The 288358-nt window shown below is 44.2% G+C and overlaps 1 protein-coding gene across 1 annotated transcript; it reads right to left on the reverse strand.

Moving 5' to 3' along the window:
* Nucleotides 1-86591: 86591 nt before the first annotated feature.
* NDUFS8 (NADH:ubiquinone oxidoreductase core subunit S8) lies at nt 86592-223984 on the reverse strand. Its single transcript, XM_044297959.1, has 7 exons — nt 223875-223984; nt 185401-185454; nt 182720-182782; nt 141901-141990; nt 141646-141818; nt 91767-91895; nt 86592-86859 (listed from the first exon to the last, which is right to left on the reverse strand). Exons 2-7 carry the CDS (start codon nt 185447-185449, stop codon nt 86728-86730), a joined length of 636 nt encoding a protein of 211 aa, XP_044153894.1. The 5' UTR covers nt 185450-185454; nt 223875-223984; the 3' UTR covers nt 86592-86727.
* Between the last annotated feature and the right edge of the window lie 64374 nt (nt 223985-288358).

Genomic DNA, 288358 nt, shown 5'->3' on the forward strand with positions numbered 1-288358 from the left:
GAATATATGTATGTAATGCAGTAAATCTAATGTGTTATGTGCCACTTGTGCAGGGGGTGGTAGACTAGGGGCCCACCTTGCTCAGGGGCCCACCGGGGGATTCCCCTGTACCCCTGTGGGCCAGTCCAAGAATGGCTATATAACTATTGAGAGAGATGTTGTTTTTTTAAATACATTTACACATTTGGGTATATTGGGATGGCTCACCCTCCAAATTACAAGGAGTGGGTGCTCCCCCTAAAAAGATGACCCCAATCCTTTAACCCCTTAAGGACGCAGGGCGTACCGGTACACCCTATTTCCCGAGTCCTTAAGGACTCAGGGCGTACCGGTAGGTCCTAACTTTAAATCGGGATTCCGGCGCCCCAGGGGTTAATCTGAACAGGATGCCTCCTAAAATTATTCAGCCGGCATCCTGTCACAACGACAGGGGGGGGGGGTCATGTGACCCCCCCGTGTCGGCGATCGCGGCAAACCGCAGGTCAATTCAGATCTGCAGTTTGCAGCGCCTTTTGCAGTTTCTGATCCCTGCGGTCCCTGACAGCGGGGATAAGAAACTTTTGAGTGTCTAAAATAAAGATTCCCCCCCCCCTGCACTCCTGCACGATTTTATGCCAGCTGGTGGTGCGGGGGGGGGTCGCAGGCGGTGGGGGCGTTGCGGGTATGGAAAAGGTTAACTGTCATCGGTCAGGGAGCTCCCAACCTCTCCATCGGGGGGCTGCTGTGCCTTTGCAGCCCCCCAATGGAGAGAGAGAGCCCCACGACAGCTCCCCTCAGCCCTGTGCTTACCCTTCCCCGTCTGCGAAGTTGTGGCAGACGGGGAAATTTCCCATGGCAACAGGACACCTTCTCAGGCGTCCTGCTGTCCATGGTGCTGAACAGATCTATGCTAAAGGCATAGATCTGTTTAGACAAAGTGTAAGTAAAATACAGTACAGTACAATATATATTGTACTGTACTGTATTATACAGACATCAGACCCACTGGATCTTCAAGAACCAAGTGGGTCCGAGTAAAAAAAAATGTAAAAAAATGTGAAAAAAGTTAAGATAAAAAAAACATTTATCACTGAATAAAAATGTAAAAAATAAAATACACTACACATATTAGGTATCGCCGCCTCCGTAACGACCTGATCTATAAAACGGTGATGTTACTTTTCCCGCACGGAGAACGCCATAAAAATAAAAAAATAAAAACTATGAGAAAATTGAAATTTTGCCCACCTTACTTCCCAAAAAAGGTAATAAAAGTGATTAAAAAAGTTGCACGTACGCCAAAATAGAACCAATCAAACCGTCATCTCATCCCGCAAAAAATTAGACCCTACTCAAGATAATCGCCCAAAAACTGAAAAAACTATGGCTCTTAGACTATGGAGGCACTAAAACATTTTTGGGGTTTTAAAAATGAAGTTATTGTATAAAACTTGCATAAATAAAAAAAATTGTATACATATTAGGTATCGCCACGTCCGTGACAACCTGCTCTATAAAATTACCACATGATCTAACCTGTCAGATGAATTTTGTAAATAACAAAAAAAAAAAAGAGCCAAAAACACTATTTCTTGTTACCTTGCAGCACAAAGTTTTGTTTGGCTGTTAACCCTTGCTTTGTAACTGAAAAAAAAAAATATTAAAATGGAAAATTTTGAAATTGTATCTCTATTTTCCATTAAATCTTGTGCAACACCTAAAGGGTTAACAAAGTTTGTAAAATCAGTTTTGAATACCTTGAGGGGTGTAGTTTCTTAGATGGGGTCACTTTCATGGAGTTTCTACTCTAGGGGTGCATCAGGGGGCTTCAAATGGGACATGGTGTCAAAAAAACAGTCCAGCTAAATCTGGCTTCCAAAAACCATACGGCGCACCTTTCACTTTACGCCCCGCTGTGTGGCCGTACAGTAGTTTACGGCCACATATGGGGTGTTTATGTAAACGGCAGAGTCAGGGCAATAAAGATACAGTCTTGTTTGGCTGTTAACCCTTGATTTGTTAGTGGAGAAAATGGGTTAAAATGGAAAATTAGGCAAAAAAATGAAATTCTCAAATTTCATCCCCATTTGCCAATAACTCTTGTGCAACACCTAAAGGGTTAACAAAGTTTGTAAAATCCGTTTTGAATACCTTGAGGGGTGTAGTTTATAGAATGGGGTCATTTTTGGGCGGTTTCTATTATGTAAGCCTTCCAAAGTGACTTCAGACCTGTAGTGGTCCCTAAAAATTGGGTTTTTGTAAATTTCTGAAAAATTTCAAGATTTGCTTCTAAACTTCTAAGCCTTGTGACATCCCCAAAAAATAAGATATCATTCCCAAAATAATTCAAACATGAAGTAGACATATGGGGAATGTTAAGTCATTAAAATGTTTGGGGGTATTACTATGTATTACAGAAATAGAGAAACTGAAACTTTGAAATTTGCTAATTTTTCAAATTTTTTGGTAAATTAGGTATTTTATTATGCAAAAATTTAAGATTACACTTACCGGTAATCACTTTTCCATAAGCCCATGACAGCACCCTCGAGAGACCGCCTCCATCCAGGACAAGAAACAGGAACTTTCGTGTAGAGCTAATAAGGAGGAGCATGGCCCCAAGACCACCAGTTAATCGCAAGAACTTATCCTAGACCACACTCTTCTTTTTTTTTTTTTTTTTTTTTATTTAGCATTAATTCTATATAGGGTGGGAATAAACCCGGGTGCTGTCATGGGCTTATGGAAAAGTGATTACCGGTAAGTGTAATCTTAAATTTCCCTTACGCCCATGACAGCACCCTTGAGAGACGACTAGAATAGAAATCCCTTTATTTTTTAGGGTGGGACTACTGCCTGGAGGACTTTCCTACCGAAGGCTAGTTGTTCTCTAGTGCCTAGGTCTAATCTGTAGTGACGAAAGAAGGTGCCGGGCGACTGCCATGTGGCTGCTCTACAAATCTGTTCTAAGGTAGCGTCGGCCCTTTCTGCCCAAGTGGTGGAAACTGATCTTGTGGAATGAGCACCAAAACCCCCCGGGGGAGCCTTTCCAGCTGAAGAATAGGCCAAATTAATGGCTCTCACGATCCATCTGGAAAGGGTTTTAGTAGAGGCTGGGAGACCCTTGAGAGACCGCCTCCATCCAGGACAGGAAACAGGAACTTTCGTGGAGAGCTCATAAGGAGGAGCATGGCCCCAAGACCACCAGTTAATCGCAAGAACTTGTCCTAGACCACACTCTTCTTCTTTTTTTTTTTTTTTTTTTTTTTTTGTATATATGATTTATTTATTTTTTTACCCCTTTTTTTTATTTTTTATTTAGCATTAATTCTATATAGGGTGGGAATAAACCCGGGTGCTGTCATGGGCTTATGGAAAAGTGATTACCGGTAAGTGTAATCTTAAATTTCCCTTACACCCATGACAGCACCCTTGAGAGACGACTAGAATAGAAATCTCTTTATTTCTTAGGGTGGGACTACTGCCTGGAGGACTTTCCTACCGAAGGCTAGTTGTTCTCTAGTGCCTAGGTCTAATCTGTAGTGACGAAAGAAGGTGCCGGGCGACTGCCATGTGGCTGCTCTACAAATCTGTTCTAAGGTAGCGTCGGCCCTTTCTGCCCAAGTGGTGGAAACTGATCTTGTGGAATGAGCACCAAAACCCCCCGTAGGAGCCTTTCCAGCTGAAGAATAGGCCAAATTAATGGCTCTCACGATCCATCTGGAAAGGGTTTTAGTAGAGGCTGGGAGACCCTTATTTTTCCCACTAGATTGAATGAAAAGTTTTGAGGTTTTCCTCCACTGACTAGTAACCTCTAGATAATGGGATAGGCATCTTTTTACATCTAAACAGTGCAGTTTTTCCTCTTTTTCATTTCTCGGATTTTGACACAGGGAAGGAAGGATAATGTCCTGTGTTCTATGAAACATAGAAACCACTTTCGGTAAGAAGGAAGGGTCTGGTTTAATGAGTACCCTATCATCTAGGATGTGAGGTAATTGCCACAAGAAACGCTGTTTTGAAGGACAAGATTTTTATGGGTAACTGTTTAAGTGGCTCAAAGGGAGGCTCTGTGAGGCTAGTGAGGACCAAGTTGAGGTCCCAGGGGGGAACTGAAGGTCCAGATATAGGCCTAAGCCTGCTGATGGCTTTAAAGAATCTTCGGACCCACGGGTGGTTAGCGATGGGAGAATCAAAGAATGCACTCAAAGAGGATACCTGTACTTTAAGAGTACTTGGCCTCAAATTTTTTTCATGACCGGCTTGCAGAAAATCTAAGACCTCACACATAGGTGGGGGATTTAAAGGATTCACCGGATCTTTGGCAAACTTCTGGAAGGTGTTCCAAATTCTGAGATAAATAGAAGAGGTGACATCCTTTCTGCAGGATAGCAAAGTGAAAACTACTTTCTTGGAGAGTCCTCTACTTTCTAGGATTTCCCCCTCAAGAGCCATGCTGTTAAGTGTAACTGCCTCACACTCGGATGATTGACTGGTCCTTGGGACAGAAGGTCTTGCCTCTCCGGGAGAATCCAAGGGTCTGTCAAGGATAGCTTCCTCAACCAGGTGAACCAGGTTCTTCTGGGCCAGAATGGAGCAATTAAGATCACTGTCGTTCTTTCTTGTCTCAACTTCTGTAAGAATCTTGGAAGAAGTCTTAACGGAGGAAAGGTGTAGAGTAGCTGGTTCAGCCAGTGAAGGGAGAAGGCATCTATCCCTGTTGGTGAATCTCTCGCGCTGAGGGAAAAGAAAAGATGACACTTTCTGTTTTCTCTGGTAGCAAATAAGTCCAGATGAGGGCGACCCCAAAGTTGAATTATTTGATCGAAAACCATTTGATTCAGACACCATTCCCCCTGGTCTAGTGTATTTCTGCTTAAGAAATCTGCCACCTTGTTTTCTGTACCTTTTAGATGTACTGCCATAAGGGACGGAACAGAAGGAATTATAAGGGAAAAGATATCCGTTGTTAACTGCATAAGATTTTCTGATCTGGTTCCTCCTTGCTTGTTCAAATAGGAGACAACTGTGGCGTTGTCCGAAAAAACTTTTATAGACTTTCCCTGCAGTAAAGGAAGAAACTCTTTTAAGGCGAGAAAAACCGCTCTCAGTTCCCTCATGTTTTGGGAGTCTAGACTCTGCTCTCTTTCCCAAACACCTTGTCTTAAGTACCCTTGGCAACAGGCCCCCCAACCGGATGGACTTGCGTCGGTGGTAAGGGTAACAAAATTTTGTTGGATCCAAGGGAGCCCCTGGGACAGGTTTACAGGATTCAGCCACCAGTGAAGAGACTGGATCACTTGGGGGGTGAGTGTGAGGGGTGTATCTAATGGGCGGAGGGTACCCTGCCATTCCTTCAGAATTTGCCACTGTAGGGGTCTGGAGTGAAGATGGCTCCAACTGACCGCTGGTATAGTGGAAGTCATTCTGCCGAAGACCGCCATTGCTTGTCTGATAGTAGTTTTTTTTGTAGATATCAGGGACTGAACCTGTTGTATTAATCTCTGAATCTTGTCTTGGGGTAGGATACAGAGTGGTTTCTTTGAGTCCAGCATCATTCCCAGAAAGACACAAACTTGGGAAGGTATTAGATGTGATTTTTCCCCGTTTATTTGCCAGCCGAGGTCTTCTAGGATCTGCACTACTTTTTTTAGGTGTACTTCGAGAAGGGATTCTGACTCTGCTACCACCAGGAGATCGTCTAGGTAAGGAATCACTAGAATGTCTCTTTCCCTTATATGAGCCATGACTTCTGCCATGACTTTCGTGAAAGGTCTGGGAGCTTGAGAAATCCCAAAGTGAAGGGCTGTATATTGTAGGTGCTGAATGTGACCTCCTATTGAAACAGCGACTCTGAGGAATTTTTGACAGTCTAGCCGAATAGGGATGTGATAGTACGCATCTCTTATATCTATTGTAGCCATGAAACAGCCCCTGAAAAGATGTTTTACAACTGATTGGATCGACTCCATTCTGAATTTTTTGTAAGAGAGGGACTGATTTAAATCTTTTAGATTTATGATAGTTCTGAATGTTCCATCCGGTTTGGGAACCAGAAAAAGGGAAGAGTATAAACCCCTGCCTTTCTCCGCCTCCGGCACCGGAATTAGAACATTTTTTCGAAGTAGGGATGCAATCTCCTGTTGTAAAGCTAGATTTTTTCCCGAGTTTCCTAGAAAATTTGTAATTTTGAATCTGTCCGGTGGGTGGGAGACAAACTCTAGACAAAACCCTTCCTTTATAACGCTTAAAATCCAGGGACTTGAGGAGATTTTTTCCCAAGCGTAAAGGAAGAGAGAAAGTCTGCCACCCATGGGAGAGAAACCGTCATTGCTGTGATGGTTTAGAGGTTGAGGAGGATTGGGAACTGAAGAGGAAACCCTTGCTTTTCCTATTCCTGTTGTCTGCTCTGAAGTCTTTCCTCTGGCCCCTAAAAAAATCCTTCTTGTTTTTGCGAAAAAAACTTTGTTTTTTCGGGGGTCTGGAGACAGGGAATCCTTTTTTATTGTCTGAAGCTTTATCCAAAAGGTCGTCCAAGACGGACCCAAAAAGATAATCGCCCTGACAAGGAATTGCGCAAAGCTTATTTTTAGATCCAGTGTCTCCCGACCATCCTTTTAGCCAAATAGCTCGTCTGGCTGAATTAGAAAGAGCAGCTGACCTAGCATTTAATTTTAAAGCATCTGCCAAGGCGTCAGAAATAAAGTCTACTGCTTTAAGTAGAGTGGGAAAAACGGCTAACAATTGATCTCTCGGGGTTTTATTCTGAATGTGAGATTCTAATTCTTCTAGCCATAATTTCAGAGACCTAGCAGTGGATGTGGCGGCAATATTTGGTTTGAACGCTTGAGCTGAGGTCTCCCAAACTTTTTTTAGGTAAACCTCTGCTCGCTTATCCATAGGGTCTTTAAGAGTACCCAAGTCCTCAAACGGTAGGGCCGATTTTTTTGAGATTTTTGCAACAGGTGCTTCCAATTTAGGAGGCCTGTCCCAATTACTGAGTCTGCCTCATCAAAGGGATACTTCCTTTTCACATTTTTTGGGACCAAATTTTTTTGATCGGGTCTTTTCCATTCCTTCTGTATCAAAAATTTTATATTCTCGTTTACGGGAAACACTCTAGATTTTTTCTGCCCGAGGTCACCAAACATGATATCCTGAACGGATTTTGGGTCTTTGGATTCGTCTAGCTTCATGGTCGCACGAACTGCTTTTAGTAAAGCTTCCGTATCATCCGGGGAAAAAAGTGGCCTGCCCATGGATTCTTCATCCTGGGACGAGTCTGGGCTATCTAGGATTTCTCCTGTATCACTATCTTCTAAAGGATCCGAGTCAGATTTATTAGCCGTGCCTGATCTGGTTCCAAGGGAGCTTGAGGCTACAGAGGGAAAGCTCTTTTTGAAATCTTTCAAGGAATCCGAGACCTCTGTCTTCACCATCTCCCTAATACTCTGCAGAAAGGATGGGGACTCCTCCTCCACTAGTCTCTCAATGCAATGTTGACATAGTTTTTTCCACCAAGAGGGGGCCAGTTTCTTTTTACAGACGGCACATTCCTTCCCTCTGGTTTTTGAAATTGCCTTTCTAGGGCCCTCTTTTATAGTCTAAAAGGCAAGAAGGAAAAGAGGGAAAGGAGATTTAGCCTGACTAAAGAGGAACAAGTGATGGGGAATGATCCCCCTTACCCCACCAGGAGTACCGGTCTGCTCTCATGACCCTCCTGTTGATCGGCGCGTTGGGCACTCTCCTCCTCCATGCTGCTGTGGGATAGAGTGACTCCCAGGATCCAAAAAATCCGGCTTCCTATAAGGCTGGCTGGGCTGCTGCTGACCGTGCGCCTCCTGTGGGTCCAATTCCCTCGGTCGGGTCCTGCTGAAAACCATCTGCGGCCATAAGTAGGAGAAGGCACTTCCTACTTCCGGAACGCACGCTACATGCGTTCCAAATACCGGAAGTCTCGACCGAGAACCGGATCTCGCTTGGATCGCAAGATTTTGTCCCCCCCCCTCCCGAGAAGCGTGGTGAGGAGGAGGCCCCCCGGCCCGCCTGAACACTGTCAGGAAGGACCGGCGTGCCGGACGCACCTCTCAGTGCGCCAGGGACTGCAGAGTAGCGGCAGCGCGGCGTAAGCCAGACCCTAGCAGCAAGCACCAGACTCTGGCCGGCGGCTCCTAGAGGAGACTTACGCCGGAACAGGTAACCCCACTTCGATATAATTCTCAGGGGCCCTGCAGCCTAACTTTCTTCTTTTCTCCACGAACCGTCTCTGTCTAGGACAGGAAACAGGAACTGGTGGTCTTGGGGCCATGCTCCTCCTTATGAGCTCTCCACAAAAGTTCCTGTTTCCTGTCCTGGATGGAGGCGGTCTCTCAAGGGTGCTGTCATGGGCGTAAGGGAAAAATTATTATTTTTTACTTCATTTTACCAGTGTCATGAAGTACAATATGTGACAAAAAAAAAAATCTCAGAATGGCCTGGATAAGTCAAAGTGTTTTAAAGTTATCAGCACTTAAAGTGACACTGGTCAGATTTGCAAAAAATGGCCAAGTCCTTAAGGTGAAATAGGGCTAAGTCCTTAAGGGGTTAAAGAGAAACAAATTAATAATATAAATGAGAGGGGCACACCATTTTTACATTTAACCCTCCATTTTAATTATATGATTTACCCCAGTGTTAAATTCATCCCCCCCGGATGCATATATTTTTTTTCTTACAGTGGGGTAGATAATTACACATTCACACACAGGGTTTTAAAGAATAAACTTCCTGACTCAGACCAAGAGCCAACTCAGCGAGTCAGCAAGTGAATCAAAGCATCCGTGCATGCGCATTGCGCAACCTAAGCTTTGGTTCACTTGCTTCTTGTCAGCTCAGCAAATGAACCGAAGATTTGATTCATGAATCGGTTCATTTGAATGAACTGATTAATGTGAAAGATCCGAACTTCCCATCTCTATAGGACATGACTATGTATCCAATAGATGGCGCTGTCCATGAGGAAAATGATAATAGTCTGCAGACTGTAGGACATAAGACTATGTATCCAATAGATGGCGCTGTCCATGAGGAAAATGATAATAGTCTGCAGACTGTAGGACATAAGACTATGTATCCAATAGATGGCACTGTCCATGAGGAAATTGATAATAGGCTGCAGACTGTAGGACATAAGACTATGTATCCAATAGATGGCGCTGTTCATGATGGAAAGTAGGCTAATATACATATTTATGCAAATTAGTTTACATAACAAAACAGCATAGATGGGTTATTAAATATATATTAGAACAATTAGAAAGCCGTAAATTTTTATACAGCCTTCCTAAGCAGTTAGAGAAGAATTAGCTAGCAATAAAAAAAAAAATTATAATTTTGTCACCCTAATGATAAAGATTTAGGCGCATGGTCCCCCAAGCTATCCAAGGGCTCTCAGGCAACTTTGAGATTTACTGACTTTCAGTTAGATGAGAGATGGTTTTAAATGTCTCAGGCTGCCATTGTAAGGTATCACAGTTACCTGTTTTATGAATAGGGGCTGGCTTCCATTATACCTAGCTTTTGGCATATAGCCTTGTGTGTTTATTTGTGTTGTGTTATAAATAGGTATTTAAATAAAAATAACTTTAATAAAATAATTATAAATGGTAGGGTAGAAAAAACTAAAAAATGTGATTAATTGTTTATAAAATAAATTAATGATAGATTTCAAAATAGTTGAAGTGTTAGTGTGGTCATTGTAAAATGTCTGTAGGTATGTTAAAATCTTAAAATGTAATAGTTCTATGTACCATCTGCTGCTTAGAGGTAAATTGCATTCAGATTTTTTATTTTTTATTTTTACTTGCTTTTATCATTCTTCGCTTTTGCGATTGTGATAGGAGCGGTAGCGTTGCTACAGCTGTACTTGAAAGACTAGCTAGATGTTTAAAATGGAATAGTCATAAATGTAGTAGCTCGAATTCAACGGGAATGGCAAAGGGAATCAGAAAGAAGGAGTCATTGAATGTAGAGGACAGAATGAAAGCTGAAGAAACAGTTATAAGACTCATTCAACAGATATTCTACAGTGAAGAGTAGAGTTGAGCGGACACCTGGATGTTTGGGTTCAACGGATTTGGCCGAACTTGAGAAAAATGTTCGAGTTCGGGACCCGAACTTGACCCCGAACACCATTGAAGTCAATGGGGACCCGAAATTTTGAGCACTAAAATGGCTGTAAAAATATAATGGAAAGGGCTAGAGGGCTGGAAATGACATCAAAATGTGGTTAAGAGCATGGCAAGTACTTTGCAAACAAATGTGGAAAGGGAAATGACTTTAAATAACATAAAATAGGTAAAAATAAAAAAATTATAACCTTGATCTAGGAGGAAGAGGTCCATATGGAGTAGGAGGTTGAGGTGGCGGTGGATGTGGCAGTTTAAGTGGAAACGGCGGTGGAGGTAGCCTATACTGCTTTTTGGTTTTACTTTTTATTTTTTAAATTAGGGTATACCCCAAAACATTGGGAAATATAACCTGTGATAACCCCCTCTAGTCATGCTAAACACACATTCAGACAATTCACTGGCTGCAGGGCAGGTAGGACCTCCAAGGGGTAAAGGGCAAGCTCAGGCCATGTGCCCAATTTGGTGACCAAGAAGTTTCAGGGGCTGACCCCTGTCAGTCAGTTCGTGTAGGTGTGTGCACACTTAGGCCCCACCATGTCGCACGTCCCCGTGATGTTCACGATCCAATTTGATATCTGCTCTATCAACTTTCGATGTTCTTTTATGCGCCTACCATGGTGATCACGAGTGGTGGGGAATCAGGGTTCCAGGCCAGAGAGGGAGCGTAAGAAACAGAGACCACATCCAAGGTAGGATTAATTTTTTCCCAATTTTAAATTATAGAGTTGAAATATGGGAGAAATTATTAAAGCGTAAAAGCTGGACAACTTTTCAAAGTTTAAGCATTGAATAAAAGGATGTGGCGCGCATTAATTATTGAATAATATATTAAATTTAATTCCCTGTCACCTATGCATAGCAGGTGCTTATTCACGTCCAAAATTGTATAATGTCAACCCAAGAATATAACAGAAAAATTATTGAAATTTAGTAAGCTGTCAACTAGGTAGAGGAGGGGTATATTACACCCAGAAATTGGTGAATTACACCATAAAATGTAACTGACAAATTATATGTATTTTTTCAGTCTACTAGATATAGGAGTGGTACATCACACCCAAAAATTTGTAAATTTCACCAGATTATATAACTGACATATTTTTTTGTTTTGTTTAACCTGTCCACTAGGTATATCAGTGGTACTATACACCCAAAAATTTGTTAATTTCACCCGAAAATGTAAATAACAATTTTTTTTTGTTTAACCTGTCTACTAGGTATAGCAGTGGTACTAAACCCCCGAAAAATTGTGAATTTCACCAGAAAATTTAACTAACAATTTTTTTTTACCGGTCTACTAAGTATAGCAGTGGTACTATACACCCAAAAATATGTTTATTTCACCAGAAAATGTAAGTGACAATTTTTATATATTTTTTTTTACCGGTCTACTAGGTATAGCAGTGGTCTTATACACCCAAAAATTGGTGGATTTCACCAGAAAATGTAAATGACAATTTTTATTTTTTTTAACCGGCCTAGTAGGTATAGCAGTGGTACTATACACCCAAAAATTGGTGAATTTCACCCGAAAATGTTACAAAGTAGTGAAATTATATAAAATAAAATACGTACAAATAAAAAAAAAATAGATTTATGAGGTGGAGTTCCATATGGAGTAGGAGTTTGAGGAGGCGGTGGACGTAGCGGTGTAGGTGGAAGCAGTGGTGGAGGAGGACGAGGTAGCCAACACAGGTTTTTGGTTTTAATTTAAATTTTTTAAATTAGGGTACACTCTAAAAGAGTATGAAATATCCAAAATACAAAAATTAGCAATTGCGCTGCAGTATAACGATGGCTGCTTAGTGCCGGTATACATGTCTATTCTGCACAAGGTACGGACAAGTCCTGAGGGATCCATGCCTGGTTCATTTTAATGAACGTGAGCTTGTCCACATTGGCTGTGGACAGGCGGCTGCGCTTCTCTGTGATGACGCCCCCTGCCGTGCTAGGCCTAAAGGGCAAGCTTAGGCATTGTACCCAATTTGGAGACCCCGAAGTTGAAGGGGGCAGACCCGTCATTCAGTACGTGTAGGCGTGTGCACACATACTGCTCCACCATGTTGGTGAAACGCTGCCTCCTGCTAAGATGTTCCATATCAGCTGGTAGTGCTGGTTGTTGTGGTGTGCTGACAAAGCTTTTCCACATTTCGGCCATGCTAACCCTGCCTTCTGAGGTGCTGGCGGTGCCATAGCTGCGTTGGCCACCTGTTCCTCGTCCTCTGCCTTCGCTTTGTGCTTCCACTGTGCCCCGCTGTCAGGTGGGAATGCCACCAGCAGCATATCTACCAGCGTGCGCTTGTACTCGCGCATCTTACGATCACGCTCCAGTGAGGGAATTAAAGACGGTACGTTGTCCTTGTAACGGGGATCCAGCAGCGTGGCCACCCAGTATTCAGCACAATACTCGACTCGGCGGTTGTTGCGCAGACACTGAAATATGTAATCACTCATGTGTGCTAGGCTGCCCAGAGGCAACGAATAGCTGTCCTCTGTGGGAGGTGTATCGTCTGTGTCCTCTGTATGCACCCATCCACGCACCAGTGATGGCCATGAGCTGGTCTGGGTGCCACCCTGCTGTGAACATGGTCCCTCCTCCTCCATCTCATCCTCCTCCACCTCGTCATCCTCCAGAAATCTGCCCTGGCTGGAAAATTGTGAACCTTGGGTTTGTGGGTGCAGGAACCCACCCTCGGAGCCACTTGGGAATGACTGGCCGGAAACACTATTAAATGATCCCTCTTCCTCCTCCTCCTCCTATGCTGTGCCACATCCTCTTCCATCATCGCCAAGAGCATTTTTTCAAGGAGGCATAGAAGGGGGATAGTAACGCTGAGAATGGCGTTATTAGCACTGGCCATGTTGGTGGAGTACTCGAAACAGCGCAACAAGGAACACAGGTCTCATATGGAGGCCCAGTCATTGGTGGTGAAGTGGTGCTGTTCCGCCAAGCGACTCACCCATGCGTGCTGCAGCTGAAACTCCACTATCGCCTGCTGCTGCTCGCACAGTCTGGCCAGCATGTGCAAAGTGGAGTTCTTCCTTGTGGGCACGTCGCATATGAGGCGGTGAGGGGGAAGGCCGAAGTTACGCTGCAGCACTAACAGGCAAGCAGCAGCAGGGTGAGAACGCCGAAAGCGCGCACAGATGGCCCGCACTTTATGCAGCAGCTCTGACATATCGGGGTAAGTTTTAAGGAATCTCTGCACCACCAAATTCAGCACATGCCCCAGGCAAGGGATGTGCGTCAAACCGGCTAGTCCCAGAGCTGCTACGAGATTTTACCCATTATCGCACACCACCAGGCCGGGCTTGAGCCTGACTGGCACAAACCACTCATCGGTCTGTTGTTCAAGGCCCATCTACAGCTCCTGCGCAGTGTGGGGTTTGTCCCCCAAACAGATAAGTTTTAAAACTGCCTGCTGTCGTTTACCCCTGGCTGTGCTGAAGTTGGTGGTGAAGATGTTACGCTGACTGGATGAGGAGCTGGTAGAGGATGAGGAAGCAGAGTAGGAGGAGGAAGCAACAGAACGCAAACTAAAGCACCCTGCAATCCTCGGTGGTGGAAGGACATGCGCCAACCTGCTATCCACCTCAGGCCCAGCCGCCATTGCACTTACTAGTGTGCTGTTATGGAGATATAACGGCCCTGACTGTTCTTACTGGTCCAAATACGTAGTCAGGTGCACCTTGCCACAGATGGCATTGCGCAGTGCACACCTGATTTTGTCCCCTACTTGGTTGTGCAGGGAAGGGGTGGCTCGCCTTGAAAAGTAGTGGCGGCTGGGCACGACGTACTGTGGGACAGCCACCACCATAAGGCCTTTAAAACTATCCGTCTCTGCCAGATGGAATGACAGCATTTCAAAGGCCAGTAATTTAGAAATGCTGGCATTCAGGGCTAGGGATAACGGGTGGGTAGGGGGGGTACTTCCTCTTCCTCTACAGTGTTTGGGTGATGGAGAGCTGAACGCTTCCTTGGGATATTGTGGAGATAATTGGTGACCCAGGTGTTGGTGTTGCTGGCAGATCCTCTGTTTGTGGGGTGGCAGGTGGCACTGTCACTCGAGAGGTGAATGAAGAGGCAGAGACTGCAGAAGAGGAAGCAGGAGGAGCCAGAGACCTTTCTTGAATTTTGAGGTGTCTACTTCACTGCAGCTCGTGCTTTGCACTTAAATGCCTGGTCATGCAGGTTGTGCTCAGGTTGAGAACGTTTATGCCTCGCTTCAGGCTCTGATTGCACAGCATGCAAACCACTTGTGTCTTGTCGTCAGCACATTGTCTGAAGAACTGCCACGCCAGGGAACTCCTTGGAGCTGGTTTTGGTGTGCTCAGTCCCTTCTGCGGTGGGTAGTAGCAGGCATACTGTCTAGAGGATGGCAGCTCCGCTTTTGCACCCGGCTCCCTCTTCTGCTGTGCTGGTGGCTCTGTGCGACCACCGCCTCTTCCTCCGAACTACATAGGTCGCTTGCATCACCTTGATTCCATGTGGGGTCGAGGACCTCATCGTCCTCCACATCATCTTCCATCCAGTCTTCACCCCTGCCTTCCTTGGAAACCCTGCTAACAGAGTCATCAAAAAGCAGAAGAGACTGCTGCATGACTTGGGGCTCAGACTGCTTGGCTGATTTGCAAGGGGGTGAGGTGAAAGACTGATGGACATCGGCTGCAGGTGCCAACTATGGTCTTTCAGCAGGAGACTGGGTGGGAGACAATGTGAAGGAACTGGATCCACTGTCAGCAACCCAATCTACTATTGCCTGTGCTTGTTCAGGCCTCACCATTCGTAGAGCAGCATTAGGTCCGACCAAATACCACTGCAGGTTTGGTCGCCTACTCGCACCCGAGGAAGGGGTTTCACTTGTGCGTGTAGCTGGCACAGATCGACCACGTCCTCTCCCTGCAACAGGAGCACCACCAGCAGCACCACGACCTGGGCCACGTCCCTTATTTGACGCTCTCCTCATATTTTTCGAATTTAGGATCTTGCCCTAAATGGGTGTTTAATTAATAGTAGAATAGAACGACAGTATGTAAAGGGTGTATCTCACACTGCCTGAATCAGACTAGGCCTAAATTAAAGATTTTTTTTTGCCAAAAGTGGCTGCATTTCAAATGCCCTGGCCAATCACAGCCATGCCATTAGTAGGCATGACTGTGATGGCTTCTAAGGTCAGACAGTTAACCGCTTGTTGATTGGCTGCTCTGCAGCCTTTCAAAAAGCTCAAGAAAGTGCCGAACACCGAACCTGAACCCAAACTTTTACTGAAATAATTTGGTTCGAGTCCGGGGTTCAAAAATACTAAAGTTCGGTACAAACCCGAACTTTACAGTTCGGGTTCGCTCAACCATATTGAAGAGACTTAGTAAGGAACCTAAAAGGCTTCCAAACAACCACCCATTGTACAAGCTAAATCTTGTTCTGCAGGATGGTATACTGAAGGTGAGAGGGAGAGTGGAAAATGCATCGTTACCTAGCAGAGTGAAGCATCCAGCAATTCTACCCAAATATTCTACCTTCACAAGATTGATTATTGATCACTACCACATTGGATTGTTTTGGCCTATTCATGACCAAACAGAACCGCACGGAGTACAAGAGATATGGACTAATATTTACATGTCTAAGCTCCAGAGCAATTCACCTGGAAATGTTAGAAGATATGTCAACTGACGCATTCATCAATGCCTTAAGATGTTTCATAGCCATTATAGGTACTGTCAGAGAACTTAGATCTGACCAAAGATCTAATTTTGAAGAAAACTCTGAAGAATGAATTGAAGAAAGCTCTAAAAGAGATTGACAAAGTAACTCAGCATTTGTTAGAGAAGCAGTGTGATTTTTATATGAATGCTCCACATGCAAGCCATACAGGAGGAGTTTGGGAAAGACAAATGTGTTAGGTTCAGTGTTGAAAAAGAACGCCGGGAGAATAGATGATGCTTCACTTAGGACTCTATTCTATGAAGTAATGTCTTTTGTTAACAGTTGTAAACTTACAGTTCATAACATCAACGATCCAACAAGTTTGGACCCTTTTACTCCCAACCATCTACTTCACCTTAAGTCTGATTACATACAGCCACCGCCTGGCAAGTTCACCAAAGAGGATTTATATGCTAAAAGGAGATGGCGAAGAGTTCAATATCTATCAGATCAGTTTTGGAATAGATTGAGGAAAGAGTACTTAGCCAATCTTATGCTAAGAAGTAAATGGCAAACACCCAGAAGAAATGTCCAAGTTGGTGACATAGTGTTAGTAAAAGAAGAAGATTTACCTAGAAGTCAATGGAAATTGGCCAAAGTTCTAGAAGTTCAAAAGGATGAAGACAAACTAGTAAGAGTGTTGTTACAAATTGGAGACTCAAAACTTGCCAAAAAAGGAAAACGTCTCACTACTCCACTCAAGTTGGAACGTCATATATAGAAGTTAGTAGTTCTACTTCAGAGTGATAAAAGACACTTGGAATTTGAGAACCTGAAGTACAGTCGTGGCCAAAAGTTTTGAGATTTACATAAATATTGAAAATTGGAAAAGTTGCTGCTTAAGTTTTTATAAGAGCAATTTGCATATACTCCAGAATGTTATGAAGAGGGATCAGATGAATTGCATAGTCCTTATTTGCCATGAAAATTAACTTAATCCCCAAAAAAAACTTTCCACTGCATTTCATTGCTGTCATTAAAAGGACCTACTGAGATCAGTTCAGTAATCGTCTTGTTAACTCAGGTGAGAATGTTGACGAGCACAAGGCTGGAGATCATTATGTCAGGCTGTTTGGGTTAAAATGGCAGACTTGACCTGTTAAAAGGAGGGTGATGCTTGAAATTATTGTTCTTCCATTGTTAACCATGGTGACCTGCAAGAAACGCGTGCAGCCATCATTGCGTTGCATAAAATTGGCTTCACAGGCAAGGATATTGTGGCTACTAAGATTGCACTTCAATCAACAATTTATAGGATCATCAAGAACGTCAAGGAAAGAGGTTCAATTCTTGTTAAGAAGACTTCAGGGTGTCCAAGAAAGTTCAGCAAGCGCCAGGATCGTCTCCTAAAGAGGATTCAGCTGCGGGATCGGAGTGCCACCAGTGCAGAGCTTGCTCAGAAATGGCAGCAGGCAGGTGTGAGCGCATCTGCACGCACAGTGAGGCGAAGACTTTTGGAAGATGGCCTGGTGTCAAGAAGGGCAGCAAAGAAGCCACTTCTCTCCAAAAAAAACCCATCAGAGACAGATTGATCTTCTGCAGAAAATATGGTGAATGGACTACTGAGGACTGGGGCAAAGTCATATTCTCTGATGAAGCCTCTTTCCGATTGTTTGGGGCATCAGGAAAAAGGCTTGTCCGGAGAAGAAAACATGAGCGCTACCATCAGTCCTGTGTCATGCCAACAGTAAAGCATCCTGAGACCATTCATGTGTGGGGTTGCTTCTCATCCAAGGGAGTGGGCTAACTCTCACAATTTTGCCCAAAAACACAGCCATGAATAAAGAATGGTACCAAAACACCCTCCAACAGCAACTTCCTCCAACAATCCAACAACAGTTTGGTGATGAACAATGCATTTTCCAGCACGATGGAGCACAGTGCCATAAGGCAAAAGTGATAACTAAGTGGCTCGGGGACCAAAACGTTGACATTTTGGGTTCATGGACTGGAAACTCCCCAGATCTTAATCCCATTGAGAACTTGTGGTCAATCCTCAAGAGGCGGGTGGACAAACAAAAACCCACTAATTCTGACAAACTCCAAGAAATGATTATGAAAGAATGGGTTGCTATCAGTCAGGAATTGGCCCAGAAGTTGATTGAGAGCATGCCCAGTCGAATTGCAGAGGTCCTGAAAAAGAAGGGTCAACACTGCAAATACTGACTCTTTGCATAAATGTCATGTAATTGTCGATAAAAGCCTTTGAAACGTATGAAGTGCGTGTAATTATATTTCACTACATCACAGAAACAACTACAACAACGATCTAAAAGCAGTTTAGCAGCAAACTTTGTGAAAACTAATTTTTGTGTCATTCTCAAAACTTTTGGCCATGACTGTATATGTTTATACAGCTAAACCTGCCGATAACCTTAATACAGTTCCTATGTTTGTGTGTTAAAGACAAAAGCAGAGTTATTTACAGTGACTTCATGTTTGGATGTCATAAAACTCATATATTGTGTTCACAGAAGCAGAAAAGATAATATTCCTTTAAGATTCATTATATAATGTAAAGTAAGCTCAATGACACAGCAGACACAACAAAAAGCAGATAGATAAACTGTTGTTGCTAAGCAGGAGTCTTGACCAATCCCAGCTAGCCTCACACAGCCCAGGAGTTTTGACCAATTACAGCCAGCCTCACACACAGCTTGTGTGGGAAATTCCCGTAGCAAGAGCTGCTAGAGTCATTTCACCAGAGGAGAGAAGCTGAACAGACATTCACTCCACTGAGAGCTGTGTTTTATGGAAGCAAGAGTCCAAAATAGGTATTTAAAACAGTTATATAATGTTCCTACTGTTAATGTAGTGATTAGAACTGTATACTGAACTAGTTATATATGTGCTTACTTACAGCTCCACACATTTCAAACCACAAATTAAATTGCAATTGCAAATTCAATCCAAATTCAAATTCCATATTGTAATCCAAATTACATACAACCATACCAGATCATACTCAACCAATCTGCAAATAGTTACTGCTAACTGCATACTGCAAATTGCGACCTAATTCAGCAAGTAGAACAATTAGTTAGACCTCAGATATACCTCTCAAAGAGATCATAAAGTGCTTAAATAACTTAAAGTGAGAGTACAGATACTGAAGAGAGAAATATATCCACCATTTTATGTTGAATGACAAGATTGAACAGTTGAACCACCATCTTATGCATGCTGCCATTTTATGAATCTTTATGCAACACGTGTTTTGTACATGGACTATCTGCTGCAGAGGCAGCAGTGTTATATGAAGAAAAGTTGAAGTTAATAAAGAAGTTATTTCAAGCATTTGGTGTGCTCTTTAAACCTACTGTTTCCATAGAATGGCACTAGAAGAATTACAGAGTAACAAACAGCCTGGTTGGACTAAAAAGTTAGAGATATCAAAATTCTTCTAATGCCAGAGTGCAAAAGACATTTCATAGTGCTGCGCCTGCCACACCACATTCCCATTCTTGCGTGCAGAAAGGCTGAAGGGAAAACCCCATCTATAAGGGATCATATGTTTATGGAGAAGATCTAGTAGGGGTTTTAGAGCTCTCCTCTTCTGGAGGGTTATCCAGGACAGGTCTTGAAATAAAATCACTTTAGCATTCAAGTGTTGTACAGAATGCGCTTTAGCCATAATCTCCTCTTTTAGACTGTAGTCATTCACATAGGATATGGTGTCCCTCCCTCCAAGGACTTGCCGCAGAGCTCTAGGAGCATGGTCCATCAGAATAGGGTGGGTCAGAGGAGGGTTCAAAATAGTGTTAAAGATTGTAAAAAGGATACAGCGGACGTCTTCTTCTCCTTGAGTTTGTGGAACTCTGCGTACCCTTATGTTATGTCGACTGCTCTGTTGTCTAGATCTTCAACATGGCTTTGTAGGTCACGTAGTTGGTGGGTATTAGAAGATGTTTGTGATTAAAGAGAATGAATCACTGATCAAAAAGCATTATGATCTTCTTCCAGTTGATAAAGACGGAGACCCACTGTCACGTGCCGGAGGCCCAAGGCAGACCCCCGGGAAGTCTTGCAAACAGGACACAGGCAAGATTCAGACCAGGGACCAACAGAGTACTTTATTACACATGTAATAAAAGAACATGACAGTACAGCAGGTTAAGCAAAAGTGGTAGAAACCAAGTGCACCGGCAGAATAGAGGCCACACCCAGAGGCCGGAGAGCCAGTGAGCCCTGTTCTTCACAGAGCCCCTGGTGGTGGGGAAGAACTGGGCTGAGGGCTCACTGGTCGCATCTCCAGGAAGGTCCCGTTACACTTGGCCCTACCTGCAAAGAACCACAGACACAGGACTGGAACCCAACCAAACACAGGACATGGATCAGACAACAAACAGGAATCAGCACAGAAGCAGATCCCTGGACCCCAAGAGGAATGGAAGCATGGCGGTCACAGGCAAAGCTGCACACAGACTAGAGATCCTCCCTCCAGAGAACCCAAGGATCCTCTCGCAAAGGCAGGACAAGCACAGGAACAGAAGCAAAAAGACAGTGCAGGTTAGACGAGGAACAGACCAGATTAGAAGCAGTTTAGCACTACCAGGCTATCAGACGCAGTTAGAGCACTGCTAGGCTCACGGCCGGCGCCACCAGTAAGGCGACTTAGGCAGTCGCCTAGGGCGCCATTTAGCAGGGGGCGCCCGTTGAGGTAAAAAAATAAATAAATTGGTTATGTAGGTTCGGGCGGCCGGCCGGCGGCGCCCCTCATGCTGCACCTCCTGAGCGGCCGGCTCAGTGCTGCGCAGCCTGCCTGCGCCTGCTGACTGCTGTGTTGTTAATGTAGTGTGGCCGAGCTCTGTTCGGTCCGGGGTACAGGAGCATTTGTTTCCTGTACCCGGCCGGACTGAAAGGAAGTGCACACTAAGTGAGCACTTCCTGTCAGTCCAGCCGGGTACAGGAAACAAAAGCTCCTGTACCGCGGACCGAACAGAGCTCGGCCAAGCTACATTAGAGGTGACAAGCGGGAGGAAATGAGAGTGACTGACGGGGGGGGGGAAATAGAATGAGAGTGACAGGACGGGGGAGTAGAATGAGAGTGACAAGGGGGGGAGTAGAATGAGAGTGACAAGGGGGGAGTAGAATGAGAGTGACAAGGGAGGGGGGTAGAATGAGAGTGACAGGGGGCTGGAGTAGAATGAGAGTAACAAGGGGGGAGTAGAATGAGAGTGACAAGGGAGGGGGGGAGAAGAGAGTGACAAGGGAGGGGGGAGAAGACAGTGACAAGGGAGGGGGGAGAAGACAGTGACAAGGGAGGGGGGGAGAAGAGAGTGACAAGGGAGGGGGGTAAAAGAGAGTGACAAGGGAGGGGGGAGAAGAGAGTGAGAAGGGAGGAGGGGAGAAGAGAGTGACAAGGGAGGGGGAGAAGAGAGTGACAAGGGAGGGGGGAGAGGAGAGTGACAAGGGAGGGGGGAGAGGAGAGTGACAAGGGAGGGGGGAGAAGAGAGTGACAAGGGAGTCCCCAGAGCCAGACCAAGAGCCAGACTGCGGCCAGAGACCAGATCATCTTATTGTCCTGGTGGTAAGTAGACAATGCAATGTGTTTATTATTTAATTGTTTAATTATTAATACTACATTGGAAACTAATTTACCTCACATTTAGGGTACATTCACACATCCGTGTGTGTTTTGCAGATCCCCAAAACACGGACAGTGGCAATGTGCGTTCCGCATTTTGCGACCCCGCACATTGCCGGCACTAAGAGAATATGCCTATTCTTGTCCGCTATTGGGGACAAGAATAGGACATGTACTATTTTTTTCAGGATCGGAATTACGGATCCGGGTCCGCAATTCCGGATCTGATAAGGGGGAAGGGGGGGGCGTCAATTTTTATCTTGCCTAGGGCGGCAAAAATCCTTGCACCTGCCCTGGCTAGGCTAGACATGGAACAGGCAGGATTGGAAGCAGTTTAACACTGCCAGGCTGGACATGAGACAGGATCAGAAGCAGCAGGCACTACCAGACTATCAGACGCAGTTAAAGCACTGCTAGGCTAAAAACACATTACCAGGCGACACCACAAACAAAGGCAGATGGCAAAACCCCCTGGGTCAGCAGCAAGGGCATATACCCAGTAAAACACAGGACAGACTGACCCCCTGGATAAGCAGCAAGGTACTACACCCCGCAAGGTCCAAGACAGACTGACCCAAAGCCCCACAGCTTTCAGATAGATATTGCTGCCTAACCAGGGCACCTGATAAGACACACCCAGGCACAGATCACAGGAAGTTTACCCCATCAGAACAGCATAACCAGAATCACAGAACACACAGGCTGCAGTACAAGATGCTGCCTCTGGCAACCAGCATACACGGAGTCGAGCGCAGCCAGTACGCCAGACCACAAATAACCCATGTCACATTGACAAAAAGAAAAGCATCCATACTCAGACCCTTTTCACACACAAAGCCGCAGCCAGCACGCATCGCAGAACCGGCATAAATGGGAACACTCACAGCCAGTACACAAAGCGCATGCAGCCAGCCTACATGGCACCATAAACAGGAGCCACAGAGATGCAGACATGGAAGCCACAAACACAGGCCACAGTTCACACACAACACCGCAGCCAGCACGCAGTCCAAAGCAACCAGCATACACAGGTGTCATCCTGCAGCCAGTATGTGAGGGAACCTGCAGCCAGCCTACACAGCAACAGTGGCAAAAACTGCACAGAGATGCAGACAAGGGGAGTACACACATTCAAGGACATAGTTCACACAAGACACCACAGCCAGCACGCAGCCCCAAGCAACCAGCATACACAGGTTTTGGCCTGCAGCCAGTACGCAAGAGAACCGTGGCACCCACATTTTGTACATTTTGTCTAACTGGGGCTAATTGTTCCTTAAAGGCATCTTTTACTTTTGAGATGATGGCCCTAAAGTCTTGTTTTGTAGGTAGTTGCTGAATATGAGACCACCAGTTAGGTGGGGGTGCATTGGGAGAGCTGGGACCATTAGAGTCCGAAGAGGATGTTGACAAGCACTCTGATGGGGAACGGGAGCGCAAAATTAGTTAAACATCAAGACCACCATTGCTGAATATGAGACCACCAGTTAGGTGGGGGTGCATTGGGAGAGCTGGGACCATTAGAGTCCGAAGAGGATGTTGACAAGCACTCTGATGGGGAACGGGAGAGCAAAATTAGTTAGACATCAAGACCTGCTGAAGCAGGGAGTACAGATTCTGATAAGGGGTGACCCTCTAGAGATTTGCTAGGCCTCACAGACCTCTGAGGCAAAGGAAGCAATTTTCTAAGGATAAAGACAGTAGGGGAGCTAACATGGCACCCAAAGGGGAAGGCATGAGGGCATCCTCAAGGTGCTGGTGTAGTCCATTCACTGGGTTATTGTAGTGTACTCCAGCTGAAGTGTACAGGTGGGAGTTTTTGCTAGAAAGTGGCTGCTGGGACTTATTAATCTGAAGACCCCCAGATGTGGGTCTAGTGGGGGTCTGGGCGGGCTCCTGAACCAGCAGGCGTGGTGGCTGATCATCCTCTAGGCCTTCTGGCCTCTGTATACCTGCATCCAGCGCATCCTCCTCAACCCCAGAAGCAGGGGAAATGGCCTAGGCTTTTTCGAGGAGAGGCAGAAGAGTGAGGTGCCTCTAATCCCCTGGGTTCGGAGAGCTGCTCTTGGTTAAAGCTGATGGAGTACCTTCAAGCGGGAGTCAGGAGTAGGAGATATTTCACTGCATGCCTCATGGGCAGATCAGAGCGGCACCATCTTGAATGCCTGATAGTCCGTGCTGCGGTGCAGGTAGTAGTCCAAAGTTTGAGTGTACTGGGCTTCTAGAGCATCAGAACCGGCTCTGGGGCCCTTCCCAACTCTTTTCTTCCCCATTGTGTGTTGGGTTGTATGCTATTATAGCGCCATGGAGCCTGAAAGGAGCAGAGCTCAGGTCTAATACATCTGACCAAATGGGCATCCGGCCACGCCCCCAAGGCTGACAATTTTTTATAGCCAGCCAGTCAGCTTTTACATTTTGCACTGCAATGGATCATTGCAGTAGGGTGCTACAACAATGCCCCGCAGTCAGATCGCTTCTGCTGGTCTCGAGCAGACTTACTGTGACCACAGCTGTCTAATGGCAGAGCGGTCACAGCAATCTGCAGTGCAGCAGGGCTCCAGTAGATCGCAATGTAACCTGAGTCATGCAATGCTAAGCAAGTGGTTATGCCACCTGCACACATTGTGGACTACATGCAGTTTTTCCGCGTGGATTCCCGTGCAGAAAAATACACTGTGGCATGGATCCCAAGGGATCTGAAAGAGGTTTACAGCAAGAATGATGTCCCCCTTTTAGGTCGGGTTAGAGAGGACCTCAATAGATGGTCTAAGGGACTATACACATGATTTGGCTGCTGTGCCATATTTAAGATGAATGTTCTTTCTCGTCTGCTGTACCTCTTTCAAACCCTTCCCATAAAATTAGCCCCAAGTTTCTTTGTTACTGCACACAGAGATCTTTTTAAGTTTATCTGGGCGGGTAAGAGACCGAGGCTCGCTCGTTCCTTACTTCATACCCCTGAGGAGCAGGGGGGGCCTGGGGATATACGATCTCTGTAAATACTATGTAGTGACCATGCTCCAGCGGGTCATGGACTGGTGCAGTCACGCTCTTTTTAAACAATGGGTTACCATTGAACATCTGTGTTCCCAGTCCCCCCTTGCTCTTTTACCGTGGCCGATGTCCCAGATTCCTATTGCACTTTCTACCCACCCTACCATAGGCCCTACCCTACTTCAATTTCACAAAAACGCTAGCCTGGCTACAATCCTGCCAGCACCATCCCCACTAATCCCAGTCCTAGGACAACCGGATTTCCCAGCTAGCTGTTTTCCTGGCCCTTTTATGACCTGGCGCCTAGGGGGTAAGTGTCGAGCCCCTTACTTTAGAACATCAGGACAATGGTTTACATATCCAGAACTATTGAATCTCTCAGACCCATATGCGTTGAGGCCTTGGAGAGTTAGGCAGCTGTCCCATTTCCTTTCCACTGTCCCCACGGGCCCGGGATTTGACAGACCTCTCACTCCTTTTGAAAAACTGTGTATTGGCTCAGGTGTATACCGGCATTCTCTGTCTGAATTTTATAAGGCTTTGGTGCTGCCCCGGTCGGATTTCCGCCCTCCCTACATTGACCGATGGGCCTCTGATCTAGAGATGTACATCCTCTCCGACCAGTGGCCAAGACTATACCGTTTCATGCACAAATCCTCGATAGCTAGCAAATTTCAGGAAGCAGGTTACAAAGTATTGTCTAGATGGTATTATGTACTGATCTCGTCTACATAAAATGCTCCCTTCAGCCTCCTGGTGTTGGCGATGTGAGTCAGCGCTAGGCTCTCTGATTCATATCTTCTGGCATTGTAGCAAGCTCAGACAGTTCTGGTAGTCAGTCCACAGGACCATTGCAATTTTTCCGTTTAACATACCAAAGACCCCTGCTTTCTTTTTGCTATTCCTCTCGGATTTCCCTACTAGTCTCCTCAGTAAGTAAATCTTGCGACATTTGGTAAGTGCTGCTCGGGCCTGCATTCCAGCCAGGTGGAAGTCCCCCTCCCCACCTTCTGTAGATCTTTGGGTTCACAAGGTGGAAGACATCCGGAGCTCTTTTGAGACACACCCACGAGGCCTTCATTACCTTTTGGACCCCGTGGTTTGTGTTCCATGGCTCTCCGGAATATCAATGCCGGGGGAAGGGGGGGTGTTTTTTGTTTTCTTTCCTCTACTAGTATTATTTCTCCAAAGTTTTTTTTAGCCAATTGTATTAGGTAGAGGCTCATTTTTTGCGGGGCTATATGACTTTTTGATCGCTTGCTATTACACTTTTTGCTATGTAAGGTGACAAAAAATTCTTTTTTTGCACCGTTTTTTTGTTTGTTTTGTTTTTGTTTTACCGTGTTAATCTGGGGGGTTAGGGGTATATTTACAGAGAAGATTATTACTGACGCTGCACTATGTATAAGGTCTACTTTATTTATTTTTTGTTCTACAAAAACATTTTTGGGGGTGTCTCAAGTCTGAGAACCATAGTTTTTTTGAATAGTCAGTGGGTAAGTTGGTGAAGGGGATTATAAATTTAGAACTCCATGGAAGTATGGTACTCCCTGAAGCAACCAATAACGCAGAGGCTCAGATGATCAGGGCACGTGTGTCACATTAAGTAGTGGTGTCCTTCCGTATCCCCCTCCTGCAACACACACTGCATTTTTTGGGGGTTCGTCCCTTCTTTCCAGTATGGGGGAACCACACCTGGAAAGTGTTGGCCAGAGACGATCTGGGTGCCTCCAATTCCCGAGGTACTCCCACCTGCTCTTTCCCAGTCAGAAAAGATCAGGGTCTTGAGGACTGCCTCATAGAACTGGAAGAATGTCCCTATGTTGCCAGCGCTCTGGAACAGTGCAAAAGAGTTGTACATGGCAACCTGCACCAAGTAGACCGCAACTTTTTTTTACCATGCCTTGGTTTTGCGCATGGCGTTATATGGCTTGAGGACTTGATCAGAGAGATCAACTCCTCCCATATACCGATTGTAGTCGACGATACAATCTGGCTTGAGGACCGTTGCCGCGGTACCTCGCACAGGGACAGGGGTGATGCCGTTACCGTGCATTGTGGACAGTACAAGGACATCCCTCTTGTCCTTATATCTGACCGGTAGCAGGTTTCCACTGGTAAGGGGACGGGTCTCACCCCTGGGGATAGGTACCTGGAGGATGTAGGCAGGGAGGCAGCTCAGATTTTTCCACACGGTCCCACAAGCGAACGTGGATCTGGAGGAGAGGGACTGGAACAAGGGGATATTATTATAAAAGTTATCCACGTATAGGTGGGATCCCTTATCTAGCAGTGGGTGCATAAGGTCCCACACAAGTTTCCCGTTAACACCCAGAGTGGGGGGACATTCTGGGGGTTGAATACGGGAATCTCGCTCCTCATACACACAAAACTTGTAAGTGTACCCTGAGGTACTCTCACAAAGTTTGTACAGCTTCACGCCCTACCTTGCCCGCTTTGAGGGAACATACTGGCAGAAAATGAGTCTCCCGAGAACGTCCGGCGGGCCATAGGGCAGTGTGTGACTGCGTGTGTATGTGCGTGTCTGTAAATCTTTATTAGGTATGTGTGTGTGTGGGCATGGGTGTTCACGCACTTACCCTATAGCTATATAAAAAAATATTTAAAAATAAAGATCCCTAACAAAAAAAGTTAACAAAAAATGTAAAAAAGAAAAAAAAATATATACAAATGCGCTGTGGGGCGGGGTTGGCGATGCGCTAACAGTGGCCGGCCACAAAGAATAAAAATAAAATAAAATAAATAAATGCACCCCAAAAAGTGTGTGTGTGTGGGGGGGGTCTAGGGTCACACAGCTAACTGCTGTGGACCCCAGACACCCAATTAGCGGGCTCACAGACCAAAAAAGATTTTATTTTATTTTTTTACCTAATCTAACCCTAAACTTGCCCTAACTACCCCTGCCTACACCTCTCACTACCTGCCTGTCCCTGCCTCCTAAGGTGCCTGATGGCACCAAAAACTCACAAGTTGGTGGGCAGCGCGATCTCCTTCTGCTCTCCTTGCTCCATGGACCGGAATGAGGGAGGAGAGCAGAGGCGGAGATTCAAACGGAGATTCAATCATAGGAGGGTGATTGGTGGTGTATAGTCACACCACCGATCACCGTCCTTTCCAGGTTATCGGGTCATCAAAGACCCGAATAACACGGAAGCGCAGAAAACCGCAGGTCTGAATTGACCTGCGGTTTTGTGCGATCGACGACATCGGGGGGTCACAAGACCCCCTGGGCATTGGTTCAGAGTGCCTGCTGAATGATTTCGGCAGGCATTTGGTTCCGATCACCACAGGCGGCGCTGCAGTGATCAGAAATTCTCAGGACGTACCGGTATGCCTTGTGTCCTTAAGTACCAGGACATCAGGGCATACCGGTACGCCCTGTGTCCTGAAGAGGTTAAAGGAGCTGCAGGAATATCTGGCAAGTACTGGCTGTGTGGTACATGTGACAACAATCTCCTGTATTCTTTATAAATCTGGGCTATGGGGTAGAGTGGCAAGACGAAAGCCTTTTGTTATGAAGAAAAACATCCAAGCCAGGATACATTTTGCAAAAACACATCTGAAGTCTCCCAAAAGCATGTGGGAAAAGGTGTTATGGTCTGATGAAACCAAGGTTGAACTTTTTGGCCATAATTCCAAAAGATATGTTTGGCGCAAAAACAACACTGCACATCACCAACAGAACACCATACCCACAGTGAAGCATGGTAGTGGAAGCATCATACTTAGGGGCTGTTTTTATTCAGCTGAAACTGGGGCCTTAGTTAAGCTAGAGGGAATTATGAACAGTTCCAAATACCAGTCAATATTGGCACAAAACCTTCAGGCTTCTGCTAGAAAGCTTCTGCATCTTTCAGCATGACAACGACCCAAAGCATACATCCAAATCAACAAAGGAATGGCTTCACCAGAAGAAGATTAAAGTTTTGGAATGGCCCAGCCAGAGCCTAGACCCGAATCCAATTGAAAATCTATAGGGTGATCTGAATTGGGCTGTGCACAGGAGTGTTTTTGCAAAGAAGAGTGTGCAAATTTTGCCAAGTCAAAATGTGCCATGCAAGGCCTCTCAGCATTTCTATCGATTACCCGCCATCTTTATTGAGAGGTCAAATTATTGTATTTGCTTTTTCAATTTTTCTTAAATAAAAACAAAAACAAACAAACACTGTGGCAGTAGAGCAGCCAGGGGGCCATTAAAATTGTGTATCTCACCCAGAGGAGGCTGGGCGATAACAAGAAAGGCTGGGAAAATAGTGTTTTTCCTCTGTGTGTATCAGCCAGGCTGTTAATGAGAGGTAATTAGCTGAGGAACTCGGGTAAAGCTGAGCTGGGCACCTCAATTAGGGCTCCCCGTCTGGGGAAAGAGCAGGCTGCTCCAAGGCCTGTGGAAGCCGGGACCCTCTAACCCTGTTTGGGGTAAGATCTGAGTCGTGTTTTGGGGAGCTGGGTGGTAGACCCAGATCCCGATAGAGAAGTAAAATACTGTGTAGTTAGTGGCCAGGCCGCCGAGGATTTATGTTTATGGGTTATGTTGTGATACCTGTAAAAGTTACAATATAGCTGGTTGTGGCCAGTTTGCGCCCAAATCTGCAGTCTTGAAGTGGCTTCTTGAGGTGTGCCAACCGTCTAAGCTGAGAAGATGGCGATCCTGGAGAGCTAAGTGATCCCGAGTTGTCACACCACAGCGTATTACATTATCAACAAAGTGTACTAGATTACACAAATCTTTTACACTGCAGATTTTTCTGTGCGGAAATTGACTAGCATTGCAGATTTCAAAATATGAGGCATGTCAATTATGTTTGCAGTTTTAGCTGCAGATCAGCCTACAGCAGGGCATGGTGGGAGTTGTAGTTTTACAACAGCTGGTGAGCCGCAGGTTGACCACCCCTGGTCTATACTAATTATTTAGTTTTTAGCAGAACTCTGTTATTCTGCTTCAGAACTGATTTAATTGTATAAACAGCATGCTCCAACTAATGGCACCTGCTGCAAGCTATCATTTTATTACTTAAAGGAAGCCTGTCACATTGTGCATGCAGTCCTATCTGAATGCCGCATGTCATTCATATCTTTGTTCTTTCTATGTATATCAGTCTGGTGGCCAGTCCTAATCAGTGGTTGATTCCTTTCCCTGTATAACCGTGCATGCAAAGATAGCTGATAATTACTAAGGCTGCTTTTACAAGGCCATGTGTGTTCTGTAAAATGCAGTCTGCATTATGTTGTATTCTCCAGACCACCCACAGCTCATCTGATCCAAACTCACTGCACTATACTCACAGCATCTGAGTATGGGACATTAGACCCACGGTTGCCTGGAACTCACAGCATCATAGATCACTATGATGCAGTGAGTTTAGCTCATATGAGCCACAGTCAGTCCGGGAAATGCAAACGTCACACAGATCACATTTCATGGACCACATACGCTAAGGCTACTTTCACACTCGCGTTTGGTGCGGATCCGTCATGGATCTGCACAGACGGATCCGTTCAGATAATATAACCATCTGCATCCATTCAGAACGGATCCGTTTGTATTATCTTTAACATAGCCAAAACGGATCCGCCTTGAACACCATTGAAATTCAATAGCGGACGGAACCGTTTCTATTATGCCAGATTGTGTCATAGAAAACAGATCTGTCCCCATTGACTTACATTGTGTGCCAGGATCTGTTTGGCTCAGTTTCATCAGATGGACACCAAAACACTGCAAGCGTTTTGGTGTCCGCCTCCAAAGCGGAATGGAGACGGAACGGAGGCAAACTGATTCATTCGTAGTGGATCCTTTTCCATTCAGAATGCATGAGGACAAAACTGACGTTTTGGACCGCTTGTGAGTAGAGTTGAGCGAACACCTGGATGTTCGGGTTCGAGAAGTTCGGCCGAACTTCCCGAAAATGTTCGGGTTCGGGATCCGAACCCGATCCAAACTTCGTCCCGAACCCGAACCCCATTGAAGTCAATGGGGACCCGAACTTTTCGGCACTAAAAAGGCTGTAAAACAGCCCAGGAAAGGGCTAGAGGGCTGCAAAAGGCAGCAACATGTAGGTAAATCCCCTGCAAACAAATGTGGATAGGGAAATGAATTAAAATAAAAATTAAATAAATAAAAATTAACCAAAATCAATTGGAGAGAGGTCCCATAGCAGAGAATCTGGCTTCCCGTCACCCACCACTGGAACAGTCCATTCTCAGATATTTAGGCCCCGGAACCCAGGCAGAGGAGAGAGGTCCCGTAACAGAGAATCTGGCTTCATGTCAGCAGAGAATTAGTCTGCATGTCATAGCAGAGAATGAGGCTTCACGTCACCCACCACTGTAAGAGTCCATTTTCATAAGTTTAGGCCCAGCACCCAGGCAGAGGAGAGAGGTCCCGTAACAGAGGATCTGGCTTCATGTCAGCAGAGAATCAGTCTTCATGTCATAGCAGAGAATCAGGCTTCACGTCAGCCACCACTGTAAGAGTCCATTTTCATAAGTTTAGGCCCAGCACCCAGGCAGAGGAGAGAGGTCCCGTAACAGACAATCTGGCTTCATGTCAGCAGAGAATTAGTCTGCATGTCATAGCAGAGAATGAGGCTTCACGTCACCCACCACTGCAACAGTCCATTGGCATATATTTAGGCCCAGCACCCAGGCAGAGGAGAGAGGTCCCGTAACAGACAATCTGGCTTCATGTCAGCAGAGAATCAGTCTGCATGTCATAGCAGAGAATGAGGCTTCACGTCAGCCACCACTGCAACAGTCCATTGGCATATATTTAGGCCCAGCACACAGGCAGAGGAGAGAGGTCCCGTAACAGACAATCTGGCTTCATGTCAGCAGAGAATTAGTCTGCATGTCATAGCAGAGAATGAGGCTTCACGTCAGCCACCACTGCAACAGTCCATTGGCATATATTTAGGCCCAGCACACAGGCAGAGGAGATAGGTCCCGTAACAGACAATCTGGCTTCATGTCAGTAGAGAATCAGTCTGCATGTCATAGCAGAGAATCAGGCTTCACGTCACCCACCACTGCAACAGTCCATTGTCATAAATTTAGGCCCAGCACCCAGGCAGAGGAGAGAGGTCCCGTAACAGACAATCTGGCTTCATGTCAGCAGAGAATCAGTCTGCATGTCATAGCAGAGAATCAGGCTTCACGTTACCCACCACTGCAACAGTCCATTGTCATAAATTTAGGCCCAGCACCCAGGCAGAGGAGAGAGGTCCCGTAACAGACAATCTGGCTTCATGTCAGCAGAGAATTAGTCTGCATGTCATAGCAGAGAATGAGGCTTCACGTCACCCACCACTGTAAGAGTCCATTTTCATAAGTTTAGGCCCAGCACCCAGGCAGAGGAGAGAGGTCCTGTAACAGACAATCTGGCTTCATGTCAGCAGAGAATTAGTCTGCATGTCATAGCAGAGAATGAGGCTTCACGTCACCCACCACTGCAACAGTCCTTTGGCATATATTTAGTCCCAGCACCCAGGCAGAGGAGAGAGGTCCCGTAACAGAGAATCTGGCTTCATGTCAGCAGAGAATCAGTCTGCATGTCATAGCAGAGAATGAGGCTTCACGTCAGCCACCACTGCAACAGTCCATTGGCATATATTTAGGCCCAGCACCCAGGCAGAGGAGAGAGGTCCCGTAACAGACAATCTGGCTTCATGTCAGCAGAGAATCAGTCTGCATGTCATAGCAGAGAATGAGGCTTCACGTCAGCCACCACTGCAACAGTCCATTGGCATATATTTAGGCCCAGCACCCAGGCAGAGGAGAGAGGTCCCGTAACAGACAATCTGGCTTCATGTCAGCAGAGAATCAGTCTTCATGTCATAGCAGAGAATCAGGCTTCACGTCAGCCACCACTGCAACAGTCCATTGGCATATATTTAGGCCCAGCACCCAGGCAGAGGAGAGAGGTCCCGTAACAGACAATCTGGCTTCATGTCAGCAGAGAATTAGTCTGCATGTCATAGCAGAGAATCAGGCTTCACGTCAGCCACCACTGTAAGAGTCCATTTTCATAAGTTTAGGCCCAGCACCCAGGCAGAGGAGAGAGGTCCCGTAACAGAGGATCTGGCTTCATGTCAGCAGAGAATCATTCTGCATGTCATAGCAGAGAATCAGGCTTCACGTCACCCAACATTGGAACAGTCCATTGGCATATATTTAGGCCCCGGCACCCAGACAGAGGAGAGGTTCATTCAACTTTGGGTAGCCTCGCAATATAATGGTAAAATGAAAATAAAAATAGGATTGAATGAGGAAGTGCCCTGGAGTCCAATAATATATGGTTAAGGGGAGGTAGTTAATGTCTAATCTGGACAAGGGACGGACAGATCCTGTGGGATCCATGCCTGGTTCATTTTTATGAACGTCAGCTTGTCCACATTGGCTGTAGACAGGCGGCTGCGTTTGTCTGTAATGACGCCCCCTGCCGTGCTGAATACACGTTCAGACAAAACGCTGGCCGCCGGGCAGGCCAGCACCTCCAAGGCATAAAAGGCTAGCTCTGGCCACGTGGACAATTTAGAGACCCAGAAGTTGAATGGGGCCGAACCATCAGTCAGTACGTGGAGGGGTGTGCACATGTACTGTTCCACCATGTTAGTGAAATGTTGCCTCCTGCTAACACGTTGCGTTTTAGGTGGTGGTGCAGTTAGCTGTGGCGTGTTGACAAAAGTTTTCCACATCTCTGCCATGCTAACCCTGCCCTCAGAGGAGCTGGCATTGACACAGCTGCCTTGGCAACCTCTTGCTCCTCCTCTGCCTTGGCCTTGGGCTTCCACTTGTTCCCCTGTGACATTTGGGAATGCTCTCAGTAGCGCGTCTACCAACGTGCGCTTGTACTCGCGCATCTTCCTATCACGCTCCAGTGCAGGAAGTAAGGTGGGCACATTGTCTTTGTACCGTGGATCCAGCAGGGTGGCAACCCAGTAGTCCGCACAGGTTAAAATGTGGGCAACTCTGCTGTCGTTGCGCAGGCACTGCAGCATGTAGTCGCTCATGTGTGCCAGGCTGCCCAGGGGTAAGGACAAGCTGTCCTCTGTGGGAGGCGTATCGTCATCGTCCTGCCTTTCCCCCCAGCCACGCACCAGTGATGGACCCGAGCTGCGTTGGGTGCCACCCCGCTGTGACCATGCTTCATCCTCATCCTCCTCCACCTCATCCTCGTCCTCCTCGTCCTCCAGTAGTGGGCCCTGGCTGGCCACATTTGTACCTGGCCTCTGCTGTTGCCAAAAACCTCCCTCTGAGTCACTTCGAAGAGACTGGCCTGAAAGTGCTAAAAATGACCCCTCTTCCTCCTCCTCCTCCTCCTGGGCCACCTCCTCTTCCATCATCGCCCTAAGTGTTTTCTCAAGGAGACATAGAAGTGGTATTGTAACGCTGATAACGGCGTCATCACCACTGGCCATGTTGGTGGAGTACTCGAAACAGCGCAACAGGGCACACAGGTCTCGCATGGAGGCCCAGTCATTGGTGGTGAAGTGGTGCTGTTCTGTAGTGCGACTGACCCGTGCGTGCTGCAGCTGAAACTCCACTATGGCCTGCTGCTGCTCGCACAGTCTGTCCAGCATGTGCAAGGTGGAGTTCCACCTGGTGGGCACGTCGCATATGAGGCGGTGAGCGGGAAGGCCGAAGTTACGCTGTAGTGCAGACAGGCGAGCAGCAGCAGGATGTGAACGCCGGAAGCGCGAACAGACGGCCCGCACTTTATGCAGCAGCTCTGACATGTCGGGGTAGTTGTGTATGAACTTCTGCACCACCAAATTCAGCACATGCGCCAAGCAAGGGATGTGCGTCAAATTGGCTAGTCCCAGAGCTGCAACGAGATTTCGCCCATTATCACACACCACCAGGCCGGGCTTGAGGCTCACCGGCAGCAACCACTCGTCGGTCTGTTGTTCTATACCCCGCCACAACTCCTGTGCGGTGTGGGGCCTGTCCCCCAAACATATGAGTTTCAGAATGGCCTGCTGACGTTTACCCCGGGCTGTGCTGAAGTTGGTGGTGAAGGTGTGTGGCTGACTGGATGAGCAGGTGGAAGAAGAGGAGGAGGAAGCCGAGAAGGAGGAGGTGGCAACAGGAGGCAAAGAATGTTGCCCTGCGATCCTTGGCGGCGGAAGGACGTGCGCCAAACAGCTCTCCGCCTGGGGCCCAGCTGCCACTACATTTACCCAGTGTGCAGTTAGGGAGATATAGCGTCCCTGGCCGTGCTTACTGGTCCACGTATCTGTGGTTAGGTGGACCTTGCTACAGATGGCGTTGCGCAGTGCACACTTGATTTTATCGGATACTTGGTTGTGCAGGGAAGGCACGGCTCTCTTGGAGAAGTAGTGCCGGCTGGGAACAACATACTGTGGGACAGCAAGCGACATGAGCTGTTTGAAGCTGTCTGTGTCCACCAGCCTAAATGACAGCATTTCATAGGCCAGTAGTTTAGAAATGCTGGCATTCAGGGCCAGGGATCGAGGGTGGCTAGGTGGGAATTTACGCTTTCTCTCAAATGTTTGTGAGATGGAGAGCTGAACGCTGGCGTGTGACATGGTTGAGACGCTTGGTGACGGAGGTGGTGGTGGTGGTGTTGGTGGTACATCCCCTGTTTCCTGGGCGGCAGGTGCCAACGTTCCTCCAGAGGCGGAGGAAGAGGCCGAGGCGGCAGCAGCAGAAGAGGCCGAGGCGGCAGCAGCAGAAGAGGTAGCAGGGGGAGCCTGAGTGACTTCCTTGGTTTTAAGGTGTTTACTCCACTGCAGTTCATGCTTTGCATGCAGGTGCCTGGTCATGCAGGTTGTGCTCAGGTTCAGAACGTTAATGCCTCGCTTCAGGCTCTGATGGCACAGCGTGCAAACCACTCGGGTCTTGTCGTCAGCACATTGTTTGAAGAAGTGCCATGCCAGGGAACTCCTTGAAGCTGCCTTTGGGGTGCTCGGTCCCAGATGGCGGCGGTCAGTAGCAGGCGGAGTCTCTTGGCGGCGGGTGTTCTGCTTTTGCCCACTGCTCCCTCTTTTGCTACGCTGTTGGCTCGGTCTCACCACTGCCTCTTCCTCCGAACTGTGAAAGTCAGTGGCACGACCTTCATTCCATGTGGGGTCTAGGACCTCATCGTCCCCTGCATCGTCTTCCACCCAGTCTTGATCCCTGACCTCCTGTTCAGTCTGCACACTGCAGAAAGACGCAGCAGTTGGCACCTGTGTTTCGTCATCATCAGAGACATGCTGAGGTGGTATTCCCATGTCCTCATCATCAGGAAACATAAGTGGTTGTGCGTCAGTGCATTCTATGTCTTTCACCGCTGGGGAAGGGCTAGGTGGATGCCCTTGGGAAACCCTGCCAGCGGAGTCTTCAAACAGCATAAGAGACTGCTGCATAACTTGAAGCTGAGACAGTTTCCCTGGTATGCATGGGGGTGATGTGACAGACTGATGGGGTTGGTTTTCAGGCGCCATCTGTGCGCTTTCTGCAGAAGACTGGGTGGGAGATAATGTGAACGTGCTGGATCCACTGTCGGCCACCCAATTGACTAATGCCTGTACCTGCTCAGGCCTTACCATCCTTAGAACGGCATTGGGCCCCACCATATATCGCTGTAAATTCTGGCGGCTACTGGTACCTGAGGTAGTTGGTACACTAGGACGTGTGGATGTGGCAGAACGGCCACGTCCTCTCCCAGCACCAGAGGGTCCACTAACACCACCACGACCATGTCCACGTCCGCGTCCCTTACTAGATGTTTTCCTCATTGTTATGGTTCACCACAACAACAAAAATATTATTTGGCCCAATGTATTGTATTCAAATTCAGCGGGATATAAATTTGAGGCCTACTATTTAGGCGCTGGGTGACCGGTATGGATTTAGTGACAGAATTAGACTTGGAAATGCACAGTAGCATGTGTGTGAAGTTATTCTGAATGACCCTATGTGCACCTTGAATATTATATACCCTTTTAGGGATAGATTTCAAATAGCTCTGATATAGCAGAAACCACTAAATTATGAAATTGCTAAATTGGGAATTGTATTTCAACCCAGAACCAAAAATGTGCTTTGACGGACACTAAATAACTTTCCCAGCCACAACAGGACAGCGGTAACGAGAGATTTAGCGGGATATAAATTTGAGGCCTAGTATTTAGGCGCTGGGTGACCGGTATGGATTTAGTGACAGAATTAGACTGGGAAATGCACAGTAGCGTGTGTGTGAAGTTATTCTGAATGACCCTATGTGCACCTTGAATATTATATACCCTTTTAGGGATAGATTTCAAATAGCTCTGATATAGCAGAAACCACTAAATTATGAAATTGCTAAATTGGGAATTGTATTTCAACCCAGAACAAAAAATGTGCTTTGACAGACACTAAATAACTTTCCCAGCCACAATAGGACAGCGGTAACGAGAGATTTAGCGGGATATAAATTTGAGGCCTAGTATTTAGGCGCTGGGTGACCGGTATGGATTTACTAACAGAATTGGACTTGGAAATGCACAGTAGCGTGTGTGTGAAGTTATTCTGAATGACCCTATGTGCACCTTGAATATTATATACCCTTTTAGGGATAGATTTCAAATAGCTCTGATATAGCAGAAACCGCTAAATTATGAAATTGCTAAATTGGGAATTGTATTTCAACCCAGAACAAAAAATGTGCTTTGACAGACACTAAATAACTTTCCCAGCCACAACAGGACAGCGGTAACGAGAGATTTAGCGGGATATAAATTTGAGGCCTAGTATTTAGGCGCTGGGTTACCGGTATGGATTTACTAACAGAATTGGACTTGGAAATGCACAGTAGCGTGTGTGTGAAGTTATTCTGAATGACCCTATGTGCACCTTGAATATTATATACCCTTTTAGGGATAGATTTCAAATAGCTCTGATATAGCAGAAACCGCTAAATTATAAAATTGCTAAATTGGGAATTGTATTTCAACCCAGAACAAAAAATGTGCTTTGACGGACACTAAATAACTTTCCCAGCCACAACAGGACAGCGGTAACAAGAGATTTAGCGGGATATAAATTTGAGGCCTAGTATTTAGGCGCTGGGTGACCGGTATGGATTTATTGACAGAATTAGACTTGGAAATGCACAGTAGCGTGTGTGTGAAGTTATTCTGAATGACCCTATGTGCACCTTGAATATTATATACCCTTTTAGGGATAGATTTCAAATAGCTCTGATATAGCAGAAACCACTAAATTATGAAATTGCTAAATTGGGAATTGTATTTCAACCCAGAACAAAAAATGTGCTTTGACGGACACTAAATAACTTTCCCAGCCACAACAGGACAGCGGTAACGAGAGATTTAGCGGGATATAAATTTGAGGCCTAGTATTTAGGCGCTGGGTGACCGGTATGGATTTAGTGACAGAATTAGACTGGGATATGGCCAAAAAATAACCACACTATTGAGGGTTAAATGCACTTGGTGTGACAGCTTGACCAACCACACTACTGAGGGTTAAATGCACTTGGTGACGGGCGCAGCTTGCCCCTGATGTAGTATATGGCCAAAAAATTAACAGACTATTGCTGGTTAAATGCACTTGGTGTGACAGCTTGACCAACCACACTACTGAGGGTTAAATGCACTTGGTGACGGGCGCAGCTTGCCCCTGATGTAGTATATGGCCAAAAAATGAACAGACTATTGCTGGTTAAATGCACTTGGTGACGGGCGCAGCTTGCCCCTGATTTAGTATATGGCCAAAAAATGAACAGACTATTGCTGGTTAAATGCACTTGGTGTGATAGCTTGACCAACCACACTACTGAGGGTTAAATGCACTTGGTGACGGGCGCAGCTTGCCCCTGATGTAGTATATGGCCAAAAAATGAACAGACTATTGCTGGTTAAATGCACTTGGTGTCACAGCTTGACCAACCACACTACTGAGGGTTAAATGCACTTGGTGACGGGCGCAGCTTGCCCCTGATGTAGTATATGGCCAAAAAATGAACAGACTTTTGCTGGTTAAATGCACTTGGTGACGGGCGCAGCTTGCCCCTGATTTAGTATATGGCCAAAAAATGAACAGACTATTGCTGGTTAAATGCACTTGGTGTGATAGCTTGACCAACCACACTACTGAGGGTTAAATGCACTTGGTGACGGGCGCAGCTTGCCCCTGATGTAGTATATGGCCAAAAAATGAACAGACTATTGCTGGTTAAATGCACTTGGTGTGATAGCTTGACCAACCACACTACTGAGGGTTAAATGCACTTGGTGACGGGCGCAGCTTGCCCCTGATGTAGTATATGGCCAAAAAATGAACAGACTATTGCTGGTTAAATGCACTTGGTGACGGGCGCAGCTTGCCCCTGATTTAGTATATGGCCAAAAAATGAACAGACTATTGCTGGTTAAATGCACTTGGTGTGATAGCTTGACCAACCACACTACTGAGGGTTAAATGCACTTGGTGACGGGCGCAGCTTGCCCCTGATGTAGTATATGGCCAAAAAATGAACAGACTATTGCTGGTTAAATGCACTTGGTGACGGGTGCAGCTTGCCCCTGATTTAGTATATGGCCAAAAAATGAACAGACTATTGCTGGTTAAATGCACTTGGTGTGATAGATTGACCAACCACACTACTGAGGGTTAAATGCACTTGGTGACGGGCGCAGCTTGCCCCTGATGTAGTATATGGCCAAAAAATGAACAGACTATTGCTGGTTAAATGCACTTGGTGACGGGCGCAGCTTGCCCCTGATTTAGTATATGGCCAAAAAATGAACAGACTATTGCTGGTTAAATTGCACTTGGTGTGATAGCTTGACCAACCACACTACTGAGGGTTAAATGCACTTGGTGACGGGCGCAGCTTGCCCCTGATGTAGTATATGGCCAAAAAATAAACAGACTATTGCTGGTTAAATGCACTTGGTGTGACAGCTTCACCCTGATGTAGGCTTTAGCCAAAAAACAACCACACCATTGAGGGTTAAATGCACTTGGTCGCAGCTTGTGCTGGCGCACCACAAGACACAAAATGGCCGCCGATCACCCCAGAAAAATGTGACTGACAAACGGTCTGGGCAGCCTAAAAACAGTGAGCAATTGAGGATCAGCAGCTCAATGATCCACAGCTGCAGATCGATCAGTTAATCAAGTCCTTTGGAGGAGTTAATCTGCCTAATCTCGCCCTACTGTCGCAGCCGCAACCTCTCCCTACGCTAATCAGAGCAGAGTGACGGGCGGCGCTATGTGACTCCAGCTTAAATAGAGGCTGGGTCACATGGTGCTCTGGCCAATCACAGCCATGCCAATAGTAGGCATGGCTGTGATGGCCTCTTGGGGCAAGTAGACTGACGCTTGTTGATTGGCTGCTTTGCAGCCTTTCAAAAAGCGCCAAGAAAGCGTCACAAAAGCGCGAAGAAAGCGACGAACACCGAACCCGAACCCGGACTTTTACGAAAATGTCCGGGTTCGGGTCCGTGTCACGGACACCCCAAAATTCGGTACGAACCCGAACTATACAGTTCGAGTTCGCTCATCCTTACTTGTGAGAGCTCTGAACGGATCTCACAAACGGAAAGCCAAAACACCAGTGTGAAAGTAGCCTAAGTAGGGTAATCCACTGGACTCCTACGCATTGAAAGAGTAGAGATTTACTTTTGTCATAAAACCATTTTCAAACAAATCTGCATTAAAATGTTTTAACTGTTTGTCCAGCTGTTTGTTTGTACAGCTCTTGTCTCTACATTCCTTAAGCTCGTAAACACTCATTTAAGCTAAATTCATTTAGACAGTTGTTTGTTTGTACATTGACAAGTTCAGAGCTCCATAGACTTTCTCTGATAAGCATTACCTATTTCCTCCTCCCTTTTAATTATGCAATTCTGGACTGCATAGGTTCCTTAAAACAGGATCGTTATTATATAAAATAGACAGATGGCTCACTGTGGATAACCACAACTGGTGCTCAGGTTCAAAGAAACACCCCTGGTTCTTGAGTCTATAAATGATTAAAAGGTAGAACCGTCACTCAGGACACTTCAAGAATATGTAGAAACATATACATTTATTAAGTTAAAAACATAATATACCTAGATAACAATACATCTAAAAAAATGATAAAAATAATAAAATAAAAAAAAGAATATGTAAAATAGTGAAATAAGAGGATGTTGGGGATGGCAAAATCGCAATTTTATAACATGCTCAGAATCCACTACATTCAATGGTTGTGTCAGATGGCACCAATAGGTCTCAGTGGATGTAATGGGACAGGGTATCCAGCTGGATAGACTTATACCCCAATGTATGGTGTGGCTGGTGATTCAATAGTGAATCATCAAATCCCATGCAATGCGTTGTTTCTTATATTGATTCAGTCCATACATGGGTCACATCATTGATTAAGCTCACTGTATGAGTAAAATGCTACTTTGGTTTGCGATCTTTGACTCTCTTATGTGAATAGAGTTATGCTTGCATAAGCAGAAGTCCCGATGTCAGGTACCGCGTAGTCAGTCCATACACTCACCTAAAGAATTATTAGGAACACCTGTTCTATTTCTCATTAATGCGATTATCTAGTCATCCAATCACATGGCAGTTGCTTCAATGCATGTAGGGTTGTGGTCCTGGTCAAGACAATCTCCTGAACTCCAAACTGAATGTCAGAATGGGAAAGAAAGGTGATTTAAGCAATTTTGAGCATGGCATGGTTGTTGGTGCCAGACGGGCCGGTCTGAATATTTCACAATCTGCTCAGTTACTGGGATTTTCACGCACAACCATTTCTAGGGTTTACAAAGAATGGTGTAAATAGGGAAAAACATCCAGTATGCGGCAGTCCTGTGGGCAAAAATGCCTTGTTGATGCTAGAGGTCAGAGGAGAATGGGCCGACTGATTCAAGCTGATAGAAGAGCAACGTTGACTGAAATAACCACTTGTTACAACCGAGGTATGCAGCAAAGCATTTGTGAAGCCACAACACGCACAACCTTGAGGCGGGTGGGCTACAACAGCAGAAGACCCCACCGGGTACCACTCATCTCCACTACAAATAGGGAAAAGAGGCTACAAAAATTGGACTGTTGAAGACTGGAAAAATGTTGCATGGTCTGATGAGTCTCGATTTCTGTTGAGACATTCAAATGGTAAAGTCCGAATTTGGCGTAAACAGAATGAGAACATGTATCCATCATACCTTGTTACCACTGTGCAGGCTGGTGGTGGTTGTGTAATGGTGTGGGGGATGTTTTCTGGGAACACTTTAGGCCCCTTAGGGCCAATTGGCCATCGTTTAAATGCCACGGGCTACCTGAGCATTGTTTCTGACCATTTCCATCCCTTCATGACCACCATGTACCCATCCTCTGATGGCTACTTCCAGCAGGATAATGCACCATGTCACAAAGCTTGAATCATTTCAAATTGGTTTCTTGAACATGACAATGAGTTTACTGTACTAAAATGGCCCCCACAGTCACCAGATCTCAACCCAACAGAGCATCTTTGGGATGTGGTGGAACGGGAGCTTCGTGCCCTGGATGTGCATCCCTCAAATCTCCATCAACTGCAAGATTCTATCCTATCAATATGGGCCAACATTTCTAAAGAATGCTATCAGCACCTTGTTGAATCAATGCCACGTAGAATTAAGGCAGTTCTGAAGGCAAAGGGGGTCCAACACTGTATTAGTATGGTGTTCCTAATAATTATTTTAGGTGAGTGTATATGTAGGACTTGTGTGTCGAGGTCACTAGTTCTTTCAGTTTCAAAGTCAGTCAAATTCACCCGTAGGTGGGGAATACATTGTTCACATTTGGTGTATAGTACTCACGATAAGTCGCGCTGGTCAAAATCTTTTCGCGTGTAGAGATTCTTTCAGTGGCGTCCCATAGCTCCACCACGCTCCAGCAATGTCGGTTTCCATTTGCAGCGTCTCTCGGGATCTCGTCCCAATTGTCGTGAGACTGTTGAATTTGTAAGTGAAGCGATACTGAATTCCTTGACGGTATGATTTAATACATGGGCATGTATATTTCGCAGTTAATTGAAGCACAGGTATTCCGCCCAGATGCGTTTCGAGATAACTTATCTCTTCCTCAGTGGGTAACTTGTGGTCTGAATCATCTCAGCTTTTATACTCTCTTCATTAGGGGTTAACTGGTCACATCAGGTTTTGTGTTAGTGGTTACATTAGGTGATTGAAAATTTGCAGGATATACCATTACATCATCCTCATGGTTTCTAGTATTGTGCAAAATGTGTTTCATACAGAGAGAAGAATATGTAACACATAATTCCCTTCTACATATACATCATAGCAGACCCCAGTAGCCTCATAGCAGACCCCGGTAGCTTAATAGCAGCCCACAGTAGATTCATAGCAACCCCCAGTGCCTCTCGCCAGCCCCCAGTGCCTTTCAATCGGCCCCCAGTGCCTCTCACCAGCCCCAGTGCCTCTTACCAGCCCCCGGTGCCTCTCCATCAGCCCCCAGTGCCTCTCACCAGCAGCCCCTAAGTGCCTCTCCATCAGCCCCCAGTCAGTGCATCTCCATCCGCCCCCAATGCCTCTCCATCACCCAGTGCGCCCTCTACGGTATTAAAATCATTGGTGGGCAGTGCGCCCTCCCCCCCCTCCCCAGTATTAAAATCATTAATTGGCAGTGTGCCCTCCCCCAATATTAAAATCATTGGTGGGCAGTGTGCCCTCCCTCCCCAGTATTAAAATTATTAATTGGCAGTGTGCCCTCCGCCCCCAGTATTAAAATCATTGGTGGGCAGTGTGCCCTCCCTCCCCCTGTATTCATTGGTGGGCAGTGCGCCCTCCCCCCCATCATTGGTTGCAGTGACAGCTCCGATCGGAGTCCCGGCAGTGTAATGCTGGGCTCCGATCGGTTACCATGGCAGCCAGGACGCTACTGAAGTCCTGGCTGCCATGGCGAGTTACTCTGCAGCATACTTACATGCGCTGTAGCCGCCTGGCGCTCCTTCTTCTTGTAGTTCACAGGTCTGTGCGGCGCATTGCTTATGCGCCGCACAGACCTGTGATGAGTTACAAGGAAGAGGAGCGTCTGACGGCCACAGCGCATGTAAGTATGCTGCAGAGTAACTGACCATGGCAGCCAGGACTTCAGTAGCGTCCTGGCTGCCATGGTAACCGATCGGAGCCCCAGCTTTACACTGCTGGGACTCCGATCGAAACTGCCGCTGCCACCAATGAAGCTTTACTGTGGCTCCTCCTGCCTTCCTCCCCCTGACTTAGGAACCCGGTCGCAATTGCGACCGCTGCGACCCCTATAGCTACGCCAGTGTGTACACCTGTTTTTAATAAAAACCAGTTAAAAAAATGATTTGTAGCCAAAATGAGTAACATGCAGTCATACAAATATTTTGTACAATTAAGTACATATCCTTTAAAGCATAATAATAATAGTTAAAGGGCTTCTGTCAGCCCACTAAACCCTTTTTTTTTCCCCGTTAATATTAATCCCTACACTGCAAGCTCCCTGTACATATGCTAAATATTCATTTTCGTTCAGTAGATATTGTTAAAAATCAAGTTTTATAATATGTAAATTACCTTGCTACCAGCAAGTAGGGCGGCTACTTGCTGGTAGCAGCCGCATCCTCCTCTCATCATGACGCCCCCTCCGCCGTTTGATTGACAGGGCCAAGGAACGGGTTCGTTCTCTGCTGGCCCTGTGTTAATTCAAAATATCGCGCCTGCGCCGTACCTTTCTTTAATCGGCGCAGGCGCACTGAGAGGCGGCCGCTCCATCCTCAATGCGCCTGCGCCGGGTGTGGATGTGACGTCATCGGCGCAGGCGCACTGAGAGGCGGCCCCTCTGTCGGCCGCTCCATCCTCAATGCGCCTGCGCCGATGACGTCACATCTACACCCGGCGCAGGCGCATTGAGGATGGAGCGGCCGAGAGAGCCGCCTCTCAGTGCGCCTGCGCTGATTAAAGACAGGTACGGCGCAGGCGCGATATTTTGAATTCGAACAGGGCCAGCAGAGAACGAACCCGTTCCCTGGCCCTGTCAATCAAACGGCGGAGGGGGCGTCATGATGAGAGGAGGATGCGGCTGCTACCAGCAAGTAGCCACCCTACTTGCTGGTAGCAAGGTAATTTACATATTATAAAACTAGATTTTTAACAATATCTACTGAACAAAAATGAATATTTAGCATATGTACAGGGAGCTTGCAGTGTAGGGATTAATATTAACGGGAAAAAAAAAGGGTTTAGTGGGCTGACAGAAGCCCTTTAAACATATTTTAAAAATTACCAGAGCCAATAGGAGTACCCCACCAATTAATCAGGTAAATCACCATTAGCAGGTTGTGAAGGTCGTCCAGCAGATATCTCAGTGTTTGTAGAGTATCTTATACTATATATCAAAATGCATACAACTTAATTTGGATACAAAGGGGGATAGGATTATTACTAGTACCTATGTTAACCCCTTATGAACCCACACCGTACATGTACGGCGCAGATGGATGTGATTTAAGGACCTGCGCCGTACATGTACTGCACAATGTCCGCTAGGTTCTGGGGAAGGATCACGGGGGAATTGCACCATCGCTACTCTTACCGGCAGGCATCTATGCCGGGTAAGGGCAGCATGGTGCTCTAAGCGCTGCGATTGGCCAGTCAATGAAGACCAGCACATATCAGCGGAAGCTGTGGGGGGGGGGGGTTCATGGGGAGGCGATTAGTTCAGCACCAGTCTCCTCCGAGGTCAGGCAGGGAACTCCAGTGTTTGGCGTCCCCTGCTAGAGCTGCGATGGCAGAGCTATAGCAGCACAGGAAAGGGCTGAACCTGTCTGCAGGCAGCCATTCTAGCTGGTGACAGTGTGCAGAGAGGTTCTGTGCTTTTCTGTGCTGCTTGTTGACTTGCTGGGACTTATGGTGCACCACCACTGCTTACTGGTACTTGTGAAAAGAAGAACATCTAGAACATCTGCTGCAGTGATTCTATATATTTTTTTTTTGCAGCAACAGAAGTTCCAGATCCCTAATCCACCCTTCCTTCCCAAGCCCTAATCCCTGTCCTTATTCCCCCTCCCCCCATCCGATTTTGCCTATGGTGAACAAATTGTGAAAAAAAAAAAATTCACTTTTATCTGGCTTTTTTTTTCCTGCTCTGCTGCTCTGCACCACTTTTTCTGTGTGCGAGCTGGGAACGCCAAGCGCTGATCAGCCCGTAATCCACTATTATATTTTATATTTTTTTAAGTAATAGTTAGAATTATATAATATATAATTATATAATAGTTCCTTCATGACTTTGGACATAAACGGGGTCCCTTGGTCAGTCAGAATCTCCTTAGGCAGACCTACTCGAGAAAACATCTCTATTAACTCCTTAGCTATCAGTTTGGCTAATGTATGATGCAGTGGCACCGCCTCTGGGTACCGAGTGGTGTAGTCGAGGATGACCAAGATGTGTTGGTGCCCTCTAGCAGACTTCAGTACTGGGCCTACGAGATCCATAGCAATCCGCTCGAATGGAACCTCAATAATCAGGAGAGGGACCAGAGGAATACGGAAATGTGGCTGCGGGGCTGGTTATCTGGCAGGTTGGGCAAGACTTGCAATACTCTTCCACCTCTCTGAACACACTGGGCCAGTAGAACCGCTGTAGAATCCGGTCCTGCGTTTTTTGCTGGCCCAGGTGTCCCCCAAGAACATGTTGGTGGGCTAACTCCAACACAAGCTTGCGATACGCCTTGGGCACCACCAGCTGTTCAATATGCTTACCCCGTAGTTTATTTACCCGGTACAGCATCTCCTGTTGAACCACAAAACGAGGAGACATAGACTCGGCCCGCGGTTGTTGCTACTCACCCTCAACTACTACCACATTCCCCCAGACTCGGGATAGAGTTGGGTCCTGGTGCTGTGCTATACCAAAATTATCCCCAGAGGCATTGAGGTCTGCCAGCTCAGGACCCGGCGGCAAGTCCTCCACATCTCCCACCATCACACTTAGCAGGGTTGTCTCCCCCTCTTCCACCAAAGTAGCGGTCACACCTACTGCTGGTCCTTCTGACTCAGGTTCCCAAGGTTCTAGCCTCCCCCGTGAACCAGGCCACACTGCTAGGGTTACATCTGTCTCCCGGGTATCGGTAACTTTCGTGTCCAGCCAGAGTGCCGGGAAACCAGGGAAGTCTCTGCCATTTATCAACTCATATGGTAACTTTGTGGTGATGGCCACCTCATGCATCCACCTGCCGGCCACCACTGACTCCTTTAAGTCCCCATGAATGCAGACAATGCAGACTTTTCGGCCAGTATAATCGGCGGGCAGTACCAGGGCAGCTCTTACAAGGGACACTAGACTCCCTGAATCCGGCAGTACCACCGCTAGAGTGTCCCCCACTTCCACCTGACACAGGTGACTATTGTCTACAGTCTCGGAGGTACCTGTGGAACATAGTTTTCTGGCATACAATGAGTGGATGTAGCCATAGTTGGTATCCATTGTTGGTTCACCCCGATGGGGACAGTCGGCTCTTATATGTCCAGGTTCGTGACACCGCCAGCAGACCACCGGGACTGGGTCTGCAGGGGGTACATCCCGGGCGGGTTTAGCTGGCACCAGCCGCCAGGTTTGGAGTGGAAATTTCCAGGGTTTAGCTGGCCCCTTCCCAAAAGAACCACCCTGCAGATTTCTGGTGGCCTCATAGCGCTCCACCAGGTCGACCATCTCCAAGGCATTATTCGGAGACACCTGGCTGATCCAATGCTGGAGAGAGTACGGCAAAGCCCTCCAAAACACATCCGCCAACAGCCGATCCAACATAGCAGTGGGAGTAAATATGTCAGGCTGCAGCTATTTTTGCAGTCGGTGCAGCAGATCGTAATATTGTGGTCTGGCGAGTTCAGCCGGGTTAAATTCACACTGATGCACCCTCTGGGCCCGGACCAATACATTCACCCCGAGTCTCACCAGGATCTCACCTTTTAATGTCGGGGAGTCGGCCGCTTGATCATCGGGGAGATCAAACAATACTTGCTGGGGACCAGATGCCAGGAACGGAGCAACGATCTCAGCCCACTGATCTCGGGGTAACTTTTCCCTCACGGTCACTTTTCCGAAGACTGCCAGATAGGTCTCAACGTCATCCGAGGGGGTCATCTTCGGAATCGCCGCACGGACAGCATTCCGGGCATCATGGACGTTCTGGGATGCTACTGCCGCCTACAACACCATTACATGTTGCAATAGCAGCTGGTTAGTGTCTTGTTGCTGCTTGTTAGCCTCCCGCTGCTGCAAGTTAGCCTCCACGAGGGCCTTCACGACCGCCTCCATTTAGTTAGGGGAACACGGGTAGTAACCTTGCCGGCTTAATGTAGGACATGCACTTTTGCCGGGGATTTTTTGGCCTTCAGGTCTGCCTCACCAATTTTGGGGATTTGCTCTGGTAGACAGGCTTGCGGACGCAGTACAGAGGCAATGACAACGTCTTTAACCTAAACAGTGCAGTGTTTTATTCACACATACGTAAAGTGACAACAAAAAAGGGAGTTTCAGGGAAAAACAGTCACCTTGAGTCTAGTGTTTGTTCACACCAGGCTGCAGCACATAAGTCCTTGGGTGAAGCAGAAGTCCACGTGCTTTTTCTCAAACAATATAGCAGGCCTTAGTCCCGGCCCAAACTCTCAGGCTCCAAAACCCAGACTGACAAAGCTTCACTATCAGATGGATGATAATCCACCCAGCTGAGACTGCTGGCTGGGTTTTTATCCCAAACCAAAACCCGGCCTGGAACGTGGGGAACAGCCACCCACCCTGCACTTTGGCTGCTCCCAGTAAGAGCCGGCCCGGATCGGCTTTACAGGCAGACTAAATAATCAATAGTGTCAGTCAGCACTAGCTGCCGCTGACACTTTAAATTACTGGCTCTTACCTTACCAAGGCCAGGAACCTTGGTGTCACATATCTTCCGTCAATGACGGCCCCTTGCGCTTTCCTACAATATACATATATATATATATATATATATATATATATATAATAGTAAAAACCCGCAGCACATCCAAGCTTGAGAACGGTCCCAGCAAGTGGACTTAAACATTGCATGGGTGAATAAAGGACCAAACATTTTTCACCACTTGGATGTGCTGTAGTTTTTTCCTATTTTACGTTTATCACTGCTGTCAAGTTTGTACTGCTGGCACTCCTTTCTTGAACTGAGAAATAAGGTGTGCTGCCCTGATTCTTGCTCTTTTTGTGTGTATATATATATATATATATATATATATATATATTTATATATTATTTTTTTATTTATATATATATATATATATATATATATATATATTTATTTATTTATTTTTAGATAGTGTTCTTCTTTTTGTTTCTGCAGCAAATATTTATACTGCAGTGTTTGCACGTTCTGCAGCCCTAAGCACCAATAAGTACCATTTTTTTTACTGGTCGCTTTTCTGCTCAGTTTTATTTTATTTTTTTGTGTAAAAAATACATTTTTTGTTAAATAGAAATCAATTTTAGTTAGTGTTGGTGTTTGATTTTTGCGTCCTGCACCTGCTTTTTTTCCCCAGTTTCGTTAGTTATACCTATATATATACAGTACAGACCAAAAGTTTGGACACACCTTCTCATTCAAAGAGTTTTCTTTATTTTCATGACTATGAAAATTGTAGATTCACACTGAAGGCATCAAAACTATGAATTAACACATGTGGAATTATATACATAACAAAAAAGTGTGAAACAACTGAAAATATGTCATATTCTAGGTTCTTCAAAGTAGCCACCTTTTGCTTTGATTACTGCTTTGCAGACTCTTGGCATTCTCTTTATGAGCTTCAAGAGGTAGTCACCTGAAATGGTTTTCACTTCACAGGTGTGCCCTGTCAAGTTTAATAAGTGGGATTTCTTGCCTTATAAATGGGGTACGGACCATCAGTTGCGTTGTGGAGAAGTCAGGTGGATACACAGCTGATAGTCCTACTGAATAGACTGTTAGAATTTGTATTATGGCAAGAAAAAAGCAGCTAAGTAAAGAAAAACGATTGGCCATCATTACTTTAAGAAATGAAGGTCAGTCAGTCCGAAAAATTGGGAAAACTTTGAATGTGTCCCCAAGTGCAGTCACAAAAACCATCAAGCGCTACATAGAAACTGGCTCACATGCGTATCGCGCCAGGAAAGGAAGACCAAGAGTCACCTCTGCTGCAGAGGATAAGTTCATCCGAGTCACCAGCCTTAGAAATGGCAGGTTAACAGCAGCTGAGATTAGAGACCAGGTCAATGCCACACAGAGTTCTAGCACACAGTTGTTCTAGCAGCAGACACATCTCTAGAACAACTGTGTGAGACTGTGTGAATCAGGCCTTCATGGTAGAATATCTGCTAGGAAACCACTGCTAAGGACAGGCAACAAGCAGAAGAGACTTGTTTGGGCTATATATATAATTCAGAAGCCATGAGATTGTAAGGCTACTTTCACACTAGCGGCAGGACAGATCCGACAGGCTGTTCACCCTGTCGGATCCGTCCTGCCGTTATTTCACCGGACCGCTGCTCCGTCCCCATTGACTATAATGGGGACGGGGGCGGAGCTCCGGCGCAGCACTGCAATGCATGTCGAAAGGCGGCCGGACTAAAAGTACTGCATGTCCAACTTTTTAGTCCGGCGGCCTCTCACCGCGAACTGCCATACTGCGCCGGAGCTCCACCCCCGTCCCCATTATAGTTAAAGGGGACGGAGCGGCAGCAGGACGGATCCGACAGGGTGACAATCTCTCTTCAGGTTTATTAGAAAATCGTGCACAAATTGCACACTAGTTATTTTCCTGAGTGATGTCTGTGTGGACTGTGGGGACTATTCTATTATCAGCCAGTGTTACCGTTATCACCTACAGTGTTCCCTGTGCATTCACTTAGTTGTCCTGCTGTCAGACTGCTGTCACTGTGGGTAACAATGCCCACCACACGGCTCCTGAGTCCTCCTGTCCGCTTCCCTTCATTCCTGACTCACTCAGTCAGAGCTCAGACAATGTACCTAGAGCCGACTCAGCGAGTCAGCAAGTGAATCGAAGCATCAGCGCATGCGCACCACCTAAGCTCTTCAGTCAGTAGACTCAGCGAATGAACCGAAGATCCGATTCATGAATCGGTTCATTTGAATGAGCTGATTCAAATGAACCGATTGATCTGAAAGATCCGAACTTCCTATCTCTATGGAGGCGGAACGGAGCCAAACGGATGCATTCTGAACGGATCCTTATCCATTCTGAATGCATTGGGGCAAAACTGGTCTGTTTGGGGCCGCTTGTGAGATCCCTGAAACAGATCCCACAGGCGGACCCAGAAACGGCAGTGTGACAGTCGCCTGTGCTGCATACTGAGCTGAGCGTTTTCAAAGGCTCCAAATTATTTATTTTCATATTGATCCTTATGTTGTCTCCTTGGCTCGGCAGCTCTATGTTGTGGGGTCTTTGCTCGGGGGTAAAATGCAAAGCTGTTTTCTGGATTATCCCACAGGGCCAGGATCCTCCATCACTTATTGTTATTAACCCCTCCCTTGCCAGCCCACCCAGCCCTATTTAGCTTTGTGTTCTGCTTTGAAAAAAATGTTTAGGCCATGAAGGGGTTAATTAAGTGTTGGAGGGGGTGGGGGGTGTTATTGTGCATATTGTGTTTGGGATCCATTTAACAAGTTTGACCAGTTGGGTTTGAGAGTGGTTGAGTGTCATCCACAGATCCCCCATAAAAGTGTCATCCACAGATCCCCCATAACAGTGTTCGTCATCCACAGATCCCCCATAACAGTGTTCGTCATCCACAGATCCCCCATAAAAGTGTCATCCACAGATCCCCCATAAAAGTGTCATCCACAGATCCCCCATAACAGTGTGTCATCCACAGATCCCCCATAACAGTGTGTCATCCACAGATCCCCCATAACAGTGTGTCATCCACAGATCCCCCATAACAGTGTGTCATCCACAGATCCCCCATAACAGTGTGTCATCCACAGATCCCCCATAACAGTGTGTCATCCACAGATCCCCCATAACAGTTTGTCATCCACAGATCCCCCATAACAGTGTGTCATCCACAGATCCCCATAACAGTGTTCGTCATCCACAGATCCCCCATAACAGTGTGTCACCCACAGATCCCCATAACAGTGTTCGTCATCCACAGATCCCCCATAACAGTGTGTCATCCACAGATTCCCCCCATAACAGTGTGTCATCCACAGATTCCCCCCATAACAGTAAGTCATCCACAGATTCCCCCCATAACAGTAAGTCCTCCACAGATCCCCCCATAACACTAACAGTAAACCTTGTGCTTTTAAGGTGTTTTTTCTTAAGTGTGCCAGGGGAAGATTGCTAGGGCAGATCACAGGTAGTGTAGTTAGTGTTAGTGTAGGATCCTGCTTAAAAGACTCTACCTTGTCGTGGTAGCAGGCTTCATATTATTTGGTCAAAAAATAATTCCTTACTGAAATCGCTGATTATCATTTTTTACTGTCTTTGTAGTTGTAAAAAAATAATGAAATTGGGGGTAGGTCCTTGGGCGTGGAGGGGAGGTGGAGTCAGGACGGATTCTAAAGGGTCCTAGGAGTAGGAGGGGGGGCCCAGGCCTTGAGCTGTGTAAGGGGCCCCAAAATTTCTGATGGCAGTCCTGAACTCAGCTCTGCTTCATCTGACTCTGCTGCAGCACGTCTTCCATCCAGCGACAGCTCGCTCCACCTGTCTGTATCCCCTTTGCTTGCACCGGGGCGTTCTGGCCTGCTTGGCCAGCTGCCACTTAACCAGGACCACTCTTGCGGTAGTGACCAGGTGTCTCCCCTGCAGCTAAGATCAGCTTCCGCATCTTGAAACGGGATAAAGGGACCAGGGGAACACTTAGATTCCACTCCCAAGTTTGGCCCAAAGCACAGCGGGTCCACACCGGTTGGAGCGTTACACTTACATTACAAAAAAAAGTCATATGCGGACCAAAATAGTACCAGTCAAACCGTCACCGCATACCGAAAAAAATTAGCCCCTAAATAAGACAGTCGCCCAAAAAATAAAAAAAATATGGCTTTCAGATTATAAAGACATGCTTTATTATGTAAAACTGAACAAACAAAAAAAGGAGTCATATTTTGTATTGTAGCGTCCGTAACAAACTGTCCTATAAAAATACCACATGATCTAACCTGTCAGATAAACATTGTAAATAACAAATAATAAAAACGGTGTTACCTTGCCTCACAAAAAGTGTACTATAGAGCAACCAAAAATCATATGTACCATAAAATAGTACCAACAAAACGGCCACCTTATCCCGTAGTTTCCAAAATGGGGTATTTTTTTGGAATTTCTAGTCTAGAGGTGCATCAGGGGGTCTTCAAATGTGACATGGCAACTTAAAATGAAATCTGCCTTCCAAAAACCATATGGCGTAACTTTCCTTCTGCACCCTGCCGTGTGCCCGTACACCAGTTTACGACCACATATAGGGTGTTTCTGTAAACCACAGAATCAGGGTAATAAATATTGAGTTTTGTTTGGATGTTAACCCTTGCTTTATTAGCGCAAAGAAATTGATTAAAATGGAAAATCTGCTGAAAAAGGGAAATTCTGAAATTTCATCTACATTTTCCGTTAATTCTTGTGGAACATCTAAAGGGTTAACAAAGTTTGTAAAATCAGTAATGAATACCTTGAGGGGTGTAGTGTCCAAAATGGGATCACTTTTTGGAGTTTCTACCCTAGGGGTGCATCAGGGGGTCTTCAAATATGACATGGCAATTTAAAATCATCCCAGTGAAATCTGCTTTCTAAAAACCATATGGTGTTCCTTTCCTTCTGCGCCCTGCCAGTGTGCCCGTACAGCAGTTTATGACCACATATGGGGTGCTTCTGTAAAGGACAGAATTAGGGTAATAAATATTGAGTTTTGTTTAGCTGTTAACCCTTGCTTTGTTAGTGAAAATAGTGTATTAAAATTGAAAATCTGACAAAAAAGTTAAATTCAGAAATTTCTTCTATATTTTCCTTTAATTCTTGTGGAACACCTAAAGGGTTAAAAAACGTTTTTAAAATCTGTTTTGAATACCTTAAAGGGGTTTTGTTTCTAAAATGGGGCCATTTATGGGTAGTTTGAGATCCGTCATAGGGTCTCAATATCGGAAAAAAAAACACTTCTGTTTTGTCCCCTTTCATTGTCAATGGGGGAAAAAACGTAACCGAAGAGAACGGAATGTTCCAAAATACATTCCGTTTCGTTCTCATACCAGATAGCTTTGGTTTGAGTTCTGTCCTGGGATACGGAGAAAAACGTCATGACCACAATTTAAGTCAATGGGGACGGATCGTTTTCTCTGACACAATAGAAGACGGATCCGTCCCCCATTGACTTTCAATGGAGTTCATGATAGATCCGCCTTGGCTTAGTTAAAGATAATACAACCAGATATGTTCATAATGAATGCAGATGGTTGTATTATCAGTAAAGGAAGAGTTTTTGCTGAACCCTGCCAGATCTAGCAAAAACACTAGTGTGAAAGTAGCCTTAGCTGGCTCTTTTTGTCTGACTCTGCAGTCTCGCTGTGGTGTCTGATTTTTCTGTCTGACTCTAGTGTTAGCTTTATTTGGATTCAGACTAAGGGGCCATTCAGATGTGGAGCCGCAAAACACAGATACTGGTGTGCTGTCCGCATCTTTTGCGGCGCCATTGAAATGAATGGGTCTGCACCCATACCACAAAATTGTGAAACAAACGCGCAGCCAGAAATACGGATGTGTGAATGGACCCTAAACATATGCAGACTTGTAAGCCCCACAAAGTGACTTCAGGTCTGAACTGGTCCTTAAAAATTGGGTTTTGGAAATTTTCTTAAAAAGAAAATGTAATTTACTAAATGATCCAAACATGAAGTAGGCATTAGGGAAATGTAAAGTAATAACTATTTTAAAAGGTATCACTATCTGTTTTAAAAGCAGAGAATTAAAATTTTGAAATCTGCTAATTATATTCACTCAAATTTACCACTGTCATGAAGTACAATATGTGATGAGAAAACAATCTCAGAATGGCCTGGATAAGTATAAGTGTTTTAAAGTTATCACCACATAAAGTCACACGTGTCAGATTTGCAAAAAAATGGCCTTGTCCTTAAGGTGAAAATGGCAGGGTCCTTAAGGGGTTAAAGAAGAGCATGTTTTGGAGGGAAATGGTCAGACAGACTGAGAGGAGGATGAGACAGCTCTTTATCTCAGTGTTCTGAAGTAACTTGTCCTCCTTTGTGATTAGTACAGGTTCTGTGTGTACTGATAGGACGGAGGCCATTTTATTTCTCCTAATGATTGCTCCCTAGACAAAATGAGCAATTATAACTAATGAAAGGTATTTGGGAATATATTTATAGTAAAGTAATATTTAAGTATTTTCACTTTCTTAATTTCTGGAGAACCCCTTTAATGTGATTTTGTTTATTTTTGTCTGTTCAGTTTCATATATCCGATATGTGGGGTTGATGCTAGCGCAGTACAGATTTATGGCACTGCTTTCCGCATGACAGGTTTGTGAAAAATCCATATTTCTATGTTTTGCCATTTTATGCTTAGCTATGTGGCCCCACCTTTCATTTGATGTATGTAGTGTCCCACTCCGTAATAGTAGTGGGGCCCTGAATACATAAGGGTATTTGCAGAATGTCATTTTATAAGATGTATACATATTGCTGTAATTCCTTCGAACAGGCTGTATGCATCTTACATGTCGACATACCCAGTCACCCCTAGTTGGTGCTGGTACCACATATACATTATATAGGAGGGGCAAGGCAGGAAGTGTAGCACAGATGACATTATGCAGTGAAGTGCAGCAGTTGTGATCAATGCAGTCAGGTCTGCATATGTTTAGGGTCCATTCACACATCCGTATTTCTGGCTGCGCCTTTGTTTCACAATTTTGTGGTATAGGTGCAGACCCATTCATTTCAATGGTGCTGCAAAAGATGCGGACAGCACATCAGAATCCGTGTTTTGCGGCTCCACATCTGAATGGACCCTCAGTCTGAATCCAAATAAAGCTAACTCCAGAGTCAGACAGAAAAATCAGACACCACAGCTAGACTTCAGTCAGACAAAAAGAGCCAGCTAAGGCTACTTTCACACTAGTGTTTTTGCTAGATCTGGCAGGGTTCAGCAAAAATGCTTCCATTACTGATAATACAACCATCTGCATTCATTATGAACAGATCTGGTTGTATTATCTTTAACTAAGCCAAGGCGGATCTATCATGAACTCCACTGAAAGTCAATGGGGGACGGATCCGTCTTCTATTGTGTCAGAGAAAACGATCCCCATTGACTTAAATTGTGGGTCATGACGTTTTTCTCCGCATCCCAGGACAGAAAGCAAACCGCTATCTGGTATGAGAACGAAACGGAATGCATTTTGGAACATTACGTTCTCTTCAGTTATGTTTTGTCCCCATTGACAATGAATGGGGACAAAACGGAAGCGTTTTTTTTCCGGTATTGAGACCCTATGACGGATCTCAATACCGGACAATATTAACGCTAGTGTGAAAGTAGCCTAACCGAAGCAAGGGCTCGATCTGCTGAACTCTGAAGACAAGTAGCTACCCCTCTGAGATGTCAGGTCAAGGGTAGGCCTCAAGAGAAGAATACAAGCGACCCAGTGTGTTGAGAGATTATAATGAGAGACTAGTGGAGATGAAAATGTTATCTCAGTCTATAGACTCCATTAGCACCCAATCTGAGACAGGAGTTAGCCTAGGGTGCCTGCTCACAGTCTACAGTGAAGTACACGTTGTATCTGGAGCCACAATCCTCTATGGACAGTGTGGACATATTATTGGAAATTGTGAAGGACGGCAAGATACTGTATATTTACCGGCCATGTGAAACAGAGAAGTTTATTGATGTATACTCCACACCTGGAAGATAGACTGTCAGCCAGAAGTTACAATAGCCTGAATCTGACTAGAGTCAATACCTTACCAAGAGCCTGTTATTAGGATTACAGACATAACTAACTTGTGATGTCCTTTGAATGGATCACAACTACTGCTTTACACTGCAATAATCTATACTCTATCTACCTCAAGGCAAGTGGTTCTCAGTAAATGTTTATTTTACCATCTCATTTGCACTCAAGTGGTGTCTCAACATCAGGGACCCTGCCTTCCCTGCACCTTAAACCCTATACCGCCAAGGGCACCTCAACCAACATCCAGCAGGAGATCCCTCAACACCAGAGTGTGCTCCGAAGCAATCCAGTGTGGTCCGTCTCATTACTGTATGTTGCCCCAGTGAGCTGCAGAAATGGGAGTACCAAATACAACACCCATCCGGCCACCACACTCACACATTGCTCCTGCGGTCTCATTCTCTGTACCTACTGCAAGATGCAGTTTAATTTCATTGGTCAAAGTGTGTTTTTAAAGTCTACTATAGTGTTGCACATCATGCCATGATTAAGGACATTGGTCCGAAACTTGTCAGCAGTGCTGCTGCATCATGCTGTTTGAATGATTTTTAAAAAAAATTAAAGATTGGATTTTAGTTTCAAGTACAGAATCTTTTTCTTAGTTTAGTTTGTACCTCCTGTGGTATTAAACATCTAACATACATAGTAACATAGTTAATAAGACTGAAAAAATACATCTGTCCATCTAGTTCAACCTGTTATCCTTACAAAGATGATCCAGGGGAAGGCAAAATACCCTCATGGGATCAAAGCCAATTTCCCTCATTTTAGGGGACAAAATTCCTTCCGGACTCCGATCAGGCAATCAGAATAACTCCCTGGATCAATGACCCTTTTCCAGAATTCCAATAACAGTTGCTCCAGCAACCTAAGGAGGAGATTTAATGGGGTTTTATCATCTCAGACACTGGCAGCATATGCCACCAATGTCAGATAGGTGCAGGTCCCAGCACCTATCTCCAAAATTGCCCCGAACGTGGAAAGAGCAGCACGTACGCGCAGCATACCTACATTCATCTCTATGGGAATTCTGATAATATTTGAGTGAGTGCGCTCGGATATTTTTGGGCGTATGTAAAATATCTGTAGGTATTTTAAGAGATGAGCTGCAAAAGTATATAGCGGTGAATAAATGAATAAGTGACAACTAGCATGGATTCATGCAGAACACATTGAGGGACATCTATTAAGCTTAATTGCGCCACTATTGTGGCATAAAAAAAGTTGCACATTATGGGGTATGCCATATGTGCAGCATAATTTGTAACCTTTTAGGCTTCTCGCCACTTTTGAAGTGGTGATAAAAAGGGTTGTGGCCTAGTGAAAATGGGCAGGGCTTCAAGCCACCCACCCCATTTACTATAACTTTCGCAAGAAAGTGGCAGAAGTTATAACTGAAGTCTATGCCAGTCTGTAGATGGAGTAGACCTCAGATTCTGGCGCAAGGCAGGGCAGAGATGTGCATGGTTAGGCGCCTCTCACTCCAGTACAGGGAGATCAAGACTGGCGAATGGATCCGCCAGTCTTAATATATCTATTTTATTATGCGCAACCAACATGCTGGGTTTCTATAAGTAGCTAAGAGTAAATCTGGATGTTGGTCATGCAGCAGATGTGATATGTCTGAATTTTGCAAACGCATTTGATATAATACCATACAAGAGCCTTGTACTGAAGCCACAAATCCAGGAACTAGGGAACAATAAATGCACATTTGTAAAGAACTGGTTAGAGCACAGAAAACAACAGTAGCAACCAGATTTCACTTTTCATAGCTCTTGGGAAAGGGGGAATCTGATTGTTTTCTAGGGGCAACTAAGTCACTTTACTGTACCTTTAAACCAGTTTTGATAAATCCTCCACAAAGCCGTACGTACATACTCGAAGAGACGGCAGCGGGGTATCACAAGGATCTGTGTTAGACCATATTCTCTTTAATCTATTTATCAATGATTGTTGATGAGATTAAGACAGTAAACAGTTTTTTTTCTGATAAACACAAACCTGTTGTGTAGGGTATTTAAATGGAATCTGTCACCTACGTCATCACTATTTAAAGAGGCTCTCTCACCAGGATCAACCTTAATAAACCAGGCATATAGCCTGGTAGGGTTGATCCAACTGAGCAAAGATATTTATCTTTTTTTTAGATGTAGAAGTTTTAGAGAAATGTACCCTTTTATGTTTATGCAAATGAGGCATTACTCAATACAGACGCCTCCAGTGTTAAAAACATCCCCCCTCCCATTAGATTGACAGGGCTAGCCGTGAGTCTAGGGCTGATTTCTTGCACTTGCGCACTGGTTCGCTAGCAGAGAGCGTGCACACCACCTCTTCTGCTTGCAAACCAGCGAACGTGATTGGTGCACATGTGGCGTTGACGTCATTACACCTGGAAGTGGAGTTGACTGCAGATGAAGCCGACCGCGCATCCACTTTCAGATTCACTGACTTCAATGGCGTGTGTGCACTAATCTTCTTTACTGCTAGAATTGCATAGTAGCACATGTCAGATGGTTCACAATGTATCTATCTTTCTTTCAGCCACTGGTGTTTCCTATCTTCAGAAAAAAGAACCTTGAAATGCAAATGACCCTTCAAAGTGCCTGTCTGGGACCTTAATCTCAGCGGAAGGAGTCTAAACTTGCGTCTTGTCAGTGCCCAAGCCTGCCTCCTCTCAACTTTGACATGATGCCCCCTCCACTGCAACGTCAAATCCCAGCCCCAACTCTGCCCACCTATTTTCTGCCACATCGCATCCACTGAGTGTCCTACTAAGGACATTAGATTCAATTCCTCAACTGGGCATGCGCCAAGCCCAGTGATGCATGCAGCCTGTACCGCATTGCGGCAGCATAAAAACAAGTGGAATTAGGGCTGGAATGTTTCTTGGTGGAGGGGGCGTCATATGAAAGTCGAGAGGAGGTGGGCTTGGGCACCGGCAAGAGACATGCCTGGGCTCATTCTGCTGATATTAAAGGGAACCTGTCACCGGGATTTTGTGCATAGAGCTGAGGGCATGGGCTGCTAGATGGCCGCTAGCACATCTGCAATATCCAGTCCCCATAGCTCTGTGTGCTTTTATTGTGTAAATAAACCGATTTGATACATATGCAAATTAACCTGAGATGAGTCCTGTCCCTGACTCATCTCACATACAGGACTCATCTCAGAATAATTTGCATATGTATCAAATCGGTTTATTTACACAATAAAAGCACACAGAGCTATGGGGACTGGGTATTGCGGATGTGCTACCGGCCATCTAGCAACCCATGTCCTCAGCTCTATGCACAAAATCCCGGTGACTGGTTCCCTTTAACTCCCTGCTGGGCACTTTGCAGGCTCCTTTGCATTTCAAAGTTCTTTTTATGAAGATCGGAACCACCAATGGCTGAAAGAAAGTCACATTTGTGAATAAGGTGACATGTGCTACTATGCAATTCACTTACTTATATAGTGATAAAGTAGGTGACAGGTTCCCTTTAACGCATAGCAGACCCATGAAATACTAGTACGTCATGGCTGCCAGTGCCTTGGCGAACTTTGATGTACCGTACGTAAAGATGATCGTGCGGGCACTGGAGTGGTGCGCATGCGAACAGTGCAGGGGCCCAGCATTCACATACAGCTGTAAACAGTGATTGCGCAGGATTTAAATATTCTATGCCGCGGTCAAAGCTGACTGCAGCATATTAGGGGGTTTTCAGCTCTATTTCCATTGAGTCACCATGCTGTGGTGACGGGGACCAGATGGAAGAGAAAGCAGCCCCATGCATTGCCTTCTACAGAACATAACCTACATAGAAAATGCCAGACCGCTAATACTAATTAATTCTTTATTACACAAAAATCACAATTAAATAAATCACAATTAATTACATGCATGATTAAAAGAATTGGTACAGGAGATAAAAAACGGCATCAGTGGAGGAAACATACAGTGGACGCAGATCCCAATTAATCCGTCATAATTGTTGCTAAAGTGCATATATAGGATACAATGAAGGCAGGACAATGGACACAGGTCCTAATTAATCCATCACGATTGTTCTAAAGTGCATAGATAGAATTCAATTGAACAAGACATAGGACATTACCCATACTGTGTCTCCTCCAGGATGGCGCCAACCCCAACGCGCATTTTTGGGTTGTGTATGACTTGAAAAAAATGTGAATCAGCATTTAAATTTTTTATTCTGTTAAGCCATTGACCATATGGGCTAACTTTTTAAAAATATTTTAATAGTATGGGTGTTTTCGCATGGTGATGACCATAATGCTATTTTTTTATTTATTTTGAGAAATGGGGGTAATTTTTTATATTTTTTTATATTTTCAAAACTTTTTTAATTTGTTTTACTTTTTGTTAAGTCCCCCAAGTGGACCACAACTTACAATCATCAGATTTAAATTGCTCCATTATTCTGTATAGAAATCACTATATCACAGTTCAATGCTGCAATCTAGTGGCCTGAACTGGGATATACTAACAATGAGCCTAGAAACCTAGTACAGGCTGCTTTCCCTGATCTCTGCTGGGGAAAAGCGCGCCTAAAGAGGAAACCAACACTTCCGGTTTTTAACACTCTCAGATGCTGTGAGTAAGGGGAACTTACTGCTGTGAGGGAGGGGGCAGGTGGTATATTCTGGGGCCATGAGGGTGAACGAGCTTTACTGTCACGAGGGTATCGAGAACCACTCCTGACTCCGTTATACCCGGGGTCAGAAAGTCGCAGCGGTTGGCTGCACGCTCTATTTAAGATAGGGCTGTTTTCCTTATGGTAGCTTTCTGAGTTTGCTTTGCAAACCCTTTTGGCTCACTCAGGGATCCGTAGCTCCTTCTCCTCAGCTGTTCCTTATCCAGCACTCCCAAACCTCCTTATATTCCCCTCTCACACTTCTCTGGTTGCCAGAGATAGAGCTTCCTGCCTGGACATCTATCCTGACCCACTGGAGCTGTGTTGCTGCGTTCTCTGACTGTTGATTCAGAACGCTACCCTCCGGATCCCTGTTGGACCTTTGTGGACTGCTGTGGTCGTCCACCTGGGTGTTTGTGTTTGTCTGTATTTGTCTGTCCTCTCCCTGGTGTTTCCCTCTTAGTGCAGTGGTGCGGACTAGCGATCCCACCGGCCCGTTCACTATCTAGGGCTCATTTCAGGGAAAGCCAGGGTTTAGGCACGTGATCGCCGCACGGGTGAGGAACCCGTCTAGGGACGTCAGGGCAGTCAGGTGCCAGCCGCAAGGTGAGTTAGGGGTCACCACCTTTCCCCCTCCCTTAGGCAGGGCTTTCCCTGTTTTCCTCCCTGTGCGTGACACCGGTCATTACAAGCATCTCTTAAAAAACCTTCAGTTTACCCACGACATGTTAAACTTACCGGGCTTGAACCCTTTTTGACTATTGGCACCACATTTTTTAAGCACAAATTCTGTGGAACACTCCCTGTCAATATATAGTCCTTAAATATCAGAAATTAGGGTCTGGCTATGACGTAATACCAAGCGCTCAAAAAGTTGTATGTATCCCAAAATAAAAAAAAGTCAAACTGTCACCTCATCCTGCAAAAAAATTAGCCCCTACAAAAGACAGACAATCACCTGAAAAAATAATAATAATATGGCTTTTATAAAATGGAGACACAAAAACGTGACTCTTCTTTCAGAAAAGCTTTTATTGTGTAAAATTGAAATAAATTTAAAGGGAATCTGTCACATTGTTTGAGCATATTAAAGTGTTACTACTGCCATGTACAATAAAATACCTTATTTCTTGCTGTAGTCTTCATTTTTTGTTTCATGTTCTCATTAGCAATAGAATCCACTTTTTATGTTATGCAAATGAGTGTCCAAGGTGCCCAGAGGGGCGTTATTATCCTTCTCTGGAGCGCAGTAACTCCCCCCTACAGTGCCCAGCCCGCCTTCCTTTAGAGTCCAAGCACGCCTCTTCCAGCATAAGTAACTGCCCACACCCGAACTCTTTGCCGCCGCCCCCCTCCACTATGTGAAATCTCATGCAGGCGCAGTACCGTGGACTGCCTGCGCGAAGTAGAAGCTCCTGAGGGCAACAGCTTCAAATGTGTCACTGGGCATGCGCCGATCCCAGTGACAAATGTAAAGCTATTGCCCTCAGGAGCTTCTACATCGCGCAGGCAGTCCGCAGTACTGCGCCTGCGTGAGATTTCATCGAGCGGACGCAAGGAATCTGTGAGCGTAGTTACATCCAAATAATCACATAGCAGAGGGGGCGGCAGCGGCAAAGAGTTCGGGTGTGGGCAGTTACTTATGCTGGAAGAGATGTGCTTGGGCTCTAAAGGAAGGCGGGCTGGGCACTGTACTGGGCTCCAGAGAAGGATAATAACGCCCCTCTGGGCACCTTGGACACATTTGAATAACATAAAAAGTGAATTTTATCGCTAATAAAACCATGAAACAAAAAATGAAGACTACAGGAAGAAATAAGGTATTTTATTGTACATGGCAGTAGTAATTTTTTTAATATGCTCAAACCAGGTGACAGATTCCCTTTAAAAAAGGTACAGACATGTATAAGGTATTGCCACATCCTTAACGTCCATCTCTATAAAAATATCACATGACCTTCCCCTCAGCTGAACGCCATAAAAAATAAAATAAATACTGTACCAAAAAAGCAATTTTTGTTACCTTACATAACACAAAGTGTAATAACAAGTGATATGTACGCCAAAATAAAACCAAACCGTCACCTCATCCCGCAAAAAATGAGCCCCTACATAAGACAATCAACCGAAAAAGTTAAAAAAAATATGGCTTTCAAAAAAGGAAGCCACAAAACATAATTTTTTCTTTCAAAAATTATTTTATTGTGTAAAACTGAAATAAATAAAACAAGTAGACATATTAGATATCGCCGCATCCATCTCTATAAAAATATCACAATGATCTGCACCCTAATTTGAATGCCGTAAAAATTTTTTTATAAAAACTGTGCCAAAACAACCAGTTTTTTGGTTGTCCTGTATTAAAAGAGGTATGGACTCACGGGACAGGGATGTAATATTGCCACTATATAAAGCGTTAGTGCGGCCTCAACTGGAATACACGGTTCAGTTCTGGGCACCAGTCCATAAAAAGGATGCCCTGGAGTTAGAAAAAGTACAGAGGAGAGCAACTAAACTCATAAGGAGCATGGAAGAGCTTAGTTATGAGCAAAGATTAAATGAACTGAATTTGTTTAGCCTTGAAAAAAGACGTCTGAGGGGGGACATGATTAACCTATACAAATATATAAATGAACCATACAAAAAAATATCAAGGGAAGCTATTCTGTGTTAAACCCCTTAAAAAACAAGGGGCCACTCCCTATGCCTGGAGAAAAAAAGATTCAATCATAAGAAGCGACAAGCATTCTTTACAGTAAACAGGAGCTGGTCACAGCAAATACAGTAGATGGCTTTAAAAAAGGTTTAGATGACTTTTTAATTCAAAATAACACTGAGGCTTATAGAAATCTAGGTTTTACACACCCTTTCCCTTTGGCCCAACCCCTTTTTAAAAGGAAGATGGATATTGATCCAGGGATTTGTTCCATATATCGATATAGCAGGATTACAGGTTGGACTTGATGGATTTTGACTTTTTCCAACCTTAACAACTATGTAACTATATGTTCACCTTGTCCCATAAAGTATAATATTGAGTGATCAAACAAATAAATAAAAAAAAGACATATTTGATATTTTCGCATCCGTCACAACTTGCTCTATAAAAATAGCACATGATCTAACCTGTCAGGTGAACATTGTAAAAAACAAACAAATAAAAACTGTGCCAGAACAGCCATTTTGGTTACCTTGCCTAACAAAAATTGTAATATTGAGCGATGAGAAATCATATGTACCAATAAAATGGTCACCTTATCCTGTAGTTTCCAAAATGGGCTCACTTTTTGGGAGTTAATACTGTAGGGGTGCATCAGATGTGACATGGTGCCTAAAAACCAGTCCAGCAAAATCTGCCCTCCAAAAACCTTATGGTGCTCCTTTCATTTTGAGCCCTACAGTTTACAACTACATGTGGTGCGTTTCTATAAACTGCAGAATTGAGTTTTGTTTGGCTGTTAACCCTTCATGGGTTACAGGAAAACATGGGTTAAAATGGAAAATCTGCCAAAAGTGTCACATTTTGAAATTTCATCTCCATTTTACTTTTAATTTTTGTGGAACACCTAAAGGGTTAAAAAAAGTTTGTTAAATGAGTTTTGAATAACTTGATGGGTGTAGTTTATAAAATGGGTTTATTTATGGGTGGTTTCTATTATCTAAGGCTACTTTCACACTGGTGTTTTGGTTTCCGTTTAGGAGATCCATTCAGGGCTCTCACAAGCGGTCCAAAATGGATCAGTTTTGCCCTTAATGCATTCTGAATGGATAAGGATCCGCTCGGAATTAATCAGCTTGGCTTCGTTCCACCTCCATTCCGCTTTTGAGACGGACACCAAAACCCTGCCTGCAGGAGTGGTGTGGAGTGGGCCCGGCATGCATGTTGGCACCTGCTTTCCCAGGATATAATGGAGGCCATTTTGGCACCAAAAAATGACAGAAATTCATTGGGCCCAACATGCATGTGGAACCTACACTTGCTGAATTATATGATAGCCGTTATGGCACATAACAGATAGAATTTTGTGTTCGGAACCCGTCTAACTAGAGATCGCCTTGACGTGCGGCAGACAGGCTCAAATAATTTTGTACAAAATGATTTGCCAAGCATCTGTAACTTATTAGTATAGCATTTGCAACTCTGATGCAATTTTACAATGTAATTCAATGGGGACGGATCAGTTTTCACTGACACAATATGGCACAATCGAAAACAGATCCGTCCCCCATTGACTTTCAATGGTGTTCAAGACTGAGCCGTTTTGGCTGTGTTACAGATAATACAAACGGATATGTTCTGAACGGATGCGTTTGTGCAGATCCATGACGGATCCGCACCAAACGTGTTAAAGTAGCCTTAGTCCCACAAACTGACTTCATAACTGAACTGGTCCTTAAAAAGTGGGTTTTGGAAATTTTCTTAAATTTTTTAATTGCTTGTAGAATTTACAAAATGATGCAAACATAAAGTAAACATATGGGAAATATAAAGTAAGAACTATTTTATGAGGTATCACCATTAGTGTTGAGCTCGAATATTCGAATATTAATCGCGAATCTTGCAACTTTGTAAATTCGCGAATATTACGAATATAGTGCTATATATTTGCTATATCGAATATTCGTCATTTTTGTTACATCTGAAAATATGATTCCTCCTTATTGTGGGTCAATGAGTCATTGGCACACAAGCAACTAAGGGAGCATTCACACGTGTTTTTCTTCCGCGTCCGTTCCACAAGTTTTGCGGACAATGAACGGACCTATTTATTTCTATGGGTCCACAAAAATGGCGGAATGCCTTTCATTGTCATCCGTGTGCTGTCCATTCAGTTTGTCCGTTCCTTTTATTTTAGAACATGTCCTATACGTGGCCTCAAATTGCGGTCCGTGGCCCCATAGAAAGTCAATGGGTCCATAAAAAACAGATAGCACACAAATGCATCCGTATGTCATCCGTTTTTTGCTGACCCCCTGGACTGAAAACATTCTAGGAAACCCCATTTCAGGCCCATTTCAGTTTTTTGCAGAACATGAAAAACGGATTATACACGGAAGCTCCATGTCCGTATTATACGGACTTACGGAACGGAAAGATAACTGAAGACATATGGAACACACGGATCCGTGATTTGCGGACCGCAAAACCAACACGGTCGTGTGAATGCTCCCTTAAGCAGGAAGGAATCATGTTTTCATATGGAAAAAAAAATTAACAATATTCTAAAAAACGCATATATAGCAATATAGTGAATATATTCGTTATTTTGAATTTTCACATTATTTTTTCCTGTGGGTTAGAAAATACCATCAGATCTGAAAACTCAGATCCGATGGTATATTCTAACCCACAGGCGTTCCCATGGTGACGGGGACGCTTGTCGGGGAGCAGTATGCCAAAGTGGAATAACAGTACACATTGAAAAAAAATAAGACGAATATTCTAAATAAGGCTGAGTTCACACCAGCGTTCAGCCTTTCCGTTCTCCTGCTCCGTTATAGGAGCAGGAGAACGGAAAGGATGGATTGGGCACATAACAGAGGCGAGCGGAGCCTATGGACCCCATAGACTATAATGGGGTCTGTTAGGTTTACGCTCAGATGATGATTTTGGAGCGGAGACAAAAGTCCTGCATGCAGTACTTTTGTCTCCGCTCCAAAATCATCTTCTGAGCGTAAACCTAACAGACCCCATTATAGTCTATGGGGTCCGTAGGCTCCGCTCGCCTCTGTTATGTGCCCAATCCGTCCTTTCCGTTCTCCTGCTCCTATAACGGAGCAGGAGAACGGAAAGGCTGAACTCTGGTGTGAACGAGGCCTAACGAATATATTCGCTATATTGCTATAACTTTGTCTTTTAGAATATTACGAATATTAAAAAAAACAAAGTTATAGCAATATAGCGAATATTCGTAAAATACACATATAGAAAGCAATTTAGCTAATAGTGCTATAGTATATATTTTTTTATAGTGTAAATTTTTTTCCAAAACTGAAGTTCAGAAGAGGCAAAAAAATTTGACAAAAAAATAATAAAAAATTATTGCACTATATTAGCTAAATTACAATGAATATGTGTATTTTATGAATATTCTCTATATTGCTATAACCATAGTTTTTTTTAGAATATTACGAATATTCTAAAAAATGAAGTTATAGCAATATAGCGAATATTCGTAAAATACACATATTAGCCTAGCCATAGGAAAGTTGCCTTATACAGTTAAAAGAAAATTCATAATAGGCGAATAATTAAATTGCATATTATTCGCGATAAATAGAATAATGACGAATATTCGATTTTGACGAATATAAGATGAATATTCAATATAATATTCGCGAAATCGAATATGGCACCTCCTGCTCATCATTAATCACCATCTGCCTTAAAAGCAAAGAAATTAACATTATGAAAGCAATCCTCGTTCCTCTGGACAGGATCAGGTTTTTAGACACGATCAGCTTCACTTATGTGCAGCTCTGGTCACAGAGTTCCTTAGTCTCAGCTTCCTTTAAGATGGCTGCTCCCTTTCTTTTACAAGGTTTTGTAACTCCACCTCTCATGAATATGGAAAATATGCAGTCTGTTAGCTGTGTTTAGGAAACAGCGACATCTTGTGGCCAAACAGCAGAATGTCAATCCAGATCATTTAACTTGATTTACACAAACAGCGTTTAGACAATGAAGGTTGTTTCTCCATTTCACATGTATAAAAAGAGAGAGGATCCCAATATAATCTTTATAAATCCCTTGTAAGGCCACATCGTGAATATAGGAGCTAGAAAGGGTTCAGAGTAACAATAAATCTGGCACCTTATCCCCTAGTTTCCAAAATGGGGTTACTTTTTTTGAGTTTCTACTGTAAGGGTGCATCGGGGGGCTTCAAATGGGACATGGCATCTAAAAACCAGTCCAGGAAAATCTGCCTTCCAAAAACCATATGGCACTCCTTTTCTTCTGCGGACTGCCGTATGCCCTTACATCAGTTTACGACAACATGTGGGGTGTTTCTGTAAACTGCAGAATCAGGGTAATAAATATTGAGTTTTGTTTGGCTGTTAACCCTCAATTTGTTAAAGAAAAAAAATTATTAAAATGGAAAATCTGCCAAAAAAGTGAAATTTTGAAATGTAATCTCCATTTTCCTTTAAATCTTGTGGAACACCTAAAAGGTCAACAAAGTTTGTTAAATTAGTTTTGAGTAACTTGAGGGGTGTAGTTTCTACAATGGGGTCATTTATGGGGAAGTCTCCACTATGTAAGCCCCACAAAGTGACTTCAGACCTGAACTGGTTCTTAAAAAGTGGGTTTTAGAAATTTTCGTAAACATTTTAAGAATGGCTTTTAAAATTTTAAGCCTTCTAATTTCCTAAAAAAAAAAAATAGAATGACATTTACAAAATGATGCCAACATAAAGTAAAGTAGACATATGGGGATTGTTAAGTAATATAGAAAGTGATACCTCAAAATATGTTTTAAAAGCAGAGAAATTGAAATTTTGAAAATTGCTAAATTTTTAGTAAATTTGGTATTTTTCATAAATAAAGGTGAAATATATTGACTCAAATTTATGACTATCATGAAGTACAATGTGTCACAAGAAGACAATCTCAGAATGGCTTGGATAAGTAAAAGTGTTCCAAAATTATTACCAAATAAAGTGACATGTCAGATTTGCAAAAAATCGCCTGGGCAGGAGGGCAAAAACTGGCCCAGGGTAGAAGGGGTAAATAAAGATTCCATGTTTATATTTATTCTTTCATTCATTAAATTATATTTCATTCTCTCAGACCGGAGCGGATCTCTCTCCACCTGTGTTTTCACAGCCTCCAAATGCTTTCGCCTTGACAGGCATTTCTTTGTTCTAGTGGGATTTACTTTACATTCCTTCTCTCCTCCTGGATTAATATCCTCTTTTTTCTTCCTCTTCCCCAGGAATGGAATCTTCATTAAAGCCTCATGTATATAACCATAGTTTTGGTCTGTATCTTATCCACATTTTTTGCGGATCAGATGTGGACCCATTCATTTGAATGAGGCAGCAAAAAATATAGACAGCACATGTGTGCTGTCTGCATCTGTATGTCCGTTCCAAGGCCCTGCAATAAAAATAGAACATTCCCTATTCTTGTCCGTTTTGCAGAAGCTTTCTAGCAGAAGGTACTGTCTTATCATAGTTGTTCTGCTGACTCAAAGCCGAAAGGTGTATGTGTATTTATAGCCAGGTCTGTTTCTTGGCAATTAATTGACACCTGTTGTGAGGAAGAGGGGTGATTCTTGGCAATGAAGGGGACCCTTGCCTTGGGGGTTTACACATTTGGTTCCATTTATCTCATTAACTTACATAAGATTTTGTGTCTAGAGCCTTTATTGGAGTTCCTTCGGTCTTCTACGGAGGCAACTCACAACTCTTAAATATCTAGTGTATTCTGGATCCCAAGGAAAGGCCTAACAGCTTTTATCCTGCTCCCCACTCTCTATAATCTTTAGACTGACTTCCTTCTGATTAACCCCTTCCCGACTGCAATCCGTTTATATACGTGATATTTGCACATGCTCTGTGCAGCTACCACGTGTATAACCATCAAGCCAGCTGCGCTTGGAATAAAGCTTCTGCCCCTGTCCTGCTGCTGTCATGGACAGCATACAGTTCAGTAATGCCGGCAAGGAACCAATCAGAGTGGCCCCTTGAGGGCAATCGATCCGATTGGTTAGTCTATGCAGACTAACCAATCAGATTGCGGCAGTGAAAAAATGCCGGTTTCAGGCACTGATCTGAGCTCTGCAGATCAGAGCCTGAAATCAGGTAGTGTCCTCGTGCCCCCTGATCTGTGCGCCTCCAAGCCCCCCCTTGTGTCCGCCTGCCCCTGAAGCAATTTCCCCCGCTCATCTCCATATTCATGCAGCCTTGCCCTGATGCGGTCCGCCCCCTCCCCGCCCCATACATTCCTCCTGCCCCCATTTGTGCTGCCTCAGCCTCCCCCCCCCCTTTCCCCTGCATCCGATGCGGTCCCCCTGCTGTGTGTGATGGCGGCGGCTCCATTCCTGAGTCGCCGCCATTAGCGCAGAGTGTCAGCTCTATGCTGACACTCTGCTGTAACCCCACAGATGCTGCGGGATCCATGGGATTACCATGGCAACTGGGCGCTTTGCAAAAGCGTCCAGTGTTGCCACCTACAAGGCATCTGATAGTATTAGACTTTGCAATGCAAGAGCATTGCAAAGTATAGTACAGCCATCAGCCCCACTGGATCTTCAAGAGCCAAGAGGGACTTGATAAAAGTAAAAATAAATAAATAAATAAAAATGTTAAATAAAAAAAATTGCCTTTTCCTATAAAAAAAACCTTAAAAAAACCTACACATATTAGGTATCACCGCGTCCGTAACGACCGTCTCTATAAAAATATCACATGACAGATCCCGTCCGATAAACACCATAAAAAGTGTAAAAAAAAGCCATTTTTGTCACCTTACATCACAAAAAGTGCAACACCAAGCGATCAAAAAGGTGTATATCAAACAAAATGGTACCAATAAGGCTACTTTCACACTAGCGTTCGGCTGTCCGCTCGTGAGCTCCGTTTGAAGGGGCTCACGAGCGGACCCGAACGCTTCCGTCCAGCCCTGATGCAGTCTGAATGGATGCGGATCCGCTCAGAATGCATCAGTCTGGCGGCGTTCAGCCTCCGCTCCGCTCGCCTCCGCACGGACAGCTGAACGCTGCTTGCAGCGTTCGGGTGTCCGCCTGGCCGTGCGGATCCGTCCAGACTTACAATGTAAGTCAATGGGGACGGATCCGTTTGAAGATGCCACAATATGGCTCAATCTTCAAGCGGATCCGTCCCCCATTGACTTTACATTGAAAGTCTGGACGGATCCGTCCGAGGTTATTTTCACACTTAGCTTTTATATGCCAATATAATGCAGACGGATCCGTTCTGAACGGAGCCTCCGTCTGCATTATTATGATCGGATCCGTTCAGAACGGATCCGATCGAACGCTAGTGTGAAAGTAGCCTAAAACAGTCACCTCATCCCGCAAAAAATGAGACCCTACATAAGAAAATCGCTCAAAAAAATAAAATATATATATATAGTTCTTAGAACATTGAGACACTAAAACATTTTTTTATTTCAAATATGCTATTATTGTGGTAAAGTGAAATAAATAAATAGTACTAATCAAACCGTCCCCTCATTCCGCAAAAAATGATACCCTATTTAATACAATCGCCCAAAAAATAAAAACATAATTTTTTTGGTTTCAGAAATGCTATTATTGTGCAAAACTTAAATAAATAAGAAAAAGTATACATATTAGGTATTGCCACGTCCGTAATGATCTGCTCTAAAAACCGTCACATGACCTAGCCCCTCAGATAAACACTGTAAAAATAAATAAAAACTGTTCCAAAACAGCCAATTTTCTGGTCACCTTGCCCCATAAAGTGTAATAATGAATGATCAAAAAGTACCCAAAAATGCTACCAATAAAAACCTCAACTCTTTCTGCAAAAAATGAGCCCCTGCACAAGACGATCGGCAGAAAAATAAAAAACATATGGCGTTCAGAAAATGGACACACAAAAACATAATTTATTTTTCAAAAATGCTTTATTATGTAAAACTGAAACAAAGTAGACATATTTGATATCATTGCATCCGTAACAACCTGCTCTATAAAAATAGCACATGATCTACCCTGTCAGAGGAATCTTGCAAAAAAAAAAAAACGGTGCCAAAACAGCCATTTTTCAGTTACCTTGCCTCACAAAAAAACTTAATATAGAGCAATTAAAAATCATATGTACTCCAAAATAGTACCAATAAAACTGGCACCTTATCCCCTAGTTTCCAAAATAGAGTCACTTTTTGGGAGTTTCTACTGTATGGGTGCATCAGGGGGGCTTTAAAAATGGGACATGGCATCTAAAACCAGTCCAGCAAAATCTGCCTTCCAAAAACCATACGGCGTTCCTTTCCTTCTGCGCCCTGCCGTGCACCCTTACATCAGTTTACGACCACATGTGGGGTGTTTCTGTAAACCGCAGAATCAGGGTAAGGCTACTTTCACACTAGCGTTCGGGTGTCCGCTTGTGAGCTCCGTTTGAAGGGGCTCACAAGCGGCCCTGAATGCATCCGTCCAGCGCTAATGCATTCTGAGTGGACGCGGATCCGCTCAGAATGCATCAGTCTGGCAGCGTTCCGCCTCCGCTCCGCTCAGCAGGCGGACACCTGAACGCTGCTTGCATCGTTCGGGTGTCCGCCTGGCCGTGCGGAGGCAAGCGGATCCGTCCAGACTTACAATGTAAGGCCTCTTTCACACGACCGTATGGCTTTTTCAGTGTTTTGCGGTCCGTTTTAAATGGATCCGTTGTTCCGTTTTTTGTTTCCGTTTCCGTTCCATTTTTCCGTATGGCATATACAGTATACAGTAATTTCATATAAAAAATTGGGCTGGGCATAACATTTTCAATAGATGGCTCCGCAAAAAACGGAACGGATACGGAAGACATAAGGATGCATTTCCGTATGTGTTCCGTTTTTTTGCGGATCCATTGACTTGAATGGAGCCACGGAACGTGATTTGCGGGCAATAATATGACATGTTCTATCTTTAAACGGAACGGAAAAACGGAAATACGGAAACGGAATGCACACGGAGTACATTCCGTTTTTTTTTGCGGAACCATTGAAATGAATGGTTCCGTATACGGAACGCAAAAAACGGCCCGCAAAACGGAAAAAAAAAACGGTTGTGTGAAAGAGGCCTAAGTCAATGGGGACGGATCCGTTTGAAGATGACACAGTATGGCTCAATCTTCAAACGGATCTGTCCCCCATTGACTTTCAATGTAAACTTAGAATTTTTTTAACAATATAATGCAGACGGATCCGTTCTGAACGGAGCCACCGTCTGCATTATATGAGCGGATCCATCTCAGACGGATCCGCTCTGAACGCAAGTGTGAAAGTAGCCTAATAAATATTGAGTTTTGTTTGGCTGTTAACCCTCAATGTGTTAAAGAAAAAAAATTAATAAAATGGAAAATCTGCCAAAAAAGTGAAATTTAGAAATGTAATCTCCATTTTCATTTAATTATTGTGGAACACCTAAAGGGTTAACAAAGTTTGTAAAATCAGTTTTGAGTAACTTGAGGGGTGTAGTTTCTACAATGGGATTATTTATGGGGGGTTTCCACTTTGTAAGCCCCACGAAAAGACTTTAGACCTGAACTGGTCCTTAAAAAGTGGTTTTTGGAAATTTTCGTCAAAATTTTAAGAATTGCTTCTAAACTTCTAAGCCTTCTAACGTCCTAAAAAAATAAAATGACATTTCCAAAATGATACCAACACAAAGTAGACATATGGGAAATGTTAAGTAATAAATATTTTATTATTAGGTATGACTTTCTATTTTAGAAACAGAGAAATTGAAATTTAGAAAATTGTGTATTTTTCAAAATTTTGGGTAAATTTGGGATTTTTTCATAAATAAAGGTGAAATATATTGACTCAAATTTATGACTATCATGAAGTACAATATGTCACGAGAAAACAATCTCAGAATGGCTTGGATAAATAAAAGTGTTCCAAAGCAATTACCACAAAGTGACGCATGTCAGATTTGCAAATTTTGACCTGGACACTGGGGCATCAATGACCCTTTGTCATGAAAGGGTTAAGTATCATGAGTTGGGTATAATGCAGGACTCTCAAATTGAGACTTCCCACAACTTGGGTCACTACCCGATCGTCCTCATTCTCTTTTTAGACTCGGCCCTCCCCTCAGAGGTATATGACATCTCAATGAATCTCTACTGCAAGAACCAGTAATCTCCAGTTATATTTTCTTCGTCCCTTAACTTGTGGAGGAAAGAATAGCTTGTCAGTACTTACCCTCCGCAACACAGGTATTTCCAGGATCCTCTTCAAGGTAATAAGGCTGCTCCTGTATCGTTTTCAGGGCTTCCGGTCTAAGCCCATCTTCTTGTCTTCCTCTCTAAAGCTGAATGCTCATCACTGACATCACCAGCTCATGCTGTGTAAAGCTTGTACATTACTGACTCATGCACATCATCAGGCTTGGACATACCGCCTGTGCAGCCGGTTAACAGGGGCCCAGTAAGGGTGGGGGGCCCTTTCTGACCGGCGGGAGGGCAGCAGGAATGGAGATGAGCACTTCCATTGTGAATCATTCATCTCTATATTCATCTGTATCGCTGTCCTCAGGACTTCACAGAAATTACAATGCCTTGAAAAAATATTCATAACCCTTAAACTTTCCCACATTTTTTCATGTTACATGCACAAAGTTAGGTTACTTTCACATTAGTGGCAGCCTTCTTCAGCAGGCTGATTCAGCAGGTGAACAGCCTGCTGGATCCGTGCTGCCAGAAGTCCGCTCCAGGCCATTTACTATAATGGGGGGGGGGGGGGGGATGACCGGAGGTCCATCTGCAGAACAAGCCGAGAGGCGGCTGGAAAAAAACAACGACATTTCGTAGTTTTTAAGGACAAGTATGCATACAATCTGAAGGGTTTACGAGTGCGGGGGATTGGTAGAGTTATTTTGGGATCCAGAGGGGACCTTAGGAAATTATTTTTACAAAAAGAAACTAAATAGATTACCATTTTGAAAACATCTGCACTACTAGAGCTTAATGAAGCTACTAGTTTCAAGTCCTTTCTGTAAATTGCGCAATTTTAATATCTTTCTTTATTATGGGGCAATTTTCATTGTTTTTGTGTTTCTCGTTATTATGGGTACCTCTTTTTATTGATTTCCATCAAGTGGGGGGCTGGCATTGGTGAAAGACTCCGGATGAAAATATAAAGTACAACATCTTTATGGCTCTACATGACTGCCTCCATCAAGTCATGTTTTGCACCTTGTTTATTAGTCTTTTTTGTTTATTTCTAATTTATTATTGTAACATCTTTTCCTAATTTTACAGCACTTTGTTTAATCATGATTCATTGTTGAGCATTGTATTTAATTTTATTATGCTACACATCAAGTCACTTAAGTCTAATATGCACTTTAATTACATATAGCTAATTATATGTTCAATGGTTTGTGTATTTATGCACATTGACACTTTATTACACGTGTCAATTATTGGTGGTGGTCTTGTTACCCAATTATTTATCTAAGTGTGTATCTCTCCATAAGTTTTCCTATATACTGTCCCTCCTTTTTTATTTGGACATGTATTCTACACCTGGAATGCAACCTGTGTATGCGCTGTGGGGTCCCATCACATTGTGCTCAGACTGACCTTCCCCTTGGCAACGGCTGGCTGCTCATCCTTACGTGAGATCATGTGAGCCTTGCCACCCGCCGGCTTGTAACGTCATCTCTGCGCGTGGTCACATCACCTTCCTTGTCGGGTGACACACGCTTGTCAGTGGGAGGGTTTTTGAGCGCTGCAGCGTTGTGTGTAACCATATCATCATAGGTATGCGCTCTAATTACCTCTAGGTGCACTTTATTAGAGGCCTATATAACACCCAGTTATTTTCGTTTCTATTGCCTCCCGATTAAGCTATCTTGGCTAAACGCGCGTCGAGGGCGTTTGCCATACAGGGTGCATTGGACCACTGCCAATATAGATAGATTTATTAATTTATTCTATAGCATTACATTGTTCATTTGTCTAACTGCTATATCATTGCATGGCTTGTGGCCATTATCCTTGTTTGTCCGGTCTTATATTTGGCTGCTACTTTCACACTAGCGGCAGGACGGATCCGACAGGCTGCTCCGTCTCCATTGACTATAATGGGGGGGGGGGGCGGAGCTCAGCCGCAACACGGAGAGAGGCCGCCGGACTAAAAGTACTGCATGTCTGACTTTTTAGTCCGGTGGCCTCTCGCCGTGCTGCGCCGGAGCTCCACCCCCATCCCCATTATAGTCAATGGGGACGGAGCGGCAGTCCGGCAAAATAGCGGCAGGACGGCTCCGACAGGGTGAACATCCTGTCGGATCAGTCCTGCTACTAGTGTGAAAGTACCCTTATAATGATATATTCAGCAGGATGAATCCAGCCTGGTTTTGTTGGAGGGGCGTGGGGGGCTTCTTAATCTCAGCCGCCCAGCTCTCCTGGTGCACGTCCTCTCTCGCCTTTTCGTTTTGGTAGGAGGAGTTGCACCAGTTCCTTACTTCCGGCCAAGCTGCCCGCACGTGCAGCGTTTCTGTGTGCCAGAACCCGCCGCCGTCCAGGTAAGTTGCCCCCCTCCAGCTTCCTTTTCACCCCCCTCCCGCGTCCATACCACCCACCCCGCGCCACCACTTCATCCCCCCGCCGGTCAGCTCCTTCGCCCGCCGCTTTCACCTCGCCTCCATGCGCTCCAGTGTGGAGCGCATCACATGGCCGCCGGACAGCAGGGCGGAAGTCGGCGGGGGCCGCCGGTACGATCCTCCTGCCCCCACACTCAGATCAGCGGTCCCTCAGACCCCCCCTCCTACCGTGCCACCTCTCCCCGCAGGACCATGCACCGCTCCGCCAGCTCCTCCACCGGGTCCTTCGCTTGCGGCCTACTTCCGGTTCTCCCACGACTTTCGCCCGCCGTGCGTCCCAGTGTGGAACGCATGACACAACCAGTCAGGGGTCAGGGGTCGGCATCCACCCCGGCATTCTGTCCGACCGATGCCGCCCGTCGCGGACAACCAATCACATCACCATAAAGTGAACAGCAGGGACGGTTTCAATTGCGTTGGACCATCCCGGCGCAGCACCGCAACACACACGTTTCACATAACATCAGATCATATCCCCTGGTACTTAGTACAATGGCCTCCCCTGGTACCATAGCACGATGGCCCCCGCGGCCTCCCCACCATAGCATAATGGTCTCCGTGGCCTCCCCTGGCATAGCACGATGGCCTCCCCTGGTATCACAGTAGGATGGCCTCCCCCAGCAGTATGATGGCCTCCCCTGGTATTTTAGCATGATGGCCCCCACGGCCTCCCCTGGTATCAGTATGATGGCCTCTGCGGCCTCCCCCTGACATAGTACGCTGGCCCCGCCACCTCCCATAGTACGCTGGCCCCGCCACCACCACTCTTCTGTCCACAGGAATGCCCTGCTCTCTTCTCATCTCTTTCCTCTCGCTGTCACTTGTCGCCTTCCACAGGCAAGGCCTGTTTCCCTCCATCCATCTGTCTGTGTCCTATCTCTCTCTTTGTTCTCCGCTCGGGTCACGCAACCCATGTGTCTTCAAGGTGGTGCGCCCACCTCACATTCCAACACCTACCCAGGGCCTACCCCGGCCAGGCCCCACTTTGCTCCAACAGTCTTCACAGGTACGCCCTGAACCGCTCCTCAATCTCGTCCACCCAGGATCGCCCTGGCACACATTTCTCTCAGCGACCCCTTGTCGCAAACTCCATCAGTTCTGCCGGAACGCCATCCCACCCATGGCGCGCCTTTCCACTCCCTTGCTTGCCACCGCCGCTGTCACACGTGTCATCCCCGGCATCGGCCCGGTCATACCCCGGAAAACCTCTGGTCACCCACCAGCTACGGTTTCCCAAATCAACACATCCGGTCTTGTTCTTTCAGGTGGTTAAGCTACTCCGTGAGTGCTCCCTTAGAATCTATTCATTTTTTTCCAGGTAAGTAGCGGACACGACTCGCTATTCTGGCCGCCCGGCATAGCCAATCGTAGCATCATATGCCATTCTTTTTAGGTGAAGTAGTGACAACCTCGGCTTTGCCAGTTTTTTCTGTCCCCCTTTGTTCGCAGCACGAACGGTTCCTGTGACTTAAGGTAAGTTGAGAGATCACGCCCAGCAAGGGGACCACGCGTCCTCCGGCCTCGCCCAGACGCAAGGCACCACCTTCCCGCTACGCGCTTTTCAGTCACATCGCCCGTGCCCATCTCGGTTCCTCCTCAAGCTTCGTCTCCCTCTTCGTTTTTTCAGCTCTACCATGTCCCACGTTTCCAATCTCGAGGATGCTCTATCGACCGTAGAGTCCGCGGTATCGGAACGAGCAAGTCGCTCCTCTTGCCGGACATGGACCATCCCCAAGATGATCGCCGAGCTGAACAGGCGAGGGATCCGCCATTCGGTCACAGCCCAGAAAGCCGAATTATACCGCCTCCTGTTTCCTGAGCCATCCACAGGGTCCACGGAACAGGTCTCCATGTCAACCATACAGTTGTCACTGACGCAACTACACGCCACTATCAATACCCTGTCCAGTTCCATCTGCGACATCAACACCAGGCTCCAGGCAGTCGAAAGCAGGGACGCGTCGCCTGCCGCTCCCTCCAGTCCTGCCCCAGGTCCTTCCACTTCCCAGCCATCTTCCCCAGGTAGGTTGTCCGGGGCTCCCGAAATAGCACCTTCCTTTTTTGTCCCCGAAAACCTGCGCAGGGACATACTCGCAGGCAAGGACGTGAACCTGGCAGCGGTCCTCATCTCCATGCACGATGGAAAACCGGACCATCGCTTGCGGGGACGTGTCCGTAGTCCTGAAGGCCAAAGACTCCAGGCTGAACAAAAAACTCTCCATCTCAGAGTTCGTGCTTGCGTTCAGCCTCTACCGCGACATCATCTGCTCGGCACATCCAGCGAGAAGAGAGGAGCTGGACGCATACTTATACAGGGTTACGGAGCTCGGGCACAAATACGGAGGATTCGCTTTCTACGACTATCACCGGTCGTTTTCGGCGAAAGCAGCCGCAGCCATCGCCCAGTTCCAGCATATCACCAACTGGGCCTCTCTAGACATGGAGCTATTCTGCAGACACTTTGCAGGTCTCAGGTCACCTTTTTGCTCCAACTGCCAGTCAGTTCTGCACGCATCCGACTGGTGCCCACACTCTCATTTCACCTCCCAGCCCAAACAGCAGCCCAGCACTTCTGCCCCCCCAGAAGCCGGGCCCGCTCCTGGACAAGTTAGGCCGCCCATCGTGTACCTGGGGAAAAAACAGTTATGTAATAATTTCAATTCCAGCTTCTGCAACTACAGTAAATGCAAGGCGCTCCACATTTGTTCCACTTGCTTCTGGGCCCACCCCCAGTCCTCTTGCTCCCAGCGCTCGGCCAAAAGCTGACTAGCCGACATTAATGTTCCCCTTCTCGTCTCCCTCCTCACTACCCACCACGATCCCGCCTTCTTCGAATTCCTGCATTCCGGTTTTTCAACAGGCTTCCACACCGGTCTCGTCACCCTGCCCCGGGATTCCTGGGAGACCCCCCAATCTCATGTCGGCCATGGAGGACCCGGCCTCGGTGGATTCCCTTCTGCAGGTCGAGCTGCAGAAGGGTTTCATCATAGGGCCTTTTTCCACCCCTCCCTTCCAGGTCTACAGGGTGAGCCCCATCGGGTTGGTCTGCAAGAAAAATACCAATAAAAAACGCTTAATATACGACTTGTCAGCGCCTCATGCATCCAGCGTCCCGAGCCTGAACTCCTTGATACCGTCGGAAGAGTACTCCATGTACTACTCTTCCCTGGATGAGGCCATCCAACTCATCCTATAGGTAGGGGCAGGCGCTTGGCTCTCAAAAGCGGACATTTCGGACGCTTTTAAGCTTCTGCCAATCCAACCCCACCTCTGGAGGTTTCACTGGATCAAATGGAGGGACCAGTACTACTTTGCCACCCGCCTCACGTTTGGGTCAAAGAGCAGCCCCTGGCTCTTTGATCAATTCGCCCAGGCCCTCCATTGGATCCTGGTAAACCACGGCAACTGTCCCAGAGTCATACACTACCTGGACGATTTCTTACTGGTCGAGAACCCCAACCACGTGCCCGACAGATTGGAAAGCCTCCTTAGCCTTTTCTCCGCCTTACAGGTCCCAGTGGCGCCATCAAAGGTTGATGGCCCTAACACGGTCCTCACCTTCTTGGGTATCACGTTAGATACCTGCAGAATGGAAGCCAGACTCCCAGAGCACAAACTAGTCAGACTCCAATCATCCATTTCTGCTCACATCGGATCCAGAACCATGTCCACTTCTGGGCTCTCTCAATTTCGCAACCCGCATCATGCCACAGGGACGATCTATCACTGCAAGACTCCTCCAATTGTTACCTACAGCCACAACCTAGGACTCGCTGATTCAACTGGACCGCGAAGCCCTGGCCGACCTTGACATGTGGAGGGTCTTTCTGTCAGCATGGAATGGCATCTCCATGTTCGTCCCTCACTGGAGTCCCACCTGCCCGACCGTGTACTCTGATGCGGCAGCATCCGTCGGGTTCGGCGCCTTATTCGGCCAGCAGTGGTTCGCTGATTCCTGGCCCTCCCAGATCCACTCGGACCCTCAAGCCATTCAGTCCTCTCCTCTCCTTGAATTGTACCCCATCGTGGCAGCTGGGGCGAAGAATGGAGCAACATGCCCGTGCGCATCATCACCGACAACCACACGGTCGTCGACATCATCACCAAAGGCAGACCCAGCTCACCCAAAGTCATGCGCTTCCTACGCAAGCTCACCTGGCTTGCCCTCAAGTTCAATTTTCATGTTTCTTGCACCCACATCCAGGGCATCAGGAACGTCGCAGCAGATGCCTTGTCTCGCTTAAACCTAACTCTTCTTCCAGGTCATGCCACAAGCCGAGAGAATCTGGATTTCCCCCCCGGACTTCGGCTCCCTGATCCTGGACTAGACAGGCCCTTATCCATGGCTCAAACTCTCATCCGCAAGTCCCTGTCCGAAAACTCCACCCCAGGGGCAACGTAAGCGAAACTACTTTCATCATGGCTTTCCTGGCATACTGCCACAAGGACCTACACCTCTCTTTCAGCACCATCAGATTGTATCTGTCAGGGGTCCAGCATCACCTCATGATCAGTCATCCAGACAGCAACCTAATCTTTTCTTCCCACGCCATCAAAGCCACGCTGTGGGGCATTCAAAAAAGCTCACACAAATCCGGACCCTCCAGGCAACCCGTCTCAGGGGACCTGTTCAGGAAACTCTCATCCTCCCTAGACGGCAGTCCTTTTGGCCCTTTCAGAAGTTGCATTCTCAAAGCCGCCCTCTACTTAAGCTTTTACGGCTTTCTCCAGCCCGGGGAATTCGCCGGCACCTCTCCTCACAACTTAGGCCCTGCTCTAAACCAACTCACCCGTAGTCACGAGCATTTCACTTTCACCTTGCCAGTCTCCAAAACCTCACAAACCGGGCCCCCAGTGCGCATAGAATACTTCCCTACTACCAACTCCTGATGTCCCGTGGCCGTCCTCAACAGGTTACTAACCATCCTGGGCAATCGGGCTCCCGCCAGCCCTCTCCTTCCTTTCCCGTCACGACCACTCACGTCCTCGCAGTTCGTCAAACACATTCGCAGCCTCGCGTCAGGGTTAGGGTTCAACCCCCAGGCCATCACAGGCCATTCATTCAGGATCAGAGCCGCCTCCAAACATGGGGTCCCGGCCCATATCATCCGCAAGATCGGTTGCTGGAAGTCCTCCTGTTTCTCACAATACATCCCGCATCCAAAAGCCGAAATCGCCGCGGCTTTCTCTGACTTATTTCTGTAGTACCATCATTTACAATAAAGAGTTGCTTCCTAAACCTTTCCTACTCGTATTTTGCCCCCTTTATTTGGCCTACCCTTGTCGCGTGGCAACAGGCACACCACCAGCCACTTTAGCTAGATTAGGTTCAGTCACACTCTCCAGGCTTCGCGCCGTAGCCAGGACCACAAATTCAGCAGGCTGAATCCAGCCTGCTTTTGTGGGAGGGGCGAAGGGGGCTTCTTAATCTCAGCCGCCCAGCTCTCCTGGTGCATGTCCTTTCTCGCCCCTCCCTCCCGGCCCTTCTCCTTACATCTCCCATAGGGTATGCCCCCTTTATTTGGCCTACCCTCGTCACGTGGCAACAGGCACACCACCAGCCACTTTAGCTAGATTAGGTTCAGTCACACTCTCCAGGCTTCGCGCCGTAGCCAGGACCACAAATATACTTATTTTAAACAAGAACAGTGTAGTGCTTTGTATACATGTCGACACTCACAGAGTCATTATATGGGATAATGGGATGCTTCAGATATTTATTAACTATATGTATTGAATCATGAATATATTGGTTTATTATAGTACTGAACTTTTGAATATATTGGTTTAGTCCAATTACCCAATATTGCCTCTGTAGCATACTTTTGGGGGCTCTGTTCTCTTTTGGCCCCTTATTTCTATATTATGTGCTGTTCTTTGCTAAATGTAATAAACTAAACTTTTTACTATATTGTCTATTTTTTGGGAGAGGTTATTGGCATTGCTAAATGGGTTGTTGGCTTTGTTGGGCTAGACCCCCTTATGCTTATATATTAATTATCATTAAGGTATGATTGGTAATCTAATTGTGTAGGCAATAATTATAAAAAACCTACTCCCATGGGGGCAATGTGAGAATAGCACCAGCATTGAGCAGGCTTGCCATAAACAGATTCTAACAAGGCCAAAATTACTCTGCCCAACTAAGTTTTTACACCTAATGAAGGGTGTAATATAGTTACCAGGAGCACACTAGAACAAGGAAGGTTTGTCTGCTATTTGGTTCAATTGCCAAATGGTACAATTACTTTGTCTGATTAAGGAGGCAACGTAATTGTCTGGGGCACATTATAACTGCAGACCAGAAGAGTGCCACTTGAAAATCCACTTTGAGAAGTGGAGATGTCCCTTGGAGGAAGGTGGTCCTGCATGGTGGAAGACAGCTTGACACTCGGCCCTGATTCAGAAGTGCGGAAGGGGTTTCCGCTAGTGGATGCCTTGTCCTAGGAAGGACTTAGGACGCCGAGGATGAGCAGGACCTATGAGGGGACAGCCTTGGCTACTAATGAGACCTGCTCCTGGATATGAAGCGGGGCATAAAGACAACAGATTCCCTAGGAGAAGCCAATGCTGCTACAATGTTGGCAGGCAAGTGCTTCAGAGACTCAACTATAGCAGAGAAGGGGTGCCTGTGGCCAGGGGGAAAGAAGAGACCCATCTGGGGGGTTCTGACTCATGTACAGCAGAGACCGTGGAATCTTGAGGGGGCCTGGAAGCAAGGCAGAGTACAGACAGGTTCTGGCCGTCCTCACAGCAACCCCACACTATAGTGGGAGCACTCGGTATCCCCAGGGGTGTGACCAATTGTGGGTGTTTGAAGAAGTATTGTCCCATGTTCCCACTGCAACACAAAGTCACTGCACGGACAAAAATATATTTAATTTCTATGTAGGGAGTGGGAATAAAGCACCAACTCTCATACCACAACACCAGCCCATGATAAGGCTAGGGGAGCAACGCCGTATTAGGGAAAGAAATGGCCTAAATGGAGCCCATGGGAGTGATGGAAAATGAAGAAACTAGCAGAAGCTAGTCCTGGCAGAAGCAGCAAACTAAAGTGGAAAGGAGGATGAGGGGTAGACTGGGACTGAAGAGAGTAGGACAGAGGGGGAAAGAGGGAGAGGAAGGCTAAGGAGACCCTAACCAAGAGAGGAAGATGGTGGAAACATACTCGCCATCTGGAGTCTTCGGGTACTGCAGAGTAACCGCCTTTGGTAAACTCAAACAGGAGTGGGATTACTGGCGATGCAGATGCAGTATGGAGAAACCGAGTAACTGGCAAGGTACACGCCTGCAGGAGGTGTTACTAAATTGTCAGCCTATGACCACCTCCAACAGGATAAAACTTGCAGAGTGTGAAAAAAAAAAAAGGGACAATGAAAAATAGCAGCAAGCCCTTCACAAAAAAGGCAGGTTGTGTCTCCCTCTTACAGATAGTAGACTAAGGGCTCAAGCACACGACCGTAACGGTTTTGCAGTCTGCAAATTGTGAATCTGCAAAAAACACAGACCTGGCTGTTTGCATACCACCATTTCTATTTCAAACTGCTCTAGAAATGTCCTATCCTTGTCCGCAAAATACACAAGAGTAGGACATATTCATATTTTGTTGTGGGTGCCTGTGGAGAGGGTATAGCCCACCTGGGTGAAGCCAGCTTCTATTTCTAGTCTCAGCCTTCTAGCGGCAGCTGGGCGTATACTCACGGACTTGTGTGGCCCAATTATATTAACGAGAAATCAGATTTTATTTAATACATTAATTAAGCTGTGTGTGATTAATTAATGACCAGATTACTACACATAAGAAGACTTGTTAGGATATTGCCTTAACCCCATTTTTTGCAAATCTGACGTGTCACTTTATATGGTGATAACTTTAAAACGCTTTTACTTATCCAGGCCATTTTGAGATTGTTTTCTTGTCACATATATTACTTCATGACAGTGGTAAAATGGAGTAAAAAAAAATTCTTTTTTATTTCAAATTTACCCAAAATTTTTAAACATTTGCAAATTTACAAAATTCATTTTCTCTACTTTTATAATAGATAGTAATATCTTAAATAGTTAAAAATAGTTATTACTTTACCTTCCCCATATGTCCACTTCATGTTTGGCTCATTTTGTAAATGCCATATTATTTTTTGGGGACGTTAGAAGGCTTAGAAGTTTAGAAGCAAATCTTGAAATTTTTCAGAAGATTTCCAAAACTTCCACTTTTTAAGCACCAGTTCAGGTCTGAAGTCCCTTTGTGAGGCTTCCATAATAGAAACCACCCAAAAATGACCCCATTTTAGAAACTACACCCCCCTCAAGGTATTCAAAACTGATTTTACAAACTTTGTTAACACTTTAGGTGTTCCACAACAATTAATGGAAAATGAAGATGAAATTTCAGAATTTCACCTTTTTGGCAGATTTCAATTTTATTCAATTTTTTTCCAGCAACAAAGCAAGGGTTAACAGCCAAAAAAAACCTGACTATTTATTGCCCGATTCTGTAGTTTACAGAAACACCCCATATGTGGTTGGAAAATGCTGTACGGGTACACGGCAGGGCGCAGAAGGAAAGGAACGCCATTTTTGGAAGGCAGATTTTGCTGGACTGTTTTTTTTTTACACCATGTCCCATTTGAAGCCCCCCTGATGCAACCCTAGGGTAGAAACGCCCAAAAAGTTACCTCATTTTGGAAACTACGGAATAAGGTGGCAGTTTTGTTGGTACTATTTTAGGGTACATATGATTTTTGGTTGGTCTATACTAAACGTTTTGTGAGGCAAGGTAACACCTGTTTTGGTACCGTTTTTATTTTTTGTTATTTACAACTTTCATCTGACAGGTTCGATCATGTGCTATTTTTATAGAGCAGGTTGTTACGGACACATTTGTATTGTATTTGTTTCAGTTTTACATAATAAAGCATTTTTGAAAATAAATTTTTTTTTGTTTTAGGCGATTGTCTTAGGTAGGGTATCATTTTTGCAGGATGAGATGATGGTTAGATTGGCACTGTTTAGGGGTGCATATGACTTTTTGATCGCATGCTATTTTTACACTTTTTGTGATGTAAGGTGACAAAAAATGGCTTTTGACACAGTTTTTTTTTTTTTTTACGGTGTTCACCTGAGGGGTAGATCATGTGGTATTTTCATAGAGCAGGTTTTTACAGACGCAGCGATACCAAATATGTATACCGTTTTTTTAAATTTACTTACGTTTTACACAATAAACAGCATTTTTTTTTAACCAAAAAAAAAAGTTTTAGTGTCTCCATATTCTGAGAGCCATATTTACTTATATTTTTTTGTTTGTTGATTGTCTTAGGTAGGGGCTCATTTTTTGTGGGATGAGGTCATGGTTAGATTGCTACTATTTGGGGGGGGGCAAACGCATTTTTAATCGCTTGGTGTTGCACTTTTAGTGATGTAAGGTGACAAAAAAAAATTCTTTTTTAGCACAATTTTTATATGTGTTCATCTGAGGGGTTAGGTCATGTGATATTTTTATAGAGCCGGTAGGTACGGATGCGGCGATACCTAATATGTCTACTTTTCTTTTTTCTATTTTTTTTAACTTTATTGTGGGAAAAGGCCGCTTTTTATTTTTTTCTTGAAACGAATTTTTTTTTGTAAAACTTTTTTTTTACTTTATCATCACTTTATTTTTTGTCCCACTCTGGAACTTTAACTTTTAGGGGTCTGATACAATTTACAATACTTCTGTATTGTAAAGCATTGGCTGTAAGTGTATTCATGAATGTAATACACTTCAGCCTGTTTTCCGGTGAGATCCAGGGGGGCTGGATCTCACAGGCTGTCACGGAAGGCAGCCACGATGCCTAAGGTACATCTGTACCCGCTCGATCGGCGCTGGTCCTCAAGTCATGGACATTTTAAGTCACGGGCCCTTAAGGAGTTATCATTCATTAATCATGTAGAGAAAGTGAATATAAGGCACTTTGTGATTGTCCATATTGCATCCATTGCTGGCATTATTCATTTTTCCATCACATTATACACGGCTTGTTTCAAGTGTATAATATGTGTGTGGTGGTTGCGACATCTCTAAGCCCATATCAAGGTGTCATGCCATGTAATTTTTATTACCAGGGTTATTTGCAATGCATGTACTATAATACATAGTACTAATATATAGTATCAATGCTCCATAGCACACACTCAGGAAACCATAACCACATATAGGTTTACCTCTTGTTTTAATAAACTGGCATTACAGAAAATAAATTCAACAAAATTAGGAAGTAGCAGTGAGTAACGCATTGGATGGTAGGACGGCTTCATCAGCTGCTTCTCTAAATATCGGATTGGGGGACACTTAGCGATAGAGGAAATCAGCCTTGATATTTGCACCAATCTCTGCCTCCCATTTGTCACCATTGTTTAAGAGCTTCTCTTTGTTGTACAGGAGTTCTTCATGTGTTTCTGTGCTGAACTCAAAATTTGGACCCTGCAATGAAGAGATGAGATGAAATGCAGAAAATAAAAAGTCATCCCCACATTAATGTCACCAGATGTTATGACTATTACTTTTAAACTGTAAATAGTTTATAATGTAAAATGTACAGTGAAATATAAAAAAACTGAATTTCATTTTGATGCTCTGTTCATATCTGCTCTGAAACCTGTTGCAGATGCAGTCCAAAAAGCCAGACAAAACAGTACAGCATGCTGTACTATTTTGTCCAGTAAAATGCCAGTCTCCCTGACAAAAACCCCATGGAATTTATTATTGTCAATTGTGTCAGGCACCAGTTGTGTGCCATAAAACAGATTTAGTGGCAGGTTTTTTTTCACATTTTTTCATCCTGTGACTGAGCATAACAGAAATACTTAGCACAGTTGTGAACAAAACCTAACTATTCATTATAAATTCCCGCAGAATGATATTTGCAAGCTGATTTGCTAGGCGATGAGGTGACCACTTGTAGGCAATGACCTTGCTTGGTCTACAGAAGAAAGTGAAGATAATGTGGTGACACTACTGACATGCTAATACACATATTATTACAAATTATAATATCAAATCTAAAACATACATTTCCTTTAAGGATGCAGTGTACAACCATGCATTTTTCATGCTAAATAAAACCATATAAATAAGGCATTATATTCTGCTCATCTGTTTTTGTTTTCCGATTTGTTCTAGGCTGTGTTCACGTTTCTGTCCCACGTGTAATGTATACATATAGACACATGATTTATATGTTAAAAGGATGCCTCTGACGTTTACAATACAGTGGCAGCTGTCATCATAGGGTTCCATTGTAAAACATATAAATATATATATTTTATTGCAGAATCTACAGAATGGAAAATAATAATCTTTATGTGTAGGACATAAATGTGATGTTAAGAGCTTTACAGCAGAACATGGACACAGAGGACTGGTGCCTGGAGCAGAGTCAACTTCTTGGAGACTTTGATTGCATGCTCTGTTCACGGATGGGGAGGAATGGACATCACCTTTTATCAATGGTGTTATGAATATACTTCCATTGTTATTCTGCCTGTTATGGTAATCAGTAGACTGCTAATATTGATATGATAGATCATCAACATCAGATCTGTGATTGGTGGAGGCGACAATCAGCTGTTTGAAGGGACATGCCGTTTACACTATAGTGGCGGTGCAGGGTAATTAAAGCTGTTTGTCTCATTGACTTCAGTAAGAAAGGAATCTGTAATTGTCCTGCATCACCACTACACTGTAGATAAACACGTAAGAGGATGCAGCGGATGCACAAGCACCACAACTTCAAGCTGAGGCTACTTTCACACTCGTGTTTGGTGCGGATCCGTCATGGATCTGCACAGACAGATCCATTCAGAACGGATCCGTTTGTATCATCTTTAACATACCCAAGATGGATCCGTCTTGAACACCATTGAAAGTCAATGGAGGACAGATCCGTTTTCTATTGTGCCAGATTGTGTCATAGAAAACGAATTACATTGTGTGTCAGAACAGATCCGTTTGGCTCAGTTTCGTCAGACGGACACGAAAACACTGCAAGCAAAGCAAAATGGTGACGGAACGGAGGAAAACTGAGACAAACTGATGCATTCTGAGCGGATCCTTTTCCATTAAGAATGCATTAGGGCAAAACTGATCCGTTTTGGACCGCTTGTGAGAGCCCTGAACGGATCTCACAAACGGAAAGACAAAACGCCAGTGTGAAAGTAGCCTGACTGGCAAGGTTGACAGGAGTCCGACCCCCCTGACCAATCTCATATTGATTGATGACCTATTCTGAGGATAGGTCATCAATATCATGAAACTGAAATACCCATTTAATGATACTGTAGTCACATGGAGAGTTAGACACACTGGGGAGATTTATCAAAACTATTGGAAAGAAAAACTGGCGTAGCTGCCCATACCAAACAATCAGATCAATCCTTTCATTTTCAGGAGCTCTGAATAGGGTTCATATACAAAACAAAGATAACTGGATAATATGCAACTGAAACACTAGGAGTCAGGGCCCTGCTCGCAAGAGCTTACAATCTATGAGAAATTGGGGGTGACACATAAGGTAGTTGATTGTGATAAGTAGGATTTGAGCCATTATTGAACTGACAGGAGTGGTGCTCGCAGATCTGCTTCGGGTTTGGGACTACTAGAGGATCGAGTTTAGGCCAGAGGAGTTGGTGGGGGGAGGTTTAGTCGGGGAATAGTCAGTTTAGGTAGCTGGATAAGCCTGCCTGAAAATATGTGTTTTTAAGGCACGTTTGAAGGTGGAGAAGTTATGGATTGACCTTGTATTCCGGGGCAGAGTATTCCAGAGAGTAGGTGCAGCTCGAGAAAAGTCTTGAAGACGGGAGTGAGAGGTACGAATTATGGAGGTTATTAATCTTAGGTCGCTAAGAGAACGGAGAGCACGAATAGGGTGGTAGATGGAGATGAGGGAGGAGATGTATAGAGGTGCAGCACTGTGGAGAGCTTTGTGGGTGAGGGTGAGAAGTTTCAACTGTATTCTGTGGTGGATGGGCAACCAGTGAAATGACTGGCACAGGCTAGTAGCATCAGTGTAGTGGTTGGATGGATAGATGGCTGCAGCATTTAGGACAGACTGAAGGGGGGAAGAGTTTCGTGAGAGGGAGACCGATTAGTAATGCGTTGCAGTAGTCAAGATGAGAATGAATCAAGGCAACAAGAGTTTTTGCCATTTCCACTGTAAGGCCTATTGCACACGACCGTATGGCTTTTTCAGTGTTTTGCGGTCCGTTTTTCATGGATCCGCTGTTCCGTTTTTTGTTTCCGTTGTGTTTCCGTTTCTGTTCCGTTTTTCCGTTCCGTTTTTCCGTGTGGCATATACAGTATACAGTAATTACATAGATAAAATTGGGTTGGCCATAACATTTTCAATAGATGGTTCAGGAAAAAACGGAACGGAAACGGAAGACATACGGATGCATTTCCGTATGTGTTCCGTTTTTTTTGCGGATCCATTGACTTGAATGGAGCCACGGACTGTGATTTGCGGGCAATAATAGGACATGTTCTATGTTAAAACGGAACGGAAAAACGGAAATACGGAAACGGAATGCATACGGAGTACATTCCGTTTTTTTTGCGGAACCATTGAAATGAATGGTTCCGTATACGGACCGTATACGGAACGCAAAAAACGGCCAGTAAACGGGAAAAAAAAACGGCCGTGTGCAATAGGCCTAAGAAAAGGGCGGATTCTGGCGATATTCTTGAGGTGCAGACGACAAAAGTATGTAAGTGATTAAATATGGGGAACAAAGGAGAGATTGGAGTCAAATGTGGCCCCAAGACAGCGTGCATGTTGCACAGGAGTTATGATAGTGCTGCAGATCGAAATTGAAATATCAAGTTTAGGTGAGTTAGTAGATGGGGGAAGGACAAGAAGTTCAGTTTTTGAGAGGTTCAGTTTTATATACAGAGAGGACATTATGTTAGAGACGGCTGTCAGACAGTTACTGGTATTTTGGAGTAAACTAGGGGTGATGTCAGGGGACGAAGTGTATAGTTGGGTGTCGTCAGCATAGAGATGGTATCGAAAGCCAAATCTACTAATAGTCTGTCCGATGGGGGCTGTATCGAGGGAGAAGAGTAGAGGACCTAGTACTGAGCCCTGAGGAACTCTAACATCAAGAGAAGAGGAGAAGAAGAAGAGCCAGCGAATGATACACTAAAGGAGCGGCCAGAGAGCTAGGAAGAGAGCCAGGAGAGAGCAGTGTCCTTAAGGCCAATTGAGTGGAGCATGGGGAGGAGGAGTTTATGGTCTACAGTACAGAACGCTGCAGAGAGATCCAACAGAATCAGTAGAGAATAGTCACCATTTCTTTTTTGCGGATCCACGGATCGGATCTGCGAAACACATACGGACGTCTGAATGGAGCCTTACAGGGGGGTGATCAATGACAGGGGGGTGATCAGGGAGTCTATATGGGATGATCAGCGGTTAATAAGGGGTTAGAACTGAGCTATAATGAGTGTTTATAACGTCAAAGAGCAAAGATAAGGAGCCTGTCAGCTCCCCAACTGACCGAAAAGAAAGAAAATCCACAGGCTGCTACTAGAGCATCTCAGCTATGTACAGAAAAAAGGAATCCATATTTTTAACAAAGACCAATTGAAAAAATGATTTTAGCTCAAAAGGAGTACAAAAATTTTTCCCCCTAAGGTGAACATAGTCTTTAATGGTATAAGCAAGAGCAACCTGTGGTTAAGACTGTATAGTTCTTTGAGGAAAATGTCAAATAAACTATTTTACAATTGCAAGCCTTATTCTGTGCTTACAAAAGAAAATCTTTCAAGGTTTACGAAATAATGTCCAATGCAATGTGCATAATGATGCAGTGTGAGACCTAAAGCCACATACAACTTTATACATGTTTCATATGGCCATACTACAGCCACAACACTTAAAGGTCAGGGCCATCAAGGAATAAAAATAAGCAAAGGAGAGTAAGTTGCATAAAACTATAAAAGAAACCTTCTAAGCTGTTAAATTCCCTGACAGTCTTTGCCTACTGTGCTGCAGCAACACGTGACTGCAGCCATTCATGGACTCAGCAGTGGGAATGATATTTTATTGCCTTATTCAATTTCCCTCCTTATGCCTGTTTCTCTTGATCCTGGACAACCCCTTTAACTAAACTTAGAACACCACAGAACTCAATTTACTGTATGAGGTGACGTTCCCATAGATCGGTATACACCTTTAAATAGTTAATGGCATGAGAAATAAGGCATCAGTCAACAAAGTTCAACTAAGCACCATAATAATTTACTGGAAAGAAAAACAAATGTATCACAGGCGTCACAAAATGAAACCATTCCCCACTATCCCCCACTGAATGAATTTATGAAGCACTCACCTCCACTATAGCGTCCACAGGACATGCCTCTTGACAGAAGCCACAATAAATACACTTTGTCATGTCAATGTCATATCTTGTAGTCCTACGGCTTCCATCTGCACGGGGTTCAGCCTCAATGGTGATGGCCTTAAAGAAGAAACAAAACTTACTTTATAGGTTTATTAAAAGGTAATTGATCAAAAAGGAATCTGTCACCAATGACCTCCCTATCCAACTAAGGGCACAGACACATAGCTTTAGTTCACCTGATTAAACAGTTTTTCTTTTGTTGATCCAAGGCTCTGTTCCAGATTTATGATATTTTTGTTTATATGTAACTTAGACAAATGGTGAAACAAGGGCATCACTTTTGCTCTTGTTGGACCTAAGCTCCATTCCTTTCTGTGGCCACCCCCTCTCTAGCTGCTTTGATTTACAGGATCAAGCAGTGGTGACATAATCTCTCTCATTGCTCTGTGTTCTCGAGCAGGTGATGTTAATTCATATATTGGCACATACGCAGTACAGCCTTGATTCTTGGCAGGGCCAAAAATAGGTGTACTGTTCATGTGCCAATGAGAAGTAAGCCTCCACCCGGAAGAGATGGATATTGGCATTATTGATACAAGTGCAGTACTTTTGTTTTCAGCCCTGACGAGAATCAGAGCTTTTATTGCGCCGATATGCAAACAAACGAGATCACGGGACCAAGTAAGATTACATTACCACTGCCTGACCCTGTCAATCTAAGCAGTTAGGGAGGGGTTAGCCACAGAAAGAAGAACAGCTTCAGTGCCTTGAGAGTAAGGGCTCAAGCACACAACCGTGTGCTGCCGACCGCAAATTGCCAGACGCATGCAGAATTGGGTCCGTGATCTGCATCACAAAAAAGTTGTACTTTTTTTGCTGTGCGGAGGCACGGCCAGAAACACCACGGAAGCACTCGGAATGGGATGCCCGTGTATTGCGGAATCCCTGTATGCAGCCCACAATACGGCCACGGGGGAGATTTATCAATCAATCTGCGCTAAAAACTAAAAATGTGCCAAAATTACAAGTAAACTAGCTGGAACCAAAATAATCACATGCCTAAGTTAGTATTCACTCCAAAATTGATCCAGGCCAGAAGTGAAATCTGCCAAGAAAACTGGGCATGGTTAAACGTGGCATTAGGGCCATCACATTTATGAATGTTATCAGAGAAAAGGTGCAAATATCGGCAATGTTGTAAGTATATCCTAGACAACTGTGAACTCATGAAAATTCAGACTAAGTGAAATTGAGACTTTTTGTTAACATTCAAAAGCTGTTGTAGAGCTGGCCATACTCAGTACTACCAGGTCTTCTCCCACAAACTGGTGTAAAAATGTCACAATGGCTGGAAAATGTTGGAAATCTGCACTACGTTTCATTTATTATGCTCCGTATGTCTTTTCATAAATTTGGTCTCAGCTTTCATCTCCAGATCTGAAAGTTACCCACTGTGCAAATTGCTCCAAAATCTATAAATCTCCTCCATAGTTTGCATATTAACAGACTACCTTTCTGACATGTACATACACCAGCATGGCCAAAATGGTATTCACGTGAATCTTGTGAATAATATTTATGTATGCCTAACAGTTATATAGAGTATACTTTTATTTGCTGTTAAGGTGTTATAAGTGTGCCGTACAGAGTGTTTTAAGGAGTTCTAATAAGTCTTAGTAAGGGCCATTTACATGAATCGATAACAGGGCAATGATCTGGAATGAACCAGTCATTCCCGATCACTTAAATTAAATGTGTATGCAGAAATTATCCACTCTGAATGGGGATTAACAAGAGTAACTATGATCGTTCATCCTCATCTGTTTACACAGGGTGATGTGCTACTGATGAATGATGGTTTTTTCTGCTGCACAAACATAGTTACATAGTTAATAAGGTTGAAACAAGAAATAAGTCCATCAAGTTCAAAAAGGGATAGGTGGGGATGCGAATCCCAGAAGGAATTGAGACTCAGATTTCTACACATTTTCATAAGCATTAATGTCATTTACTTTTAAGAATTCATCTAAACCTTTTTAAAAAACTGTCCACTGTTCCTGCTGTGACCACATCCTGAGGAAGTCTATTCCACAGCTTTTACAGTTCTTACAGTAAAGAAGCTTTGACGCTTCTGGAGACTGAACATTTTCTTCTCCAGTTGGAGGCAGTGCCCCCTTGTCTTTTGAGGGCATTTTACAAGGACCAGTTTTTCACCGTATTTTTTGTATGGCCCATTTATATATTTGTATAGGTTAATCATGTTCCCCCTTAGACATCTCTTCGCAAGACTAAATAAATTTAATTATTTTAATCTTTCTTCAAAACTACGACCCTCCATGTTTAGTCGCTCTCCTCAGTCTTTTTTCCTGCTGCAGAGCGTCCTTTCTATGGACATGCACAGAACTGAACTGCATATTCCAGATGAGGCTGCACCAGCGCTTTGTAAAGTGGTAATATTACATCCCTGCCCCGCGAGTCCATGCCTCGTTTATTGCATGACAATATCCTGGTGGCCTTAGAAGAGGCCGATTGTCATTATATACTATAATTTAATCTACCATCCACAGTGGCCAATTATTGGAACAAGTGTTAGTAGGCACATTCAGTCCTGCCAACTATACTGATAATGCCCCCATGTAAATGGACCCAAATTTGCCTACGAATAAAACCAATGCTCGTAGATACCATGGACAGGGTTAACTCCTTCAAGACCAGGAAAATTTTCACCTTCCTGACCTGGCCTATTATTGCAAATCTGACATGTCACATGCTTTTACTTATCCAAGCCATTCTAAGAATGTTTTCTCATGACAAATTGTACTTTATGTAGGTGGTAAATTAGCTATTTTCTAAATTTGAATTTCTCTGCTTTTAAGACAGAAAGTGATGCCACAGAAAATAAATCAACATTCCCGATATGTCTACTTTATGTTGACATGAATTTGTAAATGTCATCTTTTTTAAAAGGCTTAGAATTTTTGAATAATTATTTAAAATTTTCAAAACTACCGATTCAGTTTTGAAGGCACTTTGAGTGGCTTATCTAACATAATTAACCCATAAATTACCCCATTTTAGAAAATACATCCATCAAATGATTAAAAACTGATTTTTACAAACTTTTTTAACCCTTTAGGTGCTCCAAAGGAATTAACACAAAAAAAGAGGGCAATCTGTCACAAAGACCGTGACCGCCGAACAGTGTGTTGTCTTCCTGGCGCTAGAGTTCGACACATCGGGTGCAGGTTGACAAATTACTGGGAGGGGCTGTAGAATATCCAGCGGTAATGATCCATATCGGAACCAATGACAAAGTTAGAGGAAGGTGGAGAGTCCTTAAAAATCATTTTAAGGATTTAGGTCAAAAGCTTAGGGCAAGGATCTAAAAGGTAGTGTTTTATGAAATATTGCCTGTACCACGACCCACACAAGAAAGGCAGAGGGAGATTAGGGAGGTTAAAAAGTGGCTCAATAACTAGTGAAGGAAGGAGGGGTTTGGGTTCCTGGGCCAACTTCTCTGTCAGCTACAGGCTCTATCGTAGGGATGAGCTGCACCTTAATGGGGGAAGGGGCAGCTGTGTTGCGGGGAGAGATGGCTAGAAGGTTGGAGGAGTGTTTCAACTAGGGACTGGGGGGGGGGAGGGAAATTATGTTATAGGATGGGAAGATAATGCAGATAGAGACGGGGGCAAGGTAGTGGGACTGGGGGAGGAATGGAAGGAGGGACTAGAGCAGTTCAGAAGGAAAGGTGTAGGGTAAAAAATATACATAAACCTCTTAATTATATGTATACTAATGCCAGAAGCCTGACTAATAAAACTGGGGAACTGGAATTAGTGACGTGTAGGGCTATGACATAGTGGGAATAACTGAGACATGGCTGGATGATAGCTATGACTGGGAAGTTAATGTACAAGGTTACAGTCTGTTTAGGAAGGATCATCAAAACCGGAGAGGGGTCTGCCTTTATGTAAAGTCCTGTCTAAAGCCCACAGTCTGATAAGAAATAAGTGAGGGACATGAACATGTGGAGTCACTGTATGGAGAAATACATAGAGGCAAAAATAAGAATAAATTACTAATAGGAGTTTATTATAAACCACCTAATATACCAGAGTCCACAGAAAATCTACTACTAAATGAGATAGACGAGGCGGCAAATCATAATGAGGTGGTTATTTTGGGGGACTTCAACTACCCAGATATAGAATGGGAAACTGAAAGCTGTACATCTCTTAAAGGACAGTTCTTGGGAGATAACTAAAAGACAATTACCTCTCCCAACTGGTTCAGAACCCGACTAGAGGGACGGCCATACTGGACTTAGTATTAACCAATAGACCTGACAGAACAACAGGTTGGGGGACACCTGGGAAATAGTGACCATAAAGTAATATCCTTCCAATTATCCTTCAAAAAAGTGTTTCTACAGGGAGGTACAAAAATACCAAACTTCAAAAAAGCAAAATTTAGCCAACTAAGAGAGGCCATAGGCGTAACTAACTGGGACAAAGTCCTCAAAAACAAAAAATACCACCACAAAATGGGATATTTTTAAAAGCATCCTAAAATCTAATTGTGAGCACTACATACCTTATAGGATTCAAGGGATTAAAGGAACAAGAAGAAACCACTGTGGATAAATAGAACTGTAAAGAAAACAATAAATGATAAAAAGAAAGCATTTAAAATCACTAAAATAGGAGGGCAGCCTGGAAGCACTGAAAAACTATAAGGAAAAAAATAGAATATGTAAAAAATAAATAAAAGCCGCCAAACTAGGGACCGAGAGATTAATTGCCAAAGAGAGCAAAACTAACCCTAAAAATGTTCTTCAGTTATATAAATGGTAAAAAGTATAAATCTGAAGGTGTCGGCCCTCTACAGAGCAATAAGAGGGGAGTTGCAGAGAGCGACGAGGAGAAAGCATTTTTTTTTTTCTCCACTGTATTCACTGAGGAAAATAAACTGTCAGATGAAATGCAGAATGTAAAAGTAAATTCCCCATTAAAAGTGCCCTATCTGACACAGGAAGAAGTACAACAGTGACTTAAAAAGATTAAAATGGACAAAATCGCCAGGCCCAGATGGCATACACCCCCGTATCTTAAGAGAATTAAGTGATGTCATAGCCAGACGCTAATTTCTGATATTTACAGACTCTATACTGACAGGGAGGGTTCCACAGGATTGGCGTATAGCAAATGTAGTGTCATGATTCAAAAAGGATGCAAAAACAGAGCCCGGAAACTATAGGCCGTTAAGTTTAAAGATTATTGAGATCCAAGATAGCATCTCTTAGAGAACCTTCAAATAGTTTACCCACAACTTTTTAAGTGGCATAGTGTCAAATGCTTTGGAGAAGTCAAGATATAGGACATCCAACAACTCACCCTGATCCAGTCTACAACTTTCCTCTTGTAAGAAGGCACAAGGGACAGTCGTTGACGGAAGGTATGCGTCACGAGGTTCCTGGTCTCGGTGGAGTAAGAGCAAGTTTTCATGTGTCAGCAGCAGTTGCTGTTTGACACCTTGTCATTTAGTAGAGCTGTAATAGCTAATCCGGGACAGCTCTTAATGGGAGTAGTCAAAGTGCTGGGTGGGTGACTACTCCCCAGTTCCGGGCCGGGTTTTGAGAGGCCTATAAAAAACAGCCAGCAGTGTCAGTGGTAGTGATGATCTCTCTCTGACATTGGAGCTCTGGCAATCTCTGGGATCTGAGCCTTGTGTCAGGCTGGAGGCCTGAATCCGGAAGGACTACTCTGTCCTGTGCTATGCCGACCGGGTGTGGATTAACACCTAGGATAAAAGGTGACTGTTTTTGCTGCATGAACTGTCTAGGTGTGAACGAACACCAAAACTGCGAATGGACTGTCGTACTGTTTTGTTGCCATAAGTGTGAATAAAGCACTGAAGTTTTTGAGTTACAAACTGGTCTTTGCCTCTATACTGTGTCCGCTTGTCCTGTCTACCAAAGCAAATCCCCACAATTGGTGGAGGATGCAGGCACGAGCAGTGAGGCTGGCGTCAACGCCTATATTTTTGGTTTCTGCATTTTTTCAGGCACGGTTGTAGGTTGTACATTAAACCAGCTGTATTACAACCCGTGCCCCACGACAAAAATTGAGGCTGTTGTTTAGGCCATCATGAAGGCTAATCTGCAGCAGCGGGAGATAAACCTGCACCAACGCGAGGCTAATAAGCAGCAAGAGAACAACCAGTTGATGCTACAACATGTGATTGCTTTGCAGACAGCAGGAGTGTCCACGATGCCCGATAGGAATCGCTGCACGGACTGCCAAAGATGAAACCCGCAGACTACAATGAAACCTACCTGGCGATGTATGAGAAAGTGGCCACAAGGGAGAAGCTACCCCGAGACCAGTGGGCTGAGGTCGTCGCTCCATTCCTGGTAGCCGATTCCCAGCGGGTATATTTCGACTCGCTGGACGATCAAGCGGCCTACTACCAGAAAGTAAAAGGTGAGATTTTGGCCAGACTGGGGGTGAATGTGTTGGTCCGGGCCCAGCGGGTACATCAGTTGGTGTTTAAGCAGGCTGACCCCGCGAGACCCAAATATTATTACTCCACCTTTTGCAAAAGTGGCTACAGCCTGATGTGCCGAGTCCCACGGCTATGCTGGATAGACTATTGGCCGATACCTTCTGGAGGGCACTGCCACCCCCTTCCAGCATTGGATCGGCCAGGTGTCTCCTGGCAATGCCCTGGATCTTAACGAGGGTTTTTTCGAGAGGGAAGCAGTCAAACCCCATAAATCTCCACCCCTGACCCGGGGACTTGTGCCAATCAAACCCGTCCGGGATGTACCCCCTACGGACCCAGCTCCCATGGTCTGTTGGTGGTGACCAATGGACACAAACTATGACATATGATAGAAACTATGACATATGCTAGAAACTTTTAAATACAGTACAGACCAAAAGTTTGGACACACCTTCTCATTCAAAGAGTTTTCTTTATTTTCATGACTATGAAAATTGTAGATTCACACTGAAGGCATCAAAACTATGAATTAACACATGTGGAATTATATACATAACAAAAAAGTGTGAAACAACTGAAAATATGTCATATTCTAGGTTCTTCAAAATAGCTACCTTTTGCTTGGATTACTGCTTTGCACACTCTTGGCATTCTCTTGATGAGCTTCAAGAGGTAGTCACCTGAAATTGTTTTCACTTCACAGGTGTGCCCTGTCAGGTTTAATAAGTGGGATTTCTTGCCTTATAAATGGGGTTGGGACCATCAGTTGTGTTGTTGAGAAGTCAGGTGGATATACAGCTGATAGTTCTACTGAATAGACTGTTAGAATTTGTATTATGGCAAGAAAAAGCAGCTAAGTAAAGAAAAACAAGTGGCCATCATTACTTTAAGAAATGAAGGTCAGTCAGTCTGAAAAATTGGGAAAACTTTGAAAGTGTCCCCAAGTGCAGTCACAAAAACCATCAAGCACTACAAAGAAACTAGCTCACATGCGGACCGCCCAAGGAAATTAAGATCAAGAGTCACCTATGCTGCGGAGGATAAGTTCATCCGAGTCACCAGCCTCAGAAATCGTAGGTTAACAGCAGCTCAGATTAGAGACCAGGTCAATGCCACACAGAGTTCTAGCAGCAGACATCTCTAGAACAACTGTTAAGAGGAGACTGTGTGAATCAGGCCTTCATGGTAGAATATCTGCTAGGAAACAACTGCTAAGGACAGGCAATAAGCAGAAGAGACTTGTTTGGGCTAAAGAACACAAGGAATGGACATTAGACCAGTGGAAATCTGTGCTTGGTCTAATGAGTCCAAATTTGAGATCTTTGGTTCCAACCACCGTGTCTTTGTGCAACGCAGAAAAGGTGAACTGATAGACTCTACATGCCTGGTTCCCACCGTGAAGCATGGAGGAGGAGGAGGAGGTGTGATGGTGTGGGGGTGCTTTGCTGGTGACACTGTAGGGGATTTATTCAAAATTGAAGGCATACTGTACCAGCATGGCTACCACAGCATCTTGCAGCGGCATGCTATTCCATCCGGTTTGCGTTTAGTTGGACCATTATTTATTTTTCAACAGGACAATGACCCCAAACACACCTCCAGGCTGTGAAAGGGCTATTTGACCATGAACGAGAGTGATGGGGTGCTACGCCAGATGACCTGGCCTCCACAATCCGGACCTGAACCCAATCGAGATGGTTTGGGGTGAGCTGGATCGCAGAGTGAAGGCAAAAGGGCCAACAAGTGCTAAGCATCTCTGGGAACTCCTTCAAGACTGTTGGAAGACCATTTCAGGTGACTACCTCTTGAAGCGCATCAAGAGAATGCCAAGAGTGTGCAAAGCAGTAATCAAAGCAAAAGGTGGCTACTTTGAAGAACCTAGAATATGACATATTTTCAGTTGTTTCACACTTTTTTATGTATATAATTCCACATTTGTTAATTCATAGTTTTGATGCCTTCAGTGTGAATCTACAATTTTCATAGTCATGAAAATAAAGAAAACTCTTTGAATGAGAAGGTGTGTCCAAACTTTTGGTCTGTACTGTACATAAAGGGAATCAACAAGGTAAGGCTTGGGTCCGGATCTTTAACCCGAGGGATCGGGTTTTGGTTCTGGTGCCGACCGTGGACAGTAAGTTCCTGGCCAGATGGCAGGGGCCCTACTAGGTACTTGAAAAAATTAGAGGGGTAAATTACAAAGTACACCAGCCAGGGAGGCGAAAGCCAGAGCTAAGTCTCAGTCTCTGTCACTAAGCCTCAGGCGAAAGTCCGGCTAAAACTATACCGGGTACCCGAGGCTCGGCGACAAGCCATCTCTTTGGTAACGACTTCCGAAAACAAGATCTCTAAGTTTGATGCATATCACATGCCTCGGGTGGATGAGCTTATTGAGAGGTTAGGCCAAGCCCGGTATTTTTCTGTTTTGGACCTCACCAAAGGGTACTGGAAGGTACCCTTGACGGAGGCTGCGAAATAGAAAATTGCCTTCTTCACACCAGAGGGGCTGTACCGATATAAGGTGTTACCCTTTGGTCTGTATGGCTCCCCTGCCACTTTTCAACGGCTTATAGACATTGTGCTGCGTCCACATAGTCAGTACGCTTCGGCTTAGGCTACTTTCACACTCGCGTTTGGTGCGGATCCGTCTTGTATCTGCACAGACGGATCCGAAGCAATAATGCAAACACTTGTATCCGTTAATAACGGATCCATTTGCATTATTTATTAAAAAAAATATGTCTTGACTTACATTGAAAGTCAATGGGGGACGGATCAGTTTTAAATTGCACCATATTGTGTCAGTGAAAAACGGATCCGTCCCCATTGACTTACATTGTAAGTCAGGACGGATCCGTTTGGCTCTGCATAGTCGTACGGTCACCAAAACGCTGCAAGCTACATTTTAGTGACCGCCTAAAAAACGCATTGGAGACCAAACTCGGCCAAACTGACGCATTCTGAGCAGATCCTAATCTCACATGCGGACCCAGAAATGCCAGTGTGAAAGTAGCCTTACCTGGACGATATTGTCATCCACAGTACAGACTGGGAAAGTAATCTACCCATAGCGCAGGCTGTAGTGGACTCCCTTAGGAAGGCTGGACTGACCGCTAACCCAAAGAAATGCGCAATAGGGTTAGAGGAGACCAAGTACCTGGGGTACGTCATTAGATGTGGAGTTATCAAACACCAAGTGAATAAAATAGAGGCGAATTGGCCCCGACCTGTCACCACGAGGCAAGTAAAGCCGTTTCTGGGAATGGTGGGCTATTATATGAGGTTCGTTCCCCATTTTGCCACTGGAAAGACCAGGCGAAAGGCTATTTCCGCGTTGACGTCAGTCCCATGCGAGTCACAGGTTTTGGTGACACCCGACTTCAAGGAGTTTGTGGTACAGACCGATGCCTCTGAAGTAGGTCTCAGAGCTGTACTCTCTCAGGAAATAAATGGGGAGGAACATCACGTTGTTTTCCTGAGCTACAAACTCACCCCAGCCGAGACCAGGTAAAGTATAGTGGAGAGAGAGTGCCTGGCCATCAAGTGGGCACTCGAGTCTCTCCGCTATTATCTGTTGGTGAGAAAGTTCCGTCTGGTGGCCAACCACACCCCTCTCAAGTGAATGAGCCAGGCCAAAGAGGAATGCTCGGGTCACCAGATGGTTCCTGTCATTACAGAACTTTAAGTTCTCAGTGGAACACAGTGCAGGCCGCTTGCAGGGAAACGCGGATGCCCTGTCCCGAGTACACTGTCTTGCAAGTGTTCACCTACACATGGTTGAACAAAGGGGGGAGGTATGTAGGAAGGCGCAAGGGACAGTTGTTGACTTAAGGTATGTGTCACAGAGGTTCCTGGCCTCAGTGGAGTAAGAGCCAGTTTTCATGTGTCAGCAGCAGTTGCTGTTTGACACCTTGCTATTTAGTATAGCTGTAATAGCTAATCCGGGACGGCTCTTACTGGGAGTAGTCAAAGTGCTGGGTGGGTGACAACTCCCCACGTTCCAAGCCAGGTTTTGAGAGACCTATAAAAAAAACAGCCAGCAGTGTCAGGTGGTGGTGATGATCTCTCTCTAACATTGGAGCTCTGGCAATCTCTGGGATCTGAGCCTTGTGCCAGACTGGAGGCCTGAATCCGGGAGGACTGCTCTGTTCTGTGCTATGCTGACCGGGTGTAGATTAACACCTAGGATAAAAGGCGACTGTTTTTGCTGTATGAACTGTCTAGGTGTGAACGAACACCAAAACTGCAAATGGACTGTCCCCACACTCCTAATATAAACTGACTAGATTAGTTTGTCAGGACCGATCCCTCATAAACCCATGCTGATATGGCATTATACCCTTATTTTCCAGGATAGCATCTCTTAGAAAACCTTCAAACAGTTTACCCACGACACGTTAGACTTACCGGCCAATAGTTTCTGGGCTTTTGATCTCTGAATATGGGAACCACATTTGCAAGCACCAATCCTGTCATTATAGAATCCTAAAAGGCTATGTACAACTTCGGAGACAATTTTTGTTTACGAATACATTTTACTCATTTTTGGCTAAAAATCTTTTTTTTCAATTGGCCTTTATTAAAAATGTTGAGCTGTTCTGTCACAAAGGGTTGTCACAGTTTTTCTACATGTGCACTTTCACTTTGTGCAGGTCATCTAAAAGGCCACATTTTTATCAGTAAGATAAAAACCGAGCTATAATGAGTGTATATAATGTCAGAGATAAGAGCAGAGATAAGGAGTCAGTCTGCTCCTGGCCTCTACAGAAAAAAAGATACCATATTTTTAATAAAGACCAATTTAAAAAAATATATTTTTGTTCAAATGAGTACAATGCAATAATAATTTAAAAAAATGCCCCAAAAGGTGTACATAGCCTTTAAAATATCAAAAAGATGTGTCTGTCTATTACATTACTTAATTTTCTAAGGATACACTCTTAGGCCTCATGCACACGACCGCTGTGTGCATCCGTGGCCGTTGTGCCGTTTTCCTTTTTTTTTTCGCGGACCCATTGACTTTCAATGGGTCCATGGAAAAATCGGAAAATGCACCGTTTTGCAGCCGCATCCGTGATCCGTGTATCCTGTCAGTCAAAAAAATATGACCTGTCCTATTTTTTTTGACGGACAACGGTTCACAGACCCATTCAAGTCAATAGGTCGGGTGGTAGTCATTTACACAGTTTGTAGTATATTCTAACTAGAATACAGTCTATTCACTGTATTATTTTCCTTTATAACATGGTTAATACAGAATGCTTAGTAGGTGGTCAATTGAGGGTTAAAAAAATAAATAAAAATTAACTCACCTTCTCCTCTTGATCGCGTAGTTCCCGGTCTCTTCTTTACTTCTTTAAGCGGATCCGCTCATATAATGCAGACGATGGGATCCGTGTAAAAGTAGCTCAAACGGATCCGTCCAGACTTTACATTGAAAGTCAATGGGGGACGGATCCGTTTGAAAATTGAGCCATATTGTGTCAACTTCAAACGGATCCGTCCCCATTGACTTACATTGTAAGTCTGGACCGATCCGTTTGCCTCCGCACGGCCAGGCGGACACCCGAACGCTGCAAGCAGCGTTCAGGTGTCCGCCTGCTGAGCGAGCGGAGGCAAAACGGTGCCAGACTGATGCATTCTGAGCGGATCCGCATCCACTCAGAATGCATTAGGGCTGGACGGATGCGTTCAGGGCCGCTTGTGAGAGCCTTCAAATGGAACTCACAAGCGGAGCCCCGAACGCTAATGTGAAAGTAGCCTTACCGGCATCCTCATTGGCCACAGAGGATGCCGGCAAGAAGCCTGGATATTTTTGGATTTTTCACCCTTTAGATGCTATTAGACTTGATCCCAGCATCTAAAGGCTTTAATGACCGCAATCGGCGCTATGTTTGTACGGCGCTGGTAGCGAAGGGATTAACCTCCCTAATCTCATAGTAATATAGTTTATAAATCTGAAAAAAAGAAATGTCCATCCAGTTCAACGTGTTATCCTGCAAGTTTATTCAGAGGAAGGCAAACAAAAACCCCATGAGGTGGAAGCAAAATATTCCTTCCCAACTCCAATCAGTATAACTCCCTGGATCAAAGACCCTTCTCCAGAAATCATTAACCCTTTCAATACCAGGTAATTTTCAGTTTTTTCGTCTTTTACTCCCAGCCCTCCCAAAGCCATAACTTTCATTCACACAGCTGTATGAAGGCTTGTTTTTAAAAGGACAAGATGCACTTTCTAATTGCACTATTTAACCCCTTAAGGACTCAGCCCTATTTCACCTTAAGGACTTGGCCATTTTTTGCAAATCTGACCAGTGTCACTTTAAGTGCTGATAATTTTAAAACACTGACTTAGGCTGTATTCACACGTCCGCAATGTGTTTTGCGGATACACGGAGACACGGATCCGCAAAACACGGAAAGCTGCAATGTGCTTTCCGCATTTTGCGGACCGCACATTGCCGACATAATAGAATATGCCTGTTCTTGTCCGCAATTGCGGACAAGAATAGGACATGTTCTATTTTTTTGCGGAAACGGAAGCACGGATGAGGAAGTGCGGATCCGCAAATGCGGATGCGGACAGCACATTCCGTCCCCATAGAGAATGAATGGGTCCGCACCCTTTCCGCAAAATTGCGGAAAGGATGCGGACCCATTTTGCGGACGTGTGAATGGAGCCTAATCCAGGCCATTCTGAGATTGTTTTTTCGTCACATATTGTACTTCATGACACGGGCAAAATGAAGTAAATTTTTTTTATTTTTTTTTGCATAAAAAAATACCAAAATTTACCAACAATTTGGAAAAATAGCAAATTTCAAAGTTTCAGTTTCTCTACTTCTGTAATACATAGAAGTGATGACTTCACATTCCCCATATGTCTACTTCATCTTTGAATTATTTTGGGAATGATACTTTATTTTTTGGGGATGTTACAAGGCTTAGAAGTTTAGAAGCAAATTTTGAAATTTTTCTGAAATTTACTAAAACCTAATTTTTAGGGACCACTACAGGTCTGAAGTCACTTTGCGAGGCTTAAATAATAGAAACCGCCCAAAAATGACCCCATTCTATAAACTACACCCCTCAAGGTATTCAAATATGATTTTACAAACTTCGTTAACCCTTTAGGTGTTGCACAAGAGTTATTGGCAAATGGGGATAACATTTGAGGATTTCATTTTTTTGCCTAATTTTCCATTTTAACCCATTTTTTCCCACTAACAAAGCAAGGGTTAACAGCCAAACAAGACTGTATCTTTATTGCCCTGACTCTGCCGTTTACAGAAACACCCCATAAGTGGGCGTAAACTACTGTACGGGCACACAGTAGGGCGTAGAGGGAAAGGTGCGCCGTATGGTTTTTGGAAGACAGATTTTGCTGGACTGGTTTTTTGACACCATGTCCCATTTGAAGCCCCCCTGATGCACCCTAGAGTAGAAACTTCAAAAAAGTGACCCCATCTAAGAAACTACACCCCTCAAGGTATTCAAAACAGATTTTACAAACTTTGTTAACCCTTTAGGTGTTGCACAAGATTTAATGGAAAATAGAGATACAATTTCAAAATTTCACTTTTTGGGCAGATTTTCCATTTTAATTATTTTTTTTCCAGTTACAAAGCAAGCGTTAACAGCCAAACAAAACTCATTATTTATGGCCCTGATTCTGTAGTTTACAGAAACACCCCATATGTGGTCGTAAACTGCTGTACGGGCACACGGCACAAGGAAAGGAATGCCATACGGTTTTTGGAAGGCAGATTTTGCTGGACTGTGTTTTTTTACACCATGTCCCATTTGAAGCCCCCCTGATGCACCCCTAGAGTAGAAACTCCAAAAAAGTGACCCCATTTTAGAAACTACAGGATAGGGTGGAAGTTTTGTTGGTACTAGTTAAGGGTACATATGATTTTTGGTTGCTCTATATTACACTTTTTGTGCGGCAAGGTAACAAGAAATTGCTTTTTTGGCACTTTGTTATTATTGTTTGTTATTTACAACATTCATCTGACAGGTTAGATCATGTGGTCATTTTATAGAGCAGGTTGTCACGGATGCAGTGATACCTAATATGTATAATTTTTTTTATTTATGTAAGTTTTATACAATGACTTCATTTTTAAAACCAAAAAAATGTTTTAGTGTCTCCATAGTCTAAGAGCCATAGTTTTTTCAGTTTTTGGGCGATTATCTTAAGTAGGGTCTCATTTTTTGCGGGATGAGATGACGGTTTGATTGACACCATTTTGGGGTGCATATGAATTTTTGATCGCTTGCTATTACACTTTTTGTGATGTAAGATGACAAAAAATGGCTTTTTTTTTACACCGTTTTTTTTTTTTTTTTTTTTTACAGTGTTCACAAGGGGGGTTAGGTCATGTGATATTTTTATAGAGCTGGTCGATATGGACGCGGCGATACCCAATATGTATACTTTATTTTTATTTATGTAAGTGTTACACAATGATTTCATTTTTTCAAAAAATAAAAATAAAAATCATGTTTTAGTGTTTCCATAGTCTAAGAGCCATAGTTTTTTCAGTTTTTGGGCGATTATCTTGGGTAGGGTATGATTTTTGCGGGATGAGACGACGGTTTGATTGGTACTTTTTTGATCACTTTTATTACCTTTTTTGGCAAGTAAGGTGGGCGGTCCGTACGGAAAGCGGTATGGAAAGGGTTAAACGGCTGACATCTGCACAGATGTCAGCCGTTTATACCAGAGTGTCAGCAATGTGCTGACATTCTGGTATAACCACTGGCCACCAAAGAATTTTCAAGAGGAGGTGGGCGGGGGATCGCGATCCCGCCTGCCGCATCGCCCGCCTCCCGCACCGCCCACAAACCCCCCCCGCACCACCCGCCAGCATAAAATCATGCAGGATTGCAGGGGGGGGGGGGGGGGGGGGTGAAAATCTATAGTTTCCACACATTAAAGTTTCTGAATCAGAAACTGCAGAAAGTGCAGCAAACCGCAGGTCTGAATTGACCTGCGGTTTGCGGCGATCGCCGATATGGGGGGGCGCTGTGACAGGATGCCTGTTTGGATTAACCCCCGGGGCGCCGAAAACGCAATTTAAACTTAGGACGTACCGGTACGCCCTGAGTCCTTAAGGATTTAGGAAATAGGGCGTACCGGTACGCCCTAAGTCCTTAAGGGGTTAAAGGGGTATTCCCATCTTAGACAATGGGGGCATATCGCTAGGATATACCCATATTGTCTGATGGTGCGGGTCCCACCGCTGGGACCCGCACCTATATCGAGAACAGAGCGGGGAGTGCTGTAGCTGGAGGACCCCAGATTTCCTGGGGTGCATCCACCACCAAACGCTAATCCCCGCCTCTCCCACAGAAGTGAATGGAAGCGTGCCGCGCATGCGCGGCACATGCTCCCATTCATTTCTGTGGGGCAGACGGCAATAGACGAGCCAGTTCTCGCTACTTTCGACGGCCCCATAGAAATGAATAGAGGGTGGCTGAGCATACGCATTGCGCTCTCCTTCACTTTCAAGGCTCTGTTCTCGATAAAGGTGCAGGATAAGACAATGTGGGCATATCCTAGAGATATGCCACCATTGTCTGAGATAAGAAAACCCCTTTAAGGTTGCATACAATGTAGTGGGAAGCAGGGAAAAAAATTCCAAATGGGGTGCAACAGTTTTGTGGGTTTTGTCAGAGGAAGCGTCTTGCTGCAGCAGTGCTATCCCTAAATGGACATCCCCCTCATCTGCCAATTTTGCAAACTTGTTGGGGTGTGTTAGATCAGGACTAGCCTCTCTGGCACTCTTCCTTCTGTGCCGCATTCTGTCTGATACCCAGCTAGCTACCTTCCTTTCCTGCTACTCCTTACTACCATTCTGCCCAACATCTACCATTTTGAGTGTCTGCAAACTCCCTTCCATATTGTCAAACTCATGTCACAGTGTCACTGTATTGCCAATGTTTTTATTTTATTTTCATTTTATTGTGATTTCAAAATCACAACACAATTTTTTTACCCATTTTCTCTCAATATGTCAAAACCCCATATGTTGAAAATTGCTGTTTGGGCACACTGCAGGGTTCAGAAGCAAAGGCACGCCATATGGTTTTTGGAGGGCAGATTTTGCAGGAATGGTTTTGGGGTGCCATGTTACATTTCAAGAGAACATGAAGTACCCCTACAGTAGAACTCCCCAAAAAGTGACCCCATTTTAGCAAAACACCCCTTAAAGAGTTTTTCTCCTGAATATGGCAGCATCCCATATGTAGTCATATATATATACACACAGTGATAAAAGTTTGGGCAACCCTTAACTGTTACTGTGAACAGTTAAGCAAGTTGAAGATGATATGATCTCCAAAAGGAATAACGTTAAAGATGAAACACTTTTCAACATTTTAAGGGGTTGTTCAAGTTATTTTTCAATTCACTTACTTCATCTGAAGTGGCCCTGTTCTCAGAACGCCATTGTGAAGGCTCTGCTGGTTGGAGCTCAGATACTGATAGATTATGAATATGGGATTATGAGAGTTTACCTCATAATAAAAGACTCCTCCAAATACCGGTAATATGTTATGAAATTTTGCTAAGGAGATCTCAGGATGTGTTAAAGTCAAGATCACATATTCCGCACGCATAGAGTCCAATTTTATGAATGTAAGCTACCACTTGTTTACCATGCACTGTTTCCTCCTGATTAATCCGCTGTGCCCGGGGCTCCATCACCATCGCAAAAATGGGGGAAAGAGGGTACATCTGACGCATACTATTACTAATAGTTAAGTCAGTGGACATATAGCCAGGGATAAAGATCGACACCAAAGGGGAACAGTATAAAGCAAAATATTGCTATTCTTATAAAATCTGTGAGGCCAAATTTATCTAAAACACCAGACAAGTAGCTCCAATGCACCCTATCATACCATCAGATACTTGACGACCTGCTAGACTTCTTCAGGGTGTATTATAGTGGCAATATATTAATCAACCAAGAAGCTATAACTTTACAATAAAACTTAATATTGGTGTTGAATAAGGAGGTCAGGCGAAAGTTTTCTGGTGATGTAGGATCCTTCCCCTCCTTAGGCACAGTAATAATGGTAGCTTTCAACATCTCTGCTGGGAAAAAACAGTGCTACAAGTTTAAACACATCCACCAGGAAAGTAAGTGTGCACATTTTTTTTAAAACCCATCTGGACCCGGGGATTTGTGGAGCTTCAAATCATCAATTGCTTGCAAATAGTTCAGCAGTTGTAAATCCCTCCAACAATTTGGCTAAATGCATAGGGAAACGTTAGGAAGTGTGAGGGGATCCAGAAACTGTGCTATACATCACTCAGTAAGGTACCGTTCAGCTCCTTTTACATTTAAAGATATTAGTTGAAGAGCCATGGGGAACACGTCAGAGGTCGACAGTACAGGAGATGCCTCCAGCTACAGCAGATAAAGCTTATACAATAGAGTGGTCTCATATAGAAAGGCAAAGTAAAAATCTATTAAAGTATGAATAAAGCAAACTGCACAGTAAGGGAACAATGTAACATAGCTACAATAAAAAAAAAATTACATAAGTATACAGAAACGAGAAGGGTAAAAAGGGTAGTAGTCACAAGCATAAGATCAATTCCAAGTCAATTCCATCCTGCAGGAGATGCAGGCCACGATTTAACCTTATGAGTTGGAAGCGTGGGAGACTTGCAGATGTGTAGTAGTTGTCCCTTCCAGCGGTAGCATATTGTGTCTCACCAACCACTTCCCAACTTCAGGAGAGAACATGGGTCGAATTATCATAAAAAGATAATTAGTTTTGTATGGAACCACCACTTTTACCACACTTTATGGTCATGGAGAGTTTTGGCAACATCTGAAAATTGTCTGCGCAGCTGTAATGTGGCTGCTGAAAGCTGTACGGAATATACAGTAAAACTGAAGCATATGGAGCAGGCAAAGGATGTTGTTGTCTGGCAGCGCTCATAATTATTATTATTATTTTTTTAATATGATAATAGTGTATTGTAGCCAGAATGGTCCTTGGTACAGATTCAGGGACTGACCAGCTTAGGCAGCCTATGAGCACAATCTATAGTAGTTGCCGACATAATGTTTGAAGACAGGCAGCAAGATCAGCAGAGGTCGCCAATTCAGGTATCCCCTGAAAGTTTATATTGTTGTGCCTGAATCTATTCACCAGATCTGTAACTAGCACGTAACAAATTAACCTCAAAATTCAGGGCAACATGGGAGTCAACCAAGTCATTGTGGGCCCCAGCAAACTCCACCCATTGTTTATTCAATGTGGGTATTGTGGTTATCCTGCTCCTCCATAGCAGATTGCACCTGCATCACAGCCGACTTGATGTCTCCCTTGATAGATTTATGTAAAGAGCAACATGTCTTGTAAGGAAGCATTAGTGACCAAGTTCTCTGTGCAGATCTTTGACCCATACATGTTGATTGTCTTTCCTGGAGTGGATGGGATCTTCCAGCAATACAATGTGACATGTCACACGGTTATAAAATGTCTGCCATTGGCTGGAAGAACATGACCAAGACTTCCAAGTACTACCCTTGCCCTTAATTCCGCAGACATGAATCCAATTGATCATCTGGGGGACCACCTGGATCCTCGCGTTTGCTCTATGGATCCTCACCAATGCACCCTTCAGAAGCTGAGGGATGAACTGTAGTCAGTATGGCTCCAGATACCTGTGACAACCTACCAAGACCTTGAGTCACTCCCGTCTAGATGCTGTCTGTGCTGAACACTACTTTAATCAGAAATTAGCTGGTGGTCATAATATGTGACTCAACTGTATCTACAACTCTTTCTAGACTGAAATAAGCCTGCATCTTTAAATTTTCAAAAGGGATACTTTGTCTTTCGGAAATCAACAGGAAAAGATTTTTTAGAATCTGCAGCTATTTCTAAAATCTTCTCCAAGTCCTGACCAAACAAAAGACCTCCATAAAAAGGCTGCATAGCCTGAGTTTAGAAAGAACATCCTTTGACCAGGATTTCAAACATGACGCCCGTCTAGCAGCCACAAAAAGCACTAAGGCCATTGCCACAATCTTAACTGACCCCGCTGTTGTGTCAGATAGAGAATTGCTTTCAGCAATAGCAGAAAGGAGTCTTTTAAAGAGTCATAGGGGGTATTTTCCTTTAATAAGGATTCAAGCTGAACCAACCAGCTTTTAAAGGGATCTGGACACTAAGGCACAGGCCAGGTTAGGTCTAAATAATGCTGATGCTGCCTCACAAGATCTTTTAAAGGGGACCTGTCATCAACTTTATGCTGACCTCACTCAGGGAATCATAAAATACTGACAGAAATGCTGATTTCAGCTGTGTGTCACTCATGAACTAAAGGTAATTGGTTGCCAAGAATCATCATCATCATTATAATTATTAAGGGGTAACCTGAGTTTGATTGTGCTGGAAATGAAATAGTTCCTAACAGGAACCTTCCATTCCCTTTTTTTATTATAGATTGAAGGTTTTTGTGGACTGAAACACCTTCTTTTTTTGCTCTAGGCCACTGAACATTTCATCCTGCACGGTTCTCTGGACCGTCTCACCTGTTAAATTCATGGCGGCTCTAAGAGTGGGTTCTTATCACATTTTTGCCATCAAACGTATACATAAAAAAATAAAAAAAAAATAAAAAAAAAACTTAGTACACCACGCTATCCATTAAAATATATGTTTTTTGTATACTTTAAACAGATGGCAAAAATGCAATGGAACCTACCCTAATTGCCTTAACCAATTCCTTAGTATCGGCAGAGGAAAATATTCCTGTCAATCAACCTCTCTAGAAAATACATCAGTCTGAATCAGAGCTAGCAGAGGATGAATCTGAACTACTTGTTTTACTCTCCCTCCGCCTAGATATTGACGGAAAAGGTTCAGAAACAGATACTTCAGACAACACAATGCATTTCTATCCTAATAGCGTCTCTTAAGCCCTTAACGGCTATGTACACCTTTGGTGGTAACTTTTTTTTTTATTATTCCTATTCATTTTGAGCTAAAATTGTTGATTTTTTCAATTAGTTTTTATTAAAAATGATGAGCTGGTTTCTCTGCACAGCTTTGAGTTTATCTACTAGCAGCATCTGTATTTTCTCTCTGCTCCGTCAGGCAGGGAGCTGACGGGGCTCCCTATCTTTGACCTTATAAACCCTCATTAAAGTTCACTTGACCATTTAGTAATTTAGAGATAAGGGTTATTAGATGACCGGCACAAAGTGAAAGTACCCTTCATACAGCTTGAAAAACAGTTATCCCTTTGTCACAGAATGGCTCAAGACCAATTTGAAAAAGTTTTTAGTCCAAAATGAGTAAAATGAAAGAAAAAAATAAAATAAATCATCCTTGAAAGTGTACATAGCCATACCAGGGCCCTTTTTAGTTTTTGATTTTAGTTTTTTCCTAGACATACGAGTGCTTATTTTTTGCAGGATAATTAGCATTTTTTAACCTCTTTAGGACACAGGGCGGACATGTACGCCCTGATGTCCTGGTACTTAAGGACACAGGGCGTACATGTACGCCCTGTGTATTTCTGATCTCCGCCACGTGGTGGGCGGTAATCGGAACAAGGTGCCTGCTCAAATCATTGAGCAGGCACCTTGGCTAAATGCACGCGGGGTGGGGTGGGGGGGGGGGGGCAATGGCCGCAAACCGCAGGTCAATTCAGACCTGCGGTTTGCGGCTTTTTATGTTGCGGGCAGCGGCACCGGGTCCCCATGGGGCTGTAGGGGGGACCCGATGGCATGGAAAGACGCTGCCTTTCGTGACGAGCCTGTGAGATCCAGCCCCCTGGATCTCACAGGCCGGAAGCTGTATAAGTAATACACACAGTATTACTCATACAGCCAATGCATTCCAATAGAGAAGTATTGGGATGCATTGTAAAGGATTAGACCCCCCAAAAGTGGAAGTCCCAAAGTGGGACAAAAAAAAAGTGAAAAAAAAGTTTCCGCCACAAAATTTAAAAGTTTCAAGTAAAAATAAACAAAAACGTAAATTTTACCCAAATAAAGTAAAAAAAAAATTGGTAAAAAAAAAATAGACATATTAGGTACCGCCGCGTGCGTATCGACCGGCTCTATAAACATATTACATGACCTAACCCCTCAGATGAACACCGTAAAGAATACAAAATAAAAAAAAATGTGCTAAATAAACACATTTTTTTGTCACCTTACACCTCAAAAAAAGTGTAATAGCAAGCGATCAAAAAGTCATATGCACCCCAAAATAGTGCCAATCAAACAGTCATCTCATCCCGCAAAAATCATACCCTACCTAAGATAATCACCCAAAAACTGAAAAAATTATGGCTCTCAGACTAAGGAGACACTAAAACATGATTTTTTTTTTTGTGTAAAACGTACATAAATAAAACAAAATTGTATACATATTAGGTATCATCGCATCCGTGACAACCTGCTCTATAAAAATACCACATGATCTAACCTGTCAGATGAATGTTGTAAATAAAAAAAAATATAAAAAACAGTGCCAAAACAGCTATTTTATTGTTACCTTGCCTCACAAAAAGTGTAATATAGAGCAACCAAAAATCATATGTACCCTAAACTAGTACTAACAAAACTTCCACCCTATTCCGTAGTCTCTAAAATGGGGTCACTTTTTTGGGAGTTTCTACTCTAGGGGTGCATCAGGGGGGCTTCAAATGGGACATTGTGTAAAAAACAAAACAAAACAAAAAAAAAAAAAAAAACAGTCCAGCAAAATCTGCCTTCCATAAACCGTATGGCATTCCTTTCCTTCTGCGCCCTGCCATGTGCCCGTACAGTAGTTTACGACCACGTATGTGGTGTTTCTGTAAACTACAGAATCAGGGCCATAAATATTGAGGCTTGTTTGGCTGTTAACCCTTGCTTTGTAACTGGAAAAAGAATATTAAAATGGAAAATCTGCCAAAAAAGTGAAATTTTTTAATTGTATCTCTATTTTCCATTAATTCTTGTGGAACAAGGTCCTAAAGGGTTAACATCATTTGTAAAATCAGTTTTGAATACCTTGAGGGGTGTAGTTTCTAGAATGGAGTCATTTTTGGGTGGTTTCTATTATGTAAGCCTCACAAAGTGACTTCAACTGGTCCTTAAAAAGTTGGTTTTTGAAAATTTGAGAAATTTCAAGATTTACTTCTAAACTTCTAAGCCTTGTAACGTCCCCCAAAAATAAAATCTAATTCCCAAAATGATCCTAACATGAAGTAGACATATGGGGAATGTAAAAGTAATAACTATTTTTGTAGTTATTATAGAAGAAGAGAAATTGAAACTCGGAAATTTGCTAATTTTTATAAATAAATATTTTATTTTTTTTTACTCCATTTTACCCGTGTCATGAAGTACAATATGTGACGAAAAAACAATCTCAGAATGGCCTGGATAAGTAAAAGCTTTTTAAAGTTATCACCACTTAAAGTGACACTGGTCAGATTAGCAAAAAATGGCCCGGTACTTAAGGTGAAATAAGGCTGTGTCCATAAGGAGTTATGGGTACCATCTAATTTACCATGTCTGTTATTGGAAAACGGGGGAAAAAATTATTCGTGGGATTAAATTGAGGGGGGGGGGGGCGGCGACTATTCTGACAAGGTTTTCAGGATTTTGACATTACGGCGTTCACAGTGTGCTAAAAAATGACAGGACGTTCTTATTCTGTGGCTCAATACGAATATGGCTTACCAAACTTTCATAGGCTTTTTTGATTTACTACCTTTAAAAAAGACCTTTGGGAAAAAAATAAAACACCACAAAGGAATTCTTTAAAAATATTTTGATAGTTCAGTCATTTTCGGACGGGGAGATACCAGATATTTTTTTTTTTATTGTTAATATAATTTATAAAATAGGGAAAGGTGATTTAATATTTTTTTTATTTATTTTTTATATTGAAAGTTTAACTTTTTATTTAATAACTATTAGCCCCTCTTAAGGGTGCTAGAACCTGGGATCTTTTGATCCCTTGTCTATAAAAAGGTGAATAAGATTTTCACCTGCTCCCTGCTGCGCTGTGCTTTGTGCACACAGCAGCAGGGAGCTTACCATGACAGACTTGGAAAGCTTCACAAGCATCCAGGTTACCATGGTAACTGATCGGAGTCCTGCAACTTCACAGTGGGGGATCCGATTGGAAGGCAGAGGGGGCCGCACCCCTCTTTCTTACCTCACAGGTGCTACGATCAGTGTTAATTGTGGTACCTGAGGGGTTAAAGGACGGGGTTCAGCGGGATCGCTGTTCCCCGTCATTGTGGCCAGGTGCCTGCTGTATGATACAGCATCCATCTACCGCGTATAGAGTGGGCTCACTGCAGCAGCCTGGTCCATACATTATGGATGGTTGAAGGGGTTTTGACATAATTTAGTGCTACATGACTCTAGACTTAGAGTGTAAAACACAGCTGTCATAAGACTAAACCAACTCCTATCACCACATTCAAGCAGAGGAAAAATAAAACAGTATGAACTTAGGTTAGACTAGGTACATACACCGATGCAGAAAATACCCTTCATCCACCTCTAGTCACAACTGTGGAGCACCGAGAGGATTCCATTCAATCTCCCAGTTCAGACATAATTACTGGCAGGTAACAGGACCCAAAATAGCCCCTCTTTATACAGTCTCCTACCTTTAGACCTCAGATCATAGGGTGACATCCACCTTGAACCACATACCCATGCTGCATCATCACCCATGCCGAGCGCCGCACCATGCGGGCGGATGACCGCTTGCAGTATCGCAGCCACCTCGGCGAGGCCCCCTTCTGACCTCACCCACCAGCACAGTAAGTAGCAGATAGCTGTGGCTTTACAAGCCGGATTAACTCCTTCAGTGTTCGGTTCCTCCCTGCAGAGCAAGAGCCGAGGGGTTCTCCAGAGGGCCATAGTCAAGGCCAAGAATATCACCCGCCGCACAACCACAAGGTAACCGTTGCCACTACGCGTTTCTTAGGCATCTTTAGAATAAAAATGCCCCCTGTCTGCCCACACGGGAACATCTTCACAGCAAATGCTGTGAGAAAGATTTCTCCCCACCAGGAGGGACAGGAAGACACTGAGGATGTGTCAAAGGAGAGTCAAATTTATGCTTCCTGTCCCAGCCTTGCTGGAGGATGGTCTCTCTCATGCTAATGATGTCGTGAAGGACAAAAAGGAAAAATGAGTCCTTCATCCTGGGACTTATGGTTCCACAGCTCCAAATAGTGGTCCTCAATGTATAAGTCAGCCACGGCAATCATCATTCAAAAGGATCATATACTTTAATGGCTTTTTAGCACGACAAAATCTCGGCTGGGTTACAGTACTTTCAGAAAGGTGACGGCCGTTTCGTATTAATGTTGACAATGGAGCAGAGGAGGAGTCTGAGTGGGAGAAGCAGTAAACGATGATGACAAAGACACTGTACTGCAAGTGCATGTGGCTTGGATGCGGATGCTGCTTCATGTGGGTGATGCTGCTTCATGTGGTTCAACAGAGCTGTGTTTGACTGCCAGCGGCTTATTTCACTCTTGTTGATATTATACGGGACAATGCCGTTGTCATCCGGAAGCATGGAGAAAAACGGCCAGATGGGAGGTCCCACAGAGTTATCAGCATTCCAGTTTGCTTAGCTCTGGCATGTTTGGGCCTGATGCACCCACAGTATCAAAGGCATCACCAGAGGTTCTAGCCGTCTGTCGCCTCTGCTCTTTATTGCTGCCGCTGCCTCCTCAGAAGTTACCATCATCTCCTCAGCACTCAACTATCTGCCATAGTGTATGATCAGATTTTGTAACCTCTTCTTGGGGGAAAAAAAAAAGAAGTGTCTGACTAGGAGTGGGTGAAGACAGAGGATACAATTAAATACTTCTCTGGGGCTGCAAGGAGGAGGAGCAAGAGGAATGCTGTGACCGCTGGCTACAAGACACAGTATGTAGTATCCAACTCAGAAGTGACTTTCTTTTCATTCTGTTCTGTGTCTACTACTACTACCTGCATGGCTGCTGCAACTACCCGCATTCTGGGTCTGGGAGGACAAGGCCTGGATATTTTGTTTTGAGCTCTTTTTTTCAGATGTTTTATTATGAAGCCCAATGCAAACTCACGATTTTCCTAAATAAAAAGGTCACGGGTTTGGTACCCAGTGACAGAAATTATGGAACGGATATAGAAAAATTGCAAGTCTGTTTCAGAGGTGCAATTAAATGTCTTTCCTCTTCTATTGGCAATTTACTTTGGTAATATTGCAGTATTGGCGCCAGTAAAATTTCTACCAACTGTTATATGCATTTTAAAATGCAAGTTCAAAAAAGACCGTTCTTTACTTGTAAGACACACGCTGCAAACATGTAATGCAATTATTCACTCCCAAAAACACCAATATAATGATGCAAGAAAGGCCATTAACTGATTTCTGTCTACTGTGTGCTGCAAACTTGTAATGCAATTATTTCCCCTCCTCCACACATATCACAATGCAGGAAAGGAGATAATATTTCTGTCTACGATGTAATTAGCAATTAAATTTCTCTGGTATAAAAAAATTGGGTTATTGCTTTTGTTATAATGCAACACATTTAAAAATAAAACACGTTGGAAACAAAATCTGCAATTCCTCAGCAGAAGAATGCTTTTGGGTTGCTGTGCTGGCAATAAGCCCATGTAGAACAGGCTTTAACAGGTTGCCGACCTAGGACGAAAATACTTGTCCTAACTGGCCGGTACTTAACGCCTTAGGACGAGCATTCTCGTCCTAGGGTTAACCGGCTTCCCCACACGCGCTGCCGCGATCAGCAGCAGGGGCCCGGCTGATGCTGACAACGGTGAAAAACACTGATGCCTGTAGATTAACCCCTGTATGCAGCGGTCACACTGACCGCAGCATATAGGGGGTTTGCGGCAGCTTTTTTGCAGTGACGGGGACCCAATCGTTGCTATGGCAGCCCCGATGACTTTAACAGGCATCGGGACTGCCAGCTACGGAAGCCCAAGAGATCCAGCCACAGGGCTGGGTCTCCTAGGCAACTGTCAGTGTATTACAGTGTAAGTCACTGACAGTTCAATACAGCAAAATACAGATATATTGTGCTATATTGAAACAGGGATCAGACCCTGAAAATTTTAAGTCCCATAGTGGGACAAAAATAAAAAATAATAAAAGTGAAATAAAAGTGTTTTAACAATAAAAAAAATAAAGTTTCAATAAAAAAAAAAAAGCCCCTTCCCCATAAAAAGAGACATATAAAATAAAAAAGACATATTAGGTAATCGCCGCGTCCGTAAGAACCAGCTCTATAAACATATCCCATGATCCACCCGTCTGGTCAACATTGTATAAAGAAAAATAATAATATAAAAACTGTGCTAAAAAAAGCCATTTCTTGTCACCTTTTATCACAAAAAGTCTAATATCAAGCGATCAAAAAGTCATATGTACACAAAAATAATACCAATCAATTTGTCATCTCATCTCGCAAAAAAAATGAGTCCCTACATAAGACAATCGGCCCAAAAAAATAATAATATGGCTTTCAGAAAATGGAGACATAAAAACTATTTTTTTTGTTTCAAGAATGCTTTTATGGTTTAAAACCAAAATATATATATATAAAAAAAACAAAACATTAGGTATCGCAGCATCCGTAACAACCTGCTCTATAAAAATATCACATAAGCTAACCCGTGAACACCATAAAAAAAGTGCCAAAAAATAAATCACCATCACAAAAAGTGTAATACCAAAAAACAAATCACCATCACAAAAAGTGTAATACCAAACAATCAAGAAGTAGTATGTACCCCAAAATAGTACCAGTCATCTCATGCCGTAAAAAATGAGACGTTAACTAAGACAATCGCCCAAAAATTAAAAAGATTTGGCTTTCTGAAAATAGAGCCATAAAAACATGATGGTTTTTCTTTCAGAAAATTGTGCGCTCTGCCGTGTTCCAGTATAGCAGTTTACGACCACATATGGGGTGTTTCTGTAAACTGCAGAATCGGGGTAATAAATATTGAGTTTTATTTGGCTGTTAACCCTTGATGTGTTACAGGAAAAAAATTATTAAAATTGAGAATCTGCCCAAAAAGTGAAATTTCAAAATGTCATCTCCTTTTCCTTGAATTCTTGTGAAACACCGAAAAAGGTTAAAAACGTTTTTAAAATCAGTTTTGAATAACTTGAGGGTTGTAGTTTCTACAATGGGGTCATTTATGGGTGTTTTCCACTATGTAAGCCCCACAAAGTGAATTTTAGAATTGGAGTGGTCCTTAAAGGGAACCTGTCACCGGGATTTTGTGTATAGAGCTGAGGACATGGGTTGCTAGATGGCCACTAGCACATCCGCAATATCCAGTCCTCATAGATCTGTGTGCTTTCATTATGTATAAAAACAGATTTGATATAAAAATTGGCTTCTAAAATTCTAAGCCTTATAAGATCCTAAAAAATAAAATTACATTTACAAAATGATGCAAACATGAAAGTGGACATATATGGGGAATGTAAGGCAATAACTCTCTTATGATGTATCACTATCTGCCTTAAAAGCAGAGAATTTGCTAATTTTCCCAAATTGTCGGTAAATTTAGGATTTTTTAATAAAAAAAAAGGTGAATTATATAGACAAAATTTTTTCACTATCATGAAGTACAATGTGTCACAGGAAAACATTGTCAGAATGGCTTGGATAAGTAAAAGCATTTCGTAGTTATCACCACAAAGTGACATGTGAAGTTTCCCAAAAACTGCCTGGTCCTTAAGGTGAAAAATGGCAAGGTCCTTAAGGTGTTGAGCAAAAAAAAAAAAACACACTGTCTCTCCATTCAAATAAAAAAAAAAAAAAACAGTTTTGCAGGTGGTTGGTTTTGTAACACCAGAACTGCTAGTATAAGGTCCTGCAGCAGCAGCATCTGTAGTAAGCAGTGTGCCCAGCCTATCACTCCCTGATCAAATTCCCCGACGTCACTAGGGGACGGAAATAAGAGGTCGGGAGGAAAACACATCCTGGCTGCAAGCAAGCAGCATCCCCATCCCACCCTAGACGGCCACAGTCAGACAGTTACTTAAGTGAGTGGGTCAGAGTGTCTGTCCATCTCAGTAGCCGTGCAGGTGCAGCTAGTGGGAATGCACAACAGCCGTCCGACAGTGCCCAGAAGATGCAGTTCTGACTGAGTTCTGTTATCTGCTGAAGTGCTATAGTCGCGCTGCATGTGTGGCCCTTCTTTTTGCAATCTTGTGGCCTGTAAGCCAGGTGGCCCTACTTAGTACCGGCCCACCCCTGATAGAGAGGTAAAACTCCTTAAAAAAAAAAAAAAAAAAAAAAAAAAATTCGACAAAAACTGGGCATGAAAAATAAACCTTCTGAGCCACAAACTGATCAGCACTTGATGGCCACACACACAAAATTCGACGAAAAAAAAGTAAAAATCAGTCATGGTTTGTTCGCTGATGGCTGAAAGTGGATCCATACAATTGATCTGGAACTGCTGCTGTTCATTTAAGCACCAATTACATCTGTCTGCATCCTCCTGCAGCTCTCACTGGATTTTACAGTAAGGAGCTGCAATTGGCTGGTCTGCATTGACCAGCCAATCACAGTGATCAGGGCTGCCGGGGGCTCCCAGGGCTTTTAACCAAGATGGCTTCCTGTTGGGAAGAGCAGCCATCTTAGCCCGGTCACCGAGCCATTTTTGGTTTGCCATACAAGTATGCCGTTGGGAGAGGAGGGGTTAAAGACTATGTACACCTTTGGGGGAAATTGTATTTTACATATTTTTTTCAACTAGTCTTTTAAAAATATTCAGCTGTTGTGTCACAAAGGGTTAACGGTTTGTCTAGCTGACTGAATCGTACTTAATTTGTGCCTGTCATCTAATGAACTTTATCTATAAATTAGTAAAAGGTCATCAACACTTACTTAAGGGCTGTATTACACCAACAGATTTTCTGACCAATCATTGGTCAGATGGCCTATTACACACACAGATCTTTTGTTATACACACCAACTACTGGTCTGATTGGACAGATATTGGTCAGATAATCTGTTTGTCTAATACAACCCCAAGACACTTCCAGCAAGATAAGAATTGGGCTACAATGAGTGTTTAGGAGGTCAAGAGCCTTCAACTGATCTGCCTGATGGGAAACAGTAAAACATACAAAGCCTGCTAGTAGAGAGTCTCAAGTCTGTACAGAAAAGAGGACCAATATTTTTAATACATTTTTAGCTCAAAATAAGTACAATGCAATAATAAAGAAAAAAAATGTCCACAAAAGGTATACATAGCCTTTAAAGGGGTTGTCTTACCTCATAAAGCCATACTTACAGGGTGTATATCCTATTTTCCAGATGCCTCCACAGCGACACAGTGCTACCAGGAGGGTTACCCCACCTCCCTAGGGACAGGAAACAACATGGAGATCTTTAAATAGCCCTCTCCCCTTACCTGCTCCAGTTGTTTCCTGTTTCTCTGGGATAGTTCTCCTGTAAGTACAAGGTGCCTATCTGGTATCATGTCACCCAGTCTGCTTCTCCCTGGATTGTTAAAAAGTATAAGAATAAGTCCTCCGGTGGAGGCATCCCAAGGCAGCATCTGTGCAAAATTTCGAGAGAGGACTGTGGGTCACGTGATCGGAGGCAGACGAGATTCTCGGTGGGCTGAAAATCTCAGGGAGGCTGCTTCCGGATCAGTCACTTCCCCCTAGGCAACGAGCAGTTTAAAAGGGGGGAAAATACTCCTGGCAACATCTCCTCAGGCAGCAGAATGTCAGGACTGAGTGAGTCAGACACCATGCGCAAGTCTGTAGAACTGGTAAAAGCTCTCAGCCCGGAGAGTTCTCCTCCCCTGTATTTTCTATGACTTTGTACTGCTCACTTACTAGAGGTGGAAAGATTTTTAATACACCATGAGGTGGTGGGATTCCTCTTAGTATTGCTACTTGGCTGCTTCCTCCTGATTGTGTGTTTTGGTATGCCCTTAGGTCAGGGATGCTCTAAAACAGATGAAAGATCTTGCATTAGGAAATGTTCCATTTGCAAGAAAGGCCTGCCTCCTGGTCATAAAAAGCTTCTTTGCACTAAATGTATGAATAAACTAATATCTGAAGAGTATATTGTATACTATGGTACTGCGCGATGCACTCCCTACCCACCTTCACTGTTGTCAGTGCCTTGAAAACACAATATACAATGGCTTTAAACTCCCAGATCAGTATTTACCCGTTTCCGAGTTCTGCTTATTCAACTGTATGTTCGCGTTTTCTCTTCTTGCTCTCACATCGACATGAGGGGGATTTGGGAGGCTTTGCCCCATTAGTATTGCTGTTATTATTTTCACTGAGCTTGCCCCGGCCGGTGGCACAGCTCTCGTTCAAAGCTTTTCTGCTCACGCTCACACGGAGAGCTGTGTGGCGTCACAGTTTGAGCTACAGAGAGTTAGGAAGACCAAAACTACACCAACGCGTTTCGAATAAAACTATTTTTCGTCAGGGATACAGATTCAGTCTCCTATTCCTGCTTATATAGGTTAATTTCTCCTCCTTCATTTATTTAACCCCCTCATATCTTCTGCTTACTTTCATTCATTCATTCGAATGCGAACTATTCGATTTATGAGTTCAGTCCTAGTGGTATTAATGTATTCAGATTGAAAATCCAGCAGGTCTCTTATCTTTTTTAACCATCTATTTTCCACTGACTTTAGTTCAATTACTATTTCCCCCATGTCTTTTTTTACAGTGTCTCGAAAGGGGATGACCTTCATATTTTCTACGGATGTTGTAAATATGTTCCCCCTATTTTCTTACTCAATGTTCTTTTTGTGCATCCTATGTATACTTTTTTACATGGGCATGTTATTGCACATATGACCCCCTGGCTTTTGCAGTATGCTATATGTAACCAGATTTCCTGTCTTTTCATTTTTTATTTGCATACTTGTATGTTGTAGCCCCGACAAATAAATGTGTCAGTAAAAAAAGCGATAGTCCGATTGAAAGTGGGAAAAAAAAGTGACACCCCAAGCAGGCTTTTTTCCATGTGGAACACACCCCGCATGTTCCACATGGAAAAAAGCCTGCTTGGGGTGTCACTTTTTTCTTCCCACTTTCAATCGGACTATCGCTTTTTTTACTGACACATTTATTTGTCGGGGCTACTAAGCTACTCACATTTCTTGCCTTCCTATATATGAATTTTGGATTATTTGGAATCTATTCACCCATTTTATCTTCTTTCAAAGTTTCCAAATGTTTTTTGATGATCTTCCTCAATATTCCTGTCTGACAGTTGTACTGCGTAATACAGGGAGTGCAGAATTATTAGGCAAATGAGTATTTTGACCACATCATCCTCTTTATGCATGTTGTCTTACTCCAAGCTGTATAGGCTCAAAAGCCTACTACCAATTGAGCATATTAGGTGATGTGCATCTCTGTAATAAGAAGGGGTGTGGTCTAATGACCAACACCCTATATCAGGTGTGCATAATTATTATCCTTTCCTTTGGCAAAATGGGTCAAAAGAAGGACTTGACAGGCTCAGAAAAGGCAAAAATAGTGAGATATCTTGCAGAGGGATTGCAAAGCTTCTGACGTGTGATCATCGAACAATCAAGCGTTTCATTCAAAATAGTCAACAGGGTCGCAAGAAGCGTGTGGAAAAACCAAGGCGCAAAATAACTGCCCATGAACTGAGAAAAGTCAAGCGTGCAGCTGCCAAGATGCCACTTGCCACCAGTTTGGCCATATTTCAGAGCTGCAACATCACTGGAGTGCCCAAAAGCACAAGGTGTGCAATACTCAGACATGGCCAAGGTAAGAAAGGCTGAAAGACGACCACCACTGAACAAGACACACAAGCTGAAACGTCAAGACTGGGCCAAGAAATATCTCAAGACTGATTTTTCTAAGGTTTTATGGACTGATGAAATGAGAGTGAGTCTTGATGGGCCAGATGGATGGGCCCGTGGCTGGATTGGTAAAGGGCAGAGAGCTCCAGTCCGACTCAGACGCCAGCAAGGTGGAGGTGGAGTACTGGTTTGGGCTGGTATCAAAGATGAGCTTGTGGGGCCTTTTAGGGTTGAGGATGGAGTCAAGCTCAACTCCCAGTCCTACTTCCAGTTTCTGGAAGACACCTTCTTCAAGCAGTGGTACAGGAAGAAGTCTGCATCCTTCAAGAAAAACATTATTTTCCAGGCAGGACAATGCTCCATCACACGCGTCCAAGTACTCCACAGCGTGGCTGGCAAGAAAGGGTATAAAAGAAGAAAATCTAATGACATGGCCTCCTTGTTCACCTGATCTGAACCCCATTGAGAACCTGTGGTCCCCATCATCAAATGTGAGATTTACAAGGAGGGAAAACAGTACACCTCTCTGAACAGTGTCTGGGAGGCTGAGGTTGCTGCTGCACGCAATGTTGATGGTGAACAGATCAAAACACTGACAGAATCCATGGATGGCAGGCTTTTGAGTGTCCTTGCAAAGAAAGGTGGCTATATTGGTCACTGATTTGTTTTTGGTTTGTTTTTGAATGTCAGAAATGTATATTTGTGAATGTTGAGATGTTATATTGGTTTCACTGGTAAAAATAAATAATTGAAATGGGTATATATTGGTTTTTTGTTAAGTTGCCTAATAATTATGCACAGTAATAGTCACCTGCACACACAGATATCCCCCTAAAATAGCTAAAACTAAAAACAAACTAAAAACTACTTCCAAAAATATTTAGCTTTGATATTGAGTTTTTTGGGTTCATTGAGAACATGGTTGTTGTTCAATAATAAAATTAATCCTCAAAAATACAACTTGCCTAATAATTCTGCACTCCCTGTAAATCGGCAGTATCTTGAAATGTTCTTCCTCCTTACTATCATTCTCCTGTTTTTTTATGTCTTTCTTCATTAAATCTTGTCTGTTTAGTTTCCCTACTAATTATTTTTGTTTTATAATTTTTTACTTCTTGTAACCTCTCTGTTCGAATCTTTATTGTAGTTTATCTGCCTCTATTTGATATTCCTCCTTTTTGGTACAATTCCTTCTAATCCTCATAAATTGGCTTTTTGGAATATTTTCCAGCCATTGAGGAACATGGCAGCTATCCCATGAAATGAAGCTATTTTCGTCTGTAGGCTTATTGTATGTTTTTGTCTGTAATTTTCCCTTTTCAATGTAAATTGTTAGGTCTTGTTATTAAATGTTGGTGTGAATTCTAAATAAAATGAAATTTTTATTTATTTCATTAAAAAATATTTTTAATTTATCTTTCCCTCCCCCCCAGAAAAATATCATATAATCTATGAATCTCTTCCACAGGACGAGATTTGCCCGGAGCTTGCCATTGGGGTGGATGACCTCATGTTCCCACTGGCCCACATATACACCTTCTCATTCAAAGAGTTTTCTTTATTTTCATGACTATGAAAATTGTATATTCACACTAAAGGCATCAAAACTATGAATTAAACGCATGTGGAATTATATACATAACAAAAAAGTGTGAAATACTGAAAATATGTCATATTCTAGGTTCTTCAAAGTAGCCACCTTTTGCTTTGATTACTGCTTTGCACACTCTTGGCATTCTCTTGATGAGCTTCAAGAGGTAGTCACCTGAAATGGTCTTCCAACAGTCTTGAAGGAGTTCCCAGAGATGCTTAGCACTTGTTGGTCCCTTTGCCTTCACTCTGCCGCCCAGCTCACCCCAAACCATCTCGATTGGGTTCAGGTCCGGTGACTGTGGAGGCCAGGTCATCTGGCGCAGCACCCCATCACTCCCCTTCATGGTTAAATAGCCCTTACACAGCCTGGAGGTGTGTTTGGGGTCATTGACCTGTTGAAAAATAAATGATTGTCCAACTAAACGCAAACCGGATGGAATAGCATGCCGCTGCAAGATGCTGTGGTAGCCATGCTGGTTCAGTATGCCTTCAATTTTGAATAAATCCCCTACAGTGTCACCAGCAAAGCACCCCCACACCATCTCCTCCATGCTTCACGGTGGGAACGAGGTATGTAGAGTCCATCCGTTCACCTTTTCTGTGTCGCACAAAGACACGGTTGGTTGGAACCAAAGATCTCAAATTTGGACTCGTCAGACCAAAGCACAGATTTCCACTGGTCTAATGTCCATTCCTTGTGTTCTTTAGCCCAAACAAGTCTCTTCTGCTTGTTGCCTGTCCTTAGCAGTGGTTTCCTAGCCGATATTTTACCATAAAGACCTGATTCACACAGTCTCCTCTTAACAGTTGTTCTAGAGATGTGTCTGCTGCTAGAACTCTGTGTGGCACTGACCTGGTCTCTAATCTGAGCTGCTGTTAACCTGCGATTTCTGAGGCTGGTGACTCAGATGAACTTATCCTCCACAGCAGAGGTGACTCTTGGTCTTCCTTTCCTGGGGCGGTCCGCATGTGAGCCAGTTTCTTTGTAGCGCTTGATATATTTTGTGACTGCACTTGGGGACACTTTCAAAGTTTTCCCAATTTTTCGGACTGACTGACCTTCATTTCTTAAAGTAATGATGGCCACTCGCTTTTCTTTACTTAGCTGCTTTTTTTTCTTGCCATAATACAAATTCTAACAGTCTATTTAGTAGGACTATCAGCTGTGTATCCACCGGACTTCTCCACAACGCAACTGATGGTCCCAACCCCATTTATAAGGAAAGAAATCCCACTTTTGAAGAACATTGAATATGAGATATTTTCAGTTGTTTCACACTTTTTTGTTATGTATATAATTCCACATGTGTTAATTCATAGTTTTGATGCCTTCAGTGTGAATCTACAATTTTCATAGTCATGAAAATAAAGAAAACTCTTTGAATGAGAAGGTATGTCCGAACTTTTGGTCTGTACTGTATATTAGCGAACCCGGATGCGAATCTTGTCCTCATTGCGGTAGCCCATTGCTGTATATAAAATTTGTCCTCAAATAAAAAGTAGTTTTTCTTTAAAATGAACATTATACAATCTCCAATAAAAATCAATTTGATTTTGTGTTAACTCTCCCTGATTCTGCAAACAACTTTACGGCTTTGCATCCTTTTTTGTTCTCTATTATTGTATACAACGATTTTACATCTAGTGTCCCCAATATGTAGTGCGGTTCCCATTTTTTTTTATTTAGAATGTTCAAAATGTGTTGGGTATTTTTTTTAGGTATGTTGGTAATGTTTTCACACAGGGTTGCAGAAACCAGTCTACGTATCTAGACAGATTACTAGTCAGGCATTCAACTCCCGACACTATCGGTCTTCCTGGTGGTTCTGTTGCATGCTTGTGTACTTTCGGATTATGATAAAATGCAGCAATTCTTGGTTGTTTTATTTCCACGAATTCCACCTCTTTTTTGCTTAGAATTGCTTGTTCTTTACCCCTCTTTACTAGTTCACGGAGTTCTTTCTTATATATTTCTGTAGGGTAAATTCTCAATATTGTGAGACAGCGACAGGTCTCACACAGGTTACAGGCAAGGAAGGGGTGGATAATGCGGTCCACACCCCCTACTCCACCACAGGTGAGACCAGCTGGAGGTACTCAGCCTGGCAGAAAGCACCCCCAGAGTGTGTTACCTGTGGACAGAGGCCTGGAGGCTCTGTCTGTGTGGTCTCAGCTGGGCAAGGCTAAGGGACCACAAGGCTGGGAGATAGCCTGGAGTTGGGTGACGAAGCGACGCCTGGGAGGGTCGCAGGGCTATAGTCAGGGGGACTATTAAGCCCCAATCCCCCACAATAAACACTGAACTGGAGACAGTGGGCGTACTGCACTCTGTACAGCCAGAAGGCCGTGGGACATTGGCTGACAAAGCCGAATGGGTTCACAGGGTGTGAACTGTGACTAAGGGGAGTCAGAAACTTCATGTTTAGTTAGAGCCCAGCCGGGCAGGTGTTTATTTTGTATTATTTATGTTTGGTTTGCTGAGGCACAATAAATGCACTGTTTGGACATGAAACCTGGTGTCCTGAAGACGATTCTTGTGAGAATGACCCCCGAATAAGAGACAATCCCTTACAATATTTTATAAGTTTTTTGATCTCCCAGTAGTTTGTATGCCTCCTTCACATACTTCTCTTTATCCATTACTACAATCCCCCCCCCCCACCTTTATCGGCTGGTCTTATGATAATCTTCAATTTTTTTGCATTTTGATTACCGCCTCTCTTTGTGTTTTTTGATATGTTGCCCAGATATTGTATTCTATTTTTTTTTTTAGGGCTCCGTATTTTTCGTATGACTTTTGTTACTGAATTCATAAAGCTATTAAAGGCCTAGGAGTATTCCTGAACTGGGTGATATCTCGATTTTATTTTTAGGTCAGTGTTTGTATTCACCATTTTAACACTCATTTTTAAATTTTTCTGTTTCTGAGTTCTCTTCGTTCTTTTTTAGCTTTAATATTACTATCCTTAGTTTCTTTTCTCTTATTCCTGGTCTTTTGTTCTTTAATAAAATACTTTTTTGGGGCCAATCTTCTCATAAATTTTCGAACCCCTATAAACGGTTCAAATTTATTAAACAATGTGCTCGGTGCGAATTTTAAGCCCTTTTCTAGAATTTGTTGTTCCCCTTTAGTCAATGTGTATTTACTCAAGTTAAAGATCTTCTGTCCTGTTCCTGTCTTGGCTTCCTTTTGTTTAAATTTTTTATTTTGGGCGAGTTTCCCTCCCCTACTTCCCCTCGTGCATTTCCTCTTTGGAAAAAATCCTGTTTCTCAGTTTTCTTTATCACTGTCTTTTTCTTGTTTCTCTGTTCATGCTTTCCTCCCTCCTGTTCTTGACATTTATCTCTCCCTACATTATCTCCTCTTTTCCTTTGGTTTAATGTTCTCGGTGTATCTTTATCAATATTGCTACTGTTATTACTATATGTGTCCTTTCCTCTGTCACATTGGTGACAGGTTTGAGAAGGTCTGAAAGAGTATCTGCACGTTAGTGATCCAACAGTCTCTTTTGGTTTCACTTTGTCTGTGTGTTGCTGGTATGTCCACACCTCCTGTTCAGGTGTGGATCATGTGACCTTTACCTCCCCCTATTTAGTCTGACTTTACCCATCACTCCTTGCTCTGGATAGCTTCATTTGGTTTTTGGAAGAGCTGGAGTGTGGTTCTAGTTCAAGTCCTGTTCATCCATCAGCCTCAGAAGTTAAGTGTTCCGCTTGTTGTGTTTTGTATTCCCCCCCCCCCACCTTTGTTGTTTACTAGGCCTCAGCGAGACACTGGTTCCTTCACCAGGGAAGGAGCGGGTTGTCTCTGCCCTGTCAGTACCATTATGGCATCCGAGAGCCACCAGGGTTTTCTAGGTTCCTGTGTATGGGCATCCCTACCATCGAGAGGTGCCGATACGGATAGGAGTTAGGGCCAGGAGCAGAGTTTTATAGGTGGTGACCCTTTTCCTTCCCTAGCGGTGAGGCCTAGTGTCCTTTTCCCTTCCTTCTTGTTGTCTTTTGGTGTTCTCCCCTACTACATCCGTGACACCCTCTCTCTCTCTCTCTCTCTATCTCTCTCCCCTTCTTCATCTTTTTGTGGGCGTATTCCTTGTTCCTCTTTGTTTTGTGTTCTTTTTTGTTGTTGTAGTTCAAGAGGTCTCTCTTCCTCATTTTCTATCTCATATTCTGCTAGTACCTCAAAACGATTATTTGTTTGTATATTATTTTTGTCTTTGTCTGATCTTCTTACTGTAACTTCTGGCGTCAAAGGTATTTGATGACCTATTTGTTTCCCCCCCTCCTCATGTAACGTAATGATGGATGTAAGTTCTTCCAGTTCCCCACGGTTAGACTTTTCTCTTATTTCTTATTACTTTTCTTTTCTCTTATTTCATCCTCTTTCTGATGTATCCTTCTTTTTATGTTTTCTACTAGTTGATGTATGCTGGCATGGTCTTTCGAAGGTCTCAATTCCTCAAACGTTGCCATAATGGATCTGTTTGTTCTCCTTAACCTCTCTCCTCTCTTGTTACTAATAAACTTAATCGCATCACGTGAAAATTCATGGAACATATGTTCCTATTCATTATTTATACTGCTCTCTCCCATATCTTTTAACCCCTTGGGTATGATATCCCATTTGAGATATTTCTCCAGAGAGGTAATCTCCCAGAGGTCTTTCATCTCTTGGATCAAAAGTTGTTCCAGTTCTCTTAATATGTCCTTGAGGTCTGAATTGTATACCATTATCTTTATTGAATACTTCTGATTGTCTTTTGTATGAGCCAAAAAAGGTGTGCACCTTTTTGATTCTCTCTTTTCTATCCCACCATAATTCTGACATCTTGATTTCCTTATTACCTGTTTTGTTTTTTCTATTATCTATTACTTATTATTTTATATATTATGTATTATGTATTTTTTTTATATATTTTATATTAACCAGTGTGTAGCTGCCTTTGTATACCGCGATATGATTGCTTCGTGAAACACTCCGTATTCTACTTTATTACACAGGCGCTTCCACCTCTCGATAACTGAAGCTGAGGTACCGCTGCTGCTACCCACAAAAATGACACGTATATTGTATACTATGGTACCGCGCGATGCACTCCCTACCCACCTTCACTGCTGTCAGTGCCTTGAAAACACAATATACAATGGCTTTAAACTCCCAGAACAGTACCTGTTTCTGAGTTCTGCTTATCCAACTGTATGTTCGCGTTTTCTCTTCTTGCTCTCACATCGACATGAGGGGGATTCAGGAGGCTATGCCCTATTAGTATTGCTGTTATTATTTTCACTGAGCTTGCTCCGGCCAGCGACAGCTCTCGTTCAAAGCTTTCCTGCTAGCGCTCACACGGAGCACTGTGTGACGTGACAGTTTGAGCTACGGATTGTCAGGAAGACCAAAACTACCCCAACCCGTTTCAAATAAAACGTAATTCTTCGTCAGGGATACAGATTCAGCAGAAGCCCTCAGCCCGGTGAGTTCTCCTCCCATGTATTTTCTGTGACTTTGTACTGTTCACTGACTGGAGGTGGAAAGATTTTTAATACACCATGAGGTGGTGGGATTGCTCTTAGGCCCCTTTCACACGGGCGTCATTTTTTTTGCCCGGATAAGAGCCGGGTGCGTTGCGGGAAAATGCGCGATTTTTTCTGCGCAAGTGCAAAACATTGTCATGCGTTGCACTCGCGTGAGAAAAATCGCGCATGTTTGGTACCCAAACCCGAACTTCTTCATAGAAGTTCGGGCTTGGGATTGATGTTCTGAAGATTGTATTATTTTCCCTTATAACATGGTTATAAGCGAAAATAATAGCATTCTGAATACAGAATGCATAGTAAACCAGCGCTAGAGGGGTTAAAAAAAATAAAAAAATAATTTAACTCACCTTAGTCCACTTGCTCGCGAAGCCCGGCATCTCCTTCTGTCTCCGCTGCTGATGAACAGGACCTGGGGTGAGCTGCTCCATTAAATACAGGTTAAGGACCTTCGATGACGTCACTCCGGTCATCACATGGTACGTCACATGATCTTTTACCATGGTGATTCACCATGGTAAAAGATCATGTGATGACCGGAGTGACGTCATCGAAGGTCCTTAAGCTCTATTTAATGGAGTAGCTCACCCCAGGTCCTGTTCATCAGCAGCGGAGACACAAGGAGATGCCGGCTTCGCGAGCAAGTGGACTAAGGTGAGTTAAATTTTTTTTAATTTTTTTTTAACCCCTCTAGCGCTGGTTTACTATGCATTCTGTATTCAGAATGCTATTATTTTCCCTTATAACCATGTTATAAGGGAAAATAATAATGATCGGGTCTCCATCCCGATGGTCTCCCAGCAACCATGCGTGCAAATCGCACGGCATCCGTACTTGCTTGCGGATGCCATCCGATTTTCACACACCCCATTCATTTCTATGGGGCCTGCGTCACGTTGAAATCGGACAATATAGAGCATGCTGCGATTTCAACGGAACGCACAAGTGATGCGTTAAAAACATCGCTCATGTGCACAGCCCCATAGAAATGAATGGGTCAGGATTTAGTGCGGGTGCCATACGTTCGCCGCACGGATCGCACCCGCACGGAAAACTCGCCCGTGTGAAAGGGGCCTTAGTATTGCTACTTGGCTGCTTCCTCCTGATTGTGTGTTTTGGTATGCCCTTAGGTCAGGGATGCTCTAAAACAGCTGAAAGATCTTGCATTAGGAAATGTTCCATTTGCAAGAAAGGCCTGCCTCCTGGTCATAAAAAGCCTAATTGCACTAATATCTGAAGAGTCTCCATCTTTATTGGACAATATCAGAACTATAATCAAGGGAAGTGAGCAGCACAGTGTATTGTCAGAAACCTTCCACCTCTACTACTGTGAAGTCCACTCCTTCTGAAATAGACCTTCAGGAGGAGGATTTTGATGAAGGGGAATTAGTCTCAGGTTCTGACTCAGATTCCTCAGAAGAGGAGACGGGTCGCCCCCGTTGCTCTATTGAGGAAATAGATGCTCTCCTTGACTCTTGAGGATTCCTAAATCAGTACAGGATTTAATGTTTAAAGGATTGGGGGGAAAAAAGAAAAAAAGTGTTCCCGCTCCATTCTAATAATACAAAACTTATAAAAAAAGAATGGGAGGACCCAGAGGGGGGAAAAAAAAAAAAAAACAGGGGTCTCCGGAATTTTCAAGAGGAACTATCTTTTTTCTGAAGCGGATACCACCCTTTGGGATAAATTCCCTAAGGTGGATGCACCCGTGGTAAAAATAACTAAAAAGTTTGCTCTCCCTTTTAAGGATGTAGGGCTTCTGAAGGATGCAAAAACAGTGAAGCCCTACTGAAAAGATCCTGGGAAGCTTCTACAGCCATATTTAGACCACGTGTAGCGGCCACTTATACTACGAGATCTATGTCCATCTGGATTAGTCATATGGAGGAATATCTAGTGCAGACTCAAAGAGGTAATTGGAAGATTACTTAGAAATCGTACGGAGGGATCTGGAAAAAAAAAGGATGGATAATAAATCTAGAAAAATCGGATTTAAGACCCAACAAAAGCAAACTGTTTATAGAAGAAGTACTACTAGACTCTCAGGTAATGAAATAGTTTATTTCAAAAGAGAAAACAAGTAAAAATCATCCAGGAAGTATCTCTACTTCGGAGAACGAAAAAAGCATCTATTTGAGTCCTAATGGGGGTTCTCATGTCCTCGGCAATCGCAGCAGAAAAATGGGCCCAAGCACGTTCCAGAGACCTACAAACCATCATGTTACAGAGCTGGGACAAGAGTATTCATTTTAGAGAAGAAGGTTATAATTCCTCATCAGGTGAGGGTTTCACTAATATAGTGGCTTTGTAAAAAGAACCTATGCAAGGGGGTTTCATGGTGTCAAGAAAAACCTATCATTCTGACAACAGACGCCAGCAAAACTGGTTGTGGGGCTTATTTTGATCTTTCAGTAGTATAAGGAAGATGGATTCAGGAATTAAGTCAGGCCTCCTGCAATCTAAGAGAACTGTGGGCAGTATGGGAAGCGCTGAATGCTCTACAGTCAGAAATAAAACTAAAAGAGGTAATGATCTTGTCAGACAACGTCACTACAGTCACTTACTTAAACAAACAAGGAGGTACAAGAAGCATATTACTGGTAAGTATGGTAATTGTAATCTTTTCAGTCACTTACTAATGTACTTCTATTTTCTATATTGCGTCTCTTCCCCATTTTATTTCATAATCTCTCCATTTAGACCCTGCTCACCTCTAGGGGTTACGGCCACCGCTGCAATTCACCTGCAGTTGCCGCTCTTACATACTAGGAGAGAAATATCCAGCCTTTCTGATCGCATAAGCGTGCATAGACGATAGCGCAAGCGCATTCGCTCCCGTCTCCGGCCACCTTCTATTAGTTTCCGTACCTGGCCACCTTATTCCCGCTATAGAACAGCTCCAGGGCTTTCACTGCAGCCCTGAAGCTATGCCACCAGGATAAAGTTTAACAGGGTCAGGGCTTGGACAAATGGCCCCGGACCTGTAAAATACAGATCACAAGTGCCTGTTGTCATCTTGTGAAAGACAACTGTTGGAAAGCTTTCTGTCTCCTGGTAACGACTGTTGGAAAATCTTATCTGTCTCCTGGTAACCTTGCCAGGAGACAGACATGGAGCTTGCAAATATACAGAGATATATAGCGCTGCGGAATATGTTGGCGCTATATAAATAAAAATTATTAGAATTATCATAAGATTATTATAACAATAAATATTATTATTAACCCTTTCAGGACCAAGCCATTTTTCACCTCAAGAATAAGGGCATTTTTAGCTAATCTGACATGTGTCACTTTATGTGATAATAACTTTAAAACGCTTTTACACATCCAGGCCATTCTGAGAATGTTTTCTCATCACATATTGTACTTCATGACAGTGCTAAAATTGAGTTTAAAAAAATAATTTTTATTTATAAAAAAAAAATACCAAAATTTCCAATTTCTCAACTTTTATAATAGTAATAACTCCAAAAATAGTTACTTTACATTCCCCATATGTCTACTTCATGTTTGGATCATTTTGTGAATGCCATTTTATTTTTTGGGGATGTTAGAAGGCTTAGAAGCAAATCTTGAAATTTTTACGAAAATTTCCAAAACCCACTTTTTAAGGACTAGTTCAGGTCTGAAGTTACTTTGTGAGGCTAACATATTAGAAACCACCCAAAAATGACCCCCATTTTAGAAACTACACCCCCCAAAAGGTATTCAAAACAGATTTTACAAACTTTGTTAACCCTTTAGGTGTTCCAAAGGAATTAATGAAAATGAAATTTTTGAATTTCACTTTTTGGCAGATTTTCCATTTTAATTTTTTTTTTCCGTTGACAAAGCAAGGGTTAACAGCCAAACAAAACTCAATATTTATTACCCTGATTCTGCAGTTTACAGAAACACCCCATATGTGATAGTAAACTGCTGTACGGGAACATGGCAGGGCGCAGAAGGAAACAAACGCCATATAGTTTTGGGAAGGCAGATTTCACTGGGATAATTTTAAGTTGCCATGTCACATTTGAAGACCCCCTGATGCACCCCTAGTGTAGAAACTCCCCAAAATGACCCCATGTTGGAAACTACAGGGATAAGGTGGCATTTTTGTTAGTACTATTTTAGGGTGCATATGAATTTTGGTTGCTCTAGATTACACTTTTTGTGAGGCAAGGTAACAAAAAATAGCTGTTTTGGCACCGTTTTTATTTTTTGTTATTTACAATGTTTATCTGACAGGTTAGATCACGTGGTATTTTTATACAGCAGGTTCTTACAGACACAACAATACCAAATAGGACTACTTTTTTTGGTAGTTTGTTTCAGTTTTACATACTAAAGCATTTATTTTTTATTTTTTGGGCGACTGTCAATTTTTTCGGTATGAGATGATGGTTTGATTGGTACTATTTTAGGGTGCATATGACTTTTTCATTGCTTGGTATTACACTTTTTGTGATGCAAGGTGACACATGAGGGGTTAGGTGTCACGATGGGGAGTGGGGGAAACCCCCACCGTATAATTAGAGCTGTTACTAAGCCCGAAAACAGGGATAGGGAGCAGGTTACCTCCTACAGCTGCCCTAATCCTGACCCTGATCTCCTGACCGTATGAGCGCCCCCTAAAAGGTGGGAGGGCTCATACACTCAAACCTAGATCCTACTGACCCTAACAGTCCCTTGCATAGAGGTCAGGGAGGAGACAACCGGTTCCTCAAGGAAACAGACAAACCGGAAAAGAAGGGAAAAGAAAGAATCAGCAGCAACTGAACGCCAGGTAAGCACCTGGAGAATCAACAGCACACCAGAATATCAAACACTTACCTGCCGCAGCAGAGATGGAAAAACACCACCAAACAACCTGGACCCCCATGCGGACACCGATACAAGGTGGCTCAAGGCAAGGCTGCTAATATATTTTAGGTTCGCCCCTCCGGGAAACCAATGGGACTCCCTTTCGGAGGTAATAACAGACAGGGGAAAATATCAATCATCCATGCAGATCACAACACCAAACTGACCAGACATGACAAACAACTAAACCCCAACATTAACCACACCAAACAAAATTACAGGTGAGGAGGGGAAAGGAGACAAACAATGTCCAACTAGGATGCCCTCACACAGGTAAGATGACACATCCAGAAAGGATGTAAGATGACACATTCATCCTGGCTGTAGCGCTGTCCAATCGCAGCGGAGAGCATCACAGACAGGGAGAAGGTACGTTTTTTTTCTCCCTGGCTGTGTCACTCTCTGCTGCGATTGGACAGCCCTACAGCCAGGGAGAAGGAGACGCCCACGAAGAAAGAATCAGTCTCTTCTTCATTGCTCTGATGCTAAAATTAGCATACCAGGCGGGAGAATACAACGGGGTCACAGCGAGCGAACGGAGCGGCGGCCAAAAAAAAAAAAAGAACAGCATTTTTTAAACAAAAAAAATAATAATAATCATGTCAGTGCTCCAGGCTAAAAAAAATGTCAAGGAGCCATTGGCTCCTAACCTGGAAAAATTTAGTCGCCAAATGAAATTTTTAGTCACCAAATTTAAAATACATAATATAGCTGGGATGCTTAGGAGGCTAGGAGCATGGGGTTTTCTAAGCTACAGCCCATGCAGTTTAATGAGTGTGTACACTCATTTCCATGACCTGTCAGACTAGCCAGATTTGCGTTGGTAATCCCTAGGTGCTGGGTCCCGGCTCATTCGCTTCCCGGCCTCCGCTGCTTGTCTTGGGTTTCTCCATGAAAACATTTGGCTGCAGTGGCATCAAGACAATCTCTGGCCACAGTGGAGATCTGCTCCTCTTGCATCACATGACCATTTAACATAATGCACAGGAAGGAGTGGTCAGTCATTGGCTGTAACGCCGTCAAATAGGAGGTTTTCATGAAGGGACTCAAGACAAGCAACAAAGGCTGGGGAGCAAACGAGCCCAGCCGCACTGGGCATCAGGCAAGTATGATCACCAACAAAGGTCCTGCCAGTATCAGAGGTCCAGAAATTAGTGCATCCAAACCCTTTAAGGAGTAATTTTTATATTTTTCTTTAAGGGGTTTCAAAACAATATTATTCTATATGTGACACAGAATGGGTTCAAATAAACTATCCCCACTGCACTCCTTAAAATCACTTCACGGGACCAGTATGACAGTGGGGGTGGGGGGAGGGCAGCTCTTTTTTTTTTATTTTTTTCCCCCATTAAGAAAAAATATAACAGATAAAAATATAATACTTCACGGGCTTTACTCTTTATTCTCAACCCCTCTGCGCCGGTCAGTGAATGAAAACCTCGTTTGCTGTTGTTTCTTGAGGAAAGATTGCCCATATTCTAGTTCTGCTCACTGTGCAACTGTGGCTGGACATGGACATTCAGTCTGTGAATGTCAACCTTAAAGGTTTCCATTCACTGCCAGCAAGCAGAGATGTAGGAAAGCTAGGGGACCTCCTCTGGCAGCTGAACTAGCCTGTGCTTAAACCCTTATAGGCTGCTTCAGTGCCAGTTTCCCTCTTTTTAACTCTACCACATGTCTTTGGCACAGAAAGGAGCAGTTGGGCTCTCTGCCCATCACCCATGTGTCAGTAAGGAGCCGTGCACGGACCTTTTCTAGAACGTGCGCAGTATAGGCGGCAATCTCTCCTTGTCAATTGGCGTGCCTTGGGACTGCTGAGCGAACCCCTAGGCCGGGGGAGTCCCACGTTTCATCATTCTGCCAGCAGTAACACGGACTGACGGGAAGGTTGACAGCTGATTGCTATTCCCTATGTGGAAGTGAATACTGGTCTTGTGAAATAAGGGGAATAGATTATATGATTTATGATCAGAAATGGTTACCAGTCTGTGCATTGATAGGATTACGCTGGTTTCAAACCAGTGTGCCTGCAGGAGCTCTGTACTGCTGGCGTAGCATAGCATTATATTGATTTATGATGCTATGTAACCCTTACAGTTCTGGAATGTATTGGATAACACTGACCGCATTAGGTCAGTGTTATCCAGTACATTCCAGACCTCTAAGGGTTACATAGCATCATAAATCAATATAATGCTATGCGACCCCGGCAGCGCTATGCAGACCAGGACAGCGAGTGTTAAAGCAGCACAGCCGGTGCTTATACTTGTTCTTACGGATCTCTGCCTTCTCCTTGTGACCCCATAAGGACCCAGTCCTATAAAACACACTAATAAATCTGAATACGGGTGACTTGCCTCGTGTTATCAGCCGTGGACTGTGCGGCCCTAGTTGAAATGTCTCCAGCAGCTCAGCGCCACAGCACAGACTCAACTCCAAAACTTGCCAGACTGCTGGAAGTGGGAGCACAAGATGCGGCAACCCAAGCCACGCCCACCCTCTATGCCGGGTAATCTAAGGGGCGGATCTTCACCCAGCAGACGTCTGCAGCGTATGTCTGTCTGCTGGATGAAAGCCTTTTTTTTCTTAGAGGCAGAGCAGCAAGCGGAGGGTCTAGGCGCAAATGGCGACAAGACTACAAAGTCTTGTCGCCATTTAGCAGTCCATTTTGGTCGCCATCTGGAGCCCTGCATGTTTTAGGGTCTCTATATTCTGAGAGCCATAGTTTTTGGGTGATTTTCTTAGCTAGGGTATAATTTTTTGCGGGATGAGATGACAGTTTGATTGGCACTATTTTGGGGTGCATATGACTTTTTGGTCGCTTGGTATTACACCGTTTGTGATGTAAGGTGACCAAAAAAATTGCTTTTTGTACAGTGTTTTTCTTTTATTTATTTTTTAAGGCGTTCACCTGAGGGGTTAGGTCATGTGGTATTTTTTATAGAGCAGGTTGTTACGGACGCGGCAATAACTAATATCTAAATTTTTATTTTATTTTTTACATTTAACACAATCGCTTGGTGTTGCACTTTTAGCGGTTTAAGGTGACAAAAAAAAAACAGTTTTTATTTATTTTTTGGACGGTTTTCACCTGAGGGGTTAGGTCATGTGATATATTTATAGAGCCGGACGCAGCTAAACCTAATATGTGTACCTTTTTTTTTTCTCCTAATTTTTGTTTACTTTATTTTGGGAAAGGGACCCTTTTTTCTTTTAACTTGAAACTTTAAATTTCTTTCCCCACAACTTCTGGGGGTCTGATCCCCTTTACAAGGGGGGGGCTCGATCTCACAGGCTCTCCCGGAAGGCACGCCGCACACATCTCATGGCAGTGCAAGGGTTAATGTGGCGGCATCGGTGATTTCACCGATGCCGGCGAATACAGCAGGGGGTACATGTACGGCGCTGGGCGTTAAGGGGTTAAAGTCAGAGGATAGGATAGCACATAAAACACATTTGTGCCATTTGGAGTGTATTGCATTATGAAGCCTTTAACCCCTTGGTGCCGTAATCCATTTTCTCCAGTTAGTTTTTTTCTTCCCTGCCTTACTTTTCATGGGACAAGCTATATTTTAATGCCACCATTAAATTTACCATATAATATATTGGATCATGGGGGAAAAAAACTTCTTTAAAGGGCTCCTGTGAACAAGGCAGACATAGCAGAGCTGGAGAGGGTTCAGAGAAGGGCAACTAAAAAAATACCTGGAATGGGTCTACTACAGTAACCTGAAAGATGATCGAAATTAGGGTTATTCACTTTAGAAAAATGACGACTGAGGGGAAATCTAATAACTAAGTATAAATATATCAGTGGTCAGTACAGAGATCTCTCCCGTTATCTATTTATGCCCAGGACTGTAACTGTGACGAGGGGACATCCTCTGCGTCTGGAGGAAAGAAGGGTCGTACACAAACATAGAAGAGGATTCTTTACGGTAAGAGCAGTGAGACTAGAGAACTCTCTGTCTGAAGAGATGGTGATGGTGAGTTCACTAAAAGAGTTCAAGAGGGGCTTGGATGTATTTCTGGAGCGTAATAATATTACAGGCTATGGCTAGTAGAGAGGGGTCGTTGTTCCAGGGAGTTATTCTGATTGCCTGATTGGAGTCATGAAGGAATTTTTTCCCCTTATGTGGGGAAAATTGGCTTCTACCTCACAGATTTTTTTTTTGCCTTCCTCTGGATCAACTTGCAGAATAACAGGCCGAACTGGACGGACAGATCTTTTTTTCGGCCCTATAAACTGTGTTACTATGTAACAGTGTGCAGTCTAGAGTTAAGGAGATGGCTGTATGTGTAAAACGGCCAACCATCGTTAAAAAGTGTTCGTAGGAATGCTTGTTAGCGATGACCTACCTGTGTAAAGGTGCCACCGATTACCCGATGAACAAACAAACGCTCGTTCACAGCGCAAATCAGAATCTTTCAGCAGGTTTAAAAAATCATTGCTTGCCGGCGGCAGATAGTGCTCAGAATTCCTTAATAGGACACCTGAAAACGGTTTCTCACAGCGCCCTTTAAAGGGATTGTGTGGAATTTTTATTTTATTTTTTAAATACCCCCCCCCCCCCCCCCAAGCCAGCAGTGGGATCTGTGAAGATAAATATACTTATTTGCTCCAAGCCAATCAGTTCCGGCTCCCTGGCTGTCTGCAGTGCTGTTCTGGTCAGTATTTGTCAACATCCCCACAGGCAGAGTAATGTGTCCTCAAATAACACGAAACCCAGCAGTGTAGATTGGGGACACTTCATCACTGAGGTCATCGGCTGCAACAACCCACGTTTCTCCATCCATAAGGATGCTGACGGAAAGGGACCAGGAGTGCAGTGCAGACAGCCTGGGAGCCATAAGTTAGCGGTAGGGAACTGATAAGTATGAGTCTTTTAACAAGTCCTGCTGGCTGGGCAGAACATTTAAATTAAAATCAAGGAGAACTAATTTTTAAGCTACAGAGACTGAGAAATAAAAGTAATGCATGTCATAAAACAGAGTAAGAAACATACATCATTAGTGGGGTGTTACTGAAAAACTCTCTTGTACAGGGTACACAGATGGATTTGTAGTTTAAATGGGTTGTGTCACTTCAGCAAGTGGGGTTAATTATGTAGAGAAAGTTAATACAAGCCACTTACTAATGTATTGTTATTATCCATATTGCTTCCTTTGCTGGCTGAATTAATTTTTCCATCACATTATAAACTGCTTGTTTTCATGGGTACGACCAACCTGTAATCCATCAGCGGTGGCTGTGCATGCACACTATAGGAAAAAATGCTGGCTTCTCTGGTGGCCAGGACCGCGGGAGCTCACGTAGGCTGATGCCTTTTCCTATAGTGTGCAAGCACGGCCACTACTGCTGGATTGCAGGGTGGTCGCAACCATGGAAATGAACAGTGTATAATGTGGTGGAAAAATGAATCCAGCCAGCAGGAAGCAATATGGGAATAAAGCTTGTAGTAACTTTTTCTACACAATAAATGCTATTTGCTTAAGTGACAACCCCTTAAAAACTATATCCTCTTTACCTGGGCAGGACAGATGGCTTCACACAGCTTACATGCAATACAACGCTCCTCTCCAGATGGGTATCTGCGTAATGCATGCTCACCACGGAACCGTGGGCTCAATGGGCCCTTCTCAAAAGGGTAATTGATAGTGGCTGGCTCCCGAAACAAGTAGCTTAAGGTCATTCCAAGGCCTGACAAGACAAGAAGGGTAAGAAGTGAAGAATGCAACTGCAAAAGAAAGCACTAGATTATTCCTTATTCACTATGTCCCACCTCTGATCAGCTCTGTCCAAAGCAAAGTTTGGGCTGCCCGGTCAGTCACAGACTTCAAGTTTGTTTCTTCTTCTCGAGCATTTACATACTCTAATGTAGGACAAAGAAGTATTAAAATTATTACTTAGATTATTACATGGCTCCAACATAATCAGAACTGCTGGATAAAAAAAATGTTTTAGGGCTCTTTCACACTTGCGTTGTTCTTTTCCGGCATAGAGTTCCGTCGTCGGGGCTCTATGCCGGAAAAATCCTGATCAGGATTATCCCAATGCATTCTGAATGGAGAGAAATCCATTCAGGATGCATCAGGATGTCTTCAGTTCCGGACCGGACCGTTTTTTGGCCGGAGAAAATACCGCAGCATGCTGCGCTTTTTGCTCCGGCCAAAAATCCTGAACACTTGCCGCAAGGACGGATCCGGAATTAATGCCCATTGAAAGGCATTAATCCGGATCCGGCCTTAAGCTAAACGTCGTTTCGGCGCATTGCCGGATCCGACGTTTAGTTTTTCTGAATGGTTACCATGGCAGCCATGGTAAAGTGTAGTGGGGAGCAGTATACTTACCGTCCGTGCAGCTCCTGGGGGGCTCCAGAGTGACGTCAGGGCGCCCCACGCGCATGGATGACGTGATCGCATGGACACGTCATCCATGCGCATGGGGCGGTCTGACGTCATTCTGGAGCGCCACGGGAGCCGCACGGACGGTAAGTATACTGCTCCCCACTACTACTATGGCAACCAGAACTTTAATAGCGTCCTGGCTGCCATAGTAACACTGAACGCATTTTGAAGACGGATCCGTCTTCAAATGCTTTCAGTTCACTTGCGTTTTTCCCGATCCGGCGTGTAATTCCGGCAAATGGAGTACACGACGGATCCGGACAACGCAAGTGTGAAAGAGCCCTAAAAGGTGTTGTGTCACCTCAGCAAGTGGCAATTATCATGTAGAGAAAGTGAATACAAGTCACTTACTAATGTATTGTTATTATCCATATTGCTTTCCTTGCTGGCTGTATTCATTTTTCCATCACTGCTCGTTTCCACTGTTACGACCACCCTGCAATTCAGCAGCGATGGCCATCTTTGCACACTATAGGAAAAAAAGCACCGGCCTCTGTTGGCTGAGACCATGGGAGCTCACATAAGCATAGCAGGGTGGTTGTAACCATGGAAACAAGAGGTGTTTAATGTGATGGAAAATTGAAACAAGCCAACAAAGGAGGCAATATGGCCAATCACAATACATTAGTAGTGCCTTGTATTAACTTTCTCAACATAATAAACGCAATGTGCTGTAGTGACAGAGCCCCCTTTAAATAAAATCAAAATCAATGCTCTCCCAACTGTGAGGTGCCTAACCTTGAGTCAACTGACCTAACCAGATGTTTTAAAATAGGTTTCTGGGGGGGGGGGAATGGAAGCAAAATAAATTCTGCTGGTTGGTATACAATACCAGCTATTAGTGGCACTAGCGGAGTAAAGAGAATGGTTTTTATCGCCCGGATTGAAGGCATTCTTCTAAGTCAAACTAGTCTGCCATATGTCTGGGTAACACTGTATTGTCTTATTTGAGCTCATGTACACGATTGTAAAAAAACTAACAAAAAAAAAAAAAAACAGATGACATCTCTGCAACATCCGTTTTTTGGCTGATCCCTTATAACAATGCTTGTTCTGGTCCGCAAAACAGACAAGAATAGGACATGTTCTATTTTTTTGTGGAACGGACTTACGGACATATGGAAATGGAATGCACACGGAGTAATATATATATTTTTTTTTGTGAATGGTTCCGCATACGGGCTGCAAAAAAAAATATAAAAAAAAAATATGGAACAGAAACATGTGCATGAACTGATATTTATATGCTGATAAATTATACCTCTAGTATGAGAGGGTTAACTGCAATAGTAGGGTGGTGATCATTAATACAAATAAGAAAATACATACCCCACTTATGCCCAAGTGGGGTATTCTGGTTACTAAAAGGAACTAGGACAGGATAGGTTATAACTGGGACGCCCACTGATCCAGAGAACGGGGGTCCCATATAATTGTCCTGATGGAGTGGCACATCAAGCATACACTTGGCTATTTCCAGCAGTCCCGGACATCCCCTTTGAATCAAATGAATTGAAACTATACACAAAACGTTATTTTACCTTAAGCCCTTAATGGCTATGTACACCTTCAGAGGTTAAAACAAAAAAAAAATTATAATTGCATTTGACTCATTTTGGGCTAAAAATCTTTTTTTCTATTGGTCTTTATTAAAAATATTAAGCCGTTCTGTCACAAAGGGTAAAATGTGTGCTGTTTCAATTGTCCTTTTTACTTTCACTTTGTGCCAGTCAACTGATAAAGCTTATCTTTAATTTACTAAGGGGTCATAAAAACTTATTTTAAAGGGATTGTCTCATCTTGCCATTACTTAGTCATAGGGAAACAGCATACCTTGCTTTGCTAGGCTATTTTGATAACTCTCATGCATGGCAATGAGAGCTATTAAAAACAACAGTGTGCCGGAGCGCTCCACTGTTTCCCGGCCGGATGGTGGTCGGGACTGTGTCTCATCTTGACTTATTAATATATTATTATTTTATATGACACTAGATGATTTTTAGGCAGATAATTTTTAACGAGCGTTCGCATAAACGAGCGTTAGCGATCATCCAGTAGTCTTATACTGCCACTAATTGCCCAATGATCATCAGGTAATCCAAATCTTTTGACACGTTCAAAAATGATCGTTTGCAGATTGTGGTGTCTAATAACGATCTGCCACTACAAACCACTATACAGCATGAGGACAAGAGATAGGGATGAGCGAATTCTATGCTATGATGCAAAGGAGATCGCTGCATGTAATAGCTATCCTTATACTTTCCTTCTGACAATCGTTTGCCACATGTGGCTGTGTAATACAGCTTTAAAAGGGGTTCTCTGGGAATTAAGAAAATGAAAATAATTAAATATTATTTTATTACAAATATATTTCCAAATACATTTCATTAATTATAATGGCTCGTTTGCATACGGAATCAATCATAAAATGGCTGCCGTCCTATGAGTATACACAAAACCTGTACTAAACAAACAGCAGGACAAGTTACTTCAGAACACTGAGCCAAAGAGCTGTCTCATCCTCTCCTACTTGTCATGTATTATGATCCTGAATACAGCTGATAAGATCTTCAACTGAATCTCTGTGGGAATGGAGTTCATGAGGGGACATGAAGTACAGGGAGGATGGACAGGACAGACTGTGGTAATGTGGTGCCTTGGTAATGGGAACTGCATACAGGTGCTGCTGCTCATTAGCCACATCCCCACCATTCTCTCTGTTCGTCATGTCTCCTCAAACTCCATTCCTACAAAGATTCAGCTATGGGTCTTATCTGTATTCAGGATCATAATCCCGACAAGTAGAGCAGAGAGGAGAATGATGCAGCTCAGTGCTGTGAAGTAACTTGTCCTGTTGTGTGATTAGGAAAGGTTTTGTGTGTACTAATAGGATGGCAACCATTTTATTTCTCCTAATGAGTGCTCCCTAGACAAAACAAGCCATTATAACTAATGAAAGGTATTTGGGAATATTTTTATAATAAAGTAATATTTAAGTCTTTTCATTTTCTTGATTCCAGGAGAACCCCTTTAAATGGGTTTTCCCCATCTTGCTATTTCATCCTCACCTGCAGCCAGCTTTGCTGTTCACTTCCCGGTTCCCTGCTTCTAATGCTGGGCGGGCTTAGGCAGTTTGAGTGAAGGCCTGCCACACCTCTGTATGACATCACACTGAGAACTCAGTCCTTGAGTGCTCATTCATGTTGATAGTATGAGTCATCAGTCTGGAAGCCTGCAGTGTCTTTGAAGCCAATCCCCCCTGCTGGGGAATCATCACTCAGAGAGCCATGGGAAGTGAGCGAAGACAGTTAAATGTGGCTGTCCTGCAGTCTAATACAGTTTTAGGCTCCATTCACACGTCCGCAAGTGTTGTCCGCACCCGTTCGGCAATTGTGCGGAATAGGTGCAGACCCATTCATTCTCTATGGGGACTGAATGGATGTGAAGAACACACTATGTGCTCTCCGCATCCGCATTTCCGGAGCGCGGACCCAATCTTCCGGTCAGCTTCGGAAAAAAATAGAGCCTGTCCTATTCTTGTCCGCAATTGCGGACAAGAATAGGCATTTCTATGGGGGTGCCAGCCAGGTGTATTGCGGATCCGCAATGCACTACGGACGTGTAAATGGACCCTTACACACAAAATCTCTGTCTTATCTTTTACAAACCCATTCTGTGCAGCAAAAACAATGATTCCATATTATACATTAGCCCAAAAGCATGTTAGCTAGTAGACTTATAATCTTTGCTTTTGACTCCCATAAAACATGACTAACCCCCACCGACCGGCACCAAGTTGTTTCCATTAGAGCTGAACCACAGTTGTGTATTGTGGCGAATCCAACCTCGCCACTGGGTTTTGGAGGGGACTGGCTACCAGCTTCTTGCCCCAGGATTATGGGCCCTCTCATCAGCCAGGCCTCCTTTGTTCACAAAGGACTTGTACTAACTTGAACCCCTGGTCTAATTTGTGCCATTTTGGGATGTTAAATGTCTATGTGTATTGTAAAGGGTGGGACATTGTATACGTTGAGTAGTGAGGTCTGTTCCATTGTCTCTCTGTGTGTATTGGCGATGTCCCTTTGTCCTGAGAGATAATTGAATTGTCTCGGTTGTCTCCAGGACAGAAGACATTGTGTATATTCCTGCCTGTGAGGATTGCATCAACCCAGTGTGAGGTAATTGTATCACAGGCAGAGGGGAGGATTTTGTGTGGGAGTGTCTGAGTGTATTGTACGTGGTTATTGACTGTCTTTACAAAACCCTGTGGTAACCTTGTTGGAAGATGTGTATAAATCAATGCTTGTGTGTTCAAATAAAGAGTCCCTGCTTTACCCCTTCATGAAGTTTTGGCTCATGTTTGGGGAATGGGATAACTACATTCATGGGGATTGCTATATCACAATACTCCCCTGAGTATAAGCTCCTGTAAGAGACCCCAACCAAGCTGCGGCGGTTCGTGGGGTCTGTGGTGGTTATGGTGTTAAGTTGAGTGCTTCAATATTCCAATAGTCTGCTGACTATAATTTCCTGTTTCTGGTCTTATAATTAAAATATAACCTTTATTTTCCTTGAGCTTAGGGACGTAGCAGGGAGTGACACCAGACGCAAGCGCAGAGCCCACCCTGAAAGTATGTGATTGGCCGTTAGAGGACATCAATCAACACGAGATTGCAATGCGATAGGTGGCTCCCAAATGAGACCCACCCCTTTGACATAAAAAAAAAAAAAAAAAAAAAAAAAAAAACGCAGATGGAAAGCACTCGTGTTGATAGTAGCTCCACCCCCCTGAAGACGCCGCGTTCGCTGTGAAACATGTTGGGGGAGCTGTGTCTTTAACATTTTAATAATAATGGTAGGGCTTAGAATGGATTAGGGAGAGGCGATCTGAAGACGCCGAACCTTTATGAGGGCCAGATCAGAAGAATATAAGTAATACAGCCACTGTGAAATTGTCAGTGAGGGAAAATATAACAAAGACATAGCCTAGCACGCAACATTTGTTACAAAGTGCGGCGTGATTGATTATGTGCCTGGTGTCAGCTGACACCTACAGGCACTGAAGTGTAATTACACAGACTAAATATAGAGAGGATGTCCTCCTGACTAATCAGAATAATACAGACACTGAGCCCACAGGTCCAAGCCCTCCATATACATTTTAACAAGAGTGTTTTTTTGTGTGGAATATAGTGTTTAATAAAAGGAAAATAAAGGTTATATTTTAATTATAAGACCAGAAACAGGAAATTATAGTCAGCAGACTATTGGAATATTGACACTGAAAAAGCCATACGATCGATTGCAAGAGGCCTAATGCTGTACGGAGACTGATCCCCATATAGTATTATTTATTTATTTCACGCACTTGTATAGCGCTACTATATTCCGCAGTACTTTAATTTTTCAATAAAGGAAAATAAAGGTTATATTTTAATTATAAGACCAGAAACAGGAAATTAGTCAGCAGACTATTGGAATATTAAATTTGACCTCCTGGGTTAGTGGGTCATCTGAAATGTTGTAAGTTGAGTGCTTGGAGCCCTCGGGGAGCACTAGGAGCATCCATCGACGGAGTGCCAGGAGATCCGTTACATGTATAAACCTTAGACCATGTATCTGTATAGATGTATATACAGCTCTGCTACATCTGTCTTCACCAGTCCCCTAACATCACTTTGGCCGAATGGCTTCCTGCTCAGCTCTGCTACATCTTTATTCCACTTCCCCACTAGCACTGTATTTGAAAAGATTTATATACAGCTCTACTTCATCTCTCTATTTCTCGCTCCCACCAGACCCGAGGCTGAACAGCTTTATATCCAGCTCTGCTACATCTGTCTATGCATCTCTCCCACCAGCACTGAGGCTAAACAGCTTTATATACAGGTCTCTGCTACATCGGTCTTCCCTGAACTTCTCTATATACAGCTCTGCTACATCGCTCTTCCCTGAACCACTCTATATACTGCTCTGCTACATCTGACCTCCACTGCACAATAACAACTGTGTTTGAATCACTTCATATACAGCTCTACTACATCTGTCTTCCACTACCCCACTAGCACAGTGTCTGAACCTTCTCATATACAGCTCTGCTACATCTGTCTATTTCTCTCTCCCACCAGCACTGAGCCTGAACAGATTTACATTCTACAATGGCGTCCCCTGTGTCCCTCCACTTCAGAATGTCATCCCCTCTGTGTCCCTCCATTCAATGTCATCCCCTCTGTGTCACTCCATTCAGTAATGTCATCCCCTCTGCGTCCCTACAGTAATGTCCTTCCCTGTGTCACTCCACTTCTAAATGTCATCCCCTCTGTGTTCCTCCATTCCACAATGGGGTCCCCTGTGTCCCTCCACTTCTGAATGTCATCCCCTCTGTGTCCCTCCATTCAATAATGTCATCCCCTCTGTGTCCCTCCAATAATGGCCTCCCCTGTGTCCCTCCACTTCTGATTGTCATTCCCTCTGAGTCCCTACATTTAACAATGGCATCCCTTGTGTCCCTTCACTCCATATTGTTGTCCCATGTGTGCCTCCATTCAATAATGGAGTTCCTCCTAAATTCCAGAGGAACCCCCTTTATTGTCATCGTTAGTAGATTTGGTGGTTCATTTATTTATCAAAATAATTATACTCCCCTATTTCGCTGTTGTCCCGGTCCTCCGATAACTCTCCAGCACATCCTCTCTTTCTCTCCACTCAGTCTCCGAAGTCTAGGCTGAAAACAGAGCATGCGCGGCTCTGCTTTAGGCACGGCACGTAATAAAGATCATCTGCGCATGCGCAGCCCCTGCATTCGGCAGGTGAGAGGTGGCCTTAACTATGGGATACAGAATGCCAACAATGAGGTAGGAGGGGAACAATTTTCTCAAGAACGGTGGGAATTGGGTAATACATTATAATTACAAAACGGATCACTGTCACGTCATTACAAGATTAAACAGTGATCATTGTGATGGGAATACCCTTTTAAGCCACATTCTTATCAGCAAGATAAGAACTGAGTATTAATGAGTGTTTATAATGTCAGAGCAGAGATAAGGAGCCCATCAAGTAAGCTGGGTGAAGGAGAGAATTCAGATCCTCCTGCTAGAGCATGATAGCCATATACAGAGAAAAGGGTTCCATATTTTTAATAAAGACCAAATTTATTATTTTTACCTCACAATGAGTACAATGCAATAAAAAAAATAAACATAAACTGATCCCAAAAGGGTGCACATGACCTTTAACCCTTTCAGACTCGGGACAGTTTTCATCTTCCTGTTAAGGTTATTTTTTGCAAATCTGACATGTGTCACTTTATGTGGTAATAACTTTAAAACGCTTTTACTTATCCAAGCTATTCCGAGATTGTTTTCTCGTCCCATATTGTACTTCAGGACAGTGGTAAAATTGAGTCAAAATATTTCATTTTTAATTTATAAAAAAAATACCAAATTTACTAAAAATGTTAAGAAATTTGCTAATTTCGAAATTTCAATTTCTCTACTTTTATAAGGACAGTAATAACTCCAAAAAGCCGGAATTAGACTTACCGGTAATTCAGTTTCCATGAAATCACCACGACGGCCCACGAGGAGATTGACCCCTGACCTCTGTAGGGGCAGGAACAGAGAGAGGGTTTAAATCTCCTCCCACCACCAATGCCAGTGTGTCCAAAATTACAGAGACATAAAAAGTGGTGGATAAACAACAACTCAAGAGGATATTAATTCTTAACCTCCCAAACATAAAGCAAAAATTAGGGTAGGGACTATAGTAGGGCCGTCGTTGTGAGATATACGACCCACAAGGAGATATACAAAATTATAAATTTAGGGGAGGGGGAGGGGAATGCCTGAAGGACCTTACGTCCAAAAGACAAGTCTGAGCTACTGGAAAAGTCTAGTCTAGTCTATAGTGTCTCATAAAGGTATGTATGCTAGACCACGTAGCAGCTTTGCAGATGTCCTCTAGAGAAACTCCGGCCCTTTCAGCCTGGGAAGGACATGGCTCTAGTCGAATGGGCACTTAGATTAGAGGGGCAGGGAAGGCCCTAGATCTCATAGCAAAGGGAGATGGTCTCCTTAATCTATCGAGCCAGAGAGGACCTGGAGGACTTCAGACCTTTACTCTTACCTGAGAAGAGGACTAAAAGGTTATCAGATCTCCAGAAATCTTTTGTAATCTCGAAGTACCTTTAAAGTGAACGCCTAACATCTAGAGAATGGAAGTTGGATTCTTTACTGTTAGAGGGAGTTACAGAAGGAAAGTAAGATTATTTCCTGGTTACGATGGAAATCAGACATGATTTTAGGGAGAAAACCTGGGTCTAATCGGAGTATGATTCGATCATCAGTAATACGGAGATATGGTTCCCGTATGGATAAGGCTTGTATCTCGCCCAGCCTCCTTGCGGATGTAATAGCTATAAGGAAAGCGGTCTTTAGAGATAGGTGTTTAATAGAACAATCGAGTAGAGGCTCGAAAGGGGCGAGTGTCAGGCCTGCGAGTACAACATTTAGGTCCCAAGTAGGGGTGCAGGACTTTAGAGAAGGACGGAGGCATGAGGCTGCTTACATGAATCTTCTAACCCATCGGTGGTTAGCTAGGTCTCGGTCGAAGTAGCAAGCAAGGGCTGAGATCTGTACTTTGAGGGTGGAAGGTCTAAGACCTAGTTCAAGACCTTGCTGGAGAAATTCTAGGATTCTTTAAATATTAGGAGGTTCAGAATTCAGGACTGGGTTCCCAATCCAGGAACAAAACCTTTTCCAAATTTTGAATTAGATAGAATAGGTGACCTTTCTACTCTCCTTCAGAGTAAATATTACTCGATCGGAGTGGCCCTGTGATTTTAGCATCTGGACCTCAGGATCCAGGCTGTCAATTTTAGAAAGTTCGGGTTGTGGTGTAGGATTGGCCCCTGATGAAGGAGATTCCTTCTAGATGGAAGAGGCCACAGGGTTTCTACCGAGAGGTTTTTTCTTTTCGGCCAGTAAGGGGCTATTAGGATAAGAGTTGTATCTTCCCGGCTAAACTTCTGGATTATTTTGGGAATTAGAGGCAGTGGAGGAAATGCGTAGCAGAGGTTCCAATTCCATTGTATCGTGAATGCGTCCAGTGCCCAAGGATTGTCCCGTGAACCTAGGGAGCAGAATGTTGGTACCTTCGCATTATTCGTTGAGGCGAACAGATCTATTTGAGGGGTGCCCCATCTGTCTATCAGCATTAAAAAAAAAGTGTCCTGATTCAGAGACTATTCGGGGTGGTCTATTAGTTCTCGACTGAGGTAGTCTGCCTCTATGTTCAGAGCACCCTTCAGGTGAATCGTGGAGATGGATTTTACGTGGAACTCTGCCCAATTGAAACATTTTTCTGATATGTACATCAGTTTTCCCGATCTTTTTCCATCTTGATGAGAAAGGTACGCTACTGTAGTCGTGTTTTCGGAAAGGACTTTTACGTGTAGGCCTTGGAGGAGATCTTGCGCTGCCTTTAACGATTTCAAAACCGCCTTCAGCTCTCTGAAGTTAGAGGATTGAGAACAAGTTGTGGCATCCAGGTACCTTGAAAGTAACGCTCCCCATCTTCTTTCACTTGTGTCTGTTAGGATCTGAATGTAAGGAGCTTTCTCCCAGGGAACTCCAAAAGGAGAGGTTGTTCAAGCTCGCCCACCAGTCTAGGGAGGTCTTCACTAATAGAGGGATGGACACCCTGTGATTCAAGGAGCTCTGCTGTCTGTTTCAGACTCTGAGAACCCCAGGCTTGGAGGGTTCGGAAGTGCGACTGGCACCAGGGTACAGAGGGTATGCAGGACGAGAGAAGTTCTAGAAGGCTCATGGTGCAGGACCTTCTGCTATGAAACCGTCGGATTTTTAAATGAAGGTTCCTGATTTTGTCCAATGGGAGGAATGTACGTTGAACCTGGGAATCCAGAATGACCCCCAGAAACTGAATCGTACTGCATGGGTGTAGATTTGATTTCTGCAAGTTTATTAACCAACCTAGATTCCGTATGAACGACAGGAAGGTGTCTAGATCTGCTTTGAGCTGGCTTTCGGAGTCTCCAATCATGAGGAAGTCGTCCAAGTACGGTACGATCACCAGGCCTCGGTGCCTCAGGGAAGCCACCATCTCGACCACGAGGTTTGTGAAGACTCTGGGAGCAGATGATATCCCAAAGGGAAGAGCCGTAAATTGAAAGTGAAGGATTGAGCCTTTGCGATCTCGAATTGCGAATCTCAGAAATTTCTGGGAATTTGGATGGATCGGGACGTGATAGTAAGCATCCCTTAGGTCTATTTACACATCAGAGCGTTTCTTCATTAGTGGTTTCAGAGATTTTAGGGACTCCATCCTGAATTTCCGATAGACTATGAATTTGTTTAGGGTCTTTAAGTTTATGATGGTGCGAAATGAGCCTCCTTTCTTTTGCACTAAGAAGAGGTTTGAATAGAACCCCTGCCCTTGCTGTGTCAATGGGACTACGCCCATCTCTAGAAGGCTCTGGACTCCTTGCAGGATTCTCTTGTGTACAGTGGATAAGCCGGGACTGGTGACAATGAAACGGTCTGGGGGAGATGAAGAAAATTCTATTTGGTAGCCGGACCTCATGATCTCCCGGGCCCAAGGGTTCAGGGTGATGGATTCCCACGAGGCTAGAAAATTCTTCAGTTCCCCCCCCCCCCCCCCCGACTCTGGCGTCACTGTCACTAGATTTACTCTGGGAGGAGGGGAGGGGAGTACCCCTTCCCTTGCCTCTTTTGGGGTAGCTCCAGCGACCCAACTTCCCTTTATCTCTGTAAGGCCTACCCTGACTAGCAAAGGCTCGAAAGGGAAATTTCATTTTATAGGATCGTTCTTCGGGGAAACCCTTTTTCTTGTCTGCCGCCTTTTCTAAAATGCGGTCTAACACAGGGCCAAAGACGTACTCCCCCGAGAAGGGGATGGAGCACAACTTTTTTGAGGTCTTATCCCCCGACCAGCACTTCATCCACAAGGCAAGGCAGGCCGCATTGGATAGGCCGGAATCCTTGGCGGCGAATCTTACGGATTCTGCCGATGCATCCGCCGTAAATGCGGTGGCAGACTTTAGCAGGGGAAGAAAATACTGGTTTAGTTTACCAGTAATTTTTTTTCCAGGAGGAGTCCGAAATGACAGCACCCATGGAGGTTGTCCTATTGGTCTGTGTAGGGACAGGAAGCGAGAGAGATTATGCTACTTTCACACTAGCGTTCGGGGCTCCGCTTGTGAGTTCCGTTTGAAGGCTCTCACAAGCGGCCCCGAACGGATCCGTCAAGCCCTAATGCATTCTGAGTGGATGCGGATCCGCTCAGAATGCATCAGTCTGGCACCGTTTGTCCTCCGCTCCGCTCAGCAGGCGGACACCTAAACGCTGTTTGCAGCGTTCTGGGTGTCCGCCTGGCCGTGCGGAGGCAAACGGATCCGTCCAGACTTACAATGTAAGTCAATGGGGATGGATCCGTTTGAAGTTGACACAATATGGCTCAATTTTCAAACGGATCCGTCCCCCATTATCATGAACCACCCCTCAAAACTGTTCTTTTTTTTTTTTCTCATGGTAATGCAAACGGATCCGTTCTGAACGGATCTAAGCGTTTGCATTATAGGTGCGGATCCGTCTGTGCAGATACCGGACGGATCCGCACCTAACGCAGGTGTGAAAGTAGCCTTAAAAGGCACCCTCCCCTCCCACACTCCACTGTTTTTCCAAATTACTACACCGGATAGGATCCAACACCTTTTATTAATAACAATGTTACATTCACACTGTCATGTCGTCGCGGACTCCTGGAAAAGGATTTACCGGTAAACTAAACCAGTATTTCCAGGACGTCCCTCCATGACAGCACCCATGGAGAACTAACAACTTAATCTCCTGGGGGGGGGGCTGGAGTACTGCCTGAAGGACTTTCCGCCTGAAAGCCAAGTCCTGGCAGGCCAGCACATCTAGTCTGTAATGTCTGGCAAAAGTCAGGAAGTTAGACCAGGTTGCAACCCTGCTAATCTGGTCAATTGTAGCATCTGCCTTCTCTGCCCAGGAAGTTGCCATGGCTCTAGTAGAATGCACCTTCAAGTTTAAAGGACAGGTCTTCTCCTGAAGTCTGTATGTTTCTTTAATGGGGTCTTTAATCCACTGTGCCAACGTCTGTTTTGAAGCTTTCAGGCCTCTATTCTTCCCACCAAATTGGATGAATAAATTACTTGATCTTCTCCAAGTACTTGTCCTGCAAAGATAGGCTAGAATTGTTCTTCTAACATCCAGACACTGGAATCTCTTCTCCTGTATATTTTTGGGAGAGGAACAAAATGAAGCGAGTGTTAGCTCTTGCTCTCATATTTTATTATATATAGCTCTCGTGACGAGTTTGCGGCGGCCTTGTAGAGTTGAGATTACCTTATCTGAAAGCCCCTTGATTCTTAAGGTCTGCCTTTCAGGATCAAGGCTGTAAGATTCAGTTTGTCCATATTTGGATGAAAAAGCGGTCCTTGTGACAGGAGATCCTGTCTTTTTGGAAGGGTCATCGGTTCTCTGTTGGACATGATCTTTAGAACTGAAAACCAGGCTCTCTTGGGCCAAGCTGGTGCCACCAAAATCAGAGTCGTTGAACTTACTCTCAGCTTCTTCAGGATTAAAGGTATGAGGGGAAGTGGAGGAAAGGCGTAAGCTAGACTCATGTCCCACTTCTGGGAAAGGGCATCTACTGCTAGTGGTCTCCTTCTTGGGTCTAGCGAGAAGAAATAGTCCAGCTGAGTATTTCTGCTGGACACAAATAAATCCACTTGAGGTTTCCCCCATTCCTGACAAATCATCTGGAATACTTCTTTGTTTAATTTCCACTCCCCTGGTTCGACACTGTGTCGACTGAGGAAGTCCGCTGTGGAGTTGAGAGACCCCTTCAGGTGTGTGGCTGCAATGGACAAGACCTTCTTTTCTGCCCACTTGAAGATGAGATTCGCTAACCACTGAAGTTGAGGTTTTTTTGTCCCTCCTTGTCTTTTTATGTAACAGACTGTCGTTATATTGTCCGATAATACTCTGACATGATGGCCTGTGAGGAGATGTTCCGAGGCTTTCAGGGACTCCCAAACCGCTTTTAGTTACTTGTAGTTTGAGGAACGTACAGAGGTAGCAGCAATGTTAGTATTGATAGTATTGGCTGAAACCTCCCATGCTCTTTTGAGTAATCTGTCAATCTTCCTATCCATTGGCTCTTTTAATTGGGCTGAATCTTCAAATGGTAGTGTGGTTCTCCTAACCACTTTTGTTACCTGGATATCCACCTTAGGGACCACATCCCACAGTTTTGTATCCTCAGGGTTGAACAGCAATCTGTTTTTAAATTCACAAGGCATATATAATTTCTCATCAGCATCAGCCCACTCGTCGATCACTAAATCATTTAAGTTTCCGTTCACCGGGAACAACTTATTTTTCTTTGCTTTTAACCCACCAAACATTTCATCCTGCACTGAGCGAGTCTGCTCTTCCTCCTAAATATACATTGTCTGCCTTACAGCCGACAGAAGGGGATCTAAATCTTCTTGTGAAAAAATATATCTCTTCTGATCATCAGCCATATAAGATGAACCCTGATCTTCATCCATCTCTTCTGAAAGATATAATCCCTCTTCTTCAGACTGACTCCCTTAGTACTCTGGGTCTTTTTGGGGGAAGGAAACCAGCGCACGGTTTCTGAACCATACTGGAACTGGCTGCCTGGATCTCCTCTTTCACAATCACTCTTAGGTCCGACAGGAGAGATGATTGCTCCTCTCTGAGAATCTTCGCCAGACAGTCACTACATAAGGCTTTTTTATATGACTCTGGCAATTTATTTGAACATAAAGCACATCTTCTGGCTTTCTTTTTGGTCCTCCCAGAGCTTTAACTGTAGAGTCTCTCTCTCCCTACATAGGAAGAGAGAGAGTCCATTAGCTGAATTGTACTGCATAAAAAAAGGATATGAGCCCCCTATAGGCACTTACATGACAAAGGACTGGGATGTCTGCGCTAGTATCCTGCATAGCTGACATCTGGACCTCCATGCCTCACCCAGACAAAAAAATTGACCTCAATTTATGTCCTACCTGCCCAGCGTTAGTACTGGGACCATGGGAGGGCAGGGGGACACCAAGGTAATCCGGTGGTGGTGTCAGAAATACATAAATTTTGATCTCCCTGGTTAGGGAGACCTCTCTCTGCCCCTGTCCTCTGTAGGGACAGGAAACACTGGTGTTGGTGGTGGGAGGTGGGGATTTAAACCCTCTCTCTGTTCCTGCCCCTACAGAGGTCAATCTCCTTGTGGGCTGTCGTGGTGATGAGTTGGAAATAGTTATTACTTTACATTCCCCATATGTCTCCTTCCTGTTTGGATCATTTTGAAATTTTATTTTTTGGGGCGTTAGAAGGCTTAGAAGTAGTTTAGAAGCAAATCTTGAAATTTTTCAGAAAATTTCCAAAACCCACTTTTTAAGGACTAGTTCAAGTCTGAAATCACTTTGTGAGGCTTGCATAATAGAAACCACCCAAAAATGACCCCATTTTAAAAACTACACGCCTCAAAACTGATTTTACAAACTTTGTTAACCCGATAGGTGTTCCACAACAATTAATGGAGATGAAATTTCTGAATTTCACTTTTTTGGCAGATTTTCTCTTTACATTAAGGGTTAACAGCCAAACAAAACTCAATATTTATTAGGGAATCGATCGATAATGATTTTTTAGAGCCGATACCGATAATCAGTGAACTTTCAGGCCGATAGCCGATAATTTATACCGATGTTCTGTGAAAATCAATTCCTACACAAATCTGCTGAAAATGAATGTTTATTGATAACGTGTATTTGTTTTTTGCAAATCTTTATTTTTTTTCATTTATACTTAATATTTTGGTGTGTTTTTTTTTTTGTTTTTTTTTCCTTTTACTAACTATTAGCCCCCTTAGGAACATGCAGGACTTTTGTCTCCGCATGCAGGACTTTTGTCTCCGCTTAAAAATCATCTTCTGAGCGGAAACATAACGGACCCCATTATAATCTATGGGGTCCTAAGGGCTCAGTTTGACTCCGTTTGGCGTCAGTTATGTGCCTTTTCCGTCCTTTCCGTTCTCCTGCTCCTAGACGGAGCAGGAGAACGGAAAGCCAGAACGGTGATGTGAACGAAGCCTTACACAGTTTATTGCTCAGTCATACAACTTACCACCCAAATTAATTTTACCTCCTTTTCTTCTCACTAATAGAGCTTTCATTTGGTGGTATTTCATTGCTGCTGACATTTTTACTTTTTTGTTATTAATCGAAATTTACAGATTTGCCCAAAAAATGTCATTTTTCACTTTCAGTTGTAAAATTTTTCTAATAAAACTACTATTCTATATAAATTTTTCTCAAAATTTATTGTTCTACATGTCTTTGATAAAAAAAGAAATGCAGTAAGTGTACATTTATTGGTTTGCGCAAAAGTTATAGCATTTACAAACTATGGTACAAAAATGTGAATTTCCGCATTTTGAAGCAGCTCTGACTTTGAGGACCTGTCATGTTTCCTGAGGTTCTACAATGCCCAGACAGTAGAAACACCCCACAAATGACCCCATTTTGGAAAGTAGACACCCTAAGGTATTCGCTGATGGGCATAGTGAGTTCAAAGAAGTGTCACACATGTGGTATCGCTGTACTCAGAAGAAGTGGGGCAATGTGTTTTGGGGTGTATTTTTACATATACCCATGCTGGATGAGAGAAATATCTCTCTAAAAGTCAACTTTTCCCATTTTTTTTATACAAAGTTGCCATTTTAGAGAGATATTTCTCTCACCCAGCATGGGTATATGTAAAAAGATACCCCAAAACACATTGCCCAACTTCTCCCGAGTAAGGCGATACCACATGTGTGACACTTTTTGCAGCCTAGGTGGGCAAAGGGGCCCAAATTCCTTTTAGGAGGGCATTTTTAGACATTTGGTTTCCAGACTTCTTCTCACGCTTTAGGGCCCCTAAAATGCCAGGGCAGTATAAATACCCCACATGTGACCCCATTTTGGAAAGAAGACACCCCAAGGTATTCAATGAAGGGCATAGCGAGTTCATAGAAGATTTTTTTTTTTTGGGCACAAGTTAGCGGAAATTGATTTTTTTTTTCCCTTTTCCGCTAACTTTGGACAAAAAGTTCAATCTTTCATGGACTCAATATGCCCCTCAGCGAATACCTTGGGGTGTCTTCTTTCCAAAATGGGGTCATTTGTGGGGTGTTTGTACTGCCCTGGCATTTGAGGATCTCTGCAATCATTACATGTATGGAGAGCATTAGGAGTTTCTGCTATTCTCCTTATATTGAGCATACAGGTAATGAGATTTTTTCTTTTTCCGTTCAGCCTCCGCTGAAAGAAAAAATGAACGGCACAGATTTCTTCATTCGCATCGATCAATGGGGATGAAAAAAAATGAGGGGAAAGGCGTCAGCCAGGACATAGGAGCTCCGCCCAATATCGAAACCCACTCAGCTCGTATGCCCTGGCAAACCCGATTTCTCCATTCACATCAATCGATATGTGGATAAATAAATCATTGCCGGGATTTTTGTTTTATATACAAAGTGTTTGCCAAAGCATATGAACACCGCCCCTCAGCTCATAAGCCTTGGCAAACATCTTTTTTACTGCAGAGGAGAAATCTCGTCTTGCAGCGCCGCATACACCGACTTTTGTGTAATCTGACAGCAGCGCAATGTTTCTGTCAGAATGCACATCAGTGCTGCAGCTGGTTCATCGGTTGGTCCACCTAGAAGGTAAAAAAAAAAAAAACAGGCCGCAATGCAATAAATTTATTAACATTAACTTTTGGAACAGAACATTAACTTTTTCTTGCTTACCGGTGATTTTTTTTTTTACCTTTATAGGACAAACCTCTCCTTCCCCATGGGACAATGTGCAGAGCGCAAATCGCCCAGAGACGTGGCGAAGTACATTATGCACTTTGTCCCAGGTGAAAGGAGAGGTTTGCAGCAGCTGTGAGTGAAAAGGTCCTAAGAGCCCTGTGTTCCTGTCTTGTGTGACGCAATCCCTATGCTAAGTGTACCTGTGTGTAATACTTACGGAAACACTCCCCTAAGCATAGGGCAGGGTGGTCAGGGCAGTCAGGACAGAAATAGCGGGTGTCACGCCTTATTCCACTCCTGCTACAGACACATTTTTTTTCAGGGTGGCGGTTGGTTTCAGGTACCAGCAACGACATTGGGGAAATGTCGCTCGTGTAGACGGCTCACTACACTGGTGGTTGGAGCCACGGAACCTCCTGGATACAGGAGGTTCTCGATGATCTCTTCCTGAAATTTGAGGAAGGATCTTGTTCTCCCAGCCTTACTGCAGAGAACAAAACTATTATACAGAGCCAATTGAAATAAATATACAGACACCTTCTTATACCAGCATCTGGTTCTGCGGGAAAGTAAATAGGGAGCCAACATCTGGTCATTGAAGTCCACCCCTCCCATGAGCAAATTATAGTCGTGGCCCAAAAGGAGCTTTTCAATGACTCCGGTTGCTCGTTCAATTTGGATTGTCGTGTCTGCGTGAATGGAGGAGAGCATGTAAAGGTCACGCTTGTCTCTCCATTTCACCGCGAGCAGTTCTTGGTTACACAAGGCAGCCCTCTCCCCCCTTGCAAGACGGGTGGTAACGAGCAGTTGGGGGGAAGCCCCGGCGATTAGGTCGCGCGGTGCAACAGCAGCCAATCTGTTCTAAAAACAAATGCCTGAAGAGGGGCACACTTGTGTAAAAATTGGCCACAAAAAGATGGTAAACCTTGCCAAATAAGGGTGACACCAAGTTCCAGACTGTCTTCCCATTGCTCCCAGGTAGTCAGGGCAACCAACCGGCTCCAGGGTCTTATCTTTACCCTCATAGACTCGAAATTTGTGCGTATAGCCTGTGGCCCTTTCACAGAGCTTATACAATTTGACCCCATACTGGGCGCGCTTGCTTGGGATGTATTGTATGAAGCCAAGGCGCCCGGTAAAATGTATAAGGGACTCGTCTATGCAAATGTTTTGCTCAGGGGTATACAAATCTGCAAATTTGGTGTTAAAGTGGTCTATGAGGGGCCGAATTTTGTGGAGCCGGTCAAAAGCTGGGTGGCCTTTGGGACGAGAGGTGCTGTTGTCACTAAAGTGCAGGAAACACAGGATGGTCTCAAATCGTGTCCTGGACATGGCAGCAGAGAACATGGGCATGTGATTAATTGGGTTCGTGGACCAATATGAATGCAATTCATGCTTTTTTGTTAGACCCATGTTGAGAAGAAGGCCCAGAAAAGTTTTAAATTCGGGAAACTTGGACGGGTTTCCACCGGAAAGAATGGGCATAAAAGCTTCCCGGGTTGGCGGCTTTAAATTGAGTGGCATAACGGTTTGTTTCTGCCACGACTAAGTCCAAGAGCTCCGCTGTCAAGAACAGCTAAAAAAAAAAACAGTGCCGATCCAATCTGAGCTGTCTCAACTCGAACTCCAGACTGGGCGGTGAAAGGGGGAACTACTGGTGCGGCTGAAGTTGGGGGCTGCCAATCAGGGTTTGCCAGCACCTCAGGGACTCTACGGGCCTGTCTGTGTGGTGGCTGCAACGGGGGAACTAATGCACGTGCCATCGTACCAGCTTCAACTGCCCTTCTGGTGCTCGCCACTTCGCCATGTTCTACGGCAGTGCTGGTAATAGGTCCAGGATGGGCTGCGCTGCTGGTGTATGCCTCACCACATAATCCGACAGCGCCAGCCCCACTCTGCTGCCTTTGAAGCGGATCCTGCGCAACCTGTGGTCTAGCAACACAGGGCCGGGTACTCCTGGTGGTATCAGGGACCTCAACCTCCTCGTCCGAACTTTGGGTCAGACTGCCACTGCTTTCTACAGGGTGAACATTCCTCATCCGACTGGGTCAGAAGCCTGTAGGCCTCTTCAGAAGAATACCCCTTACTTGCCATTTGGTCAACTAAATTTAGGGGGTATTCCCTGAGATTACCCAAGAAAAAAGCAAGCATGTCTTGCAAATGGGAGGCTAGCGAAGTACCGGAAGCCGCTGCGATTGATAAAAAAAAAAAAAATCATAACTGATTGTAATGATTGTAAAGTGATTGTGCAGTGATAAAAAAAAAACAATTGTGTCACTGCGGCGGGGCAGGCGTGGGTGAATGCACGTGTGGGCGACCGATCAGGCCTGATCGTGCAAACTCTGCGTTTTGGGTGGAGGGCGAACTAAGGTGACACTAATACTATTATAGATCTGACTGTGATCAGTTCTGATCACTTACAGATACTATAAAAGTACAAATGCTGATTAGCGATACGCTAGTCAATACTAGTGGGGAAAAAAAGTGACAGTTTACACTGATCACTTTTTCCCCTATCACTAGTGATTGACAGGGGTGATCAAGGGGTTAATTGCAGTGGGAGGAGGGTGATCGGGGACTAAATGTGTGGTGTTTGTGTACTCACTGTGATGTGTGCTCCTCTGCTGGGACCAGCCGACGAAAAGGAACAGCAGAGGAGCACAGAAGCCATTTAACACCTTAGATTTATAAATATAAGGTGTTATATGGCTTCTGATTCGATTTTTTAAAAGTCACCAACCTGCCAGCGATGATCATTGGCTGGCAGGCTGGTGACGAAATACTCCTGCAACGATTCCCGGCCCGCACTTGCGCAGTGCAAACACGAGACACGAGATTTCGTCTTGCAGCGCCGCATACACCGACTTTTGTGTAATCTGACAGCAGCGCAATGTTTCTGTCAGAATGCACATCAGTGCTGCAGCTGGTTCATCGGTTGGTCCACCTAGAAGGTAAAAAAAAAAAAAAAACAGGCCGCAATGCAATAAATTTATTAACATTAACTTTTGGAACAGAACATTAACTTTTTCTTGCTTACCGGTGATTTTTTTTTTTGTTTTGCTTTTTTTACCTTTATAGGACAAACCTCTCCTTCCCCATGGGACAATGTGCAGAGCGCAAATCGCCCAGAGATGTGGCGAAGTACATTATGCACTTTATCCCAGGTGAAAGGAGAGGTTTGCAGCAGCTGTGAGTGAAAAGGCCCTAAGAGCCCTGTGTTCCTGTCTTGTGTGACGCAATCCCTATGCTAAGTGTACCTGTGTGTAATACTTACGGAAACACTCCCCTAAGCATAGGGCAGGGTGGTCAGGGCAGTCAGGACAGAAATAGCGGGTGTCACGCCTTATTCCACTCCTGCTACAGACACATTTTTTTCAGGGTGGCGGTTGGTTTGAGGTACCAGCAACGACATTGGGGAAATGTCGCTCGTGTAGACGGCTCACTACACTGGTGGTTGGAGCCACGGAACCTCCTGGATACAGATGGTTCTCGATTATCTCTTCCTGAAATTTGAGGAAGGATCTTGTTCTCCCAGCCTTACTGCAGAGAACAAAACTACAAATCTCGTGTCTCGCGAGAGGACGCGCCGGCGCGTCCAGGAGGAATAACAGGGACGCCACCAGGATGAAATCCTGCGTGCGGCGGTTAATACTGGGGTGGGGGGCACACTGCGCCACCAATGTTTTAATACTAGGGCTGGGAGGGGGGCGGGGGAGAGAGACACAGGGGAGAAGGAAGCAGCACAGGGGGCAAAGGGAGACACTGCTTACTTCTCCCCTGTGCTGCTGAGGGAACACGGAGAGCGCTGTCAATCCTGAATATCGGCCGATAATAATCGGTAAAACCAATAATCGGTTGATCCCTAATATTTATTGCCATGATTCTTTAGTTTACAGAAACACCCCATATGTGGTCGTAAACTGCTGTACGGGCACACGGCAGGTCGCAGAAGGAAAGGAACGCCATATGGTTTTTGGAAAGCAGATTTCACTGGGATAATTTTAAACTGTGATGTCACATCATAAGACACCCTGATGCACCCCTAGAATAGAAACTCCCCAAAAAATTACACCATTTTGGAAACTACGGGATAACATGGCAGTTTTGTTGGTACCATTATAGGGTACATATGATTTTTGGTTGCTCTTTTTTTGAGGCAAGGTAACAAAAAAATTGCTGTTTTGGCACAGTTTTTATTTTTTTGTTATTTACAATGTTCATCTGACAGGTTAGATCATGTGGTATTTTTATAGAGCAGGTTGTTACAGACACGAGAATACCAAATATGATAACTTTTTTTAGTTGTTTGTTTAAATTTTACACAATAAAGCATTTTTTTTTTGTTTCTCCATATTCTGAAAGCCATAGTTTTTTTAATTTTTTTGAGCGACTGTCTTATGTAGGGGCTCATTTTTTTCAGTATCAGATGACAGTTTGACTGGTATTATTTTAGGGTACAAATGACTTTTTGATCGCTTGGTATTGCACTTTTTGTGATGTAAGGACAAAAAAATAAATAAAATAAAGACTTTTTTTACACCGTTTTTATTTTATCTCTTTTTAAGTCTTCACCTGAGGGGTTAGGTCATGTGGTATTTTTATAGACCAGATCGTTACAGACGTGTCAATACCTAATAGGTCTATTTTTTTTTAATTATGTAAGTTTACACCGTGATAAAAACATGTAAACAAAAAAAATAATCATGTTTTAGTGTCTCCATATTCTGAGAGCCATAGTTTTTGCAGTTTTTGGGCGATTGTCTTAGGTAATATATCATTTTTGCAGGATGAGATGACGCTTTGATTGGCACAATTTTGGGGTGCATATGACTTTTTGATTACTTGCTATTACACTTTTTGTGATGACAGGTGATAAAAAAAATTGCTTTTTTGACACCGTTTTTATTTTATCTTTTTTACAAGTTCACCTGAAGAGTTAGGTCATGTGGTATTTTTATAGAGCAGGTTGTTTCGGACGCAGCAATACCTAATATGTCAACTTTTTTTTTTTTTTTTACATTTAACACAATAAAAGCATTTTTGAAACAAAAAAACATGTTTTAGTGTCGCCATAGTCTGAAAGCCATAGTTTTTTTTTTTTTTTGGGTGACTGTCTTAGGGGCTCATTTTTTGCGGGATGAGGTGGCAGTTAGATTGGAACTATTTTGGAGGGCCTTTTTGATCGCTTGGTGTTGCACTTTTAGTTATGTATGGTGCCCAAATTTTTTTTATTTTTTTTTAGCAGTTTTTATTTTATTTTTTTGACAGTGTTCACCTGTGTACAAATGTACTTTATTTTGAGAAAATGACCTTTTTTTTCTACTTGAAAATGTTAATTTTTTTCGGAAATTTTTTTATTTATTTATATTTTACTTTTTTGTTCAACTCTTGGACTTCAACTTTTGGGGGTCTGATCCCCTTGTTTTTATGGGATGAACTTTCGATTTTATTGGTACCATTTTGGAGTGGCATACAACTTTTTGATCATTGTTATTACATTTTTTGGGGAAAAAATTTGACCAAAATCACGTTTTTATTAGTTTTTCCATTACAGTATACACTGTGCAGGAAAAATATATTTATATGTTAATAGTGGAGACATTTTTGGACGCAGCAATATCTGTAATGCCTATTTTTTATTATTTATATATTTTTATAAGTAAAATTGTAAAAGAGGGGTAATTTAAAAACTTTTATTTTTGTTTCTTTATTTTTTTTATAGACTTTTTAAAGACTTTTCTTTCACAGGAACTTTTAGCCCCTTTAGGGGTCTAGAACCTGGGATCTTTTCATCCCTTGTCCCATTAACGCTTCTAGAGATACTATTAGGGTGATTGGGATTTTGATGTGCTACCTGATCAAGGAGGTTACTATGACAGCCCTGTGAAGCCTCAGCAGGCCCCAGGCGGTCATGGTAACTGATCAGTGCCCCACAATTTCACTTTGGGGGCTCCGATCAGAAGGCAGAGGGGGGGGGGGGGGGGGGCGCATCCCTCTGCCTAACATCAAAGAATCTGTGATCATTGTTGATTGCGGCATCTGAGGGGTTAAATGTTGGGGTTTGGCGTGATTGCCGTTTCCCCTCCTATTGCGACTGGATGTCTGCTGTACTATACAGCCAGCATCCGCTGCATATGAAGTGGGCTCACTGCAGCAGCTCGCTCCATACAAGCACTCAGCCACTGTGACGTACTGGTGTGTCACGGTGCCTGAAGCAGTTAACACCTTCCTAACCAGCGTTGTACAAGTACGGCGCTGGCCGGGGCGTTAAACATGGCGCCCGCTTGTGTGTGCGGCGGGCACAATAGCCGCCAGGTGTACAGCAGACACCTGCAGTTACAAGTCTGCGATCGGCATTACTGCCGGTTGCCGATTTTGCAGATGAAAGTTGTAGTCCAAGGATAGGGGAGAACCGTCCCAGTTCTTTAGGATGTCCCCCTGAATGAAACTGAGTTTAAGTTACTGCTGGAATGTTGGATGTCATTAAACCTAGTACTGACATAGCATGTCTCAGGGAACACCCATAACGGTGAAAGAGATCCTGTATTTTGTCTATCAATGACATAAACTTCTCTTCCAGAAGGAAACATCTCTGTTTTAGGGAATCTAGTAGTATTCCCTAAAAAACACATCTCTGAGAAGGAAGTAACTTGGATTTTAATCTTACAAAGGCTGCTACCTCTGCTATAATCTTGGTAAATACTCGAGGGGCCTGTGATATTCCAAACGGAACAGCTTTATATTGCAGATGAAGAAGAGAGCCCTGAACCCAAACAGCTGTTCTCAAAAACTTTTGGGAGCCGATTCTGATTGGAACGTGATAGTATGCCTCCTCTAGATCTATAATTGGCATACAACAGTTCTGGGAGAGGAGATTTATGGCGGATGTTAAGGTCTCCATACGAAATTTCTTGTCTCTCTTTTTTTTTTACTAAAATAAGCGGAGGATAGAACCTGGTTCCCTTTTCCACCTCTGGAACTAAACTTACGACAACTTTTTGAAGTAAAGAAAAAAAACTCCTTTTGCAAAATTAAAGCTTTTTTCCTCTTCTTTTGGCTATTATGAAAAACTTTCCTGAGGAGAGAGAAATTCAATTTGAAAACCCCTTAAAATGATGTCCAAGATCCACTTGCTTTTTGTAATCTCCTTCCAGATAGGGGGAAAAAAAAATTGGAAAGCCTTCCCTCACCTGACGTCAATCTTGCTTATCTTGATTTGAAATCATTTGAAGCTCTGAACAAAAAACACGACTTTCTAGGGGATCTGAGTGTCTGAACCTCTGCTTACTTTGATAATTTCTAGACCTTTCTCAAATCATTTAATTTCTGGAGGTACCGGGAACCCCTTTTTTCTATCCGATGCTTTCTAGAATGTCACGTAAGGAAGATCCAAATAGCCTCTGACCCTCACATAGTAGGGAACAAAGCCTAGATTTGGAACCCTGGTCGCCCTAAGATTTAAGCCAGGTGGCCAGCCTAGCAGTGTTCGATAATGCAGCTGATCTAGATGAAAATCCAACACCATTAGAAAAAGCATCCGCCAAAAAATCAGCTGCTTTAATAAATGTTGGAAGGGAGGCCAGAAGTTTTATCTTTTATATGTGACTGCAACTGTCCTAACCAGAGCTTTAAAGACCTAGATACCCAGGAAGCAGCAATACTAGGCCTAAAGCTAGTAGAAGCCGATTCCCAGGCTTTTTTTTAAGGTAGACGTCTGCTTTTTTTTAATTTTATCTAAAGGATCTCTAAGAACCTTTAAGGCATCAAAGAGAAGGGCTGATCTTTTTGCAATTTTTGCTACTGGGGCATCTACATTAGGTGCTTTGTCCTAGACTGAAGATGCTTGTATCTTCAGTCTGGTAAAAAGCACCTAATGTAGATGCCCCAGTAGCAATAATTGCAAAAAGATCGGCCCTTCCCTTTGATGACTTAGGGGTTCTTAGCGATCCTTTAGATAAAAAAGCAGACGTCTACCTTAAAGGGATTCCGTCATCAGGCGCGGGATCTGGCAGAGGGACGGGGAGGATTGTGGAGGCAGCGCTAGGCTGTAGAAGGCGGCGCTGAAGACAGGGAAGGCGGTGCTGGGCACCGGATGGCGAGGGGTGCAGCCAGGGCAACCTGTATTAATGGACCTCCCCTTGGGCACCTTAAGTAAGCGATTGACACATTATAAAAAACATGTTTTATGAGCAAATAGAGCCACAGTGAGGTTTAATAAGGCCAGCTTAGGATTCTTCCTATTAGTCTGGACATGAGCATATGTTTAGGTTAGATGGGTTAAATCTGATGACAGAATCCCTTTAAAAAAGCCTGTGAGGGCTTCAAGAAATGCAACAAATAGCCAGAATGGAGGAGATCTCAGCAGAGGCATCCAATTTGTCGAATATATATAACAAGACATGGGCGAGCTGGGCTACGCCAATAGAATCCCCAGACTTTCTCGCTATTCTGGCTACATGAGGTAGGTGGTGATGTAAGCTTTAGGCTTTATATCTCCTTTAGCGAAAGAGATATGGTTCCTTCCCTTCCTCGCTCCATCTTCTTTCTCCTCTTTCTTTCTCTTTTTTGTTGGTCACGCTTTGTTGACAATCTGAACAACAAATTATGACAGGACGGAATAAATTTGATAGGACTGTGCGATCTATGTAAGTGCTTGCTGTCTTGACTTATTATACCAATACTGTCATAAATTGTCATGGCGCTCCTATTTGGGGCTTTGTTATTCTGTAAAGTTTAACCTGAAAACTTCAATAAAAACTTGATTAATCTAAAAAAGCCTGTGAATCCTGGCAAGAAAGGGGGAGGGGTGGCCCTGTATGTGAAAGATAGCATAAAATCTAAGTTAATACACGTTAGTGAGACCAATTTAGAGTCAGTTTGGGTCACCTTGAAGATTGATAATCATAAGGTAACTAGTGTAGGTGTGATATAGACCACCTAGCCAAGTCAAAGAATTAGATGATCTACTAGTTGAGGAAATAGCTAAAATGACATTGAAAGGGGAAGTTATCATTATGGGAGACTTTAATATTCTTGATGTAAACTGGAAAACCAAAATAGCTAGGTCTGCCAGGAGTACAGATATTCTAAATTCCTTACTGGGATTATCTCTACAGCAAGTAGTTGAGGAGCCAACCTGGAACAAGGCCATTTTAGATTTAGTATTCGCAAATGGGAATTTGGTATCTGATATTACTGTAGGGGAAAGCTTGGGATCTAGTGATCACCAGTCAGTGTGGTTTACTATAAGTACAGTGACTGAGTCACACCACACAAAAACAAAAGTTTTAGATAAAAAAAACAGACTTTTCTAAAAAGATAGCATTTAGTAATTATAAGAAAAAAAAAAAAAAACACACGAGGATGACAGGCAAATTTATAAGATTAGGCAGAGAGAGGCCAAACAATTTATAAGGGCTTCTAAAGCACAGGCAGAAGAGAAATTAGCTCAGTCAGTGAAAAAAGGCGATCAGATATTCTTCAAATACTTAAATGAAAAAAAGGAAACTAAAACAAGGAATTAACAAATTAAAAACAAAAAGGAAGGAGGAAGGTATATGGAAGAAGATAAAGAACTAGCTGACTGCCTCACGCTGGGTTCAGACCTGAGCGTTCTGAAAGGAGCGCTCTGTATGCGCGATTGTACTGGCGTTTGCAATCGCGCATACAGAGACAAGCGAACGCCCATTGTCGCGCGTTCCCGAAAGTCTATGTACGGGAACGCGCGACAAGACGCCCCAAAGAAGCTCATGTACTTCTTGGGGCGTCGGGCGTTTTACAGCGCGATCGTACGCGCTGTAAAAAAAGGCCAGGTGAGAACCATGCCGATAGGCAAGCATTGTTTTCTCCTTGTTGAGCGTTTTGCAGTGCGTGTGAACCCAGCCTCAATGAATACTTCTGTTCAGTTTTTTCAAAGGAAAATGAAGGAAAAGGACCTCAGTTAGGAAGGAAGACTAATGAATCTTTTGATGCATGCATCTTTACAGAGGAAGAGTTTCTAAGTCAGCTGTCTAAAAATTAATACAAATAAGTCACAGGGGCCTGATTGGATACACCCAAAGCTATTAAAAGAGCTTAGCGGTGAACTAGCAAAACCATTAACAAATTTATTTAACCAATTACTGGTAACAGGAGTCGTCCCAGAAGATTGGAAATTAGCACATGTTGTGCCCATTCACAAGAAAGGTAGTAGGGAGGAATCGGGCAACTATAGGCTAGTAAGCCAAACATCAAGAGTGGGGAAATTAATGGAAACCATACTTAAGGAGAGGATTGTGGAACATCTAAAATCCCATGGATTGAAAGATTAAAAACAGCATAGGTTTACTTCAGGGAGATCATGTCAAACTAATCTTATTGATTGGGTGACTAAAAAAAATAGATGGCGGAGGTGCAGTAGACATCAAATATCTAGACTTTAGTAATGCTTTTAATACCGTCCCACATAGAAGGCTTATCAATAAATTGCAGTCTTTGGGCTTGGACTCCCATATTGTTGAATCTATTAGGCAGTGGCTGAGGGACAGACAGAGGGTTTTAGTCAATGGAGTATATTCAGACCATGGTCTTGTTACCAATGGGGTACCTCAGAAATCTGTCCTGGGACCCATATTGTTTAATATCTTTATCGGCGAAATTGCAGAAGGCCTCGACGTTAAGGTGTCTTATTGCTGATGACACAAAGGTTTGTAAAAGGGTTGATGTTCCTGGAGGGATACACCAAATGGAAAAGGATTTAGGAAAACTAGAGGAATGGTCAAAAATCTGGCAACTAAAATATAATGTTGATAAGTGGAAGATAATGCACCTGGGGCACAAAAAAAAAAAAAAAAAAACAAGAGCAGAAGATAAAATCAGTGAAACAGTCCTAACCTCAGTATCTGAGGAAAGGGATTTAGGGGGTCATTATTTCAGAAGACTTAAAAAGGTAGGCAGACAATGTCATAGAGCAGCAGGAAATGCTTGGGTGTATAGGGAGAGGCATTACCAGTAGAAAGAGGGAGGTGCTCATGCCGCTCTACAGAGCACTAGTGAGACCTCATTTGGAGTATTGTGCGCAGTACTGGAGACCATATCTCCAGAAGAATATTGATACTTTGGAGAGAGTTCAGAGAAGAGCTACTAATAACATGCTAATTAGCCTTTAGGAGCAGAGGGGGGTGTTGTACCTGCTCCTAGAGGCTCAGTTTGCCCACCTCTTTTAACGCTCTTCTTCTCTTGATTGACAGGGCCTGGGCAGCGCTGCTCTCCTCCCGCCAGCCATGTCTGCAGTGTAAATCTTGCGCCGTTCAGTATTCAGCACAGGCGCAGTGAGGAAGTCAACAGCCGCCGAGCGTACTTCCCTCACTGCGCCTGCTGAACGGCGCAAGATTTACGGCCGGTGAGAGGAGACCAGCGCTGCCCTGGACATGTCAATTAATTTTTTCTCAATAGCGGCGGCAGGCACTGAGATGGCACTAATATAGTTATGTTCAGCTGACATTAGCACATCGCTAATGTCAGCCAGCTTAATACCCATTTTTCAGGTGACAGAAAACCTTTAAGGGTTTAAGAGAAGTTTTAACCTCCGATTTTACCAGAGCTTTGATACTTTTTAAAATACAGTGAGGAACAGAAGAATTTGAACACCCTGAGATTTTGCAAAAATATATATATATATATATAAATTCAGGAAACCACATTGTATTGCACTGCTGAACAAAAGTATATGAACACTTGAGAAAATCAGTGTTAATATTTGGTACAGAAGCCTTTGTTTGCAATTACAGAGGTCAAACGTTTCCTGTAGTTCTTGACCAGGATTGCACACACTGCAACAGGGATTTTGGCACACTCCTCCACACAGATCTGCTCTAGATCTGGTAGGTTTCGGGGCTGTCGCTGATCAACACAGAGTTTCAGCTCCCTCCAAAAATGTTCTATTGGATTTAGGTCTGGAGACTGGCTAGGCCACTCCAGAACCTTGATATTCTTCTTACGGAGCCACTCCTTGGTTATCCTGGCTGTGTGCTTTGGGTCGTTGTCATGTTAGAAGACCCAGCCACGAACCATTTTCAATGCTCTGACTAAGGGCAGAAGGTTGCTGCTCAAAATCTCACAATAAATGGCCCCATTCATCCTCTCCTTAACCATTACAGGACCGCCGTACGCAGGATTGCGTCTTTGCGGCGGCCCTGTTATTCCGAGTGGACGCGCCAGTGCGTCATGTCGCGAGACGCGAGATTTCAGGCAAAGCCGGCCCGCGCATCGCGGGCCGGCAAAAGTTAAAGCACAATTTCTTCATCAGCCTGCCATCCAATGATCGTTGCTGGCAGGCTGATGATTTTCCAAAAATCGAATCCGAAGCCAGTTAACACTTTATATTTATAAATATAAGGTGTTAAAGGGCTTCTCTTCTCCTCTGCTGGTCCTTTTCGTCGATTGGTTCCAGCAGAGGAGCAAAGTTCACAGTGAGTACACCCAACACTACACTTAGCCCCCAGATCACCCTCCATCACCCCAATTAACCCCTTGATTGCCCCTGCCAATCACCTAGTGAAAGGGAAACAAGTGATCAGTGTAAACTGTCACATTTTTTTTTTCCACTGGTATTGACTGAAATTTTTGGGACAGTTTAGGCCCCTTGGTTAGGTAGTTAGCGATCGTGTAGCACCCAGCCCACCACACCGCAATCACCGATTCGCTGAATAGCGTATCGCTAATCAGCATTTGTACTTTTATAGTATCTGTAAGTGATCAGAACTGATCACAGTTAGATCTATAATAGTATTAGTGTCACCGCAGTGTTTGCCCGATCAGGCCTGATCGGTCGCCCAAACGTGCGTTCACCCACGCCCGCCCCAGTGACAAAAATATTTTTTCTCTTTTTTTATCACTACAAGCGCTGCAGCAATAAAAAAAAAATCAGTTTTGATATTTTTTTTATCAATCACAGCAGCCTCCAGTACTTCGCTAGCCTCCCATTTGTAAGAAAGGGTTGCTTTTTTTTCTTGGGTAGTATCAGGGAATACCCCCTAAATTTAGTTGACCAAATGGCAAACAAGGGGTATTCTTCTGAAGAGGCCTACAGGCTTCTGACCCAGTCAGATGAGGAATAGGAACCCTCACAAATCCAGCGGGTCAGAATATGAACCTGTAGAAAGCAGTGGCAGTCTGACCCAAAGTTCGGACGAGGAGGTTGAGGTCCCCGATACCACCAGGCGTACCCGGCCCCGTGTTGCTAGACCACAGGTTGCGCAGGATCCGCGTCAAGGGCAGCAGAGTGGGGCTGGCGCTGTCGGATTACGTGGTGAGGCATACACCAGCTGCGCAGCCCATCCTGGACCTAGTACGAGCACTGCCGTACAACATGGTGAAGTGGCGAGCACCAGAAGGGCAGTTGAAGCTGGTACAGTGGCACGTGCATTAGTTCCCCCGTCGCAGCCACCGTACAGACAGGCCGTAGAGCCCCTAGAGTCCCTGAGGTGTTGGCAAACCCTGATTGGCAGTCCCCAACTTCAGCCGCACCAGTAGTTCCCCCTTTCACCGCCCAGTCTGGAGTTCGGGTTGAGACAGCTCAGAACGGTTCAGCACTGTTTTTTTTTTAGCTGTTCTTGACTGCGGAGCTCTTGGACTTAGTTGTGGCAGAAACAAACTGATATGCCACTGAATTTATAGCCGCCAACCTGGGAAGCTAGTATGCCTAGTCTTTCCGGTGGAAACCCGTCCAAGTTTCCGAATTTAACATTTTTCTGGGCCTTCTCCGCAACATGGGCTTAACCAAAAAGCATGAATTGCGGTCATATTGGTCCACAAACCCAATTCATCACATGCCCATGTTCTCTGCTGCCATGTCCAGGACACGATTTGAGACCATCCTGCGTTTCCTGCACTTTAGCGACAACAGCACCTCCCCTCCCAGAGGCCACCCAGCTTTTGACCGGCTCCACAAAATTCGGTCCCTCATAGACCACTTCAACCAGAAATTTGCAGATTTGTATACCCCTGAGCAAAACATCTGCGTAGACGAGTCCCTGATACATTTTACCGGGCGCCTTGGCTTCAAACAATACATCCCAAGCAAGCACGCCCGGTATGGGGTCAAATTGTATAAGCTCTGTGAAAGGGCCACAGGCTATACCCACAAATTTCGGATCTTTGAGGGTATAGATCAGACCCTGGAGCCGGTCGGTTGCCCTGACTACCTGGGAGCAATGGGAAGACAGTCTGGGACTTGGTGTCACCCTTATTTGGCAATGGGTACCATCTTTATGTGGACAATTTCTACACAAGTGTGCCCCTCTTCAGGCATTTGTTCCTAGAACAGATTGGCTGCTGTGGCACCGCGCGACCTAGTCGCCGGGGCTTCCCCCAATGGCTCATTACCACCCGTCTTGCAAGGGGGAGAGGGCAGCCTTGTGTAACCAAGAACTGCTCGCGGTGAAATGGAGAGACAAGCGTGACATTTACATGCTCTCCTCCATTCACGCAGACACGACAATCCAAATTGAACGAGCAACCAGTGTCATTGAAAAGCCCCTCTGTGTCCACGACTATAATTCGCTCATGGGAGGGGTGGACTTCAATGACCAGATGTTGGCTCCTTATCTACTTTCCCGCAGGACCAGACGCTGGTATAAGAAGGTGTCTGTATATTTAATTCAATTGGCTGTATATAATAGTTTAGTTCTCTACAGTAAGGCTGGGAGAACAGGATCCTTCCTCAAATTTCAGGAAGAGATCATCGAGAACCTCCTGTATCCAGGAGGTTCCGTGGCCCCATTCACCAGTGTAGTGAGCCGTCTACACGAGTGACATTTCGCCAATGTCGTTGCTGGTACCTCAAACCGACCGCCACCCCGAAAAAAATGTCATGTCTGTAGCAGGAGTGGAATAAGGTGTGACACCCAATATTTCTGTCCTGACTGCCCTGACCACCCTGCCCTATGCTTAGGGGAGTATTTCCGGAAATACCAGACACAGGTAAACTGAGCATAGGGATTGCATCTCACAGGACAGGCACACAGGGCTATTAGGGCCCATTCACACAGAGCTGCTGCAAACCTCTCCTTTCACCTGGGACAAAGTGCATAATGTACTTCGCAACATGTTTGGGCGATTTGCGCATTGTCCCGGTAAGCAAAAAAGTTAACGTTCTATTCAAAAAGTTAAATAAAGTTTATACCACGAAATACCTTGGGGTGTCTTCTTAACAAAATGGGGTCAATTGTGGGGTAGTTATACTGCCCTGGCATTTTAGGGGCCCTAATGCGTGAGAAGTAGTTTGAAATCAAAATCTGTAATAAATGGCCTGTGAAATCCTAAAGGTGCTCTTTTGAATGTGGGCCCCTTTGTCCACCTAGGCTGCAAAAAAGTGTCACACATGTGGTATCGCCGTACTCAGGAGAAGTTGGGGAATGTGTTTTGGGGTGTCATTTTACATATACCCATGCTGGGTGAGATAAATATCTTGGTCAAATGCCAACTTTGTATAAAAACAAAAAAAAAATGGGAAAGTTCTCTTTTGCCGAGATATTTCTCTCACCCAGCATGGGTATATGTAAAAAGACACCCCAAATGTGCCCACATTTCAAAGAGCACATTTCGGATTTCACAGGGCATTTTTTCTTTTACACATTTTGATTTCAAACTACTTCCCACACATTAGGGCCCCTAAAATGCCAGGGCAGTATAACTACCCCACAAGTGACGCAATTTTGGAAAGAAGACACCCCAAGGTATTTCATGATGGGCATAGTGAGTTCATGGAAGTTTTTATTTTTTGTCACAAATTAGTGGAATATGAGACTTTGTAACGAAAAAAAAAAATAAAAATTCATCATTTTCTGCTGTGACAAAAAAATAAAAAGTTCTATGGACTCACTATGCCCATCAGCGAATACCTTAGGGTGTCTACTTTCCGAAATGGGGTTATTTGTGGGGGTTTTCTACTGTCTGGGCATTGTAGAACCTCAGGAAACATGATAGGTGCTCAGAAAGTCAGAGCTGCTTCAAAAAGCGGAAATTCACATTTTTGTACCATAGTTTGTAAACGCTACAACTTTTACCCAAAACATTATTTTTATCAAAGACATGTAGAACAATAAATTTAGAGAAAAATGTATATAGATATATATATATAGATATATATGTCGTTTTTTTGAAAAATTTTACAACTGAAAGTGAAAAACTGCATTTTTTTGCAAAAATTTCGTTACATTTCAATTAATAACAAAAAAAGTAAAAATGTCAGCAGCAATGAAATATTACCAAATGAAAGCTCTATTAGTGAGAAGAAAAGGAGGTAAAATTCATTTGGGTGGTAAGTTGTATGACCGAGCAATAAACCGTGAAAGTAGTGTAGTGCAGAATTGTAAAAAGTGGTCTGGTCATTAAGGGTGTTTAAGCTGAGGTGGTTAATACAGTGCAGTCGTCCTGTCCCCTTCACAGAAAAGCACTCCCAAAGCATGATGTTACCACCCCCATACTTCACAGTAGGGATGGTGTTCTTGAGATGCAACTTATCCTTCTTTTTCCTCCAAACACAACGAGTGAAGTTTAGACCAAAAAGTATTACTTTGGTCTCATCTGACCACATGACTTTCTCCCGTGCCTCCTCTGGATCATCCAGATGGTCATTAGCAAACTTCAGACGGGCCTGTGATGACTTGAGCAGGGGAACTTTCTATGCAATGCATGATTTGAAACCATGATGGCGAAAGTGTTCTATCGACAGTGATTTTTGAAACTGTGGTCACAGCTCTCCATGTCATTGACCAGCTCCTCCCTTGTAGTTCTGGGCTGATTCCTCACCTTTCTTATCATCAGTGATACCCCACAAAATGAGATCTTGCATGGAGCCCTAGTCCGAGGGAGACTGACAGTCCTCTTTATCCTTTTCCATTTTCTAACAATTGCTCCAACAGTTGATCTATTTTGACCAAGTTGCTTGGCAATTTCCCAGTAACCCTTTCCAGCCTTGTGGAGGTCCACAATTTTGTCTCTGCTATCTTTTGACAGCCCTTTGGTCTTGCCCATGGTAGTAGTTGGCGTCTGACTGTGGGGTGGACAGGGATCTTTAACACGTTAAGGACCCAAGACGAGAATGCTCGTCCTAAAAGGGCCAGTATTTAGTGCCCCAGGGCGAGCATTCACGTCCTGCGGTCCTCCCCCTCTCCCCTCAGCAGCAGAGATCCGGCTGTTACTGACAGCCAGATCCCTGCTGCATCCACCAGCATTGGTGACGATTCAGACACCAGTGGATTAACCCCTCATATACCGCGGTTAGCGCTGACCGCGGCATATGGGAGGGTTCACGCTCCCTCACCTCATCCATCGGGTCCCGGCGCTGCTGTGGCAGGGACTCTGTTGCCATGGCAGCCCCAAGCCATTCCAAGGCTTGGGACCCGGCATGTACGGTGGCCTAAGAGGCCCAGTCTCCAGGCTGGGTCTTCTAGGCAACTGTTAGCATCTTACAGTGTAAGACTTAGTGTAATGTTATGTAATGTTAAAGTAATGTTAAAGTCCCAGAGTGGGACAAATAATAAAGTGCAAAAAAAAAGTTATTAAAATGAAAGTTCTACCCAGGAAAAAAAAAAAAAAAAAGGGCCATTTCCAAGTTGAAATATTAGGTATCGCCGCGTCCGTATAGATCAGCTATATAAAACATATCACATGACCTAACCACTCAGGTGAACACCGTAATTTTTTTAAATAAAGGCTGTGCTAAAAAAGCCATTTTTTGTCACCTTACATAACAAAAAGTGCAACATCAAGCGATCAAAAAGGCGTATTCCCAGCAAAATAGTACAGGGCTCCAGATGGCGACCATTTTGGTCACCAATGCGACTTAGAATTGCAAAATGGCGACAAGACTTTGTAGACCCTCCGCTGCTCTGCCGCTTTAAGAAGAACAGGATTTCATACAGCAGACAGACAGCAATCCAATAACGTAGCTCCACACAGTACAGAGCTCTGTTATTAGTGAGGAGGCTGCCAGTTAGTCATAGTATTATCCGTGGACTGCCCTGCCATTGGCTGCTCCTCTCACACCACCCCCATTTTCCCGCACTGAACACAGCAGCAGCTTGCTCTTCAGTTATGAAAACAGGGACTGTGCCGACGGCTCCATGCCGACTGCTCCACAGAACAGGTTAGCTTGAGAAGTTTTTCAGCATATACTTAACATTCTACAAACAATTCACAGTCACCCCTGCGCTGCCGCTGGTAAAGGCTACTCCTTATGTCTTTGCGACCCTGATAATACTCAGGGGGCCGCTGCTGGTGCTCCGTGTGAGCTCCCTGCCTGGGCTCACAAAAATTCTTAATAAGGGAAGAAAAGGGTTAATAGGAGCCCCACGCTGGTCAAGACACTAAAAAGCCAGTAAACCATATCTCTTTCAATAGTCCGTGCTTAGTAGGAGGAGATAACCTCCCCTCCTACTAAGCAGGACTTTTGAAAGAGATAAATGGTTCACTGGCTATTTAGTGTCTTGACCAGTGCGGGGTTCCTATTAACCCTTTACATACTTAACATTAGCAAGTGGCGAGATGACTGATGATCACCTCGCCACTTGCTAATGGCTGCCGCTGTCCGGTATCCCTCCCGCATACCTAACTCTCACCTGAGGGGTTAATAGCGGCAGATAGCAGCGCGCAGTCATAGAGGCTGGGTGCCGGGTATGGGATATGGCCGGCACCAGCAGCGCAGCCTGCGTTTGTATTAAGTATATATTCATTGTATTAAAGGGCTTCTGTCACCCCACAAAATTCTTTTTTTTGGGGGGGTACTTATAATCCCTATACTGCAATATATCTATACATTATGTTATTAATCATTTTTGTTCAGTAGATAATGCAAAAAACTTACTTTTATAATATGCAAATTACAGGCGCACGATTTTTGAAATGCAGACAGGGCAAGCCGGAGGAGGAGATCGCTGCTGGCCCTGTCAACAACAGGAGGAGGGGGCGTTTTTTTGCGGCTGCTACCAGCAAGTAGCCGTACTACTTGCTGGTAGACAGGTAATTTGCATATTATAAAAGTATGTTTTTTGCATTATCTACTGAACGGAAATGATTAATAACATAATGTATAGCTATATCGCAGTATAGGAATTACAAGTACCCAAAAAAAAAAAAAAGTTTAGTGGGGTGACAGAAGCCCTTTAAACTATATTCATTGGTTGCACAGCACAGCCATCACCTCATCCAGCAAAAAATGAGCCCCTACCTAAAACAAATCGCACCCCCCCTCCCCCAAAAAAAAAAAAAAACAACTATGGCTCAAAATATGGAGACACTAAAACATAGTTTTTTTGTTGTTTAAAAAATATTGATATTATTGTGTAAAACTTAAATAAATGAAAAGAAAAGTATACATATTAGCTATCGCCGCGTCCGGAACGACCAGTTTTATAAAAATACCACATGACCTAACCCCTCAGGTGAACACCGAAAAAAAAAAAAAAAAAATGGTGTAAAAAAAATAAATAAAACTATGGCTTTCAGAATGTTTTTTTTTTTAATGCTTTGTTATATGAAAAACAAACAAACAACCCCAAAAAATGTCATATTTGGTATTGTCGCGTCCGTGACAACCTGCTCTTCTATAAAAATACCACATGATCTAACCTGTCAGATGAATGTTGCAAATAACAAAAAATAAAAAACGGTGCCAAAGCAGCTACTTCTTGTTACCCTGCATCACAAAAAGTGTAATGTAGAGCAACCAAAAATCATATGTACCCTAAAATAGTAACAACAAAACTGCCACCTTATCCCGTAGTTTCCAAAATGGGGTCACTTTTTTGGAGTTTCTACTCTAGGGGTGCATCAGGGGGGCTTCAAATGGGACATGGTGTCAAAAAATAAAAATCAGTCCAGCAAAATCTGCCTTCCAAAAACCGTATGGCATTCCTTTCCTTCTGCGTTGTGCAGTGTGCCCGTACAGCAGTTTACGACCATATATGGGGTGTTTCTGTAAACTACAGAATCATAGCCATAAATATTAAGTTTTGTTTGGCTGTTAACCCTTGCTTTGTAACTGGAAAAAATGGATTCAAATGGAAAATGTGCCAAAAAGGTTAAATTCAGAAATTTCATCTTTATTTTCCATTAATTCTTGTGGAACACCTAAAGGGTTAATAAAGTTTGTAAAATCAGTTTTGTATATCTTGAGGGGTGTCGTTTCTAAAATGGGGTCACTTTTTTGGAGTTTCTACTCTAGGAGTGCATCATGGGTCTTCAAATGGGACATTGTTAACTTAAAATTATACCAGTGAAATCTGCTTTCCAAAAAACCGTATGGCATTCCTTTCCTTCTGCGCCCTGCCGTGTGCCCGTACAGAAGTTGACGACCACATATGGGGTGTTTCTGTAAACTACAGAATCAGGGCCATAAATATTGAGTTTTATTTGGCTGTTAACCCTTGCTTTGTAACTGGAAACAATGGATTCAAATGGAAAATCTGCCCAAAAAGTCAAATTTTATCTCCATTTTCCATTAATTCTAGTAGAACACCTAAAGGGTTAACAAAGTTTGTAAAATCAGTTTTGAATACCTTGAGGGGTGTAGTTTGTAAAATTGGGTCATTTTTTGGTGGTTTCTATTATGCAAGACTCACAAAGCGACTTCAGACCTGAACTGGTCGTGAAAAAGTGTTTTTTTCTGAAAAATTTCAAGATTTGCTTCTAAACTTCTAAGCCTTCTAACGTTCCCAAAAAATAAAATGGCATTCACAAAATGATCCAAACATGAAGTAGACATATGGAGAATGTAAAGTAATAACTATTTTTGGAGGTATTCCTATCTATTATAAAAGTAGAGAAATATACATTTTGCCAACATTTTCAAAAATGAGCAAATTAGCAATTTTTGCATTTTTTTATAAATAAAACTTATTTTTTTAAACTAAATTTTACTACCACTGCAATGAAGTACAATACGTGACGAGAAAACAATCTCAGAATGGCCTGGATAAGTAAAAGCGTTTTAAAGTTATCACCACATAAAGGTCAGATTTGCAAAAAAATGGCCTGGTCCTTAGGGTGAAATATGGCAGGGTCCTTAAGGGGTTAAAGAGCTCAGACAGGTGCTACTAAGTTAGATTAATGAGTGAAGTAGAGGTGGACACAGTAACATGTCTTTGAGAGCCAGAATTCTTGCTGTTTCTCAGGTGATCAAATACTTATGTTCAGCAGAGCAAGACAAATTAATTCTTTAAAAATCATACAATTCTGGTCCGAAACCGAAACCAAAAATTCAGGATACCCCTTGACCGAAACCGAAACTGCCTTTTTGCCCAAATACTTTTAAAAGACCCCCCACCCCATAACAGTGCCATCCACAGACCCCCCACCTCATAACAGTGCCATCCACAGACCCCCACCCACCCCATAACAGTGCCATCCACAGACCCCCCCCCCCATAACAGTGCCATCCACAGACCCCCCCCCATAACAGTGCCATCCACAGACCCCCCCCCCCCCCATTGTACAATTATTAGAAAATAGCGGGGAGGGACTGGGAGGAGGAGCTAGGGGCCGGTGCTTTCACTGTGCTCCGGCCCCCAGCTCCAGTAGTTATAAAAAGTGTGCAATTAATACGGATTCTATTCATGAGGCCCCCTCTACATCCTACTCACAGGGCTGTTATCTTAATGCTGGCCGGCCAGGCAGACGAGCGGCAGCGTCACAACTGACGTCACATGCCTGCGCCGCCTCCTTCATTCAGAAAGTAGGCCGGGCACATGACGTCAGTCGTGACGCTGCCGCTCGTCTGCCCGGCCGGCCAGCATTAAGATAACAGCCCTGTGAGTAGGATGTAGAGGGGGCCTCATGAATAGAATCCGTATTAATTGCACACTTTTTATAACTACTGGAGTTGGGGGCCGGAGCACAGTGAACGCACCGGCCCCCAGCTCCTCCTCCCAGTCCCTCCCCGCTATTTTCTGCAGATATGTACAAATATCGGCCGAAATGGATTAGGTGCATTTTCGGCCGATATTTTCGGCTGCCGGAATTTCGGTGCACCCCTATTTTTTATTCTGTCTTTCAAAGTGGGAATTTCAGACCCCTCTATGATTTCTAAGTGGGAGAACTTGCAAAATCAAATACTTCTGTTCCTCACTGTAGATTGAGACTCTTCCAACACTAATTTCTCAATATAGGATTGACATATTGGTTTCAGATGGGAAGAAGGCAGCATACTTTTACAGATAGAACACTCTGTGCTTAATCTTTACAGTGTTTTTTTTTTATGAATTCTAGTCACCTACAATAAATAGCCACAAAGAATCCAATCAGCAATGCAAGAGAAATAAAATAATTCTCACCATCTTGGTAACTGTCCCCCACTCCTAAGGACAAAGTACCGGGCTGGATGGTCTAGAGGGCTCAATGGGGTCAGCACGGACCGCATCTCCTATCTCAGACATTCTTAGTAGGAATAAGCCTGCACAGCACTGTGTACAAGAAAACTGACTGGCTGCTGTCCTCCACTGCCCATTTATATACACCGCACCAGGCACTCTCCCCTACTGTAGTAAAGCCCAGAACACATACGTCCTCAATTTGATCTGGCGTGGACCTGCGCTGTCGGCATCATGACGCCGTTCCGACTGCGCATGCCCACACACAGCGCACGGACACCGCGGCTATCTTTGATGATCCTCCTCGCTGTGATCAAACCAGAGCCACCTGGCCACGGCAGCTCCCAACATAGGGGACACTGGGAGGAGAGGAGGAGGAACAGCAGGCTGGACAAGCGGCTCCCAAAAAGAGACTTACGCCGCCAAAGGAAAGGTCACCCACGGGCTAAAACCTGGACACTCCACAGCCATCTTGGTGTGAACTTCGGAGGTAGGTTCACCAGAACCTACTATGCGGAGGACAGGAAACCTGAACTGAGGTGTGGTGGGGGTGTGAACTTTTTTTTATATCCTAAGGTTTTCTGCCCTGGATGGAAGGTCCATCACGCATGGGTGCAGTCATGGGAAAAATAAATAAATAAATAGGGGTTAGTCAGCATACCCATATGCGCAGGGGCACGTTGCCATGGCTAAAAGCACAAAAGTAAAAATAAACACAATGCAACAGCACTTTGCAAGCATAAATAATCAAGTATATACAATAGTGCCATACTCTATAGAAAACATACTAATGCTATGTTATAATTTGAGATTCTTGGCAAACATTTTGTACAAAATCAATTGTGCCTGTCCGCCAACGACAAGACAATCTCTTTAGGACAGGAACCTACATTAAATACTACAATTAAATTCAAGGAATGCAGTAAAAAATTTAATCAGGTCTGTAACTTACTGAATGAATGCACCTGAGGTGTCAGGCTAAAAGGTCTGATCAGTGTCTGAATACATGGGAGACCTGAAAAAGGAAAACAGAAGAAAAAAGAATTGCAATAAGTAGAACATATTCACCCCATCTATCAAAGACTCTATAAAGGTAGGGGAATACACCGATTCAAGTGTCATCACTACCTCCATATAAAGATCATCCAAAATGCAGTGGCTCTTCACTACGATCGCAAACAATAAACTGCTTTTCCGATTGCAGTGAGGGGGGAGCTGTTCAGGTCTCACAATTGACGACAGCATCTCAATGGTTAAACGTCTGCAATCAGTGTTATTGTCGATTGCAGACACTAGCCCCGGGTGTCCGCTGTTTAAAAATGGCATATGCTCACTGTTTTTAAGACCCGACTTTAGCCGTCCATGTACCTCGCTGGTTGGGAAGGGGTTAAAGTGCAATTTTCTGCTTTAAGTGCATCCTACAATACAAATATGGCTAACCACAGGTGGATTAAGATATACAGTATCTCACAAAAGTGAGTATACGATTCACATTTTTGTAAATATTTTATTATATCTTTTCATGGGACAACACAGAAACTATGACACTGATACAATATAAAGTTATCAGTGTAATGTTTGTATAACTGTGCAAATTTGGTGTGCCCTCAAAATAACTTAATACAGCCTAAACCTACATGTCTAAACCTATGGCAACAAAAGTGAGTACACCACTATCCATTTTACTTCCCGTTACAAGGTCTCAGGTGTGAATGGGGAGCAGGTGTGTTAAATTTGGTGTTAATCGCAAAAATGTGAGGGGTGTACTCACTTTTGTGAGATACTGTATAACAGTGGCCTCCAGGCCAAGACTATCCTTATCTTCTTTATGGATGCCTTTACACTTGGTGGAAAAATCCTCCAGAAAATTTGCTGCGTTTATCTTTACAATGCTTTGGATTTGAAAGTGGATTTAGGCGCAGATTTTTCTGCGCTGATTAGGATTTGTGAGTTTTGATGCAGATTATATCCCCCATCTAAATTAATGCAGACATTAAAAGCTGCCACACATTATTTATGCTGCATAATGTTAGTCCACTGCAGAACACAGGGCAGGGATTGACACTTTTCAACCCCATAGGATAACACGTGGTTAGTCTTTATCCTGCCTATTCTCTGGCTTTTTTTCCTCCTCGTTAATGTACTCTGCAAATGGATCTAAATGCCGACAGCCCCCCTGACTTGAGCATCGGAGCAGTTCATGCTCCGATGCGCTCCTTTGCCCTGTGCTAAATTGCACAGGGCAAAGGCATTTTTTGGAGATCTGGTGACTTACCGGGGCTCTCCATAGGGCTGCCAGGAAGCCTGGTGACGTCACCGGCACTGATGGGCGGAATTTAGCGCTGCCCTAGCCAGTAAAACGGCTAGGGCAGCGCTAAAGCCCGCCCATCAGAGCCTGTAACGTCACCGAACACACTACCGGGCGGAAGTTTCCACCTGGCAGTGTGTTATTGAAAACAAGAGACCTTGCACTGCGCGATTTAGTGCAGGGCACAGAGCACGAGATGCTCCAATGCTAGCCTCAGGGGGGCTGCCTGGGTGAAAAGAAGGGCATGTCCGGGTTCAGCTCTGAACCCGGACAACCCCTTTAAAGGGTACCTGTCACCACAAAATGCAATGCAACCTGCCGGCAACATCTTGTAGAGCAGAGGGGGCTGGGCAAATTGATACATAGTTTTGTGGGAAAAGATTAAGGATAACTTGTAATTTAGGGTACGTCTACACAACAATTTACCTTTCGTTAATTATAATGGCTCATTTTGTCTAAAGAGCAACCAGGGGAAATAAAATGGCTGCCGTCCTATTAGTACACACAAAACATGTCCTAATCACACAGCAGGACAAGTTACTTCACAACACTGCGCTAAAGAGCTGCCTCATCCTCCTCTCCTACTTGTCAGGTATTATGATCGAGAATACAGTTTAATGTGATCATTAACTGAATCTCTAGCAGTGATGGCTAACCTTGGCACTCCAGCTGTGGTGAAACTACGACTCCCAGCATGCTCCATTTATTTCTATAGAGTTCTGAGAGCAGCCAAGCAAGCAGGGCATCTTGGGAGCATCACTGCTCTATAGGAGTGGAGTCCATGAGGAGACATCAAGTACAGAGAGGAGATGGGGATGTGGCTAATGAACAGTAGCACTTGTATGCACTTGTCTCCATTACCATAGCCCCACATTACCACAATCTGTCCTGTCTGCCCTGTCTATACTTCATGTCTCCGCATGAACTCCATTCTAACAGAGATTCATCTGAAGAGTTTATCATCTGTATAGAAGACTATAATCCCTAACCAAGTAGGAGAGGAGGATAAGGTAGCTCTTTGGCTCAGGGTTCTGAAGTGACTTGTCCTATGCGATTAGGACATGTTTTGTGTGTACATCGACCATTTTATTTCTCATAATCATTGCTCCCTAGACAAAACGAGCTATTATAACTAATTAAATATATTTGGAAATATATTTGTAATGGCGTAATATTTAGGTATTTTCTTTTTCCTAATAACCAGAGAACCCCTTTAAAGTGTACAGCACTGAGGCTAGTGATTGGCTATAGTAGATTCATGCTGTCAACATGATGTTGTGACAAAGCTGTTATGCGGTTAAGACACAGTGACATTACAACCATACCTGCTCGCTTGGCAGAACTGTAGATGAGGCGAGCTCCCAACATGCTCATGTCCTCTGCAAAAATATGAATTAAACACATTAAAAGACTTAAAAGTGACAAAAAAGTGCATTAAGTATAATTATATGGGGCATTGAGTAATATGAGAAGCAGTCTAGACTCCCCTATTAAAATGCCAGGCTTTTGTCAGGTACCCCCAAATTTGTTTTTTAAAAATAATTATAAATCAGACTAAGACAAATTATTTCAGGTTTATTTCCACCTTTATTATGACCCATAATTTGTACAATTCCATTGAAAAAAAAATAACTGAAATCATTTAGAGGGGGATATAATATATCTTTTGCTGTACCTTACAGACCCAATGAAGGCAATGCGGTCCGCAATATGGGCACAGCGGCACTACGGTCGTGTGAATGAGGCCCAACGATTCTGAGACTGCTTTCTCATGACACTTTGTACTTCATGATAACAGTAAATTTGAGTTGATATGCCTTACCGTACAAATTTATAGAAAATGTGATATTTTTAACATTTAAAGGGGGTTAACCAAGGCCTATAATGTCCCCCAAATGCCCAGCCCCTCACACAGATTGTACTTACCTCGCTCCCTGACACACTTCTTGCTTCTGATGCCGGCATCAGCCAACGTTGTGTGGGGCAGCCAATAGCAGGCCATGATGGGAACAAGCCTCCCTAACATCACTCGCAAGGCTCGTTCCCGTCGCGTCCTGCTATTGGCACGTCCATCAGTCACATGGCCTAGGCGAAGCTCAGCCCTGTAGAAATGAATGGAACTGAGCTGTGATACCAAGTAAAACAGCTGTACAATGTACGGCACTGTGCACTGAGAAGGCCACAGCACTTCAAACAGCTGACCAGCGGGGGTCCAGGGTGCCAGACCCACACCGATCAGATACTGATGACCTATCCAGAGGAACACCCTTAACACAAAAGAGAACTGAAGAGTATACTGCTATAGATGGATCTGGATAGATTGCAGGCTTGGGCAGAGAAATGGTAGATGGGGTTTAACTGAAATGAAAAGTTATGCACATGGGAAGGAATTAGAATTGCACCAATAGGGAGAAACCAGGTAGGAGGGGAGGGGCTGTGACCACCAATGAATGCAAAACACATTAATTCAAGTATAGGCAGCGGTATCACATACCCGGCCTCAATAACAGGCCATGCGATCTGTCAAACAGCGACAATTAACCCCTCAGGTGCGGCAGTGTGCCCCCCACGAATATTAGTATCAGTAGTGGCGCAGTGGCCACAGGCGCCCACCCCCCCTCCCCATTGTTATATTCATTGGTGGCAGTGGCAACAGGGTCCCCTCCTACCCTCTTTATTGGTGGAGCAGTGGCAGTTCCGATCGGAGCCCAAGCAGTGTAATAGCGGGGCTCTGATCGGTTACCATGGCAGCCATGATGCCACTGAAGTCCTGGCTGGCCATGGTAAGCTCCCTGCTGCTGTGTGTACTATGCACAGGGCAGCGGGGAGAGTGTGAAGTCCTATTAACCCTAACAGAGATCTATTAGGGTGAATAGGGCAAGGGCTCAACCCCCCAAGGGGGCTAATAGTAAATAAAATGCAAAAAAAAAGTTAAAAAACACTAAAATACTAAAAGTTTAAAATCGCCCCCCCTTTCCCAATTTTACATATACAATTTACAAACAATATATCACCACGCCCCAAAAAGTGCAAACTATTAAAATATTAAATATTTTCTATGCTGTGAACGCCGTAACAGAAAAAAAAAATATTAAAACCATGCAATTCGACATTTTTAGTCACCTTGTCCCCACCAAAAAATAGGATAGGACTGTTCTAGTATGGGCTGGAAGTTCATATAAAAAAAAAAAAGTAAAATCGTTTTGTTTTTTTCGCGTGGTATCAAAATCAAAATTTTGGTATCGTGACAACCCTAGAAGGAAAAATGCAAGTCACCAGTACATACTAAATGGTAAAACACTGGGTAACACTGACATGGAAAAGGACCTAGGAATTTTTGTAGACAGCAAACTAAGACATAGCTGAGCTGGAGAGGGTTCAATATGTGTTACCCAACATATGTAGTCGTAAACTGCTGTAGGGGCAAATGGAAAGGTTAGGATTAATGTTTTTTACCAGCGTATTTGGGGATAAACACTTGCAGTAGATGTGAGCATAAAGCAGAGCACTGTGCACACCAGTGAATTTATGAAAACAACCGCAACTAACTCCTTACTATGAAATGGCAGTTATCATCCAATACATGTAAAACAGCCACTGCCGTATGGGCAGTTTTTGCGTTTGTGTAGGTTAAACAATGATGACAACTTTTGAATCACAGGCCAGGAGCCTGGGTAATTGATTAAGTAAATTAAGGAATCTCTAGCATCATTAACAAAAATAGTTATCAGTAACAAAAATAAAAGAGAAAAACAAAAGGAAGAGATTTGCATTTCAGTACAGTCCTATGGGAGACATAATAAAACTGCCATCCACGTGAATTGGCATATTTTAACCCCTTAGTGACCAAGCCACGTGTCACTTTAGCAGAGAATAACTTGCACATCAAAATAATTCTGACATTGTTTTCTCATCACATATTGTACTTTACTTAGAAGGTAAAATTTAACAAATAAAATATGCATATCTATTTTTTAAATTAAAAATCTATGAAAATTTTTAAAAATTGGCATATTTTGCTATTGGCAATATCTCACATACATACATAAATACCATTCAATATTTTTATCAGAAATATATTTCCACATCTTTACTTTTTTTTAGGAGACTTACCATTTTAACATTAAATTTTAAAATTTTTGAAGTACATATTTTTTTCCCGCAACAAGCCAAGTTTGCAGAGAATTATAGTCAAAATAATAGAACCCCCCAAAAGTGACCCCATTTTGAAAACTAGACCCCTTAACGTATTCATCTACGGGTGTAATTTGTTTTTTGACGCCCTAGTCTTTTAAAGAAATTATTGCTAAGAAGGTGAAAAATATAAAATTAAAAAAAAAAATCATTTTTACACAACAGTATCAATTTAAAGACAGTTTTTTTTCTACAAAGAAGAAAATGAAGAAGTACACCCCAAAATGCATCACCCCATTTCTCCTGTCTTCAGAAATACTCCCATTGTAGCCTCAATCTTATGTCTTGACAAACGACAGGGCCCAAACATAAAGGAGCACCCAGTGGCTTTTAGAACACAAAATTTGCTTGAAAATGTTTAGGTCCCATTGCACACTTGTAATTGCGTTAAGCTGGCAAAACCCCCATAAATGACCCCATTTTGAAAACTAGACCCCCCCAATGTATTCATCTAGGGGTTTAGTGATCTTTTAGACCCCCTAGTTTTTTTTCATTTTTTGCACAAAAGTGTCAATTTAAAATTTCTACAGAGCACATAAAAATGAAAAAGTACACTCCAAAATATATCACCCCATTTTGTTCTGTCTTCAGAAATATCCCCATTGTGGCCCAAATCTTATGTCTTGACAAACGGCAGGGCCCAAACATAAAGGAGCACCTGAGCCCTTTTAGATAATAAACTGAAAATGGTTCAGGCCCCATTGCACATATTAAAAGTGAAGTCTTAGAATTAATGGTAATTCTGTGACACCCGCTTAATAACTGACCTAATTCTACTATAGTCCCGTGAACAGGGTTTTGTTCATTCTGTGAGTTCCCCAATTGCACATATGTAATAGCGTTGAGCTGCAAAATTATAGAAAACCCTTATAAATGACCCCATTTTAAAAACTAGATCCCTTAAAGCATGCCTCTAGTGGTGTAGTAAGCATGCGGAGTGCAAATTATAGGATGAAATAATGAGTATATATTGTTTTATTCAAATTGTTAAATAACATTTTCACAGGAAATTGGAGATTATTTTTTTTTTTTAGATGGGTAATCCTGTTACTGTCTTAGGCTACTTTCACATTGCGTTCGGAGCGGATCCGTCTGGTATCTGCACAGACGGATCCGCACCTATAATGCAAACAATGGTATCCGTTCAGAACTGATCCGTCTGCATTAGACAGCTTTTCCAGATCGAGTTTTCACATCGTGAAAACTCAGATCCGACAGTATATTCTAACACAGAGGCGTTCCCATGGTGATTGGGACGCTTCAAGTTAGAATTTACTAAGAACTGTGTACATAACTGTCCCCTGCTGCCTGGCAGCATCCGATCTCTTACAGGGGGCTGGGATCCGCACAATTAACCCGTCAGGTGCCGCACCTGAGGAGTTAATTGTGAGTAGCATAGCCCCCTGTAAGAGATCAGGAGCTGCCAGGCAGCAGGGGGCCAGATCCCCCTCCCTCCCCTTTATTAAATTCATTGGTGGCCAGTGCGGCCTCCCCTCCCTCCCTCCGCTGTATTAAAATCATTGGTGGCCAGTGCAGCCCCCCTCCCCAGTATTAAATTCATTGGTGGCCAGTGCAGCCCCCCTCCCCAGTATTAAATTCATTGGTGGCCAGTGCAGCCCTCCTCTCCCCCCCTAATTAAAATCACCCCCCCCCCATCATTGGTGGCAGCGGAGAGTTCCGATCGGAGTCCCAGTTTAATCGTTGGGGCTCCTATCGGTTACCATGGCAACTAGAACGCTACTGCAGTTCTGGCTGCCATGGTTACTTAGCAATTTTAGAAGCATTATACTTACCTGCGCTGTCTGACCGGCCGGGCACTCCTCCTACTGGTAAGTGCAAGGTCTGTGCGGCGCATTGCATATAGCACAGACCTGTCACTTACCAGTAGGAGGAGGTCCCGGCAGGTCACAGACAGCGCAGGTAAGTATAATGCTTCTAAAATTCTGAACTCTCCGCTGCCACCAATGATATTAGGGAAGGAGAGGGAGGGCCGCACTGGCCACCAATGAATGTAATACTGGGGGGGGGGGTCTGGCCCCTGCTGCCTGGCAGCACCAGATCAGGGGGCTGAGATCCGCACAATTAACCCCTCAGGTGCGGCACCTGAGGGGTTAATTGTGCGGATCACAGCCCCCTGTAAGAGATCGGGTGGTGCCAGGCAGCAGTTATGTACACAGTTCTCAGTATATTTTAACTTGAAGCGTCCCCATCACTATGGGAACGCCTCTGTGTTAGAATATACTGTCGGATCTGAGTTTTCAGATCTAACTCAAATATGATGGTATATTCTAACATAGAGGCGAGAAAACTCCGATCCGATGGTATATTAATAGGGACTCCTGACTTTACATTGAAAGTCAATAAGGGACGGATCCGTTTGCAATTGCACCATATTGTGTCAACGTCAAACAGATCCGTCCCCATTGACTTGCATTGTAAGTCTGGACAGATCCGTTTGGCTCCGCATGGCCAGGCGGACACGAAAACGCTGTGCAAGCTGCGTTCGGGTGTCCGCCTGCTGAGCGGAACGGAGGCCAAACTGAGCCATACTGATGCATTCTGAGCAGAATGCGTTGGGGCTGTACGGATCTGTTCGGGGGCCGCTTGTGAGAGCCTTCAAACGGAACTCACAAGAGGAACCCCGAACGCAAGTGTGAAAGTAGCCTTAGTAATCTGCCACATTCTTATCTTTGTGGCACGTACAGATGAGAAGTGAAGCCGTGCACTAATAAGGGAGGCAGATTTCTAAAAAGTACATATGACCATGTCTCACCAAACTGAAAAAAAAGCAAAAAAACTAGTATTTTGACCACATCATCCTCTTTATGCATGTTGTCTTACTCCAAGCTGTATAGGCTCGAAAGCCTACTACCAATTAAGCATATTAGGTGATGTGCATCTCTGTAATAAGAAGGGGTGTGGTCTAATGACATCAACACTCTATATCAGGTAACATAGTAACATAGTAACATAGTACATAAGGCCGAAAAAAGACATTTGTCCATCCAGTTCGGCCTGTTATCCCGCAAGATGATCCAGAGGAAGACCCCTCTCTAGTAGCTATAGCCTGTAATATTATTAAGCTCCAGAAATACATCCAGGCCCCTCTTGAATTCCTTTATTGTACTCACCATTACCACCTCCTCAGGCAGAGAGTTCCATATTCTCACTGCTCTTACCGTAAAGAATCCTTTTCTATGTTTGTGTACAAACCTTCTTTCCTCCAGACGCAGAGGATGTCCCCTCGTCACAGTCACAGTCCTGGGGATAAATAGCTGATGGGATAGATCTCTGTACTGACCCTTGATATATTTATACATATTAATTAGATCTCCCCTCAGTCGTCTTTATTATCTATTATCTATTATCTTGTTGGCCTTGGCAGCAGCTGCCTGACACTGGTTTTTGCAGCTTAGTTTGCTGTTTATTAAAATTCCTAGATCCCTTTCCATGTCAGTGTTACCGAGTGTTTTACCATTTAGTATGTACGGTTGACTTGCATTTTTCCTTCCCATGTGCATAACTTTACATTTATCAGTGTTAAACCCCATCTGCCACTTATCTGCCCAAGCCTCCAGTCTATCCAGATCCCTCTGTAGTAGTATACTGTCCTCATCAGTGTAAATTACTTTACACAGTTTAGTGTCATCTGCGAAAATTGATACTTTACTATGCAAGCCTTCTACAAGATCATTAATAAATATATTGAAGAGAATAGGGCCCAATACTGACCCCTGAGGTACCCCACTAGTGACAGTGACCCAATCTGAGTGTGTACAGTTAATAACCACCCTCTGTTTTCTATCACTGAGCCAGTTACTTACCCACATACAGATGTTTTCTCCCAGTCCGAGCATTCTCATTTTATATACTAACCTTTTATGTGGTACAGTGTCAAATGCTTTGGAGAAGGTGTGCATAATTATTAGGCAACTTCCTTTCCTTTGGCTAAATGGGTCAAAAGAAGGACTTGACAGGCTCAGAAAAGTCAAAAATAGTGAGATATCTTGCAGAGGGATGCAGCACTCTTAAAATTGCAAAGCTTCTGAAGCGTGATCATCAAACAATCAAGAGTTCGATTCAAAATAGTCAAAAGGGTCGCAAGAAGCGTGTGGAAAAACCAAGGCGCAAAATAACTGCCCATGAACTGAGAAAAGTCAAGCGTGCAGCTGCCAAGATGCCACTTGCCACCAGTTTGGCCATATTTCAGAGCTGCAACATGACTGGAGTGCCCAAAAGCACAAGGTGTGCAATACTCAGAGACATGGCCAAGGTAAGAAAGGCTGAAAGACGACCACCACTGAACAAGACACACAAGCTGAAACGTCAAGACTGGGCCAAGAAATATCTCAAGACTGATTTTTCTAAGGTTTTATGGACTGATGAAATGAGAGTGAGTCTTGATGGGCCAGATGGATGGGCCCGTGGCTGGATTGGTAAAGGGCAGAGAGCTCCAGTCCGACTCAGACGCTAGCAAGGTGGAGGTGGAGTACTGGTTTGGGCTGGTATCATCAAAGATGAGCTTGTGGGGCCTTTTCGGGTTGAGGATGGAGTCAAGCTCAACTCCCAGTCCTACTGCGAGTTTCTGGAAGACACCTTCTTCAAGCAGTGGTACAGGAAGAAGTCTGTATCCTTCAAGAAAAACATGATTTTCATGCAGGACAATGCTCCATCACACGCGTCCAAGTACTCCACAGCGTGGCTGGCAAGAAAGGGTATAAAAGAAGAAAATCTAATGACATGGCCTCCTTGTTCACCTGATCTGAACCCCATTGAGAACCTGTGGTCCACCATCAAATGTGAGATTTACAAGGAGGGAAAACAGTACACCTCTCTGAACAGTGTCTGGGAGGCTGTGGTTGCTGCTGCACGCAATGTTGATGGTGAACAGATCAAAACACTGACAGAATCCATGGATGGCAGGCTTTTGAGTGTCCTTGCAAAGAAAGGTGGCTATATTGGTCACTGATTTGTTTTTGAATGTCAGAAACGTATATTTGTGAATGTTGAGATGTTATATTGGTTTCACTGGTAAAAATAAATAATTGAAATGGGTATATATTTGTTTTTTGTTAAGTTGCCTAATAATTATGCACAGTAATAGTCACCTGCACACACAGATAGCCCCCTAAAATAGCTAAAACTAAAAACAAACTAAAAACTACTTCCAAAAATATTCAGCTTTGATATTAATGAGTTTTTTGGGTTCATTGAGAACATGGTTGTTGTTCAATAATAAAATTAATCCTCAAAAATACAACTTGCCTAATAATTCTGCACTCCCTGTAAGGAAAGTCCAAGAAAACAAAGCAAAAGGTCTCCAACTATGCTGCAAACTCCAGTTTGTTCACAAGATACAATAACACTGAAAGGGCTATAATGACAAGCTGGCATTCAAGGACAGCAACTGGTCGTACGTTTCTTTAGCCCCATCAATTCCTATTTGAGAGGCGTAGTGACGCAGTGCACCATAACAGGCCCCTGCCCGGCAAGGTAGAAACCGCTATGCACACAATCAACCAGTCACCTACAGAATATATAAAAGGACAGTGTCCAGAACAGTCTGTAGGAACAGTAATGGATCACTAATTCCCAAAATGATGTCAGGATTTCTAGACATCCCTTAGTGTACTGGTGAGGAACAACTCAATTATTAGAGATTCTCCAAATAAAAAAATATCATGCCAATATCATGATACAGTAATGTGAATGGAATTAACAGCTTCTGTGTACTTTCACATTTGCGTTCGGGGCTCCGCTTGCGAGTTCCGTTTGAAGGCTCTTACAAGCGGCCCCGAACGGATCCGTCCAGCCCTAATGCATTCTGAGTGGATGCGGATCCGCTCAGAATGCATCAGTATGGCTCAGTCTGTCCTCCGCTCCACTCAGCAGGTGTCCGCCTGGCCGTGCGGAGGCAAATGGATCCGTCCAGACTTACAACGTAAGTCAATGGGGACGGATCCGTTTGAAGTTGACACAATATGACACAATTTTTTTTTTTTTTTGTTCATGGTAATGCAAACGGATCCGTTCTGAACGGATCTAAGCGTTTGCATTATAGGTGCGGATCCGTCTGTGCAGATACCAGACGGATCCGCACCTAAACGCAGGTGTGAAAGTAGCCTTAAGTGGCAGGAAATAGTCATAAAAAATGAAATTAGGAAAATTAAGAAAACACAATTAGAAAAGGTAAAATTTGTTCCAATGTCTGAAAAATAAAAATAAAATATATATATTTTAATAATATTATTATTATTATTATTATTAATAATTAGCTCCACAACCCATTCCAAAAAGGATTTCTCCCTCCCTGGAAAGCCCACAAACTAAACAGAAAATGAGAATAAATTGACTTTCTCAAAAGACCCCCACCCCCCCCCCCCCACCCTTTTTGGCATTACATAAAATTAATAATCAGCAACCGTATGATACGTCTCAAAACAGGGGTAATTGCAGAGGTCTGGTTGTGATGGGCAACTGGGGCAGTAAATTCGGGTGTCCCTCCTCCTCCCGTGTTTGCTACACACCCAGCATCGTTTCTGAGGATATGTCTTTCTGGTAGTGGCAGGGACGGGGTGAGGGAAGTGGCGTTCTGAAAGCCTTCGAACTTCCTCAGATTCAAAGGCTTGTCCAGGTGCGGGGGACTCAAACAGGAGACTCTCAACCACCTTCTCCTGGAACGCAAAGGAAGTTCAGGTTTCCTTGCGCTTCATGTTATACATGCATGGTTTGCTTTTTTATTCGGTGTTCCTTCTCTCTTCCCCTCCTGCTGTGCTCTCTGTATAGTCTCCCTCTCCCCACTCTCTCCCTTGCATTCTGCCTTCACTCTTTATCTTAGGCCTCATGCACACGACCGTTGTGTGCATCCGTGGCCGTTGTGCCGTTTTCCGTTTTTTTCGCTGACCCATTGACTTTCAATGGGTCCGTGGAAAAATCGGAAAATGCACCGTTTTGCAGCCGAGGCCGTGATCCGTGTATCCTGTCCGTCAAAAAAATATGACCTGTCCTATTTTTTTGACGGACAACGGTTCACGGACCCATTCAAGTCAATGGGTCCGTGAAAGAACACGGATGCACACGAGATTGGCATCCGTGTCCGTGATCCGTGGCCGTAGGTTGCTTTCATACAGACGGATCCGAAGATCCGTCTGCATAAAAGCTTTTTCTGATCTAAGTTTTCACTTCGTGAAAACTCATTTCCGACAGTATATTCTAACACAGAAGCGTTCCCATGGTGATGGGGACGCTTCTAGTTAGAATACACTGCAAACTTTGTACAAGACTGCCCCCTGCTGCCTGGCACCACCCGATCTCTTACAGGGGGATATGATAGCACAATTAACCCCTTCAGGTGCGGCACCTAAAGGGGTTAATTGTACTATCATATTCCCCTGTAAGAGATCAGGGCTGCCAGGCAGCAGGGGGCAGACCCCCCCCTCCCCAGTTTGAATATCGTTGGTGGCACAGTGTGCGCCCACCATCGCCCCCCCCCTTCCTCCCTCTATAGTTAAAAATCGTTGGTGGCACAGTGTGCGCCCACCATCGGCCCCCCCTCTCTCTTTAGTAGTAACAACCATTGGTGGCAGTGTGCGGCCTCCCATTCCCCCCCCCCCCCATAGAAGATTCATACTTACCTGCTTGCTGCTGCGATGTCTGTGACCGGCCGGGAGCTCCTCCTACTGGTAAGTGACAGTTCTTTAGCAATGCGCCGCACAGACCTTTCACTTACCAGTAGGTGGAGCTCCCGGCCGGTCACAGACATCGCAGCAGCAAGCAGGTAAGTATGAATCTTCTACAATTGTACGATTGCTAAGTAACCATGGCAACCAGGGATGCAGTAGCTTCCTGGTTGCCATGGTTACCGATCGGAGCCCCAGCGATTAAACGGACTCCGATCGGAACTCCGCTGCCACCAATGATTGGGGGGGGGGGGGGGAATGGGAGGCCGCACACTGCCACCAATGGTTGTTACTACTATAGAGAGAGGGGGGCCGATGGTGGGCGCACACTGTGCCACCAACGATTTTCAACTATAGAGGGAGGAAGGGGGGGGGGGGGAGATGGTGGGCGCACACTGTGCCACCAACGATTTATTACAATAGAGGGAGGGAGGGGGGGCGATGTGGGGCGCACACTGTGCCACCAACGATTTATAACAATAGAGGGAGGAAGGGGGGGGGGCCCGATGGTGGGCGCACACTGTGCCACCAACGATATTCAAACTGGGGAGGGGTCTGCCCCCTGCTGTCTGGCAGCCCTGATCTCTTACAGGGGGATATGATAGTACAATTAACCCCTTCAGGTGCGGCACCTGAGGAGTTAATTGTGCTGATCACGGCCCCCTGTAAGAGATCGGGTGCTGCCAGGCAGCAGGGGGCAGTCATGTACACAGTTTTTCAGTATATTCTAACCTGAAGCGTCCCCATCACCATGGGAACGCCTCTGTGTTAGAATATACTGTCGGAAATGAGTTTCACGATGTAGCTCATATCCGACAGTATATTCTAACGTAGAGGCGTTCCCATGGTGATGGGGACGCTTCAAGTTATGTTCGGGTGTCCGCCTGGCCGTGCGGAGGCAAGCGGATCCGTCCAGACTTATAATGTAAGTCAATGGGGACGGATTCGTTTGAAGATGACACACTGTGGCTCAATTTTCAAACGGATCCGTCCCGCAATGACTTTCAATGTAAAGTCTGGACGGATCCGTCTGTAACAGTCCTACAGGCTCACCTGTGTCAGAGGACCGCTGGCTGGAGGTAGGAGTGGAGCCCAGTGGCAAGGACCGCAGGCAGGTAGTAAGCGTGGTCAGACAATCCGGATGGCAACGGTGGTAGCAGTTCAGTAGGTAGGGATAAGGCAGAAGAGTAGTCGGTAGGCAGGCGGTGGGTCAGGGCAGGCGGCAGTAAGCGTGGTCAGACAATCCGGATGGCAACGGTGGTAGCAGTTCAGTAGGTAGGGATAAGGCAGAAGAGTAGTCGGTAGGCAATTCCTGGTCAGCAGTGGACTTCCAGCAGTAGCAAGAGCAACAGATGAGGAGAAGCTTGATCAAGGCTCAGGAGCTCAATAATCAGCAAGCTAGAGTGCAAGGGGCTGGACTTATATAGGGAAGTACCAGGTGTGGGGAATCAAGGGTGATGAGCAAGGCTTGGCAAGACTGAGGTTAACTAATAGGTTTCAGGGAGGAATGTCCAGAGAGGATGGTAGCCTAGTAAGCAGGGCTATTGCCTGGGATGTGGCTGGTCACGGGTTCGAATACCGACACCGTCTGAGGCTATTTTCACACTTAGAAATGTTTTAACAATATAATGCAGACGGATCCGCTCTGAACGGAGCCACCGTCTGCATTATATGAACACAAGTGTGAAAGTAAAGGGACTCTTGACTTTACATTGAAAGTCAATGGGGACGGATCCGTTTGCAATTGCACCATATTGTGTCAACGTCAAACGGATCCGTCCCCATTGACTTGCATTGTAATTCAGGACGGATCCGTTTGGCTCCGCACGGCCAGGCGGACGCCAAAACGACTTTTTTTTCATGTCCGTGGATCCTCCAAAAATCAAGGAAGACCCACGGACGAAAAAACGGTCACGGATCACGGACCCCGTTTTTGCGGACCGTGAAAAAAAAACTGTCGTGTGCATGAGACCTTAGCCACATGTATCCTGTTAGCTGCTCACAGCATGATCTTTTGACCTATCCGTTTGTTCATCGGTGTATGATCAGTTTGGTATTCCATTATGTCATTCACCTTTGCATTCTATAGAAAACAGCTATAATCCAAGGTAATTTTCATTTTACAATATGCAACTCTACCCAGGGAACACTTGCGGTAAAGGTTAATGTCCTACATAACACAGATTTACCTGCAGGTGAGCTCATAGTTTACGTCCCATTATAGTCTATAGGTATTCCATTGTGTCATTCCCCTTGTCATTTTATAGAAACTAATGATAATCCCTCTTAATCTCAATTTTAAATAATCCCACTGAACTTGAAGGCCGGGTTCACACATAAGCGTACCCGATAAGCGCTGTTTACAAGCATGCTTATCGGGCGTTTACATACGTGCCGAGGAAACAAGCAAACGCCCATTGTCGCGCGTTCCCGCTAGGTCTATGTGCGGGAACGCGCAACAATGCGCCCCAAAGAAGCTCCTGTACTTCTTGGGGTGTGGGGCGTTTTACAGCGCGTTCGTACGCGCTGTAAAACGCTCAGGTGAGAACCATGCCGATAGGGAAGCATTGGTTTTTGCCTGTTGAGCGTTTTACAGTGCGTAGGAACGCGCTGTAAAACGCTCAGGAACGCGCTGTAAAACGTTCAGGTGTGAACCTAGCTGAAGAGTATGTCTGCTAAAGATTTATTTGATATGTTGAATGGTTCAGACACCAAGTCACGTTTTACTTCCCATTATAGTCTATGGGCATAATATTGCTAAATAACACAGATTAACCTACAAATAAATTCATATTTTACTTCCCATTATAGTCTATGGGCATTCTATTGTGTCATTCCATAGAAAATAATGATAATCCCATCTAATCTCAATTTAGATCAATGCTACTGTGTTTGGATAGTATGCCTGCTAAAGATTTATTTGATGTGTCATATGGTTCTCATGAGTTTCAGAGGTCACTAGGACCAAAGCGTGACTTGGATCACCTCTCTGACTATCTTTTATTTCGTAAAACATATACCTTTATTTATTATATTTTAAAATTGTCAACTCTAAATTACATGATTAAAATTCCTCAGAGTGGGCGGTGAGACTATCGTTTTCGCTGTGTATTACTCTTCTCGATACATTGCTTTGTAGAGTGGCACCTGATAGTGATCTCCGGACTTGCTCAGCTATCCTATATTTCTGTAGCAACTTTATATTTAGTTGCCTATAAATCTCGACTTTGGAGGCTCACAATCGCTCAGTCTGAACTAAAAATATGCTCCCGCATCCCTACATGTTTCGCCGTACTTCGGCATCCTCAGGGGATAATGCAGGTTCGCGTTGGAGGGGGCGGTCCCTAGATTATATATGCTCGGTTCCTATGGGTGGGTTTTGAATATCCAATCAACGCTATGCTCTCTACGATTGGCATTTTTTACAGCCAGTCCCTATTTGGTTCCGGCGCCTGTGGTCTACGTCACCCTTCTTTGACTGGTGACGTTTTCTTGACCACTCCTATTCAGATCCAGCGCCTCGTCCTTACGTCACTCGTCCTCCGCCAGTGACGTTTCCCGCATTCAGTCCCTATGCAGTTCCGGCGCACAGGCACCCACGTCACTCATCCGCTGCTAGTGACGTTTCCTCGATGCCGGGCACTCGAGGATGACGTCTATCTTCTACTGTCATCCCGGATGTCTTCTACGCCTGCACTTAGAATTTTTATTTATTTATTTTGTCCGATGTTATGGTACATTGCGCCTTACATATGCGCCTGTAGTCTCTCTGATATAGATCTTCACATTCTTTATTATAGCAAGATTGGGGGTTAGATGGTATATATACGGGACCCATCGATTATGTGCTGGAGGTTCTCTTCATCAATATTCAAATACCACATTTTCTCTCTATTATTTATACAGGGTTTATTAATTGATCTCATGATTATATGAACTACCTCCTCACCCATAAATCACCCTCTATTCTATACTCAGAACTCCTAACACCTTACTTGTGTTCTTTCTTTTGTAGTATTGTTTGATCTGTTTCTATAAATGTACTATTTTTTAGTGTTATTTATACTTTATTATTCTTATCCTCTCCTCTTCCTAGTTAATTTTTTTATCTTTTATGAGTGATATTTAGTTTTAATTCTTCCTTTATTTTTATTTATTTATTATTTTTTATTCAATTATATTTGATTATTTATTTCTATTGCTTTTTATTTATTTTTATATATATTTTTCTAACCTTATTTTTTATTTTTGTCATTTTCAGTTTTTAAAGAAATTATGATTATTGATTAATTCCTCTCCAGCATATTATTCCCTCTTAGGGCTCTTTCACACCTGCGTTCTTTTCTTCCGGCATAGAGTTCCGTCGTCGGTGCTCTATGCCGGAAGAATCCTGATCAGTTTTATCCTAATGCATTCTGAATGGAGAGAAATCAGTTCAGGATGCATCAGGATGTCTTCCGTTCCGGACTGTAACGTTTTTTGGCCGGAGACAATACCGCAGCATGCTGCGCTTTTTGCTCCGGCCAAAAATTCTGAAGACTTTCCGCAAGGCCGGATCCGGAATTAATGCCCATTGAAAGGCATTGATCCGGACTTAAGCTAAACGTCGTTTCGGCGCATTGCCGGATCCGACGTTTAGCTTTTTCTGAATGGTTACCATGGCTGCCGGGACGCTAAAGTCCTGGCAGCCATGGTAAAATGTAGTGGGGAGCGGGGGAGCAGTATACTTACCATCCGTGCGGCTCCCGGGGCACTCCAGAGTGACGTCTGGGCGCCCCAAGCGCATGGATCACGTGATCGCATGGCACGTCATCCATGCGCATGACGTCATTCTGGAGCGCCCCGGGAGCCGCACGGACTGTCAGTATACAGCTCCCCCGCTCCCCACTACTACTATGGCAACCAGGACTTTAATAGCGTCCTGGCTGCCATAGTAACACTGAAAGCATTTTGAAGACGGATCCGTGAAAACACAGACATGTCACAGTTTGGTAAATACATGCAGAGAACTCACTAGGACGGGCCTCGCCACGTTTGATGACAAACCTGAAAATGCCAAAGGCTGGAAATTCACCTTTAAACCCACAATTAGCAAGCTAGACATCAGTGCTGCAGAAGAACTGGATCTACTCATCAGGTGGCTAGGTCCACAGTCTGTCGAACGTATCAAGAGACTCAAAACAGTTTACACTTCCAATCCTGCTACAGGTCTCAACGCTGCTTGGGACAGACTTGAACGTAGCTTTGGCAGCTCTGAGGCCATCGAAGATGCCTTATACAAAAGGTTGCAAGGCTTCCCAAGGATTACAGCTAAAGACAATCTAAAGCTTCAAGAACAGTGATCTTCTACCAGAGCTTCAACTTGATAAATCTGACACCCACCTACCTGGGCTCAGTTACCTGGACATCCCTTGTGGCATCAACCCTATTGTCCTTAAGCTACCATATGGCATTAAAGAAAAATGGATTAGTCGCGGATCCACTTCCAAGAAAAAATACAGAGTTGCTTTTCCTCCTTTTTCCTATTTCTGTGACTTCATAAGGGAAATCGTGGACTCAATAAAAGACCCAAGTTTCTTCTATGGTGACTATAACCCTCTCAGTCCACCTCCTCCAGGATTTGCAAACACACGCATAACACACAGAGACTGCAGGAGTCCAGTATCAGTGAAGAGAACTGATGTTCAACCTGCACCCGCTATGGTTCTTCAAAGGCCCGGGCAAAACAAGAAACTTGAGGATCCAAATCGACATGTCCCATACATAACAAGCCACATCAACTTAAGAAATGCATCGGCTTCAGAAAGAAACCTCTACAGGAACGTAAGGAACTTTTAAAAGGATTTGGAGTTTGTTTCAGATGCTGTGCCCCCACAGAACACCTTGCAAAAGACTGTAAGGCTGTCATTAAAATGAATGGAATGCGGTAGTGACAACCACGTACAAGCACTTCATTTCTACCAACACAGCTCTACTCCATCCACAGACATCGCTCCCGGGGCAAAGCATGGCGGGAGCAAACTGAACAAACAGCTGCCTCCACCCCAGTATTCTCTACATGCACTGAAGTCTGTGGGGAAGGACTTTGTGAGAAATCCTGCGCAAAGATATGCTTGGTTCGTGTATACACAAAGGGCCATAAGACTGTATACTAGGGATCGACAGATTATCGGTAGATATTCAGGATTTTGTACATTATCGGTATCGGCATCTAACCGTGCCGATATACTGATAATGCGTATAAAGCGAATACTAGTGAGCGCTTCCATTATGAAAGCACGCACTAGTAAGAATAGGGTGCCGGGATCAGGGAAGAAGCGCAGCAAGCGTGTCCTATACTCACCCTCCCTGGTCTTCTTTGATGAGGCCTGCGCTGCACTGTCCTGACCCCGTACAGCGTCAGGACGTAGTGCGTACACTATGACCTGATGCTGAACGCTGTCAGGTGACAGGGCAGTGCAGGCTGGAGAACACAGGGGAGCGAGACGCCAGACCCGGAGATAAAGAAGAGCTGCGGTGCAGGAGAGGTGAGGAGTTTTTTTATTTTATTCATCTGAGGTCTGATAGGGGTTAATAAAGTAAGCCAGGAAAGGGGGGGGGGGGGTTGGAAATTGGCATTTGGCACTAGTATATTATAATTGTAAATTATAAATTGACTACCAACTAAGGGCTTTATTAATTTAGAATTTACATTTATAATATACTAGTGCCAAATGCAAATTTCCACCACCTCAGTGACTATCTACTAATATATATTATGAGATATAAAATATCAGTATAAATTATCGGCTATCGGCCTGAAAGTTCAGATTATCGGCTCTAAAAATATATATATATATATATATATATATATATATATATATATATATATATATATATCGGTCGATCCCTACTGTATACCATTCTTGACGATCAGAGTAACCGATCTCTTGCAAGTACAAAGTTCTTTGATCTGTTAGGCATGGCAGGAGATGCTCTACCTTATACCCTAGGTACTTGTGCAGGCATTACAGAAGTCTTGGGTAGAAGAGCCAGTGGCCTTGTAGTTGCTCCTCTCAATAGCATTATGGAAATACCCTTGCCTATTATCATCGAGTGTAATCCCAACTAACAAGGATGAGATCCCCACTCCTGAAGCTGCCTTGCACCATTCTCACTTGAAGGACATAGCTAACCAAATACCAGCCTTTGATGAAAATGCCAATATCCTGCTGGGATGGACAAGGTTCGCCATCAAATCAACGGCCCACATGATACACCTTACGCCCAGCGTCTGGATCTAGGCTGGGTCTTCAAAGGCAATGTCTACCTTAGCAACGCCAGGAAACCTCTCTCAGTTATTCCTTTAAAACACACGTTCTTCCAAATAGACGCACTACTTTTTTTCCCACGACGACAACATCACTACAGTGTGAAAGAAAAGCTTTGTGAGAAAAGGTACGCAAGAGCGCATCATACTAGATCAGGGCTGGCCAACCTGCGGCTCTCCAGCTGTTGCAAAACTACAACTCCCAGCAGGCCTAGACTGCTTACAGCTATCAGCCTACAGCAGGGCATGGTGGGAATTGTAGTTTTACAACAGCTGGAGAGCCGCAGGTTGGCCAGCCCTGTACTAGATGATAGGAAAGCATTTATCTTCTGGGATGACAACATTGGAAACACAGTGTTTGAGGTAACCACAAGAGACAACGAGTTAAAAGCTACGATGGAAGACAAAGAATTCTTGAGAACCATGAGTAAAGAGTTCTACCAAGATGATTCCAACAGCTGGGTGGCACCTTTACCATTTGGCACCCCAAGGAAGAGAACTGCAAATAAAAGACAACATGCAGATTTACAGTTCATCTCTTTAAAGCACAACCTGAACCGGAAATCGGAAATTGAAGAAACATTTTGTAGATTTTATGAAGGTGTTTGAGAGAAATCATGCTGAGCCTGCACCCCCTTTTACACAAGGAGAAGAATGCTGGTACCTTCCATGTTTTGTTGTCTACCATCCCCGCAAGTCTGATCAGATTAGGGTGGTCTTCGACTCAAGTGCTCGTCATGAAGGCGTCTCTCTCAATGAGAATCTTCTCACTGGGCCTAACCTGAACAATAACCTCCTAGGAGTCTTACTCCACTTTAGACAAGAGCCAATTGCCATTATGGCCGACATCCAACAAATGTTTCATTGTTTCATCGTCCGTGAAGACAATAGAAACTTCCTCAGGTTCTGCAATAATGATGTCAACGACGAGGTTATAGACTATCGGATGAAAGTACACGTTTTCGGTAATAGTCCTTCCCCCGCAGTTGCCATTTACGGACTGAGGAGAACTGCCCAAGAAGGCGAACAAGAGTTCGGGTTTGATGCAATGCACGTCAGTTTGTTGAAAATAACTTCTACATAGACGACTGTCTCAAGTCTCTATCTACGGAAAAAGAAGCCATCGACCTGCTCACCAGAACTCAGAACATGCTCGCTACTGCCAACCTCAGACTGCACAAAATCATCTCCAACAGCAATAAGATCATGAGAGCATTTCCTTCTTATGATCATGCTGTCAGTGCTAGGGAATTCCAACTGGGGTCTGACCATTCCCTCACGCAACGCAGCCTTGGATTGCTGTGGGATGTTAAACAAGACACGTTCACATTTCAAACATCAGTCTGTGACAAGCCCTTCACAAAATGAGGAGTACTGTCTGCAGTAAACAGCATCTATGATCCCTTGGGATTTATAGCACCCTTTATTATTCAGGGCAAGATATTACTCAGACTAGGGCTGCAACGATTAATCGATGTAATCGATTATATTCGATAACTGGATTCGTTGTCGACGAATCCAGTTATCGAATAATCGCCGATTCGTTGCTATTCGGGCGGGCGGGCGGTCGCTGCATCTTTATTTTACCTTTTTACAATGACGCTCCCGCTCCTGTAACAGCCAGGCAGAGCGGACAGCGGCGTAACGTCACTCACTCACGTGACACGCCTGCTCCGCCTCCTTCATTCATGAAGTGGGCGGAGCAGGCGCGTCACGTGATTGAGTGACGTTACGCCGCCGTCCGCTCCGCTCTGCCTGGCTGTTACAGGAGCGGGAGCGTCATTGTAAAAAGGTAAAATAAAGATGCAAGCATCGGGGCCGGGGCTGTTAGGGGGAAGGGGGAGGGGGGATCTGTCTATGGCACTGCTATGGGAAGGGGGGTCTGTGTATAGCACTGCTATGGAGAGGGGGGAGGATCTGTCTATGGCACTGCTATGGGGAGGGGGGTCTGTGTATAGCACTGCTATGGGGAGGAGGGGGGGTCTGTGTATGGCACTGCTATGGGAAGGGGGATCTGTGCACTGTTATGAGGAAAGGGATCTGTGCACTGTTATGCCCATAACAGTGCACATATCCCCCTCTCCATAACTACGCCGTCCACAGATCCCCCTCTCCATAACTACGCCGTCCACAGATCCCCCATAATAGTGTCGTCCACAGATCCCCCATAATAGTGTCGTCCACAGATCCCCCATAATAGTGTCGTCCACAGATCCCCCATAATAGTGTCGTCCACAGATCCCCCATAATAGTGTCGTCCACAGATCCCCCATAATAGTGTCGTCCACAGATCCCCCATAATAGTGTCGTCCACAGATCCCCCATAATAGTGTCGTCCACAGATCCCCCATAATAGTGTCGTCCACAGATCCCCCATAATAGTGTCGTCCACAGATCCCCCATAATAGTGTCGTCCACAGATCCCCCATAATAGTGTCGTCCACAATTTGTTTTAATATGGCCTTTGAACATAATTTTTCAAGTAAGATCATATAAACCTCTCTGTTTTGTAATTTTGTAGTTTTTCCCGATTAATCGATTAATCGTAGAAATTAATCGGCAACTAATCGATTATTCAAATAATCGTTAGCTGCAGCCCTAACTCAGACAACTTACTTCAGAGAACACCGACAGGGATAACAGTTTACCCAAAGAGAAACAACAAAAAGGTGGGAATCCTGGAAGCAGTCACTCCAGGCATTGGAACAGTTTAAGATACCACGATCTTACACTCTTGCGTCCATGAAGACTGCCACCAGACTACAGATCCATGTCTTCTCTGATGCATCCATGGAAGCCATAGCTGCGGTAGCCTATCTCCGGGTTGTACACCCCAACACTAAAATAGGTGTAGGATTCATCATGGGCAAGCCCAAGCTAACTCCAAAGCCTGCACATACTATTCCAAGGCTCGAACTCTGTGCATGTTAGCTGTTGAAATTGCTGAGCTTATAAAGCACGAAACAGACTTTGATATTGACTCCTTTGACTTTCACACAGACAGCAAAATCGTGCTAGGATACATATACAATCAAACAAGACAGTTCCATGTGTATGTCGGCAATTGAGTGGAATGATTTATGAAAATTCTCCATTCCCGAGCAATGGCACTATGTACCCACTGATCTTAAGGCTACTTTCACACTGGCGTTTTGAATTCCGTTTGTGAGATCCGTTTCAGGGATCTCACAAACTGTTCAAAACAGATCAGTTCAGCCCCAATGCATTCTGAATGGATAAGGATCCGTTCAGAATGCATCAGTTTGGCTCCGTTCCGCCTCCATTCCGCTCTGGATGCGGACACAGCGTTTTGGTGTCTGCCTGGCAATGCGGAGCCAAACAGATCCGTTCTGACTTACAATGCAAGTCAATGGAGCGGATCCGTTTTCACTGACACAATTTATTGTAGTCTGCGTTTGTCCGCAGTAGGCCCCCTCTCCCTAACTGCTACTGTGGTGTCTGCGTGCACGGTGGTGAGCATATAGACATCCTTCCTGTCCTTCCACTTCACTGCAATCAGCTGGTCACTTGCAAGGGCGAAGAATGCTCCTTTCTCCAAACGTTGGACACCAGCAGTTGTGGGTATCCCACGCTATTTTTACAGACTGTCCCACAAGCCCCTGTGTTTGCAGCATGGAGGGATTTATAAAGGGGTATATTAGTGTAAAGATTATCAGTGTACATGTAGTACCCTTTGTGTAGGAATGGCGCCAATAGATCCTACACAATGTTTCCCGATGTCCCAATATTTTTGGGGCAGCCTAGGGGGTTAAGTTGGGAGTCTCTGCCCTCATAAACAGTCAGACCGCAGGTGTAGCTGGTTGTGCTCTCGCATACCTTATATAATTTTACCCCATATCTGACACGCTTGGAGGGAATAAACTGACGGAAGGAAAGGCGGCCTTTAAAGCTAAAAAGGGATTCATCAACAGATTTTTATGAGGGTTATAATTTTAAGAATAAATCCCTAAGGAGAGAAATAAGGGGTCTCAGGCGGTCAGTTCTGAGGGGGACTTGGTAAATGTCCGAAAAATGCAAAAACCGCATTAGGGCTTCATAACGGTTTTGTGACAAAAATGCTACAAACACAGGGGTTGAGTGGACAGTACTCGCAGACCAATACAATCGGACAGATGGCTTTTTTTTTTTTTTTTTTTTTTTTTTACAATGCCCATGTCCAGGGTAAGCCCCAAATATTTTTTATTTTATTTCAGGGACACTTGTGGGGATCCACCGTCTTATATAGATAGATGTGGGCTTTTGTACAGCAAACTGTGTGGTGTACAAATTAGTTTGCTGCACAATTAACTCCAGGACTTTATCGTCCACAAATAAATGAAAAAAATCATAAGGGGTAAAATTGGTGACGTCCACATTAATTTGGGGAGTGGTTAAAAATTGGGGTACTTGGGGGGGGGGGGGGGGGATGAAGTAGCAGGAACCCACGTAGTAGAAGGGACAGGACTGCTCGGTGGAGAATGAGGTGGCGACTTCTACCACCGTAGGGCTATGGGGATGGAAGCGGACCTAGAGTCCCCGCTACCTGAAAATATTTCCGCCTCTGAAGTGGAGTCAGATTCAGAGTGGTCAGAGCAGAAAAATGAATATGCCTGCTCTGCACTAAATAATAATCTGAGCCATTTTGTTTTTTTACTACAAAGCTCAGAAAGAAATGAAAATAACTGACCATCCCTAACAGACTAGTGACGGACACCCACTGACCGCCAGTAACAGATGGACACAGGGTCCCTAATGAAAATAATTGACCGTCACTAATAGATGTCTAATGACAGACACCCACTCACCTCCAGTTACATTTATAAACTGTCCGTCCGTATTTTTTATTTTTTTTACAGTAAATCGCACAGCCAGGACAGAAGTCTGATCTCTCTCCTCACAGAACAACTACACTGAGGGGAGAGAGAGAGAGAAACACAGCCCATGTCCTGGCTGTGTTTAGTAGATATAATGAATGTGATCTCCATGATAGGTTTATCATGGAGACCACATGATCAGGGACCATTATTATTGGTCAGATCTTCAGCACAGCAACCAGTGCGCATGTCTGCGCCACTTAGTTTTTTTAGTTTTTTTTTTATTATTATATTGGGGGGGGGGGGGCTGAAACTTTATTAACATATCTGGGGTCCATATTGCCCCATCTGGGTGCTGGGGGACCCGATCGGGGCATAATTGAGAACTCTCTCCTCTCCAAAGGAGAGAGACCTTAGCATGGGCGGCAGCGGCCGGCTTATAGTGTGCGCATTCCCCAGGCCGCCATCTTTCTTGAGGGCAGGTGGGGTGGGGGAAGCTGGGGGACCCAATCACTGCATCCTTTCTTACATGAGAAAGGCCAGCTCTGCTGCCAGCATTTTCGGTATATCAGTGTATCATGGCGATCACGTGATCAGAGACCGCTTGTCACGGTCTCTGATCACAGCCCCGAGCCCTCAGCTACCGGCACAGAGCTACAGCGCATGATTTTAAAGCTAACTTGGGCTGAAGTGCCACAGTTAAAAGGCGGCACTCCAGCCCAAGGCCCCTTAGTGACTGCTGTAAAAGCAAGTATGGGTGGTCACTAATGGGTTAAAGTGGTTGTCCGAGTTATTTTTTTGTTCTTTGTATGTTTCTAACTAGGCAAATGATAGGACTTTACAATTCACTTACTTTATCTCCAGTTGCTGGTTTCTCAGATTTCACTGAGGGTCACATGACCTGTGATGTCAGCTTCTCTCCCTGCTCTGATGATGATTTGTGCACAAGCCTGAAAGAGCAGATCTGTGTCTGTACAGAAGATGTCACTGTGCTGGCCACGGCCCCATTCACTGACGTATGCTCTCTCCCTGAATTCTTAACCCTTTCAGCTGCACAGACTCAGGGCTGAAGGCTTTACTGAGTAGCTGCAGGCAGTGAGGAGACAAATGCTGGGCACAGGAGCTCACTGACTAGAGGAGTTCTGCACAAGAAAAGGTAGGGGGAAGATCGTGTGTGTATCAGCAGTGTTATTGTACAGCTGGGACTTCTAGTCCTACACATACAACATGCTGCAGAGTCTCCCAGCAGGCAGACATGTCACTCAGGGCAGCTCTTGTATTCACTCCCTTTGCAGAGCAGGGGGAGGGGCAGAGATTGTTATTGCAGGTAAACAAAGAGCCGGAAGAGAACGAGGAAAATGAGGAAATATAATTAAAAAAAATATATTTACCTAAAACTTGCTTAGTTCAGTTATATATTGCTGACCGTCAGATTTAAAGTGCCATATATATTTATTTTTTTTATCATAACTCGGACAACCCCTTAAGGACCCATGACGCACATGTACTTCATGAGGATCGGGCGGGTGCAGGAGCTGCGCCCACCCGATCAGCAGCTGGGGTCCGGCCGTCACTGATAGCTGGACCCCTGCTGCATCCACCGGTGAAATCACCCCCCCCAAAAAATTTCAAGAAAAAAAAAACACAACACTACATTTTCCACAAATAAAGACATATTAGGTATTGTTGCGTCCGTATCGACCGGCTCTATAAACATATCACATGACCTAACCCCTCAGAAGTAAAAAATTAAAAATAAAAGCTGTGCTAAATAAACAATTTGTCAACTTACATCACTAAAAGTACAACACCAAGCGATCAAAAAGGCATATGCCCGCTAAAATAGTACCAATCTAACAGTCACCTCATCTCGCAAAAAATTAGCCCCTACCCCAAGACAATTGCCCAAAAAAATAAATAAAAAAACTATGGCTCAGAATATGGATACACTAAAACATTGTTTTTTTTTGTTTTAAAAATGCTGTTATTGTGTAAAACTTAAGTAAATAAAAAAGTATACATATTAGGTATCGCTGCGTTCGTAAGAACCTGCTCTATAAAAATATCACATGATCTAACTCCTCAGATGAATGCGTATTTTTTTTTTTACGAAAAACTGTGTAAAAAAGCCTCCAAGTGAGGTCTCACCAGTGATCTGTACAGCGGCATAAGCACTTCACTCTTTCTACTGCTTATACCTCTCCCTATACATCCAAGCATTCTGCTGGCATTTCGTGCTGCTTTATTACATTGTCTTCCCACCTTTAAGTCTTCTGAAATAATTACTCCTAAATCCCTTTCCTCAGATACTGAGGTCAGGACTGTGTCAAATATTCTATATTCTGCCCTTGGGTTTTTACGCCCCAGGTGCATTATCTTGCACTTATCCACATTAAATTTCAGTTGCCAGAGTTCTGACCATTCTTCTAGTTTTCCTAAATCCTTTTCCATTTGGCGTTTCCCTCCAGGAACATCAACCCTGTTACATATCTTTGTGTCATCAGCAAAAAGACAAACCTTACCATCGAGGCCTTTTGCAATATCACTTATGAAGATATTAAACAAAATTGGTCCCAGTACAGATCCCTGTGGAATCCCACTGGTAACATGACCTTGTTTTGAATGTTCTCCATTGACTACAACCCTCTGTTGTCTGTCACTCAGCCACTGCCTAATCCACTCAACAATATGGGAGTCCATGCTCAATGACTGCAGTTTATTGATAAGTCTTCTATGTGGGACAGTGTCAAAAGCCTTACTAAAATCTAGATATGCAATGTCTACTGCACCTCCACCGTCTATTATTTTAGTCACCCAGTCAAAAAAATCTATAAGATTTGTTTGACATGATCTCCCTGAAGTAAACCCATGCTGTTTTTCATCTTGCAATCCATGGGATTTTAGATGTTCCACAATCCTATCCTTTAATAGGGTTTCCATTAATTTGCCTACTATTGATGTCAGACTCACTGGTCTATAGTTGCTCGATTCCTCCTTACTACCTTTCTTGTGAATGAGCACGACATTTGCCAATTTCCAATCTTCCGGGACGACTCCTGTTACTAATGATTGGTTAAATAAATCTGTTAACGGTTTTGCCAGCTCACCACTAAGCTCTTTTAATAATTTTGGGTGTATCTCATCAGGCCCCTGTGACTTGTCTTCACTTTAGACAGCAAACTTAGAACATCTTCCTCTGTAAAGACACATGCATCAAACTATTTAATAGTCATCCTTTCTAGTGGAGGTCCTTCTCCTTTTTCTTTTGTAAAAACTGAACAGAAGTATTCATTAAGGCAGTCGGCTAGCCCTTTATTCTCTTCTACATACCTTCCGTCCTTTATTTTTTATTTAGTTATTCCTTGTTTTAATTTCCTTTTTTCATTTATATATCTGAAGAATATCTTATCCCCTTTTTTCATAGACTGAGCTAGTTTTTCTTCTGCCTGAGCTTTAGAAGTTCTTATAACTTGCTTGGCCTCTTTCTGCCTAATCTTGTAGATTTCCTTATCTTCATTGCTCTGTTTTTTTTTATAATTACAAAATGCTAGCTTTTTATTTTTAATGATTTGGGCCACTTCTGCTGAGTACCACAGTGGTCTCTTCCTTTTTTTGCTTTTACTGACAAGTCTAATGCAATTTTCTGTTGCCTTCAATAATGCACCTTTTAAGTAGTCCCATTTCTCCTGGACTCCATGTAATCCGTTCCAGTCTGATAAGGACTCATTTATGACTAATTTCATTTTTGAAAAGTCTGTTTTTCTAAAATCTAAAACTTTTGTTTTTGTGTGGTGGGACTCTTTCACAGTTCTTATATTAAACCACACTGACTGGTGATCACTAGATCCCAAGGTTTCGCCTACAATGACATCATATACCGAATCCCCATTTGTGAATATCAAATCCAAAATGGCCTCCCTCCGGGTTGGCTCCTCAACCATTTGTTGTAGGGATAACCCCAGTAGGGAATTTAGAATATCTGTACTCCTGGTAGAACTTGCTATTTTGGTTTTCCAGTTTATATCTGGAAGATTGAAATCTCCCATAATGATAACTTCTCCTTTCATTGTCATTTTAGCTATTTCTTCAACTAGTAGATCATCTAGTTCTTTAACTTGACCAGGTGGTCTATATATCACACCTACACGAGTTACTGCATGATTAGCAAACTGCAACGTAACCCAAACTGACTCTATGTTGGCCTCACCAACTTGTATTAGGTTAGATTTAATGCTATCTTTCACATACAGGGCCACTCCTCCTCCTTTCTTGCCTTCTCTGTCTCTTCTGTATAAAGAGTACCCTGGTATGGTTATGTCCCAGTCATTTCTTTCATTAAACCATGTCTCCGTAACAGCCACTAAATCTACATTCTCAGATGCCATTATTGACCCAAGTTCATTGATTTATTTACCTAAACTGCGAGCATTTGTAGAGAGGACTCGGAGCTTATCATTTCTTACCCTCTGTGCTTCTGACCTGTTCTGGCATTGTTTCGGGGGGCAATTGGACTCTTTTATTTTCACTCTTTTGCCCCCCCCCCCCCCCCCCCCCCCTTCCTAGTTTAAATACTCTTTCGCAAATTCTTGGAGTTGTTCACTAAGTACATTTGTTCCTTTGAGAGAAAGATGCAAACCATATTTTTTGTACAGTTCCTTTCTATTCCAAGTAGAGCTATCATGAGAAACAAAGCCAAATCCTTGCTCTTGACACCATTTACCAAGCCATATGTTGAACTCCTTTATGCGCCTCTGCCTATCATTCTGAACATTATGCACAGGCAGAACTTCAGAAAATGAAATGGTGGATGCAAAATCCTGTACGTCATTACCAAGTGTGATAAAAGATTTTTTCACCTCTGACACTTCATTGCAAGCCAGGTCATTTGTCCCTGGATGAACAAGAACATCCACATCCCCTTCCTGATTTGCTTGCTTAACAATATTAATAATACGTCTTCTATCTCTTCTAGCAGTAGCCCCAGGGAGACATCTCACAAAACCATTTTCTTTAAGCTCCACACTTCTTATGATTGAATCACCCAGCAACAGCTGCTTCCTTTGAGACTTCACTTTATCTTTTTTGTACTTGGCTGCAGTCTTGCATACATTAGACATAGGAGTCGATGGTTTCTCACCCTCTGTGCTTGAGTCCATATCCATGTTGTCCTTACATTCTGAGAGTGATGCAAATGAATTTTGGAGAATCACCGACTGTGGGACATGTCTTCTATCCACCACTCTAAGTCTTCCAGAACCTACAGTAACCCATCTGCCATTTCTGGGGGTCCTCTGTGGCAGTGGCATTGCAGCAGTCCTAGCTGGAGTTTGTTTAACAGATAATTTAAATATCTCAGATTTCAAAAATGCTATTTCCTGCTGCAGTAAGGAGAACTGTCTACAGATCTGACAGCATCCGAATCTCCAAAGAGTGGAACATGAAATAAATGCACAACAATTCCTTGACATGTCTCCCTGGAGGAGCGCCCTCAGACCAGCTGTGTGGGAGGAGCAGTTGTAAAGTGAAAGTAAAAAACCCAACATGCATTGCAGCAAGCATTTTGAATGGAGCAGTCACATGACATCCCCGCCCACCTGTGTTTCCATAGAGACAAGAGCCCCTCAGATAATATCAATAACTCAGTCAGTGAATAACTGCTGTACAGACATAGCAATATGAAGTACGCCCTAGTCCCAGCAGCGCACAGGAATATGATTCTAATGTATCATACATATGTTACTGGGGGGAGGGGGGGTGCCCCGTTCATAAACTTGCTGTAGGGCCTAGTCATTTCTAGTTGCACCATTGGATTTAAGCCATTAACAGAATTAATAGAGGGGCAGATTTATCATTTCCCTTGTTTCTGAAAAGAGGTGTTAAAAAGTTGCAAACTATGTTTTTGTGACTTTTTAAGGGCCGTTTCACACGAGCGGATGCCGTGCGTGGCATCCGCTTCGTGAAAGAGTGCCAAGACCCGCTCGTGTGAAACGGCCCTTAACTGTGCCTAAAAAAAAAAAAAAAAAAGGGGGCGGTGGCAATGGCAGGGAGGGGGTCTGACTGCCGCTCCATCCCCATTGACTATAATGGGGCGGAGTACCGACGGAGGCACGGCAGTGCACAGCGAAACCCTGCAGGAATAAAACTATGACATGTCTGACATTTATTCCGGCAGCCTCTCGCCGTGCGCTGCCGGAACTCCGCCCCCATTATAGACAATGGGGATGGAGTGGCAGTCCGGGGGCACACGTTAACTAGCGGCAGGACAGATCCAACAGGCTGTTCACCCAACGGAACAGCTTGCCAGAGGTCCCTGCCGCTAGTGTGAAAGTAGCCTAACAAGTGTCCCTGCTATCACTGCACAGCCAGGAGTGCCAATCACAGAAGGAAAGCACCTCTGATACAAGCAGGGTGCTTTAGGACTCGGACAGCAGCACACTCCTTAAGGCATGGACGAGGTAGCTCCTCCATGGCTGGAGGAGACAGGCAGCTTTAAGAGCAGAACAGGAGGGGGTGTGGCTGCCAATAGCAGGAAAACCAGGCAGATCTGCTTAAAGGGAACCTGTCACCTGGATTTTGGTTATAGAGCTGAGAACATGGGCTGCTAGCACATCCGCAATATCCAGTCCCCATAGCTCTCTGTGCTTTTATTGTGTCAAAAAAACGATTTTATAGATGTGTAAATTAACCTTAGATGGGTCCTGTCTCCTCCATGCTTCAGCGATGAGTCCAGCGTTCTCTGACTGAGCCCAGCACAAGTCTGCATCCTTCAAATCTCTTCCTTGCACCCCATCACAAAGCTAGAGCGCCGTAATCTTGCGATGCGCGAGCTAGCGCATGCACAGTTCGTTCCCTGAGGCTGATGCCAGCACAGAGAAGGAACACTATGTGGACACTGCACATACGCTAGCTCGCGCATCACGAGATTACTGCGCTCTAGCTTTGACGTCGGGGAGCAAGGAGGAGATTCGGAGGATGCAGGGCGGTGCTGGGCTCTGTGGCAAAACCAACCTCGCCACTGGGTTTTGGAGGGGCCTGGTTGCCACTCTCTTGTCCCAGGATTATGGCCCATACTAACTTTGAAGGAGAAGACAGACCGGTCGCACAGCTTAAATCTGTGGAACTATTTTGGATAAAAAAGCCATGAGTACAGCCAGGCCCAAGAGACTTTTACAACTAATTTGTGCTATGTTGGGATGTTAAATGTCTATGTGTATTGTAAAGGGTGGGACATTGTATACGTTGAGTAGTGAGGTCTGTTCCATTGTCTCTCTGTGTGTATTGGCGATTGCCCTCTGTCCTGAGAGATAGCTGAATTACAACTCGGTTGTCTCCAGGACAGAGGACATTGTGTATTCTCCTGCCTGTGATGATTATGTTAACCATAGTGTACCATGATTATATCACAGGCAGAGGATTCTATGTGGGTTGTAGCCTTTGTGTTATTGGCAATTGTATTTTGTTAATTGCGTCTCAGACAATGCCAGTGTGTTAGTTACTTCCGTCTCAGACAATGCTCATTGTATTTTGTTGATTGCGTTACAGACAGAGGGAAGGGGGTTTTGTGTACAATTGCTGGGAAGGTTTCAATACGGTAAATGCATGCGATTGGCTAAAATATAAACTGTCACAGTCTCTACAAGGGCCCCAGGGGGAGTGTCCCTTGCTAGGAGACCTGCATAAAAGGCTGAAAAATAACCCATTAAAGAGTTCCTGTTTTACATTCAACATAGAGCCTCGTCTCATGTGTGTGGGGATTGCTATACGCTGAAGATTTGCTATACTCCCCTGGCTAATACTATTAGCTGTGTAAGAGCTGTTCCTGCTCTCTGGATTTAGGAGAGTTTCACCGCCTGGAGCCTTGTCGTAGGTCCAGGGTGGGTAGGAGACGGTGAGACCCCAACCAAGCTTCGGCGGTTCATGGGGTCTGCAGCGCTTACGGTGTCAAGTGGAGTGTTTGGAGTCCTCGGGAAGCACTAGGAGCATCATTCGACGGAGGTACCCGGTCAGGGTGCCAGGAGATCCGTTACAGGCTCCTTTACAGTGGGCATGGCTGGGCTCTGGAAACATTAGTAACAGCTCCTTGGGCTTCTTACTTGCCTCATTAACACACACACACACACACACACACATATATTATATATATATATATATATATATATATATATATATATATATAAAATCGTTGTTTTTTCACACAATAAAAGCACAGAGAGCTATGGGGAATGGATATTGCAGATGTGCTAGCAGCAATCTAGCAGCCCATGTCCTCTGCTCTATACCCAAAATCCAGGTGACAGGTTCCCTTTAAGAAGATATATTAGTAAATGCAATATCTCCCTACTTTCTTTGTAGTTTTAATAAGTGCTAACAGAGTGGCCAACACCCTTAACCTACGTGCAAGGTACATAACAGTGGCAATAAGCAAATGTAATTTTCGGGATTAAAACATGTCTAACAACCAAATAATGGAGGTGACAGACGCAGAGAGTTGTTATGGAAGGAAGCTGAAATGATTATACAGAATAAGGGTCCATTCACACGTCCATGGTGTGTTGTGGACCCGCAAATTGCAGATCCGCAACACACCCGGCCGGCACCCCTATAGAAATGCCTATTCTTGTCCGCAAGCTGTGGATAAGAATAGGACATGTTCTAGCTTTGCTGCGGACTGGAAGTTCGCGGCCGAAATCCGGAAGTTCGGGGCCGCGCTCTGCAAATGCGGAAGCGGAGAGCACATAGAGAATGAATGCGGACCCTTTTGCGGACATGTGAATTAGGGATCGACCGATTATCGGATTTACCGATATTATCGGCCGATATTCAGGATTTTGAACACTATCGGTATCGGCATTTATTTTGCCGATATTCCGATAGTGTATGGGGAACACAGATCGCGCTGCTGACAGCGCTCTCCGTGTTCCCTCAGCAGCAGCACAAGGGAGAAGGAGCAGTGTCTCCTCCCCCTGTGCTGCTCCTGCCGCTGCAGCCAATGAAAGTACAGGGGACAGGAGGAGGGGAGGAGCTATGGCCACTGCGCCACCAATGAAGATTAATCTATCATTCATTCATATACAGGAGGCGGGAGCTGCAGAATCACATAGCCGGCTCCCGGCCTCTATGAGCTGTAGCTGCGATCCGCGGTAGTTAACTCCTCAGGTGCCGCGGATCGCAGCTACTGCTCATAGAGGTCGGGAGCCGGCTATGTGATCCTGCAGCCAGCTCCCGCCTCCTGTATATTAATAAATTAGAGATTAAGCTTCATTGGTGGCGCAGTGCGCCCCCCCAAATCAGACATTGGTGGCGCAATGCGCCCCCCCAGTATCAGACATTGGTGGCGCAGTGCGCCCCCCCTCCCCCCCAGTATTAAGCAGTGGTGCAACCCCCCCCCCTCCCCCCCCCACCCCAGTCGCAGTGCGCCCCCCCCCCCCCCACAGGATCCCCTGCTCCTCCGATCGGAGCCCCAGCAGTGTAATGCTGGGGTTCCGATCGGTTACCATGGCAGCCAGGACGCTATTGAAGCCCTGGCTGCCATGATAAGCTCCATGCTGCTGTGTGCACAAAGCACACAGCAGCAGGGACAGTGTGAGCTCCTATTCACCCTGATAGATCTCTATCAGGGTGAATAGGACAAGGGTTCTAGTCCCTAAGGGGGCTAAAAGTTAGTTAAAAAAAAAAAGTTACAAAAAAAATAAAAACACCAAAATATTAAATGTAAATGAAAAAGAAAGATTTACAAAAAAAAAATACACATTAACAATAAACATTAATTTTCAGCAGATTTGTGGGAATTTTTTTTTTTTTTCAAAAATGAAAATTCCCAGAATATCGGTATAAATTATCGGCTATCGGCCTGAAAGTCCACAAATTATCGGTATCGGCCCTAAAAAATCAATATCGGTCGATCCCTAATGTGAATGGACCCTAAGATACTAGGACCGCTCTGTCTGAATGATAGAAATTATACAAGTGCATTCCTAGACCAGCAATATGTAATGGGAAATATTCCTCAGGAAGATGCAGTTTTAACCTCTTGTATCCATGTATAATTGTATTATTTATTGTGAAAGTTTTGATATAGTCATTTCTAATTAACATGTGTAAGCATGACGTGGATATAAGGAGGGAGGCACATCTGTCCAGTTTGGAGCCAGACAAAGAGCTAGCAGCATGAAATGGCTGTCGCTCTATGCCAGGAACGGCCAACCTGCGGCTCTCCAGCTGTTGCAAAACTACAACTCCCAGCATGCCTAGACTGATTACAGCTATCAGCCTACAGCAGGGCATGGTGGGAATTGTAGTTTTACAACAGCTGGAGAGCCACAGGTTGGCCAGCCCTGCTCTATGCTTATGCAGACCATGCTGTTTTTGATACTTCTTGGATATATTTATCAGATGGTGGGAGCCATAAGACTTTTGGAGAACAGATTTTGGTGTAATGGTTTTCGGTCACCATGTCAGATTCTGAGGTATCAGTACTGTGGAAACCACCAAAAGTGACCCCATTTGAAAAAAATAAATAAAACATTTCCACAGAATCTTTCTAGGGGTATACTGAGTACTTTGACCAAACAAGTGTTTGATAGGATTTATAAAGATTTGGCTATGAAAATGAAGAAAGACATTTTTTTTATGGAAAATGTCTCTGTGGTACTATATTTTTTAATTTCACAAGGGTCAACAGGAGTTATTCCACAATTTGTTACCCATTTCTTCCTGAATACGGCAACATCCCATATGAGCTTGTAAACTGCCGTATGGGCACCCCGCAGGGCTAAGAAGAGAAAGAGCGTATGTACATTTGAGGCTTAGGGTACTTTCACACTAGTGTTTTTCTTTTCCAGCATTGAGTTCCGTCCTGGGGGCTCAATACCGGAAAAGAACTGATCAGTTTTATCCTAATGCATTCTGAATGGAGAGCAATCCATTCAGGATGCATCAGGATATCTTCAGTTCAGTCTCTTTGCCTTTTGAGGGCGGGGATAATAACGCAGCATGCTGCGGTTTTATCTCCGTCCAAAAGTGCGGAACACTTGCCGGCATTTTTTTCCCATTGAAATGCAGAGTGTTCCGGCGAAACAGATCCGGCATTGCAGTCTGCGCATGCTAAGACTGCAAAAAAATGTTAAAATAAATAAATGCTGGATCCATTTTTCCGGATGACACCGAAGAGACGGAACCAGCACTTCAGTGCATTTGTCATACGGATCAGGATCCTAATCCGTCTGACAAATGCCATCAGTTTGCATACTGCCTGCCGGAATCCTCTGCCACAAGTGTGAAAGTACCCTTAGTTTGGCGATTTATACAGCACTGGGCAACAACTGCAGAGGCTCTGAGGTGAAGTAAAAAAAGAAACCTCAAGAAATGACACCATTTGTAATGGGTGCAGGGAGCATTTTGACTCCACATGTGTTTTGTAAAAATTAACTTACAACAGATGGTAGAAAGTGAAAATTGCTATTTTTCCAAAGACATGCCATTTCAGTGCCCAATATGTTGTGCCCAGCATATGCCAGTGTGAAAATAAATTTTATTATGCTTTTCTGGTTTTATAAACACCCTACATATGTCTCTAATCTTTTGCCTGGAGATAACATAGGGCTCAGGAGTAAAAGAGCACTAGGCGAATTTGAGGCCCAATGTAGCGATTTATGCGTCTTGAACCCCTGAGAAGTGTCCCTATATCGGAAAACTACACCCCACAAGGTATTTATTAAAGGGCGGAATAGGCATTTTGATGCCACAGGCATTTTTCAGAAATTAATTTGAAACAAAATTGAATGTTTTCCACAGATACAGTATTTCAGTGCCCAATAAGTGGTGCCCAACTGGTGCCACCTGAGACTCGCACAATACTTGAGTTCATAAGGTGGGTTCTACTCCGTATGGAAATGGCAGAAATGTGGATGTAAACTGCCGTGTGAGCACATGGCAGGGCACAGAAGGAAAGTAGAGCCATTTGCCCTTTGGTGCACGTATTTGGCTAGAATAGTTTTCGGGTTCCACATCACAACTGCAGAGCCCTTGAGGTACCAGTATAGTGGAAACCCCATTTTGGAAACTACATCCCTCAAGTTCATTATCAAGGGGTTGAGTGAGCATTTTTAAACCAGAGACGTGTTCCAGATATTTGTGAGGAGACTGTGTGAAAAGAAAATTGCAAGTTTTCCACAGATATGGCACTTTAGTGCCCAATATGCTGTGCCCGGCTTGTGCCATCTGAGACACTACACATAACTTATACTGGGTATTGAAATGCCATAAACTGCTGTTTCTACGCTGCAGGGTTCAGAAGGGAAGACCGATTTTTGGCTTTTGCAGAGAAGATTTTGATGGACTGGCTTATGAGCGCAATGTTGCTTTTCAACAGCCACTGCGGTACCAGTACTGACATTTTTGAGAATCATATTTATTTTTTTACATTTTCTCTCATCTCAGCTGTGTGAGGGCTTATTTTTTGTGAGATGAGTTGCCATTATCATTGCAGTACAAAAAAATTTTGATCAGTTTTTATTTCACATTTTAAGAATCAGGAGATAAAGATTGCTTTTTGGGTTTTGTTATTGCGGCATATATGGGACAAATATTACGATTACAGCAATACCAATTTTATATAGTTTACTGTTACAAAAAAACTGTTATTCACCCTGGATGAAGCACATGGTGAGAACAATGGATGGCGGCCATTTTAACTCACACTGTTCGGACTTTTCTACACGGTGCCATCTCGCCGGTATTTGGTGCCCAAAGACATCATTCAGTAGTTTGAAACTACCAAACAAGGGACACGTTTATTTGTAACTATTTTCTGTATAACTTGTATATTTTCGGTGTAACTGGCATAAAACTGTATCTTCCAAACTACTGAACGGATGTGGGTGAATTTCGGATATGTGGTTCACCCAGATCCCCCGGTTCTGAGGATATACTTGTTATGGGGTTATTGCATGTTTTGGGGTTCCTGTGATATTTTTTATAAAACTGTATTTCTCTGCCTTTGATAATTATATTCGTCATTGTGTTCAATGGTCATCATCGGCAGAGGGGAGGATTTTGTGTGGGTGTGTTTCTATTGTCCCATTGTGTGTTTAAATGGTGATGTCTGTCCTGTTGTCTCCACATGTGTATTGGGGATCTCCCTTTTGTCCTGAGAGATAATTGGATTGTCTTCGGTCGTCTCCGGGACAGAGGGGAGGAAACCATGATGCATTGTGGGGATGTGTTGTATCTGCAACAAACTGTAATAAAAACCAGGCTGGGTGTGCCAGCACTTCAGACCTAGTTTGACCTTCAAATCGCAGCCTCGCCTCGTTTTGTGGGGGAAAGATTATCCTAGCTGTAAGATAGCTAGTTGGATTGTTCTACATTTACAGGATCCTTCTGGATATCGAGACGAAGCGGCTCCTCTCTCTCTCCCTAAACAGAGATCCAGACTATCCAAGCGGTCCAGCTTCCAGCTAGCCTGGGAGTAACCGTAACATTTACATTTTACCACCTTTACATAAAGTATTTTGGAAAAAAAAAAAAATCATGTTTTGTGTCACTATTTTCTAAAAGCCTTTTTTTTTACATTTTTCTGGCAGTGGACTTGTGTGAGGGTTTTATTTTATTTTTTGTCCCACCGTGGGAATTTTGAGGACTTGATTCCTGTTTAAACGCAGTACAATACTTGCTGTATTACACTGACAGTGTGCCTATGAGACTCCCTATGAGGCACCCTGCAATCGAATAGTGGGAAGCCAACAGGTTGAGAGAGGCAGCACCCTGCTCTGCAAACCCCTTAGATGTGAAGGTTAGCATTGACAGCGGCATTTAAGTGGTTAATCCTCCAACGCCGGCATTTGAGCCCTGTAACTAATTGAGCGGAGCTTCTGTGTGCGTTCGATCAGTGCACTCACTTACCGCTGCGCCAGACAATGTATGACGCAAGTCAGGAAGAGGTTAAAGGGGTTTTTACGGTACAAATTATTTATACTTCGCTGCTCCACACCACTCTGATTCTCCACATCTTCCAGTCCCAGAAGTGTTTACATTGAGTAGCCAAAGAGTGGCTTCAGTGGCGACGAGGCCAGAAACAGCATATTCCCGGTGAAGCCAGCCAGATGTAAACAGTGCCGGAACCGGACGACTGAGACAGTGGAGGCAGCACGGAGATCAGGGGCATCGTGGAGCAGGTAAGTATGAATATTGTGCTTCAGGGGTTACGCTGCAGGAACTTGTTAAATAATTTACTGGAAAACCCCTTTAAGTTAGGTAAGTGACAGATGCCGCAGAAAGCCCTCTGTTAAACGGATATGCTCTTGTTACAGGATGCTGCAGGATGTTATAATGCAGTCTAACACGCTATTCCATTATACTATTGCAGTATACTGATGTATTCCAGCCAAACAGAGGGCAATAGGATTCTCTTTTGACCTCCATCTAAGGCCCCATGCACACGGCCGTTGTTCACGGCCGTGTGCGGGCCGTGGAACCGCGGCCTGGATCCCTCCTGAGAGCAGGAGCGCATGGCGTCACTGGTTGCTATGACGCCGTGCGCTCCCTGCTACCGCCGCAATACAGTAATACACTGGTACGATCTATACATGTGCATGGGGCCTAAGGCTACTTTCACACCAGCGTTTTTTGCTGGATCAGTCAGCAAAAACGCTTCAGTCATGATAAGGGTCTATTGACATGTCCGCAAAATGGGTCCGCATCCGTTCCGCAATTTTGCGGAACAGGTGCAGGGACCCATTCATTTTCAATGGGGTCAGAATGTGCTGTTCGCATTTGCGGTTCAGCAAAAAAAAAATAGAACATGTCCTATTCTTGTCCGGACAAGAAAAGGCCTTTTCTATGAGACTTCCGGTGATGTGTGGAACGCACATTCCCGGTGTCCATGTTCTGCCGATCTGCAAAACACATATGGACGTGTGAATGGACCCTTATACAACTGTCTGCATCCGTTCTGAACGGATCCAGTTGTATTATCTCTAAAACCATTTTAAGTCAACGGGGGACGGGTCAGTTTTCTTTTGTGTCAGAGAAAACGGATCCGTCTTGCTCCGCACCACATCGCAGACAGAAAAGCACTGCTTGCAGCATTACTCCATCCGCTATGGAGACACAACGAAACGAAGAGGAATGCATTCATTCAGTTCAGCTTTGTCCCCATTGACAATTATTGGCCATTTTCCCCCGCTATTGAGAAGATCCTATGACTAATGAAGCCTTATTCCTGGAGGTTTGTGATGTGAATGGCCCCTAACAGGAGCATGGCCAGTGCCTCTATGGAAGACCAGCGTGCTTAACGGTTATCAATGGTAGCGATTTATTCCACAAAACACTAGTGCAAATCTGATTCTGGACCCTTGGACTCTTTTCAGTGCCGCTTCCACTCTGTAATTCGCAAGCACATGTCAGTGTACACCTGAAGGACACCACAGATGCCATTGCACGTAAAGTCACTGGTAAGCGGACAACGTGAGGCTGGTCTTCTCCGAGATGTTACTGAATCCATTTCTTATATAAACCTTCCCCAACAACCGCAATAAGGTCCAAAATGACGATCCATGTCTGATACGCAGGCGCATTGGTCTAAAATTACGGGCCAAGCATGCGCAGTCTACTCTACGCGCTGAAAGAGCATGCGCAGTCACAATCCCCTTTGCGTTCCACGGGGAACGTTCCAAAAGTCAAGACACAGAATTAAGCCCAAGGTTTAGATGAATCAGTGTCATCCGGCGGGAACTCCGAGTCCCATATATCCTCAGTCACAAGCAACAGCAACTTCTATAGTAGCATTTCCATCCTATTCTCACCTGACAGCAGCCGCTGACCTTGCTGTAAGGAAGCTCTGGTGGCCGCTAAGAGTGCAACTACTGGTCGATGCTGCTGTCACTCAATGGCGAAGACGCCTTTTCTGTTCCGGCAGTCTCATTGGCGGTTCTCACAAATAGGCTGCCGCCTTCCTCGAGCTGATTGGACGAGATCTACGAACCAGAGGCTGGGAGACATACATTGACCTTTGCTTACTAGTTGTCTGTAAAAGGACAGTCAGATCACGTGATACATTGGCTTCCGCAGAGCCTACTCCCGCCATATCTGTAAAAGTCTCTCTGCTGTGTGTATGAATGATCCCTCAGTGAGCGCAGAGAGAGAGAGAGAGAGGAAAAGACGCATTTTTCAATAATAGCATAGCACTTAGTACGTTTATTATTTCTGCCAGGGGGGCCTGGGAAATATAAGTGGCCCCATTTTATAGTGGTCCAAGTTGACAGAGACCACTGCCAACACAGGGATAAGGAGGCAGCAATACTATATTGCTGCACATTATAGCATCCAAACAGAGTGAAATACTACAATGCGTCACAAAATACCTCCCCAAATCTTCCGCTCTGTTCTGGCCTCCTGCTCCAGTTGCCTCAAAATGGCAATACAGTTGAACTAAGGTTACTTGCACACCAGCGGTTTCCCTTTGTGCTATTGAGATCCGTCATGGGATCTCAATAACGGAGAAAAACGCTTCATTTTTGTTCCTATTCATTGTAAATGGGGACAAAACTGAACTGAAGGGAACAGAGTGCACCAGAATGCATTGTGTTCCCACGATGCACACAAAAATGCTGCAAGTGGCATTTTTGAGTACATCCTGCCTGGGATGCGCAGCAAGATCAATCCGTCATGACTCACAATGTAAGTCAATGGAGATGGCTCAGTTTTCTCTGACACAAAAGAAAACTGATCCGTCCCCCATTGACTTACAATGGTTTTAGAGACTGATCCGTCATTGCTATGTTAAAGATAATACAACTGGATCCGTTCATAACAGATGCAGACAGTTGTATTATGACAGAAGCGTTTTTGCTGATCCATGACTGACCCAGCAAAAACGCTGGTGTGAAAGTAGCCTAAGGAGGGGAGCGTCGGATCATTACTTACCTGGCTGGCGGCCATGAGGAGGGCTCTGTGGGCCCCCTGGGCATCAGCCCACCGGAAAGTTTCCCTGTAGGGTCTGTTGCCAGCCCACCCCTGATTTCTGCAGACACTAATATAGAACAATAGAGGACATACAAAAAAGAATGAAGAAAGGAAATGAACAATGTCAGGATGCGAGCTTAACCCTTTAAACACTGGGACCTTTTGCATTTTTGTTTTTTCCTCCCTATGTTCCAATAATAACTTTTTTATTATTCCGTTCACATAACCATATGAGGGTTTATTTTTTGCGGAACATGCATTTTTTAATTGCACCATTTAATTTACCATGCTTTGTATTGAAAAATGGGAAAAATTCTTTGTGAAGTAAAATAAAGGAAAAAAAACACATTTCTGCCAAGGTTCTTGGGGTTTTCACATCATGGCAGTCACTGTGCGCTAAAAATGACATAGGCTCCTTATTCTGCAGCTCAATGTGATTATGGCAATACCAAACTTGTCTAGTTATAATTTTGTTTTATAACTTAAAAAAAAACCTTTGATAAACATTTTTTTTCTTTACATCACCATTTTCTGACGGCCATAACTTTTTTATATTTCAGTCTACAGAGCTGTATGAGGGTTTGTTTTTTGGAAGATGAACTGTAGTTTTTATTGGAACCATTTTAGTGGTATGTATGACATTTTGATCACTTTTCAGTTAAAAAAAATTTTTTGGGGGGGGGGGCACGGTAACTAAAAAATTGTGAATTGTGTGGTTTTATTTATTTTTTTCCTTTACGATGTTCACCACACCTTCACATTTTAATAGTTCAGGAGTTTTCAAACACAAGGATACCTAAAATGTTTATTTTCTTGTTTATATATTTTTATATGTAAAATTGGGAAAAGGGGTGTGACTTAACTTTTAACAATTTTTGTTGGGTTCTTTTGCTTTTAGTAAGGGCGCATGCACACGGCCGTTGCTTGGCCATTCTGTGTATTAGGAACTGTAACTTGCAGTCCCCAATGCACGGGCAACATCCGTGCGGATTCCACAGTGGATCCAGACCCATTCAACTTGAATGGCTCCATGATCCGTCCGCACTGCAAAAAAATAGAACATGTTCAGTTTTTTTGCGGTGCGAAGGCACGGATAGAAACCCCACGGCAGCACTCTTATTTAAGTCCCTTGTGGGTTTAATAAATGAAAAAAAAAAAAATACACCTTTTTGCCCCATTGAGAAAATGCTTTCAATGGAAAAAAATAAAATCTACACATATTTGTTATCACTGCATCTGTAAAAATCCCACACTATGCAATTATCATGTAATTTATCCCATACAGTGAAACAAACAAAAAGAAGCCATAATTGCTGCTTTTTGCTAAATTGCCTCCAAGAAAACATAATAAAAAGTGCCCCAAAATGATACTGTTCTGGTTCTGGCAAAGCTGCCAGTTCGGTTGATGTACTGCTCCAAATTAAGATACGTGCACGGAGAGATCAGACAGACAACTCACTACATGGAGTTAATCAGTATCTCTGGTTTATTTCTGAAAACAACATGGGTTTCACGAGAGGAAGGAGTGGGAGGGGGGTGAAAGATAAAGTATATATTTTCTATTGGCTATGAACTCTCTACTTTTCTGTAACCTTGACGGCCAGAGGAAATTCCTTCTCCCTCCCCCCTTGCTCCTGGGTGAAACCGTTACTACTTTCTTTGTAGCTGCTTGCTTGAGCTGAACGGAAACCACAAAGAAACACATGATAAAAACACAAAGTAAGATTCTAGTTTATAGGTGTAGGCTGAATGCCTGGCCGCCATCTTAGCTCAACAAGCAAGTATCCATTTTGTATCAATAGTCCATAACAGTCCCCCCTTGGAGACTTGATTGTAGACTTTCCCTTCGCCTAGCGAATCCCCTGGGCATACCATTCGTATCCTCTTCACCCGCAGTGGCGACAACCTACCCCTTATAGGTAGGCTCCCGGTTGCTCGGACTTGTGGTAATACCCTGGGATTCATCTCACCCTATCTCAGCCAGGCATCATTGTGAGGAGGGGGAGCTGTGTTGAACGATGTTTCCTTCTGTCCTTCTTCATCGTAGAGGAGCATAATAGGTCGTTCATCAGTTTTCTTCATTCTTTTTGAAAAGCGGGTCACACAAATAAGAACGAGCTTAATCACTACATATATCACCAATATTATTAGGGCTACCTGCAATATTACTTGGACAATTCCCATGAGCCAACCCCCAATACCTTTGAACCAGTTATTGGGGTTAAGGGAAGAGAAGGTATCAGACCACCATGTATCTTTATCAGCTTTATGTGCATCCAGCCATTTATCTCTTAAATCCGCCATTTTCTCTATACCCACCTTAACTTGCAAATTACCCTGCGGGTCTATGTAATGGCAACAAGAGTGTCCCACAACCTGGCACATACCTCCATCTTTAGCTGTAACATAATCTAGAACTAATGTGTGTTGGTTGGTGACAATGATTAACTGGTTTTGCACAATGTTTGAGGTATTCATAAGTCTCATCACTTCCCATATTTGGTCATCCAGGTAGTCTGTTGCTACTACCAGATGATCCCACATCTGCACTATCATGGGATATATGAAGATGGAACTAACAATTTTGTTGGTAATGCTCATCTCTACTACATGTGGCTTGCCATTTGGTCTGGGTGTGTTATCTTTGGCCCTAAGATACAAGGTGTGTTTAGGTACTGCATTTATGCCAATTTCAGAGTGTGGTACTATAAAGGTAGCAGGAGTAAGCCTGGCGATGGTGCACAGTCCTGTGACATTCTGGGATAACCATTTGTACGCTTTGTGTCCACAAACTAAGTATATGTCGTCTGGAACTGCTACTGCTGTGCCATTGAATAATCGGGTAATTAGTTTGGCTAATTGTGTCCCTTTCGCCAACTCATATCCTTTTGACTGACTTTCGGTGTTGTTAGCTAATATACCTGTCAGGAGATCCTGTACAGTACGGTTGTTACAGGGCAGATCCTTTCCGTTCTTAGCATTTACACCAATACACTGCACGTGGTTGTCTGTTTTTGAATCATTGCAACCTGAGTGTATGTGTGGACTAAATGTCATACCTTTGGTTTGTACTTGGAGACAATAACAGTGTGTCCAGCTAGGAAAACATGTGACATTAGCCCAGTGTCCCTCTTGCCAAGGAGTAGAGCTATAATCTACCGAGGGTCCTGATCTGTTTATCATGAGCCATGGGGCATGTGCCCACCCTGCAACAGGTAAGGCTACTTCCTTGTCCTTGTGTGTACTGGATTTAACTTGGTGTATGCTAGTGAGAAAGATGGTAGAATTAGACAGGTCAATCAGTTCAGAAAGGTCCACGGGTATTGCAAAATAAGGCATACTGGTTGAACTCACGGGACTGTGGGTACAGATCCAACAATCTCTGAGTGTCTCAACCCCTGGACTAGAATTTGATGGTGCCGTGTCAGTGAATTGTCCCATTCATCACCCAGTGGCGTGAACACTGCAGATATGCCCACTGTCAAAGTCATGATCAGTATGTGAATCCTCATGGCTTATTGTTCCAGGGTCGTCGGGACAGCCTTTACTCTTTTACAATGTGAGGCGTGGATCCAGGTAGGCCTCCATCGAGTTTCACAGAGGTCGGGGTAGTCAGCAACACCGGGTACGGCCCCTCGTATCGTGGTTCGAGGGTGTTTCTGACGTGTTTCTTTACCACCACCCACTCTCCAGGTTTGAGAGTGTGTATTCCCTCTAGGGAGTCAGGATCTGGAATGGAAGAGAAAACTTGTGCACGTATGTTAGACAATTGTTTACTCAGGGCAATCACATATTTAACAACAGATTCATAATGCATTTGCAATTGCTGTGGGAAGTACTGTCCCATCCTAGGCCGTGTCCTAAACAAAATTTGGTGTGGAGGCCTAGGGGTGTGTCTAACTGAAAATAGTGCTATTGGCAGGCATTGTACCCAACTGAGCCCTGTCTCCCCAGTCATTTTCAGCATCTTGGACTTCAGTACCCCGTTCAGTCGTTTGACTTTGTCGCTGCTTTGGGGTCTGTAGGGTGTGTGATAGGCTAAGTGTGACCCTACCATCTTCCAGACTTCTTGGGTTAATCTAGCAGTGAATGCTGGGCCCTGATCACTCTGAATGACCTCAGGTACTCCAAACCTACAGACAAGCTCCTGCATCAGTTTTTTTGCAGTAGTGGTTGCTGTCGGGTTTCGGACGGGGTAGGCTTCTGGCCACCCAGAGAACAAGTCTATCACTACTAGCACATATTGAAACCCTTGGCACATTGGCATCTGGATGTGGTCAATTTGAATCCGTTGGAACGGGTACTAGGCTTTGGGGAGACGTTTGGTTGGTGTAGGCTCAGGTCTTCCCGGGTTGCACTGCGCACAGATGAGGCAAGACTGAGTATGCCTCACCAGGACAGGGGTTATCCCTGGGGCCATTGTCTATTAGTTCTTTCATGATGGTCTTAGATTGGTGGATGGGCCCATGAGCTATTGAAGCTATCAGAGGATAGAGAGCTTTGGGCAGAGATACTCTCTTTCCTTGGGTCCACAGTCCAGATTCTTTCTCTTCTTGGGCTGACTCTTTTAGCCAATCCAATTTTTCTTGTGGCGTGGCCTGTTTCTGTATTTGTTTCAGGAGGTCCCATGTGATTTCTTCTTGTTCCAGGTCTTCCTGTGTTATCATAATCTGGTCTGACTGGACTCTTTCCTCTTTCACTGCTGCTTCCTTGGCTGCTTGATCAGCTAGGGCTTTTCCTCTGGCTTCAGAGGTGTCAGCTCGAGTGTGCCTGTAGATCAATAAAATCTTCAGAATCTCCATTATACTCCCCCCTTGGAAGAGGAAGGAGTGCAGCAGGATGGAGGATGTGGCACCTCTGAATGGTGACATTATCTGGCAGAAGCAAACTACACGGAAGCCGGAGGTGGCGCTGTGCAGTGAGGTGTTCAGGTTGAGTCTGCTGGAGGATGGCAGAAATGTCATGGGGAGCCAGAATAGTGAGGGGATGACCCAGCACAACGTCAGATGTGACGTTTAGAAGAGAGCTGGCAGCATGGATAGCTCTGACACAGGAAGGGGCTTCTCTGGCTACTGGGTCCAGTCTCTTTGTATGGTAGGACTTTGGGGTCCTTCAGGGTCACAGTGACTGGTGGGACATTGAGGTATCCAATATCCTGGGGTCCTCTGGCCCAGAGAGTATTGGGGATGAGGTGCAAAATGGTTTGCAGCGAATCCCCTTGCTCATATGAATCAGTGCAGAATTTTATTGTCAGACATCCGGCAGTCGTGGGTGTCACATAATTTGAGTGAAAACCACAAAGACCAAGAAGCGAGACAGTTTCTTATCAGAAAGAGGAGCTTAAACTAACACAGCAGAAACTAACATTTCTGTGAAAAGAAAAAAGGTGGGGGTCAACTGATCCCCCGCAGCTGTCCTGCAGTGTGGTGAAATGATCTGCTATTTTAGCTTTTGTCCATTTCTGTAGTTGTTCTATAAAGAATTCTCCAGACTCATGATCCCGGGGGTCAAAGGTAGCACCTTTAAGTTCAGGGATGTGGATTTGATCCATTATCAGTGAGGAGTATTCACCTGTCTTGTTTTCCACTATACTTTGCAGGTCTGACCATGTGCACCCATAGGTTTGATGCACTTGGGACAGTTTCCTGAAAAAGGGCATGGGATGGGTCTCAGGGTCAGGCAGTAAATTCACTATGGTGAATAACTGTTGTGGGGTGAAAGACACATATTTTGGTGGTCCCTGTGGCCGGTTAAGTGCTAGGGCTTCTTTCAGTGTCTCAAGGTTTCCCTGCTCAATTTTCTGTAAGTTCTTTTGTAACTCTGTAATCTGACCCTGCAGTATTTGATCTTGTGAACGTCGTGATGGGCGCACGGTCATGGGTACAGTCCACTGTGGTGCCAGGGTTAAAGTTGACGGATCACCGTAGTCTGTCGGGGTACCCCGCGAAGGAGTCTGCATATTACCCGGTGCATTTTGTATGCCCATTGTGGATTCTGCAGCACCGTCTGCATCCCCCTGTTCTGCTTCATCAGGTTGCCCCCCTACCATTATAGGAGTAAGGGTGGCAGGTGAGTGGGGTAGCATGAATGTACCGTCCGGGTTTATCATCGGGTACAAGGTAGTAGGAAGGGGCAAGGGTGACATAGGAGTGACGGGGGGGGTCCGGACCGAATGATATTAAAGGTCCGTTCATGGGTGTTGCCTGGGGACAAGATGGCGCTGTAGCTAACACGGGAAGTGATGGGACGTGCCGGGGAATAGTTACCAAGGTGTGGTTTTGTGGGTGGGGAACCCCACAGGGAAGGCACGTATCACGGGAGGAGGGATTCTGTTGACCACATGTTTTGCAGGTCCACCCACCTGCTTTCTTCCCGGCGCCATTATAGGGTGGTGGCTAGTCATGTATCAATGCAACACCAGGCTTACAGAAATATCTCTGTCTTTTCTCATCAAAATTTAGTTCCCCCCCGGTCTGTTCAAATTCTTTACTACAGTCCAACCACACACGGACCATGTCTGTCAATTAATCATCTTCTAACTTCCCTCTCTACTCGTTTAACAACACTTGCCAGGTGGCAATACATAGGATGCCTCCTTTACAGACACCTTTAACTCTTCTCCAACTTACTTAATCCTTTTATGAAACGTTTGCCTCTCCTGTCCGCCACGTACTGTTCAGGTGAACAGTAACCCTTCGGGACACTTTCCTCATTTCCCATTATCTCTCGTACCTACTGAAGCCGCCTAAAGACCTCCTGTATAGAGTAATCACTGGACGCGAAGACCTTTGAGTCCCGGTCAGCACACTCTGGGCTACCGCGAACCGCTCTCCACCCATCTGTGATCGTCCCCTTATGAGATTCGAGTCAGACGCCGGGCTGAACTCCGATACAGGTACACAGGAGAACTCCGTGTCTCCGTCAGTGATACTTGTCAACAGGGTCTTCACAACTTATAGGCACAACACAGTACATCAAGACTTTAAAAAAAACATATGGGGTTCTTACTTTCATGCCCTCGAGGACGTCCCAGACTGCTTCCGCACCCCTCCCTCAGACGAACACCAAGAGGCTACACCAGGGGACACTTTATAGGCAAGATGACTCAATTTTCCTACCTCATATCACGGGTTGCGATCCCGGTGTCCGTTAGTGCGCCTCTCCTCGTCTGGTCTCTGGGGGTACGGGAATAGAGGGTCCAATCCTCGAGCCCCACGATTGGCGCCAAAATTGTTCTGGTTCTGGCAAAGCTGCCAGTTCGGTTGATGTACTGCTCCAAATTAAGATACGTGCACGGAGAGATCAGACAGACAACTCACTACATGGAGTTAATCAGTATCTCTGGTTTATTTCTGAAAACAACATGGGTTTCACGAGAGGAAGGAGTGGGAGGGGGGTGAAAGATAAAGTATATATTTTCTATTGGCTATGAACTCTCTACTTTTCTGTAACCTTGACGGCCAGAGGAAATTCCTTCTCCCTCCCCCCTTGCTCCTGGGTGAAACCGTTACTACTTTCTTTGTAGCTGCTTGCTTGAGCTGAACGGAAACCACAAAGAAACACATGATAAAAACACAAAGTAAGATTCTAGTTTATAGGTGTAGGCTGAATGCCTGGCCGCCATCTTAGCTCAACAAGCAAGTATCCATTTTGTATCAATAGTCCATAACAATACTAATAAAAACTAAAAGTCGTACTGAAAAAAATCAAGCCCTCCCACAGCTCCATAGAAAGAAAAAGAAAAATGTTCTGGGTCTTGGCCTTGATCAGGAAAGGGTGGTAAAGAATCAGGCCATTTATCTCCCTTCCTCACCTATCCTAATTTTATCACTTTACAGAAAATTAACTATTTTCTAAATTTGAATCTCTGCTTTTAACCTGTAGAGGACCTTCGCCATACAGGTACAGAGCTGGTAGACGTGACTTAAGGACCAGCGCCATACATGTACAGTACAAGGTTAATTGGTCCTCGTGGGGGAATCAGGGAGGGATTGCTGCTCTTACCAGCAGGCATCCATGTCGGCTAAGGGCAGCATGATATCTGTCTGCCTCCCTGCAGCTCCAAGCAATGTCATCCCAGTTCCATCAGCATTTTATCCATTTATGGAGCTGCAGGGGGGTTCATACGGAGGTGACCAGTGCTGGACTAGTCAGCACCAGTCATCCCCGAGGTCAGACAGGGGACTCCAGTGTTTGGGGTCTCCCGCCAGTACTGTGATTGGCTGGAACAATGCTCCAGCCAATGGCAACATAGTGACATAGTTTATAAGACAAAAAAATAAGACATCTGTTCAGCCTGTTATCCTGCAAGTTGATCCAGAGGAAGAAAAAAAAAACCTGTAAGGTAGAAGCCAATTTTCCCCACTTTAGGGGAAAAAATTCCCTTCCCGACTCTAATCAGGTAATCAGAATAACTCCCTGGATCAAAGACCCTTCTTATAGTAACCACCCCTCTCAGCCCTACAGCATCATAGGGAACAGGAAGAATCTGCATGCATCCAGACTGGCGACTGCATGCAGAGAGGACCTGTGCCCTCTGTGCGGTAAATCGACTTGCTGGGACTTGTGGTGCACCACCACAGCGATTTGCTGCTTTCCTGTGAAAAAAAGATCAACATCTGGAACTGCTACAGTGAATTTTTTATATTTGCAGTAGTTTCAGCCCCCTAATCCATCCCCCCTCCTTTCTTAGCCCTAATCCATGTCCCTCTCTCCTCTGTCCAATTCTGCAGACGGTGAACAAATTGTGACTTTTTTTGTCACTTTTATCTGGCTTTTTTTCCTTTGCTCTGCACCACTTTTTCTGTGTGCGAGCTAGTGTTAGTGTAGATTTTTGTACGCACGCAGTATCATCCATTTTTCTGACTAGTCTGCTCAGTTTACTGTGCAGAATGTATTTTTTTTGGGTGTAGAAAAAAATAAATCAGTGCTACATAGTTAGATATATCTATCTATATCTCTCCCTCTCTCTCTCTCTCTCTATATATATATATATATCTCATTTATCAATTTTAGGTAGTGTTAGTCTATATTTTTGCATGCACGCAACATTTTTGTGTGTGCATGCATCCTGCACCTATGTTTTTTTAGGATACTTTTTTCTCCTTTTCTATTTTATTTTATTTCTAGTCCCTTCACATATGAAAACACAACTTACACACCCCGATTTACACATTTCACACGTCATACCCCAATAAACTAAAAATGTCTCGCCCATCCCAAAGAGTATACTCAGCTGAAGAGGCATACTCTGATACTGAATCTGCTAGCGAGGGAGAAGAGGATGCCACATTCCTCTACCCACCTCATCATCATTATCTGGTGATTAGGGACCTTCAAGAAGGCGCCTCAGGTTAGCAGAGGCGGCAGGCCCCCATAATGAACTCTTTTGGACCCCATCCCCTGAGGATTATCAGCCCTAAATTCTGGATTTTGAAGGCAGCTCTGGAATACAGATAGATTGTGCGGGCTTCACTGAAATCAATTTTTTTTAAATCAAGTTTGTAAATGTTTTGTGAATTTAATGGTGGCCCAAACCAATTTATATGCCCAACAATTCATTGCTCAGAACCCTACAACTCCATACACTAGACCCCTAGGGAAGACCCCAGTAAATTTAGCAGAGATTATGAAGTTTTGGGGGCTAATGCTGCATTTGGGCCTCGTTAAAAAGCCAAACATTAGACAATATTGGAGTTCAGACATTTTCTACCAGACTCCAATTTACAGTAATTTTTAGACCAACCTATAAAAAAACTCACATATAATGTATAGATAACACTGGGGTCTAGTATAATATACTGAGCCAACCCAAAAACAGAACCAATAACCCCAAAGAAAAGTGGGAGACACACATATAAAATATATGTAATTTATTGAGACATGATCACATAACAAACAATATATGAGACATAAGGCACAAGTGTACAGGTGGGGGGGGAGACCTCATGTAAGGAGGTCAGATACAGCCTTTCTCCCAAACACCCAACTGGCAGGAGAAAAAATGTCACATCCCTAGGTATACATCAGCGTGAAAATTGTGAGAACTGTAGGTTCACTCAAAGTAACATGTACTGGTATGTATGTTGCATGCACAGAAAGATAAATGAAAAAATTTACAAATAGCACAAGGCAAACTAGCCCACCCAAAGACCTGGTATAGCCGCATAAGATATGCACATAGCCATTGAACTGTAAAATACAGACAAGTGTGCCAAGTGCAGGTGGTAATAGAGATATAAAAAGAAATGTAACAACTAACTGAGCAAAACAACAAAACATGTATTACCCATGATATGCTGGACCCAGAGCGTGTGACCGAAAGCTGCACCTCGACGTACATTTCACCTGGCGAGGCTTCGTCAGGAGGTAAAGTAACAAACTGAGTTTGTCCTTAAATGGTGTGGTCCACAGCTGGCAGCTGATTAGCGCATCTGCCCAGTGTTGCAGGGATGACATCATAAAGACGCGCCACCCAGCCTACAGAGCAAGGCGAGGCATGCCCACCGCGTCAGGAGGGAGGGAGCCGCATCTGACATCACGCAGCCACACCTCCCCGGAGCGATGCGCATATGCCAGGTGGAGACAATGTTAAGAGGACAGTGGAAAGATAACCACATGTGGAGGACAATATATGGGGGGCACAAAGATCAAAATTGCCAATAGTCAGCTCAATCGTACAGCATATCAGGGTAATATATACAGGCAGAGCAGCATAGTATAGAGCCCCCTATAGCCTTCACCATTAACGATATATGCACAACCCCATAAAAAATACCTTCTATATTGCTATAACACAAAAAAATATATATATATTGTGTAATATTGTAACTTTATCAAAATGGATCCATGGACCCATAAGTCAAAAATGGTAATAGAAACCTATGCCATCAATGAGATCATGACCGTAGACCAAAAAAAGTGATGAGTACAAAAACTATATATATATATATATATATATATATATATATACAGGTCCTTCTCAAAAAATTAGCATATTGTGATAAAGATCATTATTTTCTGTAATGTACTGATAAACATTAGACTTTCATATATTTTAGATTCATTACACACCAACTGAAGTAGTTCAAGCCTTTTATTGTTTTAATATTGATGATTTTGGCATACAGCTCATGAAAACCCAAATTTCCTATCTAAAAAAATTAGCATATTTCATCCGACCAATAAAATAAAAGTGTTTTTAATACAAAAAAAGTCAACCTTCAAATAATTATGTTCAGTTATGCACTCAATACTTGGTCGGGAATCCTTTTGCAGAAATGACTGCTTCAATGCGGCGTGGCATGGAGGCAATCAGCCTGTGGCACTGCTGAGGTGTTATGGAGGCCCAGGATGCTTCGATAGCGGCCTTAAGCTCGTCCAGAGTGTTGGGTCTTGCGTCTCTCAACTTTCTCTTCCCAATATCCCACAGATTCTCTATGGGGTTCAGGTCAGGAGAGTTGGCAGGCCAATTGAGCACAGTAATACCATGGTCAGTAAACCATTTACCAGTGGTTTTGGCACTGTGAGCAGGTGCCAGGTCGTGCTGAAAAATGAAATCTTCATCTCCATAAAGCTTTTCAGCAGATGGAAGCATGAAGTGCTCCAAAATCTCCTGATAGCTAGCTGCATTGACCCTGCCCTTGATAAAACACAGTGGACCAACACCAGCAGCTGACATGGCACCCCAGACCATCACTGACTGTGGGTACTTGACACTGGACTTCAGGCATTTTGGCATTTCCCTCTCCCCAGTCTTCCTCCAGACTCTGGCACCTTGATTTCCGAATGACATGAAAAATTTGCTTTCATCCGAAAAAAGTACTTTGGACCACTGAGCAACAGTCCAGTGCTGCTTCTCTGTAGCCCAGGTCAGGTGCTTCTGCTGCTGTTTCTGGTTCAAAAGTGGCTTGACCTGGGGAATGCGGCACCTGTAGCCCATTTCCGGCACACGCCTGTACACGGTGGCTCTGGATGTTTCTACTCCAGACTCAGTCCCCCAAGGTCTGGAATCGGTCCTTCTCCACAATCTTCCTCAGGGTCCGGTCACCTCTTCTCGTTGTGCAGCGTTTTCTGCCACACTTTTTCCTTCCCACAGACTTCCCACTGAGGTGCCTTGATACAGCACTCTGGGAACAGCCTATTCGTTCAGAAATTTCTTTCTGTGTCTTACCCTCTTGCTTGAGGGTGTCAATGATGGCCTTCTGGACAGCAGTCAGGTCGGCAGTCTTACCCATGATTGCGGTTTTGAGTAATGAACCAGGCTGGGAGTTTTTAAAAGCCTCAGGAATCTTTTGCAGGTGTTTAGAGTTAATTAGTTGATTCAGATGATTAGGTTAATAGCTCGTTTAAAGAATCTTTTCATGATATGCTAATTTTTTTAGATAGGAATTTGGGGTTTTCATGAGCTGTATGCCAAAATCATCAATATTAAAACAATAAAAGGCTTGAACTACTTCAGTTGGTGTGTAATGAATCTAAAATATATGAAAGTCTAATGTTTATCAGTACATTACAGAAAATAATGAACTTTATCACAATATGCAAATTTTTTTAGAAGGACCTGTATATATATATATACACACAATCAAGCAACAGTGAACATGTAATATTATAATAATCACAATATTTGCTAAAGTGAATACACTCGAAAATTTTTTTAATAATATAAAATAAATACCCCTCACAACTAAAAAAATAGTGATATGGACGCATCAAAAGAAGGGGAACCCCCCCCCCACACACACACACACATATCCCTATATTGTGAATTCCTGTAGTGGAAGCATATTTCATGTACGTACATATGTGCCAAAGAAGTAATAAATAATTATGCATAATCATAATCCATATAAGATATGATGTTCATAAAAATTATGAACTCATATAAAGTGCTCTGTGCGATGAAGCCCTGAGCAGAGTAGCCTCAGAGCCAAAGCAAATACTACCCATACATTCAAGTTTAAAGTCACCCACTAATCTGGCCGCACGGATCAACCCATACAGAAAATAGAATACAGGACACAACAACTTTTTGAAGTGAATATTCTGATGTTGTAGACAGTTAGTATCCGTTGTTCCATAGGGCATATTCTATTTTGCATCATGACACAAAGAAAGCCTCCAAAAGGACCACACCATCGCAGCAATCAAATATACTGTGAAAATACAAATAACATCAATGAATACATGATAAAAACAACGAACACATAGTAAAATAAAAAGCACAATTTATAGAAAGGACCTGAAGTTAGCCATCTCATTGAGACCTTTAGGGAGGCTCACTCTTAAGCAACACAATCCACTTGGTCTCCAGCTGCAAAAGGCGTTTCTTGATATCCCCTCCACGGCAGCCCAAAGACACCCTATCAATACCCATACATTGTAGCCCACGAGGGTCCCCCCTGTGGTGGTTTCTAAAATGTAGGGCTATGGGTTGGAACTGGCTCCCCTCCTCCTGTGTAGTAGTGGCTGCCTGCCGGATTTTGCTTGCATGTTCAAAAATCCTAGCACGCAACTCCCTGGTGGTCATCCCAACATACAGGAGCTTACAAGGGCAGGTGATAAGATAAATCACAGAGGCAGTCCTGCATGTGATATGTTGCACAATTTGGTATTCACGTCTGCCCTCGGAGTCCCCAAATGTAGAAGACCGGATCATAAACCTACACGCCTGACAATTATTGCACGGATAGGAGCCCCACTTTGGCCCTTTACTGCCAAAAATGTAAGATGGCGAAGGGGATACATAGTGGCTGTTGGTAAGCAAATCACCTAGATTTTTTGAGCGTCGCCATGTCACCTGGGGATAATCCTGAAGAGTTGCCCGCAGGTCACTATCCGAGAGCAGTATTGGCCAGTGTTTTGTTAGTATTTTGCGTATTTTTCGCCACTGCATGTTGAAAGGGGTAATAAAACGACAACCAGTATTGTCAATTTTAGATCTACTATTAGTTAGGAGGGAGTCCCTATTTGCAGATTTGGCCCGTGTATAGCCTTTCTTGATGTCTGCCTGATTATAGGCCCTATTACGAAACCTCCTAGACAGCTCCCCAGATTGTGCCTCAAATTATTGATTGCTGGAACAAACTCGTCGGAGGCGCAAAAATTGCCCAACCGGAATGGCCCTCACTGTCTGCGGGTAGTGTGCAGATTTCGCATGTAGCAAGGTGTTGGTGGAGGTGGGCTTTCTGAATAGGTCCGTAGAGACCCGGCCGTCCCTCTCCCTGCAAATGAGAATGTCCAAAAATTCCATCCTATCTTGGCTATAATGCCATGTGAGCCTAATATTAAGCATGTTGTTATTAACCACTTCAACCCCGCTAGCTGAAACCCCCTTAACCACTTCAGCCCCGCTAGCTGAAACCCCCTACATGACCAAAGCACTTTTTACACCCAAATGAATTTTACCTCCTTTTCTTCTCACTAATAGAGCTTTCATTTGGTGGTATTTTATTGCTGCTGACATTTTTACTTTTTTTGTTATTAATCAAAATGTAACGATTTTTTTGCAAAAAAATGACATTTTTCACTTTCAGCTGTAAAATTTTGCAAAAAAAACGACATCCATATATACATTTTTCGCCAAATTTATTGTTCTACATGTCTTTGATAAAAAAAAATGTTTGGGCAAAAAAAAAAATGGTTTGGGTAAAAGTTATAGCGTTTACACACTATGGTACAAAAATGTGAATTTCCGCTTTTTGAAACAGCTCTGATTTTCTGAGCACCTGTCATGATTCCTGAGGTTCTACAATGCCCAAACAGTAGAAAAACCCCACAAATGTCCCCATTTCGGAAAGTAGACACCCTAAGGTATTCCGTGAGGGGCACTGCGAGTTCCTAGAATTTTTTTTTTTTGTCACAAGTTAGCGGAAAATGATGATTTTTCTTTTTTCTTTTTTCCTTACAAAGTCTCATATTCCACTAACTTGCGACAAAAAATAAAAATTTCTAGGAACTCACCATGCCCCTCACGGAATACCTTGGGGTGTCTTCTTTCCAAAATGGGGTCACTTGTGGCGTAGTTATACTGCCCTGGCAATTTAGGGGCCCATATGTGTGAGAAGTACTTTGCAATCAAAATCTGTAAAAAATGACCGGTGAAATCCGAAAGGTGCACTTTGGAATATGTGCCCCTTTGCCCACCTTGGCATCAAAAAAGTGTCACACATCTGGTATCGCCGTACTCAGGAGAAGTTGGGGAATGTGTTTTGGGGTGTCATTTTACATATACCCATGCTGGGTGAGAGAAATATCTTGGCAAAAGACAACTTTTCCCATTTTTTTTATACAAAGTTGGCATTTGACCAAGATATTTTTTTCACCCAGCATGGGTATATGTAAAATGACACCCCAAAACACATTCCCCAACTTCTCCTGAGTACGGCGATACCAGATGTGTCACACTTTTTTGCAGCCAAGGTGGGCAAAGGGGCACATATTCCAAAGTGCACCTTTCGGATTTTGCAGGCCATTTTTTACACATTTTGATTGCAAGGTACTTCTCACACATTTGGGCCCCTAAATTGCCAGGGCAGTATAACTACCCCACAAGTGACCCCATTTTGGAAAGAAGACACCCCAAGGTATTCCATGAGGGGCACTGCGAGTTCCTAGAATTTTTATTTTTTTGTCACAAGTTAGCGGAAAATGATGATTTTTTTTTTCTTCTCTTTTTTCCTTACAAAGTCTCATATTCCACTAACTTGCGACAAAAAATAAAAAATTCTAGGAACTCGCCATGCCCCTCACGGAATACCTTGGGGTGTCTTCTTTCCAAAATGGGGTCACTTGTGGCGTAGCTATACTGCCCTGGAAATTTAGGGGCCCATATGTGTGAGAAGTACTTTGCAATCAAAATCTGTAAAAAATGACCGGTGAAATCCGAAAGGTGCACTTTGGAATATGTGCCCCTTTGCCCACCTTGGCATCAAAAAAGTGTCACACATCTGGTATCGCCGTACTCAGGAGAAGTTGGGGAATGTGTTTTGGGGTGTCATTTTACATATACCCATACTGGGTGAGAGAAATATCTTGGCAAAAGACAACTTTTCCCATTTTTTTATACAAAGTTGGCATTTGACCAAGATATTTTTTTCACCCAGCATGGGTATATGTAAAATGACACCCCAAAACACATTCCCCAACTTCTCCTGAGTACGGCGATACCAGATGTGTCAAACTTTTTTGCTGCCAAGGTGGGCAAAGGGGCACACATTCCAAAGAACACCTTTCGGATTTCACAGGTCATTTTTTACACATTTTAATTGCAAACTACTTACCACACATTAGGGCCCCTAGAATGCCAGGGCAGTATAACTACGCCACAAGTGACCCCATTTTGGAAAGAAGACACCCCAAGGTATTCCGTGAGGGGCATGGCGAGTTCCTAGAATTTTTTATTTTTTGTCACAAGTTAGCGGAAAATGATGATTATTTTTATTTTTTTTCTTACAAAGTCTCATATTCCAATAACTTGTGACAAAAAATAAAAACTTCCATGAACTCACTATGCCCATCACAAAATACCTTGGGGCGTCTTCTTTCCAAAATGGGGTCACTTGTGGGGTAGTTATACTGCCCTGGCATTGTAGGGGCCCAGATGTGTGAGAAGAAGTTTGCAATCAAAATCTGTAAAAAATGACCGGTGAAATCCGAAAGGTGCACTTTGGAATGTGTGCCCCTTAGCCCACCTAGGCTGCAAAAAAGTGTCACACATCTGGTTTCGCCGTACTGAAGTTGGGGAATGTGTTTTGGGGTTTCATTTTACATATACCCATGCTGAATTAGAGAAATATCTTGGCAAAAGACAACTTTTCCCATTTTTTTATACAAAGTTGGCATTTGACCAAGATATTTATCTCACCCAGCATGGGTATATGTAAAATGACACCCCAAAACACATTCCCCAACTGCTCCTGAGTACGGCGATACCAGATGTGTGACACTTTTTTGCAGCCTAGATGCGCAAAGCGGCCCAAATTCCTTTTAGGAGGGCATTTTTAGACATTTGGATCCCAGACTTCTTCTCACGCTTTAGGGCCCCTAAAAAGCCAGGGCAGTATAAACACCCCACATGTGAACCCACTTTGGAAAGAAGACACCCCAAGATATTCAATGAGGGGCCTGGCGAGTTCATAGAATTTTTTTCTTTTGGCATAAGTTAGCGGAAATTTGGATCCCAGACTTCTTCTCACGCTTTAGGGCCCCTAAAAAGCCAGGGCAGTATAAATACCCCACATGTGACCCCACTTTGGAAAGAAGACACCCCAAGGTATTCAATGAGGGGCCTGGCGAGTTCATAGAATTTTTTTCTTTTGGCATAAGTTTGCGGAAATTGATTTTTTTTTCTCACAAAGTCTCACTTTCCGCTAACTTGGGACAAAAATTTCAATCTTTCATGGACTCAATATGCCCCTCACGGAATTCTTTCCGAAATGGGGTCACATGTGGGGTATTTATACTGCCCTGGCATTTTAGGAGCCCTAAAGCGTGAGAAGAAGTCTGGAATATAAATGTCTAAAAAATTTTACGCATTTGGATTCCGTGAGGGGTATGGTGAGTTCATGTGAGATTTTATTTTTTGACACAAGTTAGTAGAATATGAGACTTTGTAAGAAAAAAAAAAAAACTATTTCCGCTAACTTGGGCCAAAAAAATTTCTGAATGGAGCCTTACAGGGGGATGATCACCCATATAGACTCCCTGATCACCCCCCTGTCATTGATCACCCCCCTGAATGGAGCCTTACAGGGGGGTGATCAATGACAGGGGGGTGATCAGGGAGTATATATGGGTGATCACCCCCCTGTCATTGATCACCCCCCTGTAAGGCTCCATTCAGACGTCCGTATGTGTTTTGCGGATCCGATCCATGTATCCGTGGATCCGTAAAAACCATACGGACGTCTGAATAGAGCCTTACAGGGGGGTGATCAATGACAGGGGGGTGATCAATGACAGGGGGTGATCAGGGAGTGTATATGAGGTGATCACCCCCCTGTTATTGATCACCCCCCTGTAAGGCTCCATTCAGACGTCCGTATATGTTTTGCGGATCCAATCCATGTATCCGTGGATCCGTAAAAATCATACAGACGTCTGAATGGAGCCTTACAGGGGGGTGATCAATGACAGGGGGTGATCAGGGAGTGTATATGAGGTGATCACCCCCCTGTCATTGATCACCCCCCTGTAAGGCTCCATTCAGACGTCCGTATATGTTTTGCGGATCCGATCCATGTATCCGTGGATCCGTAAAAATCATACGGACGTCTGAATGGAGCCTTACAGGGGGGTGATCAATGACAGGGGGTGATCAGGGAGTGTATATGAGGTGATCACCCCCCTGTCATTGATCACCCCCCCCTGTAAGGCTCCATTCAGACGTCCGTATGTGTTTTGCGGATCCGATCCATGTATCCGTGGATCCGTAAAAATCATACGGACGTCTGAATGGAGCCTTACAGGGGGGTGATCAGGGTGTCTATATGGGTGATCACCCCCCTGTAAGGCTTTATTCAGACGTCCATATGCGTTTTGCGGATCCGATCCATGTATCCGTGGATCCGTAAAAATCATACGGACGTCTGAATGGAGCCTTACAGGGGGGTGATCAATGACGGGGGTGATCAGGGATTCTATATGGGTGATCACCCCTCTGTCATTGATCACCCCCCTGTAAGGCTCCATTCAGACGTCCTTATGCGTTTTGCGGATCCGATCCATGTATCCGTGGATCCGTAAAAATCATACGGACGTCTGAATGGAGCCTTACAGGGGGGTGATCAATGACGGGGGTGATCAGGGAGTCTATATGGGTGATCACCCCTCTGTCATTGATCACCCCCCTGTAAGGCTCCATTCAGACGTCCGTATGCGTTTTGCGGATCCGATCCATGTATCCGTGGATCCGTAAAAATCATACGGACCTCTGAATGGAGCCTTACAGGGGGGGTGATCAATGACATGGGGGTGATCAGGGAGTCTATATGGGGTGATCAGGGGTTCATAAGGGGTTAATAAGTGACAGGGGGGGTATAGTGTAGTGTAGTGGTGTTTGGTGCTACTTTACACAGCTACCTGTGTCCTCTGGTGGTCGATCCAAACAAAAGGGACCACCAGAGGACCAGGTAGCAGGTATATTAGACGCTGTTATCAAAACAGCGTCTAATATACCTGTTAGGGGTTAAAAAAATCACATCTCCAGCCTGCCAGCGAACGATCGCCGCTGGCAGGCTGGAGATCCACTCGCTTACCTTCCGTTCCTGTGAACGTGCGCGCCTGCGTGCGCGCGTTCACAGGAAATCTCGGCTATCGTGAGATGACGCACAGATGCGTCCAGGAGGAATGAATCAACCACCTTCCGGACGCATCCGTGCGTTAGGCGGTCCGGAGGTGGTTAAGTTGCTGGAGGAAGGACAAGAGCCGGCTCTCCGTGCCCTGCCAGATAAAAAGAACATCATCGATATATCGCGACCACGAGACCACAGAGCCGTAATCAGGGAGGTTCTGGACTATCTCTCTTTCCCACAGTCCGAGGAACAGGTTAGCATAAGAGGGCGCACAAGTCGCCCCCATCGCTGTTCCCTGGAGCTGCAGGAAGAGGCGGTCCTTAAATGTGAAATAGTTATGTCTCAAAATAAAGTCCAGAAGCTCCGTTACAAAGGCAATAATATCTGGATCTAAATCTGCCATACGTAAAAAGTATTGGCAGGCTCTGATCCCGTGGTCGTGGCATATCGACGTGTAAAGGGCCTCAACATCACACGTGACCAGCCACATGTCCCCCTCCAGCGAAGTGTAGTGACGCTCCTATACCTGGCTGTCTCAGGGCCGGCCGACGTGCGTGTCATGTGATCGGACCCGGGGCGGGGAGGTGTGGCTGCGTGATGTCAGATGCGGCTCCCTCCCTCCTCCTGGTCTGGTCATGTGACACGGTGGGCGTGCCTTGCTCTGTAGGCTGGGTGGCGCGTCTTTATGATGTCATTCCTGCAACACTGGGCGGATGCGCTAATCAGCTGCCAGCTGTGGACCACACCATTTAAGGACGAACTCAGTTTGTTACTTTACCTCCTGACGAAGCCTCTCCAGGTGAAACGTACATCGAGGTGCAGCTTTTGGTCACACGCTCTGGGTCCAGCATATCATGGGTAATGTAAGGAATATTCTTTACGTTCCCCCTTATGTGTACCCCTGGTACAAGACTTCAGTATTCAGCTTGATTTGGTTCCTAAATCTGACGTCAGAGAGAGTGACAATGACACAGGACACACTTCTGTGCAGTTCAAAATCACTCTGAGTTTTATTATTGATCTCATGAGACATATATAGTAGAAAATTTTAAGTTAACCAGTAACACGCGTCTTAGCCGGTTACACATTTAAGTTATCTTATCGTTTATTAGAGTTCAAGGCTATATGTGACATGTGAGCAAAACCTCTTAGTAGCAGTTTTTCAAGAACTTTGACCGCTACGTGTTCCTGTGTGCGTAATGTATTAATGTATAGATCATGATGAAATTTAAGCTTATATAAAAAATAGGCTTTGGACTGTAATAGATCCCTTAAATCCTCTCTTTAAAATCCATTTACATATAATGTGGGTTTTTCATTTTGTTCCTTTCTAGTTCTTCCTTAGTCTGCTTGTAAGCCTTTAGATATTCCATATACCCTTCAGGAGTATAATTCTCAAGCTTTGTTGGGGTTGTGTTTACCTCTTTTACCTCTACCGGAGTATAGAGGAATGTTGAGTGTACCCCTCTTTCGGCCACATTTTTACATATGGTAAGAAGGGAGGGCACACACTGTAGACAACAGCAGAGACACACTATTGCAGCGACCACGGCGAGTACCACTCCTTGGACATACCTTATTTGACCAAAGTCAGGTATCCAACCAAAAAGCCAGTCCCACCAACCTTGGTCAACATCTTGTTTTATATGTTTTATCATCTCTTCTAGTTGGCCTATTTTATCTTTTATTCCACGGGAGTGATCTGATAAATTGAAACAACACATCCCTGGAATGCTGAGCATCCTATACCATGTTGGAGCAATAAATAGTCAATAGTTGCCCTATCTTCAAGATAGATCTTTCATATGATTGTATATCCAGCAGCATATCTTGCAGAACTGCACTAGTGACATCTCTCTGTTTTATCATATAACAGGCAAGTTTTGATATTGTCCTGTGGTTATATATGGCCAACCCTGGTACCCCTATCAAAGATACCCCTTAACTCATGTATTCTGATCTAGAGAGGAGATTCACATTGTAGTCACAATTTTCTGGTAACTGTAGGGAAGTGTCTCTCGTGTGTCGTGTCTGCATTGCTGGGACTAGTGGTATCATTGCTAATGTCAACCTAGCTATTGTACAGGGTCCCTCTGTAATATTGGCTGGTATGTACGTGTAACTAGTATTTCCACAGGCCAATACCCATCCTGTTGGTAGAGGTACATGTTTGTCTAGGGATGGTACTATTTTTGTAATATTATATTGCATATTCTTTTCTGATACTATCTTTTTACAGTTACCTAGATCTCTATCACAAATATTTGGCTTACTCTTGTTCTGCATTTTTGCTTGTATGCAGGTAGGCAATAATGTCTCATCACATTATAACATATTTCTGCCGCTGTAACAAGACCTGTGATTATTTCTATGATATTACTTTGTAGAGTCTTATATATAGGACAGTCATAACGAGCATGATAAGGATTTACATATCCATATTTAACATCATGATCCTGTAAATCTGTGTCATTCGCTTGGGAACGTTGGAGCCCCGTCCATACATCTACTTGGGGTGGGGACTGCAATTATCAAGGCACTACATTTCAGCCATCTCGAGGAATTTATCTTCTTCGAGGTCAAGGCTGTCTGCCTCCGTTAGTACCTCTAGGCCTCGTTGGAGGTCAGGGCTGTCTGCCCCCATTAGTACCTCTCGTCATTCTTCAAGGCCAACGCTGTCTGCCTCCGTTTCCTGCCTCCTCTCTTTCTCTCACAAGCTTCACTAGGGTGGCGTGGATCCAAATTGGAGATTGTTCAGTCAGCACAGCTGTTCTGGTTACTGCAACCACGGTAGTAGGTGGGCCATATACAAAATCACCTTGAGCTCTTCCTTTCTTCAGTGTTTCGACCACCACCTCATCCCCCACCCTGTATGGGTGGTTGGGTTCCTGTGGAAAAGAGGGAGACTTACAAGCAACTTTTTTCCTCAGTGTTGTTAAGTACCTGTATCAATTTGGTGTCTTCCCCAAATGGTGTCTTCCCAAATCTGGTCTATGTCGCCTTCCTGTACCACTAGGGGGTGACTTGCCCAAGGAGTTGGAAAGGGCCTACCCATAAGGATTTCAATGCTGTTATGTCCTACTCCGTGGAAATGTGCTATTAAGATGGAAGCACTGTGTTGGGGGAATGCATAACTTCCCCTCTTTGCAGACTAATTCTAATTCTATCTTAGGATTTTTCTGCAATACTGGATAACTCCAGTCTTGCTGTTCCTGTTCACTTGCATACCACTGAAGATCAGTAAGTATTTGCAACATCTCAGGGGTTAGAGTTGCCAGACATGGCCTCTCCCAATGGTTACACAAACCTGTGGGGTTGCATTTGGCCACTCATTTCGCCACCCTATCTGCCAGCGCATTGCCCTGTGAGACATGATCCTTACCATCTGCTGCCGTGAATCCTCTTCTCTGCCAAATCATACCACAGTCCCACACTACCCCATGTGTGCACCTACTCTCAGTATAGATGGTTACAGGTCTATCAGTATGTAGAATACATGCTCTAGTGAGTGCCATGAGCTCAGCTGCCTGCTGTGTTGAGTGTGGATGTCCTTGAGTAGGCCTACAACATCATGAGTGGTGTGCAAAATGGTGTTATGTCACATTGTGAAAGGAGTTGCCAATTCTACCATCATAGCACAGGCTGCAAGAGAACACAGACATGCCAGCATCCCTTGAACAGGGGTGGGCATTACCTTTGAGAAAAATACACAAGGACGCAACTTGCCTCCGTTTTCTTGTGTCAGTACACCCGCCATGGTTTTACAATTTTGGCGTGCAAACATGTGGAAGGGCATATTATAGTCAGGGAGGCCCAGCCCTGGACTCGACATGAGTAAACATTTCAAATAATCAAATGCATTGTACATTTCAGAAGACCTTTTAATCAAATCTGGATTTTCGTCCAGAGTGGCTTGCCTCAAAACATTGTCATAAATAGGAGCAATCAGGAATCCATTGTCTACAGTAGTTTATCATACCAAGGAAAGATAACATTTCTTTCTTGGTGTGCGGGGTGACCAGACCCGCAATAGACTGGACTCTTTCTGCGCTGATTCTCTTTTCACCTTTTGTGGGGACAAAGCCTAAGTATTCAACCTGCATTTTACACCATTGCATTTTCTTAAGTGTCACTTTGTGACCACATCCTGACAACCATTATAACAGTGATAAACCATCCTGAATGCTGGCCTCCGCTGACATGCTACACAGTAACAAATCATCGACATATTGCAGCAGCATAGAACCTTGGGGGGGGGGGGGTACCATGGTTTTAACGTGGCTTGGAGGACCATGCTGTACACTACAGGTGAATCAGCATATCCCTGGGGTCTGCACCAGGTCAGTTGATGTCCGTCAAATGAAAAAGCAAAAAGTAGTCTGGTTATCTTATCAACTGGGATAGAAAAGAATGCATTTTTCAGATCTATCACACTGAACCAAACAGCGTCTGCAGGAATGGCAGATAATAATTAAGTGACATCAGGTACAACAGGGGCTATAGGCACAATGATGTTGTTGATGTCCCTTAAATCCTGTACAAAGCGGGTAGTACCATCTGCCTTTGTCACTGGATTCACGGGCGTGCTGTAGGGTGAAATCGCCTCTGCCAGGATTCCCTTTTGTAGGAATTCTTTTATCATTGGCCTAAGTCCATCAAGTTTCTCTTTTGACAACGGGTATTGTTTCTGGAACACTGAGATGACACCTGGTTTCACAGTAGCTATGTAAGGTGTGCAATCTATGAATGCAGGATTAATGTTGTTAAGTTCTGTGTGGTCCTGTATGTTTGCAAGAATCAGTGGCCCCGGTGTAGAGATTGAATGAGACCTGAGTGTACTCTTATGCCCTGATTCTTTGCTGATACCTGCAAGTCAAGCCTAATGAACAAATCTCTCCCTAACAGGCTGACTGGGCAATCTAGTATAATGCTAAATACATGATCTGTGATGTATTCCCTGTCCATGGTCTCGAGTGGTAGTGAGTCAGTTTTGAAAGGTTTTATCAAAACCCCATTAATTTACATAGAAGGCTCAGATTCTCTGTCCACCCACTCATTAGTCACCCCTTTTAGTCGGACGCTGCGGTCATCCTTCTGTCTGTTAGTAATGTGCCAGCTGCCCATAAGAACAGAGCTCAGATGTTAAGCACAACACTTAACATGTAACACCTAACTGCAAACATTGAAACAAACAGATTTGACAATACAGACATGAACACACAAAGGGCCCATAAAAACTTTTCATTGACTTCAATAAAAAAAAAAAAAAAATGTACAGCTTGATCAATGCTGTTGGCACCAATAAAAACCAAAAACTTCCAAGAAAAATTAAAAATAAAATAAAATTCTCAATGCGCATATTATATGAAAACAAATACCATACTCCATACACATTCCACTGAATCATGTATCTTCCAACACAGTCAAACAATTTCTTTGTTTCATTCCAAAACTTGCAGCACAGACAAACACAGCTTTCCTGGAAACAGATATCCACACCACACCCAGAATTGCTAATGGAGTATGTCACTGTTTGTTGCTGCGTTTTCCAATGTCTTCTGGTTTTCACTCTGTGATTAATCAACTCTTATAAGAAGACAATATACATGTTATAATCATACAGTCATTTTGTTAAAAGCTGGATTCCCACATTACACTGCTTGGGAAAGAAAATGACCGAACAATTCTTCGTCTTGTATAATGTATTACACATCACTTACTCTGCATGATGTCCTGCCCGCTTCCCTTATCTCAGGAATGTGTTTGTGTGAAGGCGGGGGAAGTGGATCTCTATAGCTCACACTAGATACATACAATACTTATCCATTAACTGATGCTGTCTGAAGTCCACGTGGAGACGTTCTGTTTTACTGTAAGCATTAGTCTATCAGATTGTTAATAAATGTGGAAATAATTAGACTGTCATTCTGGAGAACCAGTAGCCCTGCCTCCAATTTCCAGCAATCCAGAAATCTCCTCCAGAAATCATTAACGCTTTCTGAGGGTTTTTGCTTACATGCTACGGCTACGGGGAGTGAAGACTTGTGTTTAAATTCCTCTATCATATGTCCTTCTATCTCCTTTCTGAATATAATCCATATCCCATGAAGGGTCAGGTTCAAAATACGGCCAGGCGGCAGTGTCGCCTAAGCATAGACCCTTGACCATGTCCATGTGATATATGCTATTTTCTCCTTCCCTGGGAAAGGGGTCTACTGCTTCCATTGCCTCTGTCCACCCTGCCAAATTATCTACCCATGAGTTAACAAGGTAATATTTTGTAGGACTGACTCGGGCAACATATTGTTTACATGTTTCTCCTGGTTCTGGTTTAGGGTATTCTATCTTAGATGTTTGACTACCCATTATCAAAACTTATTTTCTTACAAAAAGAATTCAAAACAGTAATAGCAAAAAACAAAACAGAATGTTAGTCTTGGGACGACAGCTGTACACTTACGACCCAGCCTGTCACTTCCCCTTATATAACTGTGTTAGACAAAACAACTTATCATGCAAAACTTCTACAATTATCAAACAACTTATCATGCAAAACTTCTACAATTATCAAACAACTTATCATGCAAAACTCCTATATTTATATTTTAAGAATCAAATCAAGCTGAAAAACCTTCTGTTCCCTGAACAGATCTTTTACGGGGCTCCCTAAGCCCTCTGAAGTGCACTTTTCTTGTTACTGGACTCCCTGAGTCCTTTCTGTTCCCGGAAACAGATCTTTTACGGGGCTCCGTGAGCCCTCTAAAGTGCACTTTTAGTTATGCTTACTGTATCCCTGACACAGCACATCGAAGTCTATCTAAGGGTCCCTTATGTACTTACTTGAATTGAGATGTGGCCAGTGCCCCCGGAATGGCCAGAGGACAAAAAAATTGGTGTCTCTTCTTACCAAACACGAGGATGACCTTCCCAATCCCGGACAAGAGCCCCCAAGTTGTAAAGAATATTCTTTACGTTCCCCCTTATGTGTACCCCTGGTACAAGACTTCAGTATTCAGCTTGATTTGGTTCTTAAATCTGACGTCAGAGAGAGTGACAATGACAAAGGACACACTTCTGTGCAGTTCAAAATCACTCTGAGTTTTATTATTGATCTCATGAGACATATATAGTAGAAAATTTTAAGTTAACCAGTAACACGCGTCTTAGCCGGTTACACATTTAAGTTATCTTATCGTTTATTAGAGTCCAAGGCTATATGTGACATGTGAGCAAAAACCTCTTAGTAGCAGTTTTTCAAGAACTTTGACCGCTACGTGTTCCTGTGTGCGTAATGTATTAATGTATAGATCATGATGAAATATAAGCTTATATAAAAAATAGGCTTTGGACTGTAATAGAACCCTTCAGGTAATACATGTTTTGTTGTTTTGCTCAGTTAGTTGTTACATTTGTTTTTATATCTCTATTACCACCTGCACTTGGCATACTTGCCTCTGTCTGTATTGTACAGTTCAATGGCTATGTGCATATTTTATGCAGCTATCCCAGGTTTTTGGATGGGCTAGTTTGCCTTGTGCTATTTGTACATTTTTTTATTTATCTTTCTGTGCATGCAACATACATACCTGTACATGTTACTTTGAGTGCCCACCCCATAATGACCCTACATTTGACCATCTGTTCAAGGTTAGGTATGTCCTTTACCATTTTAACACCAGGTTTGCTGAGGTGTACACCCCTGATAAAAATGTATGTGTGGATCAGTCCCTATTACTTTTCAAAAGGAGGGTTAGATTCCGCCTGTACCTGCCTAGCAAATGAGCAAGGTATGGCATTTGGCATTAGGATTTACAAATTGTGTAGCTCTGAGTACACCCACAAGTTCCGCATTTACTAAGGAAAAGATTCCCGGATTGAACCCCCAAAATGCCCCCTGTCATAGGAGTTATTGGGAAGATAGTGTGGGACTTACGGCACCCACTGCTGTATAAGGGTTACCACCTGTATGTGGATAACTATTATACCAGTATCCTCCTATTCATGTCCATGACTGCCAGAGGTACTGTGGCTTGTGGCACAGTATGCAAAAATCAGAGAGGCCTCCCTAGATCCCTGGTAGGGCAACAACTCAGAAAGGGCGAGGGCAGAACTCCACTACATGAGAGAGAGTAAAAACCTGGCCTTTGCATGCAGGATTGTTTCAGAATCTACCACTTATCCATGGAGTATTAATTTAATCTTTTATGTACCCTGTAAGTTTAAAAGCTTATATCTTTGATTTAGTCCGCATAGCTTACCTATCCACTTGTAAGGCTACTTTCACACTTGCAGCAGTGTGATCTGGCAAGCAGTTCTGTTGTCAGAACTGCCTGCCGGATCCGCCGATCTGCATGTGACTGAAGGCATTTGTGAGAAGGATCATAATGCGGATCTGTCTCACAAATGCATTGCAAGAACGGATCCGTCTCTCCGCTTGTCATGCGGACAGGTGGATCCGTCTTTTATCTTTTTTCTAATTTTTACCGGTCTGCGCATGTGCAGGCTGGAAGGACGGATCCGGCATTCCGATATTTTGAATGCCGGATCTGGCACTAATACATTCCTATGGGGGAAAAAGCTGGATCCGGCATTCAGGCAAGTCTTCAGTTTTTTTTTTTGCCAGAGATAAAACCGTAGCATGCTACGGTTTTATCTTTTACCTGATCAGTCAAAGCGACTGAACTGAAGACATCCTGATGCATTCTGAACGGATTACTCTTCATTCAGAATGCATGGGGATATGCCTGATGAGTTATTTTCCGGTATAGAGCCCCTGTGACGGAACTCTATGCCGGAAAAGAAAAGCTCAAGTGTGAAAGTACCCTACATATTAATTTCTGTGAAACACCTGTTTGGTCAAAGGTGTCCTTTCTACCCCTAAAAATGTTTGTACAGTGGTGCACTTTCCAAAATGGGGTCACTTCTTTCTTGGGGTTTTCAATTTCTGAGGACCTCAGGAATTTGTTTTTACATGTGCCATGCCACTTCTGGGTTTCTACCACCAGAAATACTGTTATGTAGCTGACTGATATAGCGATGCGCTAATGTCAGCACTACATAACAGTATGTTTTTTACCTTTCTCCCTGCAGCCATTTTGGTTAAAAAAAACACTTTTATAATATGCTAATGAGCCTCTAGGTGCTATGTGGGCGTAAAATCAGCACCTAGAGGCTCCGTCTACTCATCCTTTATCCCGCCCAGGTCCTCTGTTCTGCCCGCCCCGCTCCTCTTGATTGATGCCATGGTCCGCCACATCGCTGCCAAAATCCCACGCCTGCGCCCTTCACTCACTGCGCCGAATACAGAAGTGAACGGTGCAGGCGTGGGATTTCGGCAGCAATGCTGCGGACCGTGGCATCAATCAAGAGGAGCGGGGCGGGCAGAACAGAGGACCTGGGCGGGATAAAGGGTGAGTAGACGGAGCCTCCAGGATGCTGATTTTACGGCCACATAGCACCTAGAGGCTCATTAGCATATTATAAAAGTGCTTTTTTTTACCAAAACGGCTGCAGGGATAAAGGTAAAAATCATACTGTTATGTAGTGCTGACATTAGCGCATCGCTAATGTCAGTCAACTACATAACAGTATTTCTGGTGGTAGAAACCCTTTAAAATCCATGTCTGCTAATTCAGGCCTCCAAAATCCATATCTTGCAGTTTGCCTGCTGTGAGCCCATACAGCAGGCTACAAGCACATATGGGGTGTTGCCATGATGGGGAGAAAATGGTTAACACATACTGGGTAACACATATTTACTAGTGCAAAAGTGAACTTTCCAAAATGGGGTTACTTCTTGGGTTTTCAATGTCTGGGGACCTCAGGATTTTTTTACATGCGACATGGCACTTCTGGGTTTCTACCACCAGAAATACTGTTATGTAGCTGACTGATATAGCGATGCGCTAATGTCAGCACTACATAACAGTATGTTTTTTACCTTTCTCCCTGCAGCCATTTTGGTTAAAAAAAACACTTTTATAATATGCTAATGAGCCTCTAGGTGCTATGTGGGCGTAAAATCAGCACCTAGAGGCTCCGTCTACTCATCCTTTATCCCGCCCAGGTCCTCTGTTCTGCCCGCCCCGCTCCTCTTGATTGATGCCATGGTCCGCCACATCGCTGCCAAAATCCCACGCCTGCGCCCTTCACTCACTGCGCCGAATACAGAAGTGAACGGTGCAGGCGTGGGATTTCGGCAGCAATGCTGCGGACCGTGGCATCAATCAAGAGGAGCGGGGCGGGCAGAACAGAGGACCTGGGCGGGATAAAGGGTGAGTAGACGGAGCCTCCAGGATGCTGATTTTACGGCCACATAGCACCTAGAGGCTCATTAGCATATTATAAAAGTGCTTTTTTTTACCAAAACGGCTGCAGGGATAAAGGTAAAAATCATACTGTTATGTAGTGCTGACATTAGCGCATCGCTAATGTCAGTCAACTACATAACAGTATTTCTGGTGGTAGAAACCCTTTAAAATCCATGTCTGCTAATTCAGGCCTCCAAAATCCATATCTTGCAGTTTGCCTGCTGTGAGCCCATACAGCAGGCTACAAGCACATATGGGGTGTTGCCATGATGGGGAGAAAATGGTTAACACATACTGGGTAACACATATTTACTAGTGCAAAAGTGAACTTTCCAAAATGGGGTTACTTCTTGGGTTTTCAATGTCTGGGGACCTCAGGATTTTTTTACATGCGACATGGCACCTAAAATCGATCTCTCCCAATTCAGGCTTGCCTCTCCAGCGCTTTGTTCCCATCCATTTTTGTGTGTTTCTTGAAGTATTTTTGGGGTGATTGTCCTGCTGGAAGACCCATGACCTAGGAGGTACACCCAGCTTTCTGACACTGGGCCCTACACTGCGACCCAAAATCCTTTGTAATCTTCAGATTTCATGATGCTTTGCAGACAGTCAAGGCACCCAAAACATCTTTGAACATCTACCATATTTGACTGTAGGTACTGTGTTCTTTTTTTTGTAGGCTTCATTCCGTTTTCGGTAAACAGTAAAATAATGTGCTTTACCAAAAAGCTCTATCTTGGTCTCATCTGTCCACAAGACATTTTCCCGGAAAGATTTAGGCAAACTGCAGTCTAGCTTTTTTATGTCTCTGTGTCAGCAGTGGTGACCTCCTGAGTCTCCTGTCACAGTATTTCATTCACATGTCGAAGGACAGTTTGAATTTCTTTGGAACTTGACTGGGGCTGCTTATCCACCATCCGGACTCCCCTGTTTTGCAACCTTTCATCAATTTTTCTCTTCTGTCAGAGAGATTAGCTACAGTGCTGTGGGTTGTAAACTTCTTGATTGTGTTGCGCATCGTGAACAAAGGAACATCAAGATCTCTGGAGATGGACTTGTAACCTTGAGAACTCATACAGTTCTTTTCTCCTCTTTCTGTTCCTCATGCTTAGTGTGGCACACACAGACAGACAATGCAAAGATTGAGTCGACTTTTCCCCTTTTTATCTGTTTTCAGGTGTGATTTCTTTATTGCCCACACCTGTTACTTGCCACAGGTGAGTTTTAACAAACATCATATGCTTGAAATAAAGTTGTTTACCAACAATTTTGTCCGGCCCATTTTTGAAGTTTTGGGTGAAATTATGTCAGATTTGCTGTATTTTGTGTTGTTCCAGTATATAAAAAGAAAATAAACATGTGTATAACAAAACATGTGTAATTGCAATAATTTTCTAGTTTTCTGTATGTTAGATTTGCAAAAAATGGCCTGGTCCTTAAGGTGAAAAATGACTCAAAGGGTTAAGACAGTGATACCTCATTAAATAGTTATTAACACCTTAACGACCCAGCGCTCTCGTCCTGCAGTCGTTCCTCCCCCTGCGTGCGGTCCCCCCGGTCAGAGATTACTGACCGCCGGATCCCTGCTGCATCCACCAGCATCGATGATAACGCTGATGCCGGTGGATTAACCCCTCATATGCCGCGGTCAGCGCTGACCGCGGCATATGGGAGGTTTGCGCTCCCTCACCTGATGCATCGGGTCCCCGCTGTGCTGTGGTGGGGACTCGATCGTTGCCATGGCAGCCCCAAGCCATTCCAAGGCGTGGGGCCTGTTATGTACGGAAGCCTAAGAGGCCCAGCCTGGTCTCCTAGGCAACTGTTAAAGGCTGCAGTTAAAGACACTAACAGTTCAATACAGCACAATACAGATGTATTGTGCTGTATTGAAACAAGGATTAATAAAAAAAAGTTTATAAAAAAAGTTAATCTAACTGTCACCTCATCCTGCAAAAAATGAGCCCCTACTTGAGACAATCGCCAAAAAAATAAAAACAATATGGCTCAGAATATGGAAACACTAAAACATGATTTTTTTTTGTTTCAAAAATGATATTATTGTGTAAAACTTACATAAATAAAAAAAAGTATGCATATTAGGTATCACCGTGTCCGTATCGACCAGTTCTATAAGAATATCACATGACCTAACCCCTCAGATGAACACCATAAAAAATAAAAACTGTAAAAAAAAGCCATTTTTTGTCATCTTACATCACAAAAAGTGGAATAGCAAGCGATCAAAAAGTCATATGCACCCCAAAATAGTGCCATCAAACGTCACCTCATCCCGCAAAAAATGAGACCCTACTTAAGATAATCGCCCAAAAACTGAAAAAACTATGGCTCTCAGACTATGGAGACACAAAAACATGATGTTTTTTGTTTAAAAAATTAAATCATTATGTAAAACTTACATAAATAAAAAAATAGTATACATATTAGGTATCGCCGCGTCTGTGACAACCTGCTCTATAAAAATACCACATGATCTAACCTGTCAGATGAATGTTGTAAATAACAAACAAAAAAAATGGTGCCAAAAAAGCTAATGTGTAATGTAGAGCAACCAAAAATTCTATGTACCCTAAACTAGTACCAACAAAACTTCCACCCTATTCCGTACTTTCTAAAATGAGGTCACTTTTTTGGAGTTTCTACTCTAGGGGTGCATCAGGGGGGCTTCAAAAGGGACACGGTGTAAAAAAAAAACCAGCAAAATCTGCCTTCCAAAAACCGTATGGGATTCCTTTTCTTCTGCGCCCTGCCGTGTGCCCATACATCAGTTTACGACCACATATGGGGTGTTTCTGTAAACTACAGAATCAGGGCCATAAATTATGCGTTTTGTTTGGCTGTTAACCCTTGCTTTGTAACTTGAAAAAAAAATATTAAAATGGAAAATCTGCCAAAAAAGTGGAATTTTGAAATTGTATCTCTATTTTACATTAATTCTTGTGGAACACCTAAAGGGTTAATGACATTTGTAAAATCAGTTTTGAATACTTTGAGGGGTGTAGTTTCTTAGATGGGGTCACTTTAATGGAGTTTCTACTCTAGGGGTGCATCAGGGGGGGCTTCAAATGGGACATGGTGTCCCAAAATAAAAATCTAGCAAAATCTGCCTTCCAAAAACCGTATGGCATTCCTTTCCTTCTGCGCCCTGCCGTGTGCCAGTACAGCAGTTCATGACCACATATGGGGTGTTTCTGTAAACTCCAGAATCAGGTCCATAAAATAATGAGTTTTGTTTGGCTGTTAACCCTTGCTTTGTAACTGGAAAAAAATAAAATAAATGGATAATCTGCCCAAAATTTTTTGAAATTCTATCTCTATTTTCCATTAATTCTTGTGGAACACCTAAAGGGTTAACAACGTTTGTAAAATCAGTTTTGAATACCTTTAGGGGTGTAGTTTCTAGAATGGGGTCATTTTTGGGTGGTTTCTATCACATAAAAAGTGACTTCAGACCTTAACTGGTCCTTAAAAAGTTTTTTTTTTTTAAATTTCTGAGAAATTTCAAGATTTACTTCTAAGCTTTGTAGCATCCGCAAAAAATAAAATATCATACCCAAAATGATCCATGAAGTAGACATATGGGGAATGTAAAGTAATAACTATTTTGGAGGTATTACTTTGTATTATAGAAGTAGAGAAATTTAAACTTAAAAATTTACACATTTTTCCAAATTCTTTGTAAATTTGGTATTTTTTTATAAATAAAAATGAATTTTTTTACTCCATTTTACCAGTGTTATGAAGTACAATATGTGACGAAAAAACTGTCTCAGAATGGCCTGAATAAGTCAAAGCATTTTAAAGTTATTACCACATAAAATGACACTGGTCAGATTTGCAAAAAATTGCCTTTTCCTTAAGGTGAAAATGAGCCCGGTCCTTAAGGGGTTAATTAACATTCACCATATGTTTAGTTTAAGGGCTCTTTCACACTTGCGTTGTCCGGATCCGGCGTGTACTCCATTTGCCGGAATTACACGCAGGATCCGGAAAAACGCAAGTGAAGTGAAAGCATTTGAAGACGGATCCGTCTTCAAAATGCGTTCAGTGTTACTGTGGCAGCCAGGACGCTATTAAAGTCCTGGTTGCCATAGTAGTAGTGGGGAGCGGGGGAGCAGTATACTTACCAACCGTGCGGCTCCCGGGGCGCTCCAGAATGACGTCAGAGCGCCCCATGCGCATGGATGACGTGCCATGCGATCACGTCATCCATGCGCGTGGGGCGCCCTGACGTCACTCTGAAGCACCCCGGGAGCTGTACAGACGGTAAGTATACTGCTCCCCACTACACTTCACCATGGCTGCCAAGACTTTAGCGTCCTGGCAGCCATGGTAACCATTCAGAAAAAGCTAAACGTCGGATCCGGCAATGCACCGAAACGACGTTTAGCTTAAGGCCGGATCCGGATTAATGCCTTTCAATGGGCATTAATTGCGGATCCGACCTTGCGGCAAGTGTTCAGGATTTTTGGCCGGAGCAAAAAGCGCAGCATGCTGCGGTATTTTCTCCGGCCAAAAAACGTTCCTGTCCTGAACTGAAGACATCCTGATGCATCCTGAATGGATTTCTCTCCATTCAGAATGCATTAGGATAAAACTGATCAGGATTCTTCCGGCATAGAGCCCCGGCGACGGAACTCTATGCCGGAAGAAAAGAACGCAAGTGTGAAAGAGCCCTAAGTTAGCATCATTTTGGTAATGTCATTTTTATGATGTGAAAAGGCTTAGTAAAACTTAAAATTAAAAAAAATATAGAAAAGTCACTTTGCGGGGCTTACACAATAGTAACCACCTATAAGTTACCACATTATAGAAACTACACCCCTCAATTTATTCAAAAAGATTTTAGAAATGTTAACCCTTTAGATGTTCCACAAGAATTAAAGCAAACTAGAGGTGCAATTTAAAAATGTCACTTTTTGCATATTTTCCATTTTAATAATTTTTTTTCCTGTAACACAGCAAAGGTTAACAGCACACCTAACCTCAATATTTACAGAAACACCACATATGCAGTCATAAACAGCTGTATAGGCACACAGCAGGGCTCAGAAGGCAAGGAGCGCCATATGGATTTTGGAGGCCAGATTTTAGTGGAATGGTCTTTGGGTGCCATGTTGCATCAGACCCAGAGGTACCCCTTAGGCCTCATGCACACGACAGTTTTTTTTCACGGTCCGCAAAAACGGGGTCCGTGGGTCCGTGATCCGTGACCGTTTTTTCGTCCGTGGGTCTTCCTTGATTTTTGGAGGATCCACGGACATGAAAAAAAAGTTGTTTTGGTGTCCGCCTGGCCGTGCGGAGCCAAACGGATCCGTCCTGAATTACAATGCAAGTCAATGGGGACGGATCCGTTTGACGTTGACACAATATGGTGCAATTGCAAACGGATCCGTCCCCATTGACTTTCAATGTAAAGTCAGGAGTCCCTTTACTTTCACACTTGCGTTCATATAATGCAGACGGTGGCTCCGTTCAGAGCGGATCCGTCTGCATTATATTGTTAAAACATTTCTAAGTGTGAAAATAGCCTCTGACGGATCCGTCCAGACTTTACATTGAAAGTCAATGGGGGACGGATCCGTTTGAAAATTGAGCCACAGTGTGTCATCTTCAAACGGATCCCCATTGACTTACATTGTAAGTCTGGACGGATCCGCTTGCCTCCGCACGGCCAGGCGGACACCCGAACATAACTTGAAGCGTCCCCATCACCATGGGAACGCCTCTATGTTAGAATATACTGTCGGATATGAGCTACATCGTGAAACTCAGATCCGACAGTATATTCTAACACAGAGGCGTTTCCATGGTGATGGGGACGCTTCAGGTTAGAATATACTGAAAAACTGTGTACATGACTGCCCCCTGCTGCCTGGCAGCACCCGATCTCTTACAGGGGGCCGTGATCAGCACAATTAACTTCTCAGGTGCCGCACCTGAAGGGGTTAATTGTACTATCATATCCCCCTGTAAGAGATCAGGGCTGCCAGGCAGCAGGGGGCAGTCCCCCCCCAGTTTGAATATCATTGGTAGCCAGTGCGGCCCCCCCTCCCTCCCTCTATTGTAATAAATCGTTGGTGGCACAGTGTGCGCCCACCATCGCCCCCCCTCCCTCCCTCTATTGTAATAAATCGTTGGTGGCACAGTGTGCGCCCACCATCGCCCCCCCCCCCTCCCTCCCTCTATTGTAATAAATCGTTGGTGGCACAGTGTGCGCCCACCATCGCCCCCCTCCTCCCTCTATTGTAATAAATCGTTGGTGGCACAGTGTGCGCCCACCATCGGCCCCCCTCCCTCTATAGCAGTAACAACATTGGTGGCAGTGTGCGGCCTCCCATCTCCCCCTCCCCCCCCCCAGCCGATCATTGGTGGCAGCGTAGTTCCGATCGGAGTCCCAGTTTAATCGCTGGGGCTCCGATGGGTAACCATGGCAACCAGGAAGCTACTGCAGCCCTGGTTGCCATGGTTACTTAGCAATAGTACAATAGTAGAAGATTCATACTTACCTGCTTGCTGCTGCAATGTCTGTGACCGGCCGGGAGCTCCTCCTACTGGTAAGTGACAGTTCTTTAGCAATGCGCCGCACAGACCTGTCACTTACCAGTAGGTGGAGCTCCCGGCCGGACACGAACATCGCAGCAGCAAGCAGGTAACTATGAATCTTCTACTATTGTACTATTGCTAAGTAACCATGGCAACCAGGACTGCAGTAGCGTCCTGCTTGCCATGGTTACCGATCGGAGCCCCAGCGATTAAACTGGGACTCCGATCGGAACTACGCTGCAGCCAATGATCGGGGGGGGGGGGGAGATGGGAGGCCGCACACTGCCACCAATGTTGTTACTGCTATAGAGGGAGCCGATGGTGGGCGCACACTGTGCCACCAACGATTTATTACAATAGAGGGAGGGAGGGGGGGCGATGGTGGGCGCACACTGTGCCACCAACGATTTATTACAATAGAGGGAGGGAGGGGGGGCGATGGTGGGCGCACACTGTGCCACCAACGATTTATTACAATAGAGGGAGGGAGGGGGGGCGATGGTGGGCGCACACTGTGCCACCAACGATATTCAAACTGGGGAGGGGGGGGTCTGCCCCCTGCTGCCTGGCAGCCCTGATCTCTTACAGGGGGATATGATAGTACAATTAACCCCTTCAGGTGCCGCACCTGAAGGGGTTAATTGTGCTATCATATCCCCCTGTAAGAGATCGGGTGCTGCCAGGCAGCAGGGGGCAGTCTTGTACAAAGTTTCTAGAAGCGTCCCCATCACCATGGGAACGCTTCTGTGTTAGAATATACTGTCGGATATGAGTTTTCACGAAGTGAAAACTTAGATCTGAAAAAGCTTTCATGCAGACGGATCTTCGGATCCGTCTGTATGAAAGCAACCTACGGCCACGGATCACGGACACGGATGCCAATCTTGTGTGCATCCGTGTTCTTTCACGGACCCATTGACTTGAATGGGTCCGTGAACAGTGGTCCGTCAAAAAAATAGGACAGGTCATATTTTTTTGACGGACAGGATACACGGATCACGGCCTCGGCTGCAAAACGGTGCATTTTCCGATTTTTCCACGGACCCATTGAAAGTCAATGGGTCCGCCAAAAAAAAAACGGCACAACGGCCACGGATGCACACAACAGTCGTGTGCATGAGGCCTCATAATGAAAATCCCCAAAAAGTGACCACATTTTGAAAACTACACCACTCAAAGATTTTTTAACGGGTGCAGTGAGCACTTTGACCCAACAAGCACTGCATAGAATTAGGAAAACTTGTCTGACAGTCCACCTATTCCAGTTATTACTTTAGAAATAGATAGGTGGTTGGCTCACACCTGGTGGCTATGGTCGGGTGCTGCTAACTCACAACTTGGGTGCCCGAACCCAAAGAAAAATGAATAGTAGAAAAGAAAAAGGAGTGGGCACTCACAACATCTGGACCATAGGATACAGGGATATATTTATTTATTTAACCGCCTCCGGACCGCCTAACGCAGATCCGCGGTCCGGAGGCGGCAGCGCTGCGCACAATCACGCATTGGCGTGTCATCTCACGAGACGCGAGATGACGCGCTTAGCCGGCCCGCGCATGCACAATGCAGGCCGGCATTTCGTCAAGGGGGGTCGCGTCATCAGCTTGCCAGCCAATGATCGCAGCTGGCAAGCTGATGATTTTTTAAAAATCCAATCAGAAGCCATATAGCAGATCATATTAGTAAATATGATCTGTTATATGGCTGCCCTGCTCCTCTGCTGGTCCTTTTCGTCGGTTGGATCCAGCAGAGGAGCAGGCTTCACAGTGAGTACACCAAACACCACACACTAGCCCCAGATCACCCCCTGCACCCCAATTAACCCTTTGATCACCCCTTTGATTGCCCCTGTCAATCACTAGTGAAAGGAAAAAAGTGATCAGTGTAAACTGTCACTTTTTTTTTTCACTGGTATTGACTGTTAGGTTTTAGGGATAGTTTAGGCCTCTTGGTTAGGTAGTTTAGGGATCAGTTAGCGCCTAGCCCACCGCACCGCAGTCCCTTATTCGCTGATTAGCGTATCGCTAATCAGCATTTGTACTTTTATAGTATCTGGAAGTGATCAAAACTGATCACGGTCAGATCTATAATAGTATTAGTGTCACTTTAGTTCGCCCTCCACCCAAAACGCTGTGTTTGCCTGATCAGGCCTGATCGGTCGCCCACACGTGCGTTCACCCACGCCCGCCCCACCGCAGTGACAAAAATATATATTTTTTTGATCACTGCACATTCACTTTACTTGCGCTGCGGCGATAAAAAAATCAGTTTTGATATTTTTTAGCAACCGCAGCGGCCTCCGGTACTTCGCTAGCCTCCCATTTGTAAGACAGGCTTGCTTTTTTTCTTGGGTAGTCTCAGGGAATACCCCTAAATTTAGTTGCCCAAATGTCAAACAGGGGGTATTCTTCTGAAGAGGCCTACAGGCTTCTGACCCAGTCGGATGAGGAATGGGAACCCTCATCTGACGAATCTAGCGGGTCAGAATATGAACCTGTAGAAAGCAGTGGCACTCTGACCCAAAGTTCGGACGAGGAGGCTGAGGTCCCTGATAGCACCAGGCGTACCCGGCCCCGTGTCGCTAGACCACAGGTTGCGCAGGATCCGCTTCAAGGGCAGCAGAGTGAAGCTGGCGCTGTCGGATTACGTGGTGAGGCATACACCAGCAGCGCAGCCCTCCCTGGACCTAGTACCAGCACTGCCGTACAACCTGGTGAAGTGGCGAGCACCAGAAGGGCAGTTGAAGCTGGTACGGTGGCACGAGCAGTAGTTACCCCGTCGCAGCCACCGCAAAGACGGGCCCGTAGACCCCCTAGAATCCCTGAGGTGCTGGCAAACCCTGATTGGCAGTCCCCAACTTCAGCCGCACCTGTAGTTCCCCCTTTCACCGCCCAGTCTGGAGTTCGGGTTGAGACAGCTCAGATCGGTTCGGCCCTGGATTTTTTTAGCTGTTCTTGACTGCGGAGCTCTTGGACTTAGTCGTGGCCGAAACAAACCGGTATGCCACACAATTTATAACCGCCAACCCGGGAAGCTTTTATGCCCAGCCTTTCCGGTGGAAACCAGTCCAAGTTTCCGAAATTAAAACTTTTCTGGGCCTTCTCCTCAACATGGGTGTAACCAAAAAGCATGAATTGCGGTCATATTGGTCCACGAACCCAATTCATCACATGCCCATGTTCTCTGCTGCTATGTCCAGGGCATGTTTTGAGGCCATCCTGCGTTTCCTGCACTTTAGTGACAATAGCACCTTCCGTCCCAGAGGCCACCCAGCTTTTGACCGGCTCCACAAAATTCGGCCCCTCATAGACCATTTCAACCAGAAATTTGCAGACTTGTATACCCCAGAGCAAAACATCTGCGTAGACGAGTCCCTAATACATTTTACCGGGCGCCTTGGCTTCAAACAATACATCCCAAGCAAGCACGCCCGGTATGGGGTCAAATTGTATGAGCTCTGTGAAAGGGCCACAGGCTATACCCACAAATTTTGTGTCTATGAGGGAAAAGATCAGACCCTGGAGCCGGTCGGTTGCCCTGACTACCTGGGGAGCAGTGGGAACACAGTCTGGGACTTGGTGTCACCCTTATTCGGCAAGGGGTACCATCTTTATGTAGGACAATTTCTACACAAGTTTGGCCCTCTTTAGGCATTTCTTTCTAGAACAGATTGGCGCCTGTGGCTCGTTACCACCCCTCTTGCAATGGGGCAGAGGGCTGCATTGTGTAACGAAGAACTGCTCGCGGTGAAATGGAGAGACAAGCGTGACTTTTACATGCTCTCCTCCATTCACGCAGACACGACAATACAAATTGAGCGAGCAACCCGTGTCATTGAAAAGCCCCTCTCAGTCCACGACTATAACCTTCACATGGGAGGGGTGGACTTCAATGACCAGATGTTGTCTCTGTATTTAGTTTCCCGCAGAACCAGATGCTGGTATAATAAGGTGTCTGTATATTTGATTCAATTGGCTCTGTATAATAGTTTTGTTCTCTACAGTAAGGCTGGGAGAACACGATCCTTCCTCAAATTTCAGGAAGAGATCATCGAGAACCTCCTGCACCCAGGAGGTTCCGTGGCCCCATCCACCAGTGTAGTTAGCCGTCTTTGGGCGATTCGCGCTTTGCACATTGACCCATGGGGAAGGAGAGGTTTGTTCTAAAAAGGTAAAAAAAAAAACACCAGTAAGCAAAAAGGTTAATGTTCAGTTCAAAAAGTTAAAGTTTATATGTTCTATTCCAAAGTTTATAAAATTATTGCGTTGCGGCCTGTTTTTTTCTTTTTTTATCTTCCAAGTGGACCAACCGATCGACTAGCTGCAGTACTGATGTGCATTCTGACAGAGGCTGAACGGAAAAAAATAAATCTCATTACCTGTATGCTCAATATAAGGAGAATAGCAGAAACTCCTAATGCTGGCCATACATGTAATGATTGTGGAGACCCTCAAATGTCCCAAGTTAGTGGAAAGTGAGACTTTGTGAGAAAAAATAAATAAAATCAATTTCCGCTAACTTATGCCCCCAAATTTTTTTTCTATGAACTTGCCAGGCCCCTCATTGAATACCTTGGGGTGTCTTCTTTCCAAAGTGGGGTCACATGTGGGGTATTTATACTGCCCTGGCTTTTTAGGGGCCCTAAAGCGTGAGAAGAAGTCTGGGATCCAAATGTCACGGAAGGTGTACAGGAAACAAGACAATGCAAAATGAATATGACTCACTGGATCCAAAACTAAGGAACAAAAGGGAGACCCCTGCATAAGACCTGGCACTCTCCCTGTCTGCTCAGCCTATGCGAAAATCCCAATGGTGGATGATCGCATATCCACGTACCTCGACTATATACCACCTGAACACCCTACAATAGTGAGGGGACATGACCACCGGCTCCCTACACTAGACACGGAGAAAGTCAGGGTCACCTGGGATCCAGCAAACAGAAAATCACAAATAAATGTACAGCACTTATCTTGTAGAAGGCTGGAAAATAGGATCAGCATGCACACACACTCCAGGAAGTTGTATAAGCCGCACACTAATGCATTATGGGGAGGAATTTAAAGGAATGCAATCAGTCAAACTACATGACAGCTGAGAGAGGCTAACGAGATGAGGAACTGAAATCCAAAACAAAGAAAACTCAAGGAGGAGGTACTGAAAGGCTTCTGTCAGAGCTTCTCAACTGTCTGGTTGTGACAGTACCCCTCCCTCTACGAGTGGACTCCGAACACTCAGAGCCCACCTTCTCAGGATGGGACCTATGGAAAGCCCTGATGAGACGAGTGGCCTTAATGTCCATCACTGGGACCCACATCCTCTCCTCAGGACCATAACCCTCCCAATGAACGAGGTACTGGAGAGAACCGCGGACAAGACGAGAATCCACAATCCTAGAGACCTGAAATTCAAGATTCCCATCAACCATAATCGGAGGAGGAGGCAAAGGCGAGGGTACAATGGGTGGAACAAAAGGTTTCAATAAGGACTTATGAAAAACATTATGGATCTTCCAAGTCTGAGGAAAATCAAGACGGTAGGCAACAGGATTGATGACAGACAGGATTTTGTAAGGCCCAATAAACCTAGGACCCAACTTCCAGGAGGGAACCTTCAATTTGATATTCTTGGTAGACAACCACACCAGATCACCAACATTCAGGTCCGGACCAGGCACACGTCTCTTATCTGCCACACGCTTATATCTCTCACTCATGCTCTTTAGATTATCCTGAATCTTTTGCCAAATAGAAGACAAAGACGAGGAGAATCTGTCCTCATCAGGTAAACCAGAAGACACCTCTCCCGAGAAAGTCCCAAACTGCGGATGAAACCCATATGCACCAAAAAATGGTGACTTATCAGAGGACTCCTGACGACGGTTATTTAAAGCAAACTCAGCAAGGGACAAAAAAGAACACCAATCCTCCTGATTCTCCGCCACAAAACAGCGCAGATATGTCTCCAGATTCTGATTGACGCGCTCTGTCTGGCCATTCGACTGCGGGTGAAAAGCAGAAGAGAATGACAACCGAACCCCCAAGCGAGAACAGAAAGCCTTCCAGATTCTGGAAACAAACTGCGTGCCCCTATCAGAGACTATGTCTGAAGGAATACCATGCAATTTGACAATGTGATCAATAAATGCCTGCGCCAGCGTCTTAGCATTGGGCAATCCAAGAAAAGGGATGAAATGCATTTTGCTAAAACGGTCCACCACCACCAGAATCACAGTCTTCCCCTTCCGTTATGAAGTCCATGGACAGATGTGTCCAAGGACAGGAAGGAATGGGTAAGGGAAGGAGAGGACCTGATGGCCGTGAATGAGGGACTTTGGCACGAGCGCAAGTCTCGCAGGCTGCCACAAAACCCTCAAATGACTTACGAAGCGCAGGCCACCAGAATCTCCGAGCGATGAGATCCACTGTGGCTCTTGCCCCCGGGTGCCCAGCAAGGAGCGTATCGTGGTGTTCCTTAAAAATCTTGTGTCTTAAAGCGAGAGGCACAAACAACCTCCCAGGAGGACAAAGATCAGGAGCCTCTGACTGGGCTGCCTGCACCTCTGCCTCCAATTCAGGAAAAAGAGCAAAGACCACCACACCTTCAGCCAAAATGGGACCCGGGTCTTCAAAATTCCCACCTCCCGGAAAACAACGTGACAGGGCATCTGCCTTCACATTCTTAACCCCAGGGCGGAACGTGACAACAAAATTAAACCTTGAAAAGAACAAAGACCATCTGGCCTGTCTCGGGTTCAGACGCTTGGCTGACTCCAAGTAGGCCAGATTTTTATGGTCAGTAAACACGGTAATAGGGTGTCTGGCTCCCTCTAGCCAATGGCGCCATTCCTCAAAAGCCAACTTGATGGCCAACAATTCCCTATTTCCCACATCGTAATTTCTCTCTGCGGAGGAGAGTTTCTTCGAGAAAAAGGCACACGGTCGCCATTTGGCAGGAGAGGAACCCTGAGACAAGACCGCACCCACACCCACCTCAGAAGCATCAACCTCAACTATGAAGGGTAGAGAAATATCAGGTTGTACCAAGATAGGAGCGGAAGCAAAACTCTCCTTGATATTAGAAAAGGCCTTACGCGCCTCTACCGACCAGGAAAAAAAATCTACCCCCTTTCTGGTCATATCAGTGAGTGGTTTAACAATAGAGGAATAATTCAAAAAAAACTTCCTGTAATAATTGGCAAAGCCCAAAAAACGCATCAGCGCCTTCTGATTCTCAGGAAGCTCCCACTCAGGCACAACGCGGACCTTCTCGGGGTCCTTGCGAAAACCAGAAGCGGAGAGAAGAAACCCCAGAAATTGAATTTCTGGAACCGCAAACACACATTTTTCCAGTTTCGCGTATAATTTATTCTCCCGCAGGATGAGCAAGACCTGATGTAAGTGTTCCTTATGAGTTTTGAAATCAGGAGAAAAAATCAAAATGTCATCCAATTACACTAATACAAATTTCCCCATTAAATGATAAAAAATGCTGTTCACGAAATGCTGAAAAACGGCTGGGGCATTCATCAAACCAAAAGGCATAACCAAATTCTCAAAATGGCCCTCAGGGGTATTGAAGGCCGTCTTCCATTCGTCTCCTTCTCTGACCCTGACCAGGTTGTATGCCCCTCTTAGATCTAATTTGGAAAAGACTTTAGCCCCAACAATCTGGTTAAACAGGTCCGGGATCAGAGGAAGCGGATAAGGGTCACGAATAGTGATACTGTTCAGCTCCCTGAAATCCAGACAAGGTCTTAAAGAACCATCTTTTTTCTTAACAAAGAAAAAAACAGCGGCAACAGGTGATTTCGAGGGTCGTATGTGTCCTTTTCTCAGACTCTCCGAGATATAAGCACGCATAGCGACCCTTTCAAGTTGGGAAAGATTGTATAAACGAGATTTAAGGAGCTTGGCGCCTGGGATGAGATTAATAGGGCAATCATACTCCCTGTGCGGGGGCAAATCCTGAACTCCACTCTCAGAGAAGACATCCGAAAATTCAGAGAGAAAAGGTGGTACAGTCTTAGTAGAAACCTCAGAAACAGATGTCGTGAAGGCAATTCTCTCTGCAAAAGTCACTCCAACCATTTATTTGCCTCGCTTGCCAATCAATGGTGGGGTTATGTTATCTGCTAAGGACGAAACATGACACATCCTCAACATGAGCATCACTCACAATTAAACGAATATTGTGAACTATGCCCTTTAATGATTTCTGAGAAAGTGGAGCGGAATCAAGAGCAAAAACAGGAATATCCTTTCCCAAAGTGCACACCTGGAAACCATGAGTTATCGCAAAATGATTATCAATGAGATTGACAGCTGCTCCACTATCTACAAAAATCTCACAAAAAATGTTCTTGCTCTCTAGCCCCACCCTGGCAGGCAGGACAAAACGGGAACTACAAGCAAACGGAAAACCTTCAATTTCCGCCTCAACCCTGCCAATACTAACAGATGGAACATTTTTAAAAGATTTTTTCCTTTTTGTTTCTTTATTACTCTCAGAAAACTGCCTGAATCTCCTAGAGGGACAAACATTTGCCAAATGATTTATACCTCCACAACAAAAACAAACCTTCCCATGCAGGCTGAATCTTCTATTGTCAGAGGCAATCAACCCCAGCTTCATGGGCTCTTGCTCAGAAGGGGCTGACAGCGACTGAGACCCCTGCGCATAGGGACTGAGACTGAGTATGACAGGAAGGAGAGATCTCTCCTATCTCTCTAAGACGCCTGTCAATACGAACCGCCTGAGACATAGCACAGTCCAAGGAGATAGGCCTCTCATGAAAGGCAAATGCATCTTTCAATCCCTCTGAAAGACCATGGCAAAATTGACTTCGGAGTGCAGCATCATTCCAACCAGTATCAGCTGCCTATCTCCGAAATTCTGAGCAGTATATCTCTGCGGATTGTTTACCCTGGCATAACAGACGTAGTCTAGACTCAGCCAAAGCAACACGATCCGGATCATCATATATCTGACCCAGGGCTAAAAAGGAATCATCCACTGAACGGAGGGGCCGTGCCCCCACCGGCAGCGAAAAGGCCCACGACTGAGCGTTTCCCCCTGAGCAGCGATATAATGATCCCCACCCTCCGTTCCTCATCACCAGAGGAATGGGGAAGAAGGCGAAAATGGAGTTTGCAAGCCTCTCTGAAACGCACAAAATTCTCACTACCCCCGGAGAACGTATCCGGGAGCGAGATCTTAGGCTCAGAACAAACTCCATGAACACAAGCTGAACCGGTCACTAGAAACTGAGAAAGAGTCTTACGGAGATCAACTACCTCCAATGAAAGACCCTGGAAGCGTTCAGTCAAAAGTGAAACCGGATCCATGCTTGAGACGGTTTTGGCGGCTTATAATGTCACGGAAGGTGTACAGGAAACAAGACAATGCAAAATGAATATGACTCGCTGGATCCAAAACTAAGGAACAAAAGGGAGACCCCTGCATAAGACCTGGCACTCTCCCTGTCTGCTCAGCCTATGCGAAAATCCCAATGGTGGATGATCGCATATCCACGTACCTCGACTATATACCACCTGAACACCCTACAATAGTGAGGGGACACGACCACCGGCTCCCTACACTAGACACGGAGGGAGTCAGGGTCACCTGGGATCCAGCAAACAGAAAATAAATAAATGTACAGCACTTATCTTGTAGAAGGCTGGAAAATAGGATCAGCATGCACACACACTACAGGAAGTTGTATAAGCCGCACACTAATGCATTATGGGGAGGAATTTAAAGGGATGCAATCAGTCCAACTACATGACAGCTGAGAGAGGCTAGCGAGATGAGGAACTGAAATTCAAAACAAAGAAAACTCAAGGAGGAGGTTCTGAAAGGCATGCTGCGGTTTTATCTCCGTCCAAAATTCCGGAACACTTGCTGGAATGCCGGATCCGGCATTTTTTCCCATTCCGGCAAAACGGATCAGGCATTGCAGTCTGCGCATGATCAGACCGCAAAAAAAAGGGAAAAAAATAAATGCCGGATTCGTTTTTCCAGATGACACCCGAGAGACGGATCCGGCATTTCAATGCATTTGTCATACGGATCAGGATCCTGATCCGTCTGACTATTGCCATCAGTTTGCATGCGTTTTGACGGATCCGGCATACAGTTCCGGCGACAGAACTGCCTGCCAGAATCCTCTGTCGCAAGTGTGAAAGTATCCCAAGTCCAGTATGGTTTTCCCTCTAGCCTGAACCAGTTAGGAAAGGTCTTGGTTACTGCCAAGAACCTGCTTCCTTTATGAGATTTACAGGTTTTAGTTTCCCAGAGTCTGGGAAGTTGAAGTTCCCCATAATAACCACCTCATTATGATTTAGCGCCTCACCTACCATATTTTTCTCCCCATAAGATGCAGTTTTTTTCTCCAAAGTGCAGGGAAAATGTCCCTGCGTTTTATGGGTGAATACTACTGAGCTCTTCCATCATGGAAGCGCTCATTAGTACCGGAGGACAGGGAAGTGGTGAAGGCTCTGTACTCACCGCTTCCTGATTTTCAGCTGTCGGCTGTGCTGTGGCTGCGCACAGCATGAGGGCGCTCTTTGACATCACGCTATGCATGTCAGGTCACAGCAGACAGCAGGAAGAAGAAGAAGGAGAGAGAGCGCTGGAGGTGAGGAGTGACCATGTCTGGAGCAGGAGAGGTAAGTGTTTTATTAAAATTTTAGGTCATCTGATGCTGGAAGCTGATCAAAAGAGGCATGAGGCCGATCAGAAGAGGCATGGGGGGCTGATATGAGGCTAGGGGCTGATCAGAAGAGGCATGGGAATGATATGAGGCTGGGGCTGATCAGAAGAGGCATGTCGGCTCATATGAGGCTGGGGGCTTATCAAAAGAGGGATGGGGCTGATCAAATAAAGCATGGGGGCTGATCAAATGAAACATGGGGGCTGATCAAATGAGGCATATAGGGCTGATTTGAGGTATGGGGGTGTCATGGAACCATGAACCAGACGTACAACAAGAGATAAGTGGAAATAAGAAGGCTTTATTGAAAATCAAGCTGTAAGGCAAAAGTCCAAACGGATGGCTAAACCGAAGCAGGGTCTTGCGAAGCCAGAGGTCAGGAACCAGAAGGGTAGTCAGACGAAGCCTGGATCAGGAACCAGCAGGGTAGTCAGACGAAGCCTGGATCAGGAACCAGCAGGGTGGTCAGACGAAGCCAGGATCAGGAACCAGAAGCAGCAGCAGTCTTAGAAGCATGTGAACACAGGAGGACCAAGCAAGGAACTGAAGCCACAGACCTCCTATATATATGAGCTAGGCATCCAGCTCCTCCCAGTGGGAAGGAGAAGCCGCAGGGTGGGAGGCTACAAGAAACCCAGAAACCAAGATGGCCGCCAGCACATGTCAAACGAAGGAGAACAGCAAGAAGGTAAGACCATGACTGTACCTCCCCCTCAAGGGCCCCTCCTCCGCGGAGTAAAGAACGGTTTCTGAGGGAAGCGTGCGTGGAAGGCTCGGAGCAAGGCAGGAGCATGGACATCTGCGGAGGGAACCCAGGAATGCTCCTCTGGACCATAACCACGCCAATGGACCAAAAACTGCACCCGACCGCGGACCAGGCGTGAGTCCAGGATATTGCTCACCTCATACTCCTCACGATTGCCCACTTGGACCGGACGAGGCCGAGGAACCGAGGAAGTGAAACGATTACACACCAGTGGCTTCAACAGGGAGACATGAAACACGTTGGAGATCCGCATGCCACGAGGAAGCGCAAGGGCATAGGCTACCGGGTTTACCCTGCGAAGCACTCGGAAGGGACCAACAAAGCGAGGCGCCAGCTTGGGAGTGGGCACTCGAAGGTTGAGGTTGCGGGTGGACAACCATACGCGGTCTCCGACCTGGTAGGAAGGAGCGGGCGCTCGTCTGCGATCAGCCTGGAGTCTCTGGCGCTGCGCAGAGACCTCAAGGGACCTCTGGATCTGTACCCAAGAAGCACGTAGGACGGAAAGGTGATCCTCCACAGCCGGAATATACTGGGGAGAGAATACCTCCGGTAACACGGCAGGTTGGAACCCATAATTGGCCATGAAGGGAGACGTCCAAGAGGAAGAGTTCACCGCCGTGTTCCTGGCAAACTCAGCCCAAGGCAGGAGGTCAACCCAATTGTCTTGGTGATCGGAGACATAGCAACGAAGGAATTGCTCCAAGGCCTGATTGGATCGTTCTGCGGCCCCATTGGACTGAGGGTGGTAGGCCGAGGAGAAAGAGAGATGAATCCCCAACTGGGAGCAAAAGGCGCGCCAGAACCTGGACACAAACTGACTCCCCCGATCCGACACAATCTCCTTGGGCAAACCGTGCAACCGGAAGACCTCCCTGGCAAAAATCGAGGCCAACTCTTGTGCAGAGGGTAACTTCTTGAGAGGAACACAGTGGCACATTTTGGAAAACCGATCCACAATCATGAGAATGACCGTATGGCCTCGGGATGCAGGGAGGTCCACAATGAAATCCATCCCCAGGTGTGACCATGGACGCTCCCCGGTGGCTATGGGTTGCAAAAGGCCCAACGGAAGGTGCCGAGGGGACTTACTCTGGGCACAAACGGAGCATGCCGCTACATATGCGGCGATGTCGGAACGTAGAGAAGGCCACCAGAACAGACGTGAAACAGCCCAGGACAGCTGATTCTTTGCAGGATGCCCCGCGGCCTTGGAGTTATGGTAGGTTCGCAATAACCGAGTGCGCAACTCCTCAGGCACAAAACATCTGCCATTGGGTCTCCCAGAGGGAGCACCAGATTGAGCCGCCAAAATCTGCTCACCCAGGGGAGAGGTCAGGCTGGTGCGAATGGCGGCCAGGATCTGATTCGGAGGTATGACCGAAGTCGGAATCGACTCCTCCCCGGACAGCTCGGAGTACTGCCGGGATAAGGCATCCGCTCTGATGTTCTTGGAACCGGGTAGGTAGGAGACCACGTAATTAAAACGTGACAAGAACAGAGCCCATCTGGCCTGACGTGGTGTCAATCTCTTGGCCTCAGAGAGGTAGGTCAGATTCTTGTGGTCCGTCAGGATGAGAACCGGAACCACCGAGCCCTCGAGCAAGTGCCTCCATTCTTTAAGGGCCTGCACGATGGCCAATAGCTCCCTGTCACCAATCTGATAGTTGCACTCCGCGGAAGACAGTTTCCGGGAGTAAAACCCACAAGGAAGCAGAGGACCCTCTGGTGTTCTACGCTGAGACAGAAGGGCGCCTACTCCCGTCTCAGACGCGTCCACCTCGAGGACAAAAGGCAACCCAGGGTTGGGATGTGACAGAATCGGAGCCGACACAAAGGCGGACTTTAGAGCCTCAAAAGCTCGGATGGCCTCGAGCGGCCAGACCTGGGGATTACTGCCCTTCCTGGTCAGATCCGTGAGAGGCTTGGCTAGCATGGAAAAGTCCCTGATGAACTTCCGATAATAATTGGCGAAGCCCAAAAAGCGCTGCAGGGCACGAAGACCACTGGGCTGGGGCCACTGTAAGACAGCCGAAACCTTCTCAGGATCCATGGAGAACCCCTCAGCGGAAATGATGTAACCTAAGAAGGTTACCTGGGATCGGTGAAATTCGCATTTCTCAAGCTTACCGAACAGCTTGTTCTCTCGTAACCGTTGCAACACTCGTCTGACATCCAGAATGTGGGCCTCCATGGATTCAGAATATACCAAGATGTCATCCAAATAGACCACCACACACTGCTGCAACAGGTCACGGAAAACATCGTTGATGAATTCCTGGAAGACTGCGGGCGCATTGCACAACCCAAAGGGCATAACCAAGGATTCATAATGACCGGTCCTGGTGTTAAACGCGGTCTTCCACTCATCGCCCGCCTTGATCCTTACCAGGTTATATGCCGCCCTCAGGTCGAGTTTGGTAAAGACCGTGGCCCCTTTGAGGCGATCGAACAGCTCGGAAATCAAGGGTATCGGGTAAGCGTTCTTGATCGTGATGCGATTGAGACCCCTGTAATCGATGCAAGGCCTCAACTCACCGCCCTTCTTTTTCACAAAGAAAAATCCAGCCCCTGCCGGGGACGAGGATTTGCGAATGTGTCCGCGTGAAAGCGCCTCCCTCACGTACTCCTCCATGGCCTCATTCTCCGCTACCGACAGTGGATAGACTTTGCCACGAGGAGGAACTGCACCAGATTGTAACTCTATGGCATCAATCGTATGGGCGGTGCGGAGGTAGGGCAACCGCACGCACCTTATCGAATACATCCCGGTACTCCTCGTATTCAGGAGGCAACAGAGAGTCCGAGGAAGTACACAGCAACTTGACAGGCCCATGGATGCAACTAGCCCCACACTGCGGTGACCACGAGAGGATCTCGGCCGATCTCCAATCGAAAGTCGGATTATGCTTCTGGAGCCAGGGGTACCCCAAGACCACCGAGTAGTGTGGAGACGAAATAACCTGGAGACAGACCGACTCTCTGTGAACGGCACCAATGGCCATCCCCACTGGAAGGGTCTCCTGAGTCACGTGTGGCGGCTAGAAGGGGTCTGCCGTCTATCGCCTCAAGAGCCAGTGGGGAACCTCGAGGCTGCAGAGGAATGGAATTGGCGGCAGCGAACACACTATCAATGAACAAACCACCAGCACCAGAGTCCACCAACGCCTGGGTCGTCACCGAGCCCCCGACCCAGGAGAGGACAACAGTAATCAGTGGTTTGTCAACACGGGAAACCGGGGACGAGGAGACTCCACCCAAGATCTGCCCCCGACAGGATCTCAGGTGCGAGCGTTTCCCGGACGGTTCGGGCATGCCAACCGAAAATGCCCACCGAGACCACAGTACATGCATCGGCCATCGTGTCTCCAGAGTACCCTCTCCCCCTCGGACAGGCGAGCAAACCCCAGCTGCATGGGTTCACCCCCAGACAAGTCATCCCCAGGAGGCGTGGGAGGAGAGGGAGGCACGGGTGGGACAGCAAACGTAGGCGCCAATCTGTTAGAAGACCTCCGCAGGCTCTCCTTAAAGGAAGGTCTCTCCCTGAGTCTGGTGTCAATCAAAATCAGGAAAGAAATAAGAGACTCGAGCTCCACTGGTAGGTCCTTAGCTGCAACCTCATCCTTCAAGGCATCCGAGAGACCATGAGAGAAAGCAGCGACCAGAGCCTCATTATTCCAGCCCACCTCTGCTGCCAGGGTACGAAACTCAATGGCGTATTCAGCTACGGATCGTGAACCCTGTCTGATGGACATAAGGAGCTTCGCAGCAGAGGCAGCACGAGCCGGCACATCGAATACCTTCCGAAGAGAAGCAACAAAACCGGAAAACTCGGCAACCACCGGATTGTTGTTCTCCCATAAAGGGCTGGCCCAGGCCAAGGCCTTGTCCGAGAGCAGCGAGATCAAGAAGCCCACCTTTGATCTCTCAGTAGGAAAGGCATGTGGCAGCAACTCGAAATAAATGCCCACCTGGTTAAGGAAACCTCGGCACTGAGTTGGCTCTCCCCCAAAGCGCTGTGGAAGGGGGGCAGAACCGGTCATACCCCGAAACACCGCAGGCGCAGCAACAGGTGTCGGGGTAGACTCTGGCGCAACAACCGGAGCGGCAGTAGGAGCGGGCCCAGGAGCGACAACCGACCCATCGGCAACGGAAGCTAAATGAGCCGTGCGTTCAAGCAGGGTTTGCAACGCCACAGCGAACCGACCCAACAGGTGATCCTGCTGATCAAGTCTGGCAACCAGCGTAGGTAGCGAGGATGGCCCTGTACCGTCAGAATTCATGGCTTGGTCCTAATGTCATGGAACCATGAACCAGACGTACAACAAGAGATAAGTGGAAATAAGAAGGCTTTATTGAAAATCAAGCTGTAAGGCAAAAGTCCAAACGGATGGCTAAACCGAAGCAGGGTCTTGCGAAGCCAGAGGTCAGGAACCAGAAGGGTAGTCAGACGAAGCCTGGATCAGGAACCAGCAGGGTAGTCAGACGAAGCCTGGATCAGGAACCAGCAGGGTGGTCAGACGAAGCCAGGATCAGGAACCAGAATCAGCAGCAGTCTTAGAAGCATGTGAACACAGGAGGACCAAGCAAGGAACTGAAGCCACAGACCTCCTATATATATGAGCCCAGTGGGAAGGAGAAGCCGCAGGGTGGGAGGCTACAAGAAACCCAGAAACCAAGATGGCTGCCAGCACATGTCAAACGAAGGAGAACAGCAAGAAGGTAAGACCATGACAGGGGGTCAGACATGAGATATGGAGGGGTCTGTTAAGAGGGTCTCATCTGAGGTCTGAATGTTTTTTTTTTATTATTATGGGGCTCTTATCTGAGGTCTTATTAACATTGGGGGTTTGATCTGAGGTCTGATTGAGGGTCTTATTAACATTGGGGGTCTGATTGGGACTGTGAGATGAGGTCTGATTAACATTGGTTATCTGATTTGTTGTGCTTTTTCATAAGTGTAAACAGTTGTATCTACTTATTTTAGTTATAATGAGTATTTATTGCCTTTAAAAGCGATGTCGATTTATATTCACTGTTTTGTATGGATTTTCATGTAGGCCGAAGTAAGTCCATGAGAAGATTACTGTGCTGTTCAAAAGCTGGTGTTATTGTAACAAAATATTATACATTTAGATGGTTAGACGATGAACCGCAGCTGCAGATTCAAAGGCTTCATTGTTTTTCCTATCTGAACATGAATTCCACAGTGTGAGAACTGTCTAGATGTTCCTCAAAGTATATATTCATGTATCAAAGTTTGTCCCTCGGCCCTGAGACAAGGCCTCCAGATGTCAGAGGTGTGAAGTATTGAAAATATCAGGCATGTATGAGTTAACCCTTAATGGTATGATGCTTATTGCTTATACAACAGTGCCACCTAAATATGAGCAGTAAATGCTACATCAGTAGCAAAAGTCTCTTCTGGGTAGTATTATGACGTCATGCTCCTTATCAATGCACACACCCATCCAACAATGATTGGAAAGTTCCAAACTCGGAGAGCGTGTTCATCTGATAAGTTTTGGGTAAAGAAACCAGATAGCAGAAAAAAAAAAAGAAAGAGAAAAACAAACATTTGGATTATAGATTTCGGGAGAATCATTTGGATTATCGGGAAAAACTCTTGAGAGCTGGCTGCCCCAAGATTCTGCACATCACTTGACCATTTGGTAATGTATATTTTGTTTTATGTAGTATTGATCTAAATTAATTGGCTTGATACTTAGCCAGATACCCGCTCATTTGCGGACGTGTAACGTTCGTTGCTACATCAGTATTTTCTCTGATTTCAGTTACGATGCATATAACTGAATAAAGGGGATAATATTGGAGAAACTCTCTGTTGAGAATCTTTGTATTCCCTAGTTTGATATCCAATAATTTTTAAGTTTTGTTGCAATACTACCATTATCTGAGTTTGGTCATCAATTTTGGGCGGAGCTAGGGCTCGTATCTGTCATCTTATTGATTGAGTTTTCCGCATAATCCATTGATTGTATATCTCTCCCAAATTTAAAGCTGTATTGCATAATATTCTTGTGTTGGTTGAGTAGTGTTTTGTTGGAACCATGTAATGGTGAATTCTGGGTACTGCATGTCATTGTATATTATAAAAATGTATGTTGATACATTTTTGTTTGTTTTTTAACCTATTGTAAATAAACCATTTATATTTTTGCATAGACGCTTGTACCCTGTTTTACTGATTGCATGAAATAATCAGGTTCTCGATTGCACTCTTTTTGAGATGTTTATGTCCATCTCTCGGGTCAATATCGTTGGCATAAATTTTCTTTTGAGCCATAAAATGTTTATTTATTTATATAAAGCGATTTCAGGGATTTAGGTCAAAAGCTGAGGGCAAGGACCTCAAAGGTAGTATTTTCCGAAATACTGCCTGTACCACGAGCCACACAAGAAAGGCAGCGGGAGATTATGGAGATTAACAAGTGGCTCAAGAACTGGTGTAGGAAGGAGGGATTTGGGTTCCTGGAGAACTGGGCCGATTTTTCTATCGGCTACAGGCTCTATCGTAGGGACGGGCTGCACCTCAATGGGGAAGGGGCAGCTGTGCTGGGGAGAAAGATGGCTAGAAGGTTGGAGGAGTGTTTAAACTAGGGACTGGGGGGGAGGGTAATTACGTTATAGGACGGGAAGATAGTGCAGATAGAGACCGGGGGCAAAGTAATGGGACTGGGGGAGGAATGGAAGGAGGGACTAGAACAGTTCAGAAGGAAAGGTGTAGGGTAAATAATATACATAAACCTCTCAAATGTATGTATACTAATGCCAGAAGCCTGACTAATAAAACTGGTGAACTGGAATTAGTGATGTGTGAGGAGAACTATGACATAGTGGAAATAACTGAGACATGGCTGGATGATAGCTATGACTGGGCGGTTAATGTACAAGGTTACAGTCTGTTTAGAAAGGATCGTCAAAACCGGAGAGGAGGAGGGGTCTGCCTCTATGTAAAGTCCGGTCTAAAGCCCACACTCCGCGAAGATATAAATGAGGGACATGAACATGTGGAGTCACTGTGGGTAGAGATACATGGAGCTAAAAACAACAATAAATTACTAATAGGATTTTTCTATAAACCACCTAATATACCAGAGTCCACAGAAAATCTATTACTAAACGAGATAGACGAGGCGGCAAATCATAATGAGGTGGTTATTATGGGGGACTTCAACTACCCAGATATAGACTGGGAAACTGAAACTTGTATATCTCATAAAGGAAACAGGTTCTTGGCAATAACCAAAGACAATTACCTCTCCCAACTGGTTCAGGACCCGACTAGAGGGACGGCCATACTGGACTTAGTATTAACCAATAGGCCGGACAGAACAACAGACGTGCAGGTTGGGGGACACCTGGGAAATAGTGACCACAAAGTAATAACCTTCCAATTATCATTCAAAAGAGCGTTTCTACAGGGAGGAACAAAAATACCAAACTTCAAAAAAGCTAAATTTAGCCAACTAAGAGAGGCCATAGGCCAAACTAACTGGGACAAAGTCCTCAAAAATAAAAATACAGCCACAAAATGGGATATCTTTAAAAACATCCTAAAATCTCATTGTGAGAGGTACATACCGTATGGTAATAAAAGGTTAAGGAATAAAAAGAAACCAATGTGGATAAATAGAACTGTAACGAAAGCAATAAATGACAAAAAGAAAGCATATCATTCACTGAAACAGGAGGGGAGCACGGAAGCACTGAAAAACTATAAGGAAAAAAATAGAACATGTAAAAAACAAATAAAAGCGGCCAAACTAGAGACCGAGAGATTAATTGCCAAAGAGAGTAAAACTAACCCTAAAATGTTCTTCAATTATATAAATGTTAAAAAGTATAAATCTGAAGGTGTCGGCCCTTTAAAGAGTAATGAGGGGCAAGTCGCAGAGAGCGATGAGGAGAAAGCAAAGCTTTTAAATATTTTTTTCTCCAATGTATTCACTGAGGAAAATAAATTGTCAGATGACATGCAGAATGCAAAAATAAATTCCCCATTAAAAGTGTCCTGTCTGACCCAGGAAGAAGTACATCAGCGACTTAAAAAGATTAAAATAGACAAATCGCCAGGATCGGATGACATACAACCCTGTATCCTAAGGGAATTAAGTAATGTCATAGCCAGACCCTTATTTCTGATATTTGCAGACTCTATACTGACAGGGAATGTCCCACAGGATTGGCGCATGGCATATGTGGTGCCAATATTCAAAAAGGGGCCAAAAACAGAGCCTGGAAACTATAGGCCGGTAAGTTTAACATCTGTTGTGGGTAAACTGTTTGAAGGTTTTCTGAGAGATGCTATATTAGAGCATCTCAACAGAAATAAGCAAATAACGCCATATCAGCATGGCTTCGTGAGGGATCGGTCATGTCAGACTAATTTAATCAGTTTCTATGAGGAGGTAAGTTCTAGACTTGACAGCGGCGAATCAATGGATGTCGTATATCTGGACTTCTCCAAAGCATTTGACACTGTACCACATAAAAGGTTAGTATATAAAATGAGAATGCTCGGACTGGGAGAAAACATCTGTATGTGGGTAAGTAACTGGCTCAGTGATAGAAAACAGAGGGTGGTTATTAATGGTACACACTCAGATTGGGTCACTGTCACTAGTGGGGTACCTCAGGGGTCAGTATTGGGCCCTATTCTCTTCAATATATTTATTAATGATCTTGTAGAAGGCTTGCATAGTAAAGTATCAATTTTCGCAGATGACACTAAACTGTGTAAAGTAATTTACACTGATGAGGACAGTATACTACTACAGAGGGATCTGGATAGACTGGAGGCTTGGGCAGATAAGTGGCAGATGGGGTTTAACACTGATAAATGTAAAGTTATGCACATGGGAAGGAAAAATGCAAGTCAACCGTACATACTAAATGGTAAAACACTCGGTAACACTGACATGGAAAAGGATCTAGGAATTTTAATAAACAGCAAACTAAGCTGCAAAAACCAGTGTCAGGCAGCTGCTGCCAAGGCCAACAAGATAATGGGTTGCATCAGAAGGGGCATAGATTCCCGTGATAAGAACATAGTCCTACCACTTTACAAATCGCTAGTCAGACCACACATGGAGTACTGTGTACAGTTCTGGGCTCCTGTAAACAAGGCAGACATAGCAGAGCTGGAGAAGGTCCAGAGGAGGGCAACTAAAGTAATAACTGGAGTGGGGCAACTACAGTACCCTGAAAGATTATCAAAATTAGAGTTATTCACTTTAGAAAAAAGACGACTGAGGGGAGATCTAATTAATATGTATAAATATATCAAGGGTCAGTACAGAGATCTATCCCATCAGCTATTTATCCCCAGGACTGTGACTGTGACGAGGGGACATCCTCTGCGCCTGGAGGTAAGAAGGTTTGTACACAAACATAGAAAAGGATTCTTTACGGTAAGAGCAGTGAGAATATGGAACTCTCTGCCTGAGGAGGTGGTGATGGTGAGTACAATAAAGGAATTCAAGAGGGCCATGGACGTATTTCTGGAGCTTAATAATATTACAGGCTATAGCTACTAGAGAGGGGTCTTCCTCTGGATCAACTTGCGGGATAACAGGCCGAACTGGATGGACAAATGTCTTTTTTCGGCCTTATGTACTATGTTACTATGTTACTATGTTTGCTTTATATACCCGACAGATTGCTGGTCTGAACTGACGTCTAATGAAAAATATTTTTCTCTTATTGTCCTCATCTAAAACCTAGGTGCATCTTATAGGGCACTATAAAAATGCAGTATTTTCCTTAGAGAGCAATCTTGAAAAGGTAGAGGAAGATCTTATACTCTTCAAACAGAGCAAATTTAATAGGGATCTGCTTGACTACAGCAACAACACAGTTTACACCTGGGCTGAAGTACGCAGGAGCACACCGCGCTCCATTTTACGCAGATCCCGCAATAGACAAAGAAGATCTGGCCGTGTATCATTTAGTTCTACTGAACGCGACTCACAGGAGTCTTCACCAGATGCTACTGATCCCCCTATGAGCAGTGTGGAAAGGGATCCCAATCCACGTTTAACACCTGCCAATCAGCACAGAAAAGATGCAAAAAACGACGGGCAGGCTGGCGGCACCGGAAAAAGTCACCGCTACCCGTCCAGACAGAAAAGATAAATGAAGACATACAAGTCATCAATCTGTCGGCATCTATTATTTCATCCCAGCAAATTATGGTCTTACAAAAGGGACTTTCGTTTTCTCCCACGCATCATTTCAACTTGTACCGAACGATCCTCGATGTTAATAGGTTCGCCCGGAACCTAACGTTGAGGAAACATTTCCGGGGGGAACCTCTGGGTGATGCACTTGGCAGTGTTGTTTCCTCTTCACCACAAGCTTCACAGGACTTTGATATCCGTCAGGACGATGTTGCTTCCTCCCTGCAATGGGCCCCACGTGACCCCGACAGTGGTCATGACGACGCCACCCTCTCTTTGCAGTTAGCTCCATGGGACTCGGATATCGTCCATAGCAACACTGTTCCCTCCTTACAGCAGACCACACGAGACTCTGGTAGGAACCATGGTAACGCCGCTTTTTCTCCCCAGCAGCCCCTAATGAACCCTGCCATTAATCATGGACATGACAGCAGGCCTTTATCTACAGCATGCACTGATATGTCTAGTAGTAAGTCTGTTAATGTTAATGTTACGCCAGTATTATATGGCAATACTATGAGCTTTGCTGAACTTGTCCATTGTAATTTTCTTCAAACTGGTACTAGGGATGAGGGGGGTCATGTTAATACCTCTGTGTCCTTTAAAACACATAATAGGGATTTTTACCCTATTCAATCTCGTTCAATTGCCTCAGACAAATACCAGGAATTGGTTGAAAAGGAATTATGTCTTTTGCATGATACTTCGAGGACACAGAGTTATTCCAACATGACCGCAGTGGAAAAAATTGCCTTGCGTGATCTAGGAGCAAGGGAGGATATCATCATTAAGGAGGCAGATAAGGGGGGGTCAGTAGTTGTATTGGATAAGGGCCTGTATGGATCCCTTGTCACCACCATGCTGGATGATACTAATGTTTATGTTCGCTTGCCCTATGACCCATTGAGGAATTTTCAATCAGAAATGAAGAAACTCCTGGACTGTGGGGTATCATGTGGCTGTCTTAGTGTTAGGGAGAGGGAATACATCTTTGTGGAACATCCTATAGCACCTATTTTTCATGCTTTGCCTAAAGTCCACAAGGATGTATTCCCCCCACCCCTCAGACCCATTGTGGCTGGTATCGGCTCATATTCTGAGCGATTTTCTGAGTGGGTGGACTCCCTATTACAGCCCCTGATACCACACATTCCAGGGTTTCTTAAGGACACTAGGGCGGTGCTACAAGCTTTTGCTGAATTTAAGTGGAAGGATAACTACTCGTGGATAACAGCGGATATTACATCCCTATACACTAATATTCCCCACAATTTGGCCATCATTGCGCTAAGGTGGTTTTTTGAATACTACAGTGACTACACCCAGACTTTGAGGGAATATGTTGTCCACGTGGTGGATTTCCTCCTCAGGCACAATTATTTTTTGTTTGGTGAGAATTTTTATCTTCAGGTGTCGGGGGTGTCGATGGGGGCTAAGTTCTCTCCCTCCATAGCTAATATATTTATGGCGTGGTGGGAGGGACACTTTCTCCTCATCGACACCCTCCCACTCCTGGACCACCTACTCTGGTATGGACGTTACATTGATGACCTGCTGATGGTGTGGTCTGGTGATGTGACGTCCATACCGGAGCTTATGGAATATTTCAATTCCAAGGTGGATGACATACAATTTGTTTTTCATACTCACCGAACTGAGATACAATTTCTGGATCTGTGCCTGAGGGGGGACCCCTCCACCAGTGTAGTTAATACACTAACTCACCGCAAACAACTAGCAGGTAATACCATACTTCTGGCCAAGTCATGCCATCCCTCCCATACTATCCATAGCATTCCTAGGGGGGAACTTATACGTGCCCGTTGTAACTGTTCCGATCAGAGAGCTTTTGAGATAGAAGCCTCTAATATTACTAATAGACTGTTACGCAGGGACTATTTACAGCAGGATATACAACATGCTAAAAAAATGGTTTCACAAATCAACAGACAGTCATTGATTTTTCCGGAACAGTCCCAGGCACGCAGACCACTAGTGAACTCCACTCACTGTCAGCAAGCAAATTATTTCGTTACACAATACAGCCAAGAGTTCTCTGCCATATGTAAAATTATGAAGAAATATCTGAATGTACTCAATTTTGATAACGAATGGTCTGATATTGTGTCCAACGGAATTAAATGTGTAGCCAGGAAAGCACCCACCTTGGGTAATATCATTAGTCCCAGCTTTTTTTCAGTGTCCAAAAAACCACAAGCCATCTGGTTACAGCATAAAGGGAATTTTAAGTGTGGTCACAAAAAATGCATCTGTTGCCAACACATGACCACTGAGAAAACGTTTAAGTCCATGAACAACGAAAGGGTATATAATATTCAGTCCTATATTAATTGTAATACCAAGCATGTGGTGTATCTTATTACATGTACACTGTGTTCCTTGTTGTATGTGGGCTGCACCACCACTCCTTTAAAAAATCGGATCCGCAGACACATTTCCGATGTGCCTCATTATAAGGACCGGAATGTCTCTGCGGTCAGCCTCCATTTTGCAGTGGTACATGCTGGTGATGTATCCCACCTACAGGTTAAGGGCATAGAAAGAGTTTTTTTGCCGCCTAGGGGGGGAGATCACAGGAGGAAACTCCTTAACAGGGAGGCCTTCTGGATCTTCCAGTTAGAATCTCGCCAGCCCTGTGGGTTGAATAGACGCCATGATCTCATTTTACAGTACTAATGTGGGATTGTGCCGTCTTTTTTCTTACACACATTCTTTGTCATTAGTATTTTTGCTCTCTTTGTATTTGTATTTTTATATATGATCACTGTTTTAGGCTGCTTTCACACTGGCGTTCGGGGCTCCGCTTGTGAGTTCCGTTTAAAGGCTCTCGCAAGCGGCCCCGAAGGGATCCGTCCAGCCCTGATGCATTCTGAGTGGATGCGGATCCGCTCAGGGTGCATCGTTATGGCTCCGTCTGTCCTCCGCTCCGCTCAGCGGGCGGACACCTGAGCGCTGCTTGCAGCGTTCGGGTGTCCGCCTGGCTGTGCGGAGGCAGACGGATCCGTCCGAACTTGCAGTGGAGGTCGGTGGGGACGGATCCGTTTGAATTTGATACTATATGGCTCGGTTTTCGGACGGATCCGTCCCCCATTGACTTTCGGTGTGGGGTCGGGACGGATCCGTTTGCGTTGCCGGGGAGAAGGGAGAAAAAAAAAAAAAAAGGGAAAACATATATTTTTTTGTTTTTTATTTTTGTTCCTGGTGATGCGGGCGGATCCGTTTTGAACGGATCTAAGCGTTTGAAATATAGGTGCGGATCTGTCTGTGCAGATACCAGACGGATCCGCTCCGAACGCAAGTGTGAAAGTAGCCATCGTGATTTAATTTACCTGTATGCAAGGTTCTTTTCCTTTTTTCCTTTTTTTTTTTTTTTTTTTTTTCCTTTTTGCTAGTGTTTGCCCTTGATTAAAAAGGGTTTTCTTCTGTGTCATGTGCATGGGAACGCCCCCTTGGGTCTCCACCTCCCAGGTGATACCTATCAGCCTGGGGTTAGTATGTGCTACTTAAGAGGGAGCTCCCATTTCATAAACACGTTTGTCATGAGGAAGGACCCATATTTCTCTGAGGTCTGAAACGCGTTGACTGCTATTTGTACACCTGTATGGATTTTAAACTTGCTGGATTAAAGTTTTTCATTTTTTCACCGGAGAGAGCTGGATTTTCTTCTTTTTCTTACTATTTTCCTTAGTAGTAGATTTTTAATTAGGTGGCTTATAATAAACTCCTATCAGTATTTTATTATTGTTTTTGCATCCATGTATTTCTACCCACAGTGAGTCCAGATGTTCATGTCCCTCACATATATATCTTCCCTAAATGTTGGCTTTAGACAGGACTTTACATAAAGCAAACCTCTCCCTCCTTTCCGTTTTTTTAAGGTTCTTTCTAAACAGACTGTAGCTATCATCCAGCCATGTGTCAGTTATTCCCATAGTCATAGTTCTCCTCAGACATTGCTACTTCCAGTTCACCAGTTTTATTAGTCAGTCTTCTGGCATTAGTATGATAGCTACAGTCTGTTTAGAAAGAAGCTTAAAAAGCGGAAAGGGGGAGAGGTTTGCTTTATGTAAAGTCCTGTCTAAAGCCAACATTCTGGGAAGATATAAGTGAGGGACATGAACATCTGGACTCACTGTGGGTAGAAATGCATGGATGCAAAAAGAATAATAAAATAGTGATAGGAGTTTGGATATAAAAAGCCTCGACTTGATGTCTTCACTGTGTTCCATGGTATATCTAATGCCTTGGAAATTCTTTTGTACCCTTCTCCTGACTGATACCTTTTAACAACGAGATCCCTCTGATGCTTTGGAAGCTCTCTGTGGATCATGGCCTTTGCTGTGGGATACGACTAAGAACTGTTCAGGAAAGACCAACTAGAGCAGCTGAACTTTATTTGGGGTTAATCAGAGGCACTTTAAATGATGGCAGGTGTATACTGACTCCTATATAACATGATTTTCAATGTGATTGCTTAATTCTGAACACAGCTACATCCCCAGTTATAAGAGGGTGTGCAGACTTATGCAACCACATTATTTTAGTTTTTTTTGTTTTCTTACCTCCACCTAAAAGATTTCAGTTTGTTTTTCAATTGAGTTGTACGGTTTATAGGTGGAAAAAGTTCTGAAATTATTTTAACAGGGGTGTGTAGACTTTGTATATCCACTGTACAATTAAGAGGTTTTGGGATATTTTTTACCCTACTCCTTTTCTTATGAACTGTTCAAGTCCGTCCCTCCATTCCACCCCCAGTCCCATTATCTCGCCTCAGCTCACTGTCTGCACTATCCTCCCCTCCTATAATGTAATTGCCCTCCCACAGTACCTAGTTTAACCACTTCAAGCCAGTTTTCACCATAAGGACCAAGCCACATTTTGCAAATCTGACATGTTTCAAGTTGTGTGGTAATAACTCTGGAACGCTTTTACTTATCCAAGCTATTCTAATATTGATTTCTCGTGACATATTGTACTTCATGTTAGTGGTAAATTTGAGTCAATACCTTTATTTATAAAAAAAAATACCAAATTTACAGAAAATTTGGAAAAAGTCACTATTTTCTAAATTTGAATTTCTTCTGCTTTTAACCATCCCAGGATGGCCCTGGTATTCCTCCTAGACGCGCCGCCGCGTCATCTCTCGTGGTTCCTTTTGCTTGGATCGACCACCAGAGGACACAGGCAGCTCTGTAATAAGTAGCACCAAGCACCAAGCACCACACTACACTACACTACACTACACCCCCCCTGTCACTTATTAACCCCTGATCACCCCCCTGTCATTGATCACCCCCCTGTGAGGCTTCATTCAGACGTCCGTATATGCTTTGCGGATCTGCAAAACAAGGACACCGGCAATGTGCTTTCCACATTTTGCGGATCCGCACATCGCCAGAACTATATAGAAAATGCCTTTTCTTGTCCGCAATCGCGGACAAGAATAGGACATG

This window comes from Bufo gargarizans, chromosome 6, assembly GCF_014858855.1.
Source record: "Bufo gargarizans isolate SCDJY-AF-19 chromosome 6, ASM1485885v1, whole genome shotgun sequence".
NCBI classification, from domain to species: domain Eukaryota; kingdom Metazoa; phylum Chordata; class Amphibia; order Anura; family Bufonidae; genus Bufo; species Bufo gargarizans.

Excerpts from the sequence above, each read along its gene's own strand:
- NDUFS8 (XM_044297959.1), bottom strand. The coding sequence starts at position 185,449 with ATGAGCATGTTGGGAGCTCGCCTCATCTACAGTTCTGCCAAGCGAGCA. Across the intron at positions 141,991-182,719 it reads ACCTCAGGTGCATTCATTCA|AGTATGTAAATGCTCGAGAA; the intron begins GTAAGTTACAGA and ends GTCCTACATTAG. Across the intron at positions 86,860-91,766 it reads CTGTGGACGCTATAGTGGAG|GGTCCAAATTTTGAGTTCAG; the intron begins GTGAGTGCTTCA and ends TCTTCATTGCAG.